This window comes from Camelus dromedarius, chromosome 16 (assembly GCF_036321535.1).
Source record: "Camelus dromedarius isolate mCamDro1 chromosome 16, mCamDro1.pat, whole genome shotgun sequence".
In the NCBI taxonomy this organism is placed as follows: domain Eukaryota; kingdom Metazoa; phylum Chordata; class Mammalia; order Artiodactyla; family Camelidae; genus Camelus; species Camelus dromedarius.
In genome coordinates, this window is record NC_087451.1 from 25439176 (window position 1) to 25716067 (window position 276892).

Sequence of the window (276892 nt, forward strand, 5' to 3'; positions counted from 1 at the left end):
GGGTAAGGAAGTAAAGAAAGAATTGTAGAGTGATAAAAGAGAGAAATGCCCTGAAGGTAGTTTATTCAAGAGAACAGGAAAGAATGGAATGGACTGGAACGTAGTGCGGGTTCAGAGAAGGAGTTTCTGAGAAATTAACATTTAACTGAAACTGAGAGAAAATGAGACTGTGGGGGTGGGACTCAGATTAGAAAGGAAGGGTGATAATACAGCTCAGGGGAGAGACCAGGGGACCACTTAAAAGTGCAGCTCCGAGAAGGGCTTCAGACAGGAGTCTCTGGCTGCCTGAGGACATCGTTCACTAAGACTGGTGACTAAAGGGGGAGCAATGTTTACTTGTTTTGGGGGGAAAGGTAGTAACTTCACTATGAGCTATATTTCAGTTTTGGTTTCTATAGTGCAAACACAGAGATTCGAGCTCAGAAATGAAGCCATCCATACAGAAGTTACGGACACGGCTGTGCCATGAGACAGTGATGGAGTAAGGGAGGCAGGAGGAGGAATGCGTAAGCTGGCGGGACAGTGTGTGGAGTGGGGAGAGGAGGGGCTCGGACTGCGTCTCGAGATGTCCCAAAAGTACTGATGGAGGAGTTCCTTGCAGAGGAAGTGACTTGAGTAGTTTGGAGACTGAGATGGGCAAGAAGCCCAGGAAAAAGTCAGGTCCCCAGAAGAGGCCGTGGGGAAGATACACTCCGTGAACCTACTGATGGGGGTTTTCTAGTGATGTCACCAAGAGGTATTTCTGGAGAAGCCACTGGTGCGATCAGCCAGCCAACAGGTAAGGAGGACGCAAGACTAGGTAACTTCTTTGTGGTCTGTTACATTGCTTTTTATTTTATTCCAGTCCCCTGAGACTGATCTGTGGCCTAGCGTGTGGTCTACCCTGGGGAGTGTTCCGTGGGCGTTTGAGAAGAATGGACATTCTGCTGTGTTTGATGGAGGGTTCCAAAGTCTAACTGGTGTAGGTGATGTTCAAGTCTTCCATTTACTTATGGACCGTCTCCCTATCCCCTGTTCTATCCATTATTGAAAGCAGATTAGCATTGAATTGTCTAATTCCCCCTTCACTTCTGTCCAATTTTGCTATGTATTTTGATGCTCTGTTATTAAGTACAAGAATGTTTAAAATTGTTACAGCTTCAGATGAATTGACCCTTTTACCATAAAACATCCTTTCGTGCCTCAAGTAACACTTTTTAAAGTTTGTGGTTATTGTTTGCATAATGCACCTTTTCCCATCTTTTTACTTTCAGTCTGTGCCTTTGAAGTGCATCTCCCGTAGACAGCATCCAGCTAGATCTGGTTTCCGTTTATTGTTCAATCCAGCGCAACCATCTTTGCTGTCTGTTTGGGTTGCTTACCCCGTTCATGTTAGATCGCTCTCCATCCTTCGGGTTTACTGCCGACGCTCGCGCTTTGTTTGCAGCTGTGTGTCGCGTCCCTTTCCCTTCTTCTCCTTGACTGCTTCCTCTTGCATTGAATGGATGTTTTCTATTACAGCATTTTAATGTATGCTTTCTTCACTATTTTTTGAAGTTATTTCCTTCGTGGTTATTCTAGGGCTTGTCATATGCATCTTAACTCGTCAGAATTGGGTTCCGAGCCACGCTGACTCAATTCCAGTGAGGCAGGGAAGCTCTCCCTACATCGCTCTCTTCCCTGTGCCCCCTTTTCGTGGAGTGATTCTTACACACGAGGTACCTACAGACTTTTCTCCTCCAAAAATGTACTGTGATACTTGTTATTTGTGTAATTTTATCTTTCAAAGAATTTGAGAGACGAAAATAAAAGCATATAGGTACTGCTTTGGTTGTTTTAACCTTATGTTCATCCTTTCTGCCCAACTTCATTTGATCTTGTAAGTTCAAGTCACCATCTGGAGTCATTTCCTTGCGTGCCCCCTCACCTCCTTGTGCTGTTACTGGCAATGTATCACATTTTCATATCTTACAGGCCCAAGAGGGCGTTGTGTACATGCGTGTTCTGCCCCTGCCCCTTCAATAAGAGAGAAAAGGCAGAAATGCACGGTATTACTGTTGTAATTGCATAATTACCTTTACTTTTCTCTTTGCTTTTTTGTGTGAGTTTGAATTACTCCTTGGGGGGGCGATCACTTGTTTTCGGCTTGGAGAGTTTCCTTTAGAATTTCTTGCAAGGTCCATCAGCAAATGCTCTCAGCTCTTGTTTGCCTTCATCTGGGACAGATAGCTTTGGTGGACATGGGTTCTGTGTTTGGGGGCTGTTTCCCTGGAGCCCTCTGGACGTCATCCCGCTGCTTCTGGGGTGGGAGTTGGCTGTGGACCAGGCGCCCTTGTAAGCGGTGTCTCTTTCTCTTGCTGTTTTCAGAACCTTTCCTCTGTCTTTGGTTTCCAGCATTCAGGCTACTGTGTACCTGTTTGCAGCTGTCTTCCCACTCATCCTAGAGAGCGTGCTGAGTCTACTGGACATGTCTCTTTTCTCTCCAAGATCTTCAGGGAGCCTTCACCCACTGTTTCTCAAATACTTTTTTCAGTGCCTGCCTCTGCCCTCTCCACTGGCGCTCCCATCGTGGGCATGCGGGTGCACTTAATGGTGGCCACGTGGTTCTGGGGAGCTGTTCATTCTGTGTTCACTCCTTTTCCCTCTCTGTTCCCTGGATGTACAGCCTCCGTGGGCCTGTCCTCAAGTTCACCAACCCTTTCCCCTGCCAGTCCAACTCTCCTGTCGAGCTCTCCCGGTGAACTTTTTATTTCTGTTATTCCTCTCAATTCCAGAACACCCATTTGATTTGTTTTTAAAAACAAATTCTGCCTCCTTGCTTTTATTCTCTTCTCGGTGCAGCTCTGCTGTCCTGTCTTCCGTGGTCCCTTGAACGAATCTGTGGCGGCTCCTTTGAAGGCTTTGTCTGTTAAAACCAACATCTGGTCTCAGTCACTGTCAGTTTCTGTGCCTGTTTGTTTTGTTTTTGTCCCAGCGTATGGGTCATACTTTCCAGTTTATTTCCATGTCTCATAACTCTTCTGTTGGACCCCGAGCACTCTGGACGGTACCAGTCCTCCTCCTGGGGTTGGTGTTGCTGTGAGCTTGTTCAGTTTGCTGGGTGATTGGCTGGGCTATTTTCGGGGAGTCTGTTTCCACCCCTGCAGCGTCGGAGCCTAGAAGCTGCTTGGGGCACAGACTTGGATGTGCACGCTGTCACCTTGGAATGACACTGGTTTTGGCAGGTTTCTCCGTGACTACGTCCAGCTGTTAAACTCCGCTGGTTACACGCTGATTTCTCTGTTGTTTTCAGCAATACCCTGGGGGCCTGAATTGCTCCCCAGCCTGGACCCGTCAAGTTCCCGCTCCTTTGAAGGGATGTCTGTAGAGTGTTTCAGAGCAGCTCTGGCCCCAGGTAGACTCTTCCCAGCTGTCTCCCTTTCGAGTTTTCGGGCAAACCAGCCAGGGCACAGTGAGTTTGTGTCCAGGGATCCCACCAATCTCCTTGCAACTGCCTTTCACCACATCCTCCACGGCTGAGAGCCCCCCAGCTTGAACTCCTCCACACTCTATTGCAAATGAAGTCAGCTCCCCTGAGAAGAGATGAAGATTTATCTGCTCCATGGCCTGATTCTCCTCCCAGGAAAATCTCAGAGCCAGGGTCTGGAGCTGAGGGTGAGGACAGTGACCCATTTCTGTCTGAGTGATGTCACCACAGGAGGAGCTGGGCCCTCCGAGGACGGGGTGGGCAGGCGATCCCGGTCTTCGTGGCTTGTCCCTCCAGGTGTGGAAGCACCACCTCACAAACTCAGTGGCCGTCAGGGCCTCAGTTCTTGGTGGCACTGAAGCCAGGGTGGCGGTCCTGCCCCATCAGGGGGACCTGGGGAAGAAGGGACCCCCCAACTTCTCTTGGCCACATTTGCATAGAATGTAGCTTCACAGGACCTGGGGAGCAGCCTGAAGCCCTGCCCTTGCTGGGACTGTGGCCCTCGGGCGGCGGGACTTGGGGTGGGGGAGCCTGCGCCGAGCCGGGGTCGGGGGCAGTGAGTGGGGCCTGGTTCAGACGCCCCTGACCCTCGGCACCCTTCCTGGTCTCTAGTTCGTTTTCTTGAATAAATACTTCTTTACTTTCTCTCTGTCCCTAAACTGTTTCTTTAAATGGTCACACGTCTATAGTTTTCACTAGTTTCGCCGGCGAGTGGTCCACACGGCCCCTCACGCTGACACGCTCGTTACCTCCCTCACCCTCACATTCAGTTTCTCGTGTTTGGGGGGGTGGCTGGGGGGTGCTTTATGCTGTTTGCCCCGGAGGCAAGCTGCACACGCCTTGCTCACAAGTCTCCCCCACCGGGTACCCGCCCGCTGGCGGGGCCAGGCTGAGCTCGGCGGTCCCGGAAAACAGGGGTCCGTGTGAACTTCAGGGTCAGATTTTTCATTGTTGAAAAACCAAATGCCTGTGGGTTTTGAGAGATTGCTTGAGTCCACCAGTCACGGGGGAGTAACGTCACCTTAAGAGGCTTAAGCAACCCGATTCGGGAACACACGACGTCTGCACTCACCCAGGCCGTTCGTCTCCTTCAGCGACGTGCTGTGCTTTCCCAGAGCGCGAGTGTCGCTCTCCCTTGGTTAAGTTTATCCCGAAGCACCGCTCTCTTACGGGGGCTGTTTTAGGTGCGACCGTTCTCTTCATTTCCTCCTGGGCTGACTCGGTGTTATCGCGTGGACACATGACTCACTTTTGCGTGTTGGTTTTACTCCGTGCAACTCGGGCTGTGTGTGTTTAGTGTCCTGATTCCGTGGGAACACCAGTGAAAGTCGCACTAGGTGCGCGGTCGCTGCGAGACATGGCGACGTGCACGGACCACTCTGATGAGTGACATTTGTAGAAAACCGGGTTTGACAACGTGAGGGGCACCGAAGACTCAGCACAGTGACCTTTAAGAAAAGTTTCATCGGAGTGTAGGTGATTTACAATGTTAGTTTCAGGTGTGCAGCAACGCGACTGGACTGGCATCTCCTGAAACACTTGACCCGTGCGTGGCGCACAGACTGCCGGCCTGGCTACGACGCCTCTGTGGAGTGCCGTGCTCAGCAGGGCACGGACAGGCACGGGGTGTGCAGCGGCAGATGTTGGAGCCTGGGTTTCGGGGAGGTGCGAGCCTGAACGGCGCTGCAGAGAGGTGTCCCTGCGACGCTCCGTGTGCAGTGCGTGGTTGCTCCTTTCTCCAGGGACAGGAGCTCGCCCTGTGTTGCTGCGGCCGTTCAGTGGGTGAGGTCTCTGTGACACGTGGGGACACTTCAGGGGCCGTGGACTCCTGTCTGTGACAGAGGTTGGACGTCAGCGGCGCAGAGCTCAGAGCGTGACTGTTTCAGCGCTGTGATGTCTCTGACACCTCGTGTTCACCGCTGTGGTCGTCTGCTCCTTCCTCGTGACCTGTGTGGACGCGGCTCAGCGGGGCTGGGGACACGACTCCTTCAGGACAAGGTGTGTCTGTGACACCCCGTGACTAGTGACGTGTGCTGTATGTGCCGTCTTCTCGGCAAGGTGGGCTGGGAAGGCGTCACTGCGCCGGGCGCGGGGCGGGTCCCCACGGCCTGTCTCCGCCCGCCACCACGGCGCCCACCCGCCGGCGCCCGGACTCCCCTGCGCTGACGTGAGCGGGGGCGCCGCGTCCGCACGGTGGGTCCCGGCTCCTTTCTTTCATGATACATGTTGAAAACCTAGTTTAGAAGAGCCAGGTGTGTGGTTGATCCAGTCAAGTCTCTGGAAAGTGTGTTTAAGGGCATTGAGCGCGTGTGCTCGTACGTGGGGCACCTGCTGAAGCTGAGTGTCAGCACGAGGTCTGTAACTGAGTCGCCGCAGGCAGACCCACGCCAGCCGCCTGGTTAGCCCCGCGGGTCGTGTGTCCCTGTTCACGCCGACACCTGAGCCTCGGCGCCCCGTCCCGGGCGCAGGGGCGGCCCCACCAGTGCGTCGCTGGAGGCAGGCGTGTGGTCACAGAGCCTGCGCTTTCCAGGTCCAGCCCACACCGGCTCTTTCTAAAACAGAGCTTAGCACGTGTCACAAAGGACGACAGCGTGCGCCACACCATGCTAACCACCGTGGGTGCGTCCCGAATCGGGGCGTGCAGTCCGGGACACGCTGTGCTTGGTGCTGGGCGCTGTATGGACTTTTTCTCTGGGGACATGTGAGGAAACTGATTTAAGAGCTAGGCACGCGATTGATCCGGCGTAAGATCCCTCCGTGAAACAGTGTGCTCAGCACCAGGGGACGCGCGCATCCGTTCCTCCACTGCGTGGGTTCAGACGCTGCCTTTAACAGAGCTTGGTGCATCACTGGCCCAGCCCGGTGGCACTTTTGTGAAACCCGCTATTTCCAAGTACTTTGTGGCGCATGGTCTCCTTCTTTAAGGACACACACTGAGACTCTGTGTCGGACAGAGGTGAGTGACCCCTGACTGTGCGTAGCGGTCTCTGTGGGAGCCGCGTCCACCTGTCCGTGGGAAGCTGGGCTGAAGCTCTGTGCTGGACCCAGCTGGGCGTGTCCTCCGCTCAGCAGAGCGGTGTCTCCGATGGGTGGCTCCGACCAGCGCTGTGTCTCAAGCTCTGGGGCGCACACAGCCCCAGCCCTGATGACATACTTTGAAACACGGTGTTTCCAAGAGCAAGGGGGACACGCTTGATTCAGAAACTGAAGCCTCAGTGGAAATCGTGTTTAGCCCGCGTGGGGTGCTGCCTCCTTTCTTTAGGTTGAAATACTGTGTTTACCGGAGGTGGGGGCTTAACTGATTCAGTCTCCTTGCGTTTCACACGTCCTTCTCCCCTGAGTGAAATGTGCTGAAACTCAGCGGGTGAGAAAGCGTCCTGTTGTCTCGGGGAGACGCTGTGTGTGGGGCGCTGCAGTTCTCAAACCTCATTCTTCGGGGATACCTGTCTGAGCTCCGTGTCCGGCTGATGTGGCTGCCTGTGTCAGCGAGCATGGTGTTAGCACGCCCCGCGGTGTTAGCACACATCATTTGGAAGCGTGTGAATTGCATACTTCATTCTGGGACACGATGAAGCTGTGAGTGTCCATGACCAGTTGTGTGAGTAACCGGGGGTGGTGTCACTCAGGGAACCACCGTGTCGAGATGTGGGTGTGAGTGCAGCGTGTTCCTCTGGCCCCGTGTCAACGCTCTGTGTCTACGGGGCTGGGTGCGGGAGGGGTGGCGCCTAACATTATCTCTATGCATTACTGCGTTTCAGAGCGTGTGGTTCAGACAGCTATATGTAAAAGAATGGAATTAGAACATTCTCTGACACTGTATACACAGATCAAATGGATTAAAGACCTAAATGTAAGACCAGGTACCAAAAAACTCCGAGAGGAAAACACAAGCAGAACACTCTTTGACATAAATCACAGTGATATTTTTTTTGGATCTGTCTCCTAGAGTAATGGAAATAAAAACAGAAATAAACAAATGGGACCTGATTAAACTTAAAATGATTAAATGACTAAACTTAAAAGCTTTTGCACAGCAAAGGAAACCACAAGCAGAATGAAAACACAACCTATAGACTGGGAGAAGGTATTTGCAAACAATGCAGCTGACAAGGGACTGATTTCCAAAGTATACAAATGGCTCGTACAGCTCAACATAAAAAACAAGCAAAAATGGGCAGCAGACCTAAATAGACATTTCTTCAAGGAAGACGTACAGAAGGCCAATAGGCACATGAAAAATGCTCAATATCACTAATCATCAGACAAATGCAAGTCAACACTACAGTGAGGTGTCACCTCACACCACTCAGAATGGCCATCATTCAAAAGTCCACAAATGATAAACGCTGGAGAGGCTGTGGAGAAAACAAAACCCTTCTACACTGTTGGTGGGAATGTAAATTGGTGCAGCCACTAGGGAAAACAGTGTGGAGATTCCTTAAAAAACTAAAAATAGACTTACCATATGATCCAGCAATCCCACTCCTGGGCATATATCCAGAAAAGACTAATTTGAAAAGACACCCGCACCCCAATGTTCATAGCAGCACTATTTACAATAGCCAAAACATGGAAGCAATTAATATCCATCAACAGGTGACTAGAAAAAGAAGCTGTGGTATATTTATACAATGGAATACTACTCAGCCATAAAAAAGAATAAAATAATGCCATTTGCAGCAACATGGATGGACCTGGAGACTGTCATTCTAAGTGAAGTCAGAGAATGACAAATATCATATGATATCACTTGTATGTGGAATCTAAAAAAAAAAAAAGACACAAATGAACTTATTTACAGAACAGAAACAGACTCACAGACATAGAAAAGAAACTTATGGGAGGGAAGGGGGTGGAAAGGGATAAACTGGGAGTTCGAGATTTACAGATCTAACTACTATATACAAAATAGATACACAAGTTTCTACTGTACAGCACAGGGAACAATATTCAATATCTTGTAATAGCCTCTAATGAAACAGAACATGAAAAGGAATGCATGTATGTGCGTGTATGACTGAAACATTATGCTGTCCACCAGAAACTGACACAACATTGTAAACGGACTACACTTCAATTAAAAAGAAAGAAAAAAACCAAACAAACTTATGGTTACCAAACTGCAAGTTTTAATTCACCCCATACCCTTTACGATTTTTTTGGTGAAAAAATTAATATATTGATTGTTATTGTGATAAGATATATGTACTTAAAATTGACCATTTTCAATCTCTCTCAGTGTACAGCTCTGTGGCACTAAGTTCATTTCTACTGTCATGCCACCATCAGCGCCGTCCATCCCTGAACTTCTCGTCCACCCATCTTCCCGGCCCGAGACTCTGTCCCCGCTAAGCAGCAGGTAACTGGCAGAGCCGGCTCCCTGACGCGGGCGTTTCACTGGCCAGAGCACAGCAGGATGCAGAGGGTGTGTAGAGAAGCGGTGGGAAGAACCCAGTGCAGACTGGGGTTTGCTGGAGGACCTCAGGGAGCCGAGATCTGCTGGGGACGGGGCGCGATCAGGGAGAAAGGGGCGGTCCTACCATTGGTACTTTTGGGTGGCACAGTGACCTCATTTGGGTCTGTTCTTAGGATTACGAAGCAGACTTGTTTTGTTTCAGTCTATCCTGGTCTCTTGAGTAACCTCAGTAACCTCTGAGGCTGATCGTCTGCGAGAGTTTTTGTGTCCAACGGAACAGAACGGCCTGGCTGCAAGCCTCAGACAGCTCGTGACCACACTGAGACCGAGCTACGAGCATCAGATCAGTTCCAGATGGCAGGGGCGGGTTTTCTCCTCTCTCAGTTCCCCTTTTGGCCAAAGACGATGACATCAGGCCGCGGGACACGAGTTTGTGGTATCCACATTCTCACCCTTGTCCAGATTCTGTTGATTAAGATCAGAAGTGTGTGTGTTAAACACACTCTCTAGTTGACTCAGGTTCATCGCTGTTTCTTTCTGTTGTGGCGTGCATTGCTGAACCGTCGGAGCTGCCAATCGGTGTGCAGTTTAAAGCTCTGGGCAGGACATGAACGCACAGCAAAGGAAACCACTGACCAAACGAAAAGACAACCAGCTGAATGGGAGAAAACATTTGCAAATGATGCGACAAACAAGGAGTCAATATCCAAAATATATAACAGTTCATGTAACTCATGTAACTCAGTATCAAGAAAACACACGACCCAATTAAAAAAAATGGGCAGAAGACCTAACCAGGCATCTCTCTGAAGAAGGCCTCCAGATGGCCAACAGGCACAGAGAAGATGTTCAACATCACTAATTATTAGAGAAATGCCAATCAGAGTCACAGTGAGGTATCACCTCCCCTCAGTCAGAATGGCTGTCATTAAAAAGAACAGAAATAATAAGTGTTAGAGAGGGTGTGGAGAAAACGGAACCTTCCTACACGGTTGGGGGGCATGTAAATCAGTGCAGCCACTATGAAAAACAGTATGGAAATTCCTTAAAAAACTAAAAATAGACTACTATATGATCCAGCAATCCCAGCCCTGGGTATATATCCAGAAAAAATGAAAACTCCAATTCAAAAAGACACATGCACCCCAGTGTTCACAGCAGCACCATTTACAACAGCCAGGACACGGAGGCAACTCAAGTGTCCATCAACAGACAATTGGCTTAAGAAGCTGTGGTATATCTATACAACGGAGTAGTACTCAGCTATAAAAAGAACGAAATATTGCCATTTATAGCAACATGGATGGACCTAAGGATTATGACACTTACTGAAATAAGTCAGGCAAAGAAATACAAATATATGATATCGGTTATGTGTGGAATCTAAAAAAATGTTACAAATGAACTTGTTTACAAAACAGAAACTAACTCACAGACATAGAAAACAAACCTCTGGTTACCAAACAGCAGGCAGAGGAAGAGATTGACAGGTACAGACCACTACACATAGAGCAGATCAGCAACAGGGACCTACTGCACAGCACAGGGGACTGTAGTCAATATCTCAGAATAACCTGTAGTGGAAAATAATCTGAAAAAATACATACATATATATAAAAACCTGAATCACTTGCTGTAAACCTGAAACTAACACAACATTGTGAATCAGCTATACTTCAACTGAAAACAAGCCCTCTGGACAGGACATGAAAACCAGCAGTGAAACAGGCAATTAACACAAGCGAGACGACTCTCAATGCTCCCCGTGGGTCTCGAAGCCACTGGGGCCCAGGATTCAGCTGGGTCTGCTCCAGATGGTCAAGTCCTTTCTCTCCCGGCTCGGCTGCACTGTCCTGTCTGCCCTGTGGTACTTGTGTGGATGTAGCAGGTGTTCGCCTGGCATAACTCCGCCTTCATGGGGTCAGCGCAAATCAAGGCTGCCCCGAGGCCGCGACTGCTTCCGCAGATGCGTGTAGATTAGCTTGCTGGGCCTTCAGAACACACGTGGTCCCCTTTGTGGGCTTTGTGACAGCTAGAGACTAGTTTTTCCACTTTATCTAGTTGTTTTAGTCCCTTCTTGAGAGTTGTAGTTTGTTGAGTATGGAAGAAAAGAGAATCAATTATCCCTTCTAGACGTTTTTAAATTTTAATTTAATTTTATATAATATATAATTTATAAAATATAATTATATGTAATTATAATTATATTATAATTACATATAATTATGTATAATCGTATATATTAATATATAATAAATATTAATAATATATAGTTATAACATATAATTGTATATAATTACAATATAATTATATTATAAAATGTAGTTTATAAACACAAGCACAATTTTATTATAAAATATAATTATACTGGGGATTGAACCCACAACCTCCTGCATGCTAAGCATATGTTCTACCACTGAGCTATACGCACCCCTTCCCACTTCAGGAAGTTTTTTTTAATGGCTTGTGATCACCCTGTTTCAGAAGCTTCTGGATATTCCTTTTAGGACCTAGGATTGCCAGGAGGCGCGGTTGTTTTCCGTATCCAGACACGGCTGACGACTACACAGGACAAGGTGGAACATGGCAGACAGCCCTAAGCCTGGTGTCTGCATGGAAAGGCACATCCCAGCGGAGCCTCGATTATGTTGGGAGTGTAAACATAATTTATTATAACAGGGATGAGCCGATTACACTTCTGTTTTTAGATTTATGGTGTCTTGAGGCTTCACCGCTACCAAAATGGTATTTCAGATTGACCTTCTTCTTGGTTCCCCTGAGGTTTTGTCCCCCGGCCATCTGATCTGGAACTTGTAGACTCAACAATGACTGGCCCTCACGCAGGGCTGGGAAGACCTTGTAATACAACCTGGGGCTGACTGCAGTCTTCCTTGAAAGACTGTTGCATTTTGTTGTGCAACACAGCAAAACTACTAGGATCAGTTTGATCCCTTCAAGCCGTTTTGGGGCAGAAAATCCCGCATTCTTTAAAGGAATTAAAGCACATCTTGGACCCAGCAATGTCAAAGTCACAATGCCAAGCATCCAACTAAATAAAAATCAATAGCTGTAACTTAAAAAGGAAGGGAATTCTGAAATGTGCTACAGCGTGGATGAACTGCAGAGACATTATGCCCCGTGAAGTAAGCCAGTCATAAAAGGACAAATACCGTGTGATTCCACTCATGTGAGGTTCCCAGAATTGTCAAATTCACAAAGTAGAATGGTGGTGTCCAGGGGCTGGGGAGAGGGGGAAGGGGGCGTTAGTGTTTAATGGGGACGGAATTTCAGCTTTGCAAGATAAAAACATTTAGAGATGGATGGTAGGGATGGCTGCTGAATGTACTTAAGGGCACCAAACTGTACACTTAAATATAATTAAAACGGTAACTTTTATGTTTTACAGAATCTTAGAGTAAGTATTTTACAAACATAATCAGAAAAGTCCATCGGTAGAATAAGATCCGTAAGTGACAGAGATGATGGAATTAATAGAGCAACAGAAACAGCTGTCGTCAATACACCCTATGTGCTCAAGAGTGCAGAGGACCAGGACAGAAACCAGGAGATATTTTTTTAAAAGAAAGTCGAGGTGGCATTAACAGCAGAATAGATATTACAGAGAAAAGGTCAGAACAGAGAAAAAAATGAGAAGGGGAAAAGAAGATCAGGGACTCATGAGACAGTATCACCTGCTCCAGCGTACGTGTTGCTGACATCTCAGAACGAGAGGGAACAGAACAAAATTTGAAGACCAATAGCCTGAAATGTTTCAAATTTGATGGAAATCAATAGATCCCAGAAGCTCAATGAACCCTGAGCACAGGAACCATAAAGAAAACCACAGCAAGGCACACGCCATCAACAATTACTTTAAACGTAAATGGCCTAAATCCTGCAGACCAGAAGCGGATGGTCTCAGGACGGGTGAGAAAGCAAAACTCAGACATGCTGTCACATGAAAGCCACTTTACATATAAAGACACAGAGAGTTAAACGTGAACGAACGAGAAAAGATCCTCCAGCGACCGCTGGGGAAAACACCCCAGATGAGATAAGGTGGCCTTCAAAGGACTATCGCTAGGGTGGCAGAGAAAAGTGTCACAGCGCTGCATTCAGAACGGAGACACGGCACCCCTCGTGCGTGCCCCCCACCAGCAGGACCAGCAGGACCAGCAGGACCAGCAGGCCCGCGAGATACGGGAAGCAGAAACGGACAGAGCGCGCGGGAGCAGATGGGCGCAGTTTCAGTTCCCCACGTCAGCCTTCCTCTCTCGGTGTTTGATACCCAAGTAGACACAAAATCAGCAGAGAGAGAGATGTGGCAACTCCACCAACCACATCCATCTAATGAACATTTTAAAAAGACTCCAGGGGGCAGCAACAGAATTCTTTACTACTGCTCCTTTCTCTGAGGGCCCCACACAGACAGGTCCTCCGGCAAGGAACCGAGGAACCCGAGTTCTTTCCTGATGCTCCATACGCCCGTCGGGGAGGGCCCATTTATGTGAGTGACAGGCCGCCGTAGCCCGGGCTGCATGGGACTTCGGGGGCCCGACTTGGTCACTCTGCGCCTCCGGTAGAAAAGGACCCGGGAAAGCGCCCCGGCTCAGACGGGTGGTGCGCCGCTCTGGGCCGCGGGAAGGCGGACACTGCTTCAGTCCAGCGCAGAGAACTGGCAAGCGCCCCCGCGGTCTCACGGGCACTCGGCGACAGTGCAGCTCCGAGAGCCCAGCCCTGGACCACCGTGACCGACCCGCTACAATCATACAACTATTGATTTGGGCTGATGCGGAAAATGGCCTGTAGGTGGGTTTGTCCTCGAGACTTAAAACAACCAGAGCTGCGGACCCTGGATCTGAACCACCCGGTGGCTTTGATACTAGGCACCGGCCACGGGGGTCTCTGCGTTTTGTGTCTGGGAAACGTCATTTAGGACCACAGAACAAGTACTGAGACGCCTAAGTTCCCAAGTGAGCGGGAGGCTGCTAGTGCGGTTGGAGGGAACTCAGAACAAACATGCTGGTTCTTACAAGAAAAACTCTCAAAATGTTAGGTTATGGGGCTCTGGAGGTAGGCTGTCCGTCAGGCTAAGGTTGGGTAAACTTGGTGAGCAACAGCAAAATTATACTCAAATAGTTCATCAGGAAGAACTTTGTGACCTTCCCCCCAATACCGGTCATCAGACCTCCTGAGAGGTGACCCCCTCTGATACCCGGGGGAAAGGAGCACCCTTATCTCCACGGATGGAGGGACAAGGGGAGGGAGCCGCCCGGACAGGCCTTGCTGGGTCCCTGGTCATGACACGTAGGCATACGTTTCTCGTTCTATCCCGTTTCTCCACGACTTCCATCTTCATCCAACCCGGCATAAAGACACTCAGGTGTAACCACTTCTTCGGGGCTTCCATTCCTTGCGAAGGCTCTCATGTGGCAGACGACTTAACATTAAATAAATCTGTGTGCTTTTGTCCCGGCTTTTGTTACACGGGCCCCAGCTGAGATTTAGAAGAGTCTGCTGAACGGAATTCAACTGAGTGCATTTTAAAGATCGTACTGGCTTTCTTCAACGATTCATGGACGGGGCAGCGTCCCATCCGGCAGAGAGAGGAGCTCGGAGGTGCTTTACGAAGTGAAGGACTTTTCTAGGCAGGATGAAGTTGCTGAGGCCCTCGGGCCGGAGGGCAGACTTGCCAAACTTGCTGGCACTGAAAGCAGAGGTTCTGGCGGCCACTTGTCACCCGCGGGGAGGCTGCCTTCGGTGGTCCTGGAGGTGCCCGTGTCCTTTCTTGGAGGAGCAGAAGGTCCCACGGGCAGGGTTGCCACAGAGTATGTTCCTGACCTGGGTTCTTGGACTCTTTAATCGGTAGAAATTGATGAGAGGCCAGAGCAACCCAGGCGAGGCTTTATGGGGCCTCGTGCAGCAGGAGGGGTGGGGAAACAAGAAACAGGTGTCCTCGCTCCGTCTCCGAGGAAGGTGGGCCGGTCCTTGACGGGGTCTGCACCCTACGCCGTTGGTGAGCCATTCTGACCTGTACTGCAGGCCCCCACCTCTTCGTGTCTTATTGCTCACAGCCGCCCCGCCACGGAGCACGCGTGCGGTTGATTTGGGTCCTTTGGGGTCTGTGTCGCTGGAGGAGGCGTTTGTCCAGGTGCAGGCTCTGCGGCGGCGGGGCCCCGTCCCAGCCTGTCCATGACCACAAAGCAGCAACAAAAGGGGCAGAGTGAAAATAAGATAAAATGCTCCTCGTTACCCCTTTTCTTAGGGCTTTTCTTAGAGAAAACTTGGATGTGTAGCTTCCTCCTCTGTCCTTTTGATACATAGGAAGGTGTTTTTAAACGCTAAATAAGCTTCTTTCCAGAATCAAAACACAGGTTTTCGTTTGTTTGGGTTTTGTTTGTTTTTTCCGGAAAGGCCTCCTCGTTTCAAGGTCAACATCAAGGAACTGCTGAAACAAAACCCACGGATCGGGCGGCTTATCAGCAACATTTCCTTCTCCCGGTTCAGGTTGGCTGTCCGAGTTCATGGTGCCAGCGACCCCTGGGGGGCTGGTGAGGGCCCATTGCCTGCCTCACCCGTGGACCGGGCTGGGGAGCTCTGCGGGGCCTCCAGCCAAGGCACCAACCCCACACGTGAGGGCTCCACCCTCAGGACCTCCCCAGAGCCCCACCCCCGACACGGTCACCCTGGGCATCAAGATCCCGGCACCTGCTGCCTCCAGCACGAGGAGGCCTCAGCAGTGCGGAGGTTTCTGGGCCTTAGGGAGGTGATGGAGAAGGTGCCGTGAAAGCTGGGAGGCTCAAGACAACACAACTTAAAATGACTCATCGGGCCACCGGGCCGTCTTCCCTTCTGTCCAAAGAGCAGGGGAGGGGCCACTGCGGCTTCTTCCAGCCCCAGCGGCAGGGGTTCCAGCCAGACAGCACCCTCCCTCCATGGGCCCTCTGAAGCTCCCCCAAGTCCTGAGCTTGCCAGCCCCCGAGTCTGGAAGGTTCTGTCCCTCATGTGTCCACCAGATGACAGAGGAACGACCCAGAGAGGTGCTTCCAGAAAGCCTTCCTTGACAAACACACCGAGTCAGGCCCTGTCTCCACCGCTGGCCCCAGCCCCAGCAGTGGGGGAGCCACCCTGAGTCATCCGCCCCCCCCGCCCCCCCACTCCAGTAAGCTGACCGCAGCTTCTACTGTCGACCTGTGTGTCCCAGACCACGTCCTTCTGCCTGTCTCCCAACACTGCTTCACAGAGCTGGACCTGCCAGGGAGCGTCTCCATTCCGGCACAGCCGACCCTGTGGGGGACACCGGTCGGGCGCCAGGAGTTCGGGGCTCCCCTGCTTCTGCCAGCAGCCAGCTGGGGAGCACTCGCTGAGACTCCCCTGTCTGGGCTGCACCTGTAAAATGCAGCGCTTGGATGCAGCAGCAGCTGCCGTGACTCTGCGATGGGGGCCTGGGGCGGGGCTGGCTGGCCCGAGCGTGCGGGGGGCCTGGGGCTCCTCAACTTCTGCTCCCGGCCCCAGCGGCCGCCCCCCGTCCACCCCTATTCTCTCCTTCTTTCAGGACGGATGCCGGGGGCGCCTTTCACAGGGCCGGCTGCGGCAGAAGAACGTGGAAGAGCGGGACCCCACGTCCCGGTGGACAAGCCTGTGAAGGCGGCCGTGCCCCTGGGCTCGGCCAGAGCCTCCTGCGCTCAGCTCCGCGGTCTCTGGGGTTTGGATTCCCTCTTCCCACCCACAGGCCCCATAACAGAGCGCCTCGGTTCACCCCACACCGCCACCCCGAAGCCCTCAGGAGGCGGAGTCCAGGAACTGTTCTAACAATTTACTTGAAGCTGACATCCAAGCACACACGTTTTATTTTTCGTATAATGTGCCATTAATCCTTTACATAGCAGCCCAGAAGCCTTCCTGGTGGGGCTTTCCGCCCTCCTCAGGCTCCCTGTGGGGGCTGCACCCGGGTCTCCTGTGAACACGGAGGGGAGGGGTCTTCCCCCAGGTTCTGGGGTGGGAGTGGGGGGGGGGGTCGTGTTCCGACCACTGTGTCCCCTCTGCTGCCCCCTGCAGGACTCTCCCAGAACAGTCGCTGTAGCTCAGAATTGCAACTACAGGTGGTTTTCTTTGGCTTCTGACCCGTTGCTGGGACGGCCTTCCACCAAGAAGGAACATGGGCGCTGACCAGGCTGGACAGAGGGCAGGGCCACGGTGGACAGCTGCAGGGCCCCTGTGCACAGTGCCCGTGCGGGCACCCCCTCCATCCTGCTGAGGGAGCTTTGGGCAGTTGCCGCAGCTAGCCGCCTCGCTCTGGGGGTCCGGCCCCTGTCCACCACACCCGGGCACTTTGGTTTTGCCCCCCTGCTGGCCCATCCTCCACACTTCCTGAGCTGGAACACCCAGGCCACCCGTCCTGGGGCTGCTCCAATCTGTGCGAGGGGACACTTCCAGAATGGTGCCAGCTCAGCCCCCCACAGTGCCCAGGAATAAACAGGCCTGGGAGGGTGGGCCACACTCCTGGTGGGAGACTCGGGGCCGAGTGGCAGGTGAGCAATCGTCTGCAACAGAAACGGTCCTCAGACTCTGCTCCGGCACAAACACTGCCTCCCGGCCCCGAGGCCTCCCCAGTTTCTTGGGGACATCTTCATTCTCAGTCACCACCCAACGGGGCGTTCAACCAGGGCGGTGTGGTACACAGGGGTCCCTCGCCCTCCCCCACTCCCTTTCCTCCCCTGGCATCTCTGCCTCCTTTAGCGTCTCCTGGGGGTCACTCCTCCTGCAGCAGGGGCTCCCGGTCCCCTCCCTGCACCCTCTCGTCCTCCTCCTTCTCCATGCAGCCCACAGTGGCTGCCAACCCAGCGCCCACGCCTCCCCCAACCACCGCGGCCCCCGTGGCCCCTACCGCAGCCCCAGCTGCCACCATCCCAGCCTCCGCCGCCAATGCCGCCGCGGCCATGCCCGCACCCACTACGCCCCCTGCCAGGCCCATGAGCCCCGCGCCCACAGCGCCGCCCACGGCAGCCAGGTGGCCGCAGAAGCGCACGGTGTAGGAGTCCATGAAGGCCTTGGCCTCGGCCTGCAGCTCGGCCTCCAGGGCCCCGAGGGTCTGCTCCCGGCCTGAGCACAGCAAGGCCGCCCCGTGCCGGGCTAGGAGCGCTTCCTTCTGGGCCGAGAGGAGGTTCCGCATGGTGTCTGGCAGCACCCGGAGTGCAGAGAATATGCGCTTGGTGGCCACGTCCTGTGACGGAGGAGAAGGGAGGGCCCTGACCTGGAGTCCAGGTACCTCCTGCCAGACACCTGGCCTCCCGGCGGCCCATGACTCACCTGTTGCCGCACATACTCCTCAAACTCTTTCTTGGCGGCTTCCACGGTCCGCAGGTCCTGCAGCTGGGCGGCCATCTGTCCACAGGAAACCCGGCTGCCTCCCTCCTTTGCCCCCACCGGGCGCGGCCTATTTTCCGGCTCCCCATCTCCATCCCAGGGCATCCCTCCCGCCTCCCCCGCCCTTGTCCTCCCAGCAGCCGCGTACCTCGTCTGGAGAGGCACACCCGGGTCCCATCCTGCCCATCCAGCCAGAGAGGTTCTGGGGAGACATTGTGGGGGGTCAGGGGGCGTGGGGGCCAGAGGGCCTCCTGAGGCTCCAGGGAGCTTTCACACCTTGATTTCCTGAGCCAGCTGCTGCCCTGTGAGCAGGCGTCGGTCCCCCCGGGCCACAGGGCGCCCCTCGCTCCAGTACCCCTGGCAGCGGCTCTTGGCGTGCTGGGGGGCTGCGCTCAGCACATCGGCCACGTAGGTGCGGAGGTGGCGGGCATCACCATCTGTGTCTGAGGAAGAGATGCCTCATGCTGAAGAGCCCGGGGTGAGCAGGATTGGCTTTAGGAGGAGAGAGGGTGTCAGGCTGGGCTGTTCTGGCTGGTGCAAGGGGCTCTGGTCACCCAGAGGAGAGCGAGGCAGGGAGGTTTTGCCCCAGGGACACTCACCGCCTGGGCTGCTGTGGCTCTGGCTGGCCCACCACCTCCCGGGAGCAGGCAGGAGGTAACAGCGAGCTCGCCGCCCTTGGAGCAGCTCCTGGACCTTGGGGTATTTGCCGCACAATTTCTGAGAGAGGGATATGAAGGGCTCTGTGGAGTGAGCTTGCCTGCAGGACCCCTCCCCGGCTCTCCGACCTTCTGCCCTGTGCCCCCTCACCTGGATGATGTCACCCACGTGCCCCTGCCCCACCTTGCTGGGGTGGGATGAGTCACGAACTAGGAGGTCCAGGTGCTGGAAGAGAAGGGGTCCTGATGCCAGCTGCCAGGGGCCAGGGTCTGGGGTGGCGAGTCCAGAAATGGGCGCTCACCTGGATTGGCACCATCCCATAGTGTCTGCCCATCACCTCGGCCACATGGACAAACGTCTGGGGACGGGGCACAGAGGATCAAGGCTGGGCCACTCCAAGGACTGTGCCTACCCTACCCCTGGGCCTCTAGAGGACTGCCCTCCCAGCTCCAGGGCCCCCTTGCCTCTCCCAACCCTCTACCCTCAAACCCCCACCACTGCTCCAGGTCCCGGAGTCCTAGGCCAGAATCCGGAGGCACCTGGTGCCACTGGTCCAGACCCCTGGCCTCATGATCAGTGCAGGGACAGGTGGCAGCCCCAAGACCCCATCTCCTCACCTCCAGATGTTCCAGGTCTGTATCCTTAAGCTCCTGGGAGGTGGTGAGGATCTGGAACCAAGGAGAACAAGGTGGAAGAGGGTCTGTGAAGGCAAAGAGACACCGGGAAGACCCCAGGGAGGAAGACCCAGGCAGCCTGCGGGGCTCAGGGTGTGCGAGGGGCCAGCACGGGGCCTGCCCAGGCTGGGCTGGCCTGGCCTGGCCGCGAGGGGTGGAAGGCAGGCTGGGGGATGGTCCTGCAGGCCTCCAGCTGCCCCAGGGACCCTCGACCCACCTTCACTGACTGGGGCACCCCCCCCTTGCAGGGGCACCCTCGGATACAGAAGCCTCCAGGACCAGAGTGACTGTCTGTCCTCAGTGCTCTGAGGGCCGGACCTGGCTGAGGTGGCCCTGGTGTGGAGAGAGCTGAGGGGCCGGGGCAAGGGGCAGGGGCAGGGCCCACCTGGTAGGAGCTCAGCATGGCGGTGAGGGCGCAGAGCCTGGTCCTTGTTTCTCTGCTCAGCTCAGGGCTCAGGGCATCCCCTGTGTCCACCAGAAACACAGCCACCTGCAAGGGGGTGGGGTGCCAACCAAGAGGTCAGCCTGCCCGGCCGCCCTGGGCTTCCCGACCCTGCCTCTGCGCCACCCCAGACCCCAGTCCTCTTGTCCTGGCCCCCAAAGCTTTCTGCTCCGCTCCCCTCCCCCGTGCCCCTCACTGCTCTGTCCTCCTTTCACATGCCCTGAGCCAGTCTTAACTCCTCTGCCCCTGTCCCCTTACCTTCCTCCCCTCCTTCCCCAGCAGGAAGGGGTGACTCCACATCCAGATGCCCCTGGTCAGGCTGCTGGCACCCCATCTGAACCCCTGCAGGGAGCCTCCTCCCCTTGGCCAGCTGCCCTCCCCAGACTCCTGTGGGGCAAAGAAGCAGTGCGTCCGCTGCACCATCCAGCCCCCGTTCCCCTCCCGAAGCCAGGCCAGGACCCCAGCCCCTGCCCGGTCCTGTCCTCACCAGGCCAGGCAGGCCCCGGAGCAGGTGGTTGAGGAGGAAGGTCTTGCCCGAGTGCTGCTCCCCAAGGACAGCGAGGAGGCAGACAGGGGTGTCCCTAGCCAGGGGGTGCTTCAGGCAGCGGTTGACGGCCCCCATCCTCAGGATGAGGCCCCCGGAGGCGTTGATCCGCACCAGCAGCAGCGGCTCGGCCCTGACGGTGCAGGTCTCCTGGGCCTGGAGAGAGGGCTCCCTGAGCGCCCAGCCCAGGGGAGAAGGCCCCCCAAGCCCAGAGAGTCCATCCCACTCTCCACCCGACCCTGATGTCCCAGCAGGGGCCAGGGCCGCCCCCACGGTCGCTCCGGCCCACGAGGCGCACCTGCAGCGCGGCGGGCAGTGGCCTCCGCGGCAGCAGCCTGATCCTCTCCCCCAGGCCCCGCAGCCCCTTCCGCTGCCGGCAGGTCTTGCGGCACTCGGGGCAGCAAGGCGGCCCGCAGCCCGGCACGCGGTGGGTGCTGAAGCACCGCGGGCAGAAGTCGTGGCCACAGGCCAGCGAGATGGGCTCGCGCAGCCTCTCCAGGCAGATGGAGCAGGCGGGCAGCTCCCGGGGCACCGCCGGCCGGGACACCAGCCCCAGCTCCAGCTTGGGGAACGGCGTGTGCGACCTGCGGGCAGGGTGAGGGGTGCAGGGGCCCGAGGGCAGTGGTGAGAGTGAGCCCGAGGGGGAAGGCCTGCAGGGAACCGTCGTGGGCATGTCCCTGCCACGGCCTGGCCCCTGCCCCGCGCACTGTTGGGGCGACCAGGCGAGACGGGGCTTGGGCTGTGCGCTACCCGGAGCCTGGCACACAAGCCCACGAGAATCCTCCCCTGTGGCCTCCTGCTTCGAGGGCTCCCTGCAGGAGTTCCTGCCCCTCCAGACCCCAGGGGCCCGGGGCTCTTCTCTGTCTCCCTGCAGCAGCTTAAACGTGCTGGGTGACAGGGACCCTACAGAGAGGGCGGGGGCCGGGGTGGGCAGATGACTCTGGCTCCTGGAGGAGTCCAGCTCTGAGCACCCAGCTGACTTCCCTGCCCCTCCCTCCACGGCCCCCCGGGCCGGCTTCGGTGCTCCCCCCGCCGGCCCCCCAGGCCCTGCCGCTTACCACCTGTTGCCGCTGTTTCCCATGAAGCTTCGTTTTCTCTCCTTGGAGAGAAGATGGGGGCAGGGGACAAAAATGTTATTCAGAAGAGAATCCAGACTTCTGCCTTCACCCTGGGTTTCAGGGCCCCCATCTCCCCTCCGCAGACCCATCCCCCACCCCAGGGGGCCCTTCACTGCCCCTCCCTTCTCTGCAGATCGCAGGACTGAAGACTCGCCTGTTTGCCAAGCTGGTGACAAAAGGAAATGACTGACAAGGGGGACCTGGGCATGGGAGGCCAAGCGCGGGGAGAGGGTCCGGAGCGGAGAGGAGGCCTTCAGCGGGGGAGGGCAGCTTCGCTTCTTGGAGGGCTGGCTGAGCTGTGGCAGGTGGAGGCCAGGTAGGGGAAGGTCTCCGGCAGGGCTGGAAAATAGATGTGATAGTGGGCCAAGAGGAGGCTGCCTCTAGACTCACCCCAGGGGGAGGAGACAGGACTGCGGGAACCAGGGCTCCTGAGGAGGGAGGGACAGAGCCGGCTCAGAATCCCTGGCAGAGGCTGGGATGCAGGCAAGCCGAGGTGGTGAGTCGCCATGGAAACGGCAGGGAGAGATAAGGACAGGGAGGGGGAGGGGGAGGGAAGCCATATGGGTGCAGGGCAGACGTGGAACGTGGGCTGGCACTGCCCCTGCTGGCCCAGGCGGGGTTCTTCCGGGGCCAGGCAGGGCGTGCAAAAGGCAGGGGTGTGCAAAGCAGGAGAGTACAGCTGGCACCGACATAGCGCGATGGAGAACCTCCCTCCTCCCTTGGAGGAGCACATCCCGGGCACCTGCCATGCACGGGCCGTGATGCCACCACACTGCATGTGGCCTGCACGTCCCTCCCCCAGGGACGTCTCCTGGTGCCGAGTCCAGGCTGCAGCTTTCCTCAGCACCCTCGGCTGCTCTGACACGGGCTGCGTGTCCCTGGTGTCTTCCGCTTTCAGTGACCTTCACTCTCCTTCAAGCTTGTGACATTTACCTCTGGACTTTCTCACTGCCTTGTGGCTGGGCGCCTCCCGTCTGCCCCACAGCGTGCAGCCAGCATCGACCCCTGAGCACATGCTGCTCAAACACCTGCCATGGCTCCCTTCTACCATCAGTCAAAATCCAAAGTAGCTGGCCCATGTCCTCCAGCCCAAACCTTCCTCTGAGGCCCCTCCTCCCCCACCTCCACACTTTCATTCAGTGTTCCTCCTGCCTGCAGGGCCCCCACCTCCCTCCTGAGACCCTGGAAGGTCCAGCTCAGGTGCAAGCCCCTCCTTGGAGCCTCCCCGCCTCAGCCCTCGGCTTGGACAGGACCTTGCCCTCAGGAGGCTCGTGGCTCGGGCACCTGACCCGTGACAGGTTCGCTGGGACCCAGGCTCCGGAACCAGGCTGACCCGGCTCCAGTCCCAGCCGACGCCCACGAGCCGGGCCGGTGCTGCCTTTCACTTCTCTGCGCTCCGAGGGGTCACAACCACATATGGAAAGCCCCCTGCCCCGGGGAAGACTTAGTCTTAAGCCAGGATGCCGAGGGGATGGGCGGGAGCTTCATACCCTGGAGACCATCCCTGCCCCCGGGGCTGGGTCTCGCTCACCGTGGCCCTTCGCGCTGGGGGCCCGAGGCCTCCACTTGCGGGACTGAACTGAGGCCGAGAGGCAGCCCCCGTGGGTCGGCAGCAAAGCCTCACGGGAAGGGGTGGGGCGGGGATGCAGGGCCGTGTCCCCTGCTCTCCTTCGAGGGAGGAGGGTTTTCTCAATCACACGGCCTCGCAGCCCTGGGGAGAGGGCCTAGGTGCTGGACTCCCGTGCACTTCGACCCCTACTCTGTCCCAGCACGAGACCCTGGAAATTGCTTTTCTCTCGGAACCTCCGTTTCCTCATCGCCAGGCAACCATGTGGGAAAACAGATGGGTACCCAGTCTTCCCCAGCGCCAACACCTGGGTGCCGGCCCCCAGGCACAGCTGGGAATGGGAGAGACCAAGGCCCGGTGCTCCCCAGGGTCCCCTCCGCAGGGGATGTGGACAGGGTGGAAGCGCACCCCTGGGAACACCTGCGCAGGCTGCTCACACTTCCTGGCCCAGGACGGGCACGTGGGCCTGTGGAGGAGGCGAGAGCTGCCTGCTCCCACACCCAGACGCCCTGGGCCAATCCGGCTGTCCCTAGTTCTGTTTGAGCCCACGTTCAGGCCTCTGGATGGAGAGGGGGTGCTGGGGGGCAGGGATGGGACAACCAAAGGTGTGTCCTGGGGAGGCAGTGGGAGGGGGGCAGTCAGGAGCCGAGGCTACCCCATCGCAGTCAATGCTCTGTTCCCCATCAAACTCTCACTTACAAGCATGGAAAGGAATATATATATGTATGAATTAATCACTATGCTGCGCACTAGAAGTTAACTTAACATTGTAAATTCGCCACACTTCAGTAAGTACACAAATAAATAGTGGAAATGGAAAAACATTCACTTACAAAACACAAGCCAGAGCTGGAATTAAGAAGGCTTTCCTGATGGTGACCCCAGAGCTCTGAGCAACGGCACTGATCCACACCCGAGAAGCCGGCCCTGGTCACTCTGCCCGCTGTGTGGACCAGAGCTGAGAAGGACAGGGCTGGAGGTGGGTGGGTGGGGAAGCCAGACCACAAGGGGGGAGCCCCACCCAGGCTCCCTCTGGCTGAGGCCCAGAAAAGACTCAGTTGACATGCTCCATGTCTCTCCCGGACCTTCTGCCTCCTCCACAGGCCCACATGCCAGTCCTGGACCAGGAAGTCCGTGACGGTCTCTGCACAGATGTTCCCAGGAGAGCCCAGAGACTCTAGTATTGGGCAGGACGTGCTGGTGCTGGTTCTACCCAAGGTGTCCCACATGCTTGCCAGGTGAGGGAGGAGTCTGCCCACCCATCCACCCACCCACCGTCCACCTGCCCGTGCACGTATCCATTCATCTTTCCATCCATCCCCCACCCTTGTGTCTGCCCACCACTCTTCCATTCTTACACGCACCCCACACTAGAGGTATTCGTTGAGCACGTTACACCAGGCATCACGCTGGCCCTGTGTGTAGGCTGGTGAACACTCAGGGCACTTCCAGTCGAGCGGGGGAGACAGGAAGACCACTAGACAAGGCCTGAGTGATACGCTCGCTGACTGGGTGGTGAGGGGAGGGGTGGGAGGACCCAGCACAGGCGCGAACTCGGATCTGCTCACCCCGGGAGGCGTCTCCCTCGAGGCAATGCCCATGCTGAGGCTGAGGGATGAGTAGGAGCTGGCCAGCAAAGGTCGGGGGGACCAGAGAGGTGAAGGAGGAGCGGCCAGGGTGGGGCACCCTGGCCCCCACGGCGGCCTCACCCCCCATCCCTGCCCCACTGGGCTCTCTCGCAGGGCCTGGGAGGCTCCGGCCTGTCCAGCCAGAGGCCTCTGGGTGCTCTTGGGTGTTGTGAGCCCGGGACCCCCCACCCAAGGTGCAGCAGGATGTGCTCCCCTCGCCCCCCAGGCGCAGCAGCCACCCCTACTCTGCCCCTGGCCTCACCAAGATGCCAGACCCCTCGCGTGAGCATCAGAGCCCCGGCCAGAGGCGTCAGGCCACTTCCGGGAAAGGAGGAGCCAGACCAGGGAGCACAGAGCCAGAGGCGTGCTGCCCTGTCTGACTGGTGTCTTTTAATTTCAAATAAAGAGCAAGATGAGGCCGAGCATGGTGTGGAATTCCTGCTTTTGTGGGGAGAAAACAAGGTGTCCACTTCGTGGACAGGCCCTCCCGGAGGCCACCAGTCCCCTCCCGTCAAGGTGGCCCTGGCCCCGCCCTGGGACAGACCTAGGATTGAAAGGCCCCCTCCAGGCCGCAGCCCAGAGGCCTGAAGCTCCGACGAGTTGGGGGGGCTGCCGTCAGCTCAGTCTGGCTCCCCACGAGTGAGGCCACGTGTCCCCCTCCCACCAATGGCCATGATGACACGTGCTGTGTAGTTTCTGTGCTCAGAGCTGGTGGGGGCAGTCAGCAGGGGAGGGCACCGAGGCCAGACCCCGGACTCTCCACTGGACAGGCCGGGACAGGCCCTTTGTGACTGCCCATGACCTGACCTTGACCCTGGCCCCACCCCTCTCCTGCCAGCTGCCAGGGACTTCCTGGCGCTGGTGGCACGGGAGGCAAGCTCCGACTCCCCAGCCTCCTATTCCCATCCCTCACCATCAGTTCGATCCTTGGTTCCTTGAAATAATTTTCATAATCAAACTATCATCCAACCCTTGCTTAGCAACTTAGGGTCACAATGTCTGGCCACAGAAGCTGTTTCCACTGACTCCCACAACACAGAGACAGCCCAGCTCCCAGAGCAGGGAGACCGAGGCCCCTGTCATGCGGCGGCGGGCAGGGCAGGCCCCACAAGGAGCAGCCCCTCAAGTGGACCCGGGGAGAAGGAAGGCCAGACGCTGCAGGCAGAGGCGGCCCGGCCTCTCCCATCTGGAAGCTTCTGGCATGTGGATGAATGAAGTCACGCCCAAGCAGGCTCACGAAAGCCGAGGCATATTTTCAGAGTTTACGATGGATGCTTTAAACAGTAAGGGACTTGTCCCGCGATGAAAGTCCAGGACCTAACATGAGGCCCTCGCTCGCGGCCTGCGCCAGGCCCCGAGGCAGCTGCCGGCGTCGCCATGGCCAGGCGCACCGACAGGGCGGCTCAACCCTCGGAGGTCGCCTTCCTCGCGCTCTGGAGTCTGGGATCCCAGGTCTTTCTCCCGCGCCTCACCCCGTGGCTCCGCAGTGTGCAGACGGCCGTCTCCTCCGTGTCCCCACGTGATCGTCCCTGTGTGTCTGCATCCTAATCTCTTCTTAGAAGGACCCCACTCATCAGATCAGGGCCACCCTAGTGACCCCACTTGACCTGCATTCCCTATTTAAAGGCTCTACCTCCAAATACAGTCGCATTCTGAGGTCCTGGGCTTAGGACTTCAATGTATGCATCTTGAGGGAACACAGCTCAGCCCAGAACAGGCCTCAGGTGGACAAGGAGCATGTGAATGTGGAGGGTGAGGAGAGAAGCCCGGGGCCACTGGGGGCCGGAAACGTCCCCGATGTCAGGTAGGAAGACTAGACCCCGTCCCCCAAAAGCAAAGGAGCACGAGGGCAAGAATGGAATTTTCGTGGCGCATCTGGAAAGTGCTCTGACAGTGGTGTGGTCCATCTGAAGGGAGCAGGGGGCCAGTTTGGAGGGGAGGAGGGCAGGGGGCACCCGAGGCCAGAGCCACCTCTGAACCCGCACAACCCCGACCTTCAGAGGAGAATGCTGAGAGTCAGAGTCACACGACCTCCTGACAAGGACGCTCCCAGCCCCAGCAGCCCGCCCACCTGTGCTGAGTGCAAGGCAGGGAGAAGCCGGAATTCCACCGCGGGGAACAGGCAGGTGGGCTGCGGACGTGGGACACACAGCATGGGGGCACTGGCTGATGTGCGGACAGCGGGAGGGGACCGCAGTGAAGCTGGAAGGCCCCCCAGGCTTTCTGAAGTTCACGCTGGCTGGCAGGGGTCCTGGGCTGCTGGCGGCCAAACGCCTTTACGTACCACCTTCCCCCAAATCAGAACCAGACCTGGCTCCAGGCCATCCCCCCTCACCACCCCCTGCAGACGGCCAGCCGCCCCCCAGGTCTGGCGCGTCCAGGCAGTCAGCCAGGGCACTGAGGGACGTGGCCAGCTGGCCCCTGAGGAGAGAACTCCCCCAGCTGGAGTGGCCCCCCAGACCCCTCCGAGGTGAGAGGCAGCACTGTGCAGCTGGACCCAGACAGACAGCCAGACTGAGTGGAGCCAGGAACCCCCGAGGCTCAGGCCTGGCATCCCGACTGCCCCTGGCCAGCTGGCCGAGGCCAAGGCCACCCCCCAGTGTGGACCAGACCCGTGAGGCTGAGGAGGGCGCAGGGCCACACCCAGGCCTCATTCAAACAGCGATTCTGCCCAGCTGGCTGGGCCCCTCATGCCCTGCTTGCCAGCTCAGTTTCCCGGCAGGAGAACTCGAGGTGATCATTGCCCTGCGCAGGGTTATTGCTGAGAGGTGCCCATGCACCATGCAGGAGGTGCCCAGTAAATGTCGGCTGTTGATCAGCCAGGGCTCGCCTCCCTAAGCCCCATCTCCCCAGACACCGTGCCCCCTGCCATGGCTCTCAGGCCTCCCTCCCAGGGCCTAACCCCTCTTCTCTGCCAGGTAAAAAGTTGAGACATTCCTAGAGAAGCAGGGCCTTGCGGGGTACTCAGGGCATGAAGACAGATGCCCCAGATAAAGTACTGTCTTCAGCGAATTTCTCACACCAAGAAGCATGCTCACACACATTTACCGGGCTCCTAAAATACGCTGAGTTGCTGAGTCCTTCCTACAACAGAATCTCCAGTTCTCCCTGAATTCCTCCAAAGGTAGAAATATCGCTCCACTTTACAGATGAGAAAACGGAGGCTACCCAGGGGCCCCTCCCTCACAGCCACGCCGGGCTTCTGCTGGTCTCTCTCCCTCCCTCCCCTCTATCCATCTGTCTCTCTGTCTCATCTCTCTCACACACAGTGTTTCTCCCCCTCTCTCAAATCCTGGGCAGGCCATTCCCCCTCCCAGCCCCGTCACCCAGGACTAGGCAGAGCGAAGTGGCCGCAGCGGCCAGGTGCTCAGCAATCCACAACACAGTGTGTCTGTCGACCAAACGAGTGTGGCGTGAGGTCAGGTAACAGGAAATGAGCTGCTGACCCCAGAGGTCAGGGAGGAGGGTGTCCGGAGGCTGGAATTTGCTTCTGCTTTCCAACCACGTGTCTGGCGGCAGAAAGAGCAGGAATTCCCCACCCGGACTGGATCAGCTGGCCCAGGCCGCTTGGCCCCAGCGGACATGCCAGTGACCAAGAGGAGGGAGGCGGTCGGCTCAGAGGCCTGGAAAGCCCTGGGAGCCATCCATGGAGCCCAGGCCAGCCCTGCACACTGCACACTGCACACAGCGGCCAGGTTTCACCACACCGAGAACAAGGAAGGTCTCGCACTGAGTGAACATGACAATCAGCAGGGACCAACGTCAAGTCTATGCAGATGCTGCAACTATTCTGACCACGACTGTAAAGCAGCCGCGATAAAAGGCTTCCACAAGCAGCTTCAGACACATGAGAAACAAACGAAGATGTAGGAAGCCTCAGCAAAAAAAAAAAAAAAAAAGGTTCTAAAGAGAAAACAGGTGGAAATTTTAGAACTGAAGGATACAATAACCAAATGAGCGAAGTAAAAAGCCCCGTGGGCGGGCTCAGCAGCAGGACAGAGGGGAGCCCCTGGGGGGTGCCCTGGGCCCCCCCAGGCCTGGAGGGGGGATGGGGCACGGGGTCTCTCCCCCCAGGGAGCCCCTCTCCTGACGCATAACCAGCTCTCTGCGGAAGGAAAAGGGCCGCACTCAGCTCCGCCACAGGCGGGAAGGAGATGCGCGGACTTGGTGCGACCACTCGAGCACCCTGGAGGGGCCTGCAGCCCCACTTCCCGCCGTTCACAACTACACGAGCCCAAGTCCTCCTAGGCCCCAAGGCGGCTCCCTACCTCCTCCCATGTCCCTACTTGCCCCCTGCCCTGCCGGCCAGCTGACGCCCCGTCCCTCAGACGCAGGGGTGCACTCCCACCTCAGGGCCTTTGCACGTGCAGCCTCCTCTGCTCAGACTGTTCTTCACTCAGAGGTTCTCACGCCTCCCTCCCTCCTCCCTGGGGGCTTTATTGCAGGGCTCAGCTGCCCCCTCATCGTTGATCAACAAGGCTTGATTGGAACTCAATCAGGCTCGTGGCTATGGACCGTCTACAGCTGCTTCTGGGCCTCGACGGCCAAGGCGAAGGGTCGTGTCAGAGACCGAGTGGCTCTCGGAGCCTGAAACAGTTGGTGTCCGGCTGTTTATGGGACAGAGGGGCTGACCCAGCCTCAATCCCTCCTTACCGCTCACCCAGCGCCCCCCGGCCCGAACTGGACAGAACTTGGGTCCCTTCCTTCTGTTGCTCGTGTGTCCTCCCTCCGTTCACTCCTCACCCCCGTAGCAAGCACTGAGCCACTTCTGTGTCCTGTCTGCTGTCTGGGAGCCCCTCAAGGGCAAGAGGTCCACCAGATCTGCTCCGGGTATATCTGCTCATTGCAGGGGCCATGCACCGGGGCACCGAGATGAGTGCCTGAGAACTCAGTGTTCAGTTTCCATCTCCCTCACTTTCCACATCACGAGCTCCCGGGGGCCTGCACCTCGCCGGGCTGACACTGCCGTCAAGCATGGTGACCCACACGGGACAGCTGTCCTCCTCCACATCGGTAGGAGTGGCACTTGGGGCCTGAGTCCAGGATTCCCAAGCCCATGCTCTCCCGCTCCGCTGTCTGCACTAATCCGTCCCCGGCAAGAAGCGTGAAGTGTGGCGTGTGGGCACTTGACGGTTTACAAAGCAGCACCACTCTGGTTCCAACCTCCCAGGCTCCCCTGAGCTGTGAGCTGACCCCGCCCCCACCCCCCCACCACCGCCCCCCCACCACCACCGCACCCCCTCTGGGGCTCTGCCCCTTCCTCTCCTGGGGACCCCAGAACCCGGCTTCGTTCCCGCAGCAGGTGCTGCACCTGGAGAGAGAGCTGCTCCCGCTCCAGCCCCCAGCCCCTCCCTGGTTGCCGGGAGGGAGTGGGGATGGAGGACGAATCAGGGGAGGAGCCATGTTCCTTGTGGTGTTTCCACGTGGACACGTGTCATCACACATTGATCCAAATCCCAGAACGTACAGCGCCCGGCGTGACCCCTGGCATGAACCACGGACTTGGGGGGACGCCGGTGCGTCTGTGCCGGTCCATCAGATGTAACGGACGTCCCACCTGGGGGGGTTGGTGGTGGGGGACGCTGGGCATGCGGAGGGGGCAGGGGGTACGTGGGAAACTGGGCACCTCCCTCTTTTGCTGTGAACCTAGAAGCGCTCAGAAAAATAAAGTCTGTTTTCCTCAAAGCAGTAATTGCTGCTCTCTGCGCTTACAGTGGGCGGGCTTTACAGGCTGTCAGTTCTGCGCACCCCCCATAAACCCTTAAAACAAGGAGGCACTGGGAAGTAAATACACTGTGGGAGCTAATTTTTTAAGTCAGTAGGCATGTCGGACATTAAGGGCGTGCTCAGACATCAGAATTAAAAACAAAGGTGGAAAACGTCAGAGGAGAGATCCGGACAAAGGACGGATCGGGGAGCCAGTGTCCAATCCATCAAACCATCAGGAAGAGAGCAGAGAGGACGGAGGGAAGGAAACAGCTAAGGAGAGGCAACAGGGGAGAAGCTTCTCAGGAGGGCACACGCCTCCACGGGGCCGGGCCACCAGGCGGCCACACGGCAACACGGGAAGGCCCCCAACTCCTCGGAGCCCAGGGCGGGCACTGGTGATCTCGATACAGGGCCTCCAAGCACCGCTCTTCCCGAAAGAGGTGCACACATTCATCATATAAAACACAAACCCCAAAACCTTGACCTCTGTCTCCTCCCCAGGACGTGGCATCCACACAACCCACACGTCAAAACAAAAGCCATGCACCGGAGTTACACGAATCCCACACTGGTAAACGGGACCAAAGGTTGTACCCCAGCACACTCCAACCCCAGAGGTGTCAGGGGCAGCTCCAAAGGTCGGCCACACTCCGAGCTTTGTCCACTGAACTTGCCCCAAACCAAAACATGCAGGGGGAGATGCCAAACCCCTCCTCATTTCCCCAGGAGACGGAAGGAGTCTCCCCGGGAAGGCCCCGGTGGGCCGGGACCCCCGCTGGCCTCCCGCATGCCTGTCCCCTTCAGCTCCGGGAGGCCCGACGGCTGCAGCCGCTCCCCTCCGCATCCGTCTGGCGCGGCCGGCCTGGCCCCCAACAGTCCCAGGCTGCAGCCCACACCCCGGGGCCTCAGAACGTGTTTGGAGACGGGGCTGAGGAAGGTGAAGCGAGGCCACCAGGGTGCTGGCTGGGCCCCGAGGCACCCCACAGCCTGGCCCTGCAGGGACCACCAGGGCCCTGCCCTCCGCCCACGGCCCTTGGGTCCCACCCTCCCGCAGCTCAGCCGGCCTCGCTCCTTCCCACAGGCCACCCGTCCGCCTTGGTGCCCCTCGCCTGGCCTGAGCTGGGGGACAGCGCCTCCCCTCCTCTCTCTGCTCCCAGGAGCTCCCCTCCACAGCCCCTCCGCAGCCTCCCCACGCGGGGGCCGGTCCTCGCTGCTGCTGCGCTTCCAGCGCAAAACCAAAGTGAAGCCCCGCGGCGCCGGGGCGCGGCCAGGAAACAAAGGCACACTCGGCCGTTCTACTCGGTTCCTAAGAGAATCTCATGAGGGCGCTGTACCTGGGTGGGCGCGCGGGGGCAGCCAGCACGGGGTGTCGAGGCACCTGGGACCAGCGATGGCCGAGCGGTACTCCCCAGACTACGGGATGAGCCGGCCAAGGGGGTTGGGGCAGGAGCCGTCCCAAGGGGTGAGGAGGGGGCGCAGCCGCTGCCAAAACTGCAGCCCTGGGCAGCACGGGGCCGGGGAGGAGCACCCCGACCTCGCTTCCAAAAACCCAGGGGGAAGCCAGGGGCCATGGGAGCACAGTGACCCCTGGGCACAGAACAGTATGGAGACAGGCGGGGTGGAGAGGCAACACCAAGGAGGTGACCCAAGCAAGGCCTGTGGGAGGGGTGGCCCCCCTCCTGGAACCCACCTCTTGAGCAGAGAGAGCCATGGGCCTGGCATCCTGACACTGTCCTCGGAGACGCTGAGACCACTGAGGGCTGTTCCCGCAGCCCATGACACCCTCAAGTGAGCTCTCTGGGCTCCCCACCTCCTCCTGAGAACCCCGGTCAGAGCTGGCATCAGCCACCAGCCGGGAGAGGCCCCCATGAAGCTCCTCACCCATGGCAGGTGGGGTCTTTCCCAGACACATGATGAACAGAACCACCAGTCGCCAGGAGGGCCGGGCCCCAAGTTCAGGGCCTGCGGCCCAGGCGGGGCCAAGATGACTCAGCACCTCGCCGGCAAAGTCACGGTGGGCCAGCCGGGGGCTGGAACCAGACACCTCCCGGTTCCCACTGCCGAGAATGGATTCCTGCTGCCACAGCGGAGCCCAGGGCAGCCGTTAGATCAGCTGCACCAGGGTCTCGTTCCACCAACAGAGCTGTGCTCCCGCTCCAGGCAGGGGGACCCCTTGACAGAGGAAACTTCCACGCTGGGCAGCTGACAGATCTGTGCACCAATTCATGCCCCTCCGTCAGTTCTCCCTCAGACGGGACCTTCAGAGGCAGTGCCGACTCTGGGTACGCGGCGCCAACTTTCTTCCCCTAAAGAGTTAAACTAATTCCCCAGCACAGCCAGCAAGGAGGCAGCCTGCTCTGCACACCCCCATACTTTAAGGTTTTAAGAAAAAACTAAGGCAGAATGTGACGGATGCCACACTGCTTACTTCTCTCTCGTTTTGGGGGGTTCCTGTTTATCAGTTGCATTCTGCAGAAGTCTTTGATGCTTAAGACATACTTTATTATTTGTTTTGATGGCTGTTCTTTATTTTCCTTTCTGTGGCCTGTGCTAAAATTAGCTGGCATTTTCTGAAAGGAGCGAGGTCTCAGGATCAGACTCAGCTGTGGAACAGGAAACACAACAGAGAGGCTTGAACTACATAGAAGTTTCTCGCTCTGCCACACAGAAGAGGCCTAGAGAAGGAAGGGCGGTCCGAAGCTGGTGTTAGACCTGCTCCACCAAGTCCAAGGGGCCCGGCTCCTCCGCATCACCCCTCTACCACCCCCTGAAGGGGCCTCATCCTCTGTCCAAAGTGGTGGCTGGAGTGCCAGCCACCGTGCCCAACAACGGGCCAGAGGGCCAGAGGAAGAGGGGGCGGTTGCTGCCTTGATGACACTTCTGTTGGCATCTTCTTGGCCAGAATTCAGACCCGTGGCCTCACTAAGGGAGGCTGGACAGTCGGTCCAGCTGAAAATCAAGATCTTACCACTCAGGACGAATGGACATTGAGAGGAAGCCGACCACCCCTTCCACAGAGGACAAACATCATGCTGACGGCAGTCTACTTGCTGAAGAACCACCTGTGCATGTACCATGACGACAGCCAGTACTTGCTGAACTGTTACCAACTGTGGGCACGTGACCCGCGTCACCTAGTCCTTACACCCACCTTCGAAGGATACTACAGAGAAGCAAGCCGAGGCACAGAGAGGCAGAGCGACTTGTCCAAGGTCACCCAGTGAACAGAGAAGCAACTCTCACCAGCGATTACAGGGCCAAACCCAGGGGCCAAATGGGCTGGTCCAAGGGGCTCAAGGACTGCAGAGTGAGGAGGGGGCACGGAGCCAGAGGCACGTCCTCACTTTGAGCCCCTCCATGCCTCACGCACCCGTCCACTCTACGGAGGTCCCCCCACAGCACGCTGTCTGCTGCCTGGGTTTGCCATCCGTGGGCAGCCGGCACCAGGCAGGTGCCCAGAAGACATCTGACCTGTGAGTGAACACAGGTGCGAGGCCCGCTCTGTGCTGGGCTCTGCGCTGGGACTGAGACCCAGACCCTGCCCGCTGGCGCTCACGGCCAAGGAAGGGGACGGCCAGCGGCCCTGCTGGGAGCAGAGCTGGTGCAGGCAGAAAGCCTGGCGTGGCTGAGCTGCGCTTTACGAGTCACGAGCAAGACGGGATGCAGTGCCTAAGGTAGGCCGAGGCCAGTCTGCCGAGTCTTCTGGAGTCCGAAGTGAGAAGTGTAGCCTCAGCCCTGCGGCAGCAGGGGGGCTGTAAGCAGGTGGCGGCAGGCGGCGTCTGGGAGGACTGTTCTGGCAGCCTGCGCAGAGAACGAAGGCAGGGAGGTCCGCAGGGAGGCTGGAGCACTGATGGGCGGGCACCCAGGAGGCAAGGACCTGAGCTGGGATGGCCAGGCAGCTGCGGGTCAGGAGGGAAGAGGTGGGCTTCCAGGGAAACAGGCCCCTGGCTGAGAGGGGTGGGATAGGGGAGGAAGGGAGTGGGGCGAGATGAAGAAAAACAAAGGCGGCCTCTGTGGGAGGGGGAAGGAGGGGGAAGGAGGGGGCCTGAGGGGGCCGCAGCCAGGGGGGCTGGAGAGGGGCCCTGGCTTGGGCTGGGGCGGACGGCATTTGGACGCCAGCAGGCTGTGCTCTCACGGCTCAGAAATGTCCCAGTCCTGCCAGGAGACGCCTGGCCCCACTGCCCCTGCCCCCCCAGCCCCCGCCCCCGGCTCCCACATCAGGAGCTCAGAGGCCGCCCCCCACCCCTGCCTTCTGCTCTCCCAGAACAGGCCTCCCCTCCCCAGATGTACCCCCACCTCCACCATCCCTCAGCCTTCCCAGCAGCGCTAATGAATTGCAGGCCAGGGAAGGAGAGAGAAGATAAACAGAGGCGTGCAGAGGGGCCGGGGGTGCCTGGGGGCCGCAGGGGCGGTGGCAGAGGGGCTCTTGGGAGCACTGAGGCAGCGGGAGGTGAGCGTCTGCAGTGCTGTGCCTAATGAGACACAGGTGGGCCCTTAGCCCGGGCCCAGCTCACCACCCCCCTGCCCCCAACTGTGGAAGTGGATGCTGGTCCAGTGCCGGGGGAAGGGGGAGAGGGGGCTCTGCAGCCGCGGGGCGGGGCTGGGGCGGCTGGCCGGGGCCCAGCACATAACTGGGCGGTTGCAGTCTGGGGCGCAGTCTGGGGCAGCAGACACCCAGCCACTCAGAGCTGAACTGGCAGCATGAAGGTACAGCTGGGGTGGGGGCCTCATGGCGTCCGGGGACCGAACCCGCTCCAGGGAGAGGACCTCGCGGGGGGCTGTGAAGGCAAAGGGGGCTCTCGCGAGCCCACTCAGAGAGTGGGGTCCCCCAGGAGGGGTGGGGGAAGGGCAGAGCAGGGTTCCTGGCAGGGAAGCAGGGGGCACAGGGTGTGGGAGGGGTCGGGGGGTGACCCTGTCCTTCTGTCACCAGGCCCTCCTGGCCCTACCGCTGTTGCTGCTGCTCTCCTCAGCCCCCTGTGCCCCCCAGGTCTCCGGGATCCGGGGAGATGGTAAGCTGCCCACGTCCCCAGTTGAGGCCTGGCTGACAGGCTGGGCCAGGAGGCTGTTCTGAGCCATTTTTCGGGGGTCAGGCCTGGGCCCGAGTCCTAGGTCTGTGGGACTCGCTCTGCCCCTAAAACGGGGCAGGTGGGGAGACCATCTTTGAGCTGCTCTTGAAATGTGGGATTTCCTGTGACTGGACGCCCCCCCCACCAGCTCTGGGAAACCATGAGATACAGGGGTGTCCGTCATGCCTGAGGCTCCTCTCCACACCCCCACCCCCAGCTCTGGAGAGGTCCTGCTTTCAGCAGCCCCTGGACTGCGATGACATCTACGCCCAGGGCTACCAGGTGGACGGCGTGTACCTCATCTACCCCTCAGGCCCCAGCGTGCCTGTGCCCGTCTTCTGTGACATGACCACTGAGGGCGGCAAGTGGACGGTGAGTGGTGGGGGGGACAGAGACCTGGATCGTGTCTGGCTGTGCACCCGAGCCTCCCCACTGTGAGCCTGCTCCTTCACCCCAACATGGCAACAATAACCCCAGCACAGCGCGAGCCGCTGCCACAACTGAATGAGGGGCCGTCCTCACGGTGACCCTGGAAGTGAGGCACCTTTTATAAATGAGGAACTGAAGCCCAGAGAGGTACAGTAACTCACCCCAGGTCGCCCAGCCAGCACCAAGACTCGGCTCCAAGCGCCCAAATTCCAAAATGTCCCCTCCGTTGCCTCCTGCTCCCAGCAGCAGCTCCCCGTTTAGCCCCCAGCTCAGTCCTTTCACAGCTGCCTCGACACCTGAGACCCATGCCTGGGTAGGGCCCCGGGCCCTGACCCTTGAAGGTCCAGGCCCATCCCCTCTGCTCCAGATTTTCCAGAAGAGATTCAACGGCTCAGTGAGCTTCTTCCGGGGCTGGAACGACTACAAGCTGGGCTTCGGGCGCGCGGACGGGGAGTACTGGCTGGGTAAGGCAGGGCCTGGTCGGGCGGGGGCGCCCCGAAGCCAGGGCCTTGCTGACCGGCTGCCTCTCCTCCCCAGGGCTGCAGAACCTGCACCTCCTGACGCTGAAGCAGAAGTACGAGCTGCGGGTGGACCTGGAGGACTTTGAGAACAACACAGCCTTCGCCAAGTACGCTGACTTCTCCATCTCTCCCAATGCGGTCAGCGCCGAGGAGGACGGCTACACCCTCTATGTGGGGGGCTTCGAGGACGGCGGGGCAGGTACCCCGACCTGGCCAGCAGAGGGAAGGGTTGTGGGGACTGGGGTGACCCCCGCAGGCTGTGACCCACTCCCTGCAGCCCAGGGCTCAGCACGCCCTCAGCTGGCCCTCCCCTCTGCCAGGCGACTCCCTGTCCTACCACAGCAGCCAGAAGTTCTCCACCTTCGACCGGGACCAGGACCTCTTCGTGCAGAACTGTGCGGCCCTCTCCTCCGGAGCCTTCTGGTTCCGCAGCTGCCACTTCGCCAACCTCAACGGCTTCTACCTGGGCGGCTCCCACCTCTCCTACGCCAACGGCATCAACTGGGCGCAGTGGAAGGGCTTCTACTACTCCCTCAAGCGCACCGAGATGAAGATCCGCCGGGCCTGAGGGGCTGCCCCGCCCCGGCCCCCAAGGCCGCTCTGCTGCTCCCTCCGCTCTGGCCTCCCGCGGGGCCTGTCACACTCATTGCGTCCACCTCTCGGCCAGGCCTCTGCTCCCTGCCCCCCGAGGCGCCTCCGAAAGACACAGCCATCCGGCCAGGACTTGGACTCTGTCCCTGAGGGGCTCTCCCAGGCTGCAGGCTTCTGGGCTCCACCTCAGCCAGCTTCCTGACTGGCCTCCTCCATCTGGGGCCACCAGAGCCAGCAAGACTGGCTGGCGCAGTCCGATCTATGCTCACAGCACACACCGGGCCACTTGCATGTGGCCACTGCTGCCACCCCCAGCAATCCCTCTGACCAGTAGAGCATCTCTCATCCTCTGCCTCTCCCACCAGCTTTAGCCCAGTGCTGAGCACCGTGGACCCCAGCCCCGTCTCACTGTGGCCCTTAGCCTCCCGCCTTCCCCTCCTGGATGCCCCAGGCCCGATACTGAAACCATACTCCCCTCCAGCTACGCAGGCCACCCCAGAACAGCCAGAGCCGAGGAAGGCACAGTTGTGAGGTCCCCCCACCTGCCCCGGGGGTGAGCTGATGGTGGGAGAGGGCAGAGGACGCCCTCTGTGGGGATGGAGGCAGGTGGGGAGCACAGGTCTCAATAAACCTCAGGACCTGAAGGAACTGGCCTCGGCTGTCATGCACGCAGACGCATTTGCTTGATCCCCAACGGGGTTCCCTACAGACAGCACCCTGCCCTCAAATCCAAAAACACACCCGGAGTTAGACGCTAAAGGAAACCTTGTTTCACAGGCTTCGTTTTCATGGCAAAACATTGTGTAATAACAGTAACAATACTACAACTATTAATAAAAATACGATACTGAAGAGGACCGCTCGGGGGCAGGGCTCGTCCGATCCCGCGGGGCTCACTGCTGGCTCAGGTGGCTGCTTAAGGCTGCAGGGTGGGTCTGAGATGACCCTGCAGAACCACCCGACCTGAGCTTCCCCAGCAGGGCCCCGGGCGCCAGCCCTTGGGCGTTCCTGCGATCTTGGAGCTGGGTCTGCCCCTGGCAGCAAGGCACAGACTGTGGGCCTCAGGGCTCCTGGAGGTCAGGCAGGTCAGCCAGCAGCATCGGGGAGTCCATCTGGATCTCACGCTGCAGGGACTCGATGTCTGCAGGGTTCATGCCGTGGCCCTCAAGCCAGTCAGCAAGCAGGGAGGCCGAGAGCGGGGCCGAGTCAGCCTGGCTGCAGCGGAGGGAGGGGAGAGTGGAGGCGGCTGGTGCAGAAGGGGGAGCCCCTACCCACAGCCCCTCCAGCAGCCCAGCCAGCATCTTACCCATCCTGGGGCCCGTCAGCCACGCCCATGTCGAAAGACTGGTTTAGGAATTCCTCAAGGTCAAAGCCAACACCGTAGCCGGCCCCACTGCCCTTCGGTGTGCCCGAGAACACAGGGGGCAAGGGGTCCTCCACCTGCAGAGGGTGACGGCAGCTTGCAAGGTAGGCCCCACCAGGAGCCAACGGGGGTCTGCTGCGCCCCCCATCCTGACACTGCCCACAGTGACCGCGCCAGCCTGGACAAACACCAAGTGCTGCCCGCGGCCAGTGCCACGCTCTTTCTGTGGGTGAGGGGACAAGTTAAGGAGACGGAAACCTGCCCACTGATCAGCTCTCCCGGAATAGACACGTCACAGCGCCTCCCGTCCCCAAGGACTTCCCAAACTCACTTCCCTGGGCTCAGATCCAGGAGTCCCCAGGGCCGGGGCTCCTCCCCTCACCTGCGACTTGGACAGCTGCTGGGTCACCAGGTTGACGTCGTCGGGCGACTCTGAGGTGGAGGGCTGAGGGGGCCTCCCGGGGTCTGGAGGGGGTGGGCCAGAAGGGAAGTAAGGCAGAACACTCAGGGCACTGGGGCCCGGTAGCCCGGGGGCCGGCACCAGTGACTGGGGGGCCAGGAGGCCCGGGGCGGCAGCGGTAGTCTGGAGTGGGGCAGGTGCAGGCCCCGGGGCTGGGCAGGCAGGCTGTGGTGGGGGGCCGGCAGGAGGGCTCGGGGGCCGGGCCGGCGGCGGCGTGGGCGCAGGGGCGGGGGGCCGGGCCATGCGAGTCCAGCGCTCCAGCAGGCTCCGGTCATTGTCGCTGAGCACCAGCCCCGCCAGAGGGTCGGCGGAGGGGCCCCCGGAGGCCCCGGCCCCCCGCTCCTTGCGCTCCCGCTCCTGCCGCCGCTTCTCCCGCTCCTTGGCCCGCTCCTGCCGCCGCCGCCGCTTCTCCTCCCGCTCCCGCTGGCGCTCCTGGGCCGTCACTGGCTTCCGAGGCTCAGGGGCCTCCAGGGGGGCGCTGGGGCCGTCTGCAGGTAAGATGGGCGGGGGGAAGGTAAGGGCCTGTCCCAGCCAGGATCCCCCTCCGCCCCCCGCTCCCCAGCTAGCCGCTGCCTCTGCCAGGCACCTCGGAGTCGGCTCCGCAAAGACTTGAGCAGGGCAGCCTTGAGGGCCGCCTTGGTGTTGTCTGAGATGGCGCCCTCCCTCTTGGGAGGGGCTGGTTCACTGGCTGGCGGGGGTGGCTGCACGGTCAGATCAAAGGTATCAGGCGCAGGCCCAGGGTGAGGTGGTGGGGCTGGCGGTGGGGACTCCATGGCGCAGTCCCCACTGGGAGCCCAAGGACTGGGCATCTCAACGTCGGGGCAGCTAGGCTCACTGGCCACAGGCTGCAGGGAAGGCTGGAAGCGGATCTGCTGGCGGATGCCCTCACGCCGCGCGTGGAAGTCCTCGATCTCTGCCACGATGGCCTCCTTAATACGCTCCCGGGTCAGGGCTTCACGGTCAAAGGCAAAGTCAAAGGGTGGCGCACAGTCAGGCTCATCATCAGGGTCGTGGTACTTGGCCAGGAAGGGGTGGCGCAGGGCAGCAGCGGCAGAGATGCGGGCACTGGGCTCAAAACGCAGCATGCGCCCCAGCAGGGAGAGGGCCTGGCGGTCAGCACCCGGGTACACTGTCTCCCAAGGCACGGGCTGGCGTGGCGGCAGGCTCTGGATATAGGCCCGCACCCTCTCAGCCCCGACAGCCTGGATCACGGCTGGCGACGGGGTCCCCAGCACCGTCATGATCAGCTGCAACTGGTGCACATAGTTTTTGCCTGGAAAGAGCTGGCGCCGGGCTAGCATCTCACCAAAGATGCAGCCCACAGACCACAGGTCGATGGCCTGCGTGTACTCGTGCAAAGAGAGCATGAGCTCAGGGGCGCGGTACCAGCGTGTGGCCACGTACTCGGTCATGAAGTACTGGTGGTCGGCAGGCGAGGCGCACAGGCCGCGGGCCATGCCGAAGTCCCCGATCTTGAGCTCACAGTTCTCGTTCACCAGCAGGTTGGAGGGCTTGAGGTCCCGGTGGATGACCTGAGCCGAGTGCATGTACTTGAGGCCTCGCAGCAGCTGGTACAGAAAGTAGCGCACGTGCTCCAGCGTCAGTGGCTGTGACGAGTGGATGATCTGGTGCAGGTCGCTCTCCATCAGGTCCAGGACCACGTAGCTAAAGGGGCAGGGGAGACAGGCAAGAGCTGACTTGGCCACACTCCGGCCCCATCCTCACCACACCCTCCCTCCCAGCTCCACAGGTCACAGCCTTACTCTCAGGATCTGGAGGGGCCACCAGTGGCACAAAGATTCTAAATTCTCTACAACTCTTCCATGAACTTAAGTGAAGTGGGATCACTTTTCCCTCCAGACCTAGTTTCAGCATCACAGAAGAGAGGGGGCTGGACTGAACCAGGGTTGGCCAATAGATTTAGTTCAGGGACCCCCTCCATTGTTTGGTAGTGGCTGCTTGGATGGCTATGGGCAATCTGTAAAGGTTTGTCCATTTTCTATACAGAAGTGTTCCTAGGTTGATCAGTGATGTCTGCTATGGAGTAGGAAAGCAGATGCAGGACGAATGTCCTACGTTTACCAGCCTGTGTACTGAGATCCTGTGCACTTCTTACGTCTATTCACCTCTTGGGAAATCACAAGTGCCACTGGGAAAGCCCTAAGGGAGCACTGGTACTGGAATTGAGGGGATTTTCCCAGTCTGCCTCACGTTAGGTTCAGCTGCCCTCCTGGAGCTTCAGCAAGATGGTCCCCACCTCCCGCAGAGACCCCAGCTCTGCCTCCCTCTCCCGTGCCCACTCCTTACACAGACTTGAACTCGCCATAGGGCACGGTGGGCCTCAGGATGTCCTTGATGGCGATGATGTTGTCGTGCTTGAAGTGTTTGAGGATCTTCAGCTCCCTGAGGGTCCGCTTGGCATTGGTCACCACGTCAAAAGCATTGGGGATCTTCTTAATGGCCACCTGCTGGCCTGGGGATTAGGGAAAAGGCAGATACCATAAGGTACCTTGATGCAGCTGCAGAGGGGCACAAGGCCACTTTCAACCGCTCCTGGCTAGAATGCAGATGACCACAGTTCTTGTATACTGAGTGCGTACCATGTGCCAAGTCCAGTGCTAAGCACAGGACATACATTATCAGACGTCCCCTTCATCTCTACTGCAAGGCAGGTACTCACAGCTCAGAGTCAGAGATGTGAAGACCTAAGCTCGGTAACCTGCTGGGCGTTGCACAGCTAGTTAATAGGAGAGTCTGGACTCTAATGCTGGCGCTCCCTCTACCTCCCTGCACCCTCTCCTTTCCAGACCCCGCCCACCCCACCACCAATCCCTTGGCCAGTCTCTGGCCCAGAAACACATTCTGGGGAAGCTCCATTCTGGACTAACCGGGGTTGTCATCTTTCTAAGGAGAAAGTAGGCTGCTACCATGCCAGAGTTTCAGAACCTGTGCCCAAGACAGAGGCCGGCACCCAGACGGCCCCTGACCAGCATGTGCTGACTTGAGCCAGAGTTCACATCCAGCCTTCCCCGCCGGCTGTCTGAGACGGGGCGGGCCTCACTCCCCGGGAGCCGGTTTCCACGCTCACCGGTGAGGCGGCGGCGCGCGGAGGACACCACCCCGTAGGCCCCGTTGCCTATGGTCTCGATGATCTCGTACTCGTCCCCCACGTCGAAGGTCACGTCGAAGGAGCGGGCCTTCAGCAAGGCCAGGTTCTTGGCCGCCACGGAGGAGGCGGTGACGGTGGGCTCCGCCTTCACCGGCCCCGGAGGCTCCCCGGAGCCGTCCTCGCCGTCTTCCTCCTTCAGAGGCTCGGCCATGGCGTCTGCGTGGACACGCGGGTGAGGAGGGGCCCGCCCCCGAGCTCAGGGGCCCTCGGAGCCTCCGGGGCCCCAGGCCGAAGGGGGCCAGGCAGGGGCCAGAGCGAGCGGCCGCACGCAGCCCCCGTCCCGCACCTGCGCGGGAGCCCAGCGCTCAGGTCCGCGCGGGACGCGGGGTCGGCGGTGGGGGAGGTGCCGCGAGGCGCGGTCCAGGAAGAAAGCGAGGGGCGGGGCGGCCCCTTTTCTCGCTGCACGCTCGGCGGTGGCGCCTCACCCGACGCCGCCCGGGGCCCTCCGAGGCGCCGGCACCCTGCCTCCCCGGCCTCCCGTTCCGGGGTCGGGGTCAGAGACCCCAGGAGCCACTCTCTCACTGGGCACAGAAGCCTCCACCACCTCAGCGGCGCGCTCTGCCCCGCCGGTCCCCGGCCCCGCCTCCCAAGACCGCGCCCCTGCAGCTTCTGGCCAGTCCCTGGGCTGCCTCTGCGGAGGTGCCCACCCCTTCCACTTGCTGCGTCCAATGCAAACCCACCTGCCGAGGAAGCCACGCCTCCGCCCGCGCGCGCGCCGCTGTCCAGCCGGCGGGAGGGAGCCGCCCGACTGGAGCTCGGCGCTACGCCGGGTGCGCTGCGGCCCCGCGCGGTCCTCTGACGCATGCGCGCTAGCAGCCCCGGGCACCGCTAGAGTGGGCGGCATCGCCTTCTGCGTGCGCGCGTGCGCGCATCCCCTCCGATCCGCCAGGTCTCCGGCCAGTTGCTGCTGGCCCCGGGAGCTCGGAGGGGTGAGGTGACCGGAAGTTACCCTGATGACTGCATCACGCAATCCCTTTCCTTTAGGCTCCTCTTCCCTTATCAGTCCTTATCGCCCCAGGAATTGCGTCCCCCGTTTTCCCGATGGGTCCCGGGAGCCCGGCGCTGGGAATGCGTCATCCCTGGTAGACGGTGACCGGTCACGTCCAACCACGGAGATCCCGGTTCTGCGGGGTTCTAGAGCGTCGGCCCGAGGCCGCCATGACTTCCGGGGGCTGGTCCCCGCCGCAGCGCTTCCGGCGTCCCCGGGCCTCGGCTCGCGGCGCCCTGGCCTCGGGCTGCCCCCGCGCGCTGCGGCCCCGCCCCCGCCCCCCGCGCCGGGACCGTGCGCTCAGCTCCGCCCGCAGAGGGCAGAGCCGCGCGGGGACCCGCGCCCGGCCCCGGTGCCGGTGCTGAGGAGCCGAGGCCGCGGGGCAGCCCCGGGGGGCGTGTCCGCCAAGGCGGGACCAGGGCCGGGGCGCGGGGGCGGGCGGGACCCAGAGGCCAGGGGGTTGGGTCCTTCCGTCGCGGACTGGTGGCCGGAGAGTGGATCCAGACCGGAAGGAATTTTGTTTTGTTTACATTCCCCACTGTTTATTTTTAACTAAAACATACAGTTCCACGTAACATGACTATCTCTCAATTATTTTTCACAAACTTAACACATCAATGTATTGAACTCGGATGCAGAAAAACAAAATACCCTCAATATTACCAGCCTCTTCTGTTTTCTGGTGCTGACGGTTCCCTTCTGTTAACTCTTTGGCATACTGGGTTGTTTTGGTTTATTTTATTTTATTTTTTTTGCACTGAATTTTTAAAGGTTCACTGGGATGCGTGTATTACGATGGAAAAGTAGAGACGGCATCCTTAGAAACACAACGTAGGGGACAATGTGTTTAGGAATATAAGGTCAGCCCCAGGACAAATAGATATCTAGTAGTCAGACATGTAAAAATCGTGGGCCTCCTGAGTTAAAGCTGAACTATAAATATTTCTGATCTTCCTGAGAGCAAGGAAAAAGCCAGATTCTCTTGTTATGTGATTTGCATTAATGGGAAGTGGACGTTTTCTGCATTGAGTTCTGAAATATTTCTCTGATGGCCTTTCCTTAGGTAACAAGGTAAACAGTCTTCCCTAACTCTGAAATACAAGACGCAGGCTAAGTTGTGCGGTGTCCCTCAGTGTAAACAGAGGGCATACAACAGCAGGGCACATACAACAGCTTTCAAGGGACAGCTGTGTGATGGTCCCGTCTGGCCCAGGAATAAAACATAAAATATCAGAAAAGACAAACTGTAAATCCTTCAAATACTTCTCTATACAAGTTACAGACAGTTCAACATTATCCAGCAAAAACTCCCTGTTTCGCATTTACTTTTGAATCCAGTATGAGCTGCTTTACTTCCGCTCCCACTAGGCCCTGACACTGTCCTGGAAAAGTCATCAATTACCTGACCTTCTTCAGTCCTTGCCTTACTGAGCTTGCTACCTATGACACAACTGACTACTTCAAGAAAAGGTTGGCATGTATCTGGAGGAAACTCTTAATTCAGAAAGACACCTGCACCCCAATGTTCACAGCAACACTTCATACAATAGCCAAGACATGCAAACAACCTAAGTGTCCATCAACAGATGACTGGATAAAGAAGATGTGGTATATGCACAAACACGCATGCACACACACATGCACGCACACACAATGGAATACTACTCAGCCATAAAAAAGAATGAAATAATGCCACTTGCAGCAAGATGGATGGAACTGGAGACTGTCATACTAAGTAAAGCCAGAAAGAGAAAGAAAAATACCATATGATATCACTTATATGTGGAATCTAAAACCACCCCACACACACAAATGAACTTATTTACAAAACAGAAACAGACTCACAGACACAGAAAAGAAACTTATGGTTACCAAGGGGAAAGAAGGTGGGAAGGGATAAATTGGGAGTTCGAGATTTGTAGATACTAACTACTATATATTAAATAGATAAACAACAAGTTACTATTCTACAGCACAGGGAACTATATTCAATATTTTGTAGTAACCTGTAATGGAAAAGAATATGAAGAAGAATATGTGTATGTACATGTATGACTGAGACATGCTGTACACCAGAAATTGACACAACATTGTGAACTGACTATACTTCAATAAAAAAGAAAACAAAAAGAAAATTTGTTTCATATGACTCAAAACTCAAATAATAATAAAAAGGTTCAAGTGAAAAATGTTGGTCTCACCCCAGGTGGACGCATTTATAGTTTCGTACTGGAGGTAAGAAGAAACATTATAAATTCAACATAAGCAAATGCTAACGCACATTCTTATCCACCCTCCCCTTCACTATACAAAAGGTAATGTGTTATTTACACTTTCTCTGAAGTTCATTCAGTATCAAAAACCAGAGGGGGGCGTCTCTCATTCTTCTTTCAGCAACAACTTTTTTTGAGATATAATTCACATACTATAAAACGTTTATAGTGTACAATTCACTGTGAAAGCAGAGATAGACCACGTTTTGTTTATCCAATCATCAGCTGATGGACATGTGGGCTGTTTTCACTTGTTGGCTGCTCAGCCCATTCATGTACCAGTTTTGTGTGGACCTAGGCATTCCATTCTCTTGGGCACACACCTAAGAGTGGGACTGCTGGGTCATATGGTAAACTTTTTTAACTTCTTGAGGAACTGCCAAACTGTTAACTTCAGTGGCTGCACCGCTTCAAACTTCACCACTATATCTGAGGGTTCCATTTTGTCTGCTTGTCTGGAGCAGTTCGATCAATACGCCCACGAGAGTCCCACCAGGGGTGATTGTTCCTTCTGCTCCCACCCTCTCCTGGCCACACTCCCCGGAAGCCAGCAGGACACAGCCCTTAAAATCCAGGAACCCCATCTACCCTGCCATTTCTCAGAGGGAAAGAAATTTGTAGCTACTAGAAAGAAACATCCTAAAAATGTCAAAAGTACTTACAATCAGCTACGTTCGTAGCAGCGTAACTCATGCATAGCTCATTCTGTAACAGCAGGATGTAAAAAATCACACATTTTCATCAGGTAGAAAAGAAAACTGAGGAAGTGACTTTAACCATGCAATCTCCACTTAGATTCTTCTCGACCACCATGTGGAGACACTTACGGGGCTTTGTCTCATCTGGGACTCTAAAAATATCCTGTTGTCCCTGTCCCATCCTTGGAGACTTCAGTCCATTAAAAAATGATGTCATTCTCAATTCTCCTGGTTCTCAGCAGTCTCTCTTCCTAGGGAGCCTCTCCCACCATCCCCTGGACCCGACTCTTCCTTCCCTCAACCACCTGTCTCTCCTCGGCTGGAACTCCTAAGAGCACCTGGGAAGGAGTGGGGTCCCAGAGGAAAGAAACCGTCTGCCAGGACCATGGAGAGTGGCCAGCAGTGCCTCCCCTCCCCCAAGCCAGTCAGGCCACGCCTCTGCACCTCCAAGACCCAGAGATGAGGGTCCTGCACAGTGTCATCCAGAAATTCACACAACATGTCAAAATTAGGAGATCTTGAGGGAACACAGAGATTTCCCCACTGTGAACCCAAACATCCACAACCAGGGCTGCTGTCTGCTGGTTCTGGCTCCCTGCCCCTCAGCAGGCATTCCTGAGGATCAGTTGGGCCTATGTCCTCATCAACTGGGCATCTGATCAGATTGGTTGGGGCCTGTGCCACGTGAGTCAGTCGGTACTTTAAATGCCACCCCATCCTCAGCAGTGACCTGGGGCTAAGCACACCCTATTATCCCTTTGGTTAAACGCCTGGACTGTTGCGTTTTCTTAGAGCAGAACGGTTGTGCTTCTGGAAGCCATGTCTTTCCACACAGGAGGAAAACAAAACCAGACCTGGAGCGGCACTTGTTAAGATCAACAGAAGCCAGGATGGTTCTTCGTGGAGGTGAAGATTGGCCGCTCCACACTCATCCTAACTGCCTTGGGCCTTGCTCCCCCAACCCAGGCACTAGTTCCCAGACTCCCTTGCAGCTACAAGTGGCCCTGGATCATTGTGGCTCATGGGTTGTGCGTGGAGGTCCCCATCCATGAATCCCCCAGTCAGTGGATCATGTCACATGTCCTCTCCTACAAGAAGTCCTGCTGGGAACCTCAGCTTCTCCCCACCTCTGCCCAGAACACAGCGCTGTACCTGGAGCTCAAACAGCTGTCTTGTTACAAGGACAACAGCCACATGCATAAGAGGCAGGGCGGGAAGGTAGGAAGGCCCTGGGTCCCTGGTGGCACAGCCGAGCCAGGTGTCGGTTCTCGACCGTCTTGATGTTTGAGACAAACGACCCTTCTGTATTTAAGCCCTGATTGCATTTTCCGTCAGATGTAGCCTGCCATGCTGTGTGCCTGATGCATGACCCCTGACCTGCTTCCCTTATCTGCCTGGCTTTGGCTGACACTGAGCTTACACCCAACGGACTAAACATGACTGGTTTTTAGAGACCTGCAACATTCTCCAGAATCTGGCCAGCAATTCAACTTGTCTACAAGCCAGTTGGACTCTAATCACATCATCACCTCCACTATGGAGATCATTACTACCATTTGCCACGCCCTACGAGGTCGGGATCTCATGATTCCTGTTTTCTTGGACGTTGAGACCCAGAGAAGTTAAGCAATCAGCCCAAGATCACACAGCTAGCAACCAGGGAAAGCATAGACTGGAATCCAGGGCCGCCTGACTCACTTCTCTACAGATCCCCCTGCTGGCTGACTACTGGAAGAAGCTGCTCCTGGCATCTCCCCCTTGAACTTCAGGGTAAAAGGAGCAGGTCCCACCCCTGGCCAGGGATTTCCCCAGCCCTTCTGATGACCTTCCTGGAGGCCAAGAGCCCAGGCCATGCCCAGAGCGAGACAATGACTTTCCCGGGACCACAATGCAAGGTGGGGACAGGATGGAGATGGAAATATCCTCTCCCTGGTCCCTGCCCAGACCCAGACCTGGTTATCCTGTTGTGCTGCTGAAGGCTGGCGTCCCTGACTCTTCCTCCCCACCTCCCCTGACTCCAGACTCTCCCTCTGGCTGGAATCTGAGGGCTCAGCCCTGGCCCCCAAAGCCCTCTACTAACTCGTTCACTCACTCACGCAGACATTTGACAACCATTCGGTGAGTGGGTGCTCAGGGAGCCGAGCGTGGTTCAGGAGACCAGTGAGGCCACAGCCCCCTTGTCACAGGGCTGTGACGGGGGTAAGGGTCGCAGAGAAAGCCCCTGGAGCCACATGGGCTTGCCTGGAGGAGGGGACAGTTAGCTGGATGGTGAAGTTCCACAGGAAGGTGGCAGAAAAGGTGGAAGGAATATTCCAAGAGTGAAGGAACAGCACGTGCGGATGCTGTGAGGCACTGAAATATGCACTTGGAAATAGTGGGTTTGAGTTTCTATGGATTCCACCTCAACCAAAAGCGAGCACAGACAATTTCTAAGAAGGTGGTGCGTGTGCGCAGACATCCACGACTCTGAGGCTGAGGTCAGGGGGACCCAACAGGCCAGGGTAGCGTGGCCTCTCCACGGGGGGAGGGCTGTCAGAGGGATGACTTGGGGCCCAGGGGTCTGAGACCCTGGTCCGAGCTCAAGGAGCAGCTCTGCCTCTGACTCACCGTGATCTTGGGAAGCGTCGCCATCCCCACCTGCCACAGGGCAGCAGCTCTGTTCTCCTGGAGTCGCTGTGAGGAGCCTGTGTTGTGTGTGCTGCTGAGCCCTGCGGAGCAAGGAGACAGGGGGAGGGTCAGTGTGGTCACCAGGCCTCTGCCTCTCCTCTGAGTCGGAGGTGGTGTGAAGGAAAAGCTGGGCTGGTCTAACAAGACAACTCACAAGTCTAGGAATGTGAAGGAGAGGCTGGGCTGGGCTAACAAGATACACAAATCTAAGTATCGGAATACTGATCTGAGTTCTGCTGGACTAACTAACTTGTGAATCTAAGTTAATTAGTGTTGGTTTGCTGTTCATGTTTTTTTTGCTAGCCAGTTGGGTTTTCAAAGATACATATCTGGCTTTGGAATGTTGGTTTGCTGTCTCCCCGCCTCCACTTTTGGGATAATGATGCTGCTAAAGCTGTTCCATGCCTATTGGCCAAATACCCCTAGCTTGTACTTTACCCTATAAAACCTCATGCACACGTCTTGGAGGTGCTCAGAGCTTCGGAGCAGAAGCCCCTCTGAGCCCGCCGGCGTAATACATCTGAGTACTCCAACCCTCTCAGTGGTGCTTGTTTCTTGGCTGGCCTGTTGTTTCCGTAACAGTGGGGCAGGGCTGGGCGCCCCCGACCCAGGCACCTGGGGGGGCCAAGGTCGGTAAGCAGGATGCCTGCCCCCTGAAGGGCACTGGCACCCTGGTGCAGGCCGTGCTCTCGTGGTTTCCTCTCTTCCAGGCCAGTTCCCCTTTGCTCCGTGATTTGGGGAGAGTAGTCTGGCTCTGGCCTGCAGCTGGCCAGCACCACGGACAAAGGGTGCCACTGATGCCCTTCGACTCCTGAGTCAGCTTCTGGCCCCACCCAGCCCGAATGGCTGGCACTGGGCACTCTCCGTGCCCCCTCCCTCGGGCCGCAGTACGTCCCCAGTCTCATGGGGCTTGTCCTGAGGGGCCTGTGAAAGTCCAACGGAGGACACAGCTCTGCTGAGAGGGAGCTGGGGGGTGCGGAGTTTGGGGAGGACGGAAGCCCAGGAAGGCGCTCAGGGCGGGAAGTTTTGCGGCACGTTAACTGCAGCCCTGACCCCTGCACAGACCCATACAGCCCACCCCAAGAGCTGCACAGGGTCCCCCTGAGGCTGCCTCACACCAGCACCTGCAGAGACGCCTTCCGCCTCCAGTCCGACTGTCCTGACCTGAAGGCCAGCCTGCCCAAGGGCTCCTGGTGCACCAGCCCCCTGCCGGCCCACCCCACCTCGATTCCCTGGCTCTTGTGGAATGCAGCCCCAGGGGGTGGGGACCAGGCCTAGTGGCATTAGGAGGGACTAGAGGGGCAGGTGGGGGCCATCTCAGGACTGCACCCCTCATGGCCCCCCAGAGACTCTACTCCATGGGAAGACTCCCCCTTTTGGTTCTGGGGGAACTCGGGGCAGCCTTTGACACAGCTGGGTTCTACACTACAGAGTTATTAGAGAATAGCAAGTGTTTTGTTGAAAACTGACTTTTGTGTAATCCTGAGAGCCTCAAAAGGCACAAGGAGGAAAGAGGAAGGAGACAGTGGTGGGATCCACAGAGACGCATGTTAACTGGAATGGGGAGATGCAAGGGAGGGAGTAGGGATGTGACCACGTCCCTGGGGAGGCCGATTCCCACCTAAGCCCCTGCCCCCACCCCTCCCGCCTCCCCATTCTCAGCCTCAGCTGTCAGACAAGTGATGCTGGCAAGTTTCTTTGCTCACCTGGGGGGGAGGCGTCCGGGGGCCCAGGCTGGCTGTGAGCCTCCTTCTCTCTCCCGCACAGGTGTCTGATGGGACCCCCCAGGTCTGCTCCCAAGGCAGCAGCTGGCTGCTGCGGCGGAGGGGGGGGGGTTACCTGGGTTCCCTGCTCGAGGCCCAACCTCCCTGAAGTCTACACATCTGTTCAGCCATTCTTTTCCTGGATCCAGGAGGTTTCTAATGCCGCCTTTGATACCTCTCGGCCAAGGGGCGCCCCTGGGGCTGCCCCAGGACCAGGCAGAGGAGGCAGTGAGCGCCCTCAGCCTGTGGGGTCCTAGGTTTGAATCCTGGCTCAGTTACTCACTTGCTACCTCTCTGAATCTGCTTCCTTTTTTGCGTAATAAAGACGTATTCAATTACTCATTCATTGCACTAGCTGCCAACAGTGGTCACACGAGCCAGGAAGCAGACACAAGGTTGGCGGGGGTCCCCAAGCTCGTGGAGTCTGGGTGGGAGGCAAGCACTAGCCGGAACTGTGACACTAAGAAATGCGCAAGTACGAACGGCGGCGGGTGCTGCGAGGAAGCGCGGGTGGCCCGCCCCGTGCAGCGTCCTGCAGAGCCCTGCGCTCGGGCTCGATGGCCGGTGCCTGGATGCCGGGTGCTGCCCCTCCGGGGGCCTGCTTCCCCGCCGCACACTGAGGCGCGGTGGCTCAGGTTGAAGGGTTTTTGAAGCCCCTCCCAGATTTGTTTAATAAACTTATTTTGCAGGGTGGGGAGGCGAGGTTTCAAAAGCCACAAGGGAGCCGCCTGGCCCCAAGGGGACTCTCAGAACCCGGGCCCGGACCCCGGCCGTCGGCGGCCTCGCGCTCCAACTCCACGCACGGTGGTCGTCGTCTCCGGTGGGCTTGGCGGGGCCGAGTCCGAGTGGGTGACCGGATCCGGCGGTGGGCTGGGCTCCGCACCACCGGGCCCACCCCCGCCCCGGGCCTCGCGCGGACTGTCCCCGGGTTCCGGCGGACCAACGTGGCCCCCGAGTCCCGCCTCGCACCGCTCCGCTCCGACTGCGCCTGCGCCCCCCCCCATGCGTGCACCCGCCTGCCTTCGCGAAGCTCCCGTGTCCGGGAAACTTGTCCCGGGCGACCCGCCGTCCGTTTCCAGGGCAACTCGGCGCCTCCTAGCAACCGTGCTCAGCCCTGCCATGGCGGCCGCGAGTCCCAGCGTCTTCCTGCTCATGGTCAACGGGCAGGTGGAGAGCGCCCAGGTGAGCGGCCGCGGTCCGCACGGGGCCGCCCCGTCGCCAGCCCGCCCAGCCGAGCCTCTCTGCGGGGGAGGGAACCAGCGTTTGAGCGGCGTGGCTCGAGGTCGCCCCGGCCCCTCCGCCCCGATGTGCGGCGTGGGGACACGTCTAGGGGCAGAGCGAGGCCGAGGCCACCCGGGGCCGAGCTCGGTGGAGTCTCGGGCAGGAGCCGCGGCTCGACCGGCACGCCGGGCCTCCACCTCTGGCGATCCGCGCCGGCCCGTGCGCAGCGGGGCCCCGCACCCCGACCCTCAGGTCCTTGAACGCGGCTTGGAAGGGAGGTGACCCGGTTAATGGGATCCAACGGTGGTGGTAGGCTGCCGATGTCCCGGGGGTGTGTCTGTCAGACGGAAGGGGACCCTACCCTCCATCCCTCGCACTTCGTAATAACCGTCTGTTGCTGGTGTGAGATAAGATACATGCCAAATCCATGCGCAGCACCGCTCAGTCCTCACAACCCTGTGAAGGAGCTATTACTCGCATCCCCACTGTACCGATGGGAAGGGGCAAAACTGGGATTTGAAACCTGATCTGTCTGACAGAGCTTTGCTAGAGGGCCCTTCCAGGCTGTTTTTAGAAATACTGTATTGTGAGGACTAACTGAGCTGGTGTAGGTAAAGCTCTGCCAGGGCCTGACTCTCCGTGGGCATCTCCCACCTTCCTGTTTCATTAGGGACGCTGCCCCACGCTCCCATCCTGTCTGCCTCCCCTTGACTCTGCGCCCAAGACTGCTTTCCCCTTTTCTGTCCCATCGGGGTCCCTCAGCTGGGCTGGGTCACACTGTGCTCCAAGCAGCCACCTCATCTCTGCTCAGGGCCCCTCCTTTCGCGGGCCTTCAACTCCAGCCAAGCATCTGCTCTGTGTCCTGACAGCCTCCTGTCTTCTCAGACCTTTTACTTCAGCACCATTTCCTTAGACCTCCTCCTGTGCCCACCCCTGTGCCAAGTGCTAGGGACGCAGAAGGGTCTCAAACCTGCCCCTTGTTTCCAGTCTGACGGGGTTGGCAAAAATAATCACAATCAGTGCTGTGATGGAGGGAAACACCAGTGGCTGCGGGAGCTGGGATGTGGCCTCGAAACAGCCTGGAAGTTAGGGCAGGCGGCTGGCGGGTGAGCTTTGAAGGACGAGCAGGAGAACTCCAGATGAAGGAAAGGCAAGGGCATGTCAGACTGAAGGCAGAGCCCAAGCAAAGGCCCAGCAGCAGTAGCAGCCAGGGAGTCTCCCCTGGACCCACATCTCAGGCCCAGGCCCTTGGCTGAACTCTACGTCCACACCCGCGCTGTCTCGTAGCCCCTACCTGGTGCCTCGCGTTCAGAGTCCCTGGTGGCTGTTCCTGTCTGGCCAGCAGCCGGCCTCTGCGTGAGTCTCTGTGAACAGAACCTGTGTGCTTGCTTCCGCAGTTTCCTGAGCACGACGATCTCTACTGCAAGTACTGCTTTGTGTACGGCCAGGACTGGGCCCCCACGGCGGTGAGCTGCACTCCCGGGCCTCCCGGGCTCACAGCCTTCGTGACTATTGGGGTTTCTGAAGGCTCCATCACACCTTTTCCCCTCCCAGCTCAGAACCATTTGAGAGATGGACACTGAGTTTAGGGGGGACATCAACTCTCCAGGGCTCGGCCCAGCATATGTTCGGGCTGAGGCTCCCTCTAGACATCCTGGCGGAGCTTCAGGGTCAGCAGCGGGTGAGGGCGACGCTCCTCTGGAGCGCAGACATGACCTCTGGCCGGACACGGGAGCTGGGAGCCACCCCAGGAGGATAGGCGCAGGCGGAGGGGCATCCAGACCAAGGAGGAGGCAGAGCAAGGGGGTGGGAGCCCCAGCCAGGGGCGGTGGGCCAGGGAGTGGGGGCAGAGAGGGGCCGGGGGGCAGCAAGCCAGGCCACTGGTGACTTGGCAGAAGCACTTTGGTAGAGTGGGGGCCAGGGGTCAGAGGTCAGATTGGGGTGGGTTTACGAAAGAAAAGCCAAGAAGGATTGGGGCCTGGTGGGTACTTTGTGGGGAACAGAGGGTAGGGGAGGTGGAGCCAAGGCGCTTCATTTTGTGACAGAGGATGGGATGGCGCGGGCGGAGGCGGTGCCCAAGAGGGAGGGACGGCCTGCTGGAGCCGTCCCTTGGTGAGGCACAGGTGGAGGCGGCCCCCAGGTTGGCAGGCCCTCCTGGAGGCAGATTCTCAGAACCCGGGAACTACATTCTCTCTCAGCTCCCTTTGTTGGGGGTTCGCGTCTGGGCCGAAGATGGTGAAGAAACAGCTCTCCCCAGTGGCCGGTGGGGGGCGGGGGGTGCGTGGCAGCCTGGAGCTGGGACACTAGCTGTCCCTGTCTTTGTCCTCACAGGGGCTGGAGGAAGGCATCTCACAGATCACGTCCAAGAGCCTGGATGCGCGGCGAGCGCTGGTGTGGAACTTCCCCATTGATGTCACCTTCAAAAGTACCAACCCCTATGGCTGTGAGTCTGCCCGTCCACGTCCTGCTGCCACTGCCCGTCGCCTGGGCCCTTGACAGCTTTAAACCGTGCTGTCAGCCACCTGGCAGCTCCCCCCGCCCACTCTCTTCTCACTCATCTCTGTGCACTTGACCTTTTGGAGGTTCAGGGGGAGTCAGATGAGGCCCAGACTGGACCTTGGACAGCGCCTGCCTCCCTGCAGGGCCTGGCGGTCTGGCTGGGAGGGCTGAGTCCAATGGCTCTCCCTGTCCATCACGCTGTGCTCCCACCAAACCCGAGCCACCTGCTCCTTCTCCGGGTCCCTTCTCCCCGGGACAGCATCCCCCACCCTACCTCTGGGCTCCTTCCCGAAGCCCTCTGTGCTTGCAGTGTTTGCTTTCTCCCTTCTCTGATAGTTATCCATCACTCTCACTTGATAAGCACCTACTGTGTGCAAAGCCTGGGGTTGTTTCCACTGGAGCTGTGGGTACTCTCCCTATGTGGGCTTGGCCCAGCCTCCACATCCTATCCGGGCTAGATTTTTCTCTACTTCTTTTCTTGTGTTAGGAAACTGGTGTCACAAAAAAGTGACATCATTTCCCTTCAGCTTCACATCTAGCAGCTGAGCATGGATCTGATCTCGGGTCCATCTGATCTCATGCAGGTCTGGGCCTTGATGCCACGTGCGCAGGGCCCAGGCTTACCATGCGCAGAGGGTCTGGGGCAGTGGCTGCCCAGTGGGCCTCCTGGGCGGGGACCACCGTCCTGTTGTCACTGTCTGTAAGTAAACAACTCCACCAGCTTCCTGGAGCAGGGCGCTAGGTAGCAGGCCAGTCCCCTCCTGCCGAGGACCGCGGGGGAAAGGTGACGCAAAGATGGAAAAGCAAACCACAGCACAGCGATTTGAAGGAATCAGACAGCTGGCAAAGTAGAAGAGACCTGACAGGCCAAGACCCAGGGAAAAAGGCTCCAGAGACGAGGCCTCAGGTGTAGCTCCCCCAGAGGAGCCGCTGATTCCAGCAGATGCGACTGAACGGCTGCTCGAGACTTCTGACGGCTGCTCTGGGTTCGGGATGCAAGAGGCAGGAAGATCCTGCAGCCTGGGCCCGCGTCCTCAGAGCGCCGCCCCCAGAGCAGGAGACGCGGAGAGGGGTGGGCGGGGGCTGTGGCCTGGTGCCCCCCCCCCCAAACATGGCAAGAGACTCCCAAGCCAAACAGCCACAAACGGAGTCTGGCAGCGTGCCCGGAGGACGCATGGCCGTGGGCCTGTAGGGCTTCTTCCAGAAACAGCGGGTCTGTGCGGCGTCTGAAATCAGCAGGTGCGACCGACCCCATTAAAAAGGAGAGAGAGAAGTCACGGCCATCCCCGTTAACGAGGGAGGGACGATAGAGTTCAGCGGCATCCGTGACAGATCTCCACACGGACTCAGGGCGGACGTCGCCTTTGTAGTGAGACAAGGAGGAGGCTCGTTCCCACCGCCAGCGTCGCACAGACAGAAGGAGGAAGAATTGGAAAAGGAGGACGAAACTGTCCTCGGTCACAGATGACGTGGTTACATGTGGAGGATTTCCAAAACAACCCACAGGAAATTACTAGGATTAGTAAGTCCGCATGGCTGCCAAATAGAAGATCGACATACAGAACTCAGTTGCTTTCTGTATAGAAATAGAACATTGGTGTATTCCGTATAAAAAGTAAGTAGAAACTGGTATTTTTAAAATGAGTTCTTCACAGTAATATCAGGTGTAACCTGTTGTATGAGGTAATCAAGCTTCATGATGAAGCACAAGCACTAAGACAGCTCTGGCTCCAGGACAGACAGACCGCCAGGGCGCCCGGGGCAGCCAGGGCGCAGGGCAGGAGCGTGGCTGGGGCGGTTGGATTCACACAGGGAGGGTGGTGAAGCCTGGTCCCTGCTTCATATGATGCACACAGCATCCACCCCAGATGGACACACAGACATCAGAGAGATTGGAGCCGTGGTACCCAGGTGAGGGGAGACTTTAAAAGGATTGCTCAAAGGAGAAGACCCATGGACTAAACTGTGTTAAGGTTTCTATCAATCAAAAGTCATCATTAAGAGTAAAGAGACCAGCCGCAGAGTGTGCGCGCGCACCCACACCCACACCCACACCCACCCACACCCACACCCACCCACACACACCCACACCCACACCCACACCCACACACCCACACACCCACACCCACACCCACACACACCCACACACACACCCACACGCACACGCACACACACACACCCACACACACACACACACACACACCGACGCACACACACGCACACACACACACACCCACACACACACGCACACCCACACACCCACACCCACACGCACACACACACACACCCACACACACCCACACACACACCCACACACACACCCACACACACACCCACACACACACACACACACCCACACGCACGCACACACACACACACCAGTGAGAAGTTAGAAGCTGGGCAAGAGGCTGGAGCAAGCACCACACAGAAAAGGACGTTCAGGCGACCAAGAAACAGAGCAAGCTCTCAGCTTCATTAAAGGAAAAACAATTACAATTAAGGAAAATGCCAATTAAAGCTGAAGGGAGCTGCCATGATCCAGGCGCCAGACCTGCCCGATCAGGAAGAGAGCGCACACTAGCCGGGCGAGGACCCCTCGGGGTGGGCCGCAGGGTGCTGGGGTGCGCCCCTGGGGAGAACAGCTCTGCGATCTTTAAAGGCCTAATGTCCACGCCCTGGGCGAGTCCCTTCTTGAACGCATGCCCAACAGAAGTGGGAGCCGGACCAGACGAGTGGAGGAGACACCACCCTTGCCTCCTTCAGGTCTCAGGTGGGATGTTGTCCCGCGTTGAAGACCCGGAGACCCTGGACAGGAAACAATCTGGATGAAGCCAGAAACGTGCTGGATTCACAAAGCTGATGCAGAGGCAGATGTATACCGTATGATTCTGTGCATAAATAATATTCAGAACACAGGCAGAACCAAAGGACTGTATTTGGGATGCGTTCTTTGGCAGTGAGACCTTCTGGGAAAGAAGTGGTTGGCTCTGGGGTGGTGGCAGTAGCACACAGGCCTCTGTGTCTTCTGAGGCACGAGGAGGCCAGGGGCCAGGGCGGGGGTCAGAGCCTGGCGGGCGACCCCCAGGCTGATGACGCCTCCTGCGCGTCCAGAGGACGGGCGTCCTGACACCGCTGCAGGGACCTGACGCGGGCGGCACGTGGGGTGGTTAGAACTTTAAAGGAAGGTGCAGGAAGGCCTCTTCTTTCTCTCCGACCTCCCGAAGCCAGACACCCCCGGAGCCGGCCCCTCTCGGGCCCATAAGCCCGTGTGGTGCGTACTTGACTCTGACCGCCCTCCTCAGAAAGGAGGGTCCCAGGAGCAGGCCCTCCAGCCGGGTCACAGCTGTGGCCCCATCCTGGCTTTGTGGAGGGGCGTCCGGCAGAGCTCAGGGCCTGGCCAGCAGGTTCTGCTCCCCTACCTCCCCGCCTGCCCCTCTGGCTCCTGGGTTGGCAGAAGCCCCTGGTCCAGCCCGGCCCTCCGTCAGGCCTGCCTGAGGGCTTTGAGGACCACTGCCCTGTCCTCTGCCCGCACCTTCTCCAGTCTCCCCTCGCACTGACCTGGCCTTGTCCTCACCAGGGCCACAGATCGTGCTCAGCGTGTACGGGCCGGATGTGTTCGGGAACGATGTGGTCCGAGGCTACGGGGCAGTGCACGTGCCCTTCTCTCCTGGCCGGTAGGTCCTCACTCTGACTGGTCCCTGGGCCACAGCCCATCCCTCGCTGGGCAGTGCTGGCTCAGGACCTGGGCCCCTCAGCTGGCTCTTCCCAAGACAGACTTCACCTCAGGCTGGGAGTGTGGGGGGGCCTCCATGGGAGGGGCACAGCCCATAGCTGGGGGACACCCACATCGGGAGGCTGATGCTGCCGCTGGACACCAGGTGGGGTGTAGGGTGTCCAGGCAGAGTTCCTGGGCAGTCGGGGTCAAGGGTTCAGACGCTCGTTTCTCCCCTCTGTGTCCTGCCAGCCCTAACTGAGGCCCCTCTGTGCCCGGCTCTGGCGGCCTGAGGACACAGATGTGCCAGACACGTGTGACCACGTGGGCCAGATGGAGAGACGCACTCTCTCCTGTTAATTGCGGTGGCAGGGTAGAGGCACAGCGTGTTCTGGGGCACAGGGTCAGCTGACCTTGGGGAGGAGGCCTTTGTCAGAGAAGATGAAGGGAGGAGGGGCGAGCTGAGCGCTCCGAGTGGCTGAAACAGGAAGTGCAGGACACGAGGGGCAGGGCGGACGGGCAGAGGAGGCAGTGCCCGGCTGGGAGGACGGGACTGGATGGGGCCTGTGACCACAGCCCAGAGAGGTTCAGGTTGTCCTGGGGGAGGGCGTCCAGGCTGGGCCTGGAAGGTGGCAGCACACCTGGAGAGTGGAGAAGCGCAGGCCCTCTGAGGGGCACCGCTGAGCTGGGACTGGTTTCTGCAACCCTCAGCGTCCTCCCGACCCTTGAGAAGAAACCAGGCTCTCCCGAGACTTAGTTCTGCGGGCAGGGCCTGGGCCTTCTGGTCCACCAGGCTCCCCCGGTGCTCAGCGCCCAGCTGGGCACAGCGGGCCGTGCTGGGGGCCTGGGCTCTGGCCCACTGCTGCACGCTCTGAGCCTCCTGCTCGCCGGAGGCTCGGGAAGTTCCCCCACTTTCTGTCACTCAGCACGGCTGTCTGCGAAAACGTCTGTTCCAGGCACAAAAGGACTGTCCCCATGTTCGTCCCCGAATCTACGTCCAAACTGCAGAAGTTCACCAGGTGAGCTGTCTGGACAGCCCCCGGCCCCTCTTCCTGGCCTAGGAGTGGGGCTGCCCCGTCCTTCTGGGCAAATGGATGCAGGACCCGTGGGGTTGCTAAGGGTCCCTGGGCCCCTTCGGCCACTGTTCCAGCAGCAAAAGACCCTGCGCCTTAACTCTGTGCCAGGTTAAGTGCCTGCGTCAGATGGGAATATGCTCGTGACCTGAGGTGACACCGGGAGGATAGGGTACCAGAGGACACAGCCCACGGAGCCACAGCAGGTCCCCTCCAGCAGAGGGCTGGACGCCTTCACGCGAGGGGTCTCTGAGGTCGGGGCCGGCGCAGCGGAGCTGGAAGAGCGTTCCAGGCACGCACAGCTCGGTCCAGAGGGGAGCAGCCGGGACGCGGGCGTGGCTCATGGGCCCGACTCAGGGTTGAGGACAGAAGCCCCCTCAGCTCAGCCCAGCCGCCGCCGCTGCCTGGCAGCTTGGCCGGGGCTGGGCTGCGGCCCTGCTTGCAGCCAAGACAAGGGGAGGAAGGAGGCCGACCTGGGCTCCCGGGCAGCAGCCGGCAAGCAGTCCCGCAGGCCTGGCCAGAGCTCTGCTGGTGGAGCGCTGGCGACGGGCCTGGCCACAGGAGGCCTCCTGACTCGGGGGCCTGGGGAGGGGGAGTTCGGGTGCCCGCTGCCCCTACCACGATGGAAGGGCCAGTGTACGCTGGAGGGGACACTATCCACCACAGGGCTGTCGGGGGCGGGGCAGTGCTTCGCATCAGGTCCCGGGGAGGCTGAGGACTTGGGGGGTCCACACAGCTGTCCTGACTGGTGTCCACACTGCTCCATGCCCTGTAGCTCCAAGGGAGGGCTTTGGGCCTCCAACCCTGAGGAGAGGGTTCTGCCGCTGAGAAAGTTAGACCTTACAGCTGGCCAGGAGGTTGAGGGTTTGGCTGATGTTGGGTGGGACCTGGGGGCCATCTCACGCCCTTTGGAGGGGCTCTCGCTGGGGAAGGCAGTTTGATGGACAAAACCTTTGCAGGCAAGGGGTCTGTGGTGCCCTTTGCTCCCACACAATCCCCCTCTCCCTCCCCTCTGCTCGCCCACTGCCCACCACCTCCCGGCCAACCTCCTCGGCCTGGCTGGCCTGCCCACTTCCCGTGTTGGTTTCCTGTGGCCACTGTAACCAATTACCATGAACTTGGTGGCTTAAAACGACAAAAATCAACTTTCTCACTGTTGGACCTGGCATCCTCGGGGCAGTGATTCACAGCCTCCGATCTAGTCTTTCCACAGCAGTGGAAAGGTGTCCCCAGAACCGCACTTCAGACCTGAGCGCGGCCGAGGCTGAGAGGCGTGTGCACCGCCACCCGCCCGCGGGGCCTCCCCTGTGCTGAGCAGCAGTGTCCCCGCTCGTGCTCAGGATGTGCTGCTTCCTGAGCTCGGTCCTCACCGCGGCCTGGGAAGCAGGTGCCGTGCCGTTGGAGCCCTGCCCCTTGGATGGGAAAATGGAGGCGCAGGGAGGCACTGAGGTTCCCCCGGCCCTCCCCACCACCACCGCCTGCATCCTGAGCCCCCCACTCACTGCGTGTCTGGGCCTGCTGTGAGCCAGCCTGAGCAGAGGGGCTGGTCCCTGGGCAGGAGGGGCCTCGCCCAGCCGCTGCCCCCTTGCCTTCGGGCAGCACGGGGAGGACACTCTGGGCTGGAGGTGCAGACTAGGAGAGGTTAACATTTTCTGGCTGGAGTCCCTGTGGCTCCCGGGGTGACCACTATCACCCGCATTACCCTGGAGAGCACTGGGACTCAGAGATGGGACGCAACTAGAAGTGACTTGTCCTGGGTCCCCCTCTACTGAGAGGAAAATGGAGAGAGCCCAGAGCTAGCTCCTCTGCCACCCCCGACCCAGGATGTTTGTTGGACTCTGGGAAGTGGCCCTCCTTCCCTTCCGGGTCCCCCTTCCCCACCTTGGTGGCCATCACCTTTCTGGGATTTCTGTCAGAGTTGAGGCTGCACCCTCCCAGCCCAGACCTCCCTCAGCTTTCACCCCGTGTGTCAAGCCCCTGGAGGACCGTGATGGGAAAGCATGGTGTCCAGCCAAGAGGAAGGGGGGCAGGAAGCACCGGCTGGTGGAGGCCTGCCAGGCCTCCCTGGCGCCCAGCCTACGTGTTCAGACAGGCAGAGGCGGGTGTGCAAGGGGACCATCCACTCTAGTGTCTGCGACACTCCAGCCCACGCCCTTGCTCACTGGCTCTCCTGTCTTCCCAGCTGGTTCATGGGACGGCGGCCCGAGTACACAGACCCCAAGGTGGTGGCTCAGGGGGAAGGCCGGGAAGGTAAAGTCTGAGCGCCCTACCCCCTACCCCCAGGGGGCAGGCTGTACCTGGGAGGGGGCAGTGGGCCCCAAGTCAGACGGGTGAAGGCTGGGGACCCGCCAGCACACGACGCGCAGAGGGTTGGCCTCGTCCACCTGTCCCCACCGCAGCCCCTTCGCCTCCCGGTGAGGAGCACGGGCCAGCCACCCCCACTTGGCAGGAGAGAACATGGAGGCTGCGGGTTCCCAAAGCAGCCTGGCTGAGTCTCCGCCCTTCTGTCCTCAGTGACCCGCGTCCGCTCCCAGGGCTTCGTCACCCTCCTCTTCAACGTGGTGACCAAGGACATGAAAAAGCTGGGCTATGACACCGGGCCTCCAGACACACAGGGGGTCTCGGGGCCCAGCCCGCCCCAGGGCCTCCCCACCTGAAGGCATCGGCCCCCCGCTGCCCACTGGGACGGCTGTGCGGTCGCACAGGCCTGCGACCATCTGCTTCAAGTGCAGCCACTGGGTAGAGGGTGGAGAGGGGAGTTTTATGTAATAAAAGTGTCACCTTTTCACAGAGCCCAGGCCTGGGACCACTCCTGCCCTCAGCACCACCCACAGGAGCCTGGTCTTGCGTTCGGGCCCAAGACAGGCGTGTTGCCCACTGGTCGTGCCGGCTGTGCTGTGACCCGCCAGCCTCCCTCGGCCGGAAGGGCAGCCGGCGCTGGGGGGAGAGGCCCCCAGAGCTTTGTGGCAAATGTCCCAGCAGCGGAGCCCACGACAGGCACCCGATCTCCTCATGCCCCCACCCGCAGCTCAGGGGAGCCAGCCGCCCGCCCGGGACAGTGCCCAGCACCCCCCAAGCAGGATGCTGAGGCCCCAGCCTTGCCACCACCCATCGCGGCCTGTTGCCAGGACTTGGCTTTAGCCCAGTCCCCCCGCAAACCCCTGTGCCCTGTAGCTGTCGCAGGGCTCCCAGGGGCTCTGACCCCCCTGCACCTCCAGCCCCAAAGGCGCCCTCTTAGGGGCACCTCTGCGCCCGCTCATCCTGCCCCCGTGCCAGCCACGGGGCCTGAGTCCTTGCTCCCTGCCAGCACCTCCCGCGTCCCTGTCCCAGCTCCCTTGGTGCGCAGGCCGTCAGGCTGCGTGGTGTCCACCTGGACTCGACGGTGCGTCGTTCCCTCTGGCTGCCCTGGGCCACATCACCTTCCACACAGATGATCCCGCCCATAACCTGGCCTCTCCCTCAGCCCCCGACCTTGTAATGACCTTGAGCTGTGCCCCCAACAGCCACCCAGCCCTCCCCGTGGGCACCAGGACCAGGTCAATGGCCTCGTGAACTGCAAGTCAAGCTGGCTTCTGGACAGGAACCAGCTCTCTTGCCCACTGTCCTGTGTCTGGGATTGATACGGGTGGGGAAGGACACAACCAGAAACCGCATCATGATACAAATGATAAATTATATTTATACAGTAAATAAGTATCATAGTCAACACAAGTCCAAACCCAGCCACCTGTCCCGGGACTGAGAGAACGGCTGGGCCACGCCTGCACCACCGTGCCGGGCGGCAGGAGCTTGGCGGTCTGCATCCCACACGTGGCGGCGCCAGCGGCTCCGTGATCAGTGCAACGTGCGACAGTGACAGGGGCTGGGCCTGTGGGGGAGCGGGGAGTCGGCGTGGGCCCTGGTGGGCTGTAACATCAGGGCCTCAAGGTCATGTCAGGAAGGGTTCTGGACTGTTAGGAAGAATCCCTGACCCCAGGAGCGAGTGTCCTGGCCCAGCCCCACCCTCCCCCATGGGAGAGGCCAGACCGGCCTCGAATGACTTTGCCCCCGGCCCACCCCATGGCTGGGCGGGACCTCTGGGCAAGGGCAGCCCCAGGAGCAGCGTGGGAGAGGAGCCTGAGCGGGCAGCTCTGAATCGGCAGCCTGGCATTTCGACATCGCTCCTGTGCCCAGTGCTAAGGGTCAGGCCTCCTGGAACCAGAGAGAAGGGTAGAAGGGCCCGTCCCCCCGGGAGGGACCAACCACCAGGTGCTGGCTGTCCCTGGCATTCGAGGTGAGGCGTACACAGAGAAGAGTGAGACTGACATGCCAGCTGACCAGACACACGACTTGGGGGGGGGGGGAAGGATGTCCCTTCCCTGGGGAGAAGCAAGATTCTCATGGTCTTTAATTTGAGATTTCATGCTTTTATAGTGAGAGGTGGGGGCGGAGAGCAGGGGGGAGAGAGGTGGTCTTAATGCATGTTGGTTAAAAACTATTCTACGTGAAAATTTTTTACTTCCTCTCCAAAATAAGATGATTATTTCTAAGTGGCAACGTGTGTCTGGAGTTGGCAGGTAGGGTGGGTCTCTCACCCCATCAGTCAGCCTGGGGCCACCCCTTGGAGTCACGCCGCAGAGCCCGCTGCCCCCAGACAGGGCCACCGCACACGTCCCCAGCTCTGCCCTGAGTGTGGAGTGAGGCACGGGGTCGCGGACAGAGTTCCAGATGTCTCTTCCATTCCAGATCGCCACTGTGAACGGAATCTTGTTAACCGGGCATGCCTTCGGTCACAAAAGAGGAGTTCGCTGATAAAAAGCGGTGAGTCGCGTTCAGATGTTAGCGTCGTCTTTAACTCTCTTGATGTTGGTCCATCCGTAAGAAACATAACCTCTCTCACAGGATCTAGCCAAAAAGGCTGAAAGTCAATCAGTTCGGTAATTCACCGGAAAAGGGAGTTAAAGGAAAAGGCAACTGGAGGCTTGGAGTTTTTGTTACTGTTGTAGTGTTTGTTTTTTTTTTTAAATAAACATCATCTTTTACGTGTAATCAAATTTCCATATTTTTTCCTATAAAGAATTTGCTTTAGTTTTTCCATAAGGCATTTTTTCTCTTCCTATTTAAATTTTTTTACAGAGTTAAAACCATAAATAAGAGAATTTAAACCACTAACATGACATGTGCCAGTATCTTCATTCAGCCTGACCTGGTAAATTCTATCAAAACTAGACAGTTAAATAAGAACCACGTTATAAAAATATTAGCCAAAAAAAGACTATTAGATAATTCTGCAAACTCAAATATGAAACTGTCCTAAACAAAATATGTGCAAACGTGTACAAGCATAGAGCACGTGGCAGGGCTATGCTCAGGTTAGTTTAAAGCTCGCTCTAGTGGGTTTAATTCAGGAGTTGCTCCACGGTGGTGACGTTTACTCTGGACTCACACATGAGTCAAGGAGAAGTAAATGTGCACAACTGCCCCCCGGAAGGTCAATGTCAGGGAGCCAGCGCACCTCCCGTCCACACCTGGGGCGGTCTAGGGTGTCACTGGGGGTGGGGGTGGGAGCCAAATCCTAGGCGGGTGGTGTCCCAGGACCCTGGGCTGGGGCTGGGCCGGCACTGAGCACTCCCGCCTCCTCGTCCAAGGACCCAGGGAGCCCAGCCGCACTGGGGTGGCGGCCAGGCTGGGTCAGGGGCCCCCTGGGAGGCTCGGAGACCCGCCCGCGTGCTGTCCGACGTCTCAGTAAGCCCACCACCGCTCGTCTGAGGGTCGGGCTGCAAAGACACCCTTTTATCAAAAGAAGCTAGACCGGAAAGCGCTAACCCCCCACTCTCGGACCCCATTCCACAGACAAGGTCCCCGCCTGGTGTCCTTGGCACAGATGCTCTGCGGTGGGTCCAGGCGGGCACTAGAGGAGGAAGGGGTTGGTGGTGCCAGTAGCTGGGGCTGCCGACGGGGGGCCGCCCAGGCCGCCCACCATGTTCATCGTGGCGGGGCCCAGGGGCGTCAGGGAGGAACCGCTGACCCCCAAGGCGGGGTGTGAAGCCGTGGACGTCACGGAGGCCATGGGCTCCACACCTGGGCTGGGCCCGAAGGACGCGCTGCTCCCCAGAACCGGGCTCCCCCGCAGCTGGTTCAGCGTCAGCGGCTGGGGCTGGTTCACCTGGAAGGGGTTGACCGGGGTGGCGGCCGCGGCTGCACCTGAGGAGACAGCGGAGGGGCGCGGGCTACAGTCAGAGCTGTGGGGCCCCCGAGCCCGACGGCTGGCACACCACCGGGAGCACAGTGCCCTCTGGCCCGGGCGCCCCATCCCAAGGCAGACTTGCAGGCCGAGTGGTCAGAGGAGACCTGGCTGTGAGAAGGCTGGTGAGTGGCTAGCACTCGGGCTCCTTCAGGGTGAACAGTTGGCACTGCTCCCTTACACTGTTTGCTGAGCTCTGCCACCACAGATGCCCGGGAGAGGGCAGCCGAGGGGGAGGCAGGGACCGCAGCGCGGCCTGAAAGCAGCAGTCCCCATGCTGCACTGGGGACCCTGGCATAATAAAGGCTCTGACAAGTCCTGCAGTCAAGAAGCAGATGCAGCTCCACCGTACCAGGGTTTCCAGAATGTCTCTCACATCAGACAGCTTTTCCACTTTTCAGCCAAAACATCTGCCGATACGCTGCCAAAAAGCACGGCAGCTGCCGGCACTCAGTCTCCAATACAGCTGGGACTCCGCTCACAAAGGCTGCCCAGGAGGGGGTCCCAGGCCTCCCAGCAGGAGATGCTGCCCGTTCTCCCTGTATCAGCTGCTGCTCGCGACCCCAGGAAGGGACCATGCAGGCTATCCCCAATCAGAGACGAGCAAACTGAGACCTCAGAGCAGGCGCGGGAAGGGCGGGGCCAAGAGAGAGGCCCTGCAGGGGCGGTGGGGCTGCCGCCCCAGGACCCAGGACCTGTTTGCAGACAGTGCTGCTGGGCCCCAGGCCCTGACCTGCACCTCTACAGCCTGCGGGTGGACTCCAGCAGGCACTCTTCCAGGGCAGGAACCTGGGTTCCAATCCAGCTCTGGCCCGCAGCCACCCTGCACTGGGGGCAACCACATCCCCACCCATCTCAGGACTGCAGGGCTGGGCAGGACCCAGGCACCGCACACACCCCACTTCTGCCTGAGGGTCCCCGGCCAAAGCGCCGCCAAGTCCTTGGGTCTGAGGCAGAACACCTTGAACGTGACGCGCTCCTGCCCTTAAGGGGCCCAAAGCCTTTCTGGAAAAACTGTGGGGAAAGGAAGGGGTTTCCTAGAGGAAGAGGGCTGCCTGGACTGAGAGCCGAACAAACGGCAGGCCGATCTCCCCGAAGAGGAGGGAGACATCCCAGCAGAGGGAGCAGAACATGTAGTGGAGGGACCCAAGGGTCTCAGAAGGGCGGGAGGGGGACACCGGGGCCTGACCACAAACGCGAGGGCTAGGGCTGGTTGTGAAGTGAGCGTTCTTGGGGTCCCTGGGGGAGGGCTCAGTGGAAGGGCCCCGTTACGCTCCACCCGAAAAGGGGTACTGGGCTGCAAACCCAGGCTTCTCCCCACCCCAGCACGGCCGCCCTCCAGCCGATCCAGAACTGGGTCCCCCCGGAGGGTCTCCCTGGCTGGGGCACCAAGTCAGGGGCAGCTTCTGCTCATGGTCTCAGCTGAGAGGAGAGAGGCTGTCTTCCCCTCCTCACCCGCAACCCCCACCCCAAACTGAACAGCAGCCCCCATGCTCCCCCCACAAGGCCCAGAGAGGTGGGAAGAGCCCCCAGACGTGGTGGAGAGGTCAGGGCCCAGAGGCCTGCCCCAGAGCCGTTCTCAGGCAGGGCGGGCCCGACGGCAGCCGGAAGCAAGCATACCTGGAGGCAGGAAAGGGTTGAGGGACTGAGCTGGCGGGGCTGGCCTGGTCACCAGCGAGTCCAGGTTCACCAGGGCCGCGTTGGGGCCCAGGAAGGACTCGGGGGTTTTCCGGGCGCCACTGGGCTTGCTTGAGGCGACAGTCTGGGGCTGAGACTCAAAGGGGTCAGGGCTGGTAGTCCCACTGTTCCGGGAGGGCGGAGAGGCCGCCTTGGCTGCAAGACAAGGATGCACACGGGCTGGTGAGCGCGGAGGGCGGGGCCCACGGCCTGCGTGCATGCCTGGCGCACCCAGAGCCAACGCAGACGCGCGCCTGCGCAGAGAGCAGATGGTCATCGCAGCGTGGTTTACAACAGCCCCCACCTGGAGACCAGCGTCAGCACCGGGCAGGTCACACCCAGCCCAAGCCCAGAGCCCAGGGACAGACGACTGGATGAGGAGAGGGAGCTGGACCAAATGAAAAAAGTACCAAATGAAAAAAGCAGGGGGCAGACAGGACGCATGGCAGTCCCCAGAAATACTACGATGTCACTTGGGGTTGCTGGCTAGACAGGAGGAACTGACTTTTTTTTTAATGTTTCCATTTTCTAAGTTCTCTACAATGAACATGAATTTCTTAATAGTAACAAGCAAAATAATTAAAAAATACAGCCAACAGAGGGTGTTGCTGGGACAGGCCAGTGGCAACATGACGGCTCTGCCAGGATGCAAGATGGCAGTGGGTTCCGGGTTCTTAAAAACGGTCCTACTCTCTGCCTGGTAATCCCATTTCTAGGAACCCAGCCTCAGGGAATGATGCACGATGTGAACAGGGACTGAAGCACAGAGATGTTCGCGACAGCGTTATTTACTTTAAGCACAACTTGAAGTCAACCTAAAATGTCCTCCCAAAATTAATTTGGTAACTTACTGCTGAGCCACAAAGAGATACTCTGTAGCCATGAAATAAATACTTCCTAAAGAATTTTTACTGTCACAAGAAAATGTTTTCAATCTGTGTTTCCTTAAAGAGGTGGGGACAGGATTCCACTCTCTCTGGCAAGTATGAGCTCAACAAAAAGGCTGGACGTACAAGCTCAGACAGGGTACCAGAAGGAGAGGCAGTGGCCCAGTGCGTACGGAATTACAGACAACTTTCATTCTCTTCCATAAACTCTTCCAAACTTTCTACAATGGGGACGTTTGCAGAATCAGGGTAATTATTTCACAGGCCCGGGAGGTGCTCAGTTAACACAGGCGGCCTTTTCCCTGAGGCGTGGAGAGGCGGGCAAGGACAGTTAGGTTGCGCTCTGGCCCGTGGAGGAGACACACACAATCGTGCTGCTCTAGAATGCAGCACAAGACGCGGGAAGCGGCACGTTCTAAGTTGCCTCTGGCCCCGAGCTGAGAGGGGCCCGGGGCGGTGAGGGTGCCAGGCTGCTCCTACCTCAGACCAGCCCAGCCAGGCCTGCTGGGGGAGGCGGAGGAGACCGTGGGAACGGGGAGGGGCAGAGAGAGGAGAGAGAAAGCAGAGAAGTTGCTCCATGTGGCTGGGAGGTGTGGCCCGGATGTGGGCAGGGCCCCCGGCTCTGTCCCCAGACCCACAGGGGTGCATGAAGAGGGCATCCAGCCCTCCCTCTGCCCCAGGTCCAGTCTCTCTGCACCCCATCCTACAACCTCCCATCCCAGGGGCACTCAGGGAGGAGCTAGGCCTGGAGACTTGACCGTGGGTCTCCGCACAGCGGCCCTGACAGGGGCCGGGGGTGGGAAGCTGTCCCCCAGTGGGGTGTTGGAGACACCTGCCCATGCCCAGAGCAGGTGGCTTGGCAAAGGGGGCGCCTTTGGCGAGTTGGGAGGAGGAAGGCAGACGGAGACAGTGACTCAAACCCAGGGCAAGGGCCATGCTGGCTGGGGAGCCAGGGTGGTAGGCTTCTGCAGTGGCCAAGAGGAGGAGAGGGTGACAGAAACTTCAACCACACTTCTTGTGGCTGCCGTGTAGTTCCTGCGACCAGATGCTACGCCCCAAGACTAGATGCAAAGCAGATGCAAGGAGCGGACAGACGCTGAGACCTGAGAACTGCTCCTGCAGTAACGGGCTGGTCAGCAGGAGCACAGGACGTCCTGAAAACTGCCACCACCCTTACGTACCTGATTTTTTTGAAGCTCGGAGGTTGTCAAACTCAGAAAAGTCGTCTTTAATTGTACCATTCAAATTACTGAAGAGATCAAAGGCCCCTGGGGAAGAGAGCAGCCGTGGCTGTGCGGCACCCCGAGGGCGTCTGGGCCCCTGCTGGGGAGCCCACTGCTCCCGCCACCCCCACCCCCCACCCCAGCCCGAGGGGAGGAGGGGCCCGCGGCCGTGCAGGCGCACCCGGGCAGGGCTGGCCCCTCGTGGTGGGGCTGGGGCTCTATCCGGACGACGGCTGTGGGGGCAGGGGCAGCAAGCGCGGGCAAACGGACAGGCCCACGCCGAGGAGCCGGGAGGGGAGGCAACAGAGGTCTCACCAGAGGAGGCTGCGGGCTTGGCGGCCGCGGCTGCGGCCCAGGCGTCGGTGGTCTTCCCGGCACTGGAAGCGGGCTGCTGCGGGGCTGCCCAGGGGTCCGAGCTCTTGGAGGCGGAGTGCGTGCTGGCTCCAGTGGGCACCCCCCACGGGTCGATGGAGGCGGCTGGCTTGGCACCTGTGGGAAAGCGGGGTCGGCTCAGGGACGTGCTCAGGAAGCGCTGGGCAGCTGGGGTGAGAGAGCGACACTGAGGCAAGGAGCCGCACCGGGTCCGCCTGCGGGACGGGGCTGAGCCAGGGCGAGCGCCAGGGAAGGGGCCGCAGGGGACCTGCCGCCCCGGCTCAGCCCGCGGGCCCCCCGGCAGTGGGGGGCGTCCTCTCCCGGCCCGCCTGACAGAAGGCACGACGAGGCGGGGCCCTGACGCCCCCGTGCCGGCCTCCCAGCTTCAGGGATACTGGGAGAGGCGAGGGACCGCCCAGCCGGCGGGTCTGGCCTGTCCCGGGCCCAGGAGGGTCCTGCGCGTCACGCGCACGGAGCGCGGCGGGCGCCTCCCCGCCCCCCCCACCTCCGCGGAGCACCTCCGGCGACCCCACATGCCGGCCCGCCTGCGCGCCGCGGCCCCCGCGGCGCCCGGCCCTGAACCGGGCGCTCCATGGCGGCTGTATCTGGGAGACAGATGCGTGCAGAGGCGCAGCCAGCCGGGAGGCGCTCGTGCCTCCCGCCGTGCAGCGCTTCACCGTAAGGACAGAGGTCGCCGTGCGGGTCTGGCGAGGGCCCTGGCAGGCCGGCCCGGTGCTGTGCTGCACGCGGGCCCTCATCTCCCCCGACACGCACGCACGCAACAGCGCGTCCTGCGGCGACTGGCGGGCGTGACTGCCTCCTGTCCTGGCTTATCCCAGGCCCTGCTCCTGCGAAGTGCGTGCTCTTCACCCGCCTCCCTCAGGGCTGCCGTCTGTCCCGTGCTGTGGCGGGGCTCCTCCCTTGCGCTGGGCGCTGATTCCCACCTGGTTACGCACACCTTCTCCCAGCGTGGCCTCTCCTCCACTCACTCTCCTTGCGGGCTCCTCTGACCAACCACAAGTCCCTTAACTTTAATGGACCAGAACCTGTCAGCACCTCCTCTGTCGCCTGTGCTTCGTGACGCGAAGGAAGCCCTTCGCCACGCAGGGCCTCACAGCGTCCTCCGCGGCAACGTCCGCTCTCACACGTCCGGATTTGTGCCGTGACTCCTGCACGTGGCCCACCACACGATTCACTCTTGAGGGTCCAGTGCAGATGACGGATGTCAGAGCGCCACACCCCCCGAGGCTGCGCAGAGCCACGGCTGTCAGGAGCCGAGTCTCCACGGTGTCATCGCTGGGCCCCCTCTTCTGTTCTGCTGACCCACTCCTGTGTCCAGCCCCGCACCTTCTGGATGACCCGCACAGGTGTCACCACAACAGTCAACCCTGAAATCTGACACAGCAAACCCCAACCTCGATTTCCTTCTTCAGGAGTATCTTGGCTGTTCTTGGCCCTCTGCTCTTCCATATTCATCTAAAAATCATCTTGCCAGGGGGAAAATACTCCAAAAAAGAAAACAATTTAAACCTTGTTGGAACTTTCACCAGAACTGCATTCAATCTTGGATCAACGTGAGGAAAATTATGTTACAGTGAGTCTTACGAAAATCATAGGATCTCTCCCTGTTCACTTGTCTTCTCTCTCAATGAAATCTAATCCTTTTCCCTCGGCGTTTTTATTTATTTTTAATTGAATACAGGTGACATACGACAGCACGTTAGTTTCAGGTGTACTGCACGACTCGACTTTGCATGTCATGAAACAACCACCAGGAGAGGTCGAGTGACCGCCTGTCCCTGCAGTTACTACAGTATCACAGACCAAATTCCTTACTGCATCTTACACCCCCGTGGCTTATTTATTTTGACTGGATTGTACCTCTTAATCTTCTTCATCTATTTTGCCTGGCCCCCAGCCCCTCTGCAACCACCCATTTGTTCTCTGTATCTGAATCTATTTTTGTTTTGTTTTTTAGATTCCATATGTAAGTGTAACATACAGTATTTGTCTTACTCTGTCTGATTTACTTCGCTAAGCATAATACCTCTAGGCCCATCTGTGTCGTTGCAAATTGCAAGCTTTCGTTTTTATGGCTGAGTAATATTCCATTATATATATTTTATACACACACACACACACACACACACACACACACACTACATCTTCTTTACCCATTCATCTATTGATCGGCATTGAGGTTGCATCCACGTCTTGGCTACTGTAAATAATGCGGTTATGAACATTAGGGTGCATGTACAATTTTTAAAAATTTTGTCCTTTATTTTCATGAGGGATTTATACAACTTTTGTAAGTTATTCCTAGGGACTGGTATATTTTTAAAACTTCCATTTTCTATCTATTTATTGTTATGCACAGAAACAACTTAATTTCATATACTAATTTTTATATCCAGCCATCTTGCTAAACTCTTAACAACTGAAACTCATCCTACTTATTCTTATAGTAATTCTAACCACTCTTCATCCCAGTAAACTCTTTGGCATTCCATGTACATAATCACATCCCTTGTAAATGATGACGGTTAGTTCTCTCTAGTCCTCACACTTTTTCTCTCATCTTCCTGTCTTGCTGTGCTGGCTGGGACCACCAGTCCCAACAGAGAGCGGGGTGCAGACAGAGCCCCTGTCTTGCCCTTAAACATTTTATCACTAAATTGTACCATTTACCAAAATGGGCTTTTTTCCGTTTAGAAGCTCTTCATCAGGGTATGGAAGTTCCCCATTATTCCAAATTTGCTGACTTGCAACGAATAGCTGGTGCATCTTATCAACCTGTTTCTGCCCCCCCCCCCATTAAAATGGTCACATGATTTTTCCCTCTGAGTCTGTTAAGATGGTACCTTAGTACATTTTCTGACGACTTGGTCCTTGCAAACAAAGTTTCTCATAATGTACTGTATCACGTCTATATTTTTCTCCTTTCCATTCTGCAATAGTTTCTTTGCTCAAGGTTTTCGCATCTATGCTCCTAAGTGGGCCTGGCCTGACACGTCTGTCTCACACTGCGTCTTCCGACTGGTTCTGGTGGTCAGCTTCCGCCAGCCCGTAAAATGGAGGAGATGCTCCCTTTTCCCGGACAGTTTGTGTCAAGTGTTGCCTCTTGGATGCTTAGAATTTGCCAGGAAAGCTCTCTGGGGAGGATGTGGGGGTGACGGGGGGTGACTGACTCAGTTTCTTTCACAATTACAGGACTACCCCCATTTACAGATTTGCTCAGTTTTCTCTCGTTTTACCCACTTTATCCAAGTCCCCGGTTCTGTCAGCAGAGCCGACCCGACGCCTCCCGCCCTGCTGGGCCTCAGCAGCACCCACCCCACGCTCCGTCCGCCCCCACCGTCTGCCTCCCCTCTTTGTCCCTCAGATCTAGCCTCGCCTGACGTATTTCTTTTACTACCGTTTTCAAGGGCTGCCTTCCATCTTTGCGGGTGTCCCGCCCCCTCGTGTTCTAACTCATTAACTTCTGTTCTCCTCGCTACTTCCTTCCTTCCACTGGGCCCGAACCCCAACGTGACCCCGTCCATCTGGCGCCGTTCCTCCTGATGAATGTAAACGTTAAAGCTACAAATTTCCCTCTTACTGTTGCTTCAACTGTCCCACATACTCTGATATTGAGACATTTACACTATTTTTTGGTTCTGAGTATTTGATTGTCGTTATAATTCCTTACTTGACTCAAGAACGTGAACGTGCTTTTAAACTGTCGGGTGTCTGGAGTTCCCTAATTACTGTTTGCTGCTGGCTTCCCCTTGAGTGCACTGTGGTCCGACGTGGTCTGCGTGACCCGTCTGCAGACGTCTGCAGAGGCTTTTCTGCCGGGCACACCATCAGCTTCTGTGTGCTGCGTCTTACTGGCCCACAAGCCCACAGGCTGACAGATCGCGCTGCTCCAGTCTTCTCAAGTCCTCAGCACTTCAGAAACGTGCTCCCAGCCGACATCCCGCTCCCGGTCCTCTCCACCCCCTCCTGGGGGCAAAGCCCCATCCGGCTGTTCCTCAGGTTGACCCTGTACTTGGCGTTTGTTGTATGGCTGGAAATGTTTCCCCTCGTTCCTGAGGAATACCGTCCCTGGATACAGAATTCCAGAGGATGAGTTTTTTGTTGACGTTTCTCTCACCTTCATTCTTGGGAGAAGCACGTTCTCCTTGCAGGCGCTGACGACATCATCCTGCTGCCCCCAACACCTGTCCTCCCCACTGACCGTCCGCTGCTGGCCTGACTGCCGTCTCCTGCAAGGGCCGGTCTGTGCCGGGTGGTCTGAGATGTCCCCTCCGTGGTGTTCTCCACCTGACGATGTGTCTAGGTGTGGTTTCTTTAATGGTCCTGCCTAGGATTCATGAGGCTTCCTGGATCTGAGAAGCAGCACCAGGCCACAGTCCTTAAAAGCTGCCTATCATCTTTTCAAACATCAACTTCTCTGGAACTCCAGAAAGGTGTGCATCAGACGTCCTCATTCTGCCTCTGTGTGTCCTGGCCCGCTCCCCAGACACCTGAAGGGCAACCCACCGCCTGCTGCCTCGGCCTCCAAGGCCCCTTCTCTCCCCGGGCCCCAAGCCCACAACCCTCCTGAGGCCTCCAGAATCCCCTCTGGTCTTCCACTCCCATCTTCCCAGCGTTCCCCCATGACTGGCACCGCTCTCCCCGTGCCCACTTCCACCAGATGTGACACTGGTCCCAGCTGGAGTCGCCCTGGCTCTGCCCCCAACACAGCACCTCCTGGGTCCTCGGCTGTCCTCTGGACAGGAGGGGAGTGACAGGGTGGAAACTAACTGCGTCAGGGAGGGAGATGGACTGCAGTGAGAGGAGCCGCCGAGATGCCACATAGAAGACGCAGGACTCGGGCGTCACAGGGAGGCCTGGGACCTGGTGCCAGGCTGTTCCGGCTCCCAGGAAACCACAGGGAAGCCGGCACACCGTCTTCAGCCTGATCTTCCCTGGCAGAATCAGCCCCTCACTGGCTCCCAGGCCCAGTCTGAGTGAAGCTGACCCCGCCCTGGAACAGGGAGAGTTTTCACCAGCTCAAGTCAACCTACAAACTTCCCCTGTCCCAACTCTCTACGTCTAAATCCCAGACTGGCACCGGAGCTGCAGAGAAATCCTCTCTGTCCTCTGGGCTGTGGGCATCTGGTAGTGGGGCCTGGAGCTTCTGAGGCCAGAGGGGAGAAAACAGGGGTCCACTGGGGACTCTGCGGGCATCCCTCACTCCCTCTGCAGCACCTCTCAGCCCTGGAGTGCACCTCTGGAAGGTTCCGGGTAAATGTCTGACTCAGGCGCGCACACACATTCAGACAGAGCTGCCCCGAGTCTCCACAGCCTGCGAACCACCAATCCAGAGCAGTTCACGCACCACGCAGCTTGGGGGCCCCAGCCCATGGTTCTCAACTGTGGCCGCCTTCGGGGATCTCCTGCGGGGGCTGGTAAAATACTGGCACCCCACACACTCCAGCACAGCTTCTGAGGACACCTGGACTCGCAGAGGCTCCCCAAGTGGCCAGAACAGCAGCCAAGGTGCCTGAGAAGCACCGTGCTCCTGGGGTATTTGGGGTCCAGCCCAGCCCAGCCCTCCTGGGAGGCGAGGGCTCCTCGGACACAGACACCGGGTGCACGGGCCTCCCACAGACAGGCGGTCCTTGCAGCCACCTTGCTCGATCTGAGCTATGTTTGGCCAGCACGGCCCAGGCCGGGGCCCGCTCTGAGAGAGAAACATGGACACGGCGCCCATACCCAGCCCGGAGGCACCAGCAGCCAGCAGCCGGGGGTGGTCCTGAGGACAGGGTGACCACATCTCCTGGAGCAGGAATACCTGAGCCATGCTTTCAAGAATAACCAGGAGTTCAGTCGGCAGAGAGCAGGACAGGACATAAAGTGCAGACCAGGCACTTAAAGGGGTCCAGGCTGCCCTGCCAAGACAGACAGTCCAGGAACTCCTCCGCCACCCACCAGCCCTGGGCCTTGGGCGCCACCCTCCTGACGGCACACGGCACAGCACTCCGTCTCCCTCCACAGATGGCCCACAGATCTTGCAAGGCCCCCGTGCTCTGCCCACCGTGGCCTTGGAAGGCCCGGGCCAGGCCACACACCCGACAAATAAGCACTTGCTGAGCGGATGAGGGGAGGGCGGCACTGAGGGCGGAAAGGCCCCTTCGCATGGAGCACAGTGGCCGCCTCCTGCGCCGGGTGCATCCCAGGCCACACACACGTGTTCCCAGGCACCAGGAGGCAGTCACATCGTGGGGCAGAGGGGGCCCCAGAAGCAGAGGCTGTGAGCCCTGCCCACACCAGGTGGCCGCTCTGGGTCTGGCCGGTGCAGGAAGTGCCCTGCTGACCCGGCGCGCTCCGGGTCCCCTCCTCCCAGCCTCAGCATTTCCCTCTGAGGCCCCTCAGCACGAGCTGGTAAAGGCAGGGCTTGCTACCAAGGGTGGCTTTCAAAACAGCGTTTCTTTCATCCAACTAATGGGACCTGGGAGGGGACTCTACTATTTCTCATTTATGAACGTGTTTCGGGGTGGGGGGCCCCAAACGCACACTAGCAGATTCTACCAGAGACTGATCAGTAAACCCGGTCTGTGTCTCGGTCTGGAGCTGCTCCTTGGAAGAAGAAAGCAAGTTCACTGTTACTACACTCCAGTGAACTTGGGAGCTGGTGCGAGGCCCCCCCGGCAGAGCTGCTGACAGCAGAAGCTACAGCAGCAAACCTGCCTCCGTGGGTGACGGAACTGCGCTGCCCAACGGATCTCCTGACGCCTGGAAATGCTCACCGTACGGGGCAAACAGAAGTATCTATGTCTACACACAAAGCTGTGCACAACGTGACCCCAGCTGTGTGAAACACACGTGCTGAGGGAAAGCTGACCAGTTTTAACACTGGCTCGCTCTCAATTTGGAATTTGAGGAGACTTCCAGGACATGAATGGCCACAGAGGCCTCAGCAACAGTCCAGGATGGCATGATAATTCCACGACTGGGGGTCATAAGCACTGAGCCTACCCCTATCTGCTGTGTGACCTCAGAGTAATGAACAGCCTCTCTGGGTTTGATGGTCTGCCTTCTCAAGTCACTGGTAAAAATGCCAAATGCATTAGAACCCTGGGTTGGGCAGGTAGCAAAAGATGGCGAAGTGGCAGTCCCCGGAGCACACACGGCCCCTGCCGGCCTCAGCCGTGTTCTTCATTTTTAAAATTCATTGCCAACATTCAAAAATTTGATTTCAGAATGTCAGATTGCAATCTTCTCTTACTGCTAAACGGTTATACAAAACGTCATCTATCTACAAAATGGATTATTATTTGACCATAAAAAGGAACAAAGTAGGGAACGCTGAAAACACGCTAAGTGAAGGTCACAGGGGCCACATGTGCTACGAGTCCACGACACACATGAAACGCCCGGAACAGGCCCCTCCAGACACAGGAAGCAGACTGGTGCCAAGGGCTGGGGAGGGGCAGCTGCAAATCGTTAGGAAGGCGAATTTTACATTATGTGAACTTTGTCTCGATTTGAAAAACATGGAAGAAGCAGGGAGGATATAGTAGCTCAGTGGCAGGGCGCGTGCTTAATTAGCATGCACGAGGTCCTGGGTTCATCCCCAGTACCTCCATTAGACAGACAGACAGATAAACAAACAAACAAACTTCATTACTCTTCCCTCCAAAACACCGCACATTCCCAGAAAATATAGACAAAAACAAAATAAATTGGAAGAGAGGAACCACGTGGGCAGAAATCCATGTGATGCTCAGCTGCCTCTGAGGACCAGCGCCTCTCCCCAGCTGCACCCCTGCTTCTGGCCAGCTCCTGGTCTCCGCTGCCTGCCAGGGTGTGAGAGCCCCCGCCACTGGAGGTGGTCCTGCCCCACCAGCAGGAGACCCCCGGCTCCCCCTGAGGGTCGGGTGCCTGGTCAACCAGTGCCCTTGGCTCCAGGGCACAGTCCTGTCCACCAGCCAAAGGAAGGGACGGGCAAACTCGTTCACTTAAAAAATACGTATTTCCTCTCCCCTGATCAGGTAATACTTACCTCTGCTAAATGTGGTAAATAAGCCAAACAGCAAAAAAAAAAAGGAGGAAGGAGGAGGAGGGAGGAGGAGGGGAAGGGGAAGGAAAGGAAAGGAAAAAGTTTAGGGGGAAAAGTCTGTCTCCCCCTTCACCTCAGCCCCCAAACCCCTCCCCAGAAGCAGCCAGAGACTCAGCGCTATTCGATCTCCTTGACCTCATCTGGCTTCTGGAGTGACACAAAATTTACATTTAAAGTTGCCAGACAGAAGGCCACAGCTGTGGCCAGCGGGGCTGAGAGCACCCAGGGGCCTCCCAGAGCCTGCAGGCCAAGCCCTGTGCCCAAGATGTCCATCCAAATTAAACAGGTGGCACCACACTCAGTTTCCAAACCTCCTTTCACAAGTTCTCTCACGCTGGGCATTAAACTGAACTTTAAAGCATTCACTTGGCAAGTGAACTGATTGACCGTTGAGTGACACAACAAAGAATTACAGTCAACACAGCCCCTCCTCGCCAGCAGTCACGTTAAGCACATCCTAATTTCCAGCTAACTGCAGCACCTTGATTTAGAAGTCTCACTCTGTGTACGATAGTTTCTTAACTTGGGGTGCAATTCTGAGGCTGAGGGTTGACAAGTGTCCCCAAAAAGGGACAAGCCATTTCGACACATGTGGGAAGCAGAGAGGAAACGGACCAAAGCAGAAGCCGAGCACATACCGCCAGCCGGCCGGGGGCCGCAGAGGCCTGGACACCCACCACCGTCAACCAGGTCACTCCCACCTCTGCCGCCCGCCCCGCAGCCCCTCCCCCAGCCAGAAGGCAGGGGAGACAACGAGGGGGTCTTTACCGAACGATGGCCAGGGGTCCGAAGTGCTGGCTGCGGCTGCCGGCCCACCCCAGGGGTTGGTCTGGTTAGCTGAGGTGGATGGGCCCCAGGGCTCTGCCTTCTGCACAGCAGGGCCCGAGCCGGGCAGGGCGTCCATCAGATCCAACAGTGTGGGCTGCTGTGGGTGGGAGCCGTGCTGTGAGGCAGAGAGAAGGGGTCAGGCTGGCTTCCCTGCAGCTGCAGCGAACGCCCACATGCTTCCGCGCACGCTGCCCGGGCCTCTAACAGGGCAAAGGTCTGGGGAGGTCCCCGACGACCTCAGAAGCTGCGCCGCTCCCCTGCGAAGACCAGGCTTGCCCGCACCGAGCTATGTGCCAAGTGCCCTGCCCGCCGTCAACCAGTCCTCGGGGCTTCTCAGGGCAACGTGGGCTCTGCTTCCCTCCAGGACGCTGCCCCCACCTGCCTGTGCCCCCTCAGGACCCCCTCCCAGGGCAGCCTCCCCACCCCCAGGGACCCCCTGCTCTGTGGGGCGGGGTCTACCTCCTGACGGGGTGACGAGTGCCGGAGGCAGAGCCATGTCGGTCTCCATTAGGCCCCAAAGCACGGGACGTGTGCTCACGCAGCGACGGCCAGAGCCGGGGCAGGGAGCACTGCGGCTGCACTCAGCTCCGGGCAGGGCCACCCCCTCCGGGGACCATCCCAAGGAGCACTCACCTCTCTCTTTTTTGGAACTTTGACGGTGTCCCTGCGGCTTTCCTCCAGGGCCATCTGCAGCCTGAGGTCATCACCCCGCCGGAGGCGCTCTTCCTGTGGATGACAATGACCTGGAAGCTCGTCGCCCCTCACTTTAGAGGAGGGCTGAAGACCATGCGGCGGTGCCCCCTCCGCCCCCCGCCCCGTGTGGCTTCCACTTGCCTCCAGCCCCTCCAGGGAGACGGGGGCACAGGCACCACCATATCACAGAAAGGAAATGCTTATTCTAAAATGACTTTTCTCAAAATGAAAATGGCTTTATGACTCTTCTGAACTAAAGAAGCAACGTATCTCCTAATAAAACACAGAAGTCTGACAGCCCAGAGAGGACCTGGAAAGAGGGCAGAAATCACGGCACTCCGGCCCACTGCGCACACTTCAGAAAATGACTGTGTACTGACTTTTTATGATTTCTAGTAGAAGTAACTCATTATAGTTAACTTACACTTATTCAAGGCAAAGTCACCATACGCAGAAAGACTGGCCATCCTAGCTTTCACAGAATGAGTAAATGTAAACCCCGTGACCGACTAAAACAGGCTCAGACCTCCCACCTGTCCCCGTGGCCGTGTCCTCGGGTGGGCACAGGGCCGCACGGAAGCTGTCCGCCGCGGTGGCCCTTCAGACTGCTGCAGTCAGAGCGAGGCGGACCACGCCGGGACGGACCCCCGCTTGCCCGCCCACGCCCATGCCTGTCTGCGCCACTGCTGAGGGGGGCTTGGGCCTCGCTCACTCCTCTGCCCCTTTTCACCAAAGGTCAGCGGGGTGGGCCTGAGAAGAGGTGGGCCTTAGAAAGGCTGACACGCTGAAAGGTCATCTCAGTTGCTCCTTTCCCTCCTTTTCCATCTGGAAGTAACTCATGCTTACGAAGGAAAAACGGGAACTGAAAAAAATGAGAACTACACACACTTCCGCCATCTGCTATCAGCTCTCGTCTCCGGGGCATCTCCTTCTAGCCTTTGTGTTCAGACGCTCTTGGCCCACCCTCCGGGTGGGAAGACAGGACCACGGCCGCCCACGGGCAGGGAGGGCTGTGCACATTTGGCCCAGAGCCAGGACGCAAGGCTGAGTGCGGAGTGTTTCTGGGAAACACTTCTCGCTGGTTCGTCCCCAGGCACCGACGGACGTCCTGAAAACCTTCCCTAAATGTGTATCTGCTGGGACCCTCCCTGACAGGGGCAGTGGGTGACAGGAACACCCTCTGCAGGGCATGCAAGCGTCCTCCCCATGATGCTCCGCCCCCCCACCCCCGCCCGGCGCGGACCGGCAACACTGACCTGCTCGGCCACCTCTCTGCTCATGGCCAGCGCCAGCTGCAGCTGCAGCTCCTCTTCTCCGCTCGTCTGCGGCCGGGCCTGCTCCAGCTCGGAGGACACCCGCGGGGAGGTGGCTGTGGGGGGAGGCCAAGTCACCACAGCACAGGACCCGCCACTAGCTGGTCAAACATACCCGCTCCCACCCTGCCCCTGCCCTGAGGGTCTGACCACAGCCCCCGACACGGGACACAGGTGGGGTGGAGGAGAGGTCTACCAACATCCCCGTTAAAATCAAGTCACTGCACAGTGACAAGGCCACAGGCCAGGACAGGAGGCCCTCAGGCACCCGCCTCACAGTCAGGCCCCCCAGGACCAGACCCCGGACTTAAACGCTGCAGAGCTGCGCTGCTTCAAAGAGAGGAACAGTTTTTAAAAGATTGAGAGTGTAGCTCTTGAAAAGCTGGACGGAAGATCGGCCAAAAGAGCACAGGCTCTGAGGACCACACACTCCTCTCCAGGCTCCCCAAGTCGGTGAGAGGCTCCCTCTGTCTCTCACGGCATAAGGGTCATGGAAAACGAAGGCCAAACATTTCTGCAGTAACTCCAAATATTTCTGTTTTTTAGGTAAAACTGTACAGTGACTCGAAAATAAAAATATGTGGACATTTTTTTGCTTAAGTACTTAGCTAACTTAAACACTTGTAAGTAGCGCCTGGAATGACAGTTTTGAGAGAAAGGATGAGACATGAACTTCCGGCAGATGGAACAAACCCCAAAGCAGAGGGCTCGCAGTCATGCTGTGGCCAGGCAGGGCCTCCCCGCAGGGAAAACGCCGCGCTTCCACGGCCACCAGGCTCCCTGCGGCAGGGGCCCTCGGTGCCAGCAGGCTCAGACGTGAAGCTCTGGCAGCCGGAGCCAAAGGGTGCGCCCACCTCGCCCCCACCCAGGAGGGGGCCTGCAGCTCCTCTGAAATTCCCAAAGCAAGCTCTGCTGTCTGAAGAGGTTGTCAGGCCACATCTCAGCGCCCCGGCTTTCCTTCTGGGCCTCTGCGCTGCTCTCTCAGGCCCAGCTCAGCCTGCCCACCCCCTCTGCTGGGGCTGGCTCGGTACCCCCAGCACCCCCTCAATCTGCAGCTTAGTAGGTCACATCCAAAGGTGCTCTCAAGGGAGGGCCTAGGCCTGTCCTCCCACCATTACATCCATCCCCAAAGTCTGGCAGAACAACTGACAAATGCCCACGGACGGCCGGATGCCTGGATGCCTGCATGCACGGTCGCGTGGAGATAGACAGACACGGATGGCCAGGTGCCTGCGTGCACGGTCGCGTGGAGACAGACGGACGGAGGACCCCACTTTCTGGGTAGCTGTTGCGGACGCGCTGACTGCATCGTCCTTTAGCCCCAGCTTCCGCGCCATCGGTTCCAGCAAACCCAGCCCCCAGGGCTCAGCCAGATGCTGCTTCTCCCTGAACCTCCAACTAAACGTGCTTCTTAGGGTCTGCTCCTTTGGGAGGAAGTAAAAGCTGGGAAGTGATTCCCGTCATGGAGGCGTCTAGATGACTGGGCCCTGCATGCAGTGAGTGAAACAGGAGAAGAATCGAGATAGAGTCGAGGAGGGACCCACAGAAGAACCGGGGTGGCAGCAGGGGCAGTGCACAGTGGGGGCTGTAACTGGCGTCACTTCATCCCATGATTCAGAAAAATCACACAAAACACACAGCAGTGAGATTTCATTTGGAACAATTATGTGGCCTGAAGCGCAGTGAGTTCGCTATGATTTATTGTCAACCAAAAGAACTATTGAAAAAAAAGCCAGCAACCTCACATCTACACTAATGTACAGGTCAAACAAGAAAAAAATGCAGCAGTAATTAAAAAAAACAAACCACAAACATATCTTTCTAAATAAATCAAGTCAAACCCCAGTCTACTGCATCACCCCAATTAGATTTTCCAAAGCATTTCTTTAGAAATGAAGCTAGATGGCAATGAAACACCCTCAAATCTATTTTAATAATTTGATTTCTTAATAATATATCAAAACAAAAGCACATGTTCTGTCGGTTCTATTCCCAGCCTTTACCTCTGCCCATCGCAGCTGGCAGTCTCCTCCTGCTCTGGGGGCAACCACCACCCTGGCTGGTGGGAACAAAGGAAGCTGAAGGGCTGAGAGGGCTGAGAGGGCAGGTTGGGGGCAGGTTGGGGGATGGGTAGGGGGGTGGAGGGGAGGCCGAGGGGGGTGGGTGGGGGGAGGCCGAGGGGGGTGGTGGGGGAGGTTGAGGGGGTGGTTGGGGGGAGGTTGAGGGGGGTGGTTGGGGAGGTTGAGGGGGGGGTGGGGGGGAGGTTGAGGGAGGTGGTTGGGGGAGGTTGAGGGAGGTGGTTGGGGGAGGTTGAGGGGGATGGTGGGGGGAGGTTGAGGGAGGTGGTTGGGGGGAGGTTGAGGGAGGTGGTTGGGGGGAGGTTGAGGGGGATGGTGGGGGGAGGTTGAGGGAGGTGGTTGGGGGAGGTTGGGGGGTGGTGGGGGAGGTTGAGGGGGATGGTGGGGGGAGGTTGAGGGAGGTGGTTGGGGGGAGGTTGAGGGAGGTGGTTGGGGGGGAGGTTGAGGGAGGTGGTTGGGGGGAGGTTGAGGGGGATGGTGGGGGGAGGTTGAGGGAGGTGGTTGGGGGGAGGTTGAGGGGGATGGTGGGGGGAGGTTGAGGGAGGTGGTTGGGGGGAGGTTGAGGGAGGTGGTTGGGGGAGGTTGAGGGAGGCGGTTGGGGGAGGTTGAGGGAGGCGGTTGGGGGGAGGTTGAGGGGGGTGGTTGAGGGGGGTGGTTGGGGGGAGGTTGAGGGGGATGGTGGGGGGAGGTTGAGGGAGGTGGTTGGGGGGAGGTTGAGGGGGATGGTGGGGGGAGGTTGAGGGAGGTGGTTGGGGGGAGGTTGAGGGGGATGGTGGGGGGAGGTTGAGGGAGGTGGTTGGGGGGAGGTTGAGGGGGATGGTGGGGGGAGGTTGAGGGAGGTGGTTGGGGGGAGGTTGAGGGAGGTGGTTGGGGGGAGGTTGAGGGGGATGGTGGGGGGAGGTTGAGGGAGGTGGTTGGGGGGAGGTTGAGGGAGGTGGTTGGGGGGAGGTTGAGGGGGATGGTGGGGGGAGGTTGAGGGAGGTGGTTGGGGGGAGGTTGAGGGAGGTGGTTGGGGGGAGGTTGAGGGAGGTGGTTGGGGGGAGGTTGAGGGGGATGGTGGGGGGAGGTTGAGGGAGGTGGTTGGGGGGAGGTTGAGGAAGGTGGTTGGGGGAGGTTGAGGGAGGTGGTTGGGGGAGGTTGAGGTAGGTGGTTGGGGGGAGGTTGAGGGGGGTGGTTGAGGGGGTGGTTGGGGGGAGGTTGAGGGGGATGGTGGGGGGAGGTTGAGGGAGGTGGTTGGGGGGAGGTTGAGGGGGATGGTGGGGGGAGGTTGAGGGAGGTGGTTGGGGGGAGGTTGAGGGAGGTGGTTGGGGGGAGGTTGAGGGAGGTGGTGGTGGGGAGGTTGAGGGGGGTGGTGGGGGGGAGGTTGAGGGAGGTGGTTGGGGGAGGTTGAGGGAGGTGGTTGGGGGGAGGTTGAGGGAGGTGGTTGGGGGAGGTTGAGGGAGGTGGTTGGGGGAGGTTGAGGGGGTGGTGGGGGAGGTTGAGGGGGGTGGTGGGCGGAGGTTGAGGGAGGTGGTTGGGGGGAGGTTAAGGGGGTGGTGGGGGAGGTTGAGACGGGTGGGTGGACAGGGTAGTGTTGGGAAAGACTCCCCTGCCAAATGTGGCTCCTTCATCTAGATCACAGCCACGCAGGCTGCCCGTTCCCAGCCTTCTTCCTGACAAAGAATCTCAGGCTGCTTCACAAAACCCTGTCTGTAACAACACGGCACATCCAACAGCCTTCATTTACTCTCAAAAAGAAACCAGGAGTGAATAAAGAAGAAAACCTCAAACCCCACTCCACACCCCAAAAAGTGCTCTGAAAAGAAAGCCCGATCTTGGCGGGCAGCTGCTACCTGGCCGTGCTGCCACGGGGCCTGATTCGGCCAGGAGCTGGCGGTGAGTGGGCCAGGGCACGGAACAGGGACCTGCTGGAGAAGTGAGGCCTCCCTTGTCCCCTGCACCCTCAGCACACCTGCAGGGCCAGCCTGGCTTCAAAGGCAAAGGCTCACGTTTGCATCCACCAGAGCTGATGCTGTTAGAGTGACACGTGGCCAGCGCCTACGGAAATAGCTTACCACATCAATGTGGAAATGAAGACAAAGGGTATTCCCCCAAATGCTGTGGTTTTTATAAACGGATGTACAGCTCTCAGTTCCGCAGATGGCGGAATTCACAACCACCAGCCCCGAATGTCAGCTGAGCTACACAGAGGTGTCAGCTGCGCGCGCAGCGTCCAGGGGGATGCTCCCGCCTTAGCGACAGCATCTCGGCCACAAAGAGCCTCTTGTGCCTGTGCACATGACAGGGAACACAGAAGGGCTGTGAGACGGGCCTGAATGGACCCTTCCCACCACCTGAGCCTGGCCCCGGCCCTGCTCTGGGGATCTGAGGGTCCAGCACTCCCAGGGACCGGGGCACGTGTCTGCAGGACGCCGGCTCTCGGGTCGCAGACCCAGCCACCCTCTGGAGGGAAGACAGGCCTGTGAGCATCAGCTAATCACTCAAGGAGCTAGTGTGGCACTACCCTTCTCCTGAGGCTGAGACGGATCCCACGGGGAGGAGGGCCATCTTCACGTGCCGCGGTTGAGAACTCTGTACATGGTGGGCTCTCGTGCATCCTCTCCTGTCCGCTGCCCTGGCTGAGAAGGCTCACAGGAGAGGGTGAACAAGGAGCCTACAAAAGCCCAATGTTTCCCTCAAAATACCGGCTAAGAGGACGCTCAGAGGCGCCTCCCAGCACCCCTGGCAGGGCTCCCTACCTTTACCAGGCTGGGCTGCTACCGGGACCGCCCCACCAGGCCACATGCCTGCACCCTCTGCTGTGGGGAGTACGTGGGTCCCCAGATGTGCTCCTGAAACAAAGATGCTTCAGCAGGCCAACGTCGAGGGATTTTGAAAGAAGAAAGCAAAGCAATCAAGGTAACAGAAAAACAGGACGCTGCCGCTTCTCACTGGCTGTGGCTCACCACTTTGTCGGAAAGGACGTAAGCAGCGCCTGCAGTCACACAGGCTGACTAAAGGGAGCAGACTCTGCGAGCTCAGCTTTTCGGCACAGCGACCGGGGTGACTCCTGGCAAAGCCCTGCAGGGCCCCAGCACTGCTGCCACCACTAACGACCCCGTGCCCGCTGGCTAACAGGGATGCCAGAGTTCAAATCCCGTCCCCAGCACGCGCCAGCAGTGAGGCCACGCACAAACGGCGGATCTCCTCGGGCGTCTGCTTCTATGAAACTGGGTGGTGGGGGACCCCTGGGTCTGCGCCTTGCCCCGGGTCACTGCTCTCCACTCCCCCCATGATCCCAGGCCCCCAAGGGCGCCCCGTGGCTGTGAATGACCCTTACGATGCTGTTCTCTGTTCTATTCTCAGGGACACCTGCCAGACCTGTGACCCAGACCTGCCAGCACAGCTACCTTCAGGGATCTGGTCTCGATCTGGCCTTTGATTCCTCTCCAGACTAAGCTGCTGCTTGCTTGCCCACATTCAGATGACACCACAAAACCACACACCAGGGCTCCAGACCACCTGTGGGCACAGTCCAGGCAGCCGGGATGTCACAACGTCATGATACAAACAGCAGGGCAGCAGGGCTGCAACCTGGCGGAGACAGTGCTTAGAGCAAAGTCCAGAAGGAAACAGACACGTGAGTCAGCTGCCTGGGTACCACGGTTACGGGCACGTCTGTCTACTTTCTGGGTTTTCTGCACCATCAGGAATGAACATGTGTTACTTCTACAAGGAAAAAACTAGCAGAGCTCCCTATTTCAGGCCCACACCGCACTTACCAGTTAGAACTGGAGAAGTGGGCCACCGAGAGCACTCGCTGAAGGGTGCTGGTCATCCCGCCGACAGCCGGCCTCCGCTGTCCGCCGGCAGGCAGCAGGAGGAGACGGATTCCGCTGCAACATCAATTTCTAGCTGCTGACAGTCGGCCCCTCACCCGCTGACTCCAACTTTTTGAAAGGGCAAGGCCACTGGTCATCAGCTGGACGGAGAGGGGAGCCCGGAGAGGTAGCCCACCCGGAGCAGGGGGCCAGCCGGCCGCTCACCACGCCCCTGGAAGCTTCAGCCCACCCCAGAGGCTCCGAACTGACTGCTCAGACCTGTGCCCAGGCTTTGGCACACCTGGGGACATTTAAAAACTCCCAGGCAGCGAGCTTGAGCCAGCAGCTTAGGGAACAGGGAACAGAGAAAGGGCAGCTAGCAAAATCGGGAACCGTATTTATTTGATTACTAAACAAAAACGAGCAACCATGAATCATACTATTGCTAAACTCAAAGCATCAAGAAACTACACAGGTACGAACACTTCCACACTTCCGGAAAAGCCCACAAAATGTATTTTCAAAAGACTAACGTGCATGCCTGAGGCAGACACCAGTGGAGATGAGCACACCACATAAAACAGCATCAAAAACGAGAGCTACGGTTTATTTAGCACTCGCCCGCTCCGAAAGTGCTCACTGAACACCTGTCCCACTGAGCACAAGCCCCTACCGCTGGCGCAGGGACAGAAGGCAGACGGTCCTCTCAGGCAAGGCGCTCTGGAGACGGCAGAACAGACTACCGTGAGATGCGGAGATGACACAAAAACTACACAGCCTGCTTTCCCACACGAAGAGAAGTTATCTTTAGACCCTCCCTCTTATTTGCATTTATACTATAATTTTAAATGTCCCCTTCCTTCAAGTTGACCGCTGGAAACCAGTCACCGAGAGCTATGGATTGGACACCAGCTACCCTGACTTAACCACCTTTGCTTTTCTCATAACCACTGTTGACAGTCTATAAACGACAGTTTGTGGACCTATAACTTTTACAAAGGGCGCTTTAAAGACAAAGGGATAGATGTAAGTATCGCACTCACACCAAGTTTCGGCGGCACAAGTCAACATCAGTCATTTAATTAACAACCCCAATCAGCAACCGTACCCTGAGATCAGAGGAGGGCCCGTAGACCCAGGCCCCCGCTGAGTGACACTGTAAGCAGGTGCGCCTCCTCGTAGAAATCGTGAAAGTGAGGCACCAGCGGTACACAAAATGGACCCTGCAACAGGTGCGCACTGTACAGCCATCTACCTTGTACAACAATTTAAAAATTGCTTTTTTATGGAAAAGTAGGAGAAAGAGATCCAGAGTTCTGGAAAACCTGCATTGAAATTCTGGCTTCATGTTTCTTCCAAGGGGGTCTGAGTGCGTGAGTCCATCTCAGCATCCCCACTGGCACCAGTCCTGCCTCCTCCCAGGCAAGGGTGAGCCGCAGACGGGCTCCTCCTACAGGGAAGGGGGCGGGGGCCAGCAGCTCTCTGGCTGCCCTGTCTCAGGTGCTGGCCAGCTTCGCCACGCAGCACCCTCGCCGCAGCACATTCAGACCCCTGGAGGCCTGAGCCCATCCGGCAGGAATGCGCCCCTTTGATGTCTGACCCCTGGACAGATGCGTCACCTCTGAGGATCTGCTGGCATCACTGCCCAGCCTCCTCCTGACCCTTTCCCACGTGCAGAGATGAGCTCTCTCCAGAGTAAGCTCATGCTGACAGCCAGCGCCGGCCTCTGCGGGGACTCACTACTGCTGTAGAGGAAGGGGTCCCACAACATGCATAACACTCAGGCTCGAGCAAAAGGAAGTGCCAAATGAACCCCGTCTCCCGCCAAATTCCTGGTCCACCCCCCTCGGAAAGCAATCTGCCAAGACGGAGCCCACAGCCAGTGGAAGGCCAGGGGCTCTGGGCACACTCCCCACTAGCTGGCTGTCCTGCCCTTCCTGACACCGGGAACCACCTGGCTGCAGCCCCCGCCCCACCCCCCAGCGCTAGTGTCACCCCGCCTACACCATGGAGCTCCGCCCCACAGGCTCCGTGCTGGCCTCCGCTGACTCAGCGTCCTCCACACTCACGTCCCAGGAGGGTTTCTGAGGGACACACGGGCTGGGTTTGATTTTTCTTTTTTTAAATGATGAATGTATCTTCCACATTCTCCGGTTTTCAAACACAAACCTATGGAGGACTCCCACCTCAGGTGTACAATCCTACTGACATGTTCTCCTGTGTGTAGACATGTGTGCATACTCAGCTCCGCTCCCACGGGCTGGCCGGCAAGGCCGGGGCCACAGAGAGTCTGACTCAGGCCTGAGGTGCCTCTGCTGTAGGGAACCGGCCTCCCCGGGGCCCCAGGAGAGTCTGCTGCCCGCGGGCCCTTCCCAAACACACGTGTAAAACTGCACGGAAGCTTTCAGGTTCCCCGCAACAGGCTTAGGTATGGCCGACCACGGTGGGGCCGTGGGAGACCCAGGGTCCCCTGGACTCCTGCCAGGCCGTCACACGGCAGTCCAAGCACCGACTGACTGTGCCAGGCTGTGCAAGGCACGGCACAGGCAGCCACGGCGGCAGCTCTGGTGGGGAGGGCGGCCGCAAGCGCCAGGTGAGGCCAGAGAGCTGAAGGCACCCCGGGCAGAGCTCCCTCCCAGGCCCTAGGCTCCTCAGAGCCCCACCTCCACGGCCAGGTCCCACGAGGGGCGGCAGGTGCCCTGCGGCAGTGACCGGGGTGGCCCTCAGCCCCTCGCCGACCAGCCCTCCAGCCAGTCCTGCGGCCTCTCCTTAAGATCAGCCCAGCCACCTCTACCGCCCCAAGATCCAGGCACGTCATCTCCCCCAGGGGACAGGCAGGGGTCTCCCGAAAGGTCTCCCCGCGCTCGCCCGCCCCCCACAGCTGGAGGGTCCTCCTAAGCTTTCTCCTCCTTAAATCAGATCAAATCCCTCCTTGGATCCAAACCCTCCCCTGCCACCCAGTTCACTGAGTAAAAAGCCAAAAGGCTCCTGAGGACCCAGAGGGTCCTGCACTGGCACAGCAGGAGGAGGTGTTCGGGGGTCTGCGCAGCAATCTGCCACTGCGACAACCACACACAGACGCCAAGTGTCAGGACAAAGACCCTCCCTGCCCTCCAGACACCCCCACAGCTCCTCCTACCTCCAGGCTTGTTCTGGGCACTCCTATTGCTCAGACCACCCCACCTCCACCCCACACACACCGGGTCTTTTCGGTTTTGGATATAGCACGCAGCGTGACCGTCTCTCTCCTGTGGGTGGGGCGGGGGCACACGTGGGGACTCAAACCCTTGCTGAGGGACAGGAGGACGCAGGTGCTGGGCAGACGGCAGCAGACTATGCCCACCAGCAGAGCACACTGAGGGGCCCCCACAGTGCCAGCCCGCCTCCCCGCCCCCGCCGTGGGTCTGCACCATGCCCAGCAGGCCTCCCCCATGGGTCTGGGGTGCCACATGCGCCCCTCACAAACATCTCCCCTGAATCGTAGCCCGTATTTCATGTCAGTCTGACTTCTCCGACCTGGATTCCAAGCCAGTTTGTTCAAAGCAGACCCCCACGTGCATAGATACAGCCCTCAGCTTACCCTCAATACTCGGGTAGGTGATCAAAAAGGAGTTCCCCCATTGGCGGCCCCTGGCGGAGAGGGTGTGAGACTTGGGCACACACTCTGCACAGCGAGTGTGAAATGGGGCGTCAAGCTGCACTCGTCTGCCCCAAGTGCACCTGGGGCATGAGGAACTGTCAAAACCCAAACCAACTCATTTTTCCTTAATTTCTACCAGAGCTGAAGAAGAAGAGAACTCCTCACGGGCTTGTGGGCCGAGCAACTCGCCAGATGTTGTTGGGGGGCGGGCACGGAGGGGAGGGACTCACGTGGGCAATGGCACGGGGGCGGCACGGCCTGGGCATAATGTGCAGCAGCCCGGGAGAGCCAGCCTGCCCAGGAGTGGAGTGAACCCCAAGCTGGTGGAGTGAACCCTCACCAGCTACTGAATGGGCAGGACCCGCCGGGAACGGCCCTGCAGATCTGCCGTTAGAGACGCGTGTAACCTGTGCCTCTGGGCGAGCCTTCCAAACACGCCTGCCCTGCGGTCCCTACAGCGCAAAGCTGGTCCCCATACAGAGTCCGCCACAAGCTGTGCGGGGAGGTCAGGATGTGAAGGAAATGTCCCAGAGCTAACCCCAGTGATCACACGAGCACCCAGCTCAGGCCGGCTGCGGTGTCGGGAGGCACGAGTGAGCGGTGACTGTCTCCAGGGCTGGTAACGGCCACCGCTTTGTCTGGAAGTCGCACAGAAGCTCGGAATTCCCGGTGCCCCTCCCCGTAACAGCAGAAGAGAAGCGGCTCCCCCTCTTGCGGCGGGCCCCTGGGGACCGCAGGCCGGCTAGACTGAGAGCATTTTCTTGCAGACAACAGTGGCTTCTGTTTTCAGTTTGACCTGCAACACTTGGAGACTCTGCCTGGAATCCACTATTAATCAGTCAAAAGGGAAGCCTTACTTTCAGCTGCCGACTGAGCCAGGTGCCTTCAGCACCGCGCACTAACTGGCAGTGCAGCTAACCGCCACGGTCGTGGGCACGCGGCGGGACGGCAGAGAGTGAGGAGCAAGGCAATCCCACTCTGCCGTCGGCAAGGCACGGACCTGCCCCACCAAGGATGGCGCCCGGGACCACCCGAGGGGTGTGCCCGGCGAGGTGACATGTGAGCCACGCCCCCCTGGCTCAGCAGGCCAAGCTGTCTGGTCCTCTGCCACGCCCAGGTCTGGGGGACAGCGGAGCCCCTCCAGCATCTCAGGGCGTGGGGGTGTGGGCAGAGGCAGGCAGCCCCCGGCCTTCCCCGGAGAGCAGCGCCCCGTGAGCCTGCAGCTGACCCTCTGGCAGGGGCGTGCCAAGGCCCGAGGGAGCACGGCCAGGCCATGACTCCGGGGACAGAGGAAGGCAGGCCTGGGCGCTGGACCTGGGTCTTGGGGCCCAGGAGGCAGGGGGAGAGTTGGCTGTACTGGCAGTACGACACACCCCCAGCAAGCTGCCCAGCGTCTCCCACCTCGGGCTGCGCGGTCACAAGTGAGGCAGGGCTGGGACCCGTCGCCATTTGGGCGGGAGGCCGGCCCCGGGTGCAGCAGGAAGGGGTGGCGCTGGCTCAGCGACTGCAGCTCCTCGCTCTGACCCAGCGGGGCCCCCGTGCGGTGCTGGGGACACAGCGAGGCCTCAGGCGCTGCAGGGCAGGGACACACACACACACAGAGAGAGACAGGCCGTTAGCAGGAGAGGGCGCGGCCGGGCCAGGCAAGTGAACAGCCAGGGACCCCGTTCTGACCCTCCACATGCAGCTCAAGCCCAAGGTCGGAGGGGACCACGCTGAGGGAGCTCAGAGAGGGGACCTCATGGTGGCAGAACCAGGACCGGGCCACCCAGATGCCCAGGCTCTGGCGGCCCTGCCCCGTCCCTGCAGCTGGAACACCCTCAGGCTGACAGAGGGGACATGGCTTCAGCTCCTCACTTCTGCCCTCTGGCCTGGGGGACCATGACTGCAAAAGGCTCGTGGGGAGGAGAGTAGCCCCCAAAGCCGGGGCCTTAGGCTCAGACGCAGCCACTTCCGAGGAAGGGCCTTCCTGGGGTGGAGGGGCTCCCTGAGGGAGACATGTGGCCTCACTTCCCCAGGGTGGTCTTCCTTCACTGGGGGGAGCCCCCGGAGCCCATTTCCTCCAAGGGGTTTCATGAAGGTCACAGCCTTTGCCTAAGCAGAGGAGCTCAAGCCAAGCGGGGAAACGGCAGTAACCACAAGAGGGACAGGAAACACCAACCTCTGTCACAGGAACTCAGGATCCCTAGAGGTAGGGAGTCTGAACCTACTACGCAATCTCCTGCTCGACCGGGTTCTCAAAATGCGGCAGGTGGCGGGACATCACCAAGCCAAGACCTGCCGGAGCGGGAACCAGCGGCACGTGGTTTGGCAACTAAGCCAGGTCGACAAGGGTTTGTCAAACCGCTAGCAAGTCCCTTTATAACAAGTTCACCCTTGTGCTGAGTTACTGATTCCAAAAACAAAGGGTATGGGGACCTGCACTTTTGTCCTTACAGTAAAAAGATTAAATTTCCGCATCCCCACTCCAGGCCACAGGGCCACCTGTCTCACCTCTGCACTTCGAAGGCAGAGGGGCACCCTTCCAGGGACGGTACCACTCGACCACCAGGATGCCAGCATGGCTCAGGCCCTGAGCCCCACTTCTGACCCCTGAAGTCTCCTGATTGCCAGACAAAGACCCAGAGTAACTGACGTGCAAAATAAGACAACAGAGCAGCACCCACACACACACCAGCACAGACCCAGCCGGGCAACTGAGCGGCCCACAGGAACGCCCTCCCACCTGAGGCAGCAGAGATGCTGAGCAGGTCAGGAGACCCACAGCACAGTCACTAGAAAGACACTGAATTTGACACTAAAGGAACCAGGTCACCCAGAACAGCCAGGACCCCTGCTGTGCAGTGGGCCAGCCCCTCACTGCAGGAGGCAGCAGGAGGCCTGCTTCGAGGGCCACATGTACAGAGGCAAACCCCAGTGTAGTGGAGGGGCTCCAGACCCCCGAGCCAGAGCAGCCCAGGGGCCAAAAGCCCCTCGGTAACCATAACTCCAGGCAGGCCAAGGGCACTGCCGCCTGGGCTGCCAGAGGCTGGTGCGGAGGAGGCCAGGCCACGAGCCCTGGGCCCCCGCGGCACTCGGGCCACTACTCACAGCCGTGGTAGGAGGCGGGCGACCCCCCAGCCTTGCCGTACTCCTGCTCTGAGTAGCTGGTGGAGAGGTTGGGCTGGCTGGAGCCTCGGCCGAAGGAGATCTGGTTGCTGCCCATGCTGGTGGCCACCTGGGCCATGCGTTCCTTGGTCTTGAGGGCCTGGGCCCGCTCAGCCTTCAGCCGCTCCTCGTCCTTGAGCAGCGCAACCAGCTGCTTGGACTTCTCACGCACGTTGATGCCCTGGTCCTTGCCGTCGCGGTCGACATACTGGAAGTCCTTCAGGGTCTGGATGGCGAAGATGTTCTCGCGGCACTGCTGGGCCACGCGCTCAGAGCCCGTCTTGACGAGGTAGTCGAGCAGCGTCAGCGCCTTGTACACGTGCCGCCAGTTCCGGCCGTGGTCGTTGAGCCGCCGCCACACCATGCTCATGATCTCCGAGAAGGCCACCACGTTGTAGGTCAGGTCCGCGATCTCAGTCATCAGCGAGCTGGACGGGCCCCACGGGTCATTGGAGGTGGCTTCCCGGACTTTTACCTCGGCTTCCGAGTAATTGTTCACAATGTTTTTCATCTGCCGCCTGATGGATGAAGTCGTCATCTTGACTTCCTTTGTTACAAACGCAAAGCTCTTCAAAGAGAGAAGCTTCCCTGTCCCGGGCAGGCTCGTGTCCCAAGAAGGTCCGGGCTCTGTAACAGGTCTGGGGCAGGGTCCCTGGTGGTCATTGCCTCTGCTGGAGCCTCAGGTCCCAGAAGCTGGACGCCATGACCTGGCGAAAGAAAGAAAGACAAGCGTTCACTTGCAGGCGCCCCTCGAGGCGGCAGGTGTGTTATGAACAGCAGCGCTGGTCTGCCAGGGCGGTGAGAGGACGTCTGGCCTGACAGGGACCCGCGCACCTGACACAGTGAGGATGTTCACCCACAGCCACTCTCACGCCTCAAAAGGGACAAGAGCGCAGCTCCTCCCAACAGCGTCTCCAGCTCCAAGAGCAAACACTTGTCCACGTCGCTGGTGGCGCTCAGATGCCCCTAAGGCCCAGGGGGCCTCCCAGCACTTCATCTGTCACCCCACCGTGCGCCAGCAGGAACGCCTGCCCCGCTTCCCAGGGGCACAGCAGGCGGAGCTGGGGCCCAGCACCGAGGACGTCCGGCCACCTTCCCCCGGGTCAGGAGGCAGCTCCCACTAAACAGTCAGAACAAACGGTCCTGGTAAAAAGGACATGAATGATCACAACTATAGTGAAAAGAATCAACTTCCTTAGGAAGAAAGGATGCGCGGGGCTCTGCTGACTGGCCTCCCGGCCTCTTGTCCGGCTGCTTGGGGGGTGCCCAGGACAGCTGGAGCCCGTGCCCTCCCAGCGAGAGGCCATGAGGCCTGGCCAGGGCACCCCCGAGCCTCCAAGGCCCCTGGTGGTAAAGAAAAGGCAGCAATTCATGTGCGTGAGGGCTGGGGCTCTGCCCTCCCGGACACCTCAGAGAGGGCTGCGGCCCCCGCAGAGACACCTGCTGCCAGTCTGTCTGAAATATCTAGGCTTTGAAGCTAAGAAAATTTGTCATGGTCAGAAAAAATACACCAAGGGCATAAACCACCTGCTATTCTCCCAAAGCCACAGAGGACCCAGGCCCAGAAGCGGCGAGAAGGGTGGACAGGGTGCACGGCTCCTGACGGGACAGGGGCCCCGAAGGCACCTCCGAGGAGCCATCTTCAGGGCCAGCGGGCCAGGTGCCCCGCCCGAGTCCGCCAGAGCCCACTTTAAACCTCCCCTCCCACCTCAGGACTGGGCCGCAAACGCGCTGCACCCCTGCGGGGCGCCCCTCAAGTGCAGGCTGGGGACCTGAGCTCTGTTCTGTTCTCACTCTTTTTCGCACAGTTTGCCTGCTCGCCGCCCACACTGCCCTCCTCAGGCTGCCAGCACCCCTGCCTGCTCACGGCGCCTGCACCCGGGACTGCGGAAACAACGGGAGCCCCATCACCTCTGGGCCTGACGATGATGATGTCGGCTGGCCTGCGATGCTCACCACTGCCAGGCCCCGCAAAGGCCCTCGGCAGCTCTGGAGACGCCACATCAAGGGCCAGGCTATTCGATGTGGAAGGGACACTCCCTTTACTACAGTCAGTCCCCAGCAACAGGGATGGTTCCTGAAGCCAAAGGCCCCTTCAGCTCCATGCCAGAGATGGGACCTGTTGTTTCTGCCTGTGCTGTTCCCACACCCCTTGTCGTGGAAGGAGCCTTGGCCGCTGGCAGGGAGTGGTTCCAGCAGGGAGTGGCCCAGCCCATCAGAGCACTGCTGGAAGCCCCCACGGAGCCGGGGTTCACCTAAGGTGAAGCCGACGCAGAAGCCAGCAGGGAGCCCAGGGACAGAGCCGGAGCAGGACAGGACACCACTTGAGCCCGAAGGCCCACATGCACCTGAAGCCACTTGCCCCGCACTCGGCTGCGGGAGCCAGCGCAGTCTTGTGCCACCTGCGGCCGCCTGCTCTCCTGTCTCAGGCAACAGCGAATGGCACATGTGCAGCATGGGCCCCCCCAGACCTCAAGCAGGGGCTCCAACCAGGCCCCTCAGCCACAGCTGACTGGCGCCCAGGCCACCCGAGCAGCTGCGTCCTCGCCCCTCAAAACACAGGTGCCCCGCCAAAGTCCGGGTCGTCACTCTTTAGCTGGTAATGGTGACCGTAAAGTAACAGCTGAATCACTGCATTTGCCGAGGACAGGCTGGGGCAAAAAAATTCTGGCATATTTGAAAACACAACTAGAATTCAACAGTGGGGACTAGACAGAGACTGAATAAAACAGCAACTAGAACAAAACTGAAAACACAAACAAAAAATTCCAAGGCCAGAGTGACGCCCCTGGAGGCAAGAAGAATTCCATAAACAGGGCCTGTAGAGCTGGGTGGGGAAATTCCTTCCGAGTCTAGAGTCGTCAGCACAGAGGAAGAGGCTCTCCAAGGCTGGAGCAGCCAGGTGGGTCCCTGGCCAAGGCCCCCATGTGTCTGTGCAGTCATGCTGTGCGACACGGCACGTGGCCGGCTAAGTGTGGAGAGGATGCGCCCTGTCAGTCAGGGTCTCCAACAAACCCCCCCCCCAGAGATTCTGGTGGCTTTTCAGGGATCAGGGACCATCCTCAGGGACCAGGGCTAGCTTCAGTGGAACAGCACCCTCCCCCAACCCCAAAACCCGAAGTCACAGGTCAGCCAGCACTGACGGTGATCATCTTGTCACTATCAACAGATGTCGCTGCACAATTCGATCTGGAAATCCTCCCCGCAGGTGGTAGCTCCCACCTCCTGCGTCTGGCAGCCTCCTGTGACTTTCTCAAGGCAGGTGACAGGGAGCACAAGGGCTGGGCTGCAGCCACCTCCCCTGCAGCAGTACACAGAGCTGTGAACACAGAATCGCGCTGAAGAGATGCGACAGCCTTTCCAAGCTCTGTGGTGACGTCCGGGCATGCTGAAATGAGGGCCACAGGTCACTGAGTGACAGTCACAAATGCTAATCTGTGAACCACTGGGTCTCACTTGTCTGTGCGAGGGGCAAGAGCGAGGACACAGCCCCTCCCCGCCACGGACAAGGTGCTGTGGCCCCCCTCAGAGGCTCTGCCTGGGCGGCCCAGACCATGGCCCGCGTGGCCACCGCAGCGGTAGCACTGGGACAGCTGGGACAGTGCGGCTCTCCTCTCCAGTGACCGTTCGCCTAGAGAGAAAGCGTGGCTGAGAGCAATAACCTAGTACCCGACGCCGCGCTGCCGCCGGTGCGGGGAGATAGCCTGAACACCTGCCGGGGACGTGAGGCTCGGCCAGAGAGGGAAGCGCCTGCCTCACTGACAACGCAGCGTCCGCATCCCGATGACTCCTCGGGGGAGAAACCAGATTTCCTCTCTCCCAAAAGTGACTTCAAAACCTTTACACTCATATACTTAAAGAAGTTCAAAACCAAACATTCGAGGCTTAGCTTCCAGATGATAAGGCAGGTACCATGAAACTGCTCGTGAACCCCTCTCCGGCCACAGCGGGGACTGAAGGCCCCGCCCCTGTGTTGGACCACCCGTTCCCCCCCCCCCACCAAAGGGCCACTGGAGCCTCTCCCCAGACACAGCAGTCTCGGAGAGTTCAAATCCCACATCAGCCTCCTATGACTGCGTGTCCGTGATTCTTCTAAAAGCAGAAAGGAAGCACTGAGCACACACATGCAGAACCTCGTTTTTCTTCACCAGTGTGGCCCGCCATTTGGTCTCCGGGAATGCAGGTTACACAGGTACTGAAATGTGGTCATCTTAAAGATGGTGTGAAGCAAGGACGGGGTCAGGAGGCACGTTCTGGCCAACCCCCAGTCACTCAGAAGTGGGGGGGGGGACAAGCTGTGCCTCCCTAGGGGTCAAACTCCTGCATAAAGAACAAAGAACCCCAAATGCTCCCCACCTCCCCCACTCCTCAAAGTAGTTTTGCAAATGCCTGATCACGGGCAGCACTCTTCAAAAATCACGCCAAAGAGCAAACAGCACGGAGACCAGAGCACACAGACCCGGGAGCACACACACCCAGAGCACACAGACCCGGGAGCTGGGAAAGCAGGGCTCCAGGCCAGGCTGGGACCAGCCTCGTGCTCCTGAAGGGACAGGGAGGGCCAGATGCTCTGCCAAACCCTTCGGTCCCCAGGCCCTTTGTGACAACTGGCTCACGCCCAGCGATACCAGCTCCAGCCACAGGTCTGCCACGCGGAGGCTGGGATTCTGGGAACAAGCTTAGTGGTGGGTGTCCCTCTCAGCCGGCCAGCGGGGCTCCAGCTGAGCAGGAGGACAGGGCCCCCCGCGGCCCTTGGGATGCACAAGAACTCGTCCCTCCTCCGAGGAAGGCAGCGTGCACGTGTGTCCCTGGGTCAGTGTGCAGTCTACACGTCGTGACTCTGCTGCCAGAAAAGCCCGGTCACGGCAGACGGCTATGCCACCCAGAGGCTGGGGGTCACAGAAGGGGCATCTGATGGCTTCACACCCACCCCACCCCACAGGGCAGGCCCGGTGATGGATGACAATTTGATCAGTACAGTTTCCCAGCTTGACATCTTCGGGGGAAAAAAAGCAGAGCTACATGGGAAAATTCAGAATTCCCATGATTTCATGCTTAATTTAGAGCTGGCTGGTCACCGTGGTGGCGCCCGGTGCTGGCTCTCGCCATGTCCCAAGGAGCCAGCGGGAGAGCGGAAGCCAAGCGGGGGCCGTGGGCCCCGTGGCCAGAGCCCCACAGGCCTGGTGTCAGGCACAGCAGTGACCGGACACTCTCCTCAAAAGGAGCTCAAGATGCTGCCCAGAGGAACTGCGGGCAGGAAGCAGGTGTCTCCACGCTGTGCAAGCACGAGACCACGAAAAGGAGTGGCGTGCTCACCTCTGCCCTTAACCCAGCAGACCTGGGAGGTCGCGCCTCTCCCCACGCGGCTGTGGAGGAAGGAGGCCCCCTCGGACTTCAGGCAGTGACGGCTGACGTCCACTGAACTCCACAGGCGGGCCTTGTCCCCAGCCCGACCCCGCAGGCCCGGGACGGAGCACTTCAGCAAAAGGTCAAAAGATAAGCCTCACCATCCAGACTTCAGGAGATTAACTCTTCCTGTGCTGCCAGTGTGCTGCGCCCCTGTCCCAGTCACTTTCCTGCCGACTGGGACCACCTGGGCCCCCGTGCTGCTTTCTCTGCCCGCCAGCCTCCCACTCACCGGGACTGTCACCACAGTGTCTCTCTCCTGCCATTCTAGATCCCAACTAAAACACCGCCTCCTTGGAACCACCGCTCACTCTTAAGTCACCAGCTTTAATTTTTGGCAGAGCCCCTCTGTGTGGGACATTTTGTTGCCCACGCATCTGCTGGCTGGTTCACCTCCTAGGCCCCCAGGCCCCATGAGAGCCCGGCACCGTTCACGCTTGATTCGGGGTGAGCGCTGACCGGTGCTCAGTGGAGGAGCAGGGGGAAATGAGAGTAAAAGCTGCGTCCCCAGTCCCGTCTGCTCGCGACCCAGAGTTCACACCTTGGGACCAGGCTCCGCTGAGTTCCCCCCCGCGCCTTCACCGCTGGGGTCAGAACAGCTGCTCTGCTCTATGTTCTGCCTGGTGACACAGCACACAGGACAGGAGGGACACAACTGCGCCAAGTGAGTGCTTAGCACAGAGGAACCGCCAGGCCGGCCCAGGGGCAGCACGGCTGCCTGGGCTCCAGAGCAGCCATCCAAGGTGGCAAGCAGGGGCTCAGACGGGGTTCCCCACCCCCCGACCCCCGGATCTGTGCCCCGCCTCCCTGGCCGGGCACCCAGGGGCCAGGGGACAAGTTCCAGAGCCCCCACCTCAACACCTGCCTAATGGAGGTGCGCACAGTTGCTGCCTGGCGCTGCCGGGAGGCCGGGCCTCGAGGGGCTGGTGCAGAGCGGCGTCCAGACACTGGCTTCCTCTGCCCGGCTGCGCCAGCATGTGTCCACGAGGATGTTTCTCAGCACTCTCTCAAGGACAACTCCAGGGCAGCATCCAAGGCAGGGCGCAAAGCCTACAGAGCACCAAGGGGCTCTGTGGAGAAGGTGCTGGGGGGAAGGCGCCTGCAGTTCGGTGGGGATGTCACCCCCAAGCCTCTTTCCAACCACACATGACACAGTTACCAGCCCCACTCTTCTCTTGTGCGGCTGGCACTTCCGAGGAAGGTCTCGGGTGTGCTAACCCTTTGACGCCAGCAGTAATTGTAAGACGACAGGCTCAGCACAGTAACAGAACACAGGAGAGGCTCTCGAAACAAGCTAGGGAGCACTGAGCCCCGACCACACGCCAGGTGCGACTTCACGTGAGCTGCTCGCCGGAGCTGCAAGAATTCTCCAGGGTAATTACCCTCAGCACCTTCATTTCCCAGGGGAGGCAGCTGAGGCTCAGAGAGGTTAAGTAACGGGCCCAAGCTAGTGCCAGCAAGCGGCAGGACCAGGATCTGATCCCAGACCTCTGGCCTCTGCCCTAGCCTCTGATCTCTATTCTTACCCTGTTTGGTTTCAGACAAATCCAGTGCTCTGAATCATGAGAAGAACGAATTTTTCCTCACTGAATCTGAAGGCCTAGAAGGGACCCCATCCTGCTGCTTAAGGGGCCAGAAGATGGCAGAGAAGCAACTGTCTTCCTACCTGTCCAGCTGGTCATGGGAGGGCCTGCCCAGCTCACCGAACCAAGCGGCAGGAGCAAAGATGCCGGAGCTGGACGGCGCCCAGGGGCCGCCCGCGAGCGGAGGCCGAGGCCCTGGAGGTGGAGCACTGCACCAGGGTCCAGCCCTGGCGGTCGCAGCTCCTTCCAGGCAGCCCGCAAAGGCAGAGTGCCTCCAGTGCTCTCCCAAGAAAGCGTCACTCTGGGAGCTGTGATGGCCCACAGACGGCTACTCGGTGACACCAGGCAGGGTGGGAGCCTGAAGAGTGAGGCCGCAACGATTTGAAAACCAGCTCTTCAGAACTCACACCCTTAAGGAGGACGTGTTTGGCTGCCACAGTGTCTTCTGTTAAATCAGTCACCTGGCTGGAACACCTGAGAGCTCCAATTACTCCTTTAGCACAGGTGGCGTCTGAGACACCCCCAGGAAAGACCGGGTCTCGGCGCTGAAAGGTAAACTTCCTTTTTTGGTTCAGAGTGAAAATGTGACTCCCCTCCGCCCTCCCCTGCTGGAGACATTCCCAGTGTTTTATTTACTCGGCAGCACTGACGGGACTCTTAAATACCAGAGCCGGCCTGGAGGGGGCGGGGCCCCCAGGTCTTCCCGCTGCGCCTCCGAGAGCCGCCGAGCCGAGCCGAGCCGAGCCGAGCCGAGCCGAGCCGGAGCTGCCGGCGCACAGGAGAGCCAGTGGAAGCCGGCCCCGCCCCGGCAGGCGGCTCCGGTTCTCAGCTCCTGAGTGCCCTGCTTTTTAAAAAAGAATAATCTGCCGCGCACGGTGGGAAACTTCCACAACTGGCTCTGGCCGTCGACACCACGTCGCTGAGGCCCGCGCGGGCGGCTGCGCGTCTGCTGCAGCTCAGCGTTTCCCCGCGGGGTCGCGCCTGCCTGGTTCACGCGTGACAGCGCACCCCTCACCGCCCCGCCGGCAGACAGCTGGACTCATTTCAAGCTCCTGCCACGGTGAAGAGTGCTGGTGTGCGCGTGTCTCCTGGGGCACGGTGCCTCGCTGTTCCAGACCGAGTCCCTCGGAGGGGAACTGCGTCCACGGGGCACGCACACGTCCCCAGCACGACATGGTAAAAGCAGCCTTGCTGTTGTTTTAGAACATCGTTTTGCCATCACGGTGCAGACAGTTGAACGGTTTAGTCGACACCAGATCTGACAGGCACTCTGCACACACCCGGCGTGTAAAGATCGACGCCCACAGGGAAGCACAGCACGTGGCTCCGGCCTGGACTGGAGACGGCCCACGCGCGGCAGCGGCCGCAGGCTGCACGCTCACGGGAGACCCTGCCGCCCGCGGGACGGCGTGTGGACAGGGAAGGGGCCCGGCCTCACGCCGCACTCGCACTCGGCTCACCCGCCTGCCAGACGCCGCTTCGTCCCCGCCCCATCGCAGCAGTAACGGCTACCACGGGGCACTCCCTGGGAGCCAGACGCCCTCTCAGGAACGCCGCACTGCTGTTTGCTCAGTGTTTTTCTTCAAATCAACTTCCTTTTAAACCCCAAGACTCGCCTTAGGTAGTAACACACATGAAGTCAGGTATCCCTGCTGAGGCGTTTTGGGGGGAGGGGGCCTTTCTATTTGTTTGCATTGAGATAAAATTCACCATTTAAAGTGTACAAGTCACACAATTCCGCATCCTCACGATGCGGGATAACCGTCACCGCCGTATGCATCTGCAGCCCTACCCGTCAGCAGCCACCGCCCGCCCCGCCTGCCGCCCGGCCCTGCCAACCACTCACCTCCCCTGTCTCTGGGTGCACCTACTCTGGACTTTCACGGAAACGAAATCTCATAGTGTGCGGCCGTCTGTGTCCGGCTCCTCTCACCCAGCATGTCTTAAGGTCCACTCACACCACACTCTCAGTACCTCACTCCTCCTGACGGCTGAGTAATTCCCCACCATACGGACAGACCACATTTCATCCACCCCCACATCCGCTGGAGGACGTCTGGGCTGTTTCCATTTTTTGGCCGTCGTGCATAATGCTGCTATGAACTCTGTGTCGTTTTTGTGTGGACGTGTGTGCTGGCCTCTCCTGCGCAGACACCAACAAGGGGGGTTGCCAGATCACACGGTAGCTCTCTGTCTAACTCTCGGAGGAAGTGCCAAAGTACCGTGGCATTTTTAAGATTAAAAAACTATTAAGATGAGTAACGTTCAACTGTTACCATTTAAAATTATTTTAAGAAACACTGCTGAAGTCAAAGCTACTGGAGTGGGTTTGTGTGTTTGCGGGCAGAGATGTGACACCATCAAGGTGGCACTTCTGAGCTCCTGACGTAGCCGAAGAGGGCGAGAGGGCTGTGGGGAGGACCGGGGAGGGCAGGAACCACCAGAAGCGCAGGCCCCAAGCAGGCGGGAATGGGCAGAAACAGAGAGGCACCTTTAGCAGGATGTCAGGGTGGGGAAAGTGTGCTGGTTTCAGAAGGAAAGACTCAGAACAAGCAGTTCTATCTCAGATGAATGCGGCTGGAGGCGCTGGTGGGACAGGCGGGTGAGTGCAGAGGCCAAGGGCAGCCGGTGCCGAGGGTTGGGGAGGGTGCAGGGGCTACTCGCTCCTCTGGAGGGACCCAGGAGGGCAGAGATGGGGATCTGAGTGGCCACCAGAGAAGTCCATGAAGGACCAGGAGGGGCACAGACACAGCAGGGCCATCGGGGCCGGAGGGAGAGTGGAGGGTTCAGGGCACGCAGAGGCCGAGGGGTGGCAAGAAGCAGGCCTCTGGTGCCAGGACGGTAGTGGGAGAGCCGTGCCATCTCCTGATTAGGCTGCCAAAGGCCGGACACCCTGACAGGGGTGGGGGAGGGGACTGCACACGGACCTCCTAGACCCGCTGCCTGGAGGCCCAGCTCTCTGTGCCACAAAACTGAACTCACTGCCCACCGCCCCTTCCCTCCGGGGAGCCTCTGCTGAGCACCCACCACCTGCTGCCCGGCTGCTGGAGCCAGAGGCCTGGGAGGCCGCCCGCTTCCGGCTCCCCACCCCTTCCTCCCACGACCTCTGGACCGCAGGCTCTGGGGACAGAGGCCCCGACTGTCTCCACACTGGAGCTGGCGTGGTGCCGGGCACACATCTGCCACCGGAAGGAATGCCTCCAGCCCCCACCTGCTCCCCCTCATCCCGGCTGCTCTCCGCACCCCCACCCAACCCCTAAATCCAGGACCCGCAAACGCGCTTACAGAATACGAAACATGGCCTCTGACAGCGCTCTAGTTTGAAAACAGCAACTTGGTCAAGCGGAAAGATGGCTGCCCTCCGGCCACTTTTCAGTCGCCCCACTGAATCTCGGCTTCCTCCTCTGGAAAACGGAAGCAGCAGCCCTCGAGGCCCCACAGATGGCGGAGTGAGACTGTCACTCCCACAGGGCTGCCTGCCGGCCCCTGGCCTCCCAGAGACCGCTCAGCAGGGGCAGCAACGTCCCACCCGGCGAGGGAGGCTCTGGGCTGGGCCGACTTCACACCGCGTTTAACGAGCAGACAGAAACCACAGTTTGCAGTTTGCACACCATGTAATTTTTTTTAATTCTTAAAAGATTAGAGGTACGCTGCCAAATGTCAAAACACAAAAACCAAAAAGAAACTGAAGTTGTTATTTTCCTTTGGCTTTTATCTCCGTTAGCCAAATGCTTTTGTCCAAACTATGTTTATGTTGCCTTTGCCCTACTTTGTTTAGAAAAATAACAATAAAGGAGTGCGTTTTCAGCCCGGACGACTGTGCACATGTGATCTGCCCAGAAAACACCCTGCTTCAGAGGCAGAACTGATACTTGCCTCAGAAGAGTCACCGGCCACAAGCCTCCTCCTCCGGCCTCCCTGGGACAACCAGGTGGGAGAGGAGGCATCCTTTGCTCGGCGATACTCCACAGGGACGGCAGGACCAAGACCGGGGAGGCTGGGCCTGTCCACTCAGGGACCACAGGCTCGCTGCTGCCGGCCAACTCACCGAGGTGACAGCTGCTCTTTCCTGACTGTGTGCCGCATCTGCAAAGGAGGCACCTGACAGGTGAGGAGAGAGGGCGTGGGTCCCCTCAGGGAAGCCCAGCCCCGCCCCTCCTCAGCACGGACCTAATTAATGCTACTTCCACAGGCTGCCTCCTCCTCTGCAAGACCGTCACATGCTTCCCAGCTGCTCTCTGGAAGACACCAGGGCTTCCCACCAGCCAGCTCTCAAGGTCAACCAGTTAGCTGCAGGTAATTTCCACCTGGAGCGACCCCTCCCACACAGAGTCCCTCTCCCGGGCAGCCATGAGTTCTACTCGCCGAGTATTTGCAGCTCACCTCCTTCCCGGCCTGCTGCAGCACTGCGCTCCCCCCAGCCCCGCGGAGTCAGTCCCCACACGGGCCACCACAGTGTGGTACAGGTGGTGCGCGTCACCGTCTGCCCAGCACTTTAGAAGCCGATGTGCGATTCTCCGTGTTCCTTTCCCAACATGGTGGGGACGGTGGAGGCCTGTGTCTCTAACAAGAGAAAGGACACGGTGCCCAGGCACGGACGCACACCAGTGTCCACAGCTGCACTGCTCCTACAGCCAGAAGGTGAAAAGAGCTTGGCATCAACCAGTGAACGGGTACATAAAATAATATACTGGTGTATCCAAACAGTGAGATACCGCTCAGACTTAAAAAGGAAGGAAGTACAGATACCTGCCCCAACACGATGAACTCTGAAAACACACAGAGAAGCCAGACACGAAGGGCCACGCACTATGCGACTCCGTTACAGGGCTCGTCCAGAACAGGCACGTCCACGCGACACAGAGCAGACTGACAGGCTGGGGCGGGGGGGGGGGTGACCGCTCACTGGGTGCAGGCTTCTTTAGGGGTGAGGAATGCTGAGGGCTGCACAACCCTAAATAGACTGAAAGCTCCTGCACTGTGCATTTCAAACGAGTGACCTTAATTGCGTGGTACCTAAATCACACGTCAATAAAGCTGCAAATAACAATCAGAAAAAATGGTGCTCCATCAGTCTGTCCACAAATGCTGACAATGACCACACACACCGGACACACTGGACACGTGGCCTTCGCTGTGCCGGGCACTGAGACTTCAGAGGTGGGCTATTTCCACGGCATCAAGCAGCCCATCCCCAGCGGACTCAAACACACTCATTCTTGTGTGTTCACGCTGAAAACGTGTCTGTGGCCAATTAACTTAAAATCCTGCATGAAGCCAAGGCTGTGGCTCTGCCCCAGTAGGACTAGACTGTGCCCCAACGCCGCAGCCTGGGTCTTTACACACAGGAGACGGGTGGGGGTTGGGTACTCAAAAGAATCTGGCTAGATCAGAGTAACTCCCAGCCTGAAAAAGTGTTTACAACTCATAACACAATAAATGAACCTTCCAAAGATATAAAGAACTCACAGAAATTGAGAAATAAGCAACCAATAACCCAAGAAAAAAATGGGAAAAAGAACTGCCCACGAAAAAAAAAGTAAATGGTCCTGAAGCATGACAATACGACCAACTCGCACCTCAGGAAACCCGAATGAAGCCTATGCGGAGATCCTCTTTGCACCTGCCAAGCTGGCGGGGGCTCACACGCTTGCCTGCCCCTTCCGTTGCTGAGGTGTGGGGTGCCGGCCCTGGCACCGGCCGGTGGGGGTGCCAAGTGCAGTAACCGTGCGGAGGGCAGTTTGGCAAACTCTATGAAAATTACGAACGTGCTTACCCTCTGAGCCAGCGCTGCCCCTGAGGGGGCCGCCTGCAGCCCCACCTGCTCACTGGGGAGGACGCGCAGGTAAGACCGCACACCGCGGGCCTGTCAGGACGCAGCACGTGGGGAACGGCCGCTGCGGCACAGGGGCGGGACTCACAACAAAACGGAGGGCAACGCCACGAGTCTACACAGCAGTTCTCTCTCTCACATTACGAGAGAGGAAGACGGGGGTTCTCTACCTACTGACGCGGGACGTTAGACTGCACTGAAAGTAAAAACGCAAGGTGTACAGTTGCACGTGGTGTGCTAGCTTTCATTTAACAAAAAGGGAGACACAAGAACACGACCTTGCTTTTGCCTTGCCTTCGTGCAGGAACACTGGAAGGCTACCGAAGGGGCTGCTGTGAGGCGGAGAGCAGAGGTGGCAGGCGCGAGTTCACAGAACGCACTTCAACACCTCCTCGCTCCAGAGCTCTGTGTGTCCCCTACTATTACATTTTTTTAAAAAGTCCCAGCCTCGTTCCAAAAAAAAAGTCAAGACCTTGGCCCGCAAGTGCCGGCCCGGCTGTGCCCCGCCTGCGAGCCGCGGGAGCCGGGGGCAGGGCCCAAGACGGTCCTGCGCACCCCCACCCCCCGACATGCAGCTGGCTGGGATGGGTTTTCCCCTGCTCTCCCCAGCACAGCCGAGCAGGTCTGGTCCCGCCCACCACCGGTGCAGAACCCCAAGCACGCACTGTGCGCAGCGTGTCCTCGGCACCTGCCACTTGCCCGGGCACACGGAGCCATCAGACGTAGCCCCCACCTGCAAAGAGCTCGTGTCGGAACAGACAGACAGTACCCTGGACGGAAGCCTCCGGGTGCGGGCCAGGCGTTGGGGGGCAAGGGGCGGCGAGGGGGTGAATGCAGGCGAAGAGGAAAGGCCTTCAAGGGCAGCACCCATTTGTCTGGGACTCTCCCTCTGAAGCCTCCTGATGCTCAAAAGGCGCAAAGTCCACAGGCACTGTGTTCACACTCACAGAAACAGCCAAGCCTGCTCCCACACCACCGCCTGCAGGGAGGGGCCCCTCAGGCCCACCCATTCCAAACTGTACTTCCCAGAGCCTCACAGGGCAGTCGTTTCTTAATCTCTTACTTCTGAGGGCCTGATTCAGAAGCAGTGTGTTAAAGAATGAGTTTCTTCCTTTTAAAGAAGACAATATCGTTTCCCCCTTTCTAGCTTTAAACCAATTTTCCTCTCCTTCCTCTGTACTGGCCTTTGCATTTCTACTGCAGGATTTCTCACACATCAGCACACGCGTCAACGCCAGCCCCCGGGGCCAGCGCACCGGCCCATCCGCCCCATCGGGCCCTCCCGGGAAGGGCAGTCTCAGGTGGGGGCTGACATCCTGTCACTGCGGTCAACTCTGTGGCCAGCCGGTGGGCAGAGGGGCAGGGCCACCTGGCCTGGGAGAGCGGAGCCCAGGGCTGCTGACGGGGCACAAGCAGCGCCCACGCCAAGGGCCCAAGGGACACTACCAGGCACTGGCATGCTGTGGGCCTCCCTGAAGTGACCAGGGACCCATAGCCTGGACTGGAGCAGAAGGAGCTGGTGAGCCTCAGGCAAACACAGGAACCGGCCCACTTTTTTCTGGAGACTCCTGGAAGGAAAGGCAATAAACATCACCAACTCCGCATCCCAACCCAGCACACCCTCACCAAACGGCAGGGCTCACTCAGGGACAGCAGAGCTGCAGCCCGGACCCCGCTCTCCCCAGGGAGCACCCTGGCACAGGGACGGCTTGGACGCCACACAGCCCACACTCACCTGGATGCTCACAGGGAAACGGAGGCCCGGGGAGCGTCAAGTGGCCGCCCGCCCCACTCCGAGTCTCTGAGCGCGTGCAATGCTGGCAGTCTTTGGCTCCGTTGTCCCCACAGTCCAGCCCTGAAGCCACCCTCCTCAGCAGACTGCTCCGCCTCGCACTCCCTGTCTCAGCACCGGCGCTGACAGCCTCCCTGACGTGCAACTGCTTGTAATAAGCCCCAGCACTGCAGCGAAGCTGCTTCCCCAGCAGAGAGCTCCCCCCTGGCCTCCCACAGCACTGGGGCTGCGGACCCCACCGCCCCAGCAAGGAGGGGGCACAAATCACAGGGGCAGCTGACCTCTCCCCAGCACGTCATTCAAGGGAGAGCTCTGTGCCATCCCGTGACGGCCACGCAGGCCAGAGACCCCGGGCACCAGGCAAACAGCAACTTGGAGAAAATAAGCCAAATGTTGACGGGGCTGTAAGTCAAGCTCCACTTCGGCCCTTCCTACTTATATGAAGTTTCCAACGCTTCCTTCATGCCCATTAAGACAGGCATCCTGAACACGCCCCATGAGACCCGGTCAGAACAGCCCAGCTTGGAAACGCCGTACTGGGTAGTCTATTTTGGTAGAGCTGGCTTCAGTCTTTGGAAACTAATGATAATCAGATGCTAGAGAGGAAAAAAATTAACAAGATTTTTGTTCAAAGTCAAAAGGACTAAACAAAAACAATCAAGGTGGGTTTTTTTGGGGGGTGGGGAGAAGGAATAATGAGTTTGGTTTGGTTTGCTTGAAGAAACATTTGTTTCTCCTTCTTCAAATGTTAAAATCTACTCAACACCTTGCAGGCAGGTTACAGTGACTTCTTGTGCTACTTGCTTGACTCTTCTGCTAATAAAATACGTACTTTTTAAATCAAGAAAGAATGCGTTTTCTTTCGTAACGTCTTGTTTCTCTTTACAGTAAGGAGAGTGTGTACTTAAGCACAGGTGGGATCCGACTAGCTCTAAAGACCATGTTTTCAACGTTCTCCTCACACGCTGGGTCTTCTCTGCAGCTACAGTCTGGAGCGAATGGTACCAAGTGTAACTTTGGTCCCACACACGGGCCTTGGGTCCTGCACGGCCGGAAGACACCGTCGCAAAGCCCTCAGAGCAGATCTCCAGGCGCCCCTCCCCGCAGGGCAGGCAGCAGAGGCGTCTGCGGTCTGGCCAAGGGGAGGCCCCCTCGCAGCTTCCCGCTGGTTTCGCCGGCAGGAAGCCCACCAGAAACCGGGCGAGTCTCTTCACCTGGCTTCCCTGAGCTCAGACCACCACCCTCTGGGCGGACTGACCTTCCTGACTCCATCTTTCCGTCTGCTTGCCCTACCTTGCTGCTAACAGGAGTGAAATGGCTGAGAGCAGCGGCCCCAGCCCCGGCACACATTCCAATCTCTGGTGTCAAGGGACTCAGGAACCGGAAGCAGCGACGGCTGCGCAGCGCTGCAGACGCACTTAGCGCCGCTCAATTTTTACACTTTAAAAGGGTTACCGCGGTAAACTTTGTTATATGTATTTTACAATAGAAACTTAAAATAGCAAAACTCTCCTTGTTTTGCCTTAACAGAAGTGCTGGGGGAGGGGCGGCTGAGTGGTGGAGCGTGTGCTTAGCATGCTCGAGGTCCTGGTCCAGTCACCAGCCACTCCTCTAAAAATAAATAAACCTAGCTACCTCCCGCCCCCCCACCAAAAAAAAAACCTTAAAAAAAAAAGTGCTAACACAGTTCAACCCACCCCAAGAATCTGCATAAAGACGATGGTTGTCCTAGCACTGAAAAAAAATCAGCTTCAAACCCAGGGCATATAAAAATCAGAATTACGATCACTGGTGGTCGGTCGCCCCTTAAAAATAAGTCTCTAAAGAGTCCACAACGAAGTGAAGCCTGGGATTTGTTCTGAAATAATCCAAGGCAGCGGGAACCTAGATCAGAAGAGCCGAAGCACCTGCGGGGACCTGCGGTGAGGAAGAGCACGAGAACGAGCACGCGTGCTCCTGCGCTGCACGCCAGACACGACACAGCGCTGTAAACTGACTACACGTCAATAAAAATGCACATACACAAAAACTAAAGTAAAATAAACAAAGCAGTGGAAGCAGAGCGACGGGGCTTCACTGAACTATTCTATCTTTCTAAGTCAGAAATCCTCCATAATGGTGAGTTTTGCTTTGTTTTCAAGGACCTCTGACCTGCCGGATAATACTCCGTGTACATGGAAGACCTAGATGCCCCGAAGACGTCGAATCCCCGGGGCTCACCTGGCGCCCTTCGCCTGCGCCCCACAGCACGGGGTCTCGGGGGGCTGGCCCCCACACAGAGGCTATGCAAAGGGCTCCCTGGAAATAGGAATCCCACTTCAGACCACGAGCAGCATGCCCAGAGGCGTCTGGCCTAGTCCCTCACGCTGCCACCCAGCACGCTGTCGGGGCCTCCGAAATGCCTGCCAAGACGCAGCTGTCAGCAGGGCCCAGGCGACGCCTGCGAACAGGGGGGTCTTTCACTGAAGAGCCCCAGAGCCTCCCAGCTCCGCAGCCCCAGCCCACCTCCCGGCCAGGGCCGAGGGGCAGGATGCGCCTCCCTCCTCCGAGATGCAGAGGGAGGCCGATGCGGCAACAGCCCGCTGACTGGCTTCTCCTCCTCCTTCTCCCACCAGAACCAGGTCTGCAGGGGAGGCAAGGCCGGTGTCTCCACCTCATTCCCCGCTGCACTCCCAGGCACCAGGAAAGCACGCGGCACACAGCAGATGTTCAACCAAGTGCTGGTGTGTGGTCCTGACTTGATGGATACCGCTCCAAAGGTGCATTATAAAGACCTGCTTTTCACAAACACCAACGCAAGACACAAGATGGAAGGCACCAGGATGTACCAGCATTGGGTGCCAGAAAAGGAGGGGACAGGAGACAGGAGCTGTGGCACAAACACCACCACCTAAAATAGCATCAGAGATGCTCTGGAATGTAGAGCCTGGGGGGCGGGGGAGGGGTGTGTGCCAGGCAGAGGAGGCGGACACGGGTCTGGAAGCGGGGTGGGGGGTGTGCAGGGCAAGGCAGAGAGCTCGGAACCCACCACCTGGAACACGCACACTGCCGTGACGGGCTCTGTGTAAGGACCTGGGCCCCCAGAGCAGGGCCCAGGCAACGCAGGGGATGGGGTGGGCACCCCAGGAGGGGTAGGAACGGTGCAGAACTGGAGCCCGCAACCCCATCCAGAGATGGCGCAGACCCTGGCGCTGACCCAGGGTTGCCAGGCAACAGCGCAGGCCCCTGGCTGTCAAGTGTTCTGATTTGTCAATGAAGCTGCAAGTGTGGATCGCTATGTAAGATCTCCTGACTGTCACTGGCATCTGGGGTAGACAGAATAATGGCCTCCCAAAGATGCCCACACCCTAATCCCAGTTACATGGCAAAGGGGAATTACCATAGCAGATGCGATTAAGGTTTCTAATCAGCTGACCTTAAAATAGGGAGAGGATCCTTGATTACCCAGAGCACTCAGAGTAATCACAGGGGCCACAGAGCACAAGCGGGAGGCAGCACGGTCAGTGTCAGAGTGACTCAGGGTGCAGGGGACAGGACTGGCTGCTGCCAGCTTTGAGCAGAGACGGGAGACGAGGCCACGAGTCAAGGAGTGTGGGCACCTCTGAAGCCGGAGACGGCCAGGAAACAGATCTCCCCCAGAGCCTCCACGAGGAACCAGCCCTGACTGCACCAGGACCCCAGCCCACTAAGAGCCATGCTGGACTTCTAACCCGCAGAAGTGTGTTGTTTTAAGCCACTGTCTGTGGTAATTTGTCATAGCAGCCACAGGAAACTGATATGGCAACCAAGTTTAATTCTCAAAAAGAGGCAAAGTACAACCTAAACAAAATCCATCTGTGGCTGGGTCAGGCCAACGGCCACTTCTGTCTAGTTCACAATGAGGAGGGTAGAGGGCTGAGCCACCTCCTGGGTACCCACCACAGAGCGAGGCACAGAGCAGCCTTCTGGCACCACCCCAAGTTAACGACTAGGTCCCTTACCTTGGCCATATAGTCTTAAGGGACTCCAGGGATTTCTGGAAAACAGAGCTCCTTAGCCATGACAAGGCCCTTCCCCAAGGGACCTGCTAACCATGGCAGAAGCCTGCTGCCTAGACACCACCCTGGGACCCAACACCACCTTCTCCGACAAAAGGAAGTGAGAGCTTTTCGGTCCCAAGGAAGCCCCCAGCACCTCCCTGCCGCCACCCACAGGGCCGCTCACACCCAGGTAGGCTCCCTCGCACCACAGCAATGGAACCACTTCGGTTCTGCTCAAACATCAGAGGAACCCTTCTCAAGTGAGCCCTTCTGAGCCCCCAGGTGCAGAGCAGAGCAGAGCTGCTAGTGCAGAGGACGAGGACGGGGCCCGGCCTGCTCACCCCCGAGAGACTGTGCGAAAGCCGCGGCCGGACTCCAGGTGCTCTGAGCTCCCCGCCTGCCCTGCCGGGTGGCCCGCAGCCAGGCCTACGCAATGCCCTGGCCCAGGCGAGCCTGACACCTCACCCTCGGGCTCGGCCCCGTGTGCGCCCTCGGCCTGGAGCCCCCTCGTCTCTTCCCAGGACCCCCTTGTCTTTTGCAGCTCCCCACGCGCCTCACGCGCCATTTCCTCGCAGGCACTCGGGCTCGCTCTCAGGAGCTGGCGCCGCCTTGGAAGCCTCTCTCTCAGGGTGACACCACCTGTCCCGTCAGGAGCCACCCTGCAGACCATATGTGACCCGAAGGCAGGAACTTACATCCTGCCGTGCACGCGTTCCCAGCCTAGAGGGCATCATACCTGTGTGCACTCAACAGGCATGAAGTAATAAAGACTGAGCGCACTGGGCTATAAACTACGTTTCCTGGAGACACCATAAATCGTGACACTGTGGTGTGTGTTAAACGTGCCAGGTAAAACCTCACTTCCAATCTTTACCCAATAAAGTGAGTCTCCCTCAATCAGGAACTCCAAATTACTGCTATCTTTAATATAAGTACTTCAAAGAAATGCACTTTTACCTCCTCCAAGGAGCGTCCACTGCAGGCACTGCAATCAGGGTGCAGGAAGGAGCCTGCCCCCGGGCCAGACCGAGCGGCCACGCCATGCCCACTCCACAGACAGCGCCACCCGGCAGGGGGTCACCACCACCCGCCCCCCGGCCCTCACTGTGTTCACACTCTGCTAAGCACTTTCCCAAGGTGGCTCAAAGGCAGAAGCGCAGCAGCCAGGTGGTCTGCCCCGTCATGCATCTACCTCCCCGCCCCGCCTGTCCACAGCCACTCGGAGCTCAGGGACCCGGCACCCCGACCTCAGGACTGCGAAGGCTTCTGCTCTCTCTGGCTCCAGCTCTCCCCCTCCTCTGAATCCCCGACACCCCACAGGCCCCTGCGCACACGGTTCAGCTTCTCAGCCACACAGATCATTAGACTCACCTGGATCGTTTTTTAAAAAGCCACCGGCTCACCCTCCACCTCCTGGGGTGGGGCCCCATCACAGACATTTTTAAAAAGCTTTCCAGGCCATGTGACATGTAGATGCAGCCAAGGACATGAGCTGTGGGCTCAAAGGGTGTTACCTCCGCCTCCCCCGAGGTGCCTGCCGCTCCCCAGACCGATCAGGACTCTGGCTCCTTCACTCTGACACACACACTTGTGCCATCTCCGAGTTGTGACCCACCTGGCCTCGTGCAGACTGCCAGCCAGGGCTCACCCACGGGAACTATGCCACTTTGCCGGCCCCTGCCAGAAGGCCCCCCAAACACTTGGGCTCCCTACGGCCAACACCTCCACATCCAAGGCCACTACCCCGTCAGAGCAGCAGCCACCTGGCCACCTCGGTCCTCCCCACTCTGAGAAGGCCCTCACCGGGCAAAGCCGCTTCCGGGGCCTGTGCCGCACACCCCACACCTGCGCCCGCCCAGGCCCAGCCCGGGCTGCCGCCCGCCTTCCCTCAGGGTGAGCAGCCTTCCCATCTGCCTTCTGCTCCCAGACTCGGTTCCCTGTCCTTCCAGGTCCAGTGTGAATCCCACCTTCTCTTTCTTCTAGACTTTTCTCCACTTTTGGTTTCCTGACAAAGAATCAAAATCACAGCTCGACACACCACCGGCTTCCATCCGACAAATGTTAACTGTCTTCTCGGTCAGACACCGCTCCTGGTGGTGAGGGCCATGGCGTCTCACGAGCACCCATCCCTCTGACCCGAGGCCAGAACGTGCTGCACATTCTCTAGGCAGACACCGATCCAAGTATCTGCCCTGTTGTCACGGACTCACCCTTGATTTGATGTCCACCTTTCTGCAACGACCCACTGCCTCTCATAAAGTGGCACAAAAACCATTTGTCTGATCATCTGTTTCCCAAATTTCTGAATCCAAAGCACTCATTACGTATACCCCATGACAGCTCTGGGTGCCAAACAGGCGTCCGGGGAGGACGTACTGTCAAGTAGAAGTGTGACTTTCCAGCCTGTCAGGTATCCTTTGTTCCCATGACTCCAGGGGGAGGAGGCCACAGAGAAGGGGCCAGCTGAACAGCAACTTGTAGCTCTCATGATTTATTCACTTTAGACTCAAAGAGTTTACAAAACAACAAATCTGGGTCCAAACCTCCAGGGCCTCCCGAGAGCTCAGGGCAGGTACTGACACATAGCTGTTCACCACCCCTCGGCTTGGGAGCTGAAGGCAATTTACAGACCTTGGGGAAGTGATCACACCCCAGCCTCCTCACACGTTCTGAGACCAGAAAAATGACCCATTTGCTAGAAGTTACGCATTAACTGCCTACTGAGGAAGGCGACACTTCATATTTTTATTTACATGTAACATTTTAGGACCGTCAAGTTCTTCTGCATGAATCTGACCACATTTTGACAACAGCATTACCAGATGATTGTTTCGTCCTAAATTCCCATGTGTCATGTTTGTAGAACGAATGTGCAGGGCTTCAGGATTACAGAGTGAAAGGAAATGGCCCCTGCTCTCAAAGAGCAGTTTAGGCAATTATTTTAACACAGCTTTGCAAACACAAAATCCCTCACCAGCCCACACAGACTTCCTCCCACCAGCCCAGCTGGGCTTCCCTCAGGTCCCCGCTGTACACAACCAGGCATCTGGGTCTCAATTCACTTCTGCATCCCTGGACGGGCAGGGGAGGTGTTGCCATGGAAACAGCTTCACAAGGCTCCAAAATCAGATGGGTGCGGGACTGAATTCAGGTCCTGCCAGCCACTAGGCGGGTGCATGTGAACAAGCCTGACCCCTGCGAGCCTCAGCTCTGCCCCCGCTCCCGGAAAGGCCTGCTCCCAGGGTTACTGTGAGGCTACAGGGAGGCAGTGGGAGCTCCTGGCATGGCTGCAGGGTGGGGTCCTGGAAACGGCGTGGTCTCGAATCTGACACAGGTGGCAGTAAACACCAGCTGGGGCACCTACTGGCCGCGCGGCCCGCAGCAGGCTGCTAAACCCCTCCGAGCCTCACACACAAAGAGAAACGGTGAGAGGCCTTGGACGATCACGACAAAAAGTGAAGTTAAGTGCTGGGCACAGCAGGAGTTGCACAGGGCCCAGCGCACAGGAGACAGCCAACGCCCGTCAGGACTCACACACCCACACGTCTGGTCTTGATGGACACGCTGATAATTACTACTGCAGGAGAATAACTACCCCTGCAAACTCTAAACCAAAGAACACTAAACACTCCGAACTGCTGGAGGGAGGGGTGGCTTCCGTTACCACCAGCGGCCCCCTGGGAGTCTGCTCCGAGTCCCACACCCCACCCCCTGCCCTTTCCCAGCCGCGTTTCTAAAAAGCCCTGGCAGTGAACATCTTGCTTGATGTGTGGGAATGAAGAACCGGCTTTTCAAACAGGATCTCAGATTTACTGCCTCTTCGAAGAGCACTGACGTCCTATGTTCCCTTCATTAACGAAAGCATCCCAACTAACCCACACAGTGACCATGCCTGTGACCACAGTCTAAATTATAAGCACGTAAGATCAAAACGAAAACACTGCTTTGAGAAACCAAATTCCCTTTCCAAGTGTCACGCCGTCAACTTCTGAGCAGTGTTCGGAAGTATTTTGGAGGCAGAGAGGAACTGCTGTCCTCGAGTTTCCCTGCCCAGCCAGCAGTGCCGGCACCTAGCAGGCCTCCGCGTTCCGCCCTTTGGGCCAGGGCTCGGAATCTGGTCCAGCACCAGCAGCACCGGAGCGTCTGGCGCCAGGCTGAAATGCCCACCTCCAGGCCTCGCCCCAGACCTCCTGCATCACGAACTCGGGGGGGGGGGGGGGGGGGCGGGGCCGGCAGCGCGTCTAACCGGCCCTCTGAGCGCCCCGCCCCGCGCCCCGCACCGGAGGCTGAGGAACACGGCCAGTCTATCTGCCAAGAGGCTGTTACTGGCCCTCTCGAGAGATGAGGAAGCCAGAGCTCAGTGACTCAAGCACCCAAAGCCATCCAGCCAGGATCTGATTGCAAAGCTATTTGTCACAAGGCCTCTGTAGCCCAACTGTGTGAACCATTTGGTGCCTTCAGCCACCGAGCCCCAAGACGCGAGGGTGGCGCTTGCTCACGGGGCGGAAGTGAGAGGAAGGGCGACGCCAGGCTCGCAAGTGAATACTACGGATGCTCTGAAACCCATGCTGCGCGTCGGCCCCGACAGTCGCCATCCCTGGCCGAGCCTGCTTTTCTCTGCTCCATTTGTTAGCTGGCTGCTACGAAGGGGACGGGGACGCAGGGAGCCCGCACTTGCAGCCCTTTGTGCACACAATTCCTAGCACTGCTTTGAAGCCAAGGAGAATCAAGCTACTCGCTGTCTCTGGACCTGGACCTGGACTCCTGTCTGGACCAGGACCGACGGGAAGGCACAAAGCTCCAGCACCTGGCTGTATGGGGGCTGAGTCGCCAGAAGAGTCCCGTGCACGTGCAGGGAGCAGGTGACAACGCTGCAGGCCTGCGTCAAAACACCAAGCCCTAAATCTGCCCTCTATCAGTTCGAGTGGCCCACTTGACACTCAAACCTCACAGATCCTGACGTCAGGAAAAAGACACTCTGCATTTGCAGTTCCCAACCTTCTAAATAAAGGTGATTTTCAGAGCACAGGTGTATCCTCTAACTTAATTTAAATGGGCACCCACTGCACTGTGGGGCTTTCTACAGGAGCTGGTGGGGAAGGCACAGTCCTGGTCCGGGAATCCCACAGACCTGGACCTGACTCCTGCCTGTGGCAGTTCCTCAAAGGTTACTTAACCACTCCGGGCCTCAGCTCCTCCACGTGGGGGTGGGTGGCAATCCCTGTGTTATACGGGGATGTGAAGACAAAATGAAGTTATGTCAAACAGCAACAACAAAAAGTCTGCTGAAACAGCTTTACATTTCAAGACATCAAGAACCCAGCTAACAGATGTGGTCCAGTAAGTCCAGGGACAGGTCAGCGGAACACACCCACTCTGCTCCACCAACACTGATTTCACTGTATTTCTTTTTCTGTTTCTATTTTTAGACACTTCCAACAAGCTAATTAAGACCAAAGAAAATTCCATTCACCAACTTATCAGAAAGCCTGTCAGTTTTCAAAAACTCAATAGATGGAGATAAACAGTCATTTCACAATGCATCTGACAAAACCCAAACATGCTCCCTCCCACCTCAGTAATCTGAATCGGGTCATCCCACGGTACTCAGTCCGCGGCCAACTCGCAGCCACGCTTAAAGCAAGTCTCTTCACCCCTGCACTTGGTTTCTCAGATGAGGCGCCAGGTACAGTAACACTCTGGGGCCCCACCGCCCTGCTGGTCCCAGCCCCGTCATGTCCTGGCTGTATGGCCTTGAGCATATGACTTACACTCCTGGGCCTCAGTTTCCTCGCCTTAGAAGGGGGGTAACCTCCACAGGACTGACAGATGACACCGGACCAACAGCAGTGGCCTTTGCAAGAGCGAGACACAACAGCGGAGCCTGCAGGCAGGGGTCAGTGAGGACGGCTGTTCACACCAGAGGCCTTCTCCGAGCATCCACCGTGAGCCAGAGGCAGAGCTGGTGCTGGGGCGGAGAAGACAGATCGCTGGTCTCAGAGACATCACAGCGCCACAAGAACCCCAGGCACACAGACAACGTGGCGGTGCTCCAACAGACCGTCTGTGGTGGTGAGGCTCAGGAGCAGAGGTGGAGGGGCCCAGGGCGCCGGTGGAGCTGGCTGGCTGAGGCCAGACGGGGCTTGAGCTGCAAGCCCAGCAGACAGAACAGGGAAGGAGAACTCGGTAACTTCTCACGTGCTCCCCAACCCCAACCCCACAAATCCCAGCCCCGAGCTTTCTCCAAGGCTAAGGGTCGCCAGGTACTCACGCCATAAAATGACAACAACCCCGGTCATCTACATCCCACCAATCCAACAGGAAGGTTCTGAGGGGCAGTGAGAACGGCTGCCAGAGAGCTTTGAAAACCCGCATGCACTCCCCAAGGGTATCATAATGACAATCCTGTGCATGAAGACCTCTTGGCACTTGATGTCACAAAGAACCGAATCTGCCACTCCACCTGGTGAAATCTAAATAATGATGATAATCATAACAATAATGATAATAGTAATAGTAAAATGCCCACTCTTTCAGGTTCAGGAAAAGCCAAGCCATTAAAATAAGTCCAAGTCCCAAATACTTTCCAGCTCCCTTTGCACAGCTGTCATCAGAATCCCAACTCCTGGGAAACCCATGTCTCACTATGAAAGACGGTTACGTTAAGAGTCAACGTTGTTTCCAGAGAGGACTTCTACACAGGACGGGTGCTTTCTGAAGACTTCACACCATGCTAGGCTTCATTGCTTGGAAGTTTTACATTTCTTCACACCTCACACGTGTGCTAGAAGCAACATGCCTTGCTGGGAGAACGTTCTCCCCAGAGCCCCCCACCTGCCAAGTGCAGGGTTCAGGGAAGCAAAAAGCCTGTGTACACCGAGAGATCAGCTCTTCCCGCAGCACAGCCCGAACTTGCTCCTGGTCGAGGGGTATGAGGGACGCAGTCCTGGGTCATGCCTTACAGTGGCCTGCACTTCACCAAACTCTTCGCTAGCCAGCATCCCATTCAAGGCTTACGAAAGAAACTCCCAGTGAGACCAGTAAGGACGACCAACACACTATTTAAACTAAAGGAACAAATAAGCTTCAAAGCTGCAAAAATAAAAACACAGCTAAACGAAAGATGAGAAGACCTTGGCGGCCTCCCCGACACAAGCGCCTGGCCCCGGCACAGCCACTGGAACAAGAACCACTCGGAAACAAAACCTTTTTAGTCCCTTCTGATGTTCATTTAAATACAGCTGAAAACTTAGTTATCAGTATAAACTCAGTCACTGCTCTGCAGGATTCCCCATGTGACTCTGTCAACACCTGTCTCCATATCCAAAGCTACAAGACACAAAAGTTTTTTGCCAAATTTTCGGTGTCTTATGTAATTGGAGGAGGGGCGCGGAGAATTAAAAATTAAAATTCGCCCTTATCAATGATCTTAACCTCCTGTTCCAATCTTCTTCCACAAGGCATTTCCTGGAGGTGGAAAGGAAGAACTCTTACTTCTTTTCCTGTCCATTTTCTTGTGTGAATGTTAAAAAGGAAAGAGAAAGAGGGCAATCCTGAACATCTCTCTTAAAAAAAATTCTAAAACATCCTGGAGAGAGCCCTGGAGACCAAGCTTCTAACCGCATGCTGCGTGACCTTGGGCAAATGGCCGCATCTCTTTCTGGGCCTCAGTTTCCCCGACCTGAATCTTCACGGTGGTTAAGCCCCATCCTCTTTTCCAGCACAAACCCGGATGCGTCCCCAGGGCAGCACAACAGGCAGGGGCCCCGGACGGAGGCCCTGGGGGGAGGAATGGGTTTCCATAGGCCCCAGCCTGGATTTCTGGAGAGAGCAAGCTCCCCCTCAACGCCCCGCAAAGCCGCCGGGCCAGCTCCGGCTCGCAAACAAAAACCTGTTGGCACGGACTCCTCTAGGAAGGGCCGGCCTCTCCCAAGGCGCTGGGTTCCTGGGGAGACACCCCACGCGGAGAGAGAGGAAGGGTCTCCTGGAAGAGGCGGCCCCACGCACCCATTCACCCACCCGACCAGCCCAGCAGGACCGCGGGGCGGGGTCTCTGCCATCCCACGCGGAACAAAAGGCAGCTGGAGCCTGGCTCTGCCGCCCCCGTCCCCGCTGTGCTGGGGGGCGGCGGCGGGGAGGGAGAGCCTGGTCCCTGGGGAGGGAAGGGGACCGCCGCAGCCCCGGAGAGGGGGACACCCGCCCCGGGCTCCCGGAGGGCAGGGGCGCCCGGCCCGGGGAGGGAGCAAAGTGCCGGAGGAGGAGGGGCGGGGTCGTCGCAGGCTGAAAGGTAGACGGGCGGGGCCTGGAGGGGCTCCCGGACCTGGGGTGGAGCAGGGGCGCCTCCGGCTCCGGGGATATGAAAGGAAATGGGGGGTCCCTGCAAAGGAATGACGGGTCCAGACGGGGAGGGGGCCGCGCTCAGCCCGTGGGGCGGGGCCTGCTGGGGAAGAAGGGGCCCCGCCCGAGGTGGAGACCGGCCGGGCAGCGGGGGTGCATGCGCCGGGGGCGGCTGGGAGGAGCCGCACTCTGGGGGCGTCCGCCCCGGGAGGGGGAGGGTCCGCACCCTGGGCCCGCTCCGGTCCCCGAGCCCCGCGGGCCCCGGCTCACCTCCGCTCCTCCGGGCCGACCCGGGTGCGCGGCCGCGGCCGCCCGTAGCGCTGGGGAGACGGGAGCGACCAGAGCCCGCGGAGCCGCCGCCGCCTCCAGCTCGGTTTGACACCCACACACCAGCCAACATGGCGGCCGGGAGGGGGCGCGCCGGCTGCGTGCGCGCGCCCGCCTGCCCCGCCCTCGCTCTGCCCAGGCCCCGCCCCATTTCTGCCCAGGCCCCGCCCCCCGCTCTGCCCCCAGGCCCCGCCCCCTCCCTGCCCAGGCCCCGCCTCCGAACCCAGCCGAGGCCCCGCCCCGCCCCTCCTCCCAGCGCCGACCCCTCGCTCTCCGACCCCGCCCCCAGTCCTGCCGAGGCCCCTCCCCACGCACTCAGGCTCCGCCCCGCCGCCCAGCCCCTACCCCGCGTCCACCGGCCCCGCCCCTCCGTCCAGCCCAGGCCGCGCCTAGGCCCCGCCCTCTCCCTCTGGCCCCGCCCCAAGCGCCCGAGGCTCCTCCCCTCCGCCCCGCCCAGGCCTCGGTCCCGCTGTCCTGGACCCCACGCCCTACCCGCTTCCCCGCAGGAACTCATGACCGCACGCAGACTACCCAGGCCTCCCACCGCTCCTCACAGCCTACGACCCCCCAAATCCCACACACGCGTCCCAGCGACCCTCAACCACCACACAAACCCTGACAAATTCATACTGGAAACCACGAACAGATCCCCCCACTCCCCGGCACATCCCACAGCTCCACCCCCCCACACACACACAGACACACAGAGCCCCCAGCCTCAGCTAAAACGTGCTTGCAGCCTGCGCTCGTAAACACCACCAGGGGGAGGCCGCGGAGCGGAGGGTCGGAGGGTCGGGGGCTGCTGGGACGCTGGGTGCTGGGGTCTGTGTGTTCACCTGGCGAAAATTCACCCATGGATGCTTCGGATGTGTGCGCTCAAAAATTATTCTGAGAAGGGTGCACAAGCTTCGCAAGACTGCTGAGAGTGGTTGTGGTGCTGAAAAGGGGCTCTTGGCTCACCGCCCTCGCCTGAGGGGTTTATAGACCCCCTGACGCAGTCTGGCCCTGTCACAGGCCCACACTCTCCACAGGCACCCTGCGGAAGGAGGGAAGACCCTGCCCAGGTCCTGAGGTCTCACAGTGGAGGAGCCTGCCCCTGTCAGGGTGGGGGTCAGGCGAGACCCCCCACAGCAGGGTCTGGGGATGGATCTGGGCTTGCTGGGCGGGCCTCATCCCTGTTGTCTGTGTTCCCAAGAGGCCCTGGTGACATCAGCAGTCTGCCAAGCTCTGGTTTCAGGGAAGCTGGGTCCTGAGGCCCCACACGGCGCGCAAGCACCGAGGCATCTAGGGCAGGTCACTGCACCTCTCTGCGCCTCCTCCTCCCCACCTAGGAGCCAGATGGAGGAAGGCAGCCCTCTGTTCTCACACCCGGGATCTCCACTTCCCTCCTCTGGCAACGGGATGAGAGGGAGAGAGAAGGAGAGGGGAGGGAGGGAGGGAGGAGAGACTGAGAGACGCTAACCCGTCAGCAAACCACGGGGCCATTATTTCTCTGAGAAGTCCAACAGGGGTAGTTCCAAAGGCCAGGAGCCCCTCCCTGCAGTTTGCTGCCCTGTCCCACTGCTCCGTGTTCCGCCCCCGCCAGGAGAGTAAATTAAGCCTTATGAGCCTGCCTTGAGACAGAAACCTGAGCTCCCCGTTTTGAACTTGGCCCACCCCCATCCCAGAGAAGCCCCTCGACCTGTCCAACACTCCTTGTGAGCCCTAGCTCTCTGCCTGGCCTCCCCAGGCTTGCAGGAGACCAGAACTTTCCCTGAAATCACGGCCCTTGCCCTCAAAGAGTTTGCAACCGCAGATGAATTTCTGCCAACACAGAGCGGGAGCCCAGTGCAGGCTTGAGCACTTTCCATAGATTGTGTAAACCCACGCGGCTAGAACTTCCTGAGATGGTGGAAATGTTGTCTGGCTGTGCTGGCCACATGGAAGCATTTGAAACAAGGCTGGTGCCACTGAGGAGGTGCATTTTTAAGACCTTATTTAACTATGATGAATTTAAACAGCCACAGGTGACTAGCTGCTGCCACACTGAACAGCCTGGCCCAAAACCTTACCACAGCCCCTCCAGGTGAGTGTCCTCGTTGTTCACATTTTACAGGAAGAAACTGAGGTTGGAAGAGATGCCAGGCTAGGTCACCCAGGCCCATATCTGCCTGCAGAGTCCTTTCCCTTCCTTACCAGGCTTGCAAGTCCGTGTAGCCACAGAGATAAGATGCGAGTTTAGGAAAGAGAACTGGATACAGATGGAGGGTGAGCTACCCACAGCCCAGGAATGAGCCTGAGAACAATTCCAGGGATGGACCCCAGCCCCAGGGCAGGGGTGTCAGGGGCTGGGGGGACATCTCGAGGTCAGAAGGTGTGTGTGTATGTGCGCGCGTGTGCATGAGGGCAGAGGTGACATTCCTGCATTCCTCCAAGTCACTTCTCCTTCCCCCACCCCTTTGAAGCCTGCCCCCCCTCTCACTTCCCTCTCTCAGTTCATCCTCATGAGGAGCCTTGAGGTCAGCAGCTCTGTTTTACAGATGAGGAAACAGAGACAGCTCCCGGCAGCACTGGGATTCAAACCCAGGTTCAGCCGCGGCCACGGGGAAGCGGCCCTGCAGAGGAGGGCGCAGGATACACCCAGCCGTCCCAGGGCACAGGGCTGGAGCAGACACGCTCATCTGCCCTTCCTAGGATTTGGAGGTCAGTTCCACATGCCTAATGAGGCAGAGCGATGGCCGCATCTCCCCCAGAACACCCCTTCCTCAGAAACGTGCATGACATATTTCCCCCAGATTCTCTGGCCTCAGAAAGGTGCTGTGTTTACGTCTTCAGAAACTTTCTGGACAGGTTGGACACACTCCACCTTCATAAAGCTTTCAGCTTGGGAGAATTGAAACCCAAAACCATCTCAAAGACGTCTGCCCAGCAGGGCAGCCTTTGAGCTGGGACTTTAGGGCTAATTTTTGGCTATGCAGAGAGGGCAGAGAGCAACCCTGGCAGGGGGCAGGCTGAGCAAAGGGCAGGAGGCAGGGAGTCATGGACAGCGGTGCAGTTTAGCCAGGCTGCAGGATGCACGGAACAGAGAGTCAGGAGAGAGTGGCTGGAAGGTGCCTGGACAGGTGCATTGCTGCCAGCCCTGCAGCGGCTGAGAGCAGCCCTCCTCACCAGCAGCTGAGCAGGGTGGGGGGAGACGGGCATTGCCCTGGCTGGCCAGTGAGAGTGCTCATCTCTATGGCCGTAGTGATTTGTTCAGGTGTGAGCGTGTGACCCCCAACCCAGCCAATAGCCAAGAGCCTTCCCCAGGATTTTAGCTGAAACCATCAGGAAAGTGGCCCTCTTTGCTTCTGAGACTGTGGGCACCAAGCATCAGACAAGCCGGAGCTGCCAGGAGCCCTCCTGTAACCCCACAGAGACAGTTCTCAACACCTCCCGGTCAGACCCAGCCCAGAAGAAGCCGGAGCGATTGAGGCAGGCGGGCATCATCTTAACTTTCTTGAGGGACATCCCTTGTGGCCTCAAGCAAAGTTTTCTTTTGACAGAAACCAAGTCTTTCTTCCCCTTTTCTCTTTTCTTTTATTCTTCCCCTCTCTCTCTTTCTTTCCACATCTCTTTTTCTCTTTGTTCCTCCCTCTTTCTCCTTGATTTCTTTTTTATATTTTTAATTTAGTAACTATCTTTTACAGCAATCCTTTAAAAACACAGGCACACATTCTACATTATCTAGCCGGTACTTTACAAAAACGTCAAGGCCATGAAGAAACACGAGAAAGGTATATACGAAGACAGGGCAACCCAGTGCAAACATGGTGGCCCATGACACCTGCTGCCTGGGTCTGCGACGATGCACAGAAAACGCCGGACCAGGGCCACGCGCAGGGGGCCCTCAGAGGCGCAGGACTCGGCGCTGGTGGAGGAATGCCCGGAGGGGCCCCAGGCCAAGGCCGGCAGAGCGGAGCGTCAGGACCTACCAGTCTATCCAGAGACCGGGACACACCTCCGCCCTCTCCTTCCGGCTTACCCACCTCTGCTCGTCCAGGCAACGTCCTCTTCTGAGCCCCTCCTTATGAGGCTGGGACTGGAGCTGAAACTGGTTTGTGCCGGGGGCCTCAGGCTGTGAGGACGTGGACAGAGACACGGCAGGTAAAAGGCCAGGACACAGGGGTCCCAAAAGAGGACAGGAGGCCAGTGACTCCAAGGGCGGAGAAAACGCAAAGGCCAGAAAAAGACCCCCAAAATTTCCCCCCACCCTTCTCCCTTCTTCTCCCTCTTTCTCACCTTCCTTGTTTCCTTCCCCCTCCTCTCCTCTCTGCCTCCCTTTCTTCTTTCCTTCTGTCCACTTCCTTCTTTAATCCAAAGAAAACACAAGCTGAGGACATAACGCAAACGTTGGTGTTACTTTTTATACATGTGCGTATCTGAGAGGCACTGAGCAGAAAGACGAGGATAAAACCACATCTGCGTTCTCTTCACCCGAGCGCCTGGGTGCCAGCCGCCCACACACCCAGACAAGGGCAGGAGGGACAATTTGGCCGGCCGGGACCTGCCGGCAGCCCGGGGCCTCTCCCCATCGCTGGTCTCATCGCTTTCTTAGGGTCCCCATTGGATGCACGAGGACACTGAGCTCCAGAGTAGGGGAGGGACCGCCCTCTTCAGGCTCCTCTGTTGGCATTGCTCCCCTGCTCCTGCACGGCAGCCCCACCCATCATTCAGGATTCCCCTGGACAAATTGCGCATGCTCACCTCTGAGCTTCCGTGTGTGCTGTTCCCTCTGCCTGCACCTCCCTGTCCACCCTTCGTGCTCCTCCCAGCAGTCCCCCTGGCCGAGTGCTAACAGGCTTTTAGCATCCCAGGGGCACCTGTCCTGGGAGCCTTTTTTGATGCCACAAGAATCCTAGCACCTGCCCCCTGGATGGTGACAGTGTCAGCTCTGCCACCCTGTGGCCCGGCAGCATCTCGAGGGAGGTCTGGGACTGGCCTTCCTTACCTGTGTCTCCTACCCCTGAAAGGTTCTGACCACAGAGCATAATGCCTGGCAATGTTTGTTGAGCAAAGGATGGAAGACAGGTCACCCCTGGTGGAAGGCACCCGTAAGCCCCTGACGGCAGAGGGACCCCAAGGATGTCTGAGTCAGCCATGTCCAGGTTCCAGGCCTGACACCACCCCTTACCAGCTGTGAGACTCTGGGCAAAACCTCCAGACCCTGCCCATCCCACATCTGTGAAGCGAGGTGTGGAGCAGAGGTGTGACTGCGAGGACGGGCAGGTCTGGGAGGCCACCTCCTCTGGGCAGAGCCACAGCACGAGTACGTGCGATGCCCACAGAGATACGACCACGGCGGCCCGTCCCAAGCACATCCTAAGTTGGTGAAATGAGGTCACAAGGGCGCCTTCCACTTGGATTGGTGTGAGGGTTAAATGAGATAATCCACCTAGGACAGGGGTTCAAATGGGAGCTGTCTGCTGGGATGTGATCCCAGGAGTTGCCTTTAGGGGTGCAGGGAAACGCGACAGGGGAAGGGGAGGAGCCCACAGCCTTGGGCGCCCCACACAGCCCTCTGCTGTGTGGTCCTGGACCAGCCACTCTCCCTCTCTGAACCTGAGTTTCCTCTTCTATAAAACAGGGATGCCAGCCTCAGCCTCCCCAAGATAAACAGTGGGACCAAGAGGGGTCCATCCCAGCCCTGATCCAAGCTCTGGGAAACGCAGCTTGCCCCAGCGAGGGCCCTCTGTGGGTGCAGAAGCCACACGAGGCAGGCATGGGGCCCAAGCCATTACCACAGGGGCCCTGGAGAAACCACATCACGGCCACCACAGCCTCCAGCACCCCACGGTGATTTCCGCTGCTTCCTCTCCCAGGGCAGCGTCTCCTACAGCTGGCCGTCACCCTGCCAGCACCCGCCCCGGGCAGCTCGCGTGGCTGCCGCAGGGAGGCTGGCCGCTGTTCCTGGAGGGTGTGCATCAGTGGGTCCGCTTCATTAAGAAGCCCAGGAAACTCCTGTGGTCGAGCGCACGTCCCTGCATTCCACCCCTGTGACCTCGGCAGGTCACCTCCCTGTCCTGCCCCTCCCTGGCCTCTTGACTGATCGGAACTACTGATCCATGGTCCAGCAGCAGGGCCTTCCTGCAGCCTCCTGACTCCTAGCCTCTGCACTTGCTGTTCCCTCCATCTGGAACTCCTTTCCACCCCTCCCTCATTGCTTGAGCAGCCGCTGCTCAGGCTTCGGCAGTCGTGGCAATGCCCTCTCCTCTGTGACTGCCTCCCTCAGACTAGCACAGGGGCCCCTTCACCTCCCGTCGCCTACTCTTCCCCAGTGTCTCTGGGCCCAGGTTGTGAGGTGACATTTACTCCTTTGCCAGCTCCTCCGACTCCCGCACTGAGCCCATGAGAACATGAACTGATCTTGCCTGCCGCCAAACCCCAGGGCCTATACAGGGGCTGGCACACAGCAGGTACTCAGTAAACATTGCTGAATAAATGAACTGTTGTCCCAAACACTTGTCCTTGGTCAGTGCCTTGCTCTTCCAGGCCAGACTTCAATGTCACCTTCTCCAGGAAGCCTTCCCTGGTTGCTTCCCTGATTCTTCTTCTGGGTTTCCAGACTCTCCCGAGCCTTTTCCCGAATTCACAGCTGCCTTGCCTGGCAGCTGTAGCCTCCCAGTTACGTGGGCCCCAGACCCGCCACCCCCCAACCCCCCTCTACAGCCAGGAGGAAAGCTGGAGAGAGAGGAGGGAGGAGGCTCAGATGGCACACAGGGAGCCTTGAAGGCTGGCTGACACTGCCCTGGGTGGAGACGGGAGCAAGGCCCGTGGCCGGAAGGAGGTGGGGGAGGGGTGGAGAGGGGGAGGGGCGGCGAGGGCGGTGGCGGGGACGGGCCTGCGGCGGCTGCGTAGGGGTGGCCAGTATTTCCTGAGGCCAACCGGAAATGCCTGGGCCGACCTGGGACGCCTAGAGGAGGTGGTAGGGAGGTCCACACCCTCCCTCCACGCCCGCCTGGCTTAGGTCACTTCTGCTCACTTCTGAGCAGCCACAGGGTTGCTGTTCAGTCCCCAGTCACAGAAGAAGAAGCTGAGGCACAGAGGGCCAGTGGGTCACACTGCCTACAGGGCCAGGCTGCTCCCTCCAGGTCTCCCCCCATCAGGACTGTGTCACCCACCAGCCCCTCCATCCCAGCAAGTGGCCGTCCCTCCTGGCAGAGTGGGGTGGAACGGGGACATGGGGACATGGGGACAAGGAGAGGTGGTCGCCTGGCTGACCCCTGACCTGTTGGGCAGCAGACACCCCACTCATGCTCCACATCTCAAACCCCCAGCATAAGGGCCATGACCACAGAAGGGCAGATCCCAGACAATCCACTCCATTTCACCAGGAGGTTGACACCCCAAGAGGGGCAGGAACACTCAGCTATTCACACACCCACTCCATGGACGGAGGAGTCCGAGTCCTTCCTGGGCTGGACAACTTCCGCCTGAGTCCAAATCTGGCTGCACTGCCTGTAGCGGTAGGGCCTTTGGACAAGTTGCTTTGCTTCTCTGGGCCGCAGTTCCCTCCTCCATGATGGGGATGAATCCCGGCCTGGCTCATATTGGTGAGAAATAAGCTGATCTGTGTAAATCACTGTGCCTCGCAGAGTATGTGCTCAATAAATGCAGGTTATCATAACAGAAACATGTACAGCCAACCCCCACCTCCAAATGAAAAGTCTGTCCCCTTGACCTTTATCCTCCACAGACTCCTGCCCAACCTCTTCTTTTCCCACCTCTCCTGAATGCTATCAAATACACATCTTCTGTAAAGTTAAGAATGTGTTTGATGACAAAAAATAGAAAATAGATCACAGTGGCCTAGACAAATAGGAGTCTGTTTTCTCCCATCCCAGTGAGCTCGGAGCTCAGCTATGCCTGACACGGCTTTACCAGGCCGGTGATGTCAGGGCTCATATCTCTTCAATTTCTTGGCTTTTCCCTCTTGTTTGCAACATGGCTGCTGCTGCACCTGGCATTGCACCTGCACTTACATTTAAGACAGGAAGGGAGAGGAATAGTTAAGTTTAGGGTTAATTAAATGCATTTGTTCCTTTTACCATTAAGAGAAATAATTTCCCAGAACCCCCAGCCCCCACAGGCTCCTTAGATCTAATTGGCCAGAACTGTCACAGGAGCAGCCCTGACTGCAAGGGAGCCTAGGAAAGCGACTCGTTCTCCTGTGCAGCCTCCTAAGTGGAGTGCAGCGGGGGAGGGGTTGGGGATGGCGACAGGCTAGCCAGCGAGGGTGCTTGACACACCTTCCCCTCCACCTCCCTCTAGCCCCGCCGCTCCTTAGGCCGTGCTCCCCATGTTCCTCTTTCTCATCCAAAGGCCACCCTGTTTCCATTTGTGTATGGAAGGCAGAGGCTCTAACAGCTCTGGTCCTGCACCTCTGCAGGGCAGCAATCTGCTGATACCGAGCAGGGCTGCCCCTTTAGGTAGAACATGGCTCTGTTCCCCCCCCCCCACCCCGTCTCCACCACTCTTTAGAGTCTCACAGTTGACTAGCTCACCTATTCGTATGTCTTGCCCAGGCCTTGTTAGTGTTGGAATTCCCACCACTGAATTAATGTATTTATTTCCCCTCCCTGACCTTAGCTTAGGGAGATAACACACAAAAATGTCCCTTTTAGGTATTTCATAGGTGTGCAGCAAAAAGTTTGCTTTTTGTTTTCCACGCACCTGGACCCTCTCCTTAGGGATAAGTAAGTAATCGATACCTTGTTTAAAACTTCAGAGATACTTTATGCACACACAGGCACACCTACCTGTAGTTTCTGTCCTCACACCCCTTTTCTAACGCTACTGTGAGGATATCGACAGTGCTCTGCACTTGAGTTTGTCTCTTTGTTTTCCATTTGCAATATCTAATGATAAATATCACTTAGAGACCGCTTCCCACCCAGACACAGACACCCTCTTCATTCCTGTTTCTGGCTGCAGGGCAAGTCCCCTCCCCCCTAGTTCTCTGAGCCTCTGTTTCCCCCTTCATACAGAGGGACTGATAATAATTCCAACCCCAGGGAACCTGCGCAAGAATTCAGATGCCTTGGTCTATGAAGTCTCTGAGTTTGGGAGCCCGGGTTTATTGCCCAGTCTGCTGCATGTGAGGCGAGTTTCCAGAACCAGGAGAGACAGAGGCACCTGAGGGGAGCCCATGGAAAAACGGCAGTCAAGTGCTTCCTGTGTATTGTTTCATCCAGTCCTCACAGCAGTCTTCTCAAGGATGTGCTTTGATAATCCCCATTCTACAGAAGGGGAAACCGAGGCACAGAGCAGTGAGGTGACTTGTCTGGAATCACACAGCAGAGCGTGGTACAGCTGGGATTTGAACCCATAGCTGCCCCTCCAGTACCAGCGCCCAGGCAGCCGGACAGCATCCCCTGACCCAGGGCTGACTGCCCACATCCAGCTGAGTAGTCCCCGGGCTGAAGGGGGCCCCTCTCTGGCTCTCCGCCTGGGGGAGATGTCTGGAGCCACATTTGTCTCTGTGTTCAGAGCAGGGGCCAAGGTTTGGGGTCTTTTAACCCATGGTATGGGGCTGGGGCACACAAGTAACCTTAGGAACCCAGAGGCTCTAGGCCAGACTGCTCCATCCCAGCCGTGTGGCTTTGGACACGTCACCTCCGTCTCTGAGTCTCGGTTTCTTTGTCTGTAAAGGGGATTCAATAATTGGTCCTCATGGTGTCGTTGAGGGACTAACTCATCTAATAAATATATACCTATATATTAGTAATAATAATAGCAATAATAGTAATAACAATAATAATAGTAATAGTAATAATAATAGTAATAGTAATAATAGTAATAATAGTAATAGTAATAGTAATAATAATAATAGTAGTAGTAGTAATAGTAATAATAATAATAATAATAACTTATTACTATTATTACTATTATTATTACTATTATTATTATTACTATTATTAAAAACATTGTCCCTGGAAGCTCTTGCAGCAGAAAGCCGGCGGGGAACCCAGCGAGCCAATTCTTCCTGCTGGCCTGGACCCACGACCTGGGAGGGGCCTCAGATCTTCCCCTGAAACCCCATTCTACAGGTGAGGAGACTGAGGCTTGGGGAGAGGCTGGCCTCCGTGAAGCAGCCCAGGCACCACCCCCGCCAGACCCGCAGCCCCTCCTGCCTGGCCCCCTGCTCCCCGCCCCCTCACGTCTCTCCAGGCTCCCCAGACAAGGCCACCTCAGCTTCCCAGCAGTGAGCACAGACCTTCCAGCGGGCAGGCGGCCCTGACCTCTGACCTGCACCCCCGGCTGTGACAGCAGTGGCTCTGCCATCACCACCCCTCCATGGGAAAGAGGGGCGAGAGCTCTGTGAGGCCCCTGGGGACACTCCGGCGCAGGAGATGGACGCTGTGGTCCAGACACTCTGCTCAGGTGGCCTCAGAGCCGGGTTCGGGGAGCTGGGGTACGGGGGGCGGGGGCAGGGTGCTGGCCGGGGGGTGCCGGCCTGGGAGCACCCACATCCCCAGAACTCAGGGAAGGCTGCGGGGGGCCTCCCCCCACCACCCCGTGCCTCCATGTCCTGGAGGCCAGAGCACGCATCAGCTCCGGGGCCTCCCCTGCGATCTGACCCTAACCCTGCCCTCGGCCGAGCGGTGCCCCTTTCCCAGTCCCGGGGACCCGCCCGGGCCTTTGCTGACCCTCCGCCCGGACCTTCCCCAGCCCTGCCTCCCACTCATTTTTCAGGACACACTTTAAAAAATCACCTCCTGGGAAGCCTGCCTTCACCCTGTTTCTCTCCCCGGGTTGGGAAAGGTCTTCCTGCTCCGGGAATCCCGCTCCAGCTCGGGTCTCCCCAGCCCACTCGGTGCGGACCTTCCGCCCCTTTTCCGCGGGTCAGCCCGCCCGCCCTGGGCGCCCACGCGCAACAGCAGCGCCCTCTGCCGGCGACTCCCAGATCGCGGCGCCCTCCGCCCGCCTGGGACGCAGCCTAGGCTCTGGTCAGGGTCGGGGCCCCAGACCACCGAACGAGGCCGGAAACCCCGCAAGAGCATCAGAGAGGCTCGGCTTCGGGCCACAGATCTTACCCAAGTCCTTGTCCTGCCTCCTCTTCTCCATGTAATCTCTGCAGATCGCCTTCCCTTTCTGAGCCTCAGTTTCCCCTTCTGCAAAACGCACTCCCCAACTACTGTATTTCCAGAGCATCTCCTGGTGCTGGGTACGGAGATGGGCGCTGGGAATACAGCAGAGCCAGGATGAGCAAAGTCACTGCCTCGGGACGCGGAACAAGCACAACGCCAGCCAAGCCCTGCAGGTGCGCGGGAGAGAAGGAGGAGGGGGGAACCAGGTGCAGCCCAGGTGATGCTTTGGGTGGGATGCTACGTCGGGAGGAGGGGAGGGGAGGACGTCGGTGTCCGTGCAGCTGGCTGTCCTGGGATGGCCCGTGTGTGCGACAGGCACCCGCCACTCCCTCCAGAGTCTCCTCCCAGTTCTCGCAGGCCCTTGGCTGATTCCTCCTCCTCCCTTTGACCCGTTCATGTCCCCGCGCCCTGGGCCTTCTGTCTGTCTACACTAACTTCCGGGGTGATCTCCATCCAGAGACTCCAAACACCAGCTGTGCCCTGACGGTTCCTAACGTATCACCCTCAGACCCGCCCGCCCCCTACTCCTGTCAACCCCAGGCTCCTCCCACATTCTCACATCTGGAAACATCCCCCGCATCTCTCCTCTGGACCATTGCACCCCTAGTCTTCTCCATCTCTGCCCCTTGCTCGGGGCAAGAATCTCTCTCCCTTTCATACCCGGCGTCTGGTCCCCAGCAAGCCCCTTGGCTCCCACCCGGAATCTGACCCACGGCCCCACCCTGCTCCAGGATCCCCACACTGCTCCCCTGAACTAGTGTGGGGCCCTCCTCGCCTGCTCCTCTCCTCCTCCTGTGTCCCCAGTCTGGACCCCAGGTGGCACCTGTCCGTCTCTCGGGGCCCTCTCTGGGCTCCCACCTCGACCGGAGCCTTGCCGTGGCCTGCGAACCACTCGCATGGCAGGGCCAGGTTGCGGGGTCCTGAAGCTTCCTAATGTAGGAGGCCCTCTTTGAGAAAAAGAATGCAAGCTTACAAACACAAAAGGAGGGAGCGTGGGAGGACGGGGGAGTCCGAAGGGCAGACAGTGGCCTCAACCAGTCACGATGAAAGCAGCTCACTTGTCTGCTGGGCCGCTGGGGACCAGCTTGGCGGCGCCCTGGGAAGACGAGCGCCCGGGCTCGCTCGGAGCGGCGGTGCCGCAGGTGTGTGTTCTAGAAGGCGCACGGCACTATTTGTAATGGCCCCGCACTGGGGACAAGCTAACGCTCATCAGCAGGGGATGGGAGGAGGGTGGCGGCCTCTTCACGTCACAGACAAGGATGCTCCAGGGCGACACCCGCGACGTGGTCAAGTGCGCATGCGCTCCCTCGTGTGTGCCGTGCAAAACCAGACGCGGGAATCCGTGCTGCGAGGAGTCAGGAGGGGTGGTCGCCCCGCTGGCCCGGCGGGAGCGTGAGAGGGGCTGGCAGCTGGCCCTCCGGGGAGACGTAGGCTTGTGATGGCGCCCCTCCCCGTAGAAAAGTCTCCTGGGAGGATAAAACGAATTAAATACAGGCAACGAACTGACATAATGAAAGGAAACGCGTCACATCTCCTGTCTGCATTTCTCGAAGAACGTTTAAACTGGCTTTTTAGTGGTTTGCTGTAAACTACACAGAGTTCTTGCACATTTTACACAATCTGTGACCATGTGAACTCATCGCAAGGCCCCTGCCAGTGCCCGGACCCCTGGGCAGGTGAGGGGCCTTACTAAGCTTAAGCCTTAGTAGCTTCTCAGTGAATTTGGCCTTGACGCCTCCCTGTCACCTCTTGGTGTCATCTCCCACCCTTGCCCCAGCTCCAGCCACATTGGCTTCCTCACTAATCCTCAGTTCCCAGGCACACTCCCACCTCAGGGCCTTTGCACCTGCTGTTCCCTTTGCCTGGAACGCTCTTCCCCCAGCTCTTTCTGTGCACCATCACTTAGCTTCAACTCCCCCAACACTTTTCTTATACTTGTTCATCTACTGGCCTTTGACCATTTAAAAAAAATAAAGTAGATTGAAGAAAATAGAAAATATCAGAAAAATGAGTATTATTTTGTGAAATTTTTTTTCTCCATTTTTATGTGTCTCTTGGGTTAAAATGTTGAACTGTGTTTGAAAAACGCTTTTCTGATGCTTGGTTAATCTCTCTTGAACGAAGACCAGGCTGGGCACCAATTTTGATATTTCAGTATCCAACAGCAGTTCTTGTTTTTATTGTAGTTTCATTGTTATTACGTATAAAATGACACAAATTTTCCACACGAGGAGCGAGATGCAAGTTCCCCTTCAAACACATTTATTGACATTTTAAAAGACGCCCGCCCCCCCCCCCCCCCGCCAAAGTCACCCGTTCATGGGACAATTTTACATTTTATTAACTAGTAAGAGTTCGAGGGGGTGGGGTGAAAATCCGCAAGTGGCGGGAGAATGACGTGGGGGAAAGGTTGCGGCGCTAGCCTGGCTCAGACCTCTGTCCTGACCACCCTGCCCCTCGCTCCCACCCCCGCGCGGGGGTGGCTCGGCCCCCGCGGGACCCAGACCCCGCCTCACTCGCGGAGCATAAGGCGGCCTGCAGTTCCGAGGGACGCCGCGAGGGGGCAGCAAGGGGCCGCCAGGAACGCGGGCAGGGAGACGGTGGCACCCCGGGTCCCGAGTTCGATCCTCGCTTCCTCCACCCTGCAGGCTGACCTTTAATCCTTCCCCAGGTAAAACGAGTTCCGGGGAAGCTTAAATAACGCGAATATAAACACAGTTTATGAACCCGTTTACCCCCAACTTCATCGCAGGTCGGAACTGTGCACCTCCCACAAGGGCTGTGGGCCAGTTAATGAGCCAGAAGAATTTAAGGAATTTTTATTTAGCCGGTGCGTGATGCGGACAGCTTGTGAGCAGCGGAAAGATGCGATTAAACAATGAGGGGAAAAAGCAAGAAAGGAATAAAAGGAATACAAGGAAGGAAGGAGGGAAGGAAGAAAGAAAAATGCACTTTAAAAAGCTGCCTAAAATCCTCTTTCTCGTCAATAAGCATAGCGGATACTGGTATAAAGCTTCGCAGTCTTTTTTAACTGCGAAAACATGTATACAGATATAAATATATGAGTATTTGCCCACAAGCTTGGGGGTGCAAGAATGTCCACATTACTTCATGAAAATTTTTCTTCACTTTAAACAATGGCTTGTTTTTATAAAGGTAACACAATGCTCAACAGAAAAAAAAAAATCCAGGCAGTTTAGAAAACTCAAAGGAAATAAGCAGCAAGGCGTGGTCACAAGGCGGCTGGTACCTTCTGGGAATTCCCTGTGGAGCTTTCCCTGCCCGGCCCCCCTCATTTCTGCAGGAGGAAGGACTGCGTAGAAGACACGGCTATTACGACCGGGGTCAGGAGCCGTGCGGTTTGCTTCTGTGCACACATAGTGACTCGTGTGTGGGTGTGCAGTTTTAAACCAATTAGTAGACTCTGAGGGGGCTGTTCTAAGTTCAGAGAAAAACTGAACAGGAAGTGCAGAGAATTCTCATACACACACACACGTTTTCCTATTATTAAAATTTTGCAGTACAGTCTGATATGTTCGTTACAGTGGATGAGCCGATACTGATACATAATTATCAAAGAAAGTTCGTATTTCTTACTAGGGTCCCTTTTTGTGTTGCACCTTCTGCGCATTTTGACAATGCACAGAATGACATGCCTTCACCGTTGTGGGCTCACACGGAAGTCTCACCACCCTAGAAAGCACCCCGTGTTCCGTCTGCCCATCCCCCACTCTCCGGAACCCCTTTCAACCACTGATTTTTCTGTCTCCTTTTCCAGAATGTCGTATCATTGGAACCATGCAGTCATCTAGATTTGCTCCCGTATCAGCCTATGTTGTTTTTAAAGTGAAAGAAATGAATGAAATGCTCTTTAAATTGTACTTACTGGAATTTGGAATATGAAGAAGAGCGAAACAATAAATCCTGAGTTTGAGAAAAATTTTTTGAAGCACAAGAAATGTGACTTCCGAATGGAAATAGAACAGAAGAAGAAGAAGGGAGGGAGAAAAAAATGTCACCTCCTTGGAAAGAAGCCCTGTATGGTTAAGACAGAGTTTATTAAAGTCATTACCTAGTCGCAGTCTCTTGTTTTTAGCCACGTATTTCAAAGTTATACATGAACGGCTCTCTAAAGCGAAAGGTAGGTGACTGGGTCTCTTTGTAAACCCCGAGCCCTTGCAGCTTCTGTCGCTGTAACTCTGCTAACAGTCACAACATGTCCGCGTTCCGTCCCGCGGCCGCGAGCCTCCCAGTTTTGTTTCCAGTTCTGTGTCCAAAGGATTCAGTGCCCGCCCGCAGCCCTTGCCTCACGGCTCCTCTGCTCCGAGTACTTGACTGTAACTCCTCTGCGGGCCAGCCAGGCTTTATTACCGAGTCGTGCTTTTCAGGGTGGCACGAATGGTGCAGCACCTGCTAAGAGGGCCGGTCCACGCCTCGTCGGGGGACTGGACGCCACGGCCCCCCAGGAGCAGCCCGGCTGGCTGTGCCGGGGCTGGGGGAGCCTGCGCGGCGGCCTGGAGGGGGCTCCCACCTCGCTGGGGAGACGTGGTCCGACCACCGGACAGCACAGGCGTCGGCTTCAGCCGGACCGAACTGCTCGGCTAACACAAGGCGCTCTTTGCGGTTAAGGCTCTTCTTTTACTGCTGCGATGGGTGCTCACGGCCTGGTCTCAGCACCTGGCGGGTGCACAGCACCGCCCGTCAGCGGGGCAGTCACCCTCCCGCCTTCTTTCATGACTGGAAGTCTGCACCTTTTGACCTCCTCCTGCCTTTTTGCCCACCCAGCCCCCTCCCCGGGCAAGCCCCCATCCGTTCCGGGTGCTCACGGGCTTGGGGCTCTTCTGTGGTGGCGGCTGTGGTGGGTTTGTTTGGTGTTTTGGTTTTGCCTCCACAATTAAGTGAACTCAGTTGTTTGTCTCTGACCTACTTCACTTAACGTAATGTCCTCAGGGTCTGTCTGTGTTGTCGGAAATGGCAAGATTTTGTTCTTTTTTGTTTACCCGGGGAAATATTTTATCTTCCCCTTTGAAAGAGGGCGTTGCTGGATATTGTGGGAGCCCGTGATTGGGTTAACAAATTGCAACAGACCCCAGCCGCTCATCTCCTTACAGAAGAGCAGATGTGCTTAGCAACCGCCCTGCTTGCATAGTTGAAGTTTTAGCAACAACCCAGGCCCCCGGCTATAAACGCTGGGCGTGCCTGCTGTTAGATAGTCTTCTATCCCCAAAACAGCCTTGGGCTGGAATGGTAAACAACTTACAGAAAGCTGCAGACTCAGAGGTGAGAAGGCTGGGCAGCCAATGGAGGGTAAGACCCCCCGAGGGGGCAACCTAAGGCAGGCACAGCCGCCTGAGTCCAAGTCGTTAAGCAGCTGATTCCCGTATGTTCCGCCCTGATAAGCTGAAAGGAACTGGATTCACCAAAAAGGGTCTTCTGACCTTGAGCCAACCACCAACAATAAACAAAGCCTTTGTACTCATTGTGGTCCCACCCTGTCTTTCCCTAAATTCCTGCATTCCTCCTTCGACTGTACTCAATAAATAAGAGAGATTTGGGAGGCTCGTGCGTGGAGTTGGCTCCCGACTCTCGCTCTTGACTTTTCCACAGAGTCTCAAGCAATTCATTCCATCTCGGTGGGACTTCTGCCGGCCAGAACCCACAGCTGGTGACGAACCCACAGGTGACAGGAGTCTCGGTGGACAGCTGTTTCTTGGAGCACTTTGGAGCTGCCACCCCGTGGCCTCCCGTCCCGCGCGGTTCACGCTGGGAAGGCGCCACTCCTCCACTTGGGCTCCCTCGCGAGTGACGCGCGGCTGTTGCTTGCGGCTGCAGGGCCTTCTGCTGGCCCTTGCCTGCAGGCGCCTGTGCCCAGAGGCGTCAGTTTGCGACTCTCTCTGTATTTGTCTCGTCTGGGGTGTGCTCAGCCCCCGGGTGTGTAGGCCCTGGTTCTCAGCCACCTGTGGGGTTTCTGCAGCACCTCCTTGCTTACTTTCCTCTCCCTTCACCTCCCGGCGGTTCCACGATGTACGTGGTGACGTGCTCGGGGTGCCCCACATTTCTCTGACGCTCTCTTCGTGTTTGTTTGCTCTTTTTTCTGTCTAGTCTTCAATTTGCATAATCTCCAGCAGTCTGCATTCACGTTCAGTGCTCCTTCTGTCAGTTCACGTCTCCTGTCAGGCCCTTCCAGAGGATCACAAACTGCAGTCTTCGCCCCCAAGACTTTCGCTGACTTCCTTTTCACAAACTCTGTCTCTCTGTTGGTGTTTTCTGCTTGACACCTTCCTTTACTTCTTTCATCGCCGTTTCCTTTAGTTTTGTAAACACGTTTAAAATGCCTGCTTTAAACGCTTCTGATAAAGCTGACATCTGGTCTCTCTCACAGGCCGTTTCTGCTGCCTAGCTTTTCCCCCCGCACATGGCTCACGCTCTCCTGTTTGCTTTATTCTTTGGCCGTCTCGGGTGGCCCATTGCAGCAGTGCTGGGTGGGGGTTTCCCTGCCCTGGGGCTTCTTGCCGGCATTTCCTTGTTTATTGACGTGTGACAGCGGGAGGATTTTAGTGGCGTCTCTGCACCAGTGCAGCCCCGGACGGACGGACGGACGGACGCTGTTCCTGGGGGTGCGGGCGGGGTGCCCACGTCACCTGGACGGGGGGGGGGGGTCCGGTCGGGCTCTTTCTCTTTCCCTGAGTGTATCTGGCTGTTAGACTTCCCTCCTTTCCTGCTGATTTCTCTGTTGTTTTCAGTAACGCCCTGGGTCGTAAATTGCTCTACAGACGAATCCAGTCGGATTCCGGCTCCTTTCAAGGAATGGTGTTTGATCCGTACTTGATTATTTGCTCTGACCCCAGAAGGGCTCTTGGTACCTGTGTATTCCCTGACTCCCTCCTGGACACCGGCCGGCCTGCAGTCTGGCCTGCACCCCGAATCTCCTCTCTGCTGCCTCCCCCAGAACCTCCACTCTTCTTGACAGACCTCTAGGCTTGAATTTCCTCACTCTCTGCTGCAAATGAGGTCAGTCCCTTTGGGAAGAGAGTGGGAGCTCTCTGGGGGGCTCAGGAGCCAGGGCAGGGCGGCCGGGGTGCCGGGAACCTCAGCACACGGACTCAGGGCGGAGCCTCTGTTCCACGAAGGCCCCCCACACACACACCCAGGCTGAGCCTGCTCCTCCCAGGAGCTGGGGGAGGGGCCCTGTGTCCCCGGCAGGGACGGGAGGGGGCTCCCAGGTCTTGCACAACCTTCCTGAGTGGAGTCGGACTTGGAACCAGGAGGAGGTTGAGGGGCAGGAGGTCAAATACCGCAGACTGTCACTTTTCTTACAAATTTTCATAAATGTTCTTGCACAGATATTCCTCCATTTCTGTTCATCCTTTGGACAATTTCCAGAAAGTTTAAGTATCTTCTAGGGTTTTTTCCACCACTTTTCACCAGTCTCATGGGGAGCAGTTCAGCGGAGCTTCTCTGGCCGGGTGCTGAGCTCCGAAGGCAGGCTCTGCCATTCACCTTCTTGTCACTGGCAAGTGCACGCCCCTGCCTGCCATCGGGCCAGGCACAGGGGACAGACTCAAGCAGCAGCTCGAGGACCTTGCTTTTCCCTCCACTCTCCTGTCCAGCTTCCCCTGACACGGCTGGCTTCCCTGCCCCAGGATGGAGCCCAGGGGATGTTTCAGTCAACCTCGCAGGAAAGTCCCACCTCTCCGCAGCGGCCAAGCTTCAGTCCAGTCTCGTAATTATAGAACCCAGTTTTCACGGGCAGTGTGGTCCCCCGAGCCCGCACCCAACTCCGGGCCTGGAAGGGGAGACTGTGGCCAATTCCAGCTCTGTGTCCTCATCTCCGGGTCCCCAGCTGCCACTTCTGACTTAGCCCTGGACCAGCCCTGGGGTTGTGGGGGTTCCTGTGGCTACTGTGACAAGTCACCGTAGGCTTCAGTGGTGTAACACCACCAGATTATTCTCTACAGTTCTGGGGGGGCCAGACCTGCATCCCCAGGCAGCGCTGGCTCCCCCTAGGGCCGCCGGGAGCACCCCTCCTGCCTTGTCAGCCTCCAGAGCTGCGTTCCCTCCAGCCCCGGGCTCCCGGCCCTTCCTCCCTCTCCGAGCCGACAGCCTGACGTCACCTGCTGCTTCTGCGTCACGTCTCCCTCTGCCTCCCTCACAGGACACTTGAGATCACATCTTGGGCGTCCTGGTTAACTCAGGACCACCTCCCCATCTCAAAAGCTTCCACTTCCTGTTTGCCATCACATCGAAAAGGATGAGATACCTAGGAGCAAGCCTGCCCAGGGGGCACAGGACCAGCTCTCCCAAACCTGTAAGGCGCTGACTAAAGACAGTGAGGACATAAACCAGTGGAAAGACGTGCTGTGCTCTTGGATTAGAAGACTCGGTGTTGTTACAGTGGCCGTGCTGCCCAAGGCAGTCTGCAGGCTCAGTGTGGTCCCCATCAAGTTATCAACGACATTCTTCACAGCGCTGGGACAAAAAACGTTACAATTTGTATGGAAACACAAAAGACCCCAAATAGCCAAAACAATCTTGAAAAAGAAGAACAGAGCTGGGGGAATCACGCTCCCTGACTTCAGAGCATACCACAAAGCTACAGCCATCAAAACAGCATGGTGCTGGCACAAAAACAGACACACAGATCAGTGGGACAGGATAGAGAGTCCAGAAATAAACCCATGCACTCATGGTCAATTAACCTACGACAAAGGAGGCATGAATACACAATGGAGAAAAGACAGTCTCTTCAACAAGCGGTGCTGGGAACACTGGACAGCCACATGTAAAACAAAGAGATTAGGACATTCTCTAACACCATGTGCCAAATAAACTGCAAATGGATTAAAAACTCACATGCAAGGCCAGACACTATAAAACTCCTAGAGGAAAACACAGGCAGAGCACTCTTGGGCATAAGTCACAGTAAATTTTTTTTTTTCAAATCAGCTGCTACAGTCATGGAAATAAAATCAAAAATAAGCAAGTGGGATCTAATTAAACTCAAAAGCTTTTGTACAGCTAAGGACACCATCAACAGAACAAAAAGACAACCTAAAGAACGGGAGAAAACATTTGTAAGTGATGCGACTGACAAGGGACTTTGCAACAGCCGAGACACGGAAACACGCAGACGTCCGCCGACAGCTGACTGGGTGAAGAAGCTGTGGTGTGTTTACACAGTGGAACACTACTCAGCCATAGAAAAGAATAAAATACTGCCGTTTGCAGTATTCGCAACATGGTTGGACCTGGAGATCGTCATTCTAAGTGAAGTAAGTCAGAAAGGGAGAGAAATACCATATGATGTACGTGCTTACGAGTGGATTCTAAAAAACGGACACAAATAACCTTATCTACAAAACAGAAACAGACTCACAGACACACAGAACAAGCTTATGGTTACCAGGGGTAAAGGGGGTGGGAAGGGATAAAGTGGGAATTTGAAACTTGCACGCCCGGGGGAGGGATGGAAACGCTGACCATCGTGACTGTGGTGGTGGTTTCATGGGCGCACACGTCTATCAGAATTCATCAAACTGTGCATCTGAAATATGTGTAGTTTGCTGTACAGGACTCATACCACAATTAAGGTGTTAAAAAAAAAAATAAAAGAGCCTCTACTTAATTCGGCTGCAAAGCCCCTCTGTCACCTAAGGGCATGCTCGCAGGTCCAGGGAGCAGGACCCGGTGTCTCTGGGCGTTAGTCAGTTGGCCACGGGGTTTGGGGTCTCAGGACCGAGACGGTCTTATGTGGCCCGCACCCCACGGCCTGGCCGGTCAGTGTCACCGCTGCCTTTTCCTCCTGGTGTGGGGGGCTTCTGAGGGGCCTCCATGGGGACCCAGCTGCGGCTGCTGGTGGGGCTTGGTGCTGTCCCAGCTGCTGACCCTGATGCCCCTCATTCTAGGCCTCCGCGTCCACCCTCAGGTGGGGCGCCCAGGCCCCGGGGGCCCTCCCAGCCAAGTCCCCTGGTGGGCTCCTGTCTGGCCTCTGGGAGTGGGGTGCATCAGCCCTCCTGCGAAGACTGGATGCTCGCGCCCACCCCGACCCCGGCTCTCCCGACTCCCCGCAGCCGGGCTGCAGGCGGGCCCGCGGGCACGGGGCCTACGGAGCCGGCCTGGGCTCCGCTCGCCCGGACTGGGCACCAGCCCTGCCCCCAAGCAGCCGCGGGCCCTTTGGAGAGACGCTCTCCTTTCTGCACAGAACAAGTGCTTTGAAAAGCAAAATAAGCCCCCGCTGGGCCCCAGGCCCCTGGGGACACACACTCAGCTTCATAACAGGGGCCCTCCCCCGCCTCACCTCCAGGCACCTCAGATTGGGGGCGAGGTGGATGCCCCCACGCCCCGCATGGCACCACTCTGAGGCTTTGAAACCTCACTGAGAAGGAGCCGGAAAGAAGCGCTTTGTAACATCCTGTCCTGGGGGTCTGGGGCAGGGGAAGGAAGCAGGAGGGGCTGGAGGAGAAGTGGGGAGGGGCTGGGGGGCGCCCCGCCAGGCCCTTAGGATGGGGGCGTCGGGGGGTTCTAAGGCACCTGACGGCTTCTGCCATCTTCCTTGTCTTCCCCCTCAACTTTTTTTTTAACTAAACCTTTTATTTTGAGAGCACTGTAGATTCATATATATGTATATATATATATATCTTAGCAACTTTCTACATGGAAACATTTCAGACCTTTAGAAAAGCTGTGAGAATGGCAGACACCCACAGACCCCCCCCACCTGCACTCCTCGCTTCACGTCTGATTGGGTCCATGGCTTTTACTCTACCATCCACAACTCGGCAGTTACAGGCAGAGACCCATACAGAGCACGGCCGTGCTCTGTCCGCCAGGAAACAGGACGCATAGTTCTAAAAATGTATATTATATTTTACATATATGTTCTGTATATGTATAAAGTTTTATATTATATATACATTTTATTTTATTATTTATTTTAAAATATTATATATATTTAATTATAATATAGATAAATTCATTTTACATATATATTATATATATATATATATACACACACACATACATACATATACACACACGTTCACTTTTATGTTTATAAATTTTTTCCTTTCTCTGTCTAGGGAGAGGGTCTGGAAGCAAGGACACCTCCACAGTGACAGGCGCACGTCACACTGGGACCCTGGTTTCTACGCCCCATCCTCCTTCCCGCAGAGAGGGCTGTTCCAGGGCGGGGGCAGAAGTCCTGGACGAGCCGGAACAGTCTGTCGGAAAGGCAGGAAGTGCTCAAGAACAGTGGGGGTGTATCAGGAGGACAAGGGGCATCTGGAAGGGGATCCCACGGGCCAAATCTGGGACAGTGTGAGCCTCAAGAATAATAACAGTGACGGCTCATAATCCGTTAACTAAAACATGAAAGCATGTTGTGACCATATGGATGTACGTGAAGGAGGAAAACTCCTTTTTTACCCAGTCTGACGTCACAATGATCAGCCCAGTTCCTGTCCGACACCCTGGGGCTCTTCCTCGCGTTCTCCTTGCAGGTGCCTGGAGAAAACTGCAGTTCCAAACAGCGTTGCTGTGTTATTTACACCCTTTCCCAGGATACTCGCACACCTGTTCCAGAATTGCCACACTGCTACCACCGCCTACAGCAAAACGAAGGGAAAGTCGAGATTTATTTGCAGGCCTTTTTCACCTTAGAATCACATCCCACTGAAGGTGCCTGGTGTTTAAACCAGAAGAGGCATTTTCTGAGTGGGCTTTGATGGATGAATAGGAGTCTTCTGGGCAGAAAAAGGGAATGAGAATACCAGGCAGAGGGACACGCACGTGGAAAGGCTGGGGGACGAAACGGGTGACATGGACATGTGGGGTGTCCCCCCGCTGTGGCTGGAACTCAGTGTTTGTTCAGAGGGAAGGGGAATAACAAAGGGGTGTCTGGAGAGGTGGGGTGGGGGTGGCGCCTTGGAAGGGGTCTGGTTGTGGGGTGATGTGGCGGGCAGTGGGAAGTCGCGAGAGGCCATCAGCATCTAGAAAGCGCGGAGGACAGAGGCAAATTAGTGGGGGTGGCGGGGACCACGAGGCAATGCCGGAGCTGGGGGAGGCTCTGCGTCCTTTCTGCTCTGGGACCTTGTTTCATCACCTGTAACGTGGGTGTGGGGGGAGGGCCCGCCACCAGGGCTGCCTGGGGACTCCCTGGGGTCTGGGGTGGGCCTGCGGCTCACGGCCCTGCTCCGGGACATCTCTGCTTCCTGTTTCCCCAGTCAGGGGAAGTAGCAGCCTCAGCTTCAAAAGCACAAACACGCTCGCAAAACAAAGGAAGACCGTCCTCAACCGCGGAGGAAGCAGGAAGCTGCCGGCCCTGCTCGGGGCCCGCGGCCGGCTGGGGACGGCGGCATGGAGTCGGTGGCCCTGTACAGCTTCCAGGCCACGGAGAGCGACGAGCTGGCCTTCAACAAGGGGGACACGCTCAAGGTAAGGGGGGTGCTTAAAACCGGGGCCCAGACAGACCCCTAAACAGAGCCCAGCCTCCGGAGGAAGACAGGCCCAGCCCCTCCGGTGACGGCTGTGTGGTTCAGGCCAGGCCACCTCTTCCCTCTGCGCCTCAGTTTCCCCATCTGGGAAATGGGAGATAATGGAGGATCCTTCCTTTGGGGCCGCAGTGAGGATTCGGGGAGACGTTAGTGCCTGGCAGGAGGTGATTCAACACCCAGTTTCCCTGGAAAGAATTTGAAAAGAGAGTGGGAGAAAGAGTGAGCGCAGAATTACGTGCACACTGACTTATCAGGGCCAAGACAACCGTGACGTCGGGTCATGCTGGCTTCCAGGCGGCCCGGGCGGGCGGGCCCCTGGGCGCTCTCTGGAAATGCCCTGGCTACAAGTCTGCTTCTGGAAACAGAGCTCAGGGGCCCTGCTCAGGAGGGGCCACGCCATGAGTCGGGCGCTGGACCTGCCACTGTCACGCTGAGGAAGTCCCTGCCCCTCCCTGGGCCTCCGCTCCCCTGTGGGAGCAGTGGGCAAGAGACCCGACGTCCTTCCAGCTTCACGCACAGGAAGGGATGGGGCCTCCCGTGTGCTGACACCGTGCGGGGCCAGTGCCGAGGCCAGCAGGGCACACCAACGCCCCTTCAAGCTGCTGAGGCCCCATTTCACAGGCGGCTAGGCGGAGACACAGCGGGTGGTATGACTTGCTTGGTTTGGGGTCAGATTTGAACCCCCTGTCCTTTGACTCTGGAACCTGTGTTCTGAACCCTGTGAGACTGAACAGGCTGGGCTGGGGCCAGGAGACTGGCAGTCCCCAGGAGGAATCACATCCTCTCAGGGGAATTCCCCCTTCTCTGTGCCGGGACACCTGCCTGGCCCCCTGAGCTGCTGGCTGGGGGCCCCGAGGACATGCAGCCAGCTGGGGATGGGGCAGGCTTAGTGCAAGCACTCTCCAGCCAGGGTATGAGGCGCTGTGAATGGATGGTCCACTTCAGCGGCCTCATTTTCCAACCTGAGAGCTGTCTGGGGTCTCTAGACCCAGACTTGGGGCTTGGGAGGGAGTGGAATGGGGGGGAAATTGGAACGGGGTGGGTGATGGGCTCAGAGTGATGGACTGAGGTGGGTGACATGGATTTGTGGGGTCCCCCCCAAGGCAATTGTTGTAAAGACCGTGACATCCCCGCTCTCCTGCCCTGACTCCGGTGCTCGCCACCCACCCCTAGATGAGTCGAGTTTCCCACTAAACTTTGCTCAAGCATTGGCTAACTCCTGCCGAGTTGGCCTCTAATGGGGGCTCCTGAGGGCAGGGACATAAAACAATGCCTGGCAGGGAGCAGACTCCTGGCAGGAAAGGAGGGAAGGAGGGATGGTGGAGAGAGGAAGGAGGGATGGAGATGTTAGCTGACACGGGGCACCGGGTCTGTGGAGACCGAGGAGGGAACCTTTCAAGGAATGACAAGCCATGGGAGGAGCTGCCTTTTCTTTCGTTCAACAAACACTTGCCAAGCCACTGAGCACCTGCTCCATGCCAGGCATTGTCCTGAGTGCTGGGGACTCAGCAGGGACAAAGCTGGGCCCTGCCCTCCCAGAGCTGAACTTCCTGAGGCTGAATGATGTCAGGCGTGACAAATGGACGGAAGAAATCAGTCAGTCAGGGAGCTGGAGTGCAGTGTTGTGGCGGAGGGGGCAGGGGGACCGCTGCAGATGGGGGGGTCAAATGAGGTGACACCTGAGCTGAGAGCCAAAGGATGAGCAGGAACCAGCCATGCGAAGAGCCGAGGGAACGGGGGGGGGGGGGGGAACAGCTGGTGCAAAGGCCCTGAGGCAGGACCACAATCTAGTGTTTGAAAGTTCTGTTGCTGAAAAGCAGTGCAGGAGTCGGGGCCTGTGGAGGATTTGGATTTTATTCTCAGCGTGGGGTGTGCTCGTTGAAGGGTTTTCAGCCAGGAAAGGACTTGGTAAAATTTACCTTTTGAAAAGATAACAGAGGGGACAGGAGCAGGAGCAGAGGCTGCTGCAGTCTGGTAGGTAAGATGTGATGGCCTGGGTCGGACCCAGAGGTGATCACACTCAGTGAAGTAAGTCAGAGAGAGACAAATGCCACAGGGTATCACTTCTGTGTGGGATCTAAAAAAAGGACACAAGTGAATTTATTTACAAAATAGAAACAGACTCACGGACGTAGAAAACAAAGTTGTGGTTAACAAAGGGGAAAGGGGGGAGGGATAAATTGGGAATTTGTGATTAACAGATGCACACTACTCTACATAAAATAGATAAACAACAAGGTCCTACTGACCAGCATGGGAACTATATTCAATATCTTGTAATAACCTATAATGGAAAAGAATCTGAAAAAGAATATATATACCTATATGTATTCTTTTATATATATATAAAACTGAATCACTTTGCTGTACACCAGAAACTAACACAACATTGTAAATCAACTACACATCAATAAAAAAAGAAACAAATGAAGTGCCTAAACTAAGAAAGAATACATGACAAAATGACTGAATATGGATGTCCTTCATATGTAAAGAGCTCTTAGAAGTCAACAAGAAAACTGCAAACAGTGTGAGAGAAAAATAGACAAAGGATACGAACAGGAAAATTGCCCAAAAAGCAATGCAAGCAAGTAAGTGCCCAAGTTCACCAAGAACAAGGCGACTGACTGTTTCCCACTGGCCAGCTCAGCAACATTTTATTTTAAAAAGCATCTCCAAGGTTGCTGAGGGTGTTGGGAAAACATGCGCTTTTACACGTGTGTGGTGAACAGGCAGAGACACCACCATTCTGAAGGGCATTTAAAAACACATAAAAACCCTGAAAAATATCCATGCCCGGTGCGCCAGAAATTCCACGTCTGGGCTACTGGTGTCATCAGAGATGCACCTGCGTTCTTCCACGAGGACGTAGGGGCACGCAGGGTGCCCGTCAGGTCGAGGCACTGACGACGCAACAGAGAAAACAGACACGTCACTGCTCACACCGCTGACGTCCCGGGGGCCACCACGGGCTGCACGCCAGATAAATAAGTAAAACAGTGTCAGATGGAGACAGCATGTGGAGAAAAACGAAGCCGGGGGGCAGTGGAGACTGTGGGCGAGGGTTTGCAGCACAGAGTCAACCTGGCTTGCCTGCCCAGGGACAGCACAGGAGACGACGGCCCCTAAACGTGCGGTTTGGGTGAAGATGCTCAGGAAGGAACGTGAAATGGCGAAAAGGCCGGAGGCCACGTATTTACACAGAGAACATGTGTCCACAGGTGTCAGCTTCAAGGAGGGAGACTGACAGTCAGCCACGGGGTCTGTGCCTAGAAAAATGACCAGAGAGAGAGAGACCTCGTCAGCCAGCCCCCGGATCTGGGCGACGTGCCCGGCAGTCTGTCCCTCCTTACTCTTCGGCCTTGCCCAGAGGGAATAGAAATAAGCAGGTGCTCCATCCAGGGCCACACGTGGCGGCGGGGCCCACGCCCTCACAGGCACCAGCTCAAGTTCTGCCTTGATTTAATTGTTTTAATTGAAGTATTGTCAGTTTACAATGTGTCAATTTCCTGCCTTGATTTAAGATTTTGATGAATTTTTTGTGTGTTAAATTTTAAATAGACAGTTTTTAGAACAGCTTTAGCGTTACAGAAGAATCAAGAAAATGATACAGAGGCACGTGCCTCCCCCCACCCCCACCCCACCTGGTGGTAACATTTTATGTGATTAACCTGGTGTATTTCTTACGTTAATGGACCAATACTGACACATTATTATTAACTAATGACCATATTCAGAGTTTTGGCATTAATCATGATTTTCGGATGGAGTGCCTTAAAATATTATTTGTCTTAACTCCCAGTATTTGGAGCTCCCTTAAATTCTGCACCCGAGGTGCCTCACTGGCCTCACGCTGGCCCGCGGTCCACTTTCTATCACCGTGAAAATGTGACTGTGATGTCTCCCGTGTCCCCTCTCCCGAGCCAAGGCCAGTGTGTGGGTTCGGTGACCGAGCTCCATGACCTCCATTCACGGGTCCAACGGGCGCCTCTCGATCATGCCCCGGCCAGGCCCCATCCCGGCAGCGCCCGCAGACACACACATCCCAGCCTCTGGGAGCCCGCAAGAAAGTGTCCTCCAAATCTGAGCTCTGCTCTTAGACAAAAGGTCGGTGCCACGTGGACCCGCTCTGGCCAAGTGGCCCCAGTGTCACTTCCCTGAAACAAAGAACCCCCACCCCAACAGGAGGCGTTTCTGGGTACATAGTACCTGCTGCTCCCCGCTGGAGAAGGGTTGTGGGTGGCGACTTCACCCTGGTCTCTTCACGGCCGGCCTGGCCCCCAGGACCCAGACCTGGGAGCCCGCGGCCTCCTGGCACTTCCACCGAGACAGCTAGCCTGACTCCGGCCTCCACAGCCCGCCCTGAGAGCCCCACCTGCGCCCCGCAGCTGTACCCCATGGCAGCTGATGGCTGCCGCCACCTGCGGGTGCACAGGCCCAAAGCCTGGGGTCATCTCTGCAGCGCCCCCTCGCCTCACATCCAGACTGTCAGCGGCTCGGCCAGAACCCACCCCGTGTCTGACCTCTCCTCCACACCCCAGTCCAGGCCCCAGGGCTGCTCCCCCCGGCTCACTGGGCCCTCGCAGCAGCCCCTCCCTGCCGCCTCCCTCTGCCCCCAGCCCGGTCTCCACTCAGCAGCTCGACTCAGAGCCTGCCCTGCCCCTCCCCAAGCAGCCCTCCATGGCTCCTCTTGGTTCTAAGAATAAAATCTGGGGGGAGGGTACAGCTCAGGAGTAGAGCGTGTGCTTAGCATGCACAAGGTCCTGGGCTCAGTCCCCAGTCCTTCCACCACAATAAATAAATTCATAAACAAATAACTCTCCCCACCAAATAAATATTGTTTAAAAAAGAAACAGAAGAAAATCCACACAGCTTCCCCTGGGGCACAGGCCTCTGCGCTCCCGCAGGCCCCCATTCATCTCACAGCACCCACCCCCCTCACCAGCAGACTCACGGGACTCCTCTCTGTTCTGGGGCACAGCTTCCCCCCACCTCAGGGCTTTGCAATGGCTGTTCTCTCTGCCTTCGACATTGCTCCCCACATCTTCTCACGTCTGTTTCCTCCCTGTAACTCAGGTGTCTGCACACACGTCACCTCCTCAGAGAAGCCTTTACTAACCACCCCTCTGCCCCCTGTGGACAGCTCCCCCCAGCCAGATAGCCTCCATCTACATCATCCCGACGTGTTTTTAGACCCCTTACCACGACATTGTTACCTTGTTTACTGTGTCCTTCCTCGTTTGCTGTCTGCATCTGCCCGCTAGAATGTGATCTCCTTGCTCCCTGCTACCTCACCGGGCTGAGCACAGCGCCTGGAACACAGCAGGTGCCCAGAGCCTGCACTGGCCAGGGGACAGGCCCTCAGGACAGCCCCAGGGAGGACGGCATTCAGGGCAAGGCTCGGGGCAGGCCAAGGTGTGCGCCTCCCCAGGGAGGGGCGAGAATCCCGGGTCTCAGAGAGTCTGGGGGTTTTGAACAATGTTAACAGCAAGAATCCAGCTAATGTAACTGATCAGAACATTTCTGGGTCCTTATTTGGAGTGGAGGTGACAGGAGAGGAAAAAAAAGCAAAACAGACCAGGGATTGATTACTGTCACGCACCCACATAGGGCTCTGCAGTGTAGGCCATCCAGGTGCCCACTTTACAGGAGAGGAAACTGAGGCTGTGGTGAGAGGCAGAGGCTGACAGAGAGGTCTAGAGCCCCAGGGAACTGGCCCTGAATTGCAGGCCCTAATTTTCTCATTCATTTGGGGGAGTTTTTTTTGTTTTGTGTTGTTTTGTTTTCAGCAAAAGTTTCCCTGAGTCAGCCACCTGCTTCCGTCTGTCCCTGGGGCCGCTGACCTTGCCCAGACTGCGGGGCCAGGAAGGAAGGGGCTCCACGGGCCTGGCGGCTGGCGAGGAGCGCCTGCCTGCGCAGGCGGGGCCCGGCCGGGGCCCACGGGGGCAAAGCTCGGCCACTGGGGGCAAAGCCCAACTGTCTGAGCCACTGCCTTTGCTCCCGCAGTGCCCCTGCCTGGGCGGCTGTTCCATGTCCGAGTCTTCTCTCTCGACAAATATCCCCACTGGGGTTGAGCTGACGTGGGGACCTGCTCCAGGACTGACAGGCAGATGGCCCCTGGGCCCGGGCCAGAGACCAAGTGGGAGGAGGAGTGAGGTGAAGCTGGGGGGCCAGGGTCCTGGTGCGTGGCCCTGCTCCCCCCGCTCTCTGGGCCTGTGTCCTCCTCTGTGAAGGGGCCTCGGAGGAGGGAGCCCAAGCTTCATGCTGCCCCCGCGGCTGCCTGGCCGCCCGGCCGCCCTCCCGTGACGGCTCCCACCCCCGCTCTGGCGGTTTCGGTTCCTCAGGGCCCAGCTGCGGGCTACGAGGAGCGTGTGACCTGAGTGGCCAGGCCTCCGCCTCGTCCCAGTACACAGACCTCTCTTATTTGCTCCCTGGTGCCTGAACCAGGTCAGCCCCTCTGAGCTCAGACGTGAGGGCTGTATAAATGCAAATGACCCCAGGTGACCACCTCTAGGCCGGGGACCTCAGACCTGGGGTGGCAGAACCTGAGAGTCCGGCTCAAGCCCCCTCCCTCCAAAGCTCAACCCACCTGCCAGATCCTCCTGTGTTGCCCAGCTGTGCTCCCCAGGGAGGCTGCAACCCACCCCGGGCCAGGCTGGACGGTCCTGGGGCCGGGCAACCACAGCTGGCTCTGTGACCTTGCCCTCCTCTGTGGCTTGTCCCTGGGGCGGGCGAGGTGAAGCCCACCAGCGGGTCCCAGCAGGTGGCAGCCATCCCTCCTCAGTGACCAGGTGGCCGTGTCTCTCCCGCCCACAGATCCTGAACATGGAAGACGACCAGAACTGGTACAAGGCCGAGCTGCGGGGTGCCGAGGGCTTCGTCCCCAAGAACTACATCCGTGTCAAGCCCCACCCGTGAGTGCCGCCCCTGCCCCGCGTCCTCAGGGCGGCTCCCTGTCCCTGCAGCCAGACTCCCCACTCAGCCAGGCTAGGCTGAGCTGCCTGCGAGGCCTCACCCCAGCTCCCTCTGTCTGCGTGGGGCCCCCAGGCTCTACCTCGAGCAGAACTGGGGGAAGAGACGTGAGGACTTGCTGGGAGTGGTGGCAGCACCAGGGCCAGCCCAAGACACAGCACTGAGGGCCTGGGGCCCCCAAGGGGGCCCAGGGGAGCCCGGAGAGGACGGGGGGGTCCTAGAGCTCCCCCCGTGAGGCCGGCTCAGCCCTGTGTGGGGTGGGGGGTGCAGGACGCAGACCCTGTGGCCCTGCCTGTGGGGTGTCAGGGGAGCTGGACATTGCTGAGCAGAGCCTGGGACAGGATAGAGCGGGAGGCATGTGTGGGGCCCAGGTGTCCTGGGTCTGGGGAGCCCCCAGTCAGCTTCCAACGCTGACGCCCCATTCTCAGCCCCAGGACAGAACTAAGTGGCTGAGAATTTGTGAAAAACCACCGGGATGTGCCTGCAGTGAGGGCCGAGGCAGCCCCGCTACTGCTGACAGTCATTCACCAAACACTGGCCACGGCCCCAGGGGGCCCAGCCTGGGTGATGCTGGAGACACACATGAGATGCTGGGGTCAGAGCAGCCTGTCCCGCAGGAGAGACGGGACATAAAGTATGACAAGGGAAGGCAGTCAGCACTGAGGCGACTAACCAGGGAGGGGTTCTCAGAAGAGGTGGCAACAAATGAGGTTTTGAAGGATGTGTAGGAATTAGCTAAGAGGAAAAAGAGAAAGGCTCCCCAGGGAGGGGGACAGGGACGGCAGTGAGGCAGAACCCCCAGCGTGGGACTGGCAGGAGGCCCTCAAACGCCAGGTGGAGGGCGTGGGAGCCGCAGAGGTGTTTGAGCAGGGGAGGAAGTCAGCCAGATATGGGGGCAGGTGACAGGGCCAGGCAGGCTGGAAGGGGCAGGCTGGGAGCCGTGATGTGTGAGGCTGTGGGTTGGAGAGGGAGGGAGGTACAGGGCCAGGGTGGGGCCCGGAGCTTACTTCCTCTTTATCGTCTTCCTGTGCAGGGCACCCAGGTTCCCTGCAGGGCTCCAGGCACCCCCGCCTCCCCACGGGCACAACAGCCCCGGGGTCTCAGCCCCGCAGCACCCCTCTGGGCTGGGTGACATTGGGCAGGTGTCTGCCCTCTGGTCTTACGGTCTTTCTGTCGGTAAAGGGACAGCAGGAGGGGAGGGAACCCAGCCAGGGCCCCTAGACAGGGCCAGGCCAGTGCAGGACATGGTGGGAACAGTCACCACGGCTGGCTGGTCAGGGAGAGCCTCCAGGTGAAGGCCATGGCCAGCAAAGGCCAGGATGGGAGGACGCTGACAAGCCCCAGCAGAGGCTCCTGTCTGCTCAGGGAAGGAAAACGAACAGATTTGGCGGCCAGGCCTATCGGGGCAATGCCAGCTGTCAAGGTATTTTGGAGCCACAGAGGGTTCCAGTATCTGATGGCCCTGCGGTCCCTGGGGCCAGCTCTGGACACTCGTGTCGGGGACAGAGCATGGACAGGGGTCAGGCCCCCAGCCTGCCCAGCCGAGGCCCAGGTGCGTTCTCGGCCAACCTCAGCCCCTGCCCCGGCCCCAGAACAGCAGTGGGGAAACTCCAGCTCAACGCCCGACTAAGCCCGTCAGGTTCTGGGGCGTGTGGTCGGGGGAGCGCAGGGGTCCCAGAGGGCCTTGTGTCCACACCAGTCTGCTCCTTCCCTGAGCACTACTGTCACCCCCAGCTGCCCAGGGAGCAGATGCAGGCCAGGTGCTCCCGGAGCAGGCCTCACGGGCAGGGACCACGGAGGCCCCTGACCCAGCCATGTGGCCAGTGGGGTTCAAGGGGGGCTTCCTGGAGAAGGGCACTGAAGGGTGGAGCAGAAGTTCTCCAGGGGCAGCAGACAGGTGCGGGGGAGGGGGTCACAGCAGCAGCAGTGAGCACCTGCAGGCGGCAGCCCCCTTGTTCTCCCAAGGGCCCCGTGAGCTGAGCGCTGCCATCACTGTCTCATGGGCAAGGAGACAGCGGCACAGAGAGGTTGCGTGGCTTGTCTGGGGTCACACGGCTGGTGGGAGGCAGAGTGGGCTTTGCAGGCAGGGTTGTGGGCCCCGGGCTGTGCTCACCAGGATGGGGTTGGGGCGCCGTCAGAGCAGCTGTGGGGCTGGGGGAGAGTCAGAGGCCAGAGACTTGCTGTGCAACCTTTCGGGGGATCCCTGCCCTTCTCTGGGGCCCTGTTTCCACATGAGGAAAATGGGGTACTGTGTGAGGCGGCCACGGGAGGGGTGGGCTGGGTGCTGGGGGCAGCAGGAGATGCTGGCTTCCCCCGCACCCTGTCCTTTGAGCCACTGAGGACCTACTTGGTGGGGGCAGGGCTGGCCCCCTCAAGGCTGTGGCTGCGAAACCCTTTGAGGATGACAGCCACCCACACGCTGATGCCTCCTGTGGGGTTTTTGTGGCTCTGTGGAGACACCCAGCCCTCAGGAAACGCCCACTCGGGGCCCCATTGGAGTCCTGCTGCCGCAGCAGCGCCTACACCTGTGTGCTGCCGGGGGCTTCCTGGGGGAGCTCCCCCGGGGCCCCGAGTCCGCAGCCCTCCCCATCCCAGCTCAGCCTCCAGCCTCCAAAGTCCAGAGACCCAGGCCGAGCTCAGAGGGTTCCCCTGAGCCCCTCCCCCGGCAGTCACTTCCACCGCCTCCTCCCGGGGAACCCGCCCTGAGATGGACCCAGCCCCCCCTCCCAGTTAAGGGGCAGCAGTGGATTAGAACCTCCCGGCCAGCCGAGGTGTGGGCTCCCAGGAGCAGTGCCCAAGCAGTGTCAGGACCAGGGCTTTACTCCAGGCTGGGACGCGGGCAGGGATGGAGCCCCGTGAGGACAGGGCAGCTGCTGGTGGCCACTGGCCAGTGCTCCCTCTGGCTGGACCCAGGGGTTTGCCCGCCCGCTACCGCTCTCCCCGCCGAGACCGCTCCAGGGCCGGTCGCCCCGCGCAGGCCCAGGGCGTTAGTTGCCTAAAAAAAGCCACTGGACAGAATCACCGGTTTTCGCGCTTGGCCGGGCGGGCAGGGAGCGAGCGGGGCTTGGGGCAGGACCTCGCGGGGCTGGGCTTGGAGGGCTCGGCTGTCACATCCTGAGACAACCGGGAAAGTCCTGCTTCACGTCCGCCAGGGCCAAGCTCGGACCCAGGGGGCGCTGGCGGAACGAGGGACGGACTCATGCCGGGAAGGAGGCTCTGGGCTGCCCGTGGGCACCAAGGTCCTGCTGCGAGACTCCAGCCACTTAGGGGCTCAGCTGCCCCATCTGAACGATAAAGCGTCCAAGCTGAAACCCGGGGGCCCGGGAGCCAGTCAGAGGCCACCCGGACCCAAAGAGCACGACGGCAGGGCTCCGCCCCAGGCCCTGCAGGGCTCGGGGGTTCACCAGGCACCACTGAACACCTGCTTCTGTTTGGTCAGAGGAAAAGGGACTCGAACCTGTGTGAGAACGTCTGAGCAGCCCCAGTCTGTGCGTCTGTGAAGCAGGCGCAGAGGGCGACCCTTCCTCACCCCATCAAAGCTGCTGGGGTTTTTTGGGTTTGTTTTTTTTTTTTATCTTTTAAAATACTTTCTCACTTTTAAGAATCTACCGTGTGAAATGGAAACTCACCTGGGTTTGGCTGGGTCGGGGCTCACCGAGGCTGGATTTTCTGTTCTCATGAGGACATGTGTCTGTCCGGTGTGGTGGGAAAGGCTCGAGCTCAGAGGGCAGGACGCTGGGGGCGGACCCCAGCCTGCCCTTCGCGGTGTGGGAGCTGGGGCACGAGGACTCCACCTCTCTGCTGATCACCTGTACAGTGGGCACAGCCGTGCCTCCAGTGTCTTGGGACTGCTGTGCTGAGCGGCCTGGCACCGGAGGCAGTGCTGGCCTGGCGGCCTGAGGCCCTCACCTGTCCCCTCTCTGCAGGTGGTACTCTGGGAGGATTTCCCGGCAGCTGGCGGAAGAGATTCTGATGAAGCGGAACCACGTGGGAGCCTTCCTGATCCGTGAGAGTGAGAGCTCCCCAGGGGAGTTCTCCATCTCCGTGAAGTGAGTTCTGACCCGGAGTGTGCCGAGGAGGGTGGGACAGGCCCGTGGAGTGTGGAGAGAGTGACCTTCTGGGGGTCGGGGATGACATGGACCCTGGGGTGTGGCCCGCAGCAGTGAGAATGCTCCGTGGCCTTGGACACCGGGCTGAGGACCCACAATTATTCTGTGAGTAGCTAGTCACCAGAGGGGGCTGATGAGCTGGACTGGGGGAGGGAGAGCAGCCGGGCACCAGGGCAGGTGTCCGGGATGTGCTCTGGACAGGGGCCCACCATGTGCTGACACAGTAGGGAGGATGGGCCCTAGGGCCGGGTGCTTTGGTTCAGATTCCAGCTCTGCCATTTCCCGGCTGTGTGACTTTGGGTATGTCTTAACCTCTCTGCCTATTTCCTCACGTGTAAAATGGGCTATTGCAAGGGGTAAGTGAGTCACTCTGTTTAGAGCAACGAGAACAGTGCTGGCACTGGAGCGGGGTGGCCATGGCGGGAGTGTCTGGCTTTGTGGCAGCAAAGAACCCAATCCCGGAGGCCACACCGGGGGCAGTGGAGGACCCTGGCTGGAAGGAAGGGGCAGGGACAGGAGTGGGGGCTGCAGGGGCCAGGCCCCTGGCTGGTCTCTGTCCTTCCTGCTCCCAGAACAGCAGGATCTAGGTGCCTTAATTCAAGGAATAGTCACTGAGCTACAAGCCACGTCCTAGGCTGTCCCAGGGACTTGGGAAATGACAGTGAAAGACCAAAGTTTCTCCCCTTCTGGGTTTGCATCTTAGCTGGGGAGGCAGATGGTGACTGAGGAGACAAGTGAACACAGCAGGAGCCGGGGTCAGGGACGGCCTCTGAGGACGGGGCGTTTGGGCAAAGCTCTGACCTGGAGGTGGAGGCAGCCAGGGTCAACGGGAGTGTGGACGAGGAGGAAACTTCCAGGCAGAGGGAATGCATATGCGAAGGCCCTGGGGTGGAAATGCACCCGGGGTGCTTCTGAGCCCCCTGGATCACCACTTCGTCCACAGCGCAGCCTCCACGTCCCAGGAGGTCCCCTGTGGAAGCAGGAAGTGGCAGGTTTCCCTGTGCCGGCCTCCAGGCTCTGGCCATCTCCTGGGAATGGCGCCTGCCAGGCAGGCTGGTCTGACTCCTGGTACAAGCCCAAGGTCACCCAGCAAAGTGGGGCACAGGGGGCTCCCTGGGACGGCCCCTGCAGCCTGAGCTGAACCCCCACCCCTCCTTTCCTTCCCCTGTGAGCGGATCCCACGGGCTGAAGTTCAGCCCGTGTGCCTTGGTGCCCTGCCCTGCCCTCTCCTGGAGCCTCCCTGTGAGTGCAGCCCCGCTGCCCATGGGCACAGGGTTGGCCCAGACCTGCCCAACCTAGGGGTGTGAGTGTGTGCATGTGAGTGTGCGTGTGCATGTGCGTGTGCATGCCACATGGCAGGTCGGGGAGCAGTCAGTCCGCGGAGCGTGGTGGTGCAGGGGTCTCCACGACGACTGAGTGAGGGAAGTTCGCAGACACACCTCGCAGGCTGAAGGAGGTGGCAACGTGGCTAGGTCCTGAAGCATGAATGGGAGTTTGGCGCACAAACAGGGGAGAGGGGATGCGGGGCACAGGGAACAGCCCGCGCAAAGCCGTGCAGGTGGGACAGTGAGGGGTGGGCTTGGACGGCACCTGCTTTGACCAGGAGGGGAGATGGGCAGTTCTAGGGAGCCGTTCTTGAGCTGGGAGCCAGCCCCAGTGCTGTCGTGGGACGGGGGTCTCAGAGCCACCCTCGAAATCCCAGCACCACCAATCTGGCCAAGGCCCCTTCCCTAGGTCAGAACCCCCAGAGGCTTCCTGGGCCCCTGGGCCGCAGTGTCTGCACAGCACCGGCAGGTGGCACCCTCCAGCCTGGGTTCCGTCCCCCTGGGCCTGGGCTCCTGGGTCCTGCCCCCTCCTCCTAATTCTACGTCCATCGTCTCTCCTGGGCCCTTTCGGGGCCCTTGGTAGACCAGCAGGCAGGGATCAGAGCAGGAAACTGAGACTTGGGGCATTTGTGGCTAAGAGAGCCGGCTTTTGAGCAAGAATCTCAGCCCTGCTCCTGCGCCAGCTGTGCGAGCCTTGCCTGGGAAATGAGCACCAGCGTGAAGCGCTCGGGGTGAGCTGGCACAGCCAGGGCTCCAGAAGTGCCAGCCACCGCAGTAACCGTTACGTGCCGCCTGGCCCCCCGCCACGGCCCAGGGCCGTAGAGAAGGGGCAGGGGCACGTGGGGCGGGGGGCCCGGCTCGCGTCCCGGTCCTCGTCTGCAGCGTGGAGACGGGAGCCCCGGAAGTCCATGGCCACCTAGAAAGGTGACAGCTGTGCAGACCCGTGTGAGAGCGGCTCCACCCGGGCTGGCTGGGCTGTTGGGGACTCTGACCCCACACGCATGGCACCTCCTGCACGCTCACACTGAGCCCCATAAAGCTGCCAGAGGCGGGGTTTACGGGCTGTGTCCTTCCTCACGGGGTGACAGTGGCCCCGGCCAGCTGCCCTTTACCAGTTTCCAGAGGGCTGTGTCCCCCCGCCTCCGGGAGCACCCTGGCCTCCGCGGGGCGCACCGCAGGGCTGTAACGTGTGTCCCGCACCCCCATCCCGGCTGCAGTGGGCCCCTTCGCCAGAAGTGACAATTTGTTCCCAAGTGAACTGCTTGGCTTCCTTTCCCACCGACGGCGTCCTGGAGTCCGTGACGCGTGTTGGCTCTGCCCCTTGGCCACCAAGCCCCGCTGTGCACCGGGCCCTGTGCCTGGTGCTTGGGACTGAGCCACGAACAAACCAGATGAAGTTCAGGTCCTTTAGGCACTCACGTTCTACTGGGGTGACAGACAATTCTATATACAAACGATCAGAAAATTATATAAGATCTTGGAAGATGATAAAATCTCTTGGGAAAATGAAGCAGGGAAGAACTGGGGGGACACAATTTTACACATGCAAAGACAGGAAGTGACCCGGGAAGCCCAGCGTGCAGGTAAGGAAACGGAAGCTCAGAGACCTGCAGTAACTTGCCGAAGGCCACACAGCCAGAAACAGCCAAGCTAGTGCCCACCGACCTCTGTGACCTGAAAGACCGGGTTTATCCTCCCACTCTCCTTCCCTGAGGCCCCAGACCCAGCGGGAGTCTGTCTCCACAGCCGTCCCAAGGTCAGTTTGATTCGATCTCACGTCTGCTGCAGCACCAGTAATCCACCCCTTCCCTTTTCACAGATAGGAAAACTGAGTCTAGAGACGGGCTGGGTAATGCAGATCACCTAGCAGCAGTCAGCACCCAGGCCTCCACCCAGGGGGTCCACAGGCCCCGAGCGGGGCAGTCCTGGGGCTCCTGACCTTACTCCAGCCTGGTTTATCCTCCCTGGGCAGCCACTGTCACCTCTGCTACCGCCACCAGACCAGAATAACTTGCTAGGCGGGACGAGTGGCTGCAGCATCGGGCCTGGCTTCATCCTTGGGCTTTCCTGACAGCCCCCAGCCCCCTGGGTAGATGGGCGTGGGGGTCATAGCAGAGACCAGCACACCCACGTCCAGGCCCGCCCACAGAGCAGGGAGAGACAGGCGCACACTCCCGGCACAGGGGAGACAGACGCCACACGCTCAGGCCAGGACACACGCACGCACGCCCCAGGCTCTGTCCACGGTCTTGTGCCAGCTCCAGGGGCCCCCCGGCCACGCATGGGCCAGCCCCCCCAGGCTGTCCTCCCCTCCCCCAGCTCAGGCGGGCCTGCCCAGCAGGGCTGTCTGCACTGGGGCCGTCCCTCCCAGTCCAGGGGTCATCGGGACTCGGGCTTGAGCCCCCACGTGCCATGCACCTCCCTTGGGCCCGGGGAGGTGGGGGACAGGCTGGCTGGGGGAGAGAGACAGAGACAGAGAGTGCCCGGGGCTGGGTCCTCACCTGTCACGGGGAGGTGCGGTCACTGTCAGGCTGGGGCTGGCGCAGCAGGACAGGCCCCACCGCAGGCCTGGCTGCCCCCGCTGTGGGCAGGCTCCCCCAACAATGCGCGCCACACACAGGCTGGGCTGGGGCCCGCCAGCATCGCGGGTCTGAGAACCCGCAGAGTCTCGGGCTGCCAGGTCTGAGAACTCCTGGGCCCCTTGCCCCTTTCCCAGGTCCCGTCTTCTGTTCTCGGCCCCCCGACCTCCGGCGATCAGGGGACGCTTCCTTCTGGGTAACCTTCCCGGCAACTGAAGATAACCCTAAAACACCTAAGTGTGCGAGCTGTGCTCACTTGCGGGTGAGATCTTTGCAAGCCCACCACACCCTCATCTGCGCCCTCGCCTGGAGGAGAGGGGCTGCCCGCGCCCCGAACTCCTCCTTGGGGCCAGCACCTCAGGCTCTGCTGTGGTGGCCCGGTGTGGAGGCGGGGCCCCTGCTCCTGGGCCTCTCGCCTGCCCAGCCGCTGGTCAGAGAGACACCCCTCCCCGGGCACCACAGCCACAGTCCGGAGGTCAGGATAGGGCACTTGAAGTCTTGGGCCCAGGCAGGGATCCGTCTGCCTGCCTGCCCTGCTTCTATCCAGAAACAGGGACACGTGTGTCCCGCAGTCACAGCACAGCAGCTCAGTCACCTGGGAACAATGCCTGCTGGTCGCACATGAGTGGCTCTTGTCTCTGCAGGGATGATCGCTCCTCCCGGTCACAGAGCCTCAGGCATGCTCCCACCACAGTTCTGTGGGGGAAGGGGTTATCCTGAAAGTGGACCCCCCTGGAGAGGCCGGGACCACAGCTCAGAGCCACCAGGGGACGGTCCAGGGACAAAGCACCCCATGAACACTTATGCCTTGGACTGCGACGCTCTATTCCCTGAGTCCAGCCTCTCCCAACTGAGCTAGACCCTTGGGCCTGTTCCTGCCTCCCTGCCTTTGGGTGTCTGGTCCACAAACCACTGTGTGCAGTGGGTTATAAGCAGGCTGTGCGAGGGGCTGAGGAACCTAAGGGGTCACCTGATTCGGACAGAGGCAGTCTGAGGCAGCTCGCAGGGTCTGGGCTGTTTTACCTGGGCTTTGAAGCATGAGTAGGAGTTTGCCTTGAGAAGAACTGGAGGACAGTGTATGCAGAGGCCCAGAGGCACGTTTGAAAGTGGAGAGAGGGCTTCTGTGTGGTTCAGACCCTTGACTGGGACCGGGTGGGGAGGACACACACACAGAACAGAAGGTATTCACCTGGAGCAAATCTCTGCCTTAAATCTTTCACCTTAACTTTTAACAAGGCAATCCGCCAGCCCCGGGGGCTGATGGGGGAGGAAGTGAGCCGCAGGCGGGGGTGGACAGCTCGGCATGGGTGGTGGACCCCGTGCTCCTGCTCAGTCCCTGGAAGCACTCGGACAGTCAGCCTGAGGGGACTCAGGCTGTGGGCACACCTCGGTTTGCAGACCCACCGCGTCCAAAGTTGTTTAATAGGATTTCACTTAGAACCAGGAGGTGTTTCCTCCTTTTTACCATCGTCTCCAGACCCCTGCTTGGTTCTGTTGGTGACAAAGTGAGAACGTGGCCTGTGGCTGGGGGTGGCGGGGAGCACCTCCCTCCCAGTGGCAGCCCTGTGTCCCCAGTGCAAATGCCTGGCCGTGTCCACCTGCCACTCGGGCCTTGGCTTCCCCCTACCCCTGCACCAGGGCCTGATTCGCTCCTCGCGGGCTGTGCACCAGGCCTGGCCTCCCTGCGGCCGGGAGGTGAATGCCATGGTTTGTGCTGCCCGTGGTCCCCGCCACACCAGCACCACCTCTGGCCTGGATCCGTGGCCTGTCCTGGCATGGAACCCGCCATGTGTAGGAAGGTGCCAGGCAGATCCCTCTGCCCAGTAGAGCAGGCTCCACCCCTCTGGCCAGCCTCGGAGTTGCAGGCCCTCTTTTCAGCTGGGCCAGAAGGGACTTGGTAGTGAGTTGGAAGGCTGAGCAGAGGCTGGCAGATGAGAAAGGGGCTCTGATTACATCAGAGAGTAGATGAAGGAAATGCGGCTGGACGTGTCACCAGAGCCAGAACTCAGGACAGAAGGTTTAAGACTTTATCCTGAGGGCAATGGGGAGCCATAGAAGGTTCTTGAGCTGGGGTAGGGGTGGGTGGATGTGAAGGTCATGAAGCATCCAACACACCTGAGCGCCTATCACATCAGCAGGTTTTGGTCTGAATCAGGATGGTCTTAGGGCTCAGTCTTCAAGGGAATATAACGCTGGGAGGGAGTGGGGGAGGGGGAAGGGTGTCCAGTCTGAGGGGAGGTTGAAGAGAGGAGAGGCGGTCTGACCACCTCTCTCAGAGGAACCCATTGAAAGTTGCCAGTAAATGAGCACTTACCCAGAATGGAGAGGTTCTTGTGAGGAAATCGAGGTTCAGAGAGGTTATGCGATTTGCCTAAGGTCACACAGCAAGAAAGTACATGTGCAACAGCCTTCCCTCCACACTGCACTGCTGGGGACTCATCGAGTCTTTACCGGAGGCTGGTCCGTGGGGCCTGGGACCCTCTCTCCCACCTCACCCCTCCTGGCCCCAGCCCTACTGAAGAGAGCAAGGCCTGGTTCTGGGCGGCGGTGGGCCAGAGCGGGGGGCGATGCCCGGCTGAGTGGCCGTGGGGCCTCTCCCCCTCCCCTAGCTACGGGGACCAGGTGCAGCACTTCAAGGTGCTGCGTGAGGCCTCGGGGAAGTACTTCCTGTGGGAGGAGAAGTTCAACTCCCTGAACGAGCTGGTCGCCTTCTACCGGACCACCACCATCGCCAAGAAGCGGCAGGTCCTCCTGCGGGACGAGGAGCCCCTGGTCAAGGTGGGTGGGCCGGTGGGGCGGGCCGAGGGAGTGTCTGCAGGGGGCTGGCCTCCCCGCCCCCGTCCCGGTCAGCCCCATGCCACGGAGCAGGGTCCAGCCCAGGTTCTGAAGTTCTCTCCTGGTGCTGCGGTGAGGCCGGCACAGGTGGGGAAGGGAGGCAGCAGAGAAGGGGAAGAGCAGCTGGAACTCCACGGGCAAACCAGCCCCCGGGGCCGTGTGGGGCACACGTTAGGTGCTCAATGCATGTTTGTTGAATGAGTGAAGGCACTGACACCTGCTGGGCCCACTGGGAGCCACGCTCTGAGCTGGGCTCTGTATGTGGGAGCCTCGTGGTCCCCACTGAACAGGTAGGAAACTGAGGCTCGGGGAAGAATGTGACTCATCCAAGGCCACATAGTGGGCAGGGTCAGTGCTGGCTTCTGGTCCCAAGGAGCTGGCCTGGGGTGGCGGTGTGGCGGTGTGAGCGTTGGCGGGTGAGGTCCCAGCCCGGCTCCTGGGTGGTGGGTGGGGGTGGGGGTCCAGCCGCCCCTCATCCTCACAATAACAGCAATTTGCCGGCAGCTTTCATCAAGGGGCCCCGGGGACCAGCTCTCACTCTCATTAGGGTGACAACAGCAGCCAACAGGGTTATTAGCTCCAACGTGCTGTTTTGTTTGGGAGGGGATGTCAGCAAGGCCTGGGGCTGGAGGTCGGGACCCTGGACAGCCCAGTGAACTCAGGTCCTGCAGAGGGTGGGGAGCATGGCATGGCCAAGGCCTGGGGAGGGGCTGCCGGGCTGCCGCTCCAGTCCTGCCCTCCTCCTAGACCCCACCACCGTGCACGTGTGCCCACAGGGCCAGTTCCTCCCCCTCCCGGGCCTCAGTCTCCCGTTTGCCCAGCAGGATGAGCCCTGGGATCTGATATGCTAGAAGAGTCAAACAGGCCTCAGGAGACCCCTCCTCAGGACGCCCTTCATCCTACCAGCATGCCTGGCCCGCTCAGCCTGACTCTGAGGGTCGGCTCAGCTTTGAGCTGGGTCTCAGGGACCCTTCCCTGCTGGGCCTGCCCCCCAGACTTCCATCCCCTCCCCATTGCTGCCTGGGCCAGCTCTGCCCTTGAAGAGTGAGAGAGGGCCAGGATGGAGCTGGGGGGCCGCCTGAGGGCTCCCCCACACCCACTGGCCCTCTCTGGCCTGGCCCTGGAGTCACCTGTCCCGTGGGGTGACTCCAGGGCAGGCTCCATCCCCGGAGACCCAGGCCGCCTCCTCCTTCCTGGGCAGAGAACAGCTAATTGCAGCCTGTTTATGATCCTATCGCCTGTCTGGGATAAGATTCCGCAGGCTCTGAGCTGAGAGCCTGGTGGGGCGGGCAGGGCCAGGGCGCCAGGCTGACATGCCTGCAGAGAGCTCTCGTCCAGCTGCTGTCTGCAGCTGGGGAAACCAAGTCCCACGGAGGGCAGGGATTTTCCCAAGGTGCCCTGGGACACAGATGGGCCTGGACCCAGGCCTTGGAGCAGCACGAAGCCTGGCCAAGGGCGACGGCAGTAACTGCTAGTAGCTACGCATCACTTCACAGCGTGTAAGCCCCTCCTGTGGTTCCAGGGCGTAGAGTCAAAAGTTATCCCGGCTGCCAGAGAGTCAGGAAACAGACCTCAAGCTGGGCAGGGACCTGCCCAAAGTCCTACACTGCGGCCCAGGACTCACGTCCCCCTGGCCACCGGCCCTGTGGTCCCAGCTAGGCCACCAGGACAGTGGCAGTGTCCTGTGTGGAGCAGGGTCTGTGCTGCAGACACGCAGGGGGATGGCGGGAGTCCCCCTGGGCAGGTGGCTGCCATCAGGACCTGGATGCAGAGGCAGATTCAACCCCACTTCTGCCTGAAAGACCCTCCCCACTCTCAGGAAATCACTCCTGTTGGGGCCTCTTTGGGGACAGCTGGTGGGGCTCCTGAACGGCCCCACTAACTACTTCCTCCCCTCGCAGCCACCCCGGGCCTGCTTTGCCCAGGCCCAGTTTGACTTCTCGGCCCAGGACCCTTCCCAGCTCAGCTTCCGCCGTGGGGACATCATCGAGGTCCTGGAGCGCCTCGACCCCTGCTGGTGGCGCGGCCGACTCTGCGGGCGCGCAGGCTTCTTCCCGCGGAGCTACGTCCAGCCGGTGCACCTGTGACCAGGGCGGCCTGGGGGGGAGCCGGCAGACCGTTCGTCCAGCAGCCACTAAGGTCCAGAGAGAGGACTCAGGCACCCCCGGCCCAGGGCCTTGGCCTGGAACATGGGCCTCCTGACTGCCTGACAGGCCTCCTGCGCCTCATGCCAACTGAGACAGGCCCAGCGCCCCAGAACCCAAGGGCCGAGGGGAGCTCCTGGGCCTCCTGTCGGCCTCTTCCCATTGGCTGCCAGCCATGTGATGTCACAGCGTGCCGGCAGGGCCCGCCCACTCCAGCCATCAAGCCCCCATCCCCTGGGAGGGCTGGTTCCACCCACTGGGGACTCAACCCAAGGAACCAAGGGCTGGGTGGGTGGGTTCACCTTGGGCTGGCCACCCACTGGGCTTGCCGGGGCCCCTCCCTCCAAAGGCCCCAGAGGCTGGCTCTGGGGGAGGCGGCCAGGGCCCTGCACACGTGTTGACTTGGATTCGCTGGACAGACTCAGGTGGAGACTGATCTCTTGGCAGCCCCATGGAGACACTGGGCTCCGCGGGGGCACCTGACACCCTTGCCCACCAAAGACGCTGTAGGGAGGGTCTGGAGGCCCTGAGGAAGGGCGGGCAGAGGGGAGAGAAACAGAGGCAGCTGCTCCCTTCCCGCTGGCCCCGCGGGATGGACAAGTAGCCGCCTGCGAGACGCAGCCACCCTGCTTATATTTGTTTGGGCCCAGGTTCTGCCCAGACCGGGCCCTAGGGAGCTACAGGGGGGACTTTGGGCCAGGTGGGAAGCTGGGGCCAGACCTGGGCTCCCAGGTCCAGAACGGGGTGGGCAGCCAAGGTGGGGCCCGGCTTGAGGAAAGGCAGGTGTCCACGAGGAAGGTGCCACCAGCAGGGGTTCTAAGCAGGTTCCCGGGGGCCTTGGGACACAGGCAGACAGAGGGGGCTTGGAAAGGGCTTTGAGTGGAGGAGGTTGAACAGAGAGGGAGACACAGAAGGCTCCCAGCATCTGGGAGCAGGCGGGGCCAGGGAGGAGCCCTGGAGGGGCTGCTGGGGGGCTCTCCCTCCACCCAGGGCCAGCCTGAGCTCCTCGAGCCTTGGGCTCTGACAGACGGCGCTGCTCCTGACCTGGGCCCGCAACCTCAAAATGACAACAGCGAAGGAGCACAGGATGTTCATCAGAAATCTCATTTTTCTTTTCAATTACAACTACTATTTTTGAAGTATCACGCATTCTTTTTTCCCATTTCCTCCCTGATTTTTCAGGGCTCCTGCTTGGCTGGCTCACCCGGTCGCTGGGCACTGACCCGCTGTGTGGCCGCGGGGGCACCTCCCTTCTCTGGGCCTTAGCGTCCTCGGTGGGGACGGGGGGCAGCGTCAGGCGAAGTAGGCGTAGAGGAAGATGTTGACACACACGAGGAGGATGGCGTTGACGCCACAGACCCGGGCCCAGAAAGCGTGTTTCTGCGCTGCCTGGCCGTCACCTGGAGCGGGTGGAAGGGGAGGGCTCGGTGAGGGCCACAGGGCCACGCCTGGCGTCCCTGCCTCGGCCTAGGGCCACACACACACCTGTTTTGGCTCCTGAGGGCAGGTCCTGAGCCAGGGTCCACCAGGTAAGGTTCTCGATCTGCAAGGAACGGATAGGGGTGGGGTGGGGGATAGGATGGGGAGGGGCCCAGAGGGGATCAGGAGTCAGTGGGCAAAGAGGGCAGCTGAGTTCAAAAAGGGCCGGGGCCCAGGGCCAGACAGGGTTACAAGTCAGGAGCTAGAAAGTTCTTGAGTCAGAGAAGGTCAGGGTCAGGGTCCAGGCAGCTCACCTGAACGCTCTGGGGGGGTGGCGTCAGCAGGCTCCCGGCCACCACCACGGCCGCACTGAGCACAAAGAGGGCGATGGCAAAGTGCAGGTAGTGGATGCTGCCCAGGATGGCGGGACGTGTGTCAGGGCGGCCACAGGGCAGGGCCGGGTGCAGGAACTCCAGGACCAGCCTCGCGGCACCCGCCGCCAGCCCCGCCATCAGGCCCCAGAAGGCCCCCTGGGGAGGCGGAGGCAGGGCAGCTGGGGCCTCAGGAGCAGATGTGACCCAGGCCCGACCCCACTTCCTGACCCCCACCCCAGCTCTCCCCCTCCCACCCACCTGCTCGTTGGCCCGCCGCCAGAAGATGCCCAGGACGAAAATGGCGGTCACCGGCGGGGCCAGGGAGCTGGTCACTGACTGCATGTAGATGAAGAGCTGCCCGCTGTTGGAGCCCTGCAGGACGGGGATCCAGGCCACGCTCACGCCGACCAGCACTATGATGACCAGCCTGTGGCGGCAGTGGGCAGCCGTCCCTCCAGACCCTTCCTAGCCCTCCCCCACCGCCCCCTACCCACCCTGGCCACTCAGGCTTGCTTTCCATCTGTCCCCTGCTGCCCCCTCCAGCCTCCCCCGGGCCCCTGGCCCACTCCTCCAAGGACAAGGCCAGTTCTGCTTGCTCCAGTCCCTTTCTTGGCTCCCTGCTGCCTGAGGAACCGCCCCCAACTCAGCCTGTCTGCCCGTTCTCATCCCTGGGGTCTCAGAGAGGCCTCTGACCCAGTGGTCTCCCTTTGTCTTCAGGGCACCGCCCCAACCTCTCCGTGCGCACTGCCCACTCCCACTCCGGGCTGGCAGCCCCGGGCAGGCAGCAGTCTCCCTGCCTTAGCTCACAGCTGCGTCTCCTGATACGCGGTAGGTCTCAATGACTGCGGGAAGGACCCACTGCCCTCACATTCTGGCCACACTGGCCTCCTGGCTGGTCCTCCAACCCTGGAGGGCCGCCGCAGGAGCTGTGACCTCCAGCTGGCACATCCTCCGCCCCCTCCAGCCCTTGGCAGTGGACAGGGTGACCTCTGTCCCGAGTGCAAGGTTTGGAGCCCGGTGCTCTGGGTTTGGCAGAGGACCCGGTCTCAGCTGTGATGCCCCTTCCCCTCCCTACCCTGCATTGGTTCCTCCTGCCAGCTCCTGCCTGCCTCCCGCTGGGCGTGGGCCCCTCCACAGCAGGGCCGCGCTGCACAAACAAAGCACCAGGAGGAGCCCACTGAGAGCAGGGCGCTGCTCTACGGGCCCAGACTTGGTGATGAGCGGGCCAGCACCAGAATCGAGCAAAGAAAACAGATGACCCTGTCACCCTGAGGGAGCCAGAGGAAGCACCAATCCAGGAGGGCTTCCAGGAGGAGGGAACCCTGCAGCCTTGAAGGGGTGTGGGACCAGGCGCTGGGGCGAGGTGTCTTATATGCTCCTCCCTGGCCGAGCACCCCTCACCCACGTCCTGCGTCAGCTGGGCAGCCCTAACCCCTCAGGTGGGTGATGGGTGAACCCCCCTGGAACCCTAGACAGGATGGCAGGAGTGACAGAGGCCACGTGCGCAGCTGGGGTGGGGCTGCTTCCTGCCCACCTGCCTCCCTTCCTTCCCTCCAGGCCTGCGGGGGAGGGTGGAGGAAGGAGGCGCCCCCTTGATTAAGGCTAATTAGCCCTCCGCCGGCAGGCAGCCGGGCGCTGTCCTCTTCAAAGGCACCGGCAGGCTCCGCCCCGCCCTCCTTGCGCACAGGCACCTCGTCTGACACAGGCTCAGCACCCCCAGCCAGGCCTGAAGTGGGGCCCTGGCCTTGCCGCCCTCCTCTGACTCAGCTGCCACCAGGCTGCAGAGGAACCCCCACCCCAGAGGCTGCTCCTTCTGCCTGGAGTGCCCTTCTCAGCTCCTCCCCTAGCAACAGCCCCGCCCCATGTTCCAAGGCTCAGCTCAAGGCCCTCCTCCTCCAGGAGGTCTTTCAGATGCCTTCCCCATCTCACCCCACTCTCAGCCCTCAGGGTCACCGGCCCCCTCCAAGGCCCCAGGGCTGCAGCGTGGTCACAGGAGAGCCCCTCAAGGGCGGGGGCTCTGAGTTCTCCCTGGGTCTCCTCTATGGCCCAGCTCGATGCAGGGTTCCAGGGAGGCCCGGCACTAGGGGACTGAATAACAGAGAAGGGTAGACGTAGGGGGTGCGGGGAGGACAGGGGAGCGGGGCTGGGGACTGGCAAAGATCGGAGCCCCTGGTGTGAGGATGTCATGCCCCCAGGCCCGTGACCACTCCTCCGGCCTCCGCAACCTGAGGGGACTGGTGGGGTCCCCAGCATCCCCATGACGGCCTTCTTCCCAGGCGTCCGGGTGCCCCCTCTCGGTGAGGCCCACCTCTCCTTTGATTGAGGCTCCAGAGATCCCAGACCCCACACAGCTAGAAACAAAGCTTGAACGGTGCTGTTTTAGGCAGAAGGAGGCTGGAGGTGTTGGGGGTGTCCCAGTGCTTCAAGAGGGAGGGGTAGTAGGGCTAAGCCCTGGCTTGACGCCCAGCATTGGGCCCTCTCCCCTCGACTGGACTGGCCGCGGAGAAAACTAGGCCCAGAGAGGGTGTGCAGCTGGGCCGGCATCACACAGCGGCATGCCCAGGGCAGGGAGGGGCGGCCTGGGCTGACAGGCAGGGGACAAGGTGGGTCAAGGGCACCATGTGGGGGACGAGCGCACACAGAGGGGAGACCAGCTCAGGACTCGGGCTTCAGCTGGGAGCAGGAGGCCAGGAAGTAGCAGGCAGGGACAGGGAGCTACCAAGGGGGCACTGAGGCTGCCAGGGTCCAGGCCGGGGCCAAGGCACACCCAGGGCAGCAGGGCATCGTCTGGATCCCAGTTCCCAAGAAGCCAGAGCATGGAAGGGCTCAGGGAGGGGCCGGCCGGACAGGTGGGGAAGCTGCTGGCTGGGAGAGGTGGTCCAGGTGCTGAGGGAGAGCCTCCTGTTCTGGGATCCTGCACGTGAGCTCACACCTGCCGTCTGGCGTGTCCCGACAGGGCCCAGCTGTTTTGCGTCACTAGGACGACTAGACCCCACCCTGAGGATGGGTGCCACAGGCTCCCGGCCAGAGAGGGCACTGTTGGCAGAGCCCAGCACCAGAGGGCCGGGCACCTGGACCGGCAGAGTCGGGGCCTCATGGCTCGGAGGGAGACAGGTGGGGTGGAGCCCGAGAGGGCCCGTACAGACACATATGCCCATACCTGGAGGTACCAACCCCTCATCATTCACTGCTGAGCTTACCCCGAAAGGACTCCCAAGTACTTGGGGATGGGGGGCTGGGCCAGCACAGACCCTGCCTGCCCCCGTGGGGAGGGGGATCGGGACACCAGTTGGACCTACAAGGGCCACATGTGCTGTGGGGGCAATTGGGCAACAGTCCCTGTCGGAGGCTTCAAGGGGAGGGGGTATCAGAGAGGGCTGCGTGGAGGAGGGGCACTTGAGCAGAGTCTAGAAAGATCGGGTGAGCCATTGAAATAATGAGGAGGGGACAAGGAGGGCTAGGAGGAAATGGGCAGAAGCTCAGTGGGGCCAGGGGCATGGGGGCCAGAGGGACAGCTCTGGCCCAAGTGTGGCCACCCCTGAGTATGGGCTCCCAGCCCTCTCTGTGGCAGCTGGGAACCATCGTGGGCTAGGGGCTCAGATTTGGGGAAGACAGAGAAATCTTTGGATGGTCAGGGAAGGGGGGCTCTCCCTGGCAGAAATTCCCTCAGAGACTCTGCTCAGAGTAAGAGATGCATCCAAGGCGAGGGTTATGGCCATAACGGGGTGGCCAAGAGAGTGACGTGGATGGCAGCGTGGGCAGGGTGCTCTAGGCTCTTCTCCCCTCCCCTTGCTGGCGAAGTCCTTTCTCCAACTGGCAAACTCCTATGCACCCCTCAAAGCCCATCTCTGGTGGTGCGGCCCCTCCCCCGGCACATACCGCCCCACCAGCAGCAGCTCCCGTTCGCCGGCCTGGGGCCGCAGCCGCCTCCAGATGTCCATGGTGAAGAGGGCACTGCTGCTGTTGAAGATGGAGGTCAGCGACGACATGAGTGCGGCCATCATCACGGCGATCATCAGGCCCCGTAGACCTGGGGCGGGGACAGGGGCCGCTGTGAACCTGCCTGGGCCCCACCCTGGCCCCCGCGAGCCCTCTGGCTGGGTCCGCTGTCTGAGGCCCCCCAGTCGGCTTCAGCCACTCACAAGTCCTTGCGAGCAGAGGGCCAGGAGGCAGGAGGCTGAGGGTGTTTGAGGTGCTGGGAGAGAGACCGCGACGCCACAGCTGGGGACAACTGTGGGGTGGCCTGCTGGCCACCAGGGTCTTGGGTGTCATTGTCTCTCCTGCTGCTGGAGCTGTTCTCAGCTTCTCGTTTCTGCTGAGCTCCCATCTGACAGAGCACCTTCTCACCCAGACTTCATTTGACAGATGAGGAGGATGGAAGCTCAGAGAGGGGAAGAGAGTTGCCCAGGGTCGCACAGCAGGATGGAGGAAGAACTCAGGGGTGGGGCGGGGCAGTGGGGAAGGAGGGACCTCAGCCTGGAGGCCATGCCCTGGGCAGGGCGCAGAGGCCCAGCGTCTGGGTTCTCCTGATACTTCCTGAGTGTGGCCGCCCCGGCAGGCACAGGGGCTCCCCTTTCTTGCTGGTTCTGAGGAAGAAGAGATGTGGTTCCCAGATGGGTGAGAAAAATCCACCTGGCCATTGGCTGAATCGAGCGAGGGGCCCCCCTGAGGTGGGTGAAGCTCTGCTGTGCAAAGCCTTCTGCGGGTCACGGGGCTTGAGAGGGGCTGAGGGTGCGGAGGACTCAGTGCTGTGCGGCTTCAGGCTGGTCGCTTCCCCTCTCTGGGTTTTGGCCTGAGTCTGTCTCCAAGGCCTTTCGTGCTTTTTCTTCAAGCACCTCCTCCACCTCTGCAGATTCCCTGTCTGTCCTCCACCGCACCGCAGCTCCTCCACACACACACCCCCGCCCAAGGATAAGCCACTTCCCCGGAGGGCTCGGTGTGACAGGGGCCTTTGGTTGCCTGGCCCTGGTTCTGTGTCTGACCTGCAGTGTGACCCCCAGGCATCCCACGGCCCTCTCTGTTCACTTGTTAGGCTGATGGGGATGGGGCCCGGAGGAAATTGAATTGAATCATGGTTTTCCCCCCAAACATTTCTCCAACCTTCTCCTGCTCAGGGAGCTGGGTTAACTGGGGCCTTATTCCATTTCTCAGACGGGGAGCTCAAGGCCTGGAGAGGGGTGACGGCCCAACAAGGGCCGGCTGTCAGCCCTGGGGGCTGAGTGATCCCCTAGAACAGAAGGGAAGGGAGACCCCGAGGGGGGACCCACAGTGTGGCCAAGCCTCGCGTCAGGCAGGGTCCCCAGGTCACTGACTTTAATCCCAGGGAAAACAATGAGGGGTGAGTCATTACCTCCAATTTACAAATGAGGACAGGAAAGCGGAGAAGTGACTTGCCCCAGATATCTCGGCCAGCAAGTGGCAGAGCCTGGTCAGCTCCGGGAGGGAGGGACAGGGCGGGGCCAGGAAGCTCCTCTTTTTGTTTAGGTTGGACCACACCCCTGGCCACGTGGCTCCTGCCTGCATACCTCCCATGTTCTCAGTTGGCCCGCAGGGTCTCGGGGGAGGCAGAAGCTGCAGTCTCATGGTGGGGGCCGGGGCTCATGGGGGACCTGGTACAGTAAGCGGTGGGCTTGGGGCCAGAGAGACTGGGGCCTGTGTCTCAGCCGCAAGCTACAAGCTGTGGACAAGTCATCTTCCTCTCTGTGCCTCAGTTTCCCCATCTGTAAAATGCAGCTAAAACCCCTACCTCACAGCCCTAAATAAGGAGCAGTTTGCAGAAGGGCCTGGTGCCCAGGGGGCCTGAAAGGGGAGAAGTGGAGGCCTTTCTCCAGGGTCGGGGCATTGCAGGTGAGGACCAGCCTGGAGGCAGATCCCAGGGTTCAGGGCCCAGCTTTGCAGCTCACTGGCCACGTGACCTTGGCCAGGCCACCCTGGGTCTCCTCTCTGCCCTCTCTCAAGTGGGGATGCTGCCAACAGCAGCTTTGGTTCTCGAGAGGAGGACGCGAGTTAATCCCACGCGAAGCCCTCACACTGGGTGCCGTCCCCTTTCTATTATTACTTTCCTCTCTTCCCTTGCCCGCAGAACGTCCCACCTGGATGTCACACTGCGTCCAGAGTGGCCTCCACAGCCCCAGGGCCCCTCACCCCGCTGGCCCCTCCTGGACCCGGCCGGAGCCTCACCTGTGGGCATTAGCTCCATGACCAGCTTGGGGTAGGCGATGTTGGAGCAGCCGATCTCGGCCCCGCAGGCCCGCAGGCACTCGGACGGCACCACACAGCCCACATCATCTGCGTGAGAGGGATGTCCAGTGTCCCACACCCACCGCCTACCGCCCCTCTCGACAGCTGTGGACACCTAGGGGGGCGAGACCAGACCCTCGCTCACCACCTCCCACCTCTGCTGCTTGGTCCTGGGCTCAGCCTCCCAGCCCAGGGTGTCCAGGATGGGACTGGGCTCTGAGAACACCTCTGCCTGTTGTCCATGTCACGACACCATCTCCCCGTCTCCACACCAGGCCGGGGGCTCCTCTGAAGTGCGGCCCTGCCCAGGTGAGCATCAGTCCACTGTCTGAGCCCGTCTCCCTCCCTCGACCTCCTGCCCCCAGGCCACTCTCCCCAGATGGAGGCTGGAGACAGAACCCTTCCCTGCCTGGACCTTAGCTGTCTCCAGCAGCTCCCGGGGGACTCGAAATAAAACCATGAAGGGAGTCTCTCCGCTCCATCAGCCAGGCTCCTGGCTCTCCCAGGCCTTCCCTGGGCCTGCTCAGAAGTCACCTCCATCTGAAGTAACCCACCCCCTCTCCCGGCGTCCCCTCCCCTCCGACGACAAGGGCCGGAGAGATGGGGACTCGGCTTTGCTGTGGAAGCTCCCCAGCAGCGGGAGCGTGGACAGGAACCCATGATGTCCTGGGCCTCAGGACATCATGGCCAGTCTCCCCAGCCAGCTGCTTGGGGCGGGGGGCCGGCGGAAAGGGGCCCGTGGGACGCTGCTCCTTCACCGCCCACGGCAGCCGGCGGTGCGCCTCTGCCCGCCCACCAGCCTGTGCGGGTCATGGAGCGTCGACCCCGAGTGTTCTGCTTCCTCCAGGAAATACTCCTGAAACACTTCTGGCCCCAATGCCCGGATTTTCAGCCGAGCCCACGGAGGAAAGAGCAGAGCAAGCAAACAGGAGATGGAGATTCCGGGGAAAGGTGAGGAGCAGGAGCCGCCGGACCAGCAGGCGGAGACCGGGGGCGGGAACGCGGCCTCCTGGGCACAGGGGCCCGTCTGGGGGGGAAGCTCCCACGGGGCAGGCGTCCACGTTTCTGTGACTCAGGGCACTCCTGGGTGAATGTCCCTCCTTAGGTGCCTGACCCTCTAGGGAGGGTCTCAGATCCCCTCCTCTGGGCCAGGGTGTCACCCCCCCCCACCCCGGACCCCGCATCCCCGTCTCCGGTCCAGCCTCTCCTGAGCCCCAGGCTTCCAGGACCTCTGCCCCTCAGCTCCCGGGCCTCCCTCTTCCCTCCCCCCACCCCCAGCCCAAGGCTTCGCTGTGGCTCTGTCTCCTCCTGCCTCCCACCGGGGCACCAGCTCCTCGCTGCCTCCCCCCAGCCCCCTCTATCCTCTTAAATCACAGCTTTGCTCATACCACTTACTTCCCAGGAACCCCGTCCCCACCCAACCCGGAGCCCATGGCTTCCTGGAAAACAATCCTTCCCAGGGCATTCGAGGCCCCTGAGGACTGACCCTAAGCCCTCCCATCCCAGCACCAGGGCCAGCCGCCCAGGCCTGCTTGCGTGTTCTCACACACACCCAGCGTGTCGATGCCTGTGTGCCTTTGCCTCTTGGGGCTTCGTTCCTACCCTTGTTAACTCCCTTGTCATGGCCCCTCACAGAGGGCTTGTCCTTTGAGGCCTTCCACAACTCCCCCACCCCCAACGCAGAAAAGCTTCCTCCCCAGGGCTCCTACAGCCCAGGGTTGAATCACAATGGTCTGTTTGCATAGTTTACCTCCCCCACCAGACTGGGAGCTCCCCAAGGGTAGACACTGGCTTTGAATCATCTCCTCTCCCACGTATCACCCAGCTCAGGGCTGGGCTCAGAGATACTCTGTGAACAGTTGTGAATGAATGAGTGAGTCAACGAGTGAATGGTTGGGAGGAAGAGGAAAGGCACAGAAGGAGAAGGGGAAAGGGAGAAAGGAGCCTACAAAGTGCAGTGAAGGAGTTCAGGCACTGCTTGATCCAGCTGTCCCACCCTACTACCCTCCATTCACCAGTAGTGGAGATGAGAGAACTCAGGACCAGAAAGGGCATAACTTGCCTAGGACACACAGTCAGACCCAGGACAGAGCCAGGAGTCCTGTGGCAGGACTCCGGGTGCCACTGGGGGCCAGCATTCAGAGGGCAGGTGACCGGCCCCTCCTGACAGGTTCTGGGCTTGGACTGGCTGGCTCTGACACTTGGGGAGGACCCAGCCCTCCTGGGAGGAACAGGTGAGGAGTCACAGCCACATAATGGCTCAAAAAGCCCGAGTCAGGAGATTCTGGCGGAGTTTATTACACCTATTTCAGCCCATTCCAGGCTCCTGGGATAGGGCACTGCCTCTGGGCACCGCTGGCCCATCTACCTGAGTGTTTGTGCTGAACAGCAAGAAAGAGAAACCTCTCCTTTGTGACAGCATCAGAGGTGTTGCCACTTAAACAAAGTTCCCGTATGTGCCAACTCAGGAGGGAGCGGCCCCAGGCCAGGGAGGCCAAGGAGGCCAGGGGACTGGGCAAGGGGCACTTGGCTTTGCCAGTGTCGCGGGTCCTGCGGGGCCGCCATTACGTCAGCAACCCCGCCCAGCCAGGCCCACACCTTAAGCCTGAGGGACGCCTCTCTCCCTGCCCCCCAGGTCTTCCAAAGTGATCCACAGATTCAGTGCAACCCCTCTCAAAATTCCAATGATATTTTGCCAGAAATAGAAAAATAAACGTACTGAAGTATTTGCATTGAACCATAAAAGACCCTAAGTAGCCGAAGGAATCTTAAGAAAGAAAAACAAAGCTGGAGGCATCACATTTCCTGATTCCAAACCAAATCACGAAGCTACAGTAATCAGAGTTGTGAGCTAGTCACACAAAAACAGACACACGGATCAAAGGAACAGAACGGAAAGCCTAGAAATAAACCAATGGTCAACTGATCTATGACAAAGGAGGCAAGGATGTACAGTGGCGCAAGGACAGCCTCTTCAATAAATGCAGTCGGGAGAATGGACAGCCACGTGCAAAAGGATGCAACCGGACCCCATCTCACAGGTCACAAAACCAACTCAAAGCAGCTGAAAGATCTGAACAATGACCAGAAGCTGTAAACTACCAGAAGAAAACAGCGGTGGTGAGCTTCTTGACAAGAGTCTTGGCGATGACTTTTTGGATTTGACACCAAAAGCAAAGACAAAATAAAGCAAAAAACAAAAACAACAATAACAACCCCCAAAACACAAAAAAGAAGTGGGGCTCCATCAAACTGAAACGCTTCTGCACAGCAAAGGACACAGCCATCACGAGGAAGAGGCAGCCTGCGGAATGGGGGAAGCACTTGCAAACTGTGCATCTGGTAAGTGGTTAATATCCCAAACATGTAAAATACTCCTACAACTCAATAGCAGAAACAAAACCCCATAAACAGACCCCCCAAAATCTGATTTAAAGATGGGCAGAGGAACTGAACAGACATCTTTCCAAAGGAAACATACAAATGGCCAACAGGTACATGAAAAGTTCCTGTACAACATCGCTAATCATTGGGGAAATGCAAATTAAAACCACAGTGAGCTATCACCTCACACCTGCTGGAATGACCGTTACCAAAAATACAAGAGATGACAAGAGTTGGAGAGGACGCAGAGAAAAGGGAAGCTTTGCACTGCCGGTGGGAATGTAAATCGGTGCAACCACCATGGAAACAGTCTGGAGGGTCCTTTAAAAATTATGACTAGAACTGCCATGTGATCCAGCAACCCCACATCTAGGTTGCATCTCGTAAGGGATTGAAATCACCATGTCGATGAGACACCTGCATTCCCATGTTCATTGCAGCATTGTTCACAAAAGCCCAGATGTGGAAACAGGAACCTAAGTGTCCCTCAACACTTAATGATGAACGGATAAGGAAGATGTGACATTTATACATATGAAGAAAATGTTATTCAGCCATGAGAAATAAAGACATCCTGCCATTTGCAACAATGTGAATGGAGCTTGAGGGTGTTATGCTGTGTGAAATAAGTCAGGCAGAGAAAGATAAATACTGTATGATATCCTTTTGTGTGGAAGCTAAAGATGTGGATCTCACAGACACAGAGACTAGAGTACTATGGAGTACTGGTCAGCGACAGAAAGGGACAAGTTACGGATACACACCGAGCTGACGAATCAGCAGAGAAGGGGTTCATGGTTGTCAGGGTCAGGGATGGACGTGTGGGTTTAGCTGTAAAGATGGACAGGTCTGCATCTTGACTGTGACAGAGGTTACACAAATCTACACACACACACACACAAATTGGTGAAATCTGAACAAGTTCTGCGTGCACAGCGGCGGCTTTCTGCCTGGGGCACTATCACACCACAGTTATGGGAGATGACACCCCAGGGGAAACGGCGCGTGCAGGGTGCACGCAAGCTCTCTGTTGCTTTTCTAACAGCTTCCTGTGAATCTATAATTATGGGCAGGTAACTGGAAGGCTGGAGGCCCTTCATCCCTGAGAGCCAGGACTCTGTTTCTGAGCCCCAGGGCCTCTGTGCAGAGGTGAGAACTGCAGAAGCTGCAGCCCAGGGAGGGTCTGGTGCTTCCCCCAGTGACCGAGGGTATAAATCAGGCTTCAGGACTCCTAGGGCAGTGCGTGCCACGGGACTGCCTCCCCGGCCTTCCTCCCAGGTGGGGTGGGGAGGATGCAGGTGTGTGTGCAGGGATGTGTGGGGCTGTGCCCAGGAAGCCCCCTGTGGGGCCAGAACGAGGTGCTGGACTTGAGGGGTCAGCGATGGGGACCACCATAGGGGTGTTCAGGCTAGGAGACAGCGGTCACTGCTCAGGGGAGCGGACCCTAGTGTGACGGCTTGACCGGAAGATGGATGGTGGTGAGGGTCCTGGGAGAGGGGGACTGGCTGGCCCAGGCCTAGACATGTCCCCAGCCTCATCAGCACAGAGCAGTACTCTCAGGCCCCAAACCCAGCAGAGTACATGGGAGCCCCATCCAGGGCAGGGGCGGGGGGACGGGAGGGAAGGGCTGAGCCAGGTGCCTGGCTGACTGGCTGTGGCACCTGACGGGGTGGGGGCTGTTGTTGGGCCAGGTTTAATGGGCCTTGCTGTCCCCACCCTGGCAGCCTGCTTTCAGATGTGGTTCCTGCACACCACGATAACCAGGGGCCCAAGCCCCAGGGATGTAGGGCAGAGAGCTGGGCCTGACCCCAGCCCACAGCTACCCTCTCTGGCCCTGCCCGCCCCGGGGTTCATGTGGGGCACTGCTCATCATGCAGGACCAGCCCTGCGTGGGGGGCCCTCCCAGCAGGGAGCAGGACTCAGACTGAAACTGGGTACCTGCTCTGTCTACACCGGGCTCTGTGAAGGCTCCTGAGGTTGGATCAGACCTGCCCTACCCCGGCCTTAACAGCTCCCAGCCCAGTTTCCCAACTCTACTTCCACGACTGGACAGTTGAGCATCTACAGCGACTTCCTCCTATCCCACCTGGAAACCGGGCGCAGGTAGGGCGGTGACCAACAGGCTGGGGAGAGGTGTGAGGCTGTTGGCTCGCTGTGTGTCCTCAGGAAGAACACTGTCCCATTCTGGGCTGCAAAGTTCCAGAAAATCTTAAGACTTCGGTCATTTTAGAATCCGGGCACCCGAGGCTGGTGGCAGAGGAGGAGACAGACGCACACCCGCCCGAGGTCTGTCTCCATCGAGGGTGGGGGTGAATCAGCTTCCGGCCCCGCCCCCGGCCGCACGTGACCGCAGGTGGCGACGGCGGGGTGGGCGGGGCGACACTTAGTCACCCGCCGCCGCCTGTGCGCCCGCTCCACCCGCGCCGCCCGGTAACCGAGCGCGGCCCGCGCCCCCGACCCCGCGCCCCGCCCGCCCGCGCGCCGCCCCGAGCCTTCCCCGCGCGGCCCCTCGGGTTGCCGATCGCGGCGCCCGGGGGTTTCGAGAGCCCGTCCCGTCCCAGAAGCGCTCGGGATGCGGGGCGCCGCCGGCAGCGGACTCCGGCCTCCCACTCTTGGAAACTTCTGGGAAGCTCCCCGGCTGCCCTAGTTCCCCCAGGAAGTTGCCCAGGGCCTCAGGCAGCTCCAGAACCCTCCGGGCCGTGGGGCTCCGCGTCCCGCGGGCGCCGCCCTCCGCCCGGCCCCTCCTCCGCGGCCGCCCCTCCCCGGTCCCGCCTGCCCTCTGACCTGAGCCTGCCTGGCGCGCCCCTCCCGCAGGCTCCCGAGGGCAGAGCAGCAGCGGGCGTCGCGAGGCCCGGCAGCGCGCTCGCCCCGGCCCCGGCCCCGCCGAGCGTCCGTCTCCCGCCGGCAGAGGCGCGCGCGGCCGGTCGCACCATGGCCTTCTCCCAGGTGCAGTGTCTGGACGACAGCCACGTCAACTGGCGCTCCAGCGAGTCCAAGCCCGAGTTCTTCTACAGCGAGGAGCAGCGGCTGGCGCTGGAGGCCCTGGTGGCCCGCGGCCCCGAGGCCTTCTACGAGGTGCTGAAGCGCGAGAACATCCGGGACTTCCTCTCTGAGCTGGAGCTCAGGCGCATCCTGGACACCATCGAAGTGTACGACCCGGGCTCCGAGGACCCTCGCGCCGCCGGCCAGCCGCAGGGGCCCGAGGACAGCAAAGCCGGAGACTGCCAGGAGGCCAGTGGGGCAGGTGGGGCCCCCACCGAGGCCGAGCTGCTGCCCTCGCTGGAGTACTGGCCCCAGAAGTCGGACCGCTCCATCCCGCAGCTGGACCTGGGCTGGCCGGACACCATCGCCTACCGCGGCGTGACCCGGGCCAGCGTCTACATGCAGCCCCCCATCGACGGGCAGGCCCACATCAAGGAGGTGGTTCGCAAGATGATCAGTCAGGCCCAGAAGGTGAGCCAGCGCTGGGCGGGAGCCCCGGAGAAGGAGCTGGCCGGGCGGGCCCGACCCTGCCCAGCACCTTGGCTGCACACACAGGCTCACTCAGAGCCCAGCCCCGCCTTCCGGCTGCCTCCCCTCCGGCCTTCGTAGGGTTCCTCTGTGTCTGTGAGAGGGACAGTGTGCCTGGGGCCTCTGGCAGGTGGCAGTGTGCTGCCTCGTCCCAGAGGGCCTTTGTGCCTTGTTGGGGGGTGTTTCTGCACTCCCTGGACCTGGCGAGCAGGTTCCCCAGAAGGTGCTGTGACGGGGTGGGGTGGGGAGGGAGCAGCGGGCTTTCTCTCACTGTCCCTCCGATGGCTCTGATTGACGCCTGAGAAGCCAGAGGCTCCCGCGCACACCTTAGCTTCCTGGAGTCGCTTTGGCGGGGTGGTGGAGGCAGTCTGGGGCGGAGGAGTAGGTGTGGGGACTGAGAGGTTGCCTGACTCCACCTGAAGCTGGCCTGGAGACCCAAGTTCCAATGTGCCTGTTTCCCGGCAGTGCTGGGCGACTGGCAGCGAGAGCTCACCCTCTCTGAGCCTCTTCATGAGCTCTGCAATGGCAGAGCCTTTCTGGCTGTCGCGCGATGGCGCGATCCTCGGGAGGGAACAGAGTGCACCCGGCTGAGGTGGTCCACCTGGGTAGGAGGGACCTTAAGCCTTGTCTGGACCTCCCTGGAGCGACCCCTGCTGGGCTGTGCAGCACGTGGAGCGTTCTAGCTGACACACACGTTCTGAGGAGGGTGCTCACCGACAGCAGAGACAGCCAAGACCACAAGCAGAACTGCCTTTCTGGGGTTTCAGAGCACATTCTGAGGGGACTGACGAAGCCTGCCTAGTGAGCTGTGTTCAGGAGGATTCTGAAGCCAGGTCTGGGCTCAGCAGAGGGCTCAGTGGTTAGCGTGTGGGTCCTGGCCTTGGGTTGTGGGGTGAGGTATTTCTAGTGGAGTCTCACCTCTTCACTGTTCCTGGCCCAGAGTGGGGCCCGAAACCGCACAAGACCCGAACCGTGGCTTTGGGGACCGTCCTGGCTGACAGACAGGGCCCAGGGGAGCTCTTGGGTAGAGACCAGAAGTGGGTCAGGTGCTGGAGGTGGCCGTGGCTTAAGTTTCCAGAAAGGTGGAGTCCCTGTCCCCGGAGGGGCCCAGCCCGGTCGGATAGCCTATGATGGGGAGGCTGGCTCTGGGCCTGATCCCAGGCAGCTCTGGGGCTTCGGGTTTCTGGTCTGTAAAATGGAGGTGGTGAGGATAAAAGCCGTAGAGACGGAATCGGGAATCGGGTGACGGACTGAGGAAGCGCTGGAGGAAGAGGAGGGGACAGGGCGGAGGAAGGGGCCTTCTCGGTGTTCAGGCTGAGGACCCACCCCACACCTGCGCGGGGTAGGAAGGCGCTGCTGACGGGGCTGGTGGGGGGGGCGGCAGGCGGGCTGGCTTGACGTCGTGGAACCCAGTCCCCTGGGAGGGCCTGCTGGGACCTCATTACTGAGCCTGTACCCCCTTTGCAAAAAGGCCCTGGGTAGGGGGCTTGACATGCTGTGTCAGGGTTCCCCCTCCTCCATGCCTCCCCCACATTAGGAGTAGGAAGGAGGCAGATCCCAGATCCCAGATGGCATGGGAACAGCTGGAGAGTCTAATCTCCCCCAGACAGAAAGACAGACGGCCTGGCCCAGTGATGGGGCCAGACAGAGGAGCCTGGGGCCAGGCTGAGCATGCGGGCCTCCTCCCCACGTCTCTGTGGCCAAGGCTGAGACCCAACCACCCCCTGCAGTCCCATGGGCCCCCCGAAATTTCATCTGCTTCCCACAAAGGCCTACCATGATTCTCAGCATCGCCCGTGTGAGGTGACAGACTGGGAGGAAGTCCACCCCGGGCCTGGAGCCCGGTCTGTGTGGTGCAGCTGGTGCCTTCCTGCAGCCCCCACGGTAGGCATCGCCCCCCTGCTTTCATCCGTCCTGGAGTGGGGGCTCACTGCTGAGCCCCCTACCCGCTCTCAGCACTCACAGCAGGGAGCGGCAGGAGGGCCCAGCAGGACTTATCTCAGAGGTGACAGAACCTCATCTTTCAGACGGGGACACGGAGGCACAGGGGCACAGCCCACAGCACCATGGGTGTGGGGAGCCGGTCCTGCTTTCCAGCCGGCATGCCTCCCTGCCACCTCCATCCCAGGCCCCGTGGCCACAGCGGTGTGTGCGTGGGCGGCTCTGATACCCACAGCTGCTGGTCTGAGGGTCAGGCACTTTATAAGCTCGTGTAGTGTTATCTGCACCATTTTCCAGATGTAGAAACTGAGGCCTGACTGGATAGTCCCTGCCAAGATCCCCTGGTTAGCTCTTGGGTGAAGGGGAGGGACCAGGCCTGTGTTGTCCTCAGGCTCTAGGACGGGTCCCTCGCCTGTCCTGCCCTGGCCCTGGCAGGATGCAGTGACGGGCAGGGCAGGCAGGGGCAGCTCATCCAAGCTCCCAGCACCCCTCCCAACTCCCCTGCCCGGCTGCTCCCCAGGCTCGCCGGGGGCCGGGCTGTGATGCTGACAGGTGCTGACGGACGGATGCTGACAGGGCGCTTTGCCGGGCCGCCCGCCCGTCTGCCGGAGCTCTGCTATCTTATCTCTCCCCATGAATCACCCCTCTTCCCCGCGCCCCCGGTACCAACGCAGGGAGAACGCCCCCTCCCCACCGAACCAGAAGGGGCTGCAGCGCTCCAGCTGCCTGGCTAAAACACTGGCCCCCCGCCCACCGGGCGCCTGGGCTGGGGCTGCGGCGCTGAGTCAGGGCGGCCCAGCCCACCACCTCCCCAGCCTGGCCTGTCAGCATGGCAGGCAGACCCCGGGGCAGGGAAGTGACACAGCACACACTCAGCCCATCCCAGCTCTGCCGCCGGGAGCGGCTGTGTTCCCATCAAGGCTGACACCGGGTCCCCCCTTTCCCCAAGCTGTTAGAATGGCACTCATGGGTCACAGTGCCAGGAGCCAGGAGTGCTGGCATTAGGTCTCTGCTCGGCCTCTACCACCCCAGCTTCTCTCTGAGCCCCTGTCATCCCACCTGTATAATGGGTACAGGTGTTGAAGCCTCTTAAGGGTCCCTTCAGCTCGGACACTGGCTGCCCTGTCCTTCTGGACTCCTCAGGGACAAAGACCAGTGGGTCCTGGGTCTCACTCCACTGGCTGCGTGGCCCCTGGGATGGGAGGTCATCTGCCTGCCCCTCCCCCAGCCCCCGGGAGCCAGTGATTTATCCGGGGAAGAACCTGCCCTGGGTTCCAGCTGCATACCAGAGGCTGGGCCTGTAGCATCACGCCTGGGAGGCTGCAGCCTCTGTGAGACAGGGGTGAGGCCGGGCGGGTCAGGGCTGGGGCTGGGGAGGGCCTGCCTCGGCCAGAAAGGAGTGAAGATGTGTTAGAGAGTTGTTTTCCCAGGAGACGCTGAGCCCCCCGCCCCCTCCCCAACACACGGTCCCTTCACCAGCGCCCCAGGGTGGGGGTGAATCACGTGCGGGTGAGGAGACTGAGGGAGAGCGAGGCTGGACCAGACAGCTGGAGCTCACGCCTGCCAGACTAGGGCCAGGCCCAGAGACACTGGGGTTCTTGCCCAGGGCCACACAGCAGGAAGCCCCTGAAACCAGGTTCCATGCTGCCCAACGAAGCCCACGTCCTTTCTGTCAGGCTCTGCCTTCCCACGCCGAAGTCCTGGCTCACGGCTTGGCTCCAGGAGGATAAAAGAGCTTAATGAGGCATTTATTAAATGCCAGCTGTACACAGGTGCTGAGCGGGCACTTTACTTGCACTGGAATCGTCCCAGCTCCACTGCGTAGGTCCCCCCCTACCTTGCCCTCGGAGGCTCGGGAGCTCGCGGAGGACATGCAGTGCCCCCCGGAGGAGGTGGCGTGGGCTCTGAGCCCCCCTTCTTGGCAAAAGAAGCGTCTTGGCTGTTCTTTCTGACCTGCCCCTTGTGGGAGGCGCAGAGCCTCACCACCGGCTCCCAGCTTGACTCAGGGCAGTAAAAGCATTTTCACGAGGCTCCCAGACTCTGGACTCCGGCAGGGGCAGAAGTCTGACCACACCAAGGCCTGGAGAGAACAGGGAGCTGGGGAGCCAAGGGGCCCTTGCTGTCCCCAAGCGAGGCAGGACCAGCTCAGCCTCAGGACCAAGAGGGGCGCCAGGGTGGCCCAGATGGCTGCTCCCGAGGCAGCACCGGTCCAGGCTCATGCCGTGGGTCTGGGGAGTTGCCTCCCTCCTGCTCTGGCAATTCCCAGCCCAGGGCCCCACCTGCTGGGTGGGGAACCATCTGATAGCGTAACCCAGGTGTCAGCTCCCATCTTCTGCAGAGGCTTCCTACCCAGCGGCGTTTGCGTCTTAATTGAGTTTGGGGAGAGTCAGAAGCAGCTGTGCCAGGGTGGAGGGCTGGCACCTCTGGGCCAGCTGCACGCTAGGCTCCTGGAGCGCCCCACAGCAGCCGGCACTGCCCTCCCTCCCACGACCCCGGGCTCTGTCATCATAGTCTTGTTATTCTAGAAGATACTGAGGCTCAGAGTGGTCAGGGCCTGTCTGCTGAAGGTCACACCAGGGTCTTTGGGTGGCAGGCCTGGACTGAGATCCTGGTCTCCCTGGTCCAGCAGGCTTGCCCTGCAGCTGGGGGTCCTCCCTGTGGGCCACCAGAGGGGGGCTGGTCCTCTCTGAGGTCCCCGGCCCACCCGCCCAGCTCACCACCCCTTTGCTGCATGACCTGGGTCCTGTTTCTTCATTTGTAAAATGGGGAATGGGCACTTGTCTGAAGGCAGTAACAGTTGTGAGGATGCTCCGTGGGGGAGCTGGACAGCCTCCGGTGGGACCATGCCCTATGTTTGGGCAGGCCCTGGCTGTTGGGCCGCACCAGCCTCCTTCCTGAGCTCCGAGTGACCTCCTGCATCGCCAAGCACCTCCCAGAGTAAATGCCACGTGGGGCGTTGGGAAGGCAGCCCCAGCTCTGCTGTCTAACGATGCAGACTCTCTGACCCTCTGCCTGTCCCATCAGTGCCACAGTGATCCAACACCTGCTCCAAAGTTGCAGTGGGATTTACATGGAAAAAGCATGGATTCAGTAAACACCAGTTCTGGTTCCTGTTTCCATCCTCAGCCCTCTCCTGACAGCCTCTCCTGGGGAGTAGTCTGGCTTGAGAAGTGTGAGCCCCACCACCCTGGAGGAGTTCAAGCAGGGGCTGGGTGGAATGCAGCAGAGAGGACATGGATGTCAGGTGGCCCACGAGCCTCTGCCCTGCCCAGGCTCACCATGGACCTTGGCAAGCAAGCCCTTTCCAGGACAACTCTGGGGTGGGTAAGGATGCCCGGTGACCCTCACACCGTCTGCTGCTTTTGGTCCTGGAGAAGCTGAGGTTTTAAAGGTTTTCGAATTTATGATTCTGAGATCTTCCAGTTTGAAAATCCTTGGCTTGTGCCATTCTCTGACGGCTGCAGGGTGGTCTGAATCTGAGGCCTTGGGGGCTGGCAGGAAGAGGGAGGGTCTGGGCTCATCCACTGGCCACAGCCCTGGTCACCTGACCTCACACTCTGCCAGCCTCTGGTCTCTGCAGCATTCCTGAGCTGTGGCGAGGAGGCCGGAGACTCAGGGCAGGGCCCATGCCACTGGGCTGGGCTGGGCCCCTGGTCAGATGGCTCTGGGTGGGACCCGCATGTGCATCCTGACCGCTTCTCGCTGCAGCCACTTTGCGCTTAGGAGGCCCAAGCCTCCTTTAATTGGCCTTAATGAGGCTTCTGTCTTAATAGCGCCAGGGGTGGGGGGTGCCAGAGCTGATGACTGTCAGAACCAGGGACCACGAGTCTCCCATCCGGCTCCTGTGTGACGAGAAGAAGTGCTTTGCCACAGACCAGCCCCGCCCCGGGAAGCAGGCCCTGGGCATTTACCTCCAGGCTGTGCTGCTGTTTCAGGACCCAGGGTGGGCTCTGGGAGGTGGTGGGTGGAGTCACAGCTAAGAGGCCTCTGCGGCCATCAGCTGACTCTGCGGCCCTGGGATGATGACCCCCCCACCCCTGCCGGAAAACGGGAGTGGTCATCACCGCCTCTCCCTGGTCCCTGGAAAAGGGACACCTGTACGCGCATCAGCAAACTGGCCCTGGCTGGGGTCAGCTTTGTTACCATGTACAGACTCCCCTCCCATCTACCCAGGAGACCGGGCTCCCAGGAGGCCTCCCAGGCCTTTCAGATCCTGCCAGCACCAGGGTGAGGAGGGCAGTGGGACCACTGGAAAACCGAGGCACCACAGCCATGTCTGCCCAGCCCTGCTGCCAGAGGAGGGGCTGGGGGCAGGAGAGGAACTCTTCCTCTACCCCGGGCAGCTGCAGTCCCCTGGGGCCTCAGCCCCCCACCTGTGCAGGGGCTGGTGACAGATGTGCAGGCTGGCCAGGGTCAGTTCTCTCAGCATTTGCATCCTGAAAAAGTCCTTATTTCGCCTTCGGCGTGGAAAGCCACTGTCGCTGGGTATGGAATTCTGGGTTAACGGCTTTTCCGTTTAGTTGCACCCATTGATTCTGAGAAGTCTGCTTATCTTTGTTCCTCAGTGTGTGATGGTCTGTCCCTTCTGGCTGCTTGTAAGATTCTGTGACTGACTTTGAGCGATGTGACTCTGACATGCCTGGTGTGTTTCCTTCATGTCTGTTCTGCTTGGAGCTCGTTGAACTTCCTGGACGTGGGGATGAACAGTTTCCCTCAATGTGGAAATGTTACAGCCGTTCTTTTTTCAGGTGTTTTTCTGTCCTCTCCCCCACTGCCTTGGCACCTTCGGAGACTCCAGTTCCATGTACTCTAGACCTTTGAGGTGACTCACCGTCCTCTGACGCTCTGAGCCTGCGTCTCAGTCTTTTTCTCTGTGTGTCATTTTGAATCATTTCTGTTGATAGGCCTTCAGGTTCACTAATCTTTTCTTCTATAGCTTCTAAGCTGCTATTAATCCCGTCCAGTGTAGTTTTCATTTTGTGTTGAATTGCCTCACCTCTTGAGTTTCAATTGAGTGTTTGTTTTTATTTTTATTATAATTTTTTTTAAATTCAATTTTGCTCATTCTCGGGGGTAATTAGGTTTGTTTGTTTGTTTGTTTATGTTTTAAAGGAGGTGGTGGGAATTGAACCCAGGACCTCGTGCATGCTGAGCATGTGCTCTGCCACTTGAGCTAGACCCTCCCCCCAGTGTTTGCTGTTAAATCTATTCCCTGTCTCTAAGTGACTTTCTGATATTGAGAATACAGTTATAACTATGTACATTTCTTCGTCTGTCCCTTCTAACAGCTGTGTCTATTCTGGGTTGATTTTTTTTAAACACTTTTTTGAAAAATGGAGGTACTGGGGATGGAACCCAGGACCTCCTGCCTGCTGAGCACGTGCTCTGCCACCCAGCTGACAGTGCCTTCCTCCCCCAGGTTGGTTTGGATAGATTTTTTTCCTCACGCGGCTCATTGCTTTCCTGTCTCTTTGCATGCCTGTTTAGTTTTGATTGCGTGCCAGTCTTGGTGACTTTTATGTTGTAGGAGTTTTGCCTTTTCCTTTAAATATTTTGGAGCTTTGTTCTGGGATGCAGTCGTTCGGAAACAATATAATACTTCTGAGGCTTTATTAGGTGGGGCCAGAGCAGATTTTGTCCAGGGTAGGAGTTGGCAAACTATGGACCAAATCTGGCCCAGGGCCTGCTTTTGTAAGTAACGGAGCAGAGACACGTCCATTTGTTCAGGAGCTCTCTGTGGCTGTTGCGTGCTGTGACAGCAGAGCTGAGGAGTATGTCAGAGGCCTGTGGCCTGCAAAGTCTGAGACATGTGCTCTCTGGCCTTTACAGCAAAAGCTCGCTAGTCCCCGGTGCAGGGCCTGCTCGCCCACTGCATAGGCTGTGCCCTTCTGAGGACCGCCCGCTGGCTCTGAGCGTCAGAGGGGCCTGCGCTCCTGCTGAGGGGACGTGATGACCCCTGGGCCTGCGTGAGCACCGGCGTTGTTCCAGCTGCCCCTTCCCAGCGGGTCCGTTCCAGCCTCGGTGGTTTCCGCCAGTGCCAGTGCTGCTCGGGCCCCAGCTGAGGCCTCGACGGGCGACCCGCTGTAGGTCTCTGGCGCTCTGTCTGTCCCGAAAATCCTGGCTGCCAGGCTCTGAGCAAACCGTGTCTCCTCACCTCGGGGAGACTGCTGGACTGCCCGGGGCCCCCCTGTGCGGGGGCGATCCTGGAGGCGGCCGGGCGGCCCTGCGGCAGGCCTCACCCGTCTCCCTCCTCCGCTCGCTCGCTGTGCTGCTGCCTGCTGGCCGTGGCTTCCTGGGCTCTGCCCGGCTCTTCATTGCTAAGGCAGGTGGGTAAGTTCTGGCTCCGTTATTCCATCATGGCTGGGACTGGAAGTGGAATCCCAGGTCTCGAACGCATTGTCCCCACCCTTAGGACAGTCTGCGGTGTTCCCAGTGTGTTCCTGTGAGTCCCCGCCTTCCACCAACCTTCCAGCTGACACAGCGGTCCTCCCCCCACCCCCGGAGCTCAGGGCGGGCTCTGTGCCTCCATCAGTTCACTTCACCCTCCGACAGGAGGAAACTAAGACACTTGCTCGAGGTCATGCAGCTTCCCAGGAGGACTGTCCGGAGCCCTCGCTGCCACCGTCCGGTGTCCATCCAAGCCTTAAAGCGACAGACCCAGGGATGGGCGACTCTCCCCACCTCTTGCCTTTCCAGGTGGTGGAAGTGGCCCAACCAGTGCAGGGAACTTGCCCGCCATGCACCATGTCTGCCGCCACCTCTGGGCTCCAGGGTGGGTGGGGTGTGGCTGTCTCCACTGTCCACTGGGGAGCACTTTGCAGGGAGAGACCCCGGCCGGTTCTCTCTGAGCCTCCTGCAGGCATTGCTAGCCCTAGGGGGTGGGGCAGGCAGGACCAGGACAGAGGCAGCTCCAGGTGGGAAACTGTTCCACGCTGACCTGGGTCTCAGTGTCCAGGCCTTGGGGACACAGCGTGCCACTCGGTGGGTTGCTGTGGCTTCTCCAGAATTGCAGATCTGGTGACCACAGGAGGGGGTGCTGCTCCTTCGTGGCTTGGATGCTGCCCCACGTGCTCGAGCTCCCTAGGAAGTGCCTGGGTGATAGAGGTGTTCATGGTGGGGCATCAGGCCTGTGCCGGAAACCTCAGTGTCCACCACCCGAGCTGGTCCCCTCCCCTCTCATGCCAGTGTCTGCATCTCTCAGTTAGAGTGGGTGTCCACCACCCCAAGGATATTTTCGGGATTCTGAAACCATCAGGAGATAGGCAGAGAGGCCAGAGAGCAGTCTTAGCTGCACGGAGTGAGGCGGGGGATTCCAGACACAGGTAGGAGGCAGGATGGAGAGACCGCAGATCTGTTGTTTGGGGGAGGGTGTGGCAAGGGAAAAGGGGGTGGGGGGCCCCTGGAGGGCATCCAGCATCCCCCCTCACTGAGAGACACATGGAGGCCTTTGGGGACAAGGCATAGCGAGTCCACCGCTGGTGCCAATCCCTGCCAGGTCGCTCTGCCCCAGCCCCCACCCCTGCCTCTGCACCATCCTCGTCGCCCCTCTTGGCATGGTCCTGCTCCCCCACCCCCAGGTATCATCCAGCCCCCACCCTGATGCTCTCAGGGCTGGGATCCGGGGTGGCTGTCATGGGCGTCTGGCCCCGCCCGTTCTGTGGCTGCACCTCTGAGAGGGCTTTCCTGTCAGTTACACTCGGGGACCACCTGGCTCCCTCCCTCCCTTGGGAACTGGGCTGTGGCACTGCTGCTGCCCTGTCAGCTCCCCGCGATGCCTGGCCTGGACACACACCTGCCTGCTGCCCCCTCCTCTGGACATCGGGCACTTGGTCCAGGCGCTGGGCCAGGTCCAGGTGGACACAGCTGGTTCCTGCGGTCACGAGGAGCCAGTCTCAGATGCAGACTGCCTGCCTCTAGCCCGGTGCAGCCTCTCGACCCACACAGGGCAGGCCGTCTCCAGATGGCAGCCTCTCTGCTGCCTTGCCTACCGCCTTGGCCCTGGCCTGACCCAGGACCTCCACGGGGTACTTGTGGGCTGGCGTTTTCCTCCAGGCGGGACCAGCATCTTTGTGCTCGAGTGGTGAGTGTGTGCGCTGGACAGACCACAGGAGCGGGTCAGGCGGACACACCATGTGCAGATGGGAAAGCGAGGCACCAGGGGGGGCTGTGGCTTGTCTGGGTCCAAACGCTCGACCACATTCTCAGTTGACAAGAGCTCCCAGGGCTGCCTTTGGAGCCTCGGGCGAGCCAGCCACCCAAACAGACAAACAATTAGGCAAGTGAGTGAATCCCGCCGTGCCTCAGTTTCCTCGTCTATAAAATGGGAGCAATAACAGGTGCCTCGCAGTGGTCTGTGAGGACTGGCCGGGTGGCAGTGGTTAGGCAGACAGCGGCCCTGGGTTGTAGTCTTGAGTCTCTGGCACTAGGTCCCCACGTACAAAGCAGGGAAGGACAAGCAGGACGCGAGCTGCCAGGAGACCTCGTGGCTCTGAAGTGGAAAGGCCCTAGAGGCCTTCCTGGGAGCACAAGCCCCCCGCCCCACTGTCAGCCGGCACCGAGCCCAATGCCTGGGACCCCAGGGGGGTGAGCTGGAGGGGGGCAGGCCCCAACAGACCCAGTGCAACAGCAGGCAGCCTGGACCAGGTGCCCCGCCTGCTGGAGGGTGATGCGGGGACGGCGCACGTGGGGCGGGTCCTGCTGGGCACGTCCCCAGCCTGGGCCCCGGGCAAGCCTCGTCTCCCATGGTGGGCTGAGCCCTCTCCAGGTTGCCACGTGAGGCCATGGCCTGCAGGAGGGCAGGAGTGGCCATGGAGCTGTGGGGCCCAGGCCAGAGGGTCCCTGCTGCCACCCTCCTCGGGGTCCCATCACCCTCCACTGGTGAAGGCCAGGGCTGTCGTGAGCCCACCAGCTCTGACACCGTGTTTCATTCGGCCTCATGTCCACCCCTGACCCAAGCAGTCTCTGGCCCTTCTGTGCACATCTTCTGGGGTGGGGAGCTCACCCTCTCCAGACTCCTGCCGAATGCAAGCCGGCTTCCTCAGCCGGCCTGACATCCGCCTCCCCGGCTTCCCCTGCCGTCCCAGCCCCTGCATGCACTGCACCTGCTCCCTTGGCCCCACCTGAAACATCCCTCAGAGACTCAAAGAGTGAGCGGTTGTCCCCAGGGGCCAGAGAAGACCCTGAGCCTCAGCCACCAGGGAGCCCTGGCTGTTCCCACAGGAGAAAGTTGGGCCCAGAGAAGCTAGGTGTCTGCTCAAGGTCACACAGAGGTCGTGTCCGCGGAGGGCCGGGAGGAGCCCCCAGAAGTACGGGCTTTGGTGCCAGATGCATGACCAGCATTAGCAGGGGCCCGGGGCCCAGGAGGAGCTGAGACGGGCCTGTAGGGCCAGCGGTGAGCTCACAGGAGTGTGCAGACATGTCCCTGGCAGGCCCCAGGCACCTGCCAGGCCACCTTCCTGGCAGGGGTTGGGGTAAGCCTGGCTCCCCAGCGGGCCTCAGTAAGTTCTAGCCTGACCATCCCTTGCTTGTCATGTGGCCCAGGCCACCACCCCTGCTGGCCTGTGTGAGGCTGCCCCAGGGGGTCCTCAGACCCAGGATGGGGGCCATGGCGCCCACCCTGGAGGGTGGGAGGGGCTGGAGATCTGTCCGGGTCAGGGGCACCCGGCCTCGGTCTGACATGCTCCCTCTGCTGCCCAACATGACAGGGACGGGGAGTGAGAGGCTGAAGGCCAGAGCCTGATGGTCACTGAGCCCCACCAGGTCCAGGTGCCCGCTGGCCACCCCCTGGCCTTTCCCTGTGTGGCCCCGCCCACCAGGCCTGGGCCCTGTCACTGCCTGTGTTGGACAGTGGCCGGGCTGGGGTGGGGTCGGTGCATTCTGACCTCTGGGGCCCCACCCTGAGCCAGCCCAGGAGGCGGAGTTCAGCTGTTGTGGCACAGACGCTGTCAGGTGACAGGAAGAGCATGCATGCTGGTCTGGGCTGTCGAAGCAGACGGGAGAGGTGGCAGCAAGGGAGCCTGCCAGCGTCCACACTGGCCCGGGAACCTGGGGCCGACCCCCTCCCTGGCTGTGGGCACATCTGGTTCATCTCAGCATCCCGGTGGGGTGGGGGGAGGGTGTGGCTCAGGCTGCCCTGCTCTGGAATGCAGCCCAGGAGCAGACCGAACGGCCCTGGGCTGAGCCCTGACCCCCGGGAGGGACCTCAGGATGTGCACCCTTCCGACTGCAAGCCTTTGAGAGCCCGCCCTTCCCAGGCTCCTCCCGTGGCTTCTCTTCCCTCCACACCTCGCCTGCCGGCTACTGGGCTTTGTTGTCCGCGGTCTTGCTTTACAGAGACAGCAGGGTCGTGGGCTGTGCTCCCCTCCCTTCTTCCCGCTGCCCCAGAGAGTCCCATCTGCACTACCCCGGGTTTCTTGTGACCCGAGTGTTGAATCTACACCAGCAATCCAGGGCCAGAAAGGACTCCGGCTCATCACATCGCCGTCCTGGCCCTGAGCTGCGGGGAGCAGGGCCAGGGTGCAGGTGCCCGGAGCGGGTGGTGGGCAGGGTCCCACTGCCGCACTGCCTCACGACCCTGTGTCCTTTCCTGCTCACAGGTGATCGCGGTGGTCATGGACATGTTCACCGATGTGGACATCTTCAAGGACCTGCTGGACGCCGGCTTCAAGAGGAAGGTGGCCGTGTACATCATCGTGGACGAGAGTAACGTCAAGTACTTCCTGCACATGTGCGAGCGGGCCCGCATGCACCCGGGGCACCTCAAGGTGAGCCGGCTGGTTGTGAGTGACTGGCTTGTCATTCAGTCAGTTGACAAACACTTGGAGCACCTGGCCTGTAGGTTCGGAGCCAGGCACATAGGGTTCAGTATCCTCGAGCCGCCCACCAAGCGGCCACACAGCCTGTGCTCACGCGCCCTGGGGCACGGGACAGCACCTGGGAGCGGCTGCCGAAGCGCACGCGACGTGCTGCTTCGCAGGTTGTTTCAAAGCAGCCGGTGCCGCAGTGGCCACCGCCAGTGACCCTGGCCCCACGTGGAGGGCTCCCACTCCCACGAAGTCCTTTCTTTCTCCGTATAACGTCCACCCACAGCTTGTATCTCCGACAGGATGCTCCCTTGGGCCGAGGTCAGGGAGCGCTTCCCTGATGGCTGCACAGTTGAAACGGATTTGAGGAGTAAGAGCCGAGTAGAGAAGGACGCAGCGGAGCAGGGGCGGAGGGGCAGGGCGGCCTGGGTCCTCAGCGCTTTGCTGTGTGTCCTGGGCACGTCACCTCCTCTCTCTGGACCCCAGGATCTCACTGGTCCAACAGAGGGGCAGAGGGGCCCTACGGCTGGGCGCTTCTGCTCAGACCCCCTGGAATTTGGTGCCTTGCTTGGGGGTGGGGGAGCCCTGTGTCCACCCAGCCATTGCTTGGCACCAGCTGTGTGCAGCGCGTTCCCTGGAGTACAGATGACCCTGCAGAAGGACAGCCCGGGCCTCGTCACGCAGCCGCTCCTCTGGACAGCCCAGCAGGAGGGCAGCTGTTTCATTTCACAGATCAGGGAGTCACTTACTGCTAGTGTGTTGAGGATCAGGGAGGGGGGCAGCACCGAGCCCCTGGGCAGGTCAGGATTCCTCGGGGTGACGCCAGGCTGGTTAGCAGGAGGCTGGGCTCCTGCGCCTGTAATTTGTCAGCATTGAGTGATCCCCCCTTCTCCACCCCAGCTGAGTCCTTTCAAGTGGGTGTGAGCTCTCTGGGCGGTGAGTCTCTGGCTGTTGGGACATTTTTATGTGGTCTCCCTGGCGGGTTGACCCCACGCCGCATGCTCACCCACTGCCCGCCATGTAATTAGCACCAAGAACTGACTCCCGGGCAGACAGCTCATGCCAGAGAGTCCAGAGTGTGGAAGAGGCGTCTTTTGAAAGGTGACTACAGAGGCCTCAGCCCTGTGGGCAGCAGACCACAGAGTCCAGCCCTCTGCCCGTGCTCGGGAAGAGACTGACGGGCACCCCCCGGCACCCCTCCCCCATGCCCAGTGGGTATGCTGCGCACGTCACGTCCCTCTGTCCCCATGCATCCCCCCCATCTGGTGGGTGGATGAAGAGACAGAGAACGGCGGGTCTGTGCTGAGTGGGGATCCAGACCCTGCATGGCTGCCCCAGGGGCCTCGCCCCAGCCAGTGCCCCAGGCTCTTCTCAGCAGGGAAATCCCAGATGCCAGGCTCCCCACAGTGTCCGGAGCCCCCAGGAGGTGGGAGGCAGGCAGGGCTGGGCTGAGGACGCGGCTCTGGGCCGCACGGCTCCCTCCCCATGAGGCCGGGTCCTGCCAGCCCCCTCCACGTGGAGCAGTCAGGGACTCAGAATCCACGCGGCCCCCCAACTCCACCGCAGCCTGGAGCACCAGAGCCGGAAGGGGGCTGAGGCCTCCAGACCAGGCTCCCACTGGACGGATGGAGAAACTGAGGCCTGAGGACAGCTGGGCCCTGCCCAAAGGCGTTCCACCAAGTTGGGGCTGAACCTGAAAGCCAGTCATGGGAAGTTGGCCCAGACAAGAGGGCCACACACCCTTGGTGCCCATGTCCTTGGCTGAGGCTGCACCTCCCAGTGGGGCTGCCCGGCACTGCCCCCACAGGACCTGGTGTGGGGCCCTCTCCCTGAGCCTCCAGCACCCCACGGCAATCATAACCCTTCATCTGGTCGTCTGGGGGTGAAGGCAGGGGAGACGACGGTTGTAGGGTGCTCTGTGATGTAAGGGGGGGGTCACACAGCTGCAGTAACAGGAAATGGCGACCCTGGGCGGAGGGTGTGAGGCCTTCTCACAGCTTGAAAGGAGGCTTCAGCCAGCCGCGTGGCGGCGGTTTCCAGCCCTCCCTGCTCTGGGGAGGTGCTGGATCTGCTTCGTGACACGCCCAGCGGCTGGACTCTGTGGGAAGGCCAGGCACCTTTGTGGGAAGGAACGTGGGACCCTGGCCTCCTCATCCTCGCCACTGAGCCCGCCCCTTCCCAGGCTGGGCAGGTGGCCAGAGGCTCCTGTGGGCCCAGCCCGGCCAAGTGTCACCTTGTCGAGAGCCTGCCTCCCTGCCCGCAGGCCGGCTGGGCCCGGACCTGTCTCGGGAGCATTTCCTTTGCCGGTAATCCCTGGGCCCGCCCTCGGCGCCTGCCGCCCCTGCCCAGCTCTGCAGGGCCCTGCCCTCGGTCCTGTGGCCCTGGGCGTTGGCTGCGCCTGGTGGGGTCCTACATGTGACCCTGGGTCTGTTGGGAGCCAGTCTCGGGGCAACGCCAGGAGCCAGCCCTGAGCCCCAGCAGTGCACTGTGTAACCTTGGGCAGAGACACTCAATCTTTCTGAGTCTTAGTCATCATATCTGAAAAATGGGAATATTGTCATTTATTTTGCAGGGAGGCCGTGTGGTGGGCAGGGCGCTCAGTAATGAACTCCTTTCCTGTCTTGTCTTCAGATGGGGGCAGCCGCGGCCCCTCCCATGGAAGCCCAGCTCTGGTCTGAGTGCCGAGAGCCTTCCCTTCCCTCTCTGAGCTACGGTCTAGCTGGGGACCCCTTACATCTCCCCCTCCAGGCAGCGCCACAGCCTGAACCCTGAGCCTCCACAGCGCTTTCTGGGAGCAGGTGCGGTACTGCCTGGTTTCCAAGGAGGCAGAGGATGTCTGCCAGCACCCGCCTCAACACGCGTGAGGTTCCGGCTGTCCCCAGGCGCCCCCACCTGCCGGCCCAGCTTAGCCCTGACTCCTTCAGGGAGGGAACGTGGAACGAGGACCCATATTACAAATAGGAAACAGGCCTTGAGAAGAGGGCCCAGCCCTCTCACGCCAGGGCCCAGGGCAGGCCACATCTGGGGATGAGGCTGGGTCCTGAGGGTGCCCAGAGCCGGTGAGAGCCCGGCTGGGCCTCGAGGCTCACAGCTTAGGACAGGACTGGAGCTGTGAGATGCCTGGTGATCTGAAAAACTCGTTGGCTTTGTGCAGCCAAACTGGAAAAACCAGCAGCCACTTGGGCGAATGCTGGACCCATTTCTGATGAACAAAGAAGCACCAGGCAGGGTGTCTGTGGGAAGGTGCTGGGTGAGCATGTGCACATTCTGGTGCCCGGGCCTCCTCCTCTCCCGTCCTGCCTTCCCTGGCCCTGGGCTGGCTCTGCAGTGGACTCAGCACCCTGCTTCTCCGCCTAGAGGGTCTGCTTGGCAATCTCCAGAAATGTTTTTAATGGCCGTGATTGGGAGGGTAGTCCTGGCACCTGGTGGGTGGTAGACAGGGATGCTGTTAAACAGCCCGTGACACACAAGACCTCCCAGCAGAGAGCCGCCTGGCCCAGGATGTCAGCAGGGCCGAGCGGCCTGGCCCAGGGGAGGAGCTGGGAGCCCCCAGCCCTGCCCCCCGCCCCCAGAGGTGCTTCCTGTCCCAGTGGCATGACAGCCTGGGGGAGGCTAGGGTGAGTGCTGGTCCCCCTGCCCCATTACAGAGAGTGACACAGGCCCTTGGGAAGAGAGCAGAGGCTGGCTGGGTGCCCAGCCTGTGGGACACGGTCTCTCTGTCCCTGTGCTCCGTCCACACTCCTGGCCTGGTCTTGCTGTCACTGGTCAGGCCTGGTCAGGATGCGTCCTCCTCCAGCCCAGAAGGTGCCAGCAGGCCCCTAGAGGGAACGGGTGGACGGGTGGAAGGTGATGGTCCTCAGTCCCTGGGGCTGGAGCCGCCCACTGGGAGGCCCCAGGCAGGTCACTCTGCTCCCCGAGCCCACCTGACCATCACGCACAGCTGACAGTCCTGGCCTCCCTGGGCCGGGGCCCACACCGACCCAGCTGTTTCCTGGCCCTTTGTGTTGGCCCCCACCTGCCCACTGAGTGGGAGGGACCACACCCTGTGGCGCTCGCTGCGCGTCACAGCGCACTGCAGGGCCGCCCGTCCACGCCCCCTCCACGCTGGGCCAGGAGCGCCCCCCGGTGGATGAAGCCCTGCCCAGCCGTCCTCCCCAGAGGCCCCTTCAGGGGCCGATCCCTGCCCCGGCCAAGTACAAGGAAACAGGTTCCAGCGGATCTGGGGACTAGCCAGGGCACCCCACTTGTCCTCCACCCTGCCTGCTGCCTGCTCTGCTGGGGGCATCCCAGGCTCAGAAACAATGCGGCTTTGTGGGATCCTCCACACCTCTGCTCCCCGGGCCCTGAGTGCTGAGACGTTACCTCATCTGGGCCAGGCCCCACGGGGCGGGACCCACCCAGGAACAAACAGCTGGGGAGCTGCTGGGGTTGGGGAGCTGCCACAGGCCCCCGCCTGCTCCTGAGCCCCAGGGCGGATGGGCCTAGTGTTTGAGGCCAGGCCCCCAGCGTGCAATCAGGGAAGCGAAAGCTCAGAGAAGGCCAGAGACTTGCTTAGAGTCACACAGCACATCTGGTGCAGCTGGGGCCTGCCTCTCCCAGGGACTGAGTCACTGAGATGTAGGTGGTGACCTTCGGAGCCCTTCATGGGACAGGCTTTGGGGTGGGTGGGGACAATGCTGGTGAGACGGAAACAAGGTGCTGGCTGTGTTCCCTGGCTGAGAAGAGGCCTGTGGCCCCAGCTCTGAGCCAAGGAACCCACAGAAGCCACGAAGCTGGGCCGCGGTCAGGCGCAGGTGACAAGGGAAGGCCTCACACCACCTGCAGGGTCTTTGTTCAGACTTCTGTTCCCCGAGCGTGCTCCGCGTTGGGTACAAAGTCACGGGTACTAATTGTCCTGGGCTGCAGCCAGCTTCCTGCTGAGCTGGCTGTGAGCTGGCTGTGTGCAGACAGGCAGCTGGGGAAGGGGGCAGGGGAGCCAGCCTGGGGAGCAGGCCCAACAGGATGACTGCCCCCGCCATGGCCAGGTGGGCATCCATGGGGACCTGCCCCTCAGCCTCTGTGGACTCTGCCTTGGGGCTCCCCTGAGCAGAGGGGTCCGGCGCCCATCACGGAGGGGACAGAGGTGGGCTCCAGGGCTCTCCGTTCTCCCCGCTGCCCCTGCCCGGACTAGGCCCCACCCTCCTGCACAGAAGCCCCTCCTCATCCTCTACCTTCCCGCTCCTTTCCCGAATCCTCCAGCTGGAGGCCAGAGCTGTCCTTGAGGGCAGCTCCACCTCGTGCTCCCCACTCTAAATGCTCCATGGCTCCCTTCTGTCCTGTCCCTGCTGGGCCCCAAGCGGCCTTAGGGTCTTTCATCGGCACCTGGCCGGGCTCGCTCTGCAGGATCCGTCACCCACCCTCCTCCCCCGATGTCCTCGAACGTTCGGCTCAGTCAGGACGCCACGCTTGCTGCCGGGCCTCTGTGGTCCCGAGTCTGGAATGCTGCGCCCTGTTCCTGCCCCACCACTCGCCCTACCTCGACTTTCACACAGCAGCCCAGACGGCAGCCCCGCCTGGGAGCCTCCGCTGCCCCCTACAGTGGGTCGTTACTTATCTGCTTCTCCCTCTCCTCCAGGGTGGGGTCTTTGTCACTGTCACCTCTGTGTCTGCAGCTAGGGACCTCGGCAGGGGCCGAGTTAACTACGGGGGCCAGTGAGCGGGCGAGGGCAACAGACGGGGATGTCCCAGGAGGTGGGAGGGCCCAGAGGCCTCGGAGGGAGTGAGACTCCTGTCTCAGGGGCCTGTGCGGGGTTTCTGTCCTGGGCAGGTGTCCGGTGCACTGGGACTTGTGTTAACACGGAATTCCTGGCCCTGGTCTTCCTGAGTTGCACCTGGGGCAGCCAGGAGCCTGTATGTCTAACAGACGGCCTGGGCAGGCTCCCATCCGTGAGCCCATGTCCGCTTCCCGCCCTGAGCCTCTACCTTGGGGTGCCCTCAGCCACCCCCTCGACTCCGGGTCGCAGCCAGGCCCGCCCCGCCCTCCTCGCGGTCTGCTGTGCCCACCACCAGCTTTTCACACGGATCAAAGACGTCTCCTGGGGAATGTCCATCAACTCCGTACGGGGGGTGGGGGGGGTGCTGTGCAGCCAGAGTCCAGAGAAAGACCTCGGACACAAGGCCATGCTCAGCCTGCGTCTGCTTAGGACACCCAGGAGACCCCCCTTCCCTCGGGCCTGCTCCTGAGCTGACGGTACAACCTAGTGAGGAGGGAGGTGTGGCCACTTCTGGAGCCACTCCCGGGACTGCGCAGTGGGCTGGCCCGCGGGAGCAGGAGAGTTTGCCGGGAGCCCTGCCTTCGGTGCGTGGTGTGCGGGGCTCAGGAAACAATAAGAGCCGTGTTGGGGGACCAGGGAAGAGGCCCGGCTAGTCCCCCACCCTGGGAAGGCCTCAGATGGCCCCCTGCCTCCCCAGCTGCACCCCCAGCCGTCAGCGGACCTTCCTCAGCGTGTCCTTCCCATCCCACGGTCCCCCGAGGCCCCCCTGAGCCCCGGACGGTGTGTCAGTGCTGTTGCCATGTAATCCTGTCCCCTGTCCCCCAACACAGAATCTCAGGGTGCGCAGCAGCGGAGGAACCGAGTTCTTCACGCGGTCGGCCACCAAGTTCAAGGGCGCCCTGGCCCAGAAGTTCATGTTCGTGGATGGAGACCGGGCCATCTGTGGCTCTTACAGGTGAGCATCTGGCCTTCTGGGGGCTGGGGGAGCGGCAGCTCCAGTTCCCAGCTGGTTTCTGCCCTTAATCCTGCCTTGTGACACCCCGGTTATTCCGGTTCATGGGCCCCAAAACTGCTGAGGTGTGAATGGGGTTGGGCACGCCCGCCTGTCTCCGGAAGCAGGCAGGGGCGGGCCTTTGTCCGTGAGACTGTGGTTCCAGCCTCGAGGTGTCAGCAGCCCAGAGGTGGGGTGTGGGCCAGGCCCACAGGACGGTCACTCAGAGCCTCCCTCGCGGATGGGGCCGCTCAGGGGTCAGAGGGTCGGAGCCACCCACGGCCACATGGGGGATGGGGGTGACAAAGACACCAATGTCGGCATAAGCGCCTGTGCTGGATGACACCAGGTGTCCAGGGCTCCACACCAGGTGGGGGGTGGGGCTCGTGGAGGGGCTTGCCTGGGGCCCCAGACTCCACTCTGACCCTGCTCACTTCTCAGTCCCTTCTGTGCCACAGTCTGGTGGAAACTGGCCATGGGTGCGCGAGTGGGGCTCACTTAGAAGCCCACCGCAGGGCCCGGGGAGGACTCCCCAGTCCTGGGACCGGGGCCTCGCGTGCCTGACCTGGCTGCCCCGCCCCCTGTGTTGCAGCTTCACGTGGTCGGCCGCGAGGACGGACCGGAACGTGATCTCCGTGCTGTCCGGCCAGGTGGTGGAGATGTTCGACCGGCAGTTCCAGGAGCTGTACCTCATGTCGCACGGCGTCAGCCTCAAGGGCATCCCCATGGAGAAGGAGCCGGAGCCGGAGCCGGTGCTGCTGCCCTCCACGGTCCCGCTGCTGCCCTCGGGCACCGTGGCCAAGAAGCTCGTCAACCCCAAATACGCGTTGGTCAAGGCCAAGAGCGCCGACGAGATCGCCAAGGCTTCTTCCGAGAAACAGGGCGCCACGAGGTCCCCAGCAGGGCGGGGCCCAGCGCCAGCCGACCAGCCAGGGGACCTCCCCGAGCCACCCTCCTCCATCCACCCGGGGCTGCTCAACCTGGAGCGGGCCAACATGTTCGAGTACCTGCCCACCTGGGTGGAGCCGGACCCCGAGCCTGGCAGTGACATCCTGGGCTACATCAATATCATCGACCCCAATATCTGGAACCCGCAGCCCAGCCAGATGAACCGCATCAAGATCCGAGACACGGCCCAGGCGGGGGCCCAGCCGTGGAGGCAGAGCCAGGGTTGCGGCCCCGCGCCCGTGCCCCGCGCCTCCACGCCCAGCGCCCCCCAGGACGGGGTCCCAGCCGAGAACGGCCTCTACCAGGGGGACACCGAGCCACGGCCCCCTGTACCCAAGCCCCGGACGGTCCCTGTGGCAGACCTGCTTGCCCGGGAGGGCGGCGGTGTGGGCTGGGCCCTGGAGACACCAGAAGAGGAGGCGCCCCAGAATGGGACAGACCACGGGCCGCCCAGGACAGAGGGCCCAGGCCATGCCCCGCTCCTGCGGCCGCCGTCTGTGACCCAGGGTGACCCGGATGGCAGGGGCGCGGTGGTTCCCAACGGGCTGGACGGGGAGGAGGACGATGATGACTACGTGACCCTCAGTGACCAGGACAGCCTCTCAGGCAGCTCCGGCCGTGGCCCTGGTCCCCGGAGGCCCTCAGTGGCCTCTTCTGTGTCCGACGAGTATTTCGAGGTGATGGATCGGTCAGCCACTCTCCAGAGGCGCTACTCGGAGCAGGTGGCCAACGGGCCAGCCCAGCCACCCCGCCGACAGCTTAGCGCCCCCCACATGACCCGTGGGACCTTTGGTGGACCCCTGGCTGGCTCATGGGCCCAGGGTCGGGAGAGAGAAGAGGTGGGCACTCTGAGGAGGATACAGGCCCCACGCTCCGCTGACAAGGAGGCACAGGTGGGTCAAGGTCCCTGTGCACCTGGGCGCTCCCAGCACCTCCCCCAGGCCTGAGCGCCCAAAGCTGTCACGTCCTGGGCTACTGCGTCCCCAGCGCAGATGACTCTCCTTGTTACAGACGGGGAAACTGACGGATGGGGGTGGGGTAGCAGCCACGCAGGGCCACATGCAGCAGGTCATCCATTACCCACTCGGGACCCTCAGCCCCACATCTCTTAAGAGGCAACCTGAGCCAGCTACCAGAAGCCGAAAGGAAACACACTTAATGCACCCAGGGTTTCAGGTGTGCGGTGTTCATGGGTGGTGTGCACCCTACTTTGTGGACGAGGAAATGGCGGCGGCACAGAGATGTTCCCTTACCCCGAGGTCACAGCAGTGGGTCCTCTTTGCCCGGACCTCATGCCAAGCCCCCTCTGTGTCGATCCCTTTGGTTGTGGTCCTGGGGACCACTCTCCACCCCTCTCCCCCAGGCAGGAAATAGCGCGCCTCCTCCCAGTGACCCTACAGAGCAAGGCCAGAACTCTGGGCACCTGCAGCCTGTCCTACCTGGGAACAGCACGCGGCTGACCATGCCCGGCATGACGATCAGGCCCATGGGCAGCATCTTGAGGTAGCTGGCCAGGATGGAGCCCCCCTTGGCGTGGTTCAGGTCCCGGGCGGACAGTGACCGCTGCACGATGACCTGGGGGCGCGAGAAGGGAGTGAGTCCTGCCCCTCGAGCTTTCTCCCCATGGGCTCAGGGAGCGTGTGAGGGGATGCTGTCCCGCTGGCCTAGACCCACCCAAGACGGACACAGCCGACCCTGACACCTGGCGGGCGGGTGGCATCCCGGCCAGATGCAGAGCTCACCTCAGCTGTCTGAGCATCTGGGGCCGCAGCTCTCTCTCTGGGGACTCTGTCTCCCCGTCTGTTGAGGAGGAAGATGTGGATCCCACCCAGCAGTTGTCAGGGCTGGAGGAGACCTGGGTGGGAGGGTCTCAGGGCCCCCCCATCTCCTGCACCCTCACAGGGGCTGGCAGGCTCACTAGCACCAGCTGTGCTCTGTGCCATTGGCCGAGGTCTGGAGCTCAGACCTGGGTTTGGGGAAGCGTGCATTTCAGTGGTGGAAAGGCGCCAGAAGCCCCCTGAGGGCTACTCCTCAGGTAACTTCAGGCAAATCCTAACGGGGCCTCAGTTTCCAGATCTGTGGAATGGGAGGAGAGCTGGGTGGTGGGAACTCATGGCATCAGATCCCTCCCAGATCTGGCATTAAGATTCTCTGATACATTTTTTAAGTTTGACTTTAAACAGCTTTCCCGAGATATAATTCACATACAGTTTAGCCACATACACTATATGATTCAGTGATTTTTTGTATGTTCACACAGTTGTGCAATCTATAACTTTAAAATACAAGCATTTTTCTTCGGCTGCTCTGTAGTTTAAGTCACCTCCTACAATTCAGAAGTAGGAATTACTTGTGATTTTAACTCACTTTCCCAACATGCTAGGTTAATAGACAGCTCCAGCATCTATCTCCCTGTAAGCCACGGCTCTCGGTGGAGCGTTGATTATAGGGTGCCGGGTCTGGGTGAGCTCTAAAACAGATACTTCACAGGAAAACCAGGCGGGGATGGAGTGCCTGTCAAAGCTCTGGGGGTGCAGCTAATTGAATCCATTCGAGTGTTCCCTGGTGTCCACCTGGAGAACCCGCCCCCCATCACCAGCTGCCCGGCTCATCCTCCAGCACCTTTCCATCGACTGGAGAAAATAATCTGATTTTACGTCAAAGCCAAGGAAGGACCTCAGTGGGAAACAGTGGTCAGAAGCCTGTTCCTCGTCGGAGGATCTCAGGTGTCTTCTCTACCTGATCTCTTCCCATCTTTCCCAGCTTCTTGTCTGGGTTAAGATAATAATGGAGCCAGGGGTCCGTGCCCGACCTCACGTCTAAGGACAGGGGCACAGCGGGGCACACGCAGACGCACGCCGCATATGCGAGAGCAGAGGCAGGCTTTGTTTCGTGCTCCTCGTTTCTGTCGCTGAACTTGAGTCCCTCTGTTTCCGTGAAAGTGACTTTTGTAAAGGCTAAAACCTGTTTGTCCGCATTCAGCGTCTGTCTCAGCGGCTCCTCAGTGCCCACGTGCGTCGAGTCCTTAAGAGAGACTGTCGTGTGGCTGCAGACACCCTTCTAACTGTCTCGGAGAAGGTAGCGTGAACATTGTGAACTCTCTCCTATATGGGACTCCTTGGATCAGAGATGAGTATTCCTCAAAATTTAGGCTCATGTGCAAGATCAAAACCATGATGAAGTTGTGCTCTGGAGACGTGCCCCCTGGCTCCTGCTGTATGCAGTCCCAAGCACAGAGGTCATCTGAGAGACCGAACAGCACGCGGACTCTGGCCAGACCACGTGTGAAAACAGCTCCGCCCCACAGCCTGCCCAGGCAGCCGCCCCCTTATCTACAGTCAGCAGCCCGGGAAGGCGGGCGGCTGTCGGAGCCCCGCAGAAAGTCAGATTTCTCTCTCCAGTAACAACCCAGGAAGCCACACAGTAACTTCTGTAACAATCAGCCCCAGGTGGCCGGGACCTAACTGATACCTGGCAGCTTCTCTAACTTGTGTCCCTACTTTCGGCTTGGGACCAATCAGAGAGGCAAACGCCCCCTTGACCAGTCTCGCGGGGCGCCCTGTTTCGTCAGCCCGGCTCCCTCCTCCCGAGGCCAGGAGCCTGCGGTCAGGGCTCCCAGAGTCCATCCTCTGTAAAGCTGCCCGCTTCTCCGCCTGCCTTCGAGTCTCTGCAGATGCGAGTGATGGGGGCCGACTCCCCTGCTGTAGCAAGCCCAGAGTAAACTGCCTTTGCTTTTCTTAAAAGAAAAACTCACAGGATGCCAGGGCGCGCAGCATTGGGCGCGCAGGACGGCCGGCGTCGGCCCTGCCTCTCCGCCAGCGGCGGTGGCCTGGGGCCAGGGCTTTCCTCACTCTGGGCCTCCTCGCCCTGTCTAGACCGTGAGAGGCTGGAGGTCTTCTCTGTAGACCTCCCCCTTCGGAGTCCTGTGATCACACAAGCCTGGGGCCGCGCTCCTCACGGGAGAGGAGTGTCCCTAAAACCCTGCACGTCGTCCGTGACTTCAGGCTGGCCGGGGCCACGGCTGCTGCCTCCCAGCCTCTGTGTTTGCCCCGCCTGCTCGCTCAGCCACGCAGCCTCCCTGAACCGTGGGTCCTCGCCTGCAAGATGGGATGTGACCACCGACCCTCAGGACTGCTGCAAAGCCTACGTGAGGCCACCGTGTGGACGGCCGAGCCTGAGCATGCAGGCTGCGAGCCCCCAGAGTCGCGGCTTCCACTGGGGTGCACCTCAGTTCAGCACGGCTCAGCACCACCCCAGGAGCATTTGGACCCTGGCCCCCCACTTCGGGGATGTCCTGAACTGGCCTGGGCATCCCTCTCGTCGGCTGTGAGATGAGACAAGAACCCCTGGGAACACGGAACGCTGTGCCTGGCCTGTGGCCAGAGCCTGAAAAGTTGTGGCCGCTGTCAGGACTGACGCAGCTGCTGCTGAAAAGAGTTTGAAACCGCAGTGGCAGTGGGTGACAAAAACTGCACTGGCAGAGCGGGCAGCCCGGAACCCTCTGGTCTGTGCACCTCCCCATGGTTCAGACCGGGCAGCTGAGGTCAGGGAGGGTGGGGCAACACCCCGATGGGAGCCCAGGCCAGCTCTCTGCCCCCTGGGCCTTCTGCCTCCTGTTTTCGTGGTTTTATTGGGTTCTAATTGAGTGTCACCTCCGCACTGTGGACGAGCTGGCAGACAGTGAAAAGTGTAAAGAAAAGGAAAACCTCCCGTGGTCTCAGCACGCAGAGCCGCCACCCTGTTCTGACCACGCCCTGGGGGTCTGCCCCGGCCCACGCGCTGAGCAGAGTCCTGTCAAGCCCCCGGGACCCAGTGGGCCAGTCCCTGCCATGTGGGGGTTCTGGTGCAAGGCCCAGGCGTCCCCCAGGCAGGCCCAGCCTGAGCGGGAGGTGGACGGGGAGGTGAGGCTGAGGCCAGGCGTGGGCCCCCAATACCAGGGGCACTCTGGACACCCTTGGGATCAGCAGTGTCCCGCCTCCACCTCCCCATGCGACCCTCATGCAGGAAGCAAGTCTCTTTCAGCCCTGACCCCCAGGCCGGGCTGTGTGCTGGCGCACTTGGCCTTCATGGGAAAGTCTCCTGAATGCTGTCCCGCCCAGAGACACCAGTGCCCCGCCAGGCCATGCCGAGTGGGGAGGGAACAAGAGGCACCCTGGGGTGGAGGGGCTCCAGCTGGCCCCACAGGACAGCCCCGGCACCCACAGCACACCCTCCACTGCTGGCCTTTCAACCAGCATCTCACCCACCAGGCTGGCCCTCAGGCCTCCCGGGGGCGCTGGGAGGACACCTGCTGTGGGCCCAGCCTACGAGGGCATCTCAGGGCGCCCTGTCACAGGCAGGGAAACTGTGGCCCAGCCCCCCAACCCGGATGGTTTCCCAGGGTCACAGCCTGGGGAGGGTCTCCAGCAAGCATGTTCACTCAGGAGACACAGAGCGCCCCTCACCAGGCAGGCACTCTGCTCCGGCCTCAGTTCCAGCCTGTAGACGGGGCTGCCGGCCAGACCTACCCCACAGGCAAGGCTGCCCCGTTCACCCCACTTGGCCTGGCTGCCTCCCTTCGTGGGGGGCCCTCGGGGCCGTGAGTCCAGAGGCAGGAATGCTCATGAGGCCTGTGCCCACTGAGGGTCTGCTGCTTCCTGAGGCCCCTTCCCAGCCAAGTGCCGCCTGGAGCTGCCCAGGGCCTTGCAGGTGAGCAGGGCAGGGGCATCGTCTGCTTCTGCCCGGAGAGGCCACCAGGTGCGCTCACAGCCCGGGAGGGACTAATCAGACTCTGGAGGAAGACCCAGTCCTCCGCATTCACCACAAACTGGCCCAGGCGGAGGCACTGGCGTCCCATCCCACTTACAGATGGCGGAGGCTGGGGCAGGGGCAGCGGGGAGGGGGAGGCACGTGCCTTATCTCACCACAGAGTGCGGGATCGTTCCCACAGGGCCCCCCAGGGAAACGAGGCACAGAGTCGCAAGACAGACTTGCCCAGGGCCAGCAGGCAGACCCAGGTGTGCCGGCCGCAGCACCCCCAGGAAAGTCCTATGGGAACGGGCAGAGCTGCCCCAGGCCTTGGGTCTCACGCCCTCTGCTCTCTCTCCCCCAGGGTCAGCGGTTCCACCACTATGGAGTCTCTGCCTCGGGGACCAGGGATAAGGACGGCTTCCCACGGCCGCTGAAGACCCCAGGACCCCCGCGGTACCGCCCTGCCACCGACGGCACCCAGAGCTCCAGCAGGAAAGCAGGCCCGGCCGTGGCTGGCCCGCAGCACTGGCAGGCCAAGGGTGGCCCGGTGCCCCGCACGCTGCCGGGCCCTGGGAGCCCAGGGCCAGCCCGAAACGCCAGCCCCCTGGCCGACAGCAGGGCCACCGAGGAGCGCCCAAGTCCTTTCGGAATCCCGTACTCCAAACTGTCCCAGTCCAAGCACCTGAAGGCCAGGACGGGTGGTGGCCAGTGGGCATCGTCCGACTCTAAACGGCGGGCCCAGGCCCCCCGGGACCACAAGGACCCCTAGAACCCTGGGCCCAAGCCTGGAGCCATGCTGTCCACGGCCTCCGCCCCAGCCTGGGCTCACCGTGTGGGTGGATCCCGAGGCCTCCCGGGCCTCCCGAGCCTGCCCTGGAAGGCAGGAGGGTGGGGTGAGTGGTGACCTGGCCACTCACCTGGTCAGTGCACCAGTACCAGGTGGCCATGATGGTCAGGCCGAAGGTCATCCCAGTCCACGGGAGGTCCCCTGTGTAGGGGTCTCGGAACATGTGCGTGGCGTCTGCCCGCGGCAGGTGGCAGGTCGTGTTGGAGATGGTCCTGGACGGGACGGCCCGGGCGTAGGCTGCTGCCAGCTGCTCATACCCACCAATCTGCTCGAAAGCTGGAGCGGGCGGGGCGGGACAGGGCGGTCAGCGGCTGGGGGCCTCCTCCCACCCCCACTGTCCTCATCTCACAAGTAGCTTCTTCATGCACCAAACTTGATTTTTTCCCACTTCACCTTTCCCAGTGTCTGGACAAGTACGGAGGGTAGAGGGTTTAAAGAAGGTGAATTCAGATGACTATTTTATTTGTATTTAAAATAATGCTATTAAATGAGCATTTTGCACACGGGCACCCAGTCTCCTGGCCTCTGGACGCCCGTCGGCCTCAGGCAAGGAGTTCTCTGCCCGGCTTCCCCCTCGACTGTCAATTCAGGGAAGCAAACCTATCTTTTCTTGGCAATCGAGGACTTTGCTGAGGAGTCTGAAGGGCCAAAGTCCTGACCCAGGGGCTCCCGGAGTCGAACTGAGAACAGCGGGGGTCATGTGACCCTGAGGGGAAGCAGACGTCCTGGGAGGCGCAGGGCCACCCTCAAGGCCACCACGCCAGCAGCCAGCCAGGCCGAGCCAGGGCTCTTCCCTCTGGAGCCTAGACCATGTCCACCCCTCACTGCTCCTGTCCACCCAGGGTCTGGGCCCACCTGTGACTTCTGCTCTGTCTGTGATCACCCCCGACCCACCCCTGCCCCAGACCAGGACAGGCTGCCTGGGCCCCTCTCCTGCCGTGGGCTCTGGGGCCCCTGGTCTGTGACGAGGCGGGTACACAGAAGCGCGGACAGCCCCGCTTCCCCATCTTTCCCTAGCAGGAAGCCCGCTGCCCGGACTCCAGGGGGCCCCCTTGGGGAGGGGTGGGTGCTCAGAGCAGGTGCACAAATACTACACGAGGGCTGGAAACTGCCCGAAACAGGACCTAGAGTCTGAGTCTGGAGGAGACCGCGAAGGCCTCTGTTCGCCCTCTGTGGGCTCCTCCTGGCTCTGCTTGCATACTCACTGGGTTGGGCGGCTCACTAGCCCCGGGAGCAGCCCATCCCCCACGGCCGAGCTTCCTGCCTGCTCCCAGACCAGTGTCCCCCGTCTGTCTAAAGCCCTCTCCTCCTCCGCTGCCTTTGTCCTGCGGGCCGGAACAGCTTCCTGGGATGTTGTGCATGGTTTTAAACTGGGAGATGTCCGGGCAGGTCTGCAGGCCCCTCAGTGTCTGCACACTGGCCCCAGCCCCTCCTCGCTGTCAGGCCCGGGGCCGGGCGCGTGCTGCTGGCCCTGCTTCCCGGGTCACGAGCCGCCCGGGGCGAGGGACACACGTACCACTGGCCAGCGGGGGTGGGTGGGGAGCAGGCGGCCTCTGTCGCCCCGGGGAGGCCACTGGGGGCTGACCACCTCGTGGTTTAACCTCCTGAGCCCACCCCCACTCCCAGCACCGACACCTGGGTCCCAATGGGCAGCACCCAGACCCCAAAGGGCCTGCTGCTGGGACAGCCCCCCACAGGCCTCACCTCTGACGGTCAGGATCACGGCCCCCACCACCATGATGAGCGTCTGCAGCGCGTCTGTGTAGATCACAGCAGCCAGGCCCCCTGTGGGTGGAGACGGGAGCTGGAGGGGGCCCTGGCCTCTGCCAGGAGGGACAGCTGTTCCACACCCACGTCCCCTGCCCTCTCACAGCTGGGAGAGCTGTGGGCCGGCAGAGCCAGCCTCATGAGTCCACTTGTCCGACTCCAACCGGCCACTTCCCAGGCTGTGGGACGAGGTGGCCCCTGCCTCCCGCCAGCCTGTTTCCCAGGTGTGTCCACCGGCCACATCCACACTCGGGCGGGGTTTCGGGGCGCCGCACCTGCGATGGTGTACAGGGCCGTGATGGCGAGCATGAGGACGGTGCACAGGTAGAAGTCCCAGCCCAGGCAGATGTGCACGAAGAGCGCCCCCGCGTACAGGTCCATCTGGGGGTGGGAGAGGAGCCTGTGCAGGGGCCCGGGGGACCGCGGGACCCAGAGCACCACTTGCCCACCATGTGGCCTTGGTGCCTCGTGGACGAGGGAGGGGAGCCCCCCCACCCACCAGGGGCTGTCATGAGGGGGCGGAGGTCGGGGCCGTGGACAAGTGGTGCGCTGGGGGCGTTGCTGACGTTAGTAAAGTCCGAAATGGCCTCTGCCCACCAGGGACCAGCACTGCTGTTCAGTCTGGACCCTGCCTGGGATGGAAAAGAAGGCGCCCTGTGCCCTCAGTGCCCAGGGGTCCTGGAGAAGGAGTCCAGGAGGGCTTCCTGGGGGAGGGGAGGCCCAAGAAGCAGCCAACCCCTGGTGGATATTTATTGCATTCGGTCCCATGAGGTGTGCTGGGCACATAGTAGCACTGCAGATACATCAGTGAACAAAGGAAAAATGGGGGAGGCAGGAGACATTCTAATTAAATCATCAGCGTACCCGAAGTGGTGCGTGTGTGAGAGGGAGAGCAGCTGTGGGCCCTCCAAGAGAGTGAGGGGGCAAGCCATGTGGATACCCAGCAGAAGAGCTTCCTGCCAGAGGACAAAGCAAGTGCAAACGCCCTGGGGCAGGGTCATGCCTCGTGTTCACAGTGTGGCTGGAGTGATGTGTGCAGTGGGAGAAGAGGGGGAGGTGAGGATCCTGTCGGCCACAGCTGGCCTTCACCCTGAGTGGCCTGGGCTGGGAGGACAGTGACGGAGCCCGGTCCCCCCAGCCCGTCTGAGGGTCCGAGCAGTGATCTCTGCCCCCTGCCACCCATCGCATGTTCTCTCTACAGACCAGTGTCCCGGCATGGGAGGTGGCAGCAGGCAGGCCCTGTGGTCTCCGTCTGGACAGGCTGCAGCTGGGATGTGTCCTGGATATGCAGACACTTGGGGCTTTCCTGGGGCTCCGCCCAGTGAGGTCAGGGCCTCTGGGGGCTGGCCGGGCACGTGCACTTCAAACAGCTTCAGCCCCAAGCCACCAGCCAGGGAGCCCCAGTCCCTCCCAGACTGATCCCAGCAATTAGCTTTCCTCCTTTTTCCCTCCTGGCTTCGTCCAGGCATCCCTGGCATCAGCGCTGAAGCTCCGGCCTTGAGATCAGAGGGTTGTCCCCATTTTATAGGTGGGGACACTGAGTCACCCCATCACGAAGTGGAGTCTGAAGTGCACGTCCTGGCGGCCTCAGCACTGGGGGGCAGTGGCTGGGCCCCTTGGGCTCTAAGTTTGGTCTCTGCCGGATTTGCCACAACCTTGAGCAAGTGACAGCCGCTCCCTTGGTCTCAGTCGTCTCTTAATGGGGCTGGGCACAAGCTGGCTTGTAAGGGCCCTTCCCACTCAGGCCGCTGCCATTCTGGGAGTCCCACCCAAGCTCTAGTGTGAGGTGTGGACTGTGCGGCAGAGCCGTCAACAGGACGGAACCCTGCGCCCAGGTGTCGGCCTCGCAGGACTGCACCCTGGCCTCCCCTCCTCTCACCTCTGTCCCCTCCAGCTTATCCTCTGGGAGGTACCAGAGGCAACAGCACAAACCTGACTGTGTCACGCCCCTGCTCAAAGCCCCAGGGCCCCTGGGCACTGCAATCCCGATCAGAACCCCCGGCCTCATCTCTCACTGCAGCCCTCTGGGCTGGAGGTGGGAGCTGGACTCAGTCCACTTCTGAGCCCTCGCAGGGAGCTGCAGCTGGAGAGGCTGGACGGATCAGGAGGGAAAACCGGAGGCCTGGTGCTGCCATGGAGCCCTGCAAGGCTGGGGACCAGCTCCTTGCCCTCCTGGCCTCAGGGCACTGCAGGCTCCCCCTAGTGGTGGAGCTGAACCACCTGACCACCACCGGCGAGAGGTGGCCGAGCCAGTAGACTGCAGGCGCCGGGCGCCCTCTAGTGGGCAGTCCTGGCTCACCTGGTGCCGGCCCAGACCCAGAACTCCGACACCCTGTATCCAGAAGCCCCGCAAAGCAGGAGTCATGAGACCTGTGTTCTCCCCTAATGTGTGCCCACTGCTGAGCCCCGCCCCCAGTGCCCCGGACCAGCTGTGTGGCCCTAGGCAAGTCAGTGTGCCTCTCTGGGCCTCAGTTTCCCCAGCTGTTAGACAAGGCAGAGACAGAGGAGAGATGTGAGGTACCTCCCAGGGGCCCTGGAGCGGGACGTTCCAGCTAAGCTGGCCGGAGGCTGGGGGGAGCAGCTCACCGATATCTTGGTGAAGATGGACAGCAGCAGCGACAGGACCGACAGGTACATGCGAATCCGCCAGCCTCCGTAGCGCTTCTGGATGTATTCAGGCATGGTGACAATCTGGAGGGGCAGGGGCAGGGGCTGAGCACTCCCCCGAGGCCACGGCCAGAGTTCGGGGCCAGCAGCTTCTCAAGGGCAAGGCCCCCGCCCGCTTCCCAGCACTGTGAGCAGTGGGCCTTGCGTTCCAGGCGCAGGGTTCCGACCGCATCCTGAGGGGCTCAGGAGGGGAGAGGAGGCCAAGGCAGGAAGGGTGGGCTGGAAGGGCTGCATCTGGGGACAGAGGGACAAGTCTGGAGGCCATGAAGACACATCCAGGTGAGCTCTGGCTGGACAGGGAAGGAGGTGGTTGTGACAGACTGCGACCTCCAGGAAATGGGGTCCACTGGACTCAGTGACTGCCTAGCGGGGCTGGAGGAGTGGCAGAGTCAAGGACAGTGTCGTGCAGGTGTGCTGCCCAGGTGTGCAGCCTGCGTGCTCAGGCAGACGGAGCACCCCCCCCCCCGGAGGCCGCACACAGGCGCAGCAGAAACCAACATGCAAGGCACCGCCGCCGAGGTCCGAGGGTACCTGTCTTGGCGGGTTGATAGAGGTTAGCTGTACCAATGATGAACCCAGACCTGAGAGCTGTGGCTTCACTCACCCCCTTGGGAGTGAAGCCAGGGGTCCTGCCCATCATCACCCCAACTCCAACCAAGGCCAGACCCAGGGGGGCCAACCCAAGGCCCGGGAGCAGACTCACCTCAGAGGAGACGTAGATGGGCACGAACACCCACGCCAGGGCCAGCAGCACGTACGTGGCCTGAGGGGAACAGAGGCAGAGTGAGGGCCGCAGACGCAGGGACGCAGCTGGACCCCCGGGTCTGCAGGCCTGACTTCCCATGAGAGCCCCATCCCCTCCCGGCACCTCCAGAAGCAGATGGCCAGGCCAAAGCCAACGGCTCCCTCCCTGCTGGTCTCTGGCATTGTGAAGACCAGACTTCCCCAGGAACACTGCCCGCCTGGACACCGGCTGCCCCGGCTGCTGGGAGCTGCCCCTCCGGCCATCAAGGGGTAGGCTGAGGGAGCTCCATCCAGCGCCTCTCAAGGCTGCGGCACCCCCACGGCCTGCGCCCGCCCCTGGGAGCTCACGTTCCACTCGAAGCCTGCCACTGCCAGGCCTCCAGCTGCACCCGAGCCCGCCAGTCCGATGAAGAGGCCGGAGCCCTCGCTGCTGGCGAAGAGGGAGGCTCCGATCTGGGGGGGGGAGGGAGGGAAAGGAGCTGGCTGCAGGCCCACCCAGTCTCCGAGCCCCCACTCTTTCCACGACTTCCACCGCCTGGTCTCTACACCCCCAGCTTAGGGGCCCCCTGCCAGCCTCAGCCTGCCCATCACTGCCTGCTTGGGTCACTTGGGTGAGGAAGCCCTCAGGGATTCAGATGCTGGCTGACTGAGAGGTCAGCTGCGGCCTCACCGGCAGGAGGGGTGGGAGGAGTCAGGGTGCACTCACCGGCCACCACGTCATGTCCCGGCTCGCCAGAAAGTAGCCACGCACTGTGTTCCTGCTGGCTCGGCATGAGGACTGCAAGGACAGAGGCGGAGTTTAGAGCCTGCACGCGCTGCTGCTCCGGAAAACAGGCTGGTGGTTCCCCCAGGAGCTAAACACACAAGATACCCCATGACCCGCAGATCCCCTCCCAGGTATACATCCAAGAGGACCGAAAACAGGTGTTCAAACAAAACTTGTGCACGAATGTTCACAGCAGTGTTATTCACAACAGCCAAAAGGTGGAACCAGCCCAAATGCTCATCAACTGAAGGATGGATGGACGGACGGACGGACAAATGCAGTGCGGTCATACAACGGAATGTTACCCAGCTGCAAAAAGGAGTCCGTACGGACATGCGTCACAGAGTGTGTCAATCAATACAAGGCCGGGCTCCTCCTGACTTCAACTGCCTCCTCCCTGCTCCCCTGATATTTGATAGCCGAGGTGCCTGGCTGAATTGTCTGGGCCTACTGCCCAAAGCTTCTGCCTCTCCCCCACCTCAGCCCCTCCACCTTCCCTCTCTGCACTGGTGACCCAGCCACACCACGTGTGGCGCAGTCTGCAGACTCGCTGGTCTAGGCCAGGGCGGCCTCGTCCAGCTGTGCGGGCTGTGCACTGCACCGCCTCCAGAGCAGCTCTGTTCTTAGCCGGTGTCTTTTCCTGACATGTCTTCTCATCCTCAGGGACACAGTGGGTGTGGCCAAGTGCCTCCTGTTTCCCTGTCCCTTCCCAGAGGGCCTCGTCTTTCCCAGCAGCTGGTTTGAGTGGCCCCGACCCACGACCTCCAGCTCCAGTGGGCCTGTTGCACCCCTTCGCTGGCTCAGGGCCGTCCTGGACTTAAGAAGGTGCAGTCAGAGTACAGCTGGGATCGTGCCTCGCCTCCAGCGAGCTAGCCCCGGAAGCCAAGGCTCTGGGGCGGCTGGGGGCCACGTACACCTAGTTAACACTCACCGAGTGCCCCAGCTGGCAGAGTTACCTGTATGAGGGGTTCAGTCTTCACAAAGCCCCATGAAGTAGCTGTGGCTTCCAGAGGTGAAAAGACAAGGGGCCAGTAAGGGATTGAGACAGGATTTGAACACAGGCTCAGCCAATAGGCTGGGCGTCTCACCTCCATGAGGGAATTTGGGATCAGGACAGAGCCACACGTGGGCAGAGGCTGAGTGAATCACAGTGAAGTGCAGCTACAGCCCTGGAGCATACTGGACCTGAAGCCTTCCCTATTGCTGACTTTTCAGTATGGACGTCATTACATTTCCTTCATTGAGCTCATTTGGAATCGGTTTTCTGCCACATGTTAAGATACCCTAACAGATGCAAAGGCTCAGCTCAAGATCCCTTCTCCAGGAACACCTCCCTAGAGGCCGTCCCCTGGGCTCTTCTAGGCCCGACAACAGAGCCCCTTTGTGGGGCTGCAGCTGGCCAGCTTGCTCTGCCTGCGTTTGGGCCACGAGTGCCTGCATCTGATCGCTGTGGGATCGCACACTCCTTGCCTGGCCCAGCTCTCTTCTGTGTATGCTCACAGCTCTCTGGCCAGTGCACCTGCTGGGCCCACGTGGCCTGCCTGGAGGGACAGGTCAGAACTCCTGCAACCCCATGCCTGTGGCACCAGCTGCAGTGGGAAGGCTGAGCTGGGAGAGGTGGGAACTGGGCAGCAAGGCTGACGGCCCAAGCCACCGGGGGCAAACGGCACGGCCTCTGATGCCACCTCTGCCACCCCTGCTACCACTCCTGCCCCAGAACCAGCAGCAGCAGCAGGTCCATACCCGTGTGGGCCCTCAGGTAGGAGCCCCCCCCCCCCCTCAGGGACCTGGGACCTGGGACCAGGTAGGTCTTACAGATCTGACCCTGAGACCCAGGAAGCTGAAAGCCAGGCAGTCTCCCAGGATGCTGGAGCGGGGACATGACCTGCTCCAGGCCCCGCTCCCGGGTCCCGCTCCCGGCCCTCAGGCTTAGGCCATGGCCAGGGAGGACAAGAAGAGGGCACTCGTTCTTCACTCGCAGATGAAGACCACTGCCAGTCAGTGGCCTGGGGACCTCTCGGGACAAGGACAGGGAGCCTGATCTCTGCAAACCCAAGGCTGGCTGGCTTATGTCCATCTCCTGCCAGGAAGCCTCCAAGATCAGCGTTGTGAGTAGACAGGAGGAGCCCCTCCCGCTGTGCAGGGTCCTGGGGTTCACTGGGCAAGTCCCTGTACCCTGAAGACGGGGTTCACTCGCAAACAGGGCTGCCTTCGCCCTGGGCCGTGGGAGGATGGGCGATACACAGCACCTGCAGTGCAGGGGCCCTGCGGCTGGGATCTGCAATGCCCTGAGTCACCTCTCTCTCTTACCAAAGGTGGGAGAAACTGGCTTATGAACTAGGCTAGGCTGGCAGACACAGAGTTGTTTGAAAACAAAGACCCCAGGCCCTGTGTGCCCCTCCCGGCGTCTGGATCCTGGCCCAGCTGGCATGGGTGCAGCCGGGAGCCCCTGTGATTCTGTCATTCAGGGAGATATTCACCCCGTGAGCCCATCTGACATCGGAGACGAGGCCAGGGGGACGCCGTGCTACGTCCAGGCCCCAGCTTGTCGGCTGCACAGGAGCCCCTGAGCTTCCCGCCCCATCTGCCCTGAGAGGCCTTCCTGTTCCTCACTTTAGAGCTTGAGAAGCCGCTGCCCGAAGAGAGAAAGGGGCTTGGTCAAGGTCTCCGACAAATCTCCCTGGGGCTGGGAGGAGGACCCAGAGGGCACCGGGCCTCCAGGGACTTGCAGGCCAGTTCCCACACCCCAGCGCCCACCCTGGCCAGCACCCACCACCATCCTCTCACCCATATGCCCACGGCCACGTTCAGGGAAAAATACACGGTGATGATGACGATGTCGGCCACGGTCAGCTGTGGCCCGGGAGCGCGGGGGTGGCTGGTTGAGTTGTCTGCCGCCATCCTGCGGCAGGTGCCGGCTGTGAGTGGGAGGGACTGAGGGCCGGACCGGGGCAGTAAGGGCTTCCTGGCGGGCAATGAATTGATGATTAAACCAAGCTGGCCAGGGGCATCTCCAGCCCAGTGTGGCCCCGTGCAGGGAAGCTGCTCCAAAGTGCAGCTGCGTCTCCTCCGCCCCCAACCTGGTGGGCAGCGCGGGAAGGGGGACAGCTGGGTCAGGGAGCATCCTTCAACTCAGAGGCAGCTTGGGAAAAGTAAAGGGGTTTGATGGCCCCCAAGGCAACCAGAATAGCCCCAGAAAGAAAGGACTCATTACCTAATGGGTGGCCCAACGTGTATTTAATTCGGATAAGAAGCACGGGAGATTGGGACAGGTGCCTCACCCCTGGGGATGCTGCCGTGACAGCAGCCATGTCCTTCTGCCGCCATCAGGCCGAGTGGACCGAGAGGGACCTGGGATGGTGACCTGCGTCACACGGTTCACTTCCAGGTGCAGCCCTCCCGGTCCTAGAATGTCCTCGTGTTGGACGATAAAGGCTTGTCACCAAACTCCTCTCTTTTCTAGAGCAGTGACCAGACCCAAGGCCCCCACGCTGATCATCCTCTCAGGTCCCTGCGGCCTCCCAGGACCTAGCAAGCGCCTGCGGGGGCCGGGACCATGCTCGGCATCTCTGCACACCATCCCATTTTGCATTCAGAGTAGGCGATGTGGGTCCTGGTCACGGAACGGAGGTGGAGGCTGGCTGGCCATCACCTCACAGCCACATGGGGGGCAGAGCTGAACTCCAGACACTCCCTGCTGGCGGCAGCGATGGCTCTGGTTCCACCGGGCCCCTCCTGCTTGGATGCTCACTCACCAATTAAATCAGTGACTCGGCCCATGGCTCTGCAGAGCACTTGGAGTTTAACTGGGACACACAGCCCCTCCAGAAGTGCTAACGAGTGAGCGGCTGGCATGGGAACACGCTGTGCCTGTTACTCTGTGACCGACGCAGAGGGTTTAAAGATTAATCTCCTCACACGCAGGACTAGACAGGGAAGAAAAATTAAGTCACTGCTCACAGTCAGCCCAGGCCGGCGGACTGCCCCCCGTTACCCTCACCTCCGCCCAGCCAGCCTCCCAGGGGGCTTTACGTCCCCAGCCACTGCCAGAAACACCTCCTGAGTCAACGTGTCACTTCGTGCCAGTCAGAAGGACCCAGCTGGACAATGTGCAGATTTATTAAACTGCTCTCCTAGAGATGAAGTAGCTGAAAGAACAGAATTCGGCCCCCTCTCCTCAGCCTGGGTCTCCGAAGGAAGTAACGCACTTGCAGGAAATCCCCTTCCGCCTTCTGATCGAAAGGCCTGGGGACCGGAGTTCGTGAGGTGCGGACGCCTGGGCGCAGGGACAGGGACAGGGAGGCGGCGGAGGAAACGAGCAGAGATGGTGCCACATGGGAGTCGAATCACAGTCCACACCCCGATCCAACCCGGCGCGACCGCACCCACGGACCCAAGTCCTCCGGCGCAGCCGCCCCAGGACGGGAAAGGCAGACCCCGCCCAGCCCAGAGCCGCTGCGCCACGCCCCGTGAGCTGCACGCACCCAGGGGGCAGCCCTTAAATCCGCGTTCAGACACCGCTTCTGACGCCAAACGTGCGGGGTTTTCCCACAACCACCTTTCTCCATCTCTCTGGACACCAACTAGGTGTCCTGCAATTCAGCTCAGTTCTGACATTACCTACGAGTTCTCGCAGACCCCGCAGGTGAAGGGCTCAGTCCCAGAAAGCTGCCCCCGCTTCGGACGCCAGGCGCAGGTCCTGGGCCTCCCGTACTCGTGACCAGGGGTTCCCATACCTTTCCTCAGGTGTCATAATTTGCTAGAATGGTTCACAGAACTCAGGGAAACACGCATGATTACTTTTTATTATTCTAAGGGCTATTATAAAGGATTCAGATGAAGGGGTATACAGAGTGCAGTGCAAAGGGTCCCAGCACGCGGGCATGGGCGTGGCCGGGGGGGTCCCTGAAGCCCGTGCACCGTGTAGGGTTTCCACGGAGGAGTTGCCACCCAGACGTGGCGGATCTAATCGCTGGCCTCGGTGATTAACTCGAGACTGAAAGCTCCCACCCTCTAACCATGCCTTGGTCTTCCCGGTGTCCCGTTCCCATCCTGAAGTTGCCGAGGGGCCCCTGGATTGTATACTTTGAAATGGTTTAAGTGGTAGATTTTATGTCATGTGCATTTTACCTCAATAATGAAAAACAGGCTCCTGGAATTTAAAAGGCTCCAGAGGCGTTGGCTTCCTGCAAAGATGTGCTGAGTCAAAGCAGGACTTTGCACCCATTAAGAAGTTTCTCCTCAAATAAACAGCAACACAGTAAGAGCTGGGGACTTTAACGCCCCACTCTAACAATGGACAGGGAACCCAAACAGAGAAGCAGTAAGGATGCAGCGGGCCTGAGCAGCACTGCAGACCAAACAGACCTGACAGACAGACACAGAACACTCTGTCCGACAGCAGCAGAACACACATCCTCAAGCACACAGGGAGAGCTTCCTAGGGGACACCATGTGTCAGGCCACAGAACAGGGCACAGCAAATTCAAGAAGACCAAAACCACGCCAAGTATCTTCTCTGACCGCGAGGGATGAAACTAGAAGCCAGTAACAAGAGAAAAACAGGAAAATTCAGATACACGGAAATTAAGCAACACTCTCCTCAACAACTGATGGATCAAGGAAGAAGTGATAGGGGAAGTGAAAAAGTTTCTTGAGACAAACAAAAAACGGAAACACAACATACCAAAATTTATAGGATGCAAAAAAAAAAAAAAAAAAAAAAAAAAAAGCACAACCAAGAACAGGATGCAGCAAGAGCAGCTGCAAAAGGGAATTACGTAGCAGTGAGTGCCTCCATTGAGAAGCAAGAAAGCTCTTAAATAAATAACCTAACACTATGACTCAAGGAACTAGGAAAAGAACAGACGGAGCCCAAAGTTAGCAGAAGGAAGGGAATGATGCAGATTAGAGTAGAAATGAATGAAACAGATACTGGGGAAACAGCAGAAAAGATTAACCAAATTAAGAGCTGGTTCCGTACAAAGATAGACAAAATTGACAAACCTTTAGCTAGACTAACCGGGGAAAGGAGCGAGAGGATGCGTCACAACAAAATTACACAGGAAGGAGGAGACGTTGCGGCGATGGCACAGAAAGACAAAGCGTCGTAAGAGGCCACTATGAGCAACCAGCTGGACGCCCTGGAAGAAATGGAAAAGTTCTCAGAAACACACAAACGACCAAGACTGAGTTGGGAAGAAAGAGAACGTCTGAACAGAGCAACGACTAGCAACGAGACTCAATCAGTCATCGCACGTCTCCCAGGATCAGAGGGCTTCACTGGGGAATTCAGTCAGACATCAGAGAAGAATTAACGCCAGTCCTTCTCAAAACCTCCCAGAAAGAAAGGTGAAGAGGAGGGAACACTCTCAAGCTCATGACAAGGCCGACGTCTCCCTGATACCAAAGCCAGAAAAAGAAAAGGGCCGATATCCCTGATGAAAACAGACGCAGAACTTCGCAGCAGAACACCAGCAAGGCGGGCCCTGCACGCACCGCAAGGGCCCCTCACCACGAGCAGGCAGGCTTTACACCTGGGGTGCCCGCGAGGCTCGGGACGTGCAGGCCCGTCGGTGGGCTGCAACACGTTAGCAGAGTGAAAGGAAAAACTCGTACAATCATCTCCATAGATGCAGAAAAAGCAACTGGCAAAATTCAACATCCATTCATGATAAAAAAAAAAAAACAAACCTCTTAACAAATTAGGGTTAGAAGGAACCTCCTCAACATAACAAAGGCCACGCGTGACAAGCCCACAGGCAACATCGCACTCGGTGGTGAAGGGCTGACAGCACTTCCTCCAAGGTCAGGGGTGAGACGGGGGGCTCACCCCACCACTCTTACTGACGTGGTGCTGGAAGCCTGTGCCAGAGCAGCCAGACAAGAAACAGAAATAAAAGGCGTCAGAACTGGAAAGGGAAAAGCAAAACTGTCCCTATTTGCAGATGACATGATTTTATGTGTAAATATCCTAAAGACGACACAAAAGAACTGACATCTAGTCAGTGAATTCAGTACAGCTGCAGAATGCAAAATTAACACACGAAACTCAGCAGCATTACTGTGCACGAACAACAAACTATCTGAGCAGGGAAAAAAGAAAATGACCTCATTTCCAGTAGCATCGAAAACGATAAAATACTTAGGAACAAACCTAACCAAAGAGCTGAAAGATCTCTACTCTGAAAACTACAAGACATTGATGAAAGAAATTGAAGAATTTCAAATAAATGGAAAGGCATACTGTGTTCACAGGCTGGAATACTTGATATTGCTAACATGTCAACACTCCTGAAACCCGTCTATAGAGTCAATGCAATCCCTATGAAGATTCCAAAGGTGTTTTTTTTTTTTTTTTACAAAAGTAGAAAAAAAAAAATCCTAAAGTTTACACGGAACTACAAAAGGCCCCAGACAGACAAAACAATCCTGAGAGAGAGCAGAGCTGGCAGCGTCACACTTCCCGATTTTAAGCTATACTCCAGCTGCAGTGATCAGAACAGTGTGTACCGGCATAGAAAACAGACAAACAGATCGGTGGAACAGAACGGAGAGCCCAGACAAACCCAAGCATTCACAGGCAACTAACATTTGACAAGGGAGCCAAAAACACTCAGTGGAGAAAAGACCGTCTCTTCAATAAATGGTTCTTAAAAAACTGGAAATTCACGTGGAAGAGAATGAAACCAGATTCCTGTCTTACCCCACTCACAAAAATTAACTCTAAATGAGTTAGAGACTTAAATGAAGACCTGGAACCATGAAACTCCTGGAAGGAAACATAGCAAAAAGCTCCTTGACATGGGTCCTGGCAGTAACTTTTTTGGTGTGACCCCTAAAGCTCAAGCAGTAAAATAAAAAGTAAACAGGAGGGACCACATCGAATTAAAAGGCATCTGTGCATCAAAAGAGGCAACCGACAAAGTCAAAAGACAGCCTACAGAGGGGAGAAAGGTTTCCAGGCCTGTATCTGGTAAGGGTTTAATGTCCTACCCCGAAAAAACCCACAGCAAAAAAAAAAAAAAAAAAAAAAAAATCAAATTTAAAAATGGGCAAAAGACCTGAATAGACGTCTATGTTTCCAAAAAAAAAAAAAAAAAAAAAAGAGGGTATACAAATGGCCAACAGGCACATGAAAAGATGCTCAAAGTCACTAGCTGTCAGGAAAATGTAAACCAAAGTGACAGTGAGATGTCATAACGTTGCTGAAAGTTTCAAAACATCGGTAAAGGAATTAAAGACCTAAATAAATGGCAACACACCCCGTGTTCAGGGGCTGGAAGACTTATACTGTCGAGACGGCAGCACCCCCAGCATCTCATCCTTCCGGCTGCAACTCCAGACAGACTCTCACTGGCAGACTGTTCATCTCCAGGTTGCAGAAACGCCCTGGTCTGGGCCACTGGTCTCTCACCCTGCAGCTTTGCGACCTTGTTTACTAGCGCCCAGGCAGGCTTTGGTGTGGATTCTTCAGGATTCTCTACGTATGATAGTTTTACCTCTTCCTTTCCAAATTGTAAGGCGTTCGTTTTATTTCTTGCCTAATTTCTCTGCTCAGAACGCCCAGTACAATGTTGAACAGAAGTGGTGAGAGAGGACATCTGGTTCTTGATTTGAGGGTAAAATTGTCCTTCACTGTCCAGTATAATCTTAGCTGTGGGCTTTTCTTAGATGCCCCCTTCCAGGTGGAGAAGTTTCTCTCCTGTTCCTAGTTTGTTGAATGTTTTTATCATTAAAGCATGTTGAGTTTTTTCAAATGTTTTTTCTGTATCAATTGAGATGATTACGTGGGAGGGCTCCCTTTCATTCTGTTAATAACGTTGTGTGACACTACTTGATTTTTACACTTAATTCACTATTTTACTTTGATGTCGTAGGATCCAAACTCAGTAGACTCTGACAAACCCAGGAATGAAAAGTTTCTTAATATTGACTGGTTGGTAATTCTTCTCTGTTCCTGATTAGAATTTAGTTGGATTCAGCATCGGAGGCTGAACATTGCCACTCTGGTTAGAATGCAGATGTCACTGGATGGACCCTTTGTGTCTTATTTCACCTGGCACAATGCTTCTGAGGTTCACGACACAGCTTCTGGCTGGTCCTGACTGATCTTTGTATACTGATCTACCCTTGCATTCCTGGAATAAACCCCACTGAGTCATGAGTATGGTCTTTTCAAAGCAATACGGGATTTGATGTGCTAGTACTTTGCGGAGGATTTCCCCGTCTGTAGCATGAGAGATAATGGTCTACAGTTTTCTTTCCACGTGATGTCTTTGGCTGTGGTATCAGGGAATGCTGGCCTCGTAGAATGAGTTAGGAAGTGCTCCCTTTTTGTCTTAGCTCAGGCTGCCGTGGCAAAACACCGCAGACTGGGTGGCTCACACAACAGAAATTTGCTTTCTCACAGTTGTGGTGGCTGGAAGTCCCACATTGAGGCGCCAACTGTTTCTCTCCTGGGGAGCTGCTTTCCAGGCGTGTAGATGGCTGCTTTCTCACTGTGTCCTCACACAGAAGGGAAAGGCAGAGAGAGAGACAGACAGACAGACTGATCCTGTCACTTCTTACAAGGAGACTAACCCTATTAGATCCGGCCCCAATCTTACGACCTCAACATTTAGCCTTAATTACTCCACAAAGGCTCTATCTCAAAAGACAGCCATATGAGGGGTTGGGGCCTCAGCACGGAAGTTTGAGGGGACACAGACGTTCAGTCCATAACTCTCCTCTGTAAGGTTTTGGAAGAGTCTAGGAAGAACTGGTGGTAATTCTCCAAACGTCTCTTGGAATTCGTGGGTGAAGCCGTCTGGCCCTGGGCTGCTTTGTTGGAACTTTTTGGCACTGATTCAGTCTCCTCACTTGCTTTAGGTCTGTGCAAATGTTCTGTTTCTTCTCGAGTCAGTTTTGTTGGTCTGTGTGTTTCCAGGAGTCCGTCCATTCCCTCCAGGTCACTCAGCCTGCTGGTGCGCCCGCTCCCAATCCCTGCTTCTGTGGAGTTCATGGTGAGGGTCCCACTTCGGTCTCTGCTTTCAATCGTTTTGGTCTTGGCTGTTTTCTCCTTAGCCGGTCCAGCTGACAGCTGGCCAATTTTGCTGAACTTTCCAAAGGACCAACTTCTGGGTTTCACTGATCTTCTCTATTGTTTTTCTATCTTACTTATCTCTGCTCTAATCTGTATCATTTTCATCCTCCTGATAGCTTTGGGTTTAGTTAGTTAGTTTTTTTTGTAGGGGGAGGTACTTAGGTTTATTTACTTGTTTTCTTAATGGGGTTCCTGGGGACTGAACCCAGGACCTCATGCTAGCAAGGCATGCACTCTGCCACTCAGCTATAACCTCTCCTTTTTTTTTTAAGTTTCTTAAAAAAGATTTTTTCTTTTTAAAATATAGCCACTTGCAGCTTTAGATTTCTCTCTGGAGAGTGTTTTCACTGTATCATATAGCCTTGGTATTTTGCTTGCATTTTCATTCATCTCCAAGTACTTCCTAACCCCCCTTCCGATTTCTTCTTTCACCCCGTGGTTCTTCTACAATGGTTTTGGTTCCCACGTGTGTGTGGTTTTCCAGACCTCCTTCTGTCACTGATTTCTATGTTACTGTATTCTGGTCAGAGAAGGCACTTTGGATGGTTTCAACCATTTTAAGTGTACTGAGATTTGCTCTGTGGTCTCTTTTAGGGTCTCTCACGGAGAGCGTTCCGCGCGCACTTGAGAAGAACGCGCACGCTGCTGCTGTTGGGGGAGTGCTCTGTGACTGCCCACTATGGTTTACAGCGTTTGAATCCTTCTTTCCCTTATTGGCCATTTATCTAGTTCTACTGATTATGAAAGTCGGTGCCGAAGTCTACAACTGTTGTTGAATTGTCTATCTTGTTCCTTCAGTTCTGCCAGTTTTTCCTTGTTTACTGGGGCTCTGTTGTTAGATGCCCATGCATCTGTAAGTTTTGTATCTTCTTAACCAACTGATCCTTTTGTAACTGTGCAGTGTCTTCACCTCCTACAGGAGGTTGTGCCTTGAGTACTTCTCCTGGTATCTGTACCCAACATCTTTCCCCATACGTCCACGTTTACCCTTATCTGTGTCTTTGGAGACAAAGTACTTCTCTTATAGACAGCATATAGTTGGATCACTTAAAAAAAAAATCCATTCTGCCCATGTCTGTCCTTTGATTGGAAAAAACACTTACATTAACGTAATTACTGATGAGGAAGCACTTACCTTGGCCAGTTTGCTGCTTGTTTTCTGTACGCCGTATCTTCCTTGGTCCTCAGTTCCCCCACTGCTCCCTTTGTGGTGTCACACAGGTCACGTGCCACCCTGCCATTTTGGTCCCCTTCTCCGTTCTTTTCTTATGTATGTTTTACTTATTTTTCTTAGTGGTTGGTTGCTCTGGGAATTACAATCAATATCCTAATGTGATGGTTAATTTTAATAGTCAACTTGGCTAGGCTATGGTACCCAGGTTTTTTGTCAAACCAGTCTAGATGTTAAGGGTTTTTTTTTTTTAAAAAAACTTTATTTTAGAGCAGTTTTAATCACAGCAATAATGAACAGTAGGTAAGAGATTTCCCATATGGCCCCCGCCCCCACACATGCAACCTCCCCATTATCAACATCCTCCACCAGAGTGGTACACTTGTCACAGCAGGTGAACACATAGGGACGCATCATCACCACTCAAAGTCCATAGTTTACTGTAGGACTTACTCTTGGCGTTGTAGGTTCTATGGGTTTGGACATACGTATGCCATACCCTCATCGTCACAGCATCATACAGACTGTTTCCTCTGCCGTGGAAACCTTTGGTGCTTGACCAGTTCCTCCCTCCATCCCCCAGCCCCTGGCTACCACTGATCTTTTTAGTCCCTGTATTTTGCCTTTTCCAGAATGTCATGTGGTTGGAATCATATAGCATTGTATCTTTTTCAGATTGTCCTCTTTTCATTTAATGAGATTCATTTTAATTTCCTCTGCATTTTTTATGGATTACTCATTTCTTTTTGCTGCTAAATAATATTCCATTGTTTAAAGGTACACAGTTTACGTATCCATTCACCTACTGAAGGACACTATGCTTCCAAGTTTTGACAATTATGAATAAATCTGTTATAAAATTCCACGTGCAGGCTTTTATGTGGACGTAAGTATTCAGCTCCTTTGGCTAAATACCAAGGAGCACGACTGCTGAATCACATGGTGAGTGTGTTTAGTTTTGTTAAGAAACTGCCAAACCATCTTCCCAAGTGGGCGTTTTGTACCCCTACCAGCAATGAACGAGTTCTCGTTGCCCCACATCCTCACCAGCATTTGGTGTTGTCAGTGTTTCAAATTTTGATCTCCCTAGTAAACGCGTAGTGTACCTCATTGTTTCAATTTGCAGTTCCTTGACGGCACATAACGTAGAGCATCTTTTCATGTGCTTATTTGCCACGCGTCTGTTTTCTTTGGCGAAGTGTCTGTAAGGTCTTCAGCCCGTTATTTAATTGGGCTGTTTTCTTATTACCGAGTTTTAATTGTTCTTTTTTTACCAGTCCTTTATCAGATAAGTGTTTTCCAAAGATTTTCCCCCAGTCTGTGGCCCGTTTTTCACTCTTAACAGTGCATTTCAGAGTAGAACTTTTTAATTTTAGCCAATTCCAGTTTATCAATGATTTCTTTCATGGATTATCCCCCTGGTATCATAACTAAAAAGTAACTGCCATACCAAGGTCACCTAGGTTTTCTCCTACGTTATCTTCTAAGAGTTACATGGTTTTGACTTTTACATTGAAGTCTACGTTTTTTTTTATGTGACTGTCCAGTGATTCAAACGCTGCTGAAAACTCTTTGGTTCATTGTATTGCTTTTGCTCCTTGGTCAGACTGGTTGGCTGCATTTGTGCGGGTCTGTTTCTGCAATCTCTATTCTGTTCAGCTGGTCTACCTGTCTACTCGTTCAACTTGGTAACGGTAGCTTCAGCGTTGTCTTGAAGTGAGGTACTCCACTCCAACTTTGTTCTTCTCCTTCTGCCTTGTATTGGCTATTCTGGGTCTTTTCCTTCTCCATCGAATCTTTGGAGTCAGCTTTTCAAAATCCACAGAATAACTTGGTGGGATTTTGATTGAGATTGCACTGAATCTTTAGCTAAAGTTGGGAAGAAGTGACATCTTGGCAATAATGAGTCTTGCTCTCCATGAACATGGACTCTCTCTCCATCTATTTAGTTCTTTGATTTCTTTGATCAGTTTTATAGTTTTTCTTATACAGATTTTACACATATTTTGCTAGATTTTCATCTACGTATGTTATTTTTGTGGTGCTAATGTAAATGGTATTTTATTTTCAAATTCCATGTGCTCACTGCTGATACACAGGAAAGCAACTGACTTTGTATCCTGCAGTCTTGCTATAATCACTTATTAGTTCTGGGGAGACGGGTGGTTGTTAATTTTTTCAAATTTTCTACATAGATGATAATATCACCTGAGAACAAAGGCAGTTTTATTTCTTCCTTCCAATTTGTATACCCTTTAAGTCCTTTTCTTGTCTTACCGCATTAGCTTGGGTTTCCAGTACAATGTCGAAACAGTGATCAGAAGGGCCACCCTTGCCTTATTCCTGATCTTAGTGGGAAAACTTCCAGTTCCTCACCACTAAGTATGATGTTCACTGCAGGCTGTTTGTAGATATTCTTTATCACGATGAGGAAGTTCCCCCTTTATTCCTATTTTACTCAATTTTTATCATGAATGGACACTGGATTTAGATGCTTTTCCTGTATCGATTGATATAATCATGTAACTTATTTTTTAAAGCCTGCTGATGAGATGGATTACATAAGTTGATTTTCAAATGCTGAGACAGCCTTGCTCATCTGAGATAAACCCACTTGGTTTATACGCTGTTGAAACCGATTTGCTAATACTTTGCTGAGGGTTTCTGCACCCATGCTCACAAGATATTGGACTTTGGTGTTACTTTCTTACGTCTTTATCTGGTTTTTGTATTAGGGTAACGCTGGCCTCACAGAATGAGGACGTACGTGTTCACTCTTCAGCTGGAGGGGGAGGAGCCTGCAACAACGAGGAAGGTGAAGCAGCAATGGCCTCCAGCCTCTCTGCACCTCTGTGATCAGAGGCGGCAATCAGCCATCAGAGCGCAGATACCGCTATTTGGGGAAGGGGGACTTTTCGCCCACCCTGGCTCCCACAGCCTGCGCGGACTGCTCCAGGAGCACGTGCACAGTTGCCTGCCGCAGGGCTGGGAGCGGGGCGGGGTATCTGTAACTGCACTAAGAGCTGGATTTGAGCAAAATTAACTGCAACTTACTGTCCAATCCTCCCCCTAGAAGTTGCAAACCTTCAATGGACTCTGGAGTTCCCAAATCACCAGGTGGAATTCCCACTGCAAGTCTAGGTGGAGACAGACTCTGGGTGCCTCCTGCTCCATCTTCCTCAAATCCTGTTTGGCTCATTTTTATTATTTCTGTCCCGTCACTGATATTCTCTATCTGGTGAGACGTCGCTCCCATGGCTTCCTTTAGCTCCTTGAGCGTGTTTAAAACGGTTGATTTGAAGTCTGCATCTAGTAAGTCTAAAGGCTGGGCTTCCTCAAGGACAGTTTCTACTAATAACTTTTTTCCCTGCATGCGGGCCCAACCTTCTTGTTTCTTTACATGCCTCAAAATTTTTTTGTTGTTGAAAACTGGTATTTTCCTATGATAACGCAGAAGTCTGGAGACCAGATTCTCTTCTCTCTACACGGTTCATTTGTGCAGTGGCTTTTCTCAGCTGATCTTGTAGTCTGCACTCTTTGTTGTTTGTGGCAACCGCAGTCTCTGTTCAGTCAGCTTAGTGGTCAGCCAGCGAGTCATCACACACTTCCTCAAAACCCTGAAACAAACAAACAAAAACAAACAAAAAAAAAAAAAAAAAAGAGAGAGAGAGAGAGAGAAACTCTTCCAGTCTGCAGATGAGCTGAGAGCCTGGGGCATGCATTCAACACTCAGCCAGCCAGTGTACAACCCTGCCTTGGGCTGCACAGAACCTCACTCATTCCTTGCTTGCACAGAACCTCAAGGCCGGCCAGAGGTACAGCTTTCCCAGGTATCTTCTGAGCGTGCATTCAACCCCGTGCAATCACATGGCCTTCTAGGTGCCCAGGAAAGTGTGGGAGCTTTTCAGAGCTGCTTTCTCCCAAAGTTTCATTCTCCAGCCTTTCCTCCCAAGCTTTCCGGTTTTATTGTTTGCCCCAAGCAGCAAGGGTCGATATATTCAACTTTTCAACAACTGTCCTTCTCTGCCACAGAGAGTTCCAAGCTAGATAAAATCAAGTCCTTCGAGCCACAGTTCTAAGCAGGAGTTAATGTGCCATGTTAACACCACAGAGTTTTACTTTGATGAGACCCTAACATCAGCGTGCGTGGGTAGGAGCGCGACCACCGTGGGGAGCGCAGTTGACACTGTGTCAGGACAGGGCTGGGCACTGCTGGGTGGCATGAGCGCAGAGGGGATGCTCAGGAGACCATCCAACAGCTGGGACAGACGCTGGGAGTGCAGGCCTCAGTGCCTCTGCACACACGGGGCCCCAGGCCTGCTCCAGGGCAAGGCCCCAAAGAGTCAGGCTGCTCTCGGAAGTGGCAAACAGTAGGTTACTAATCTTAATTTTGTGCTAAATCAACTGCTATTTTATTCCAGATTCTAACAGAAACAGGCAGAAAGCAAAGGCTTAAGGTTTTCTGGAAGAAAAAGTCATCTTTTCTTTGTAACAAAGTCTTAATTTTCTCCTGATGACCTGGAGGGGACTGCCATTACACGACCTCATGGCATAGCTCATGGGACCCCAGTGTGTCACAGCCTGGTAAACTCTGACGTACCGTCTTGAGTTCTGAGCTCTAAGACAGACAATACTCGGTGCCTGACACAGAGAAAGGTCGCATCGCTTGCCCTCTGTAACCACCCCCCAAGCATCTGCCAGAGCATGCAGTGGTTCCTTCTGTTCCGAGAATGACTGTGCTGCCAAACAAGCAGCAGAACAAAGCCACGCCCAGATGCGACGGCAGCGCACACCAGCTCCTGACCTGCCCCCTCAGCTCACAGCTGGCGTTCCAACTCCTCTGCTGCTGCAGTCAAGTGACTATGCATCAACGTGCAGGGCCCTGGACAGACAGAACAGGGAACATCACACCCCGAAGGCTGCCGTGCCACCCGGAGCTGCAGACAGCCCCACAAGCGGCCATACACCTCGACATCCACAGCACTCACATTCAGCTTCCATTTTATTTCAGTTATAAAACAACTGCCAAAACACAAAATTTAAAAAAAACCACACACAAACACGGTAAGTTTTTATTCCTTCTTTTGTTGCAGAAAATAAATAACCGTCACATATTCCATAAGCTTGTCTATAAAAGCACTTCTGGAAGTTTACTGGAGTTGACAGGAGAATCTTTTTCGCTTCTCAACTGTGGTATCATTAGTAGATCATTTTATTTTATTAACTTTTTTAAGCACTTGGGCTCAAGCAACTTTGGAAAAAGGCTGTTTGTGAGCTTAAAAATCTTATTCCCAGTTATTTTTTAAATAGTTAAACTGAACACAACCAGGTCTTAACGTATTTAAGAGGACAATACAGTTTTTCTGTTATAAAAATTGCCCCCCAGATTCACAAACACCCACGCAGACGTAAGAAGTTGGTCTGTCTCTGTAGGAATGAACAAAAAGGAAGGAACGAGACACAGGTGGCCCCTGTGAAACACACCCAGCCAGCAACACCTCACGGCACTCATTCTCAGATCCCAGTTTGGCCCTCAGGAGTTTTAACAAGGGAACCCGTCAGTCATCTAAACCTATGTTTCTGAAAAGGTAGGACATGGACTCCCCATTGTGAATCCGACGGATGGCTTCTGAGAGGATCATGCTGATGTCCACAGTTTTGATTTTGGGGCACTGGAGCTTCTGGATTTCGTGTGGGATTGTGTTGGTAACCACCACCTGCGAATCGAGAAAAAGACCAAGAGATCATAAAGCTAAGCAGCCCCCGGCTTGATGCGAAAACCTGACACACGGTCACGTCACTCACAGGAGGGCCGTGGGTCTGCTGTGCCCTCAGCACCGTTCTCAGTCAATCTGAGCGCTACCTGTGTCTTAGGATAAGGCTTGAGAACCGCACACCCACTATAACAGCAAAAGGCAAAAAGACAGGATACGAACAACCGCTGGCAAGGGTGTAGAGAAACTGGAACGCTCATACACTGCTGGTGGGAGTGCAAACTGGCTCGGCTGCATTGGAAAGCAGTCTGGAGACTCCTCAAGAGGTTGAACAGAGTTTCTGTGTGACCCAGCAACTCTCCTGCTAGGCAGACACCCAAGAGAAATGAAAACGTCTCCATCTGAAAATGTGTAAGTAAACATTCATAACAGCATTGTTCACAATAGTCAGAAAGTTCTAAGAACCCAAATTTCCATCAGTTTATGAACAGAGAGCAAAATGTGGTCTGTCCACGCAATGAAATGTTCTGCAATCAACAGGAACGGAGGACTGACAGCTACTACAACATGGGCGAACTTTCAAAACACGGTGCTAAGTGAAACATGCCCGACACGAAAGGCCACACACTGCACGAGTCCACTCACACGAAATGGCCAGATTAGGGAAGCCTACTATGGAGATGGAAAGTGGGCAGCAGCTGCCTGAGGCAGAGCGGACTGGGGAGAGACGAGACCCACGGATAAGGGCACGAAGCTTCTTCCAGGGGATGAAAATGTCCCAAAGGTGACTGTGGCAATGGCTGCACGATTCTGGGAAAATACTGAAAACCACTAACTATGTATTTTAAGTGGCTGAATCACACAGTGTGTGAATTACTGTCACCCCTCCCCCATCCATGGTTTCACTTCCCATGGTCAACCTTGGTCCAAAACTATTACATAGAAATTCTAGGAATAAACAATTGACACATTTTAAACTCTGTGCTGCTCTGAGCAGCACCATGAACTCTCGTGCTGTCCCTCTGTCCAGCAGTTCCCGCCGTCCACCAGTCTGCAGCCCTCTCGGGCATCAGATCACCTGCTGTGGGGTCCCGGGGTTTGTGCCCAAGTCACCCTTATTTTACTTAATAATGGCCCCAAAGCACAAGAGTGGCAATGCTGGCAATTCAGATATTCCAAAGAGAAGCTGCAAAGTGCTTCTCTTAAGCACAAAGGTAAAAGTTCTCAACTTAAGAAAAGAAAAAAATTGCGTGTTGAGGTTGCTAAGATCTATGGTAAGAATGAACCTGCCATCCGTGGAACTGTGAAGAAGGAAAAAGAAATTGTGCTAGTTTTGCTGTCACACCTCCAACTGCAAAAGCTATGGCCACAGCGTGTGATAAGTACTTAGCTAAGATGGAAAAGGCATAAAATTTGTAGAATACTGTACATTTATAGTTGTTCTATTTTATTAGTTACTGTACTCTCTTACTGTGCCTGATTAATAAATTAAGATTTGATAAAAATTTTAAAAAGGAAAAAGAGCTTTTCAACATCTACAAATGGAAAAAGATAAAAATACTCAGCCTTTAAAAGCACAGGGGGCGGGAGTCATTTTTAAGTTGTTATTTATAACGCATACTCCCTATTTCCAACACAAGCCTCAAGACAGCTTCAGACTACAAAGTGCACACGCAATGAGACTGCTGAAACAGAGGCGGACAGCCAGGGGCGCTGAGAGCCAGCGCCGGCCGCGCGAACCCAGCCGGCGCGATCACTGCGCCCTCCCGTCTTCTGTCTGCTCTTCCCGGTAATGAAGGCGAAGATAAGGGTAGGAAGGGCTGCATGCGTCTCACGACCTGTAAAAGGAACAGCTCCCAAAGGAAAAGACCTGCCCGCTGGACTCAGACACGACGTTTGTTCTCTTCTGCTTCGCTTTGAGGGGGGATCGGGTTCACTTATTACTGTTATCTTTAACGGAGGGACTGGGGACTGAGGCCAGGACCTCGTACGTGCTAAGCACATGCTCTCCCTCTGAGCTACACCCTCCCCTACAGACGCAGAACCTTTGGCGACGTCCACAGAGAGTCACCGTGAAGGGGGCTCTGCGCAGTGCCTCGGGGACAGTGCCCCCGGGGGAGGGCGCCACACAGTCACCGCGGAGGGGGCAGGGTCCTCGCCAGGTAACCCGTCAGGGGGCGCGCCTTTTCCCATGTACTCTAACCACCTTGTAAAGTAGCAGCGTTACTGAGGTAAATCCACATCCTGTGCAATTCGCACGTTTAAGGTGCACGAGGCAACACTTCGGGGACACTCAGAGCTGTGATCACTGTCTTCCCCCACCCTGTCCCTCCTTATGTCGCCCTCCCCAAGCCCCTGGAGACCTCCCATCTACTGTCCTTACAGACGCCTGTTCTGGACGTTTCATGCAACTCGTTGTACTACTGTTAAAAAAAATAGGAAGAAAAACACTTGAAATCTTGATTTCTCAACCCACGCACCGCCTCCTGGCTACTGTTCTCCACTCCTCCCGCCTTGTCGACCCGCCATTACGTTTACTCACCTATCACTTTACAATCTACCAGGCAATCGTGCTTTGTCTACAGGTTTATAGGAACCCGTTCAGCCATCAGTTACAGACCCAACGCCCCAGCATGGCTATCAGTGACCAGTGACCGAGCCCCCTTTCACGGGGCAGCCTCCCCCAGGAGCTCCCGCCACCAGACTCGCACGTGCTTCCATCCGCTTTGGCTGCTGTACGTCCCCCCCACAAAGCCCACCCAGCTCTGCGGGCTCCAGCAGCGCCCCGACCCCGCACGCTGGTTCTGACCCGCCCGCACACGGCTCCCCGCCTAGCGCCAGGTGGACAGACGGGTGAGCGCCCCCTTGGGCCTGGGGTCTTCCCACTTCATTTAACACAGGAGTTCTGCCTCTATTTTGCCACCCTGAGTGCTCTCAATGTCACTCCTGGTTTTCAGTTCGTGCTGTCCAGCGGAGGAACGAGGCTGGACGGACCGAGCCATGCAAGTCTGGCTTTCTACCTGCACTCAAGCATCCCAGACCCATCAAGCTGATGACCACAGGGCCAGGCTAGAGAGAGCGACTGCTGAAGAGTAAAAACGTGGGACTCCGAAAAGTAACACGAGTTTGACTAACTTAAGATTCAATACCAGAAACAGCCAGGAGACAGCACTTCTGTTTCTTGAAAGAGAATAAAAAAGTGATTCATACAATCAACCCCTCGGCTGGCTGGCCCCCAGAACGAGGGGGGACACCGCAGGGCGTGGCAGCCCAGCTGGCCTCACGTCCGGCCCGGGGCTGGAGGCGGCGTAGGCAGGGTGCCTGTTTCTCACCTGGGGCGTGCGCACCAGGGAGGGGGCCGGGCCTCTCACCAGGCCAGCCGAGGGCTGCCCCTGCAGGCTCGGCCCAAGGCCGTCCCACGGGGAAGTCTCCCGCAGTCCCCGCGGGGCTGTGCCGGGGCGCAGGGAGGGCGTGTGCCCGGCACCGGGCGGCGCGGCGGGGACCACGCGCCCCGCTCTGGGAGCTACCACAGCCGTCCGCGCTGCCGTGGGCACAAGACAGGCTGACAGCCCACAAAACGCACGCACAGCCCACACCTGACGCCACTCCTAACCGCACAACGGCGCACCCCTCGTGACGGCAGGCTCCAGGCAGCTGCGCCCCACCCCGGGCCCGGTTACCTCGTCAATGGCAGACTCCTCGATCAGCCGGGGGGCGTCGGAGGACAGCAGGCCGTGTGTGGCCATCACGAAGATCTTGTAGGCGCCCCTCTCCTTCAGGGTCTCTGCGGCCGCGAGGAAGCCGTCCACGTCATCGATGATGTCGTCCTGCCATCAGAGCCAGCAGAGGGCGTGAGCACCTGTGAGGAGGGGTCTGGACCACGAGGAGAAAGGAGGGGCCGACGAGCCCCCCGCCATGCGTCTGCAGCCCCCGCAGACGCGTCCAGACAGTGAGGTCCCCGGGCCCGGCACGGATCGCCCACAGCACAGGGCGTCCCTGCAGGCTGTCTGGGCGCCACACCCGGGGCTCCCTGGGTCTCAGTTTCTGTGTCCCCCTGGCCACAACTATGCCCCCACCAGGTTTCAGAAATTCGCCCAGTGGTGTTTTTCTAAATGTAAAATGTAAACTGTTAAAAGATGCTTTTGACTCTGGTTGTTCCTTCCTCTTTTTCTTGCTACTTTTCCTTATTTTCCAAATTTTTGTCACTCAGCAAATGAGAAATATATCTTTTACATATATTTTTATAATGGGAAAACAATCTTATTATTTTTAATAAAATACTCAGCCTACTAGTTTCTAATCTCACAGATTCTCAGAGATAACAGAAGAAATATTTAATAGGTCTCTGCCCCTGGTTCCTGACAGGGGCCCCCAGCCCTGTAAACGCCGTGACAAGAGCGCCAGGACACTCTCCTGTTCTAATGAGGTGACTCTGGGGTGCTTCCCGGACAGGGGCCATCACCAGGAGGACCAGGCCGTGACGAGAAGCTGGAATTGGCAGCCCCCTGCCCACAGCTCCTCCAGAGAGGACAGAGGGCTGGGAATGGAGTCAACGGTCCATCCTGCCTGGTCAGGGGGCCTCCACGAGACCCCAGCAGCACAGGGTGCAGGGCGTCCAGGTGGGCGAGCACGTCCACCCTGAGAGGTGACGCAGCCCAGCTCCACGGAGGCCCCCAGACCTCGCCGCGCGCACCCATGCCCTTTATCACACCCTTAACAAACCAGGGAGCAGAAGTAAGTGCTACCCTGAGCTCCGTGAGCTGCTCCAGACCACGCGCAGATCTGGGGACGTCACGGGAGCCTCCTGTTTGCAGTCAAGATGGACAGACGTCGTGGGTCAGCTGGGGACCCAATATTGGCGACTGGCAAGTGAAGAAGGGGGTGGTGCTGTCTGTGGGACTGAACACCTAACCTGTAGGGTCTGTGCTAGGCCTGGTTCCGGCCAGAATTGAAGGGAACTGCAGGGCACCCAGCTGGCGTCGCCGAGATCTCCACACGCGTGGCGACGGGCCACACGGGGACACACAGGAGGGGACACGGGGACACACAGGAGGGGACACGAGCCCTTCCTACTGCACCACGGCTACCGAGCTTCTTTTAAGTCCATTAGGACATCAAGCACTGTCTAGAGTTGAATAAATATTCATATATTTATTTTATAAACATGCATTATTCTTTTCAAATGTATACTAATATTACTAGGATTGAAAAAACACATATACATATAACTATTTTAAAAGTGCTACTGGCAAATGGCACAGCCGCTCTGAGAAGTATTCTGACAAGTTCTTGTAAAACTAAACTTGCAATCACCACGCAACAGCCAGCAAGTGCACTCTGGGTTATTTACCTCAGAAAGATAAAAACTCAGTTCCCACAAAGCCCACACGCAGAAGTGCACAGCGTCTCACTCCTAACAGCAAGAACACTGGAAACGACCCAGATGTCCTTCAGCAGGGGAGCGCAGACCCCAGGCGTGGTCCCCGGGGACATGGACCGCCGCTCTGGAACCAGGGGACGAACTGCCCACACACTCAGCGAGGGTGGGCCTCAGGGGGTCACGCCAAGTGAAAAGGCTGCGTTCTGTACAGGCCACCGTATGGCTTTCCTGAAACACCATCGCAGAGATGGAGGCAGATGGAGACCGCCCCACGCGGCGGGCCTGCCGAGGGGGAGACCACACCCCGCTCGCCTCACCCTCCTTCACGCCGCCCAGCACCGCGCGGACTCCTTCCGAGGGCCGTGTGAGAGGGCGTGCATTCTCCACCGTCAGAATCAATCCTGCGCCCTGCTCTGAGCACAAGCTAGCTTCCCAGGTCGTGACACACAACTGCACAGCAGTTAACTAAGCCGTCAGCAATTCCTTAATCAACGAGCGGTACTCACCTGGCCACGCCGCTCCCCCTCCCCCGCACCATCAGAACAACGGCACAGGTGACAAGGGTCACAGCGAGGGGCCTACGTACCACAATGATGGCGATCCTTCCGCCCACGTCGCCGACAACCGTGATCGGGGGCTTCTCCTTGGGAATCAGCACTGGTCAGGATAAAGCACACACAGGCGTCCAGGTTACAAAGCAGGCCCCGGCCTTGAGGCCACTGTCTTGTGATGAAAAGACCCAGGAAACCAGAAACAACCTGATAAACAGCTGCCGTGAGAGACCACCGCTAACATCACACTTAGGGAAGGACTCCTCCCCTCAAGTCAGGAACAAGACAAGGACGCCCACGGTCACCGCCGCTGCTGCACTGTGCTGGCTGTGCCACGGCCATCAGGCCAGGAAAAGAAAGGCATCCAGCTTGGACAGGAAGAAGGAAAAGGACCCTGCACACAGAAAATACCTAAGAATCCACAGAAAACTACCGCAGCGAACACGTGAATTCACCCAAGCTGCAGGTACGAGGTCAACACGCTGAAACCAGCGGTGTCCCCACACACCAGCCACAAGCCCCCGAGGAGGAAGCAAAGAAAACAACTTCATTTACAAAAGCGTCAAAAACAAAAAAGCCCCCCAAGAACAAGTTTAACCAAAGGCGTGAAAGATTTGGACAGTGAAAACGACAAAGCACTGGTAAGAGAAATGAAAGGACACAGAAATGGACGGAGAGGCGGCCTGTGTTTAGGGGCGGGAAGACAATGCTGCTAGGATGGCGGCTACGTCCAGAGACTCCATGCACCCCTACCGGAACCTCACCTGCTTTTTTTTGCAGAAATAAACTTAACGTTCATGTGAAAATGCAAGGGACCCCAAACAGCAAAAACCATCTTACTGAAAATCCAGAAATAAACCCGATCATCCGTAGCCAATCGATTTTTCCCCATCTTTACTGAGATGTCACTGACAGACAGCATTTTGTAAGTTTAAGGTGTGCACTTGTGTCTCACAAGATGATCCCCAGGACAAGACTAGCTAACACGTCCGTCACACTGTGTGTGGTGAGAACATGCAAAGCCTACGCCCCCAGTAACTGTCAGTATACACCCCAGTACTGTTAGCGGGGCAGCTGCTGTGGAGGACAGTCTGGTGGCACCTCAAAAGGTTAAGATTACCCTGTGACCCAGCAATTCTAACCCCAGGAACAGGCCCTGGACAAATGAAATCACACGTCCACCCGAGACGCGCACACAACTGCACGCGGCGGCGTCACAGCCGGAAGGGAGCCAGCTCCAGCCTGGGTCCCGCGGTGAACGGCAAACCGGCTGGAGAGCCACATGAGGGGGCGCCACGCAGCCGTCAAGGGGAAGGAGGCCTGGCACATGCGGCAGAAGGTCAGACACTGTGCTCAGCGAAGGGCCACACCCCGTCCGGGCCCACAGGCGTGAGTGAAGCGTGCGGTCGGCAGCCCCCGGGACGGGGCAGGCGCCGCCGGCAGGGGCTAGCGGGAGGGGCGTGGGGAGCGACTGCCCAGTAGCCAGGGGTGCTCTTCGGGGTGATGCAAAGTTTGACAGTGACAAGAAACGATGGCTGCACAAGCTGTGCGTGCACTCAGTGCCAGGGAGCTACACACGTCCAAATACTGTCATGAGACTTTCACTTCAGTTTTTAGGAAAGGTCAGTGTCACTGAAGCAGCAAGCGGCAGGCCTGCCCTAGGTCAGGGCTGCTCCACCGGCACCGCTGACAGCCTGGGCTGTGGGCGTCCTGTGGGGGGGCGGTCAGCAGCGCCCCCCCGAGCTGTGACATCAAGAATGCCCTCCGTGCCCCTCCCCCGGCTGCCCCAGTGAAAAGCGACGGAAGACACGGGGCAGCTCAGTGCAGCACGCGAGCCAGGCCGGGCAGAGGAGGGCGGGCGCCGCGGCCAGGCTGCCCCGCCTCCCGAGGCTCCCCCGGCACCTCAGCCTCTCCCTTCCGGGACGCCCCCAGCCCCTCTCCCGACCCGCAACACAGCACGCTCAACACACTCGGGACACCCCGCCCGCCCCAGCAGGACCCGCCCCTCACCCCACCTCCGCCCCCCAGGGCCCCGCGGCCTCATCCCGGAAGGAGCCGTGTCCAAAGCCCCTCCACCGGCTTTCCCGGAGCCCCAAGGCCCAGCTGCTGCCTGGCTCCTCCAGGCCATCCCAGGACACCACTTCCTCCTCTCAGGTTTCCTGTTCACCAGGGAGCAGACTCGCAGGCAGAGCAAGCAGCTGGGGGGCCCAGAGGACACGCCACAGGGGCACGGAGAGCGGCTCAGCTCGAGGCACGGGCACCCGGCCAGACGCGGCCAGACGCGCAGGCAGCGCGGCCCTCCACCCACCTCCCCTGCGGAGAGGGCACGCGAGCCCACCCCCGCCTCCTCCTGAAACCCGGCTCTCCCCTTGCTCGTCTGTCTCCTGTCGGCCTTCGCTGCGGCTTCCGAGCACCGAGCCTCAGGCGGGGAGGAAAAGCTCTTCTCCACAGACTCACACAGAGCCAGTATTTGGCTTTTCTTAACTGCAAAGATGTTATTAAAGCTTGAGGGGAGTTTCTCAAACACAAAACAAAGTCACGCATACCTTTCACCCTTCACACTTCCTCCGGGCCCTGCAGAAGACGGGTGGACACGCCTGCATCCCGCCTTACTCACACACGCTTCCGATTCTCCCGTTTCCAGTCTCACTGGTCTCACGGGGCCGGGCGACGAGCTGGGTTGACCCGATTCTTGCCCAGCCCCACCCTCTGCCGAACCACTCAGACTTTCCCAGTATCTCGTAGGAAGAAACGCTGCCTCGCTGCCTTGGCACCGGAAGCTTTCTGCTTATGTGAGGCCTCCTAGAGGACATGTTATGGACGGATGAGGGACATCCCCAACGTGCCATGAACCGGCCTCAACTGGGCGTCCTCACAGGTCTTGCCAGGACTGCTAGGATCAGACCCACGGCCTCGAAGGGACATCAGAAGTGCACTTGTCACAACCGGGCCACCAACTCAGTTGTTGCCAATGCAAAAAACAAAAAGAGAGGAAGCACTTCACATTCGGGAAAAGAACCAGAGGACAGCCAGGCGGCAGCACACTTACTGGGGATCTCCAGGCTGGGGTGGATGGCGGCCGCGCTCCGGACCATGGGCGGGGAGTGCCGGCCGTCCACCAGGTCGGACTCGGCGTCCTGCGCTTCCCCGTGGATGACCGCGATCCCCAGGCGCAAGCGCTCCGCAAAGGACTGTGCCCTGGGGGAGAGCACGACATGGTCACTGTCACACACCTGCTTTCTGTCTGCGCCTCCAGACGAACATTACGGGAATTTTTTAGAAAGTGTAGTTGCCCAAAGAATTTATGAAAAAGGAGAATAAAATAACCCCAGGCTCTTGGAACCCAGGACGAAGCATGGAGAGCCCGCGTGCAGACCTGCCCCTGATGGGTGGGCCGCCGGGCCTCCGCGTCCGCCCTCGGAACTGCTAATTCTACCTCCACCACTTAACAGGGAGAACCGCCACACGAGACAAGGGCGCTAAACGCTCGTCAAGCGCGAGGCACCGGCTTCCTGAGTTTTCCTGAGGTGCAGCCGGGACACAACAGGCCGCGTGTGCTTAAACCACAGGCTCCCAAGCCCCGGGGCAGGGACGCAACCGCGTCACACCCAGGCTGACGACGCTCTGTCTCTGCCAGCGTCTCTGCCGACCTTCCTGTGGCCCTTCTGTGATTTCTCCTTCCAGCATCGGCTACCGGTGACCCGCCTTCTGTGGCCACAGTTCTAGTTTCCCAGCATCCTGAGCGCACCATGCGCTCCTTTCTGTCTTGCTCTGTCCACTCAGCACAACGCGCCGGAGGCGGACCCGCGTTCCACGGTCATCAGCAGAGCATCGGTGCTGAGCAGCGTCCTCGGTGCGGGTGCTCTCCGCCCGTCCACTGACCTGCTGACGGAGCCGCGTCTGGTTCTGCGTTATTACAAACCTGCCACAAACGTTCGGGCGCAGACATCCGTCTGGACTCACGCCGTCTTTTCTCTGGGGTGAAGGCCTAGGAGCGGAATGGCGGGAGCACACGGCTGCACACGTCTAACGCTAAGCAACGGCCACGCTGTCCTCCGACGTGGCTGTCACACGGCCCCACATCCCCGCCCCTCCGCGCCCGGGGCTCCCTGGTTTCACCATGGATGGAGCCCTCCTGACCGACGCTGTTGGACACTTTTTCATGTGCTTATCTGCCACCCGTACAGATTCTCTGGAACAGGGTCTGTTCCTCTTTTGCCAGTTTTTAAATGGGGTTGTTAGTTCTCCTACTAAGTTAAAAGAATTCGCCGTATGTCCTGAGTACGAACCCTTCGTCGGGTGCGCATGACGAGGCTCTCCTCTCCATCCGGCCTCCTCCCGTTCCTCTCCCGTCTTCTGAAGAGCAGGTTTCATTCTGACGACGCCCAGTTTAACATCTGCTTTCCTTGGAAGTTGTTCTTTTTTCAAAGGTGTTTGGTTTTTTGGATTTTTTGGGGGGGACTATTCTAGTTCTTGTGTTTTCATCTAAATTTCAGACTCACTTTGTCAAATTCTATAAAAAGCCCGCTGACATTCTGATGGGATAGTGCGAGTTCTACAGACTCCTGCGAGGAAGGAGATCTTAACACTGATCCTTCAACCCGTCAACACAGTGCACCTCTCCATTCATTTTGGTCTTCTGCTCAGCAGTGTTTTGTATTTTTCAGTGTGCAAGCCTTGAGCCTCCCTGGTTTATCCCTAAGGGTTCCACTTAATTTGATGTTATTGGCTTTATTTTTCATTTCAGTTGCTCGTTGCTAGTACACAGAACCATAGCTGACTCCTGCATGCTGACCTCACGTCCTGCAGCTCTGCCGCGCTGACTCACGGGCACTAAGAGCATCCTGCAGACGGCGGCAGGTTTTCCTACGCGGCTGCGAATTAGGAGTGTTTTGCTTCTTCCTTTTGCTCACTCGATCCCTTCCCCCGCCCCCCTTCTTAATCGCAGTCTCCAGAACCTCCAGCACAGTGCTGAACAGAAGCAAGGAAAGCAGACACCTGGTCTCCGGATCCTGGGGGAAGCAACCGGTCCCATCGCTGAGTGTGATGCGAGCGGAGGGTTCCACAGGTGCCACTCTCGGGGTCAGGGAGCTCCCTTCCATTCCTGGCTGCCTAAAGCTATTACCAGGAGCAGAAACCGGACATTGTCAAGTGCTTTTTGAGTCAACTGAGATAATCATACGGTTTTTCTCTTTCAGTTTATGCCCAATGGTCCTGATGTACTAGCCTTTTTATGTATTGTTGGATTCAGTTTGCTAAAATGTTGCTTAGAATTTTCATATCTGTGTTCATGAGGAATCGTGATCTGTTGTTCTTTTCTTGTAATGTCTCTGCTCTGTCATCAGGGGAACGAATGCCTCACAAGATGAGCTGGGAAGTGTTCGCCCTTCTTCAATTTTCTGGAAGAGTTAACGTACAACCAGCATCGTGTGCCCTCTAAACGTCCACCGCAGGGGTCTTACTCTTCTTCCATCTCCAGGACCTAATGCAAGGTGAATGTTCAAGTGCTTACCGACCCAACAAGGTCTCCCAATGCCGGTTTTCAAAAATCAGAAATTCAAAGCAGGTCCTAACAGCTTATAAGAACAGCTGAAAATAAACAACAGCAAGGGCCACGGTCCCAGATGAGGCACTAGGCTGACCCGTCAGCACTGCCCGCACCAGACACAGCCAACGCATTTCACGCCACGGGAAGAAGGCGGGCGCCTGAAAACACCACGCCTGCTCCCAGCGTCCGGCTCCCAGCGGGGCAGGGCCTCGCCTCCACCAGGGCCCCTGTCTGCAGTGTCAGCAATTAGAGCAGAACAGCAAACTGATGCCGGAAATCTACTTCAAATTACTTTCTTACAAAGTTACATTGTGCCTCCCTCAGCAGAAAGCACGATGTCACTACGCAGTGCACACAGCTGCCTTCTGTGGTATTTAAAAAAAAAGCCCTCGAATGCACATAAAGAAACACATACTGGGCTGGCCCTTCCTACGATGAATCCAGTTTATTGTCTCCGAGGAAGATAGTAAGACTTCACAGGAGCAGAACTGTACTGCACCATCTGATACAGAAAATGTACCCGTGTGTGTGTGTTTACTTAGAGGAAAGGGGGAGTCACAGAGGAAGAATATTTTAATTAAAACTGCTAAATACCCTGAGAGTTAAGATGTAGTATTTGCATAACTTTAAATTCATCCTTTTAAAAAATTCAAAATTGTTGTTAAAGAAGTCCTCACAGAAAAACCTGCCCAGACAAACACCCACCCCAACCTCAACCTCATGGAGACGGGCACCCAGAGACCAGCTCCTCCTCCTGACTCAAGGCTGGCTTCGCAAACAAGGTCACCGTCGAAGCAAAGGCCGCTCAGGTACCCCCAGGAAAGCCTTTTTCCATCGGGAATCAGCAGAGATCCCCAGTTCCTAGAATCACGCTATTCCACCTCTACTGGCGTCTTGACAAGAACGCAGTCCTTCCCAGGTGAGCGCAGCCCTTGCCTGCACGCCAGCGCTAGCTTCTGGAGCCTTTATGTGACTGGACACGCAACCCGGATTCCCGACTCCGAAAACAACCAGGCTGTTTTCTGACAGTCACACTGCACTCCCTTACACACCAACAGTCACAGGACCCCCAAAGCACCTCAGCCTTGCTCCCGGCTGTGCAAGGATGGCGGCTGATTCACATCAGGGGCCAGAACGAGACACAGGGTCTCAGATTTCTTTTTCTATTCACTTAGCCATGCTGAGGAAACAATTCTAAACAACGCATTACAGCAAGCTGTTTCTTCTTAAAGCAACATTATATTCTCAGATGAGCCCTTTTCTTCAAAACAACAGCTCACTGTCCAAGGGCCCCACAACCACGGCCGCAGAGCCCGGGGCACTAACCACCACCCCTCCACCAGGCAGTGTCTGGGTTGGGAAACCCTCTCCGGAGCAGGTGACAAATCTGCCAGGGCGACAGCTCGGCGTCACCCGCGTTTCACCGCTGAGGAAACGGAGGCGTGGACCCCGGTTCTCACAGAGACTGGCTCAGCCCCAACCGAAGGCCACATCCTGACTCCTGGTTCCACTGTCTTCCTGTGTGAAGGAAAAGCCGGGCTGGGCCTACTCGTAAATCTAAGTGTAACAAGTGTCGGATTACTGACCTGAGTTCTGCTGGGCTAACTCATAAACCTAAGATAGTGAGTGTCAGTTTGCTGATTCCCTGCTCATGTTCTTTTCTGCTAGCCAGCTGGATTTTCAGAGACATATCTGGCCTTGGAACGTCGGTCTGCTGTCTCCCTGCCTCTGCTTGTGTGATAATGATGCTGCTAAAGCTGTTCCGTGCCTATTGGCCGAACACCCCAAGCTCGTAATTAACCCTGTAAAACCTCATGCGCACGTCTCGGAGGTGCTCCGAGCTTCGGAGCAGGAGCCCCTCTGAGCCCACCGGGGTAATAAACCTGAGTGCTCCTACCCTCCGAGTGGTGCTTGTTTCTTGGCTGGCCTGTCGTTTCCGTAACACCTGCTGCCTCAGGGTGTCTCTTAAATTAACTACGACGGTTTTCTAAGGTTAGGTACCAAATAAGAAAACTTGGAGGAAGCAGAAACAATCAGATCAAACATGGCATGTTGCGAAGCAAGAAAGTGCCACCCCAAGCTCCAACCCTGCAGGAACACGCAAATCAGGGCGTCAGAAGAGAAGAGCCCGCCCCTCAGCCGGGGGACACAGCCAGCCATGAAGCTGACTGCACCACGTCAGGTGCAGCTGCCCACAGGGCTCTCACAGCACCCTCAACGCGGGCAGCGGAAGGCCCAGCCGCAGCGACACTGTCTCGCTGTCCCGTCCCCCTCGCAGTGACTGTCCCCACCCTACAGCAGGGCTGTGTAACTCGTGTGGGTTCCATCACAGGAGGCGGGCAGAGGCTGGACCCCCCACCCCACCCGATAACCTACCGCAGACGGGCCACCAGCGGTCTTCCTGCTCACCCTCCAAGGAAGCGCCATCGCAAGTTTTATCCCCAGCAGCTGGCACGGCGCCCGGTGAGGGGTGGCCTCACACGTGCAGTGAGTGAGGACTCGGAGGACGGGCAGGCTGGCCCTCGCCCACAGCCACTGGAGTGGAAAACACTCTAAGAGGTAATCAGTTGGGCCACCACCTTCCCGGAGACAGCACACGGCTGAATCACCCTGGCTCCGTCTCTGCCGTTTCTCCTCTCACCTGCGAGAGGGACCAGAGGAACAGGCGGTGTGGGTCCCCCATCTTTCCTCCCGCCTCGTCACCCCAGACTCGCAGCTGGGCCCAAAAACAGCCCCTCCTGCCGGAGGACCAAGATGGGCAGCCTCACAAACCAGGGGACTTCCAACAGAAACTGCCCTGCTCCAGCCAACCCACAGGCTTCTGGGGGCAAAGAGCAGCTCAGGTCGGGGTACGTTAAGCTCAGAGGTCCCTCAAAGTACACACAGATTCAGTGTATGACCCAGCAGCTTCACCTCGGGGCACACATCTGCGAGAAATGAAAACGCACGGCAACACAGATGTACAGGGCTGCTATTCCACGGCCAGCAGCTGGAAACAACCCCAACACCCGTGGATGGACGAATGGAGTAACAAGGCGCAGAACATCTGATACAATGGAGTATCATTCAGCCATAAAGACCGGTGGATTCCTGGTCCACGCCACGATGCCAGGGACCTGCAAACACCGTGCTGAGTGGAAGAAGCCAGACACAAAGCCCGCATGTGTATGATTCCTTTTACGAACCATCTAGAATAGGCAACTGCTCAGAGGCAGAAGCAGATTAGCAGCTGCCAGAGAACGGGGAGCGATCACTCAGCAAGGATGGGGTGTTCTTCTGGGGTGATGAGAAAGTCCTGGAACTGGAGAGAAGTGGTGGCTGCACAACACTGCGAACGTACTGAACGCCAGTGAACTGCATACTTTAAAACGGTTAACTGCGTGTTATGTGATTTTCAACTTTATTTTAACAAGTGTGTGTATCAGAGAAAAGCAAATTACTAAACTGAAATTCAGCCTTTGCACAAATGTGTTGAAGGCTGTGTGAAACGTTTATATTCCCAAACAAGCCCTGGTGCACTACGACTTAACAAATGGACGACGCGAGACTGGCGGGACAGGGCTCCTGCAGGAAGCGCGGGCAGGCACAGCCTGGCTGCACCGGGAGGCGGGCTCCGAGGGCGCGGAAGCACATGGTCTTACCACGAACGCCAACTCCATCTACTTGCTACACTAAACGCTAGTCTTGCTTTGCAGTGGAAACCGCTCATCTGTGACACTGGTGACACTGGTAAATGGGCGGCTCACGACGCGCCGGCTGCCCTTCGCCCCGATCCAACGCCCGTGGCCGAGGTAGTAACTGCCTGTCTTCCCCCCACCGGCCTCAGCGGCGATCCAGCCCACAGCAGAGGCTGAAGCTCAACTAGAGGAGGTTATTTTAAGAGCTTTCCTTAGGAAAAAGTCTCCATCCTACACTTGATTTTGACCTTTCCCTCCGCAGCGGAGTGGCGTCCCCAGGCAACATCAGTGCAGGCAGACCTCTTTACTGCGCTCTGTAGACACTGTGTTCTTACAAGCTGAAGGTTGGTGGCGACCCTGCCAGTCTCTCGGCGCCACTTTTCCAACAGCATTTGCTCAGTTGGTGTCTGTGTCACATCTTGGTAGTTCTCAGTACTTCAGACTTTTTCATTACTATTACATCCTTTATGGGGATCTGTAGCCGCTGATCTTTGATGCAAGAAGATTACGTATGACTCACTGAGGGCTCTGATGATGGTCAACACTTTTTAGCAATAAAATACTTTTACACTAAGGCATGTATAATTGTTTTTAATACATAATGTCACCGCATACTTAGAAGACTACAGCACAGTGTAAACATAACTTTTACACCCACTGGCAACCAAATCTCCATGAGACCCTCTTTACCGCGACCCTGGCATTCCTGGAGCAGTCTGGACCCCAAGCACAGGGTCTCCGAGGCACGTCTGTGTGCGATGTCCTTTCAGCTCAAGTGCAAGCTGAAGTTCCAAACCACTGACCCATCAGTTACTGCCGGTTACACGTAACTCTCAGCGCTGCCCCGTCTGCACCCCTTAGGGTGTTTTAGTTTTGTAAACTGTCACCCTTTAACACATACCAATCAGTGGCCTCTTGGATGGATACAATCCTGTTAATAAATTACAGAGTTTCTGAACACAGGGCAGTGAATGACCTCGGAGTATGTTCATTGGTATTTTAAACACCAGATCTGAGGGCCTACACGCGGCAGCCAGCCTGGGAGGGAAGGGAGCCCTGGGCTGGGAGTCCCCAGACCTGGACCACTTTGGGCGAGAAACATGACTGTTAATCACAGACTGGGACTGAATAAAGGGGACGAAAATAAATCATCACTTAATAAATGGAGTCAGCGGACAATCTTCTAAACCATCAGTCCACGGAATAAAAGGAAGGAGCACGTGGGAACCACTGAGACAGAGTCCAGAACATCTGGGAGTCACGGAGCTGGGGCCGTGGGTGCAGCCCTGGGCCCCCACCTACCTCTTGGCTGAGGCTGGAGACTTGGCCACAATCACCGCGTTCCTGTAATCCGGGATCTGTGACAGAGCAGAGGTTGGGGATTACTGCCATGTCTCCGCAAGGCTACTCACGCCAACACCCCACGACCAACACAAGTGAGCGTTCCAACAGCGCAAGATGCCATCGGGCCACTTCAGCATCTTCCAAGGAGACAAAAAGTTCAAAGCAAATTTTGTCTTTGGAAAAAGAAATATTATCAAGGCGTGAATCTCCTGGACTTCTTTTAAGGAACTACTCGAGTAGGGCTAATCACAATCAGCTCAGGTCTGTGTGGCAGCAAATACTGACAGTGGTGTAAAGACATTTCCACAAAGCCAACAGGGAGCCCTCTCCTGACCCCCAGGTGCCGCAATTTCACATGCAAGGGCGAGATCCACCCAGCCCGGATCCAGGGTTGCCGTCAGGTTCCAGACAGACAGCTGCAGGTCTCAGTCACAGCAGCACGAAGAAACGATCTGTTTCAGGAATCAGCTCAGTGCTGTTTTATGAAGATACTAAGAACCCCCAGCAAAACAACCAAAACGCCAGCCTACTTTGGAGTCTGTGCTGGTGACGAATGTGACTAAAGCCACACCCGTTACCAACTTCTGAGGGTTCAGAAGGCAGAGTTACTTTTAAGCTGAGCAGTAGTTTGTTGTTTCTGATTTCATCTTGGCAATATGTTCAAATTATGTTCTTAAAATTTAATGACTTCATTAAATTATATTATTTCATTCAAATATATCCCTGTTGATTTTTTTCTCACAACTATTCTGGATCAATGAATTTTAATATACGCACCTAGTAACATCGAGCACCCGTACAACGCCTAGCACTAATGGGGAGCACTAAACAATCAAGTTAGCAAACAAAAAAAGACCTGCTATCTTAAAGAAGGCAATTGTCAGTGTATCTGGCATAACCACATCTCTGCATCTGCCTCGTCTATACACATAAAAAGCCTCATTTATCCAACAGTGTCGGGGAGGAAGTTTAAGGTAGCAAAAAATACTTTCATTTAAGCATTTTCCTTATTTTTGCTGGAAGTCTTTCTAAACTGTTTTATGTACTTGCCGCACCAAACATCATCAAACAGCCCCAAACCAGCCAAGAGGAAAAATAACTGAAGAAACAGTTAATAAAGAAAAGGAAACCTTGAAAGAAAGGACTCCTTAATCAAAACAAAACAAAACAAAAAAAAGGCCTGCCTTCTGCCTGGGAGTCTACGCGCGAAGAAAGAACAAGTGGTTACGAAGAACCAGAAAGAAGCCCAGAGGCTGGAGGGTGTCACAGTCCCGCCGGAGCCCAGCCGCTGGCTGGCTGCGGCAGAGGGGCCGCGGCCGAGAGCAGGCGGGGCCGGATCCAGCGCAGGACCCTCCCCGGCGCGGTCCGCGGTCCGCAGTCCACTGATGCGAACCTTGAGGGAACAAAACAGCTACACGGCACCCAGACTGGATCCTGGGCCTGGGCCGGCCCAGGGAAGCCGGCGCCCTCGGCGCTGTCAGGATGACCACACACAGCACCCGCCCTCACGGCCGCTGGGAACCTGACCCTCCTCCTTCACAGCTTAGACGATTACTCTTCTTACCAAGCGCAGGGGAAACACACCCCAGCCTGTGCAAGTCTGCCGACCAGGCTCCGCACAGCCCTGCCTGCACCCCTGGTTTTCCGTCTCTTGCCGCTTATCTTATTTCTGCAGTGACGAGAGGGGCTGATATAAAGACACCGAGAAGGATACAGGGGAAAAGCACTCAAGAACCAGAAACAGGATCACCCTGTAAGCTCCTGTTTAACCCTGCTGCGAGGGGAGGGGACGGTGTCTCTGCAGGCCCCGAAGCCGTACGCTGGGAGCCTCCCCTCTGTCGTTTCCTCAGGAACCCTGTGCAGACCAATGGCCACGAGGACTGTCACCACACACTTAGGCACTTCTTAAAAACTGGAAGCCAACACAACCTTGAAAAAGAGGAACAAATCTGGAGGACTCACAGGTGCCAATTTCAAAACTCCCTACAAGCCTTCAGTAACCAAACTGAGCGAGGTGCTGACATGAAAGACAGACACGCAGACCAGTGAGGAGAGCGGGGAGTCCAGAAGCGCGTCCCTGCATCTGCGGTCAGTCGTTTTCTGTCAAGGGTTTCTTGACAAAGTCACTCAATGGGGGAAACAACAGTCTTTTCAACAATGGTGCTGGGAAAGCTAGGAATCACGCGCAGAAGAATGAAATCAGGCACCTACCTCAGTTCACGTACAAAGTTAACTCAGAGTGGATCAGCTTAAATGTCAGAGCCAAAGCTGCAAAACTCTCAGGAGAAAACACAGAGGTAAACCTTAGGAACCTGGGATTTGACAATGTTTTCTTAGATATGAACGCAAAAGCATGAGCAACAAAAGAAAAGGCAGATAAACTGGACTTCACTGAAGTTAAAATCCTTTGTGCCTCCAAGGACACTATAAACAAAGTGAAAAGATAAATTACGGGACAGAAGAGAGTATCTGCAAGTCACGCTGTCTCTAAGAGTCTACTGTCCAGTGTATATAAAGAACACTTCAAACGCCACAGAAAGATAACTCAGTTAAAAACTGGGCAAAGGATTTGAATAGACATTTATCCAAAGAAGACATACAAATGGCCAAAACACACATAAAAAAGATGTTCACCAGCATTAGGGAAGTTCAGTCAAAACCATCACGAGACACCACTTCACAACCAGTAAGATGGCTATACTAATAAAAAAAAAAAAACCCTAAAATAAAAGTTGGCAGGATGTGAAGATATCAGAAATCTCATACACTCCTCGATGGAATATATAATGGTACAGGCCCTCTGGAAAACAGTGCAGTAGTTCCTCAGAAAGTTAAACACAGAACTGCCATATGCCCAAGTAATTCCAGCCCTAAGAACACATTCAGGAAATGAAAAGTATGTCCACAGTGAAAACATACGTCCACTCTGAACCCCGCACACAGTGCTCACAGCAGCCAGAGGGCGGGGCCGCCCGGCGCCCGGCGCCCAGCCCCGCGGCGGAGGCCGGCAGTGGCCAGCGGGCTGCTCCGCCATTGGGAGGAGCAGGGTCCTGACAGGCGCGGCGGCGCTGATGGGCCTAAAGGCACTAAGCCAAGTGAACGCAGCCAAACACAAAAGATTACATACAGCATGATTCCATTTATATAAAACGTCCAAGACAGGTAAGTCCGCAGAGAAAGAAAACAGATCAGCAGTTGCCACGGAAGGGGGGGTGATTATTCAAGAGTACGAGGTGTTCTTTGTGATGAAAAGTTCCAGAACTAGAGGGGACATCTGTACACCACTGCAAATACACAAAATACCAGACTTGCCTGTGTTACAATGTGTTTGTGTCAAAATTTTGTCAATTTCACCTCAATGAAAAAAATCTGAGTGTGTTTGTCAAGACCCCCTTAAAGGAAACAAAAAGGCCAGCAACAAGCTGGGAGAGTGAAACAAACACGAACGGCTGGAATCGAGAATCCAAAACGAAGGCCTGCAGCTCAGGAAGAGACCACCCACCACCCACCACACAACAGGCACCAGGCGCCTTTCAGAGGAGGCACTGTGAAGAGATGGCCACCATCCTGAGGCGTCAGGACACACCCGTCAAAGTAACGAGGGAGCAGTGCAGCCACGCAGCGGGCAAAAGCTCCAGACCCCGATCACATAAGCACGAAGCAAAGAAGGACTGGCTGGACAGCGAAATCCCTGCTGGTGGGGACAGGAGCCGGCAGGGCTGCTCTGGGAATGCTAAACCCAGTGATTCCACACCGGGTACACGACCAAGGCACGTGGCTTCCGTAGCACAGGAGACTCATTCAGGAGTGTGCACAGGACACTCACACAGCAGCCAAACCTTAAGAACAAGCCCGACAACAGCTGCACGAGGAGCGTCTCTCAGCAGTCAGAGCGGGTGAACCGGCACAGACACACGGTGAGTCTCACTAATGCAGCGCGAGCGGAAAGCTCCCAGATCACGTGGTTTGACTCCTTTTATAAAGCTAAACTTATTTACATATGTGTGTGTGTGTATAGTGTGTTTCTGTCTTTGAAATACATATATTTGTCACATGTACATATACACATACATGTGACAAAAAGAAACTGAGAGGAAGATGAAACAGTCAGGACAGAGGTCCCCTTGGCGGGAGGAGGCAGCGGGACAGGACAGGAAGGACCACACGGGTGAATGCAAGTTACCGCAATGATTCTTGCTGTCCTGCTGGGGGCAGGGTCACGGATGCTGACTACCACAGACGGACGGACAGAGAGAGAAGGCAGACAGACGGATACGAAAGAGGCCCACACAGGGACCAGTGACACAAGTGAGTTATCTGTCAGAATCACTAGTCCAATTCTAGGCACCTGAGGTCCAAAAGAAACAAAAGCAGTTTTAAAAGCTTGGCAGAAGAAACAAATTGCAGATTAAGGCTGTTAAAACACGCCAAATTACATTTATAAACTAAATTGTACTTTAAGCAGAACACGTTGTTTTATTTCTTCATGGACAGCCCAAGGAGGTGGAGATGCTAACCTTAAACAATGTTAAAACAGCTGTTAAACAAAAGTCACAGCAAGTCTGACCAGCTCACCTCTTCTTGAATATACTGTAGTAAGAAGGGGGACGCCCTTAAATTGTCAACAGGGATGTTGAAGAAGCCCTGGATTTCCTTCTGGTGCAAATCCATGGTGATGAGATGAGTGAGACCTGTGAAAACAAAGCAGACACGGACACAGATGGTTTCACAGCCAGCCGCACTGTATGAAATAAGTTCTACATAGAGCAAGATACGGTATTTAACAGATTACTATTAAAAGTCGCTCTCTCATCAAAACTCAGCCATCTTTATTTCTGAGGTTTTTTTAGTACAATGAGATTATAACAGAAAATATACATATTCACCTCTGCCCCGGCTCCCGACCCAGAGCTCCCACAGCCCCTGGGATGTCCTCGGCGGGGAGGGCGCCAGGGGCACCTCTTGTCCCCGTCTGCTCTCTGACCCGGTTCCTGACACACAGCCCCCGAGAGTCTCGTAAACTCCGCACCGATCAGAGCACCGGGAGCAGCTCCTGCTCTGGCGAGGCCACCCTGCATGGGCTCTCGGGTGGGGCTGGCGCTTCCAGGCTCCCCACCACCCCCTCTGCAGAGAGGGCACGGGCTGGACGTGGAGCTAACAGAGGGCCATGCCTTCGTGCGGAAGCCGCCGAGAAGTCCCAGCGCACGGGGGGCTTCCGGGCTGGTGATCAGGCGGGCGGCCCCGCCCCACACCCTGCCCGCCCCCAGGAGGCTCGTCTGATTCCTTATCCTGTCGTTTCTGAGCCAACCAGCGAACAGTAGGAACAGTTCCCCGAGTTCTGTGAGTGGTTCCAGCAAATGAATGGGACCCAAGGAGGAGGCTGTGGGACCCTCCCCGACTGCCAGCCAACTGGTGAGGAGCATGGTGCCAGCCTGGACTTGAGACTGGCATCTGAGGGGGCCGGGGGGGGCCAACTCACGGGATCTGATGCCACCTCCGGGTGGACGGGGTCAGGCCTGAGTTAAGATGCAGGACACACGGCTGGTGCCGTGCAGAAAGCCTCTACGCACTTGGAGGCAGAAGTGTCGGAAGTGAAGTGCTTCTGTGTGAGGAGTAAAGGAAACTCAAAGGAGGCGGTTTCCCTCCTCAGAAGGGAAGACTGGGTGGTTCTGCTTACACGGAGATGCGTGACTTTCACACCAATTTCAAGTCTTAAAACAGCCGAGATCGCAGTGACAGAGAAACGTCTCTGATGACCATCAGAGTGGCCTCCTCTCCCTGAAGTTCCATCAGTAGGTGTGACAAAGCCGTATTAAGACAAATATACCGCCTTCAAATACTAGAACAAACTGCACAGGCCTGGAAGAACCTTCATCCCATTGACTCCTTAACAGATATTTGAAATGATCACCCGCAAAATACAAGGAAAATTCAACTGGGAAAATTCAACTGGAAATATTTTAAAAAGCAAAGCTTGCTGAAAAGAGCAGGAAAAGTGAGCCTCGGGGCCCCCCCAGAAGCAAGGCCAGAAGGGAAGGGCAGAGCTTCCTGGAAGGCTCGGAGGGTCCCCCCGGCCCCGGCCCTCCAGAGCTCTCAGCAGGCTGTGCTCCAGGCTGCTGGGGTTCTTTTTATCGAATTGTGTCTTGGTTTTGCCTTCTCTGAAATGCTACAGCAGAAAGCTTATTCTACACGAAGTGTCTGTGTTAAAACAGTGATACGAGGACTTTTTATTCTTTCCTCTGTGCAAATGCCCTGTGGTTCGTGCCTTCTGCAATCACACATGCACGCACACACGCAGGAACAGCTCTGAAGACTTAGAAACAAGGGGCAGACACTCAGGATGTCACCTGAAAACGCACAACACAAAACAATGTGTGTGGTTTGAAAGCTACACCACTCTGTCCTGGGAAAGGAAGAGGCCGGAATAAAAGTAGCCGCTGTGCTGGAGCAGGTCGTTCCAAACGCCTCCCCCTTAGAAGCAACTCAAGTATGGCTGTCACCTGTCACCGCAATGTAACTTCTCAAACAAGGAATTCAGGGACTGGGGACAGGGGAGCACCCACTGCACTGTCTTCTCACCATAAATGGGCTGTCTTCAAGCTACACCACTGTTTTTACTCTGTTCAACCTTCTAATCTAGGTAAAACAATGTTCTGTAATTCCTAAGGTGAAGCTTGAACTCCCGACAGCCGCCATCCTCACCAGCTTTGCACATCATCGACGCCAGCAGCTTGGAGACGATGGAGCCGCGCTTCCGCATCTTGCACTGCTTGCTGTACGGGAAGTAGGGGATCACGCCGATGATGCTTTTGGCACAGGACGTCTTACACGCGTACACCATGATCAGCAGCTCCATGATGGTGCTGTTCACGTCCCTGGAACCCAAGAGGCAGGGCCCCAGCAGCGAACGTCAGTCACTGGGAACACCTCTCTGTCCCAGCAAAGGGTCGGGACACGCCACGCCCACCTCGACCAAGACGGGCTCCAGACACAAAGAGGGCAGATTCCTCCCTGCTCGGCCCCCATCCGCTCTGCCCACCTTCCCTCGCAGCCGATGACCCTACTTAATTTTCCACCAGTAAAAGCACTGGCAAGAGAGAGCCGCCCGCCCCCCACCACATGCACTCCACGAGCCTGCTGGCCCCGAGCCACCAGCTGGAGACCGAAGTTACTCTCCAGTTGGCCCTCCCCGCCACACGCTGATCCCCTCTCCGTGCCCCCCAGGACAGGGCTCTGCCGATTCTCTCTCTGGACGCCATCACCAACGCCACCCCCGCCGGGGCTCTTACCAGCAGCCTCTAACCACTGCTATTTCCCCCACTAACAATAGCTCAGCCCGCTTCCCCATTCCCAAGCTCCTCGTGTAGCACGTCTCCAGAGCGCTGTCTACACCGGCTACCTCCAACTCATCTCTCATTCTCTCCCAAACACGCTGCAATCCAGGTCACCATGTGGCTGAAGCCAACGGTCAATTCTCAGACCCCCTCCGCGCCTCCCAGTGGTAGTGTCTTGCCGGGTGCTCGCCTCTGCTCCCTGACACCCCGACCACCCCCACTTCTCCACAGCTTCCTACCCTAACGCCCGTCCACCTGTCCTCCCCTCCGGTCTCCCCTCACCCAGAGCCCCCTGCAGGTTCATAGTTTCATCAGTGAGGGACACTCGGACAAATCGCCCCAGCCCAGGCTTCTTTTCTCAACTCTAGTCTGACGAATGCAACCGCTCCTGGACAATTCCACTTGAACGTCTGTTAAGACATCTCAAAACATACCCCAAACTGAAATGCTCTTTGCCCCTCACAGCCTGCTTCATCACAAAAGCTCTGCCCTCTCCGCTGACGGCAACACTACTCCCACACGCACTAAGCACAAACCCCAGAGGCATCCCTGCCCGTCCCCCAGCCAGAAAGTCGCAGCAGCGCCCCACTCCACTGCCACAGGGCGGCCGGGCCCCAGCCCCAGCCCCAGCCCCAGCCCCAGCCAGGCGCTGCTGACCACCCGCACCACCGCCCTCCCCGCCCCTGGGCAGCCCCTCTGCCGTCCACCCTCCAGAGCATCCAGCGGATCTTACAGTCAAATCCCGCACTCTCTGCCCAGAGATGGTTTCCCACTCTGCTCTCGGCAGAAGCCCAAGGCCCTGCGGTGCTCCCGAGGCCCCCCCAGGGTCTGCCCTTCACCCCGACCCTCCCACCCCGCACTCCACTCCTCCCCCACGCCCCACCGCAATGCCAGGCCTTACGCCCACCTGAGCACCAGCTCAGAGATGTTCAAAACTCAGGTGAAAACACATGTGTTCCAAGTCTAAATTCTCCTGAAATTTGGCTCATCCACCCTTTCCTTGGTACGTACACACATAAACAATTTTAGCGATTCTGAGGGTCTCTAGGCTAAAAAGTGATGCCCTAACACAAACTGCCCCGAGCGGAACGCTCGTGCACGGAGGCGCTCAGGGCCGCCTGTGGACAGGGGCCATCTGACCACTGCACTGGGCACCCACACCTCTGCCCTGCACCCTGCGGCACACACGGGGGTCGTGTCACAGACACACACACTGTCCTTCAGCCTCCTCGGCTCCTTTGACTCGCGCGACAAGACACTAACGGGTGATACTTAAATCACCTGCAGTCAAAGCTCCAAGAGCCCCGAGAAAGCCAGCCCCTCCTCCCGCCGCACTTTCTCTCTTTTGGAACCAGAAAGCCCCCCTGCAGGTTTCACGGAATTCTGGCTGCTGACGGCAGGTGTCAGGGCGCCGCCGTTAAGGGCCTGTGCCGACCCGCGGCCACTTCCGCCCGTGGAGGGTGCTGCATGTGTCACAAGTCAGCACCGAAAGACACACCAACCTCCACCCTACCTCAGCTCCTCCTGCCCAGTGGACCCTTGTCGCCCTGAACGCCCGCGCTGCACGGGGACCAGAGAGCTCGGCACTGCCGTGGGGCGGGCACCCACCTGGACACTGTCTGGATGATGAACACGTCCTTCCCCCTCACGGACTCTTGAATCTGTACTCTTGTTTCTGGCAGGAGAACGGGAAAACGGGAACAGGGAAGAAGGCACGTGGGTTTTAAAGATACACACAAAACATCTGCATCATTCGCAGAAGTTACAAGTATGGAAACTGGAACTGTTACAGAACTCGCTGGGCTTTAACTGCTGCCGAGGACGACGAACATGCTGGGACTAGTCACACTTTTTACAGTACAGGACCTGCTCAGGAAGGAATTACACGTCTGTCTTGAAACAAGTAAATCGACCCTCCTCATTTCTTGTACAGAAACAGTGCTGGACCACTGAGCATCAAGTCTTCACGGGAAATTTTACACTCATCCATTCAAGAATTGACTAATTAATTAACAAGAAAGAACTTATTAGGCACAAACGTTACAATAACGTTGTGAAAATGAAGATAAACAAGGCCCAACCCCTACTCAGTACGCCTGTCATCAGCCACACGGAGACAGGCAGGTTCAGGAGCGAAGTTCTGCAAGACGACCTCTTCAAAAAGCCAACGTTGTGGGAAGGAAAAACAGAGGGTGAGCAGACTGTTGTAGGCTAGAAGAAGCTAAAGAGATACAAAAACACGTCACCTGAACCAAGAATCCTAGTGAAAAAAAACAAAACACAAAAAACACACCACAGCTATAAAAGGCTCTTCAGGACAACCAGGAAATCTGAACATAAACAGACGACAGAGAATTATCATCATTTATGTGACAGTGGGAGTGCACTGACACGGGGGAAGTCCTCGCTTTCAGGAGAGGCAGGCCGCGCAATCAGGGGCGAAGTGTCCTGGTGTCCACAGCTCACTTCCAAAGGGCCCCACACACACGTTCCCAGAGCAAAGCACCCACTGCTGCATCCAGGTGGTAGACACTCACGTGGCTATTCGTTGCACTATTTCACTTTTTTTTTAGGTTGGAACATTTTCATTAAAGATGTTGGAAAAAGCAGAACATGAGTTTACAAAGGAATGTGGCATCATGGAAAGAAAACAAGTCAGGGAGATCTCGATTCGAACCCTGACTCTGCACTTCTGGAACCCTGGACCTAACGTCGTCCCCGGGCTCCATTCCCCAGCATCTGGTAACAGTAAGGAATCCATAATCGTCAGCTCCCTCCTTCCTCCCCAGCAGACACCAGAGACGCCCTCTCCCTCACTCGTGAGCCTGGCGGGTGGACCAGCCTCCTCCAGAGTGTGCCACCACAGCCCCCCAGCCCTCCCTCCTAGACTAGACACAGGACACCATCTGACTCCCTCCAGCAGTATAATCTTCTCCAAACATCCTGCAAGTTTTCCTCAATTATACTTTTTTTCCCACTGAAGCCACGTGGGAAAAGGATCCTGGGAGACGGGGAAGAGGAAGCAGTCGTGCAGAAATAAAGGGGGAAGAGCAAATCTGTCCTTCCGTCAAAGTGCCTTGTGGGTCTCTAACACTCACACAGCTGACAAAATCCTACGGTAGAAAAGGGGAAGGAACAGTATCTCCTGAGCACCTACCTACTGCGTGCCAAGAACTGTGTCAGGCACACCAGGCCTCCCATTCACCCCTCAGAACAGCCCAATTATTTGCAGTCTGGAAAGGGGACAGGGCCCGACGAGGATCTGCTAGCTGACCCTGTGCGGGCCGTCCGCCACGCCTGCCAGAATGATTTCAAACACCCACCCTTCCTACAGAAACTACACAGACACTCCTTACAACTTGGGGTGCTTATGCAACGACATAAATCAGTCAGCAAAAGCACCTCTGAACAGGATAGCGTGGCATCTAGCCCGCGGGGGGGACGCTGGGGTAAAGCACAACCGGCGTGCTACCGCGGCCACTTGGATGTACGCGCCCCGACTAGCGTGGCAGGTTCAACCACCTGCTAGGCTGATGCTTCCCTCAGCTGACCAGCCGCCTCCTGCAGCCCCGCGGCCGTTCCTGGGGGAGGTCTGAGGACAGGCGCTTCAGCCCAGCCGTGACTTGCCCCGGGATTCTCTACCTAGCAGAGACACTGCTCTGGCCCACTCTGCCCACCCTCCTCTAACAGATGGACCCTGAGTCGGCCTGCTTCAGTGGTGGAGGATGAGGGACCGACCAGCACGGCATACGCCACAGAAAGACCCCCGCAGGTGCGGAGAGCCCCACTCACCTCTGTCTGGCTCCTGGTACACCTGCACTTTGCCCATCTCCACTCCCAGCCGCCTGCAGAGGAGAAAGAGGGAAAACACTGAGAAGGCAGTGGAACACACCCAACATCTTTACTATTAAGGATGACTTATCAATTGATAAAAACAAAACATTTTTAAAAACAGAAGTAATCCTATTATAAAATGTAAGGTGTGGTGGATGGAAAGCTGTTGGTAGCTCCCTTACCAGACCTTCACCCCAACCCTGGGCCTGAGCAGGTGCTCCCTGCCCTCCAGCCACGTCCCTGCTGCTCCCTCTGCCCACCCCGGACATTCCCTCTGATTAAGGTTTCTCAATTCACATTCCACCCTGTGGTTGCAAGACACCTGAGCACCGGCTCCAGCAGCCGGCCCAGCCCTCACCAGTCCTTCCAGGCTCTTCTTCAGAAGCCATCCTGCTTGTTTTGTTGACCTGCTTCTTGTCCAGCTCCCCCACCAAGCCCAAGAAGAAAGGACCCTGACCAGCTTGTTCACTGTTAACCCCAATATCCAGACCAAGGTCTAGAACCATACTTACTTAATAAATAACTAAATTATGCTTTACTATAATCTACAAACACTTGCGGATAGGACACACACTTACTTCACTGCTCTGTATTCTCAGAGACTCCTACACACAGGCAGCGCCCAGCACCGCCTGGCACTCAGCAGGCACGCAGAGAAGGTCTGCTGAGCCGTGTGCAGGAGTGATAGCAGCTTAGAGGCCAGCCCTGTAAAACATCTGCTTCCAAATCTGACAGCCAGCGCTAACCCGACGAGCAAACTTAAACCCCACACAATGAGCACGGACGTTGGTGGTGTGACTGCACTCACTCGGCGATTTTCTTGGAAAGCTCCATGCACGAGGAGTTAGAATTTGCTGAGAACAGCACCAGGCCGCCTTTGGTTACGTTCATCTTGGCTTCTAATTCAGGTGACGCCACACAAAACATCAAAACCTTCTTGGTTTTCCAATTCTCAGAGCCTAGAAGGATACACAATACGTTAAGAACTGCTGTACGGTACCCAACACGCCTGAACAGATACTCTGAAGTAACAAATGACTTAAGCTGAAGGAAGTTAGTTTTTGCCACAATGGAGACTTTTCTATTAAACATGTACATGAACAAACAGAAAGTCTACTTGGATTTCACGGTTCCAAGTTTATGGAAAGATGGCACCATATAACTTAGTTTTCATGACCACTGGGAACAAATGATAAACTTACAAGAAAGGCGGAGCTGAAGAGCTCAGTGTTTTAGTGTTTGCTGCTTAAAGTCAATTACGACAACCTCCTCTTAGGCTCTGACAAAATTCCTCCTGGATTAACACACAGAAAAATGGCAGAGCCATTAGCAAGGACCAGGCTGACTGTTCCTTAAACAATGACTGAACAACCCATCCACGCCCAGCTCTTCCTGTGGGGCCTGTTTACCACAGAGCCTCCCCCTGGCCTTGCAGCTCCTCTGAGATGCCCTGGGTCAAGTCTACACCTGACCTTCTCATCTGCACTTTCCTCAACTGGAACACGAGGTTGACCAGATAATGACGACCTTGAAGAAAAGAGAGTCAGCCACCCAGCGGACTGGGAGCAGGGCACAAACAGGAGGACCCTGGCTCAGAGGCACCAGAGATGAGGCTCTGCTCCCACAGGCCCTCAGCGTCTCCCACCTTCCCCTCTCGGGCTGTGTCCTCATCACGAAAGGGAGGCTGGGGACTGGATGCAGGAGCAACTCCAGCAGGCCTGAGGGATGGAGGCACTTTCCCAGTGAGCCCAGGGCATCTGTCCCTGCACGCCCACTCGGGGTGACCCTGGGAAGGCCAAGGCAGGGGGCAGAAGGCTGGAGCCGAGCAGCTCTTTTCTGTTATTCTTAAATTTTAGTTACACAATAAACAAATTCACCCTCCTTGTAAAACACTGAAACATGAGCGTCTAGCCTAAAATCACCAGCTGCAGTCCCAGGCTCCTCCCACCCTCCTCCCCGAAGCAATGGCTCCTGCCACGTGATGGAGACACCACAGGCTCCACACATTCACACGGGTGGTCCCCATGAAAAACGTGCGCACGAATACATTTCTAACACAAAAAGGGGTCATCGTACAAATCCATCGGTAATCCGTTTTCTTGTTAATTAGACTTTGATGACCCAGGTAGAAAGCATGGATCTATCCTGTCCTTTAAACTGCTGCCAGCATGCGCTGGTGCGGACATGCCGCGCTGAGTGGGTAACCAGCCCAAACAGCGTCCTCGTGCACATGTGTCTCTCCTGGCAGCAATCGAGAGGGAGCCAGTGGGTCCTGGGCTGGTGTGACTCACAGTCCCACAAGCACACTTCCCCACGGAGCACCTCTTCCGGGGCATTCCATAATGGGAAATGTGGGCCATCACAATGGACTTGGCCTAAAGACTATGAATTACAAACAGAAACGTATGCACAACTGACCAAAGCCTTAAGGAGACCCAGGAGGACCATGGGTGCGCACCGTGGAAAGTGGCTTTGGAGAGGGATCAGCACAGTACAGCCCACGGGCCTGTAAGTAAAACTGTACTGGAACACAGCCATGCTGCCTACAAGTTGTCTATGGATGCAAGGGCAGATTTAAGTATGGGTGGAGAAGCCCTCGGCAGAAAGAGTGCCCACCCAGCTTTAAGCACACGTGGGGGGGCCAGCTCGAACAAGGAGAGAAGGAACATTCCACCATCCACACTCAGAACTCAAGGAGATCCGAGGTGCGTTCCAACACCGTCTCTCAAGCAACCTATGTCTGTGTTTAGGAAGAGGGTACAGGTCTGGAAAAGGAAACTGCCACGGAAATAAAATTCATTCCCCTGTAGTTGTAAATACGGACTTTGGAGTCAAACCCAGAGTCGTACCTCGGCTCCTACTTCCCCAACCTCACTGCAAGGCCTTGCAGAAATGAACCCCTCACAGCCTCAATCCCTCATCTGCATGACTGTGAACACTGCCCTTGCAGGCCGCTGTAAAACTGGTTCCTGTGCAGACTTAACAGTGTCCCACATACAGGACATGCTTGGTAAACAGAAGTTTCCATCAGTCAGCTTCTAATGTTCCAGTTATCGACCCAACAAGGCTGGTAACACGCATGCCGTGGCCATTTTTACACGTCCAGCCTTCAGCAAGAAGCTGCTTAAAGTACAACAGTGCTCTTGAGAGGACCTGGAACCCTGAAAATGAAGGTATCTGAAAGGCAGGAAGCAGTCTTGGAAGCAGCTCAGTCCATCTATAGGACTCCGGCCAAGAAGCCACTCCAGACACCTGAGCAGCCACAGGACCTGAGGCCCACATGCTGAGGGCCTACCCATTCCAAATTCTTCCCCAGAACACACAGCGATCCCTCTCCTGGCAGCCTCCACCTCCTGGTCCTTGCCCTTCCCTTGAAGATTTGAGGGAAATCTCAAACTCCTCTCCCACAGGCAGGCCTCCAGCTCCCTCAACATGGCTCTCTTGAGATAGTCCCCGGAGCCTTTCCCTAATGATCACGGTTTAAACGTCCTTCTTCGCTGCCTGCGTTCTCTGGGGCTCCAGCCTCAGCTGCCAGGTTTTAAGTGTGGACACCTGACCCGGGACCACACGCAAAGTGGCGCAGGTGGGGAGTCCGCCTGGAAAGGGCTGGCGGTTCAGGCACGTCCTGTGACTACCCACTTCACAAGCCGGACCAACCTAGCGGCCGTCGCTAGTTTTGGTTCTCCTTTTCCTACCGGAAATTCAAGTTGTGCTTTACCCAGCTTCAAGAGGACTGAGTTTTAAAGACTGTACTCAGGAACATGAAAATCACCAGGATGGGCTGGCAGAAGACGCGCCTGTACGAGGCTGCGGAGTGAAACGCAGCGGGAAGAGAGCACTCCTGCTTTCTCCCCCTGAACTGCAGCTGCTCCTGTGTTTCTCCTAATCTCACACCAGAATGTGTGAGGATTGCAGCACATATGAAAACACACCCTTTGCAGGGAATCTCAGCACTTTACAAAAAGCTAACCATCCTCCTCTGAATGAGACCGCGAGCTGCTTAGTCTGCTGGGTGAAACCACCCTGAAAGGCCACTTGCTTGGGAAGGGCCAGCAGTCATTTCAAAGCCACTCGTCCACATTTCAGGTGAGGAAGGCCTGCACTGAAGTGTGTTCTTTCCCTCTAAAGCGTCTGCTGTGTGAACACCTTCTGTCTAAAGATAGCCGGAGGCGGACACGGTTTGCCTTCCATGGTTACTGGCTACGAGGCCTTGCGCAGGTCACTGGGCCATGGCCTTCTGCTTCCGGACACCAGAGATGGACACTTGATAAAAACAGCTTCCCCCACCAGAATTCACGGTCTAGGACAGCAGAGAATTTTTTTTCACTATTACTTTCTTTGCTGTAAATCCAGTGCATAGAGCAGCACCTGGCAGAGGCAGAGGCTCAACAAATGCTTGTGAAATAACAAATGTTCACTGAATAAAGCCTGCCTCTCTGAGTTGAAAGCAGTTTGCAAACTAAAAGGCATCATCAAGTGTAAAGAACTATTGTTTTCATTAGTGATGTACCTCACTCAAAGCAAACGTGCTTTTTGGGGGACAGTATTAAAGACAATCAGGACAAAACCTAAATGGAATTAATCCTCCATGCCTCTGTGACCCCAGGCACCGTGCTGTCTCTCCATCAGAACGTTTTCTTTTCTTGAGGCTAATACACCATTTTCTGAATGCTCTGAATTCTTACGGCAACTCAACTAAGCGGGTACTAGTCGGTGACCCCTTTCCGACATGTGAAGTGAGCGTGGCCGTGAAGACACTTCCTCCAGGCAGCATGCCTCAAAGCAGCAGGCGCCAGCTCAGCTTCAGCCTGACTTGCTACAAAGCAGGTACCCCAACAGAGAGTGCTGAGCTCCGCAGGCACGGGGACAGAACCCGACAAATACCCAGATTTTGAAAAACACGCCTTGTTTGGAGAACGAGTTAGATCAAGTGCCAAAGAAAGAGCACATAACTTTGACTCAGTGTCCTCCCTCTGGAGACTTTCTCCTAAGGAAAGAAAGAAAAAGCTCCATGAAGGTCACTGCATGGTCTTTTTGAAGACGAGAAACGCTGAGCATATGGCAAATTTACATAACGGGATAACTAAGTGCAAATCTGAATGTACAGCCACCATAATGAAAACGGTAAACATCCGAGACTACACGCAGAAATGCTGCCGTTAAGTGAGCAGGAGCAGAGCTGCATCGCCTCCAACTAAGACCGGGAAAAAATGGTACAGAAATAACGGAAAGGAACAGAACAAGAAGGGAATCATTGCGCGCGGTTCAGTAACTGTGCGGGAATGACTTGCATCTGTGCATCTCAAGTTGTTAAGCATTAGAAATCACACGTCCTCACGCCCCAAATCTCCACTCCGCGTTTCTTATTCCTCACAAAAGCCGAACACCCACACCGCGCCGACACCAGCAAAAGGGGGAAAAGCCCTTCTCACCCGTGTGCTCTCCGGAGGGGACCACTCAAAAGGGGGGCAACGCCGACACGTCCAGGCGGCCGCTCGGCCTCCGCGGGCCGAGGGCCGGGACGGCGAGGCCCGGCACGGGAGGGCGGCCCGGAGGCTGTACCTCCGCCGCGGCCGCGCGTCCCGGGCCCGGCCGAGCCCCCGCCCCTGCACCTGCGCCCCGCAGCCCCGGCCCGCCGGGCCGCGCCGCCGCTGTCCCGGCTCCCGCCCGCCTACCTGGCCCCGACCCCAGCCCCGGCCCCGCCGCAGCCTCGGCTGCCGAAGGAAGAAAGCGCCGCTCCCCAGGCGGCGTCTCCAGGAGCAAAATGGCGACTCGGGGAAGGAGAACAGCGTCCGCGGCGACTGCGAGGCCTGGGGGCGGGGCGGGGCCGCTATGGGGCGGGGCCGTCACGTGGGGGCGGGGACGCGTGCGGGGCGGGGCTGAGGGTGGGGCCCAGCTGAGGGGCGGGACAGGGGGTGGGGCTGGGCCTCGAGGCCCCAGGAACGCCCTTTGCCCCAGCACGTGAGACGGAGTGTGGACCATGATGTTCGGAATTAGTGTCCGGGTTCAAGTCTTTACTGGCCTGTAACCTTGAGCAAAGTCACTTCACCTCTCTGGGCCTCGATTTCCTCATCTGAAAAGGGAGGTGATAGTTGCACCTGCTTCAGGGGTTGCAGTGAGGATTGAGTGAGGTAACACCTGCAGAGCTGGTAGCATAGTTCCTGGCGTAGAGCAAACGCTCAGGTGTTATATCGTTTATTTGCTTTGTTGCCCTTCTTTCATTTTGAAGGAAGGAAATGGTGCTTTTGGTATCCACTGCCAGGATTCCTTACAATGTAATTGTGTTTACCCTTTACATATATATATTGCCCTTTATTTATATAATATAATACAAAAATAATATGACAATAGCAAACAAGTGTGGAGCACTGACCGCATGTCAGGCCAAGTTCTCTTAAGTGTTTACCATATATCAACCGTAATTTATTCAATCCTCACAGGAGTATGAGTAGGTGTTACTATCTCCACTTTAATAATTGTGGGAACTGAGGCACTGAATTAAGTAACCTGCCCCGTGGCAAACAAACAGTGGACAAGAATTTCAATCCAAGCGGCCTGGCGCCTGTACCTCACGGCAGCTCCAGGTCTGCCCTGGATTTTCCACTAGAAGAAGGCATGAAATTGTCGGAGGTTGTGCAGCCAGCTGGAACCAGCCAGTCCTCAGGGTCAAACCTCTTAACTTAGTGTGGAATACAAGCATCTTAACTTATGAATTAGAAATTAATTATAAAATACTTTCTGAAATGGAGTCGTTTGAGACATTTCCTTTGCCTGACAGCTTTACAAGGCCGTATCTCTGCAGAGGAAGGCCTGTGAGCCCACAGATGGGTTGATGGATGGAAAATTACTAAGAGGAAACATCTGGGGTAAGGAGTAAGCATTCTGGCTAAACAAGATTTTTGCTGAAGGCAGGTGAGGGTGAGCAGGCACCACTCAGGGGCAGTGAAGGCTGAGGAATTTGGTCAGATATCCTAGGTGATCAGATATCAAAGGTGGGAAGGTCTGGCCAAACTAACTTAGCAAGAGTCTTGCTAAAATTGGGCTCTTGGAGGACATGCCCAAGGACAGGATCAAGCCAGGCTCGGGGGGCCTAAGTAAAGTTTGGTCAAGGAGAGAAGCTTTGCCAACAATCTTCCACTGGATCCGTATTTTTAAACACTAGCTATAAAGAATATTTTGGGGACAGTGGAGGAAACTGGGAGATAGACTGGGTGTGAGGTGGTATTTCAGAATTTAGAATTTTCTTGCATGTGATAAAATATCTTTTTGGTTGTGTAGGATATCCTTATTTTTGAGAGAAGCATGCCTAACAATGTCGAGGTGAAAAATCACACCAGACCACAGCAGTGGGTTTTGGGTTCGGGCTGACGATCAAACTCACAATAAACAACACTCACCTAGCACCTAACTGATTTAGAAAGGATGTGGAACAGGAAACACAGCAGCAGCTTCACTGAGACACAGAGCACTTCATGCAGCTCTCCACGTCGCTCCTCACTGCATACGGGGCAGGTTCTAGTCGCTTCTAATAAGTTCAGCAAAGAGAAGCCACTGGCTCCCGTTCCCGGCTAGCCACATGGTGCTGTGGAGATAAGGGGCCATGTGTGTTCATCACCTCAGCTGCAGCCCATATGTAAGTTAGGCCAGGATAACCCCAATAGCCAAGGACAGCAGGCTGAGGGGCGGGCTCGGGCCAGCTTAACAGCTCACACAGGTCCTGCAGGAACCCCACGTATGTGTAGATGGAAAGTCACTCTCGAGGCTGGAGGAGGGACTCCCAGTTCAGCTGTGAAATCTCTCTCCCGAGTCACGATGTCTGCGACGCCTTTTTAAGTGGTTTGACAAAACAGTTAATGTAGTAAGACAGAAGGTAACACCCGTTGAATTGTTTCAAAGCTTTGTTAACCAAGCAGGACCCTGGGGGGGGGGGCTTGCAGAGTCAAACCTGTCCCCTCCTCTGCTGCAGCTCCTCTCTGAAGCACCCAGATAATAGTATCTTATGTAAATTTCCTGAGTTTTTCAGACGCTCAAAACCACCACCAAAGGGAAGAAATTAGCTACTTGACAATCGAGGGCACACTGCCCTCAGACCTTCTGGTGCCTGGGGGTTGATGGTGTTGATGGTCCTGCTACCTCCACATCAACCAATCAGAAGACTGTGCACAAGCTGATCACATACCTTGCGACTTGCCCTCCCTCACTTGGCCTTTACGTATGTTCAGGGTTTTCTTAGGCATGAGCCACACCATCCTCCTTGCTCGGCCCTGCAATGAAACTTTCTCTGCTCCAAACTTCGATGTTTCAGTTTGTTTCTCCTCGTGGTGTGGGGGGCACACGAACTTGCCTTCGGTAACAGCTTGAGTGGTGGAAAATTGTATTACAGGAAATCGGAAAAAAAAAAAAAACCCTAAAATGGAGGAATTCACCTCTTGCTTTCATTTCCTGTGTGGTTTACCGGTTAGTTAATTCTGTCTAACTCTCCTAGCTCTCAGGTCACAGCACAAGTCTCTCCTCTTGCATTACCTGACCGCAGGATCCATCGCTCCCACCAACCCAATTGCTCACTCTGCTGGAGGCATGAGCTGTCGGGCCCTTTCTGTTCCCTTCCTTCAGTTGCAGGGCACAGGGGGAAAAAATGAAACTTTTCCACATAACCAAGCAGTCCTAGAGTCCACATCAGGCAAGCTTGGAGCCAGAGATCAAAGCATGAAGGCCAGGCCCTTTTCCCGGGCTCCATCACCGGCCCTTCCTCCTGCGCAGACGCGTCGCCAGGTGGCAGCCTCCAGCTCCCGGAAGTCTCCCTCCGGAGGGACTGTAGCAGCCTCTGTCCCAGCATGCCCAGCGAAAGTCCCGAGGCTCGCTCTGATTGGCCAGGCTCAGTCACATGCCCGCCACCGGAACCAATCACTCAGGCCGTGGAATGTCGGCCCTGATTGGCCTGCCCGAGTCACGTGCTCCACACCTGGCCCTGCGTGAGTGAGCGGGCGCCGACCTGGAGAAGGGGCCGAGGCGGGGACTCTGGGGCCGGGGTGGGGGCAGCTGCGAGAGGCGAGAGCAGAGAGGGACGAGCTTGGTTGTTGACCTGGTCCAACCCACTTCAGAGGACATCTGGGTCCGAGCCGGTTCTGAGTGATTCTACATCCTCTGAGTCCCCAGAGTGGTTTTCTGGACCCTGAAAGGCTGGACTGACTGCCTGGACTTTTTCCCCGGAAAGTTCTCGTTAACCCGCTTCCCTCCGCCTTGTCGGGAGCCCGCCCCGGCCGGCGTGGTAGTTCACAAGGCGGCCACCAGGTGGCGGTGGAGAGATGAGCAGCCGCCCCCAGGCTCCTCGGCTTGGGTTTTTCTCTGTAACTTCACAGCGAGGCGTGCACTATAAATGGAAGAGGGCCTCTAGGCGTTCAGATGCATGCATCCTCGCAGACGGAACGCACCTGTGAGGCCGTTGTCTGCCTCGGGAGACGGGCCCGGGCCCCTCGTGCCCTTCCCGGCCGCTCGGCCCGCCCCGCTCTCCGGACGCCCAGCCGGGTGGTTTCCGTGCCCGTGCCCTCGTGTCTGCCGTGCTTCCGCGGGGACACAGCCCGTCCTCGGGGCGCCGCGGTCCCGCGCGGGTTTGCTGGGCGCCTGGGCGATTTCCGGCCTGGACCATCCTGCACAGGGCCGCTGGCAGCCTTTCACGGGTTCCGAGGACACCCACGAGTGCGGTTGCGGGCCGGAGATTGTATAAAACTTTTAGCATTAGCAGGTACTGACCGCCACGCCCTTTCCTACACAATTGATTTACGCTCCCCGACAGTTCCAGCTGCACTGGGGATTTTCTTTTTTTTCTTTTCTTTTTTTAACGGAGGTGCTGGGGATTGAACCCAGGACCTCATGCATGTTAAGCATTCTGCGCTACCACTGAGCTACGCCCTCCCCTTTGCACTGGGCATTTTCCATCTTTTCCATTTTAGCCATTCAAGTAGGTTAGACCTTTTTTTTTTAACAGCTTTATTGAGATATAATGTACTCACTGTTAAATTCATCTGTTTTTATGTGTACAGTTCAACGATATTTTAGTAAATTTACAGGTTGTGCAGCCACCACTATGAACCAATCAGAGAACATTTCCACCATTCCGAGAAGCTCTCTCATGCCCATTTTAGCTTGGTTTTTAACCTCTTTTTTTTTTTTTTAACAGCCTTTGGGCACTTACTGAGTGCCAGACACTTTGCTAAGCAATGTGAGCTTCTAGAATGTTTTCTCAAAAGACAGCTCATGGATGTCCTTTGTCCCTTCTTCTCTGTTACTTAGAAATGAGATGTGGTGTGGGAGTGCCTTCTGGGAGCCCGAAGGCAGAGACGCACCCTGGGGATGGGAGACCGGAGAGCTGGGTCAGCGTGAATCGGGGCTGCGGAGACAGCACAGCGGCCCTGGGCTGTCCAGGCTTGGGCTCTGATGTGTAAGACACACCAGCATCTGTCTTGTCCGAACCGCTTTTGTTTCCTGTGGCTGCTGGAACAAGTCATTGCGCTCGGGGTGGCCTAGAGCCACACGATTATCATCTCACACTTCTGGAGGCCAGAGGTGTGAGATCAGGGTCGCTGGGCCACATCAGGGAGTCAGCAGGGCTCTGCTCCTGGCCTCTGCCAGCTTCTGGTGGCTACCAGCCTTCCTTGGATTGTGGCCACGTCACTTCAACCTCTGCCTCCATCTGCACACTGCCTTCTCTCTGTGTGTGTGGAGTGTCCCCCAGTTCCCACTTAGAAGGACATATGTGACTGCATTTAGGATCTACCTTCATAATCCAGGAAAGTGTCCTCGTCTCGAGACCCTTAACTTACTCATATCTGCCAAGACCCTTTTTCCGAGGAAGGGAGCATTTGCAGGTTCCAGGGGTGAAGACTTGATGTCTTGGGGGCACTGTCTTGCCCGTGACACCACTGTTCCCGTGGCCCTGTCAGTCAGCACTGAAGTGAAACCCTAGTGAACTGGGAAGAATACATGGAAAGGAACATTCTGGGTAGCATTTTGTGTCTTACAAAAAGGATGGAGATGACCTCACCGATCAGCCCACACAGGAGAATCTGTCTTGGAACCTTACCCAGGGATGAAAAGGGGCGAACCAGGGCTGCATCCATCAACACAGATAAATCAGTGCAGAAGTAGACACTAACTCCGGGCTGGGGGTTGAGGGTCTCGAGTGGAATTGGACCCACCCCTTCCCCATAGGAGCCCCCAGTACAGTGATGGACACCCACCCAGTACACCCAGAACTGGTCACAACCACAGAGTGTCGTGGAACCTCTGTCTCTGCTGGCAGGTCAGGAAAGGATCACTGAGAAGGGTACTGGAGGAAAAGCAGGCTTGCACCAGACGGGCATGGGGGACAAGCATCCATCGCGGGGAGAAGTCCTGGGCAAAGGCTTGGTGCTGTGAGAAGACTAAGGGCAGAGAAGTTGCAGGCAGGGTCCTGTCAGGCTCAGACAGCGGAGATCCTTACCGGAAAGGGGATTTCCTGGCCCGAGTGAGGCTGTCGCAGGAGTTCACGAGCGGTGCGATCAAGCCTGCCTCCCCCCAGGTGTCAGCTTCCTCCCTGATGGCCAGTGGTAGCCAGGGCAACAGCCTTCCTCATTGAGTCCAGGGCAAGAAGACGTTTCCGCCGCCATGGACCACAGTCTTGCATCATCCTGGGTACAGCTTTCTCTGCTGGCCGTGCTCCCCTCCTGCAGTGACCCAGTCATTCCCCACCCGTCTCTGCATCGCTCTGCGTCCGTGGGTAAATAGCGAAGCCAGTGTTGTTGCATTTTTGCTTTGTAACTCCTCCTCTTTTTCTTATCTGACTTAAAAGACAGCTGCGTAAAGCAGTAGTTAGGAAGGTATGTGGAGGGGTGCACAATGTATAAAGATGTACTTTGGCAATAATGGCATGAGGGAAGGGACGAACGGAGCTGTTTAGGAGCGAGGTTTAGTAAACCACTGACGTGAACATTCATCTTGAAAACACGATGTTAAGTGAAAGACTTGGGGCAACAAAAGGCAACGTACTGTGTGATTTTATTTATGAGAAACGTCCAGAACAGGCAAATCCACAGAGACAGAAAGTAGTTTGGTGGTTGCCAGAGGCCAGGGTTGGGGCTGGGGGAGAGAGGAACAGAGTGACTACTAACTCCTTTTGGGAATGATGAAACATTCTGAAACTGGATAGTGGTGGGAGCTGCACAGCCTTGTAAATATACTAAACGAAACAAAATAAAATACTTTACACTTTGCACTGGCGAGTTTCACAGTATGCAGATTGTTTCTCAACTTTTCAAATGAAGAACCCCAAAACAAAAAAGAAGCCCCTACCACATTGTGGGTAGCAATAGGAATGTATTCGGGTGCAGACAAAAGCAGACGCCCAGACATACATCCAGAGGGAATTTTACTTTGAAAAGACACACGTGCCCCAATGTTCATAGCAGCTCTCTTTACAACAGCCAAGACATGCAAACAACCCAAATGTCTGCCAACAGTTGACTGGATAAAGAAGTTGTGGTGTATTTCTACAATGGAATACTACTCAGCCATAAAAAAGACTAAAATAATGCCATTTGCAACAATATGGATGGACCTGGAGCTTGTCATTCCAAGTGAAGTAAGCCAGAAAGAGAAAGACAAGTACCATATGGTATCACTCATGTGGAATCTAAAATATGATACAAATGAACTAATATTTACAAAACAGAAACAGACTCACAGACATGGAAAACACATTTCTGGTTACCGGGGGGAAGGGGGTAGGATATATTGGGGGTTTGAGATTTGCAGATACTAACTAATACATACAAAGTAGACAACAAGTTTACACTGTCCAGCACAGGGAACTATATTCAATATCTTATAATAACCTGCAATGAAAAGAATATGAAAAGGAATATATGTATGCATATGGATGCCTGAGCCATTATGCTGCACACCAGAAACTGACACAACATTATAAACTGACTATACTTCAATAAATAAAATAAAATAAGCAGAGGCCCAGAGTGGATGCACTCGGGCTCACGCTCCCAGCGCCACGCAGGGGCACGCCAGGGCTGCACAGAGTGACATGTCCAGGGACCGGAGCTGGAGCTGCAGATTCTGGTTCTGAGGGTCTAGCCCAGAGAGCCTGGGTTCCCTGTGCTCTCCGGGTGATGCTGAACTGCCGGCCCTGGGACCACACCCCCGTAGCAAGGCGGATCTGGGCACCTATTGCCACGTAGCAGCCTTTCGCAAAATTCAGAGCCCTGAAACAACAAATTTCACATGTCACGGCCTGTGTTGGCTGGGCCCCGCTCGGCGGTCTCGGGCAGGATGGCTCGTGCAGGTGTGTCAGATGGTCCCGGGGCTGGGATTCTCCAAACACTGCTCTCCCCAGCCTCCGTCTGGTCCCTGGGCAGGGATGGCTAAAGCCGCTCATGCTGCTCCGTCCTTGACCTCACTCTGTGAGGCCTCTTCACATGGTTACTTCTCCACATTCCTAACAATAGTCTGACAGGTGACACAGGCAGCCATCTCTCCCCAGGGGAGTGTCCCAAGACACAGAAAGTGGAAGCTCCAGGTTCCTAAGACCTGAGCCCAGGGACTGGCACATGAACATCATTCTGTGGTACTCCAAGGGTCAAAGCAGTCATGGGGTCCACTCGAATTCCAGTGAAGATCACATAACCCCTCGGTGGGAGGGATTTTTGAAAGAATCGGGGCCATTTTAATCCTCCAAACAGGTTCCGATAGATCCCCCAGGAAAGGCTCATGGGTACCCTGCCCCCTCCTGAGTTCCCGCACCTTCATGACAGTCTCCTTGCACCTGGGTTTGTTGTAGATTCAGTCCATGAGGCTGTGCTGTGCTATCCTGGCTGAACAGTTTTTCTGTAGGAGTTTGGGGACACTGAAATGCTACACCCCCACCGCCACCATCATCCAGTCTCTTCCCTCTGGATTTCAATTCGGATCTCTGTAGTTTTCCATTCCTGAAGCATTGCTCACCCAGTGTGGGGGCCACAGGGCTCCTGGAAACTGTGGGAACGGTCCGGCCGGTGACTCTCATCTGCGTTTTGGCTGTGACCTCATGTGACTTGAACTTGCCAAGTTTCTTCACTAAGAAAATACTGAAAATACTCACTTTGGGGAGATGCATTAAGAAATGGTAGAGAAACTGTACGAGACAGTTAATAAAGAGTGGGTATGAGAAAAGTCTAAAGTGAGGCAGTTGCCAACAGATTGAAGAGAAAAACAAAGATGGGGGGTGTGGGGGGACGGCAGTCAAGCCAGCCCTCCTGGAGCGAGGGGCGATGTGTAACGAGAGCTGGACAGCGTTCTCTGCTTTGGCCTCAATTTCCTCATCTGGCCATAAATTCCACGGAAATCATCCCCACAGGGAAAATGTGCAACTTCTCTGCAGATGTTTTTAACAGCACTGTTTGTGATAGGAAGTAACTGGAAACAAAACAACTAACTAATAAAAAAAAAGTCCTGAAAAAGCAGAGGAAGAGACAGCAACAGAAAATGGCCGTGTAGAGCGTTCAAGGGGTCAGTCTCCCCTGAAGCAACCAGTAAGCAAAACCTGACAGAACTAACTTCTTTTGGATCTCTGGGATCCAGTCAGGAGCTCACAGCAACCAGGGGGTGCTTCCCGAAGGCCACACAGAGTCACGTCTGGGTAAGGAAAGGCCATGGTGCCTGCCCGCCCCGCCTGCCGTCCCGGGGCCCGTGCACGGCCGGCGGCGAATCCGCAGCCCGAGGCCCTGGCGGGCCTTGCTGGGCCAGGGGTCAACGCGGACTTCGTTCTCAAACACAGTGCTGGAGTGTTTTAACCAATCTGGCAGTTCCCTGAGGTGTTGGCGCAGAGGTTGGTCTTGGTTTTGCCAGGCTGAGGCTGAATCAGCTTTCCAGGAGGTGACTGTCAAAAGCATTAAAAGACAGAGAGTCCTGTGAGCCATCTGCGGCAAGGGACAGAGGACAAGGACGGCAGAAGACGGACTGGCAGAGCGGGGACAAAGGAGGGTGGGGGAGAAGCTGGGTGGAACAGCGGCTCTGAAGGGCTGTAGCGCACACCAGGGTGTTTGGACTGCAGAGAACGTGTCCGGGGCCAGGAGCCCACACAGAGAGGGTCTCACGGGGCCCTGGACACACGGGCCCGGGGCCAGCCGAGCGCCGGCGGGGGCACCCCAGGTTGCACCCAGGCTGCAGAGGCTGACAACGGTTGTTGTGTTCTTCCTTTTGGCTCCAGGCTTTTATGAAAATCTATGTCCACTGAGATAACAGAACAGAGAGTTCAGTGATGGCCCAGGGCAAAGAACAGAATTTTTACACAACAGTTTGGAAAAGTCACCAAAAAAAACAAAAAACAAACCACATCATTCTCAACAATCAATAACAACAAAGTCTGGGGAAAGGGAAGAATGTGACTTCCAGGTACCACATCACAGCACGCAGAATACCCAGCTTCCAGCCACAGCGACATGATGGCCGGGGACGCGAAGGGCCAGAAAAGTGAGTCCCGCTCGCAGGAAAGAAGGAAATGAAGAGACACTGTCCCCACAAAGCCCAGATATTCAACTTCCTAGATAAATACTTTATTTTTTTAATAGTGGAATTTTTAAATCTTGCAGAATACAAAAAAATTCAAAGTCAGTAATTTTTCAATATTAACTAACAAAAAACCGAAGTGTGAAAATTTCTATCCACAAAGGGTTTTTAAAACAATTTTTTTATTGAAGTATAGTTGATTCACAATGGTGTGCTAATTTCTGGTGTGCAGCACAGTGATTCAGTTATACGTATACATATAAATAAAATTCAGTCATTTATATATATGTATATATAAAATACATATACCTTTTCATTTTCTTTTCCATTATGGTTTAACTAGATTCAACAGCCTGTAATAAACCCATGAAAACAGAAAAACTGTGCATAAAGAGACACCATCAGTAGACTAAAAAGGCAACCCAAAGGATGGGAAAAAAATATTTGCAAATCATGTATCCAACATGAGATGAATATGCAGAATATACACAGAACTCCTAAAACTCAACAACAGAAAGACAAAAACCCAGTTCAAAAATGGGCATACAACTTAAATAGGCATTTCTCCAATGAGTATATACAGATGGCCAATAAGCACGAAAAAAGATGCTCAACATCACTAATCATTAGGGAAATGCAGGTCAAAACTACAGTGAGACATCGCCTCACACCCAGCAGGATGGCTACTATCAAAAACAAACAAACAAACGAACAAAATAACACGTGTTGGTGAGGATGTGGAGAAACTGGAACCTTGTGCGCTTTGGCGGGAATGAAAAATGGCGCAGCCACTGTGGGAAACAGTATAGCAGTTCCTCAAAAAATTCAAAATAAAATTACCATGTGACTCAGCAGTTGCACTTCTGAGTATGTGCCCGAGTAACTGGAAGTGGAGTCCCAGAGCCTCTGCGCTGCTCACGGCGGCCAGGACGAATGAATAAAATGTGGTACCTGCACACCGTGGGATATTACTCAGCCTTAGAAAGAAAGGAGATTATGACACCTGCTACCACGCGGGCGAAGTCTGTGAACATTCACCTGAGTGAGCTGAGCCAGTGGCCAAGAGACAAATACTGTGATTCCACTTACCTGAGGTTCCTGGAGTGCTCGAACTCAGAGAGAACGCAGAAGGGGCTGCTGGGGCTGGCGGGAGGGTAGGCGCGCTGCTGTCGAACGCGCACAGAGCTTCCGTTTTGCAAGATGAAAAGGATTCTGGAGAAGGATGGTGGTGACGGAGGCACAGCGGTGTGAATGTACTCAATGCCAGGGAGCTGTACACTTAGAAATGGCTGGGGTAGGAGGCCCTACAGGTATTAGCTACCGCTACCGGGGCAGTCACGTTGCGGCACGCGTATGCGCACACAGGTACCAGATCAGTATGGCCTACACCTTCAGCTTACACCTCGTTATAGGTCAAGGATATTTCAATCTGAAAAAAATGGTGAAGACAGTAAATTTCATGTTATGTTTATTTTACCACAACAAAAAGAAGTCTTTTAAAAACCAAACACAAAAAGAGAATCTGGAAAGAGCAAGACAAGTGACTCGTCCGGTGCAAGCGATGCTCAGTGAAGGAACAGCCGATTTCGTCTCACAAACATGGAGGCCAGAAGATAGCAGGAAAACGTATTTAAAGTACTGGGGGGAAAATCCTCCAATGAAAAAATCTGTATGTGGCAAAACCGTTCCTCAAAAATGAAGGAGAAATTAAGACATTCCTCGATAAACACAATACAGAACTCTGACAAAGGTAATTACATAGGTGGATAGAAAAAAACAGCATTATTGTACTTCTGGTTGTAGCTCTTCTTTGTGTGTCTCATATCATTTAAAAGGCAAATGGCTAACAAAACTATTACAAACCCATGTTACGGGCACTCGTGTTTAAAGATGCAGTTTGTGGCAGGAGCACGTGAAGGGGGAGTCAGAGCTGTGCGGTGCAGGCGCCGAGGGTTTGTGTGCCCCTGACGCTACGCGGGTATCAGGTCAAGCTAGCGTGGTGTACATTTAGGATGTTACTGTGCTGCTTAGGGTAACCACGAGAAAAATAACTGAAAAATACGCCAGGAAAGAAGAACCAAGGAGGGAATCAAAATGGCACATTAGAAACAAAGGAATCAAATGCAGAAGAAGACAGTATTTGACAATTTGAGACACAAGTAAGAAACAAGCAGAAAACAGCACAATAGCAAAAGTAAGTGCGGCTTTGACAATAATGTAAATGGATTAAATCTTTACATATAAATGGATTAAACCCAGCAATCAAACGTCAGAGACTGGCAGAATGAAGTAAAAACAAGCAGAAAAACATGACTCAAATATATACTGCCTACAAAAGTCTCACTTTGGACCCACAGACCCAAATAGGTTGAAGGTGAAAGAATGGAAAGAGAGTCCACGTAAACAGTAGGTGAAGGAGAACTGCAGGGGCTGCACAGACACCGGACAAACAGACCCAAGATGGAGTGTCACCACGGGACACGGAGGAGGACCGTGTCTGACAATGAAAGGCTGGCTCACCAAGAAGATACAGCAGTTGTACCTTGTTGTTACAGCAGCAGAACTCCGAAATGGACAAAGCAGGTATTGAGAGGTTCGAAGGGAGACAGACAGCTCTGCAATAGGGCTGGACGCCTCAACGCCCAGTTTTCAATAATGGATCGAGCAGGACAAATGACCGTTAAGGAAACAGAGGCCTTGAACCTCCTCATAGGCCAGTTGGACGTAACAGACATCATGACCCTCGGCCCCACAGAAGCAGAACACACCTGCCCCGCAGCGCGCCCAGGACGTTTTCCGGGAGAGACCGTATGCTCGGGCACAGCCTAAGTGTCAACAGGGTTTAAAAGGCGACAGTTGTAGAAGTGTCTCCTCCAACCACGGTAACAGAGCTAGAAGTCAGTAAGAGAAGCAAGCTGGGAAGCGCGCAAAGACGCGGAAATTGAGCAGCACACTCTCCAAGGTGCCGTGGTCCACAGAAGGAAGCACGAGGAAAGCCAGGAAATACTTCGGGACGGAGGAAGATGGAAACACAGCACGGCGAACGTTGTGACGTGCAGTGAAACAGCGCTCAGGGGAATGTTTGTATCTGTAAGAGCCTCCATTAAAAAAGAAGCTCTCAAACGAACAATCTCATGCTGAAACTTAGGGAACCAGAAAAAGAGCAAACGAAACCCAAATTTCACAGAAGGAAGAAAATAAACACTGGAGTGGAGATCAATGCAATGGAAAATAGGAAAACAGGAGAATCGATGAGACCAAAAGCTGTTCTTTGAAAACATCAACAAAATCAACAAACCTTTAGCAAGATTAACCAAGAAAAAGGAAAAGATGCAAATAACTAAAATCAGAAACAAACACGGGGACATTACAAACAACCTTCCATAAACAGAAAGACGTGGAAGAGAATACGATAAACGCTACTGCGTGCCGGCACACTGGATGGCCTGGACGGAACACAAAACTTTCCAGAAACACGTATTAGTAACAGTGACTGAAAAAGAGAAGGAAAATATGAACAGACCTGTAACGAGAGATTGTCACCAAAAACCTCCCAACAGATCACAGTCTAGGACGAGACGGCTTCACTGGGGAATTCTCCTGAGCATTTAGAGAATTAACCAAAACTTCCCAAACTCTTCCAAAGTGTAGAAGAGGTGGAAACATTCCCCCACTCATCCTATGAGACCAGCATTTCTCTGATGTCAAATCCAGTCAGATACATCAAAACTACAGACCAAAATCCCTATGCGTATAGATGTAAAGCTTCTCAACAAAGAAACTAGCGAACTAAACCCAGCGTCATATTAAAAGGATTGTACGCTATGAACAGGAGGGATTTAGCCCAGGAATGCAATGGTGCGTTCTACACACGAAAGTCAATCAATGAAATATAGCACATCAGTAGAAGAAAAGGGAAAAAACCCTCACATGATCGCTTGAATTGACACAGAAAAAGCATTTGACAAAATACAATTATTGTTTAGTGATTTTAAAAAATACACAGAAAACTAGGAATAGATGGGAAACTCTTCAACATGAAACAGCGTATATATGAAAAATCCACAGCTAACATCATATTCAATGGGGAAAGATTAGAAACTTTCCCCCTAAAGTCAGGGAGAAGGCAAGGATGTCCGCTTCACCACTGCTATTCAACGTCAAACTGGAAGTTCTAGCCAGGGCATTCAGGTAGGAAAAGAAGCAAAAGTCATCCAAACTGGAAACAGAGTGAATCCATTGGCAGATGTTATGAAAACTATGTGGAGAACTCCCAAAGAACCCTCACATGATCAAAACTACCAGAGCTAATAAAAAATTCAGCAAAGTTGGAGGGTGCGATATCAACGTCCAGAGATCATTTTTGTTTCTATATCCCAGCAATAAATAATTCAAAAATGAAACTGAGAAGACAGTTCCACTACAGACAATACAACTGTATTGTAAACATTAAACCTGCTAAGAGACTGGGTAGTGGTTGTTCCCACGAGAAGCGAGGGCTGTGGGGCTCAGCATAGGTGTTAACTAACCCTGGGATGGCAATGATACTGCCATATACGTGTGTCAAGTCAGTACGTTGTTCACCTTAAACTTATACAATGTTCTTTGTCAGTTGTATCTCAAAAATCCCTTTGGTGTAGGTTGTTGGAAATAAGCTCTCTCCCAGTTTTTATCAAACAAAGGAAAACGATGAGATCCACTGTGCAGCGCAGGGAAGTGTATTCAATGTCTTGTAATGAGCTGTAATGGAAAGGAGTCAAATAAATACATACGTGTGTGTATGTGTATAACTAGATCGCTTTGCTGTATATCTGAAACGAACACTGTAAATCGACTACATTTCAATAAAAAGTAAGAATTTTTTTTTTTAAAAAAGAAAACAGTTTCGTTTACAAGTAACATTAAAAAGAAGGAAATACCTGGGAATAAATGTACACAAAAAGATGAAACTT

General features: G+C 57.6%; 9 protein-coding genes and 2 long non-coding RNA genes across 21 annotated transcripts; 5 read left to right on the forward strand and 6 right to left on the reverse strand.

Annotated features, from left to right (window-relative positions):
• Positions 1-16693: 16693 nt before the first annotated feature.
• RNF112 (ring finger protein 112) lies at positions 16694-22365 on the reverse strand. 2 transcript variants are annotated; one of them, XM_031467518.2, is made up of 14 exons: positions 21817-22365; positions 21603-21643; positions 20843-21128; positions 20488-20700; positions 20259-20387; positions 19944-20048; positions 19502-19552; positions 19186-19242; positions 19035-19109; positions 18827-18944; positions 18504-18670; positions 18376-18429; positions 18171-18245; positions 16694-18084 (listed from the first exon to the last, which is right to left on the reverse strand). In XM_031467518.2, the coding sequence occupies exons 1-14, from the start codon at positions 21868-21870 to the stop codon at positions 17614-17616; spliced, it is 1896 nt and encodes a 631-aa protein (XP_031323378.1). In that variant the 5' UTR covers positions 21871-22365; the 3' UTR covers positions 16694-17613. The 2 variants fall into 2 exon arrangements, with proteins under 2 accessions (XP_031323378.1, XP_031323369.2); XM_031467509.2 differs by lacking the exon at positions 21817-22365 and having other exon boundaries at positions 21603-21757.
• LOC116157659 (uncharacterized) lies at positions 22116-25270 on the forward strand. The gene is made up of 3 exons (XR_004141748.2): positions 22116-22158; positions 24333-24467; positions 25084-25270. It is a non-coding gene; the product is annotated as an uncharacterized LOC116157659 (long non-coding RNA).
• Positions 25271-33390: 8120 nt separating this feature from the next.
• On the forward strand, positions 33391-37817 carry MFAP4 (microfibril associated protein 4). 2 transcript variants are annotated; one of them, XM_031467526.2, is made up of 6 exons: positions 33391-34486; positions 35497-35575; positions 35850-36004; positions 36429-36525; positions 36599-36781; positions 36903-37817. In XM_031467526.2, the coding sequence occupies exons 1-6, from the start codon at positions 34454-34456 to the stop codon at positions 37148-37150; spliced, it is 795 nt and encodes a 264-aa protein (XP_031323386.1). In that variant the 5' UTR covers positions 33391-34453; the 3' UTR covers positions 37151-37817. The 2 variants fall into 2 exon arrangements, with proteins under 2 accessions (XP_031323386.1, XP_010991881.1); XM_010993579.3 differs by lacking the exon at positions 33391-34486 and adding an exon at positions 35189-35273.
• Positions 37818-37956: 139 nt separating this feature from the next.
• On the reverse strand, positions 37957-43346 carry MAPK7 (mitogen-activated protein kinase 7). Of its 2 annotated transcripts, XM_031467508.2 has the most exons (7): positions 42846-43346; positions 42085-42321; positions 41304-41469; positions 39583-40661; positions 38919-39484; positions 38480-38613; positions 37957-38388 (listed from the first exon to the last, which is right to left on the reverse strand). In XM_031467508.2, the coding sequence occupies exons 1-7, from the start codon at positions 42967-42969 to the stop codon at positions 38235-38237; spliced, it is 2460 nt and encodes an 819-aa protein (XP_031323368.2). In that variant the 5' UTR covers positions 42970-43346; the 3' UTR covers positions 37957-38234. The 2 variants fall into 2 exon arrangements, with proteins under 2 accessions (XP_031323368.2, XP_064350894.1); XM_064494824.1 differs by lacking the exons at positions 42085-42321; positions 42846-43346 and adding an exon at positions 41885-42052.
• Positions 43347-51633: 8287 nt separating this feature from the next.
• Positions 51634-61851, forward strand: B9D1 (B9 domain containing 1). The gene is made up of 7 exons (XM_031467505.2): positions 51634-51736; positions 53173-53241; positions 54107-54218; positions 57852-57948; positions 58943-59005; positions 61242-61309; positions 61574-61851. The coding sequence occupies exons 1-7, from the start codon at positions 51674-51676 to the stop codon at positions 61714-61716; spliced, it is 615 nt and encodes a 204-aa protein (XP_031323365.1). The 5' UTR covers positions 51634-51673; the 3' UTR covers positions 61717-61851.
• An 864-nt stretch (positions 61852-62715) lies between these two features.
• On the reverse strand, positions 62716-120430 carry EPN2 (epsin 2). Of its 4 annotated transcripts, none has more exons than XM_031467501.2 (10): positions 120273-120405; positions 92976-93739; positions 91287-91457; positions 80311-80423; positions 78995-79087; positions 78302-78476; positions 69385-69558; positions 69028-69114; positions 66903-67115; positions 62716-65242 (listed from the first exon to the last, which is right to left on the reverse strand). In XM_031467501.2, exons 2-10 carry the CDS (start codon positions 93568-93570, stop codon positions 64950-64952), a joined length of 1914 nt encoding a protein of 637 aa, XP_031323361.1. In that variant the 5' UTR covers positions 93571-93739; positions 120273-120405; the 3' UTR covers positions 62716-64949. The 4 variants fall into 4 exon arrangements, with proteins under 4 accessions (XP_031323361.1, XP_064350895.1, XP_031323362.1 ...); XM_064494825.1 differs by lacking the exon at positions 120273-120405 and adding an exon at positions 103307-103363; XM_031467502.2 differs by lacking the exon at positions 120273-120405 and adding an exon at positions 100105-100638.
• A 22010-nt stretch (positions 120431-142440) lies between these two features.
• LOC116157658 (uncharacterized) lies at positions 142441-143635 on the reverse strand. The gene is made up of 3 exons (XR_010384381.1): positions 143535-143635; positions 142859-143037; positions 142441-142653 (listed from the first exon to the last, which is right to left on the reverse strand). It is a non-coding gene; the product is annotated as an uncharacterized LOC116157658 (long non-coding RNA).
• Positions 143636-143671: 36 nt separating this feature from the next.
• Positions 143672-165031, forward strand: GRAP (GRB2 related adaptor protein). 2 transcript variants are annotated; one of them, XM_010993581.3, is made up of 5 exons: positions 143681-143866; positions 150742-150839; positions 154824-154946; positions 161520-161688; positions 163647-165031. In XM_010993581.3, the coding sequence occupies exons 1-5, from the start codon at positions 143789-143791 to the stop codon at positions 163830-163832; spliced, it is 654 nt and encodes a 217-aa protein (XP_010991883.1). In that variant the 5' UTR covers positions 143681-143788; the 3' UTR covers positions 163833-165031. The 2 variants fall into 2 exon arrangements, with proteins under 2 accessions (XP_010991884.1, XP_010991883.1); XM_010993582.3 differs by lacking the exon at positions 161520-161688 and having other exon boundaries at positions 143672-143866.
• On the reverse strand, positions 164978-214714 carry SLC5A10 (solute carrier family 5 member 10). 2 transcript variants are annotated; one of them, XM_031467492.2, is made up of 15 exons: positions 214560-214714; positions 211713-211784; positions 211355-211459; positions 210966-211025; positions 210182-210286; positions 207871-207976; positions 207533-207613; positions 205899-206104; positions 200691-200826; positions 171863-171970; positions 169562-169712; positions 165941-166109; positions 165623-165838; positions 165375-165432; positions 164978-165289 (listed from the first exon to the last, which is right to left on the reverse strand). In XM_031467492.2, exons 1-15 carry the CDS (start codon positions 214671-214673, stop codon positions 165183-165185), a joined length of 1794 nt encoding a protein of 597 aa, XP_031323352.1. In that variant the 5' UTR covers positions 214674-214714; the 3' UTR covers positions 164978-165182. The 2 variants fall into 2 exon arrangements, with proteins under 2 accessions (XP_031323352.1, XP_064350897.1); XM_064494827.1 differs by lacking the exons at positions 165623-165838; positions 165941-166109.
• Positions 177832-206329, forward strand: FAM83G (family with sequence similarity 83 member G). Its single transcript, XM_010993583.3, has 5 exons — positions 177832-178759; positions 191353-191520; positions 198143-198267; positions 198896-200144; positions 205343-206329. The coding sequence occupies exons 1-5, from the start codon at positions 178238-178240 to the stop codon at positions 205748-205750; spliced, it is 2472 nt and encodes an 823-aa protein (XP_010991885.3). The 5' UTR covers positions 177832-178237; the 3' UTR covers positions 205751-206329.
• A 13351-nt stretch (positions 214715-228065) lies between the features above and the next one.
• Positions 228066-262213, reverse strand: PRPSAP2 (phosphoribosyl pyrophosphate synthetase associated protein 2). Of its 3 annotated transcripts, none has more exons than XM_031467495.2 (12): positions 262085-262213; positions 257612-257703; positions 257218-257368; positions 256368-256420; positions 254184-254250; positions 251944-252116; positions 249817-249932; positions 245200-245255; positions 237722-237870; positions 234708-234778; positions 232422-232568; positions 228066-228744 (listed from the first exon to the last, which is right to left on the reverse strand). In XM_031467495.2, exons 3-12 carry the CDS (start codon positions 257334-257336, stop codon positions 228586-228588), a joined length of 1110 nt encoding a protein of 369 aa, XP_031323355.1. In that variant the 5' UTR covers positions 257337-257368; positions 257612-257703; positions 262085-262213; the 3' UTR covers positions 228066-228585. The 3 variants fall into 3 exon arrangements, with proteins under 3 accessions (XP_031323355.1, XP_031323356.1, XP_031323358.1); XM_031467496.2 differs by lacking the exon at positions 262085-262213 and adding an exon at positions 261842-261962; XM_031467498.2 differs by lacking the exon at positions 257612-257703 and having other exon boundaries at positions 262085-262195.
• Between the last annotated feature and the right edge of the window lie 14679 nt (positions 262214-276892).

What these genes read in the sequence shown, in the direction of transcription:
- MFAP4 (XM_031467526.2), top strand. Translation starts at nt 34,454, where the DNA reads ATGGCCAGGCAGCTGCGGGTCAGGAGGGAAGAG. An exon ending in CTCCGGGATCCGGGGAGATG is followed by an intron (nt 35,576 to 35,849) that starts GTAAGCTGCCCA and finishes CCCCACCCCCAG; the next exon opens with CTCTGGAGAGGTCCTGCTTT. An exon ending in CTTCGAGGACGGCGGGGCAG is followed by an intron (nt 36,782 to 36,902) that starts GTACCCCGACCT and finishes CCCCTCTGCCAG; the next exon opens with GCGACTCCCTGTCCTACCAC.
- B9D1 (XM_031467505.2), top strand. Translation starts at nt 51,674, where the DNA reads ATGGCGGCCGCGAGTCCCAGCGTCTTCCTGCTCATGGTCAACGGGCAG. An exon ending in AGGACTGGGCCCCCACGGCG is followed by an intron (nt 53,242 to 54,106) that starts GTGAGCTGCACT and finishes TTGTCCTCACAG; the next exon opens with GGGCTGGAGGAAGGCATCTC. An exon ending in AAACTGCAGAAGTTCACCAG is followed by an intron (nt 59,006 to 61,241) that starts GTGAGCTGTCTG and finishes CTGTCTTCCCAG; the next exon opens with CTGGTTCATGGGACGGCGGC.
- PRPSAP2 (XM_031467495.2), bottom strand. Translation starts at nt 257,336, where the DNA reads ATGTTTTGTGTGGCGTCACCTGAATTAGAAGCCAAGATGAACGTAACC. An exon ending in ATCATCCAGACAGTGTCCAG is followed by an intron (nt 252,117 to 254,183) that starts GTGGGTGCCCGC and finishes CTTGGGTTCCAG; the next exon opens with GGACGTGAACAGCACCATCA. An exon ending in TACAGTATATTCAAGAAGAG is followed by an intron (nt 245,256 to 249,816) that starts GTGAGCTGGTCA and finishes GCTCTGTCACAG; the next exon opens with ATCCCGGATTACAGGAACGC.
- EPN2 (XM_031467501.2), bottom strand. Translation starts at nt 93,570, where the DNA reads ATGACGACTTCATCCATCAGGCGGCAGATGAAAAACATTGTGAACAAT. An exon ending in AAGTTCCAAAAAAGAGAGAG is followed by an intron (nt 78,477 to 78,994) that starts GTGAGTGCTCCT and finishes TCTGCCTCACAG; the next exon opens with CACGGCTCCCACCCACAGCA. An exon ending in CAAGCCCGCAGCCTCCTCTG is followed by an intron (nt 69,115 to 69,384) that starts GTGAGACCTCTG and finishes TCTCTTCCCCAG; the next exon opens with GGGCCTTTGATCTCTTCAGT.
- GRAP (XM_010993581.3), top strand. Translation starts at nt 143,789, where the DNA reads ATGGAGTCGGTGGCCCTGTACAGCTTCCAGGCCACGGAGAGCGACGAG. An exon ending in ATCCGTGTCAAGCCCCACCC is followed by an intron (nt 150,840 to 154,823) that starts GTGAGTGCCGCC and finishes CCCTCTCTGCAG; the next exon opens with GTGGTACTCTGGGAGGATTT. An exon ending in ACGAGGAGCCCCTGGTCAAG is followed by an intron (nt 161,689 to 163,646) that starts GTGGGTGGGCCG and finishes CTCCCCTCGCAG; the next exon opens with CCACCCCGGGCCTGCTTTGC.
- MAPK7 (XM_031467508.2), bottom strand. Translation starts at nt 42,969, where the DNA reads ATGCGTCAGAGGACCGCGCGGGGCCGCAGCGCACCCGGCGTAGCGCCG. An exon ending in AGGCGTGGCTTCCTCGGCAG is followed by an intron (nt 42,322 to 42,845) that starts GTGGGTTTGCAT and finishes GTGTCCACGCAG; the next exon opens with ACGCCATGGCCGAGCCTCTG. An exon ending in CGCGCGCCGCCGCCTCACCG is followed by an intron (nt 41,470 to 42,084) that starts GTGAGCGTGGAA and finishes CCTAATCCCCAG; the next exon opens with GCCAGCAGGTGGCCATTAAG.
- RNF112 (XM_031467509.2), bottom strand. Translation starts at nt 21,751, where the DNA reads ATGGGTCTGCGGAGGGGAGATGGGGGCCCTGAAACCCAGGGTGAAGGC. An exon ending in ACGTGGGTGACATCATCCAG is followed by an intron (nt 18,945 to 19,034) that starts GTGAGGGGGCAC and finishes TCCCTCTCTCAG; the next exon opens with AAATTGTGCGGCAAATACCC. An exon ending in GGTGTGCCTCTCCAGACGAG is followed by an intron (nt 18,246 to 18,375) that starts GTACGCGGCTGC and finishes TCCTGTGGACAG; the next exon opens with ATGGCCGCCCAGCTGCAGGA.
- FAM83G (XM_010993583.3), top strand. Translation starts at nt 178,238, where the DNA reads ATGGCCTTCTCCCAGGTGCAGTGTCTGGACGACAGCCACGTCAACTGG. An exon ending in TGATCAGTCAGGCCCAGAAG is followed by an intron (nt 178,760 to 191,352) that starts GTGAGCCAGCGC and finishes TCCTGCTCACAG; the next exon opens with GTGATCGCGGTGGTCATGGA. An exon ending in CCGCTGACAAGGAGGCACAG is followed by an intron (nt 200,145 to 205,342) that starts GTGGGTCAAGGT and finishes TCTCTCCCCCAG; the next exon opens with GGTCAGCGGTTCCACCACTA.
- SLC5A10 (XM_031467492.2), bottom strand. Translation starts at nt 214,673, where the DNA reads ATGGCGGCAGACAACTCAACCAGCCACCCCCGCGCTCCCGGGCCACAG. An exon ending in GGCCCTGTACACCATCGCAG is followed by an intron (nt 207,614 to 207,870) that starts GTGCGGCGCCCC and finishes CTCCACCCACAG; the next exon opens with GGGGCCTGGCTGCTGTGATC. An exon ending in CATGGAGCTAATGCCCACAG is followed by an intron (nt 169,713 to 171,862) that starts GTGAGGCTCCGG and finishes TCCCCGCCCCAG; the next exon opens with GTCTACGGGGCCTGATGATC.